General features: G+C 43.7%; 3 protein-coding genes across 6 annotated transcripts; 1 reads left to right on the top strand and 2 right to left on the bottom strand.

Moving 5' to 3' along the window:
• The first annotated feature begins 235 nt into the window (after positions 1–235).
• Positions 236–60,373, top strand: clcnk (chloride channel K). Its single transcript, XM_072586564.1, has 19 exons — positions 236–393; positions 6,745–6,873; positions 9,817–9,945; positions 15,999–16,138; positions 17,448–17,525; positions 20,425–20,503; positions 24,983–25,108; positions 28,733–28,817; positions 30,150–30,251; positions 32,742–32,826; positions 34,502–34,675; positions 34,868–34,937; positions 38,964–39,074; positions 40,463–40,676; positions 42,898–43,031; positions 45,671–45,768; positions 47,880–47,963; positions 57,430–57,516; positions 59,203–60,373. Exons 1-19 carry the CDS (start codon positions 273–275, stop codon positions 59,254–59,256), a joined length of 2,100 nt encoding a protein of 699 aa, XP_072442665.1. The 5' UTR covers positions 236–272; the 3' UTR covers positions 59,257–60,373.
• A 57-nt stretch (positions 60,374–60,430) lies between these two features.
• Positions 60,431–156,831, bottom strand: fam131c (family with sequence similarity 131 member C). Of its 4 annotated transcripts, none has more exons than XM_072586557.1 (8): positions 156,589–156,831; positions 134,469–134,613; positions 89,579–89,703; positions 87,859–87,894; positions 85,609–85,702; positions 74,010–74,192; positions 67,014–67,124; positions 60,431–62,081 (listed from the first exon to the last, which is right to left on the bottom strand). In XM_072586557.1, the coding sequence occupies exons 2-8, from the start codon at positions 134,539–134,541 to the stop codon at positions 61,741–61,743; spliced, it is 963 nt and encodes a 320-aa protein (XP_072442658.1). In that variant the 5' UTR covers positions 134,542–134,613; positions 156,589–156,831; the 3' UTR covers positions 60,431–61,740. The 4 variants fall into 4 exon arrangements, with proteins under 4 accessions (XP_072442658.1, XP_072442656.1, XP_072442657.1 ...); XM_072586555.1 differs by having other exon boundaries at positions 87,859–87,897; positions 156,589–156,830; XM_072586556.1 differs by lacking the exon at positions 156,589–156,831 and adding an exon at positions 149,485–149,848 and having other exon boundaries at positions 87,859–87,897.
• A 24,480-nt stretch (positions 156,832–181,311) lies between these two features.
• Positions 181,312–226,288, bottom strand: epha2b (eph receptor A2 b). Its single transcript, XM_072586554.1, has 17 exons — positions 226,121–226,288; positions 218,839–218,906; positions 217,209–217,869; positions 199,098–199,253; positions 198,579–198,908; positions 197,559–197,683; positions 195,093–195,255; positions 193,863–193,950; positions 193,333–193,391; positions 192,109–192,234; positions 191,748–191,930; positions 191,546–191,607; positions 190,652–190,861; positions 189,930–190,079; positions 188,705–188,898; positions 186,780–186,935; positions 181,312–183,146 (listed from the first exon to the last, which is right to left on the bottom strand). Exons 1-17 carry the CDS (start codon positions 226,206–226,208, stop codon positions 183,038–183,040), a joined length of 2,928 nt encoding a protein of 975 aa, XP_072442655.1. The 5' UTR covers positions 226,209–226,288; the 3' UTR covers positions 181,312–183,037.
• Between the last annotated feature and the right edge of the window lie 17,505 nt (positions 226,289–243,793).

Genomic DNA, 243,793 nt, shown 5'->3' with positions numbered 1-243,793 from the left:
AACATTTCCTTTCTCTCATTTCCTTCTGTAAAAGCTATTGACTCTCACAAAGAGATTTCCAAGGGCAGGCAGGTTGTGACTGTAAATGTTATGCATGCTAAGTGTGTGTGTGTCTGTGTTAGGGTGGGAGGGAGGGGTGGTGCAGGTGCCTTGATCCTGTTTTGACAAGGTTTGCAGCAAACTGCTGGTTCAGGTACACCTGGCGGCTGGGGACACTTAGCAAGGGACGGTGAGCTTGGGTGGTGAATGGCACAGGTTTCTGGTAGTGCCTTATGTCTGCAATGAGTGAAATATGGAAACAAGAGAATGCTCCCACACTGGGAGCAGAAGAAAGGATCTTTCTGCAGCCAAAGCCACGGAGACCTTGGTCCAAAACCAGGAAGAACATGACAGGTTAGTAAAACTAGCCTACAGAATAACTTCTTAGCTTTAGAATTATTTCTGGCTTTGTCAGTAAGTATTAAAATTGATGAATGTGGTATTGTAGAATTTTAAATTTTTACAGAACGAATAAAGCTTCCTTACCACGTGGACTTATAATAATTTGTTACATGTGGTATGTCTTTAAACTTGAGGAATAAGCTCAGTTAGCAAGCACGGAGCATCACTGGCTCTTACTGCTGGTAAAATGATCTGGTCTACTGAAGAAAGCAACACATGCAATTCCCAACAGTGTCTCATTGTGTTTATAATTCCTAAACCAGTTCTAAGTTTATGTTCTATTGTCATCCAGATATATACCGAGGCACTAATGTCACAAATATTACTGTGTGACTGCTGGAACAGTGATTGTTCAACTCACTGGAAGAACCTAGTGTAGTAAAACAGGTGTACTTAAATTCATTGTATCAATATTTGCAGAAAGAGAAATAATCTTCTTTCTTGTTCTGGATTTGGAGGGAGTGCAAGAAAGGTTTACCAGACCGATTGTGGGATGGCAGGACTGACGTATGAAGAGTAACTGAATTGATTTGGAGATTAAAAAAATGAAGGGGAGTCTTGTAGGAACCGATATAATTCTAACAGGGCTAGACAGGGAGTAAAGATGTTCCCAATGACCAGAGAGTCCAGAACCAGGGGTTACAATCTAAGGATATGAGGTAGGTTATCTAGGACTGAGATGAGGAGAGATTTCTTCACTCAGAAGGTGGTGAGCCTATGGAATTTTTTGCCAAAGAATGTAGTTAAGAGCAAAACATTGAATGTTTTCAAGAAGGAAATAGATATAACTTTTAGGACTAAAGGAAGTCAAAGGGTATGGGATGAAAGTGGGAACAGGGTACTGAGGTGGATGATCAGCAATAATCATAACAAATGGTGGAGCAGGCCCGCTCCTGTTTCTATGTTTCACATAGTCTTTTTTCACTTCATGGTATTATAAGAAGTGCACCTTGGGTTATTTAAATTGAGTAAGTATTTCATTAGTACCTTAATTTTCCCTAGAGGAACAGGAAATCTTATTGAAATATCCTTAATTGTTAAAGGATACTAACTACCTGTGGGTCATTATACCACAATAAGCATATTATATTTATGCTTGTTGTCTTTGTGTTGATTGGACAATTCTTGTTGTCTTTGTGTGATTGGACAATTTAATACTGAAAAGTTTTATTTTTGTATTAATGTATGATCACATCTCAAAATATTTCACATGCTCCGAATTACTCAAGATGCAGTTACAGTGCAACTGATTAGATTAGATTAGATTAGATTCCCTACAGAATGGAAACAGGCCCTTCAGCCCAACAAGTCCACACCGACCCTCCGAAGAGTAACCCATTCCCCTACCCTATACTTATCCCTGACTAATGCACCTAACACTACGGGCCATGTGTTTAGCTTCAGCCTCACAGTCAATCTGTGTTTTGGGTGATAGCCTTTTGTGTGTAGAAATGTGTCAGTTATTTTGCTACTAACTTATGCTTGCTGTTTTTTTCTAATTTAAATATTGTGGCATCTTGGAAATGAATGGTTTCTCTGTGTGTGCTGTGGTTTGCAACTTAATGGAATGATGAGGATTATTCAGGATATTGATGAATTCTTCTAATTCTGCTTCTGTGTGAGTCCAACTATGTCATACGTCAACATTAATACAGAAAGTAATATATCTATGTGACATCAACATTTAGTAAAATAGTAAGGATGGAAAAGGAGCACCTGAAAAACAAAAATTAACACCCAAAACATTGCAAATTAGCCTAGAGAGCATTTTAAGAGGAACTCTTAAAAAAAAGAAATTATTTTGACCTTGTTGTATCACCCAGGGAAATGAAGCATGAATTAACCCGATTTGAGTATAATTAATGTGGAATATGTAAAGAAATGTTCTGCAAAATAACTTGCTCCAGGGACCTCTTACAGTTTTGAAGTATCTAACATATTAACAAAGGAAACAAGGTGTTAAGTGCTCAGATACTCCCATTGCCAGAGTCAGAATATGCAACAGTAATCTGGCTGAGAAGGCCATTTGTTCAGCACGGTGGCTCAGTGGTTAGCACTGCTGCCTCACAGCACTGGGGCCTTGGGTTTGATTCCACCCTTGGGTGACTGCCTGCATGGAGTTTGCACATTCTCCCCGTATCTGTGAAGGTTACCTCTTGGTGCTTTGATTTCTTCCCACAGTTCAAAGATGTGCAGGTTAGGTGGATTGGCCATGCTAAATTGCCTGTAGTGTTCAGGGATGTGCAGGTGGGTCAGCTATGGGAAATGCAGGGTTACAGAGATAGGCTAGGGGGGGGATGGGTCTGTGTGCGGTGCTGTTTGGAAGGTGGGTGTGAACTGGTTGGACCAAATGGCCTGTTTCCACAGTGTAGAGATTCCATGAAATCTTCTAACAGGCTCTGTGCATTTTGCATGAAAGTGTATTCTGCGCAAAGTACATAACTTCCCAGGGGAGGTTAATGTCCAGATTGAAATTTCCAAACAAATAAAGTGAAACGGCCCTTGAGCTCAAACGTAATTGAACCAGCTCTGTAGGATATAGATCTAACATTAGAACCTACGTTACTGAGCCATGACCAGTTACATTCCTCAGATAACATTTCCATGATTGCAATGCTATGAGATACACTCGTGTGTGCAATGTGTAATATTGCCTATGCCTAGAACTGTTAAGGAGCAGTAGATCCAGCTTTTATTGTGCCACTATACTACTGATCAACTCTTTAATTTGATGCAAATTTTGTATTCGTGTACTATGTATGGAACTTCATACGATGGAAAAATACAAAATTACTTTACCTCAAACAAGATGTGAGATTGGAAGCAATTCCCATGTATCTTTAAAAAAAATTCCAGTAATTCCAAGTTAATGAAGAAATTTTCATAGGACATTTCTTTATAGGATGCAAACTGGGAAATGAAAGTTAGGAATAACTCATACAATTTGCAGAGAAGGTACATTTGTGTGAAGTTTGGTTGTATGAATAGCATCACCTTTCTGGCCAAGTTTGTCTCCAGTTTTTCTCTTAATGGAATTGATTAACTTCAATGTATGATTCTGCGACCATTGATTGACCTGCTGTGACTCACACAAATAGAGATGCCCAAATATTTAATGTTGGTAGAAGCTTTGATCACATGAAATGATGGTTCTAGCTCTGGGATTCTTCTCACCCAAAGTTGACATGTTTAGTATTTTTCTTGAAGACCACTCCTCATACCTTGTGGTCATTGCTGGAGGTGGTACTGGGTAAGTCTTTAAGGCAGTCTGCTGCCACCAATCCTTCTCTGCTTTTGCTTTGTTTTGGGTCTATCTTGTGATTAGTGGTGGAGAATTCACCATCATTGAATATCTATGGAAGTGACATTGTTCTTTAGTAACAAGAATATTTATTGCAAAACAGCAGTAATTAGAAATACATATAGGGTCATAGAGATGTACAGCATGGAAATATACCCTTCGGTCCAACCCGTCCATGCCGCCCAACCCAATCTAGTCCCACCTGCCAGCACCCGGCCCATATCCCTCCAAACCTTTCCTATTCATATACCCATCCAAATGCCTCTTAAATGTTGCAATTGTACCAGCCTCCACCACTTCCTCTGGCAGCGGGTCATGTACAATTACTAGAATCGTTGGGAGCTGGTAATCTGATACATCTGCTCACTATGGAACCTAGAATAGAACTCCTCATTTCCATCCACAGATATGTGGAATACCACTGGTCATGGATCTCCAGTAAGAAAGGTACCCCTCCACATTTTGTCTTCTATGACCAAGCCAATTTTGTATCCAACTTCTCAATTCACCATGGATCCCATGTGTCTTAATCTTCTGGACCAGCCTAACATGAGGGATCTTGTCAAATTGCCTAGCAATGTCCAGGTAGACAACATCCACCATCTTACCCTCATCAATCATCTTTGGTACTTACTCAGAAAATTCAATCACATTTGTGAGACAAGACCTCCCCCTAATAAATCCACTCTTCTCTAAATGTGATTAAATCCTGTTCCTAAGAATCCATCTCCAATAATTTCCCTACCACTGATGTAAGTCTCACCAGCCTATCACTGGAATATCACTGTTGCCCTTCTTAAAGAAAGAAACAACATTGGATATTTTCCAGTCTTCTGGGACTTCATCTGTGGCTAAAGAGGATACAAAGGTCTCTGTCAAGGCTTCTGCTTGCCTCCCTCAGTTTCCTGGGATAGATCCCATCAAGCCCTGGGGACTTATCCATATTAATGTTTCTCAAGACACCCAATACCTTCTTGTTTTTAATACTGACATGCCCTAGAATATCAAAATGCACCTTCCCCCCTTATCTTACCATCATCCATGTTTATTCCTTGGAGAATATTGATGTGAAGTACTCATTAAGGATCTCCCCCACTTCCTCCGGCTCCATGCATGAATGGCACTTCACCTGACAAAGGGGCAATGCTCCAAAAGCTTGTAATTTCAAATAAAACTCTTGGACTATGACCTGGTGTCATCTGACTTCTGACCTAGTCCACCCCAGTCCAACACTGGCACCACCCATCATGTGTCTTCTTACAGTTGTAACATTCTTGAAGTAGTAAGTTAACTTGCTTGAAAAGTTTTTTTTACTTCTGAGCTTTTGGGATTTCTCTTCCTCCTGATGGGGGACAAATCTGCATTACTGTTATACTGTTTGTATTTTCTCAGATGAGTGCTTCTGGTACCTTGTGGCATCTGTCACCTTGGTCAGTGTGTGGGACTGGCTAAGAGTTATTGCAGTGGATAACTATCACCACTTATTCTCTGTCTCAGGCCTAATTAGTGATTTTTGGCATAGGCCACATCATGGCAAAATATCTACAGAAGAGGCAGTATTCCTGGATAATATGACTGTTTGTTGCATAATGGCAATAGGTAAAAACGTAAGTTAACTGAGTCTAACTATATTTGATCAGTCCTAATTTTTCAGACCTTCAGGAGCTGGCAGAGATATATCTGCTCCCTCCATTAGCTACAATAGGACTCCTTGTCTCTACCTCAGACTATGGTAATACTAATAGAGTGGTTAGAGCCAATACAACAAGAACATTAACCCCTTCAGAACTATTACCTATACAGCAGCATGCATTTAGATTTTCCATCAGGGATCACTGAAAAGATAAATATACGATAATGGGAAAATTGGTGGATTCTTCCATTCCCCAGCTCGGGGCATCATGGATAAAGATCTTCAGACCTTTTAAGGCTCAGTTTTTTAATGCTTTTACTAGCTGAGCTGTCAGGCAGCTCTTAATCTGCTTAGCAATGAACAAATGACATCCATTATTCATTAAACTTTCATTAAAATCACCAACAATGTTTTAAAATTAAGAGTGACATTCCAGACTGGTTAGTGAAAAGTTTTGGTGCCAGAGAGGCTGTTCAGAGTTATCGAGTCACACTGTTAATTTCAATGGATATGCCTTCTAGAGTCATAGAGTCATAGAGATATGCAGCATAGAAGCAGACCCTGCGGTCCAACTCATCCATGCTGACCAGATATCCTAAATTGATCTAGTCCCATTTGCCAGCATTTGGCACATATTCCTCTAAACCCTTCCTATCCATGTGCCAATCCAGATGCCTTATTGTATTGGCTCCATCACTTCCTCTGGCAGCTCATTCCATATACACACTAACCTCTACATGAAAACATTGCCCCTTATGTCCCTTTTAAATCTTTCTCCCTCACCTTAAACCTATGCCTTCTAGTTTTGGACTTCCCTACCCTGGGGAAAAGACCTCGGCTATTCACCTTATCCATGCCCCTCATGATTTTATAAACGTTTATAAGGTCACCCCACAGCCTCCGACATTCCAGGGAAAACAGCTCCAGCCTATTCAGCCTCTCCCTATATCTCAAACACTCCAATGCTGGCAACATCCTTGTTAATGTTTTCTGAACCCTTTTAACTTTCACAGCATCTTTCATATAGGAGGGAGATCAGAATTTTATTGAATAGAATATATATCTAGCAGTTAACTCTAGTGATTTCATTTGTTTTCATGCTGTATATGACAGCAACTTACCAGTGCAATTAAACATGCTAAGAAGCAAGGCAAACTTGACAGCTACTTCTTATTTCCTTGTTAAGCTGCACACATATGGATTCCAGACATGGCTGTCTGATTTTTGTTTTAATAAGAGTGAGAATTGATACTGCCACTATTACTATTACCACAAAATCCAGGCTAATGATAAACCTACCAGTCTGTACATTGGCAGTCTCTTGTACAAAGTTACTAACAATCCTCATCATGTTTCATTTTTTGTGCAGGATGTTTGGGTTTCGTCAAACGCCAGCTCTTCCGGATAGGAGACGACTGGTATTTTCTCTTCATTCTTGGTGTGTTGATGGCTCTCATTAGTTTTGCACTGGACTTCACAGTGGTCAAACTTCTCAAAGGTAAGCAGAGGCAAGTATTTGCGTTCTTGGTTTTGCTGTGCCCTTGTTTGCAATGCTATGTTGTTCCATCCACCATGTGGTGGCAAAGCTGTAAATTATCCTGTATGTTGGTCAACAACATGCTGTTATACAAGAGTGAGACATACAGCCATCCTTTTTTAAAAAGTAATTCTTAGCTGGCTGCGAGTTCACTGAGTATTAGATTAGATTACTTACAGTGTGGAAACAGGCCCTTCGGCCCAACAAGTCCACACCGCCCCGCCAAAGCGCAACCCAACCATACCCCTACATCTACCCCTTACCTAACACTACAGGCAATTTAGCATGGCCAATCCACCTGACCTGCACATCTTTGGACTGTGGGAGGAAACCCACACAGACACGGGGAGAATGTGCAAACTCCACACAGAGAGTCACCTGAGGCGGGAATTGAACCCGGGTCTCTGGCGCTGTGAGGCAGCAGTGCTAACCACTGTGCCACCGTGCCGCTCACATCTAACATCTAGTATGTTAGATGTTCCTGGAGCATGTTCTGACCACTGAAAACTATGGATCTCAGATAAGTGACCCATTACAAGATGGACAATTTACTTTCTTAGACTATACATAGATAAATATGACAACTACTAGTGGTTTACATTCAAGTTCTGGAGGAAGGTACTGGTCCCAGTTATCTTTTCATTATTAATAGCTACTTTTTTGTGTTGAATTTTTAGTTTGTCCGGTTTTCCCAGGACTGTCGTGAAGATAGTGTGCAGATATTCTGCAGAATTCGCATCCCTCTCTAGTGATCTTGCCCCACAGAAATTTCTGATTAACCACATGGTTAGCCGTGGCGATTCACAGCACAGTTAGGAATGTAATTCCAGGATTTTGACCCAACCACTGTGAAGGAACAGCAGTATAATTCCAAGTCAGGATCAAGTATGACACGCATACAACCATGCGCATTTGTGGTGATGTTCCTGTGCATCTGCAACAAATGCCTGAGTCACTTAAAGGCGGGAAACCTGCTAGAGGCTCATCAAAAATATGCAAAACAGAAAAAGACCAGGAGATTTGAAAAAAATACATTCATCAGATACATAGCTGCAGTGACAACACAGACAATGTTATATCAGGTTACAGTCATAGAGTCATAGAGATGCACAGTACGGATACAGACCGTTCAGTCCAACTTGTCCACGCTGACCAGATATCCTAAACTAATTAGTCCCACCTGCTAGCACCTGACCCATATCCCTTCAAACCCTTCCTATTCATATACCCATCCAGATGCCTTTTAAATGTTGCAATTGTACTAGCCTCCACCACCACAAGCTTTTAGAACACTGCTCCTTCATCAAGTTTCACCAAATAAATCTGTTGGACTATAATATGTTGTCATGTGACTTCTGACTTTGTCCATACCGGTCCAACACTGGCACCTCCACATCACAATGTAAAAATACCAGAGATCCACACTTTTTGCAGCACTGGCACCCACTTCCAGTCAGAAATTTTCATGTTAGCCAAGGTATTTGGCATAGAAGGCATCACAGTTAAGTTCAATATTCTTTACCCATCATTAAATCATGTATGCTGGCCAGCAGCAGTCCCCAGTGATCAGGGCTGAATGGACGTATTTCTTTTTCTCTACACCAGGGAGAACATGTTCAACTGGGACGTCTCCTCCTTGAGATGAATTGGCAGCACAGATTGTGGTTTGAACCTTCAGCTTTTCCCATGTGCATAGTTATGCCTTTAACCACCAAAGTGGATGTTTCATAGAGTCAAGCAGCACAGAAACAGACTGTTCAATCCAACCAATCCATGCTGACCATTATCCTAAACTAAACTAGTCCCACCTGCCTACGCTTGGCCCACGTCCCTCCAAACCTTTTGTAACTAAACAAGCAAGGAATGCTTGTAATAATTCCTTATTTAAAGAGTACTATTGACTGAGATTGCCTGCTCACTAAGTGAAGAGTCCAAGAACCCGTGAGTTGACAATTTCTATTTGTCCATTAAAGTTGAAAATTATTAAGAGGTAATGCCCTCGTGGCATTATTGCTCGACTATTAATTCAGACACTTAGGTAATGGTGTGAGGACCAGGGTTTGAATCCTGACAATTATCCAGAGGGATGGGTTGATTGGTTTGTGATTTTAGCTCCCAGAGTGGTGCAACAGGAGTGTATACTGAGCCAAAGCTCAATGGATTGAAACCATCCTCTGCTACTTACAGTTTCACTAACACCACATCTTAGGTGGTAGTGTTCCCAGCTCTGATCCATCTGCTCCAGAGATGTATCATAACATCTCTGAACAGAAAAGAATAATTGACAATAATTGTGTATCCCTTGTCGTGTAGCGGTAGTGTCCCTGTCTATGATCCAGGAGACCTGGGTTCAAATCCCACCTGCTCCAGATGGGTATGATAACATCTCTGAACAGATGTTTGAAGGTGGTATTGACAAGAGGAATATTATATTTTAAAATCCTCATATCAAGTTGTTTCTGATCGAGTAAAATCAAACAACATTGTTGCATTGGTTATAATGGGTGTCAGTGTTAGTAAATAATTAAAACTATGTATTTCTTTCCTGCTCCTTCATTTTCTGCCCTTGTCTTGTCTTTGCAACTCTTCACATCAGTTACTGCTTGGTATTTCCTGAAGTAACTGAGTGCTGCAGCAGTTTATCAGTTTCAGACCAGATGAATTTCAACAGACTGAGTTTTAACAGACTCAGTTAGAATATAAGACTGATTGTGTAATGGCAAATAGTAATTTCTCCAAATTGTTTGCTGAAACCAGATATTGCTATGTCTATGGAAACGATTTTAGCATGTAAATTAAAATAGTTTGAGCATGTGTCCGAATTGAATGTGACCATGGTGCAGAACCAGCCTGATTTGTTCATTGTGAATTTGCTTGTTTGTCATGCTCTGTGTATCTCCACAGCTCATCGGTGGCTCTTTGAGCAGTTGGAAGGCAGCAGTCTTCTCCAGTACATCTCTTGGACTGTGTATCCTATTGTAATGACCACATTCTCCACCGGCTTCTCTCAATGTGTGTCACCACAGTCAGGAGGTACGTCTGTCACTGCCAGTGTATTTATAGAGCAAACAGTATTTGTATGATTCCATTTCCCATCAGCACTGAGGACATATCTCAAAATACAACTGGTTAATCTCAGCTTCCCACGACAAGGTGAACTGAAATTCAGAGTTGGACACTCAAAGTCCATCCATAAATTCCAGTCGTAGAGTTGGAATTTTAAACTAGAGGAAATGGTAGTTAAGTGAAGAAGTCAATAGCAAAGGTCTTCTGAGAGATTAGGTCAATTCACTGCTCTTCTGTTTCCAGCTGGCATCAGTGTTCAATGGGATTTGAGTTGATCGAGCTAAATAGTGTGGTGCTGATTCTCTGACTTTTGAGCACAGCACCCATTGGTAGCACTGATAGATGAGTTTGACTCTCTATAGAGTCATAAAGATGTACAGCACAGAAACAGACCCTTCGGTCCAACTCGTCCATGCTGACCAGATATCCTAAATTAGTCTAGTCCCATTTGTCAGCATTTGGCCCATATCCCTCTAAACCCCTCCTATTCATATACCCATCCAAATGCATTTTAAATGTGGTAATTGTACCAGCCTCCATCATCTCTTAGACTGAACTCCAATGTCCAGAGATGCTTGTCAGCTGGAGAATGTTGAAGATATAAATGTCAGTCAGCTGTGAACTTCCAGCCTTTTCAATTCCCTATGTGGACTTCTGCTCTCTCTCTCTCATTTCAAAGTATCGATGTTTTGATCTTTTTTTCAAAGTTCCAAAACAAAGCAACAGCATATAAAACAGTAACTACTGCTCCAGGAAATCAAGAAAATCATTTCCAGCACTGAAAAAAAACCTCAACAAAAAAGGAGCAGCTCTTACTGGCATAATTTTCTCTCCTCCACCATTTTGGAATCTCCTTTTGTGGCCAATTTACTAAATCAGTAAGTATGGACCAGTAAGTTCCCTGGTCCAATTCTCAGTCTGATAATTGCGTGTCTTAGCTGGGCCAATGGTTGACTAATGACCATTGACAGCACAATGGTGTCAGGGGATACAGTGATGATCCATATGTATACTAATCAGACATCATATCCAAGCTCTGCCACATACATCACTCCCTTGCCACTGACTCCATCCTCCTCTCTGACCACTCGCTCAGACTGAACTGAAATATTTACTGTTGTATAAGATTATGGTTCTGAAAGAATTAATGTTGAAATTGCATTGAGCTCCACCCAATCTGAAGATACCGCAGAAGGTTTGGATGAAGAATTGGGCGGGATGGCACAAGGTCCAACTGGGGACAGGTACGCCACCTTTAGTTGCTGATAGTCTTCAGTAGTTATGCCAAACTAGTCACTGTAACTTGTACCTCTTACTCTTCTGCAATAAACTGCTTTTTGTAGTGTAAGACCAATGCCTCTTCTTGATAAGTCTCACCGATGGTCTATCTGCCATCACTGATAATCAGACAGGCCCTGAAACTCAGTGTAGAAAGGAGGATTGTTGACAACAAAGCCCCGCCTAACCACAAGCTGCCAATGGTTGGTAACTAACACCTGAAATGATATTTATAACCTCAATATTTTGCTCATTCCAGAGCCCAGCTCTGAAACGTATATCCAATCCATTTCTCAGACTCCATATGTTGACCTCAGCAATACTATCTGTGCTGTACAATTTTATCACCTCCATGACCACTCACTTTAAAATTTACTTTGATGTCCGCTGATCCTTCATGAGTTCCAACTGGTTCAAAATTCATGAAGCCCCAATTATCTAAATCTTTGCTAACCTAATTTGCATCCAAGGCCATCAATTTATCAAATTTAAATTCTTTGGCTTCATCTTCAAGTCCTTTTGTGAATTTGCCCCACCTTTATATCTTAAATAGTCTCCAGCTCTAGTTTAATTCTCAATTTTTCAACTTGGGCTTTTCGCCACACCAATGTGAACCTAACCTCCCTCCCTAAACCCACTGCCTCTTCTCTTCTGTCTCTACTTTCCAAAAAGCTTTGAAGAACCATCTTCTTGACTAAACTTTCAGTCACTTGCACTTGACTTGCCTTGTTTTAATGTTATTTGTTTTCCTCTCACCCTCCATAAAGTAACTTGGGACATTTTCTACATTAAAAGCACTGCATAAATGCAAGTTGTTCTTGCAGTGTAGGATTCCAATTTGAAAATTGGGTGAAGTGATGATAGAACTTAGCCGTGACAATACGTGATGTAGGTGAGGGAATTAAATGTAAAAATCTCCAAGCTTGCACAAAGCAGGGTGAGCCATGAGGAGGATGCAGAGATTTTGCAATGTAATTTGGACAAGTTGAGTGAGTGGGTAAATGCGTGGCAGTTGAAATGTGAGTGGATAAATATAAGGTTATTCATGTTGATATCAGAAACAGGAAGGCAGAATATTATTAGAACTGGTGATAGATTGGGAAAGGTGAGGTGCAGTGAGACTTGGGCGTCCTTATTCACCAGTCACTGGAAGTAAGCCAGCAGGAACAGCGGGCAGTGAAGAAGGCGAATGGTATGTAGTGAGATGATTTGAATACAAGGGCAGGGATGTCTTGATGCAATTGAACAGGGACTTGGTGAGGTTACACCTGGAGTATTGTATGCAGTTTTGGTCTCCTTATCTGAAGAGGGATGTCAGGTTATGGAGGGAGTGCAACAAGGTTTACCAGACTGATTCCTTGAATGGCCGATAACGATAAATCAGAAATTGCTGGAGAAACTAAGCATCTGTGGAGAGAAAGCAGAGTTAATGTTTCAGGTCCAGTGACCCTTCTTCAGAACTGACAGTTTTCAAGAAAAGGTAGTTTTAATGTGATGATGGAGGGTGGGGGTGAAGGAGTGAGCGGATAGGCAGAACAAGAAGAAGGATTGGAACAGAAACCCTGTCAAAGAGAGGAGCAGTACTTCTTCAAGGTGGGCAGACCTGAAAGAGATGTTGCAGGACTGACATATGAAGAGAGACTGGATTAATTCAGGCAATATTCATAGGAATGAATGAGGAGGGATCTAACAGAAACCTCTAAAAATTTTCCAGACCAGACAGGGTAAATGCAGGAAAGATATTCCCGATGACTAGGCAAATTAGAACCAAGGGGATCTCAATCTAAGGATATAGGCTAGGTCATTTAAGACTGTGGTCAGGAGAAATTTCTACATCCGGAATGTCATGAGCCTTGGGAATTCTCTGCCACAGAAAGCAGTTGAGGCCAAAATGTTGAATATTTTCAAGGAGATTCTAATTCTTAGGCCTAAAGGGATCAAAAGGCCCGGGGGCGAAAGCAGGGACAAGAGACTGAGTTGGATGATCAGCCATGATCATATTGAATGGTGGAGCAGGGTTGATGGGCTGAAAGTTCCTGTTTTCTATACCTACATTTCTATTCTCTCAACCAACTTCCTGACAATGATTAATACTGAATGTTTGAAAACCTATTTTCTTGGCAGGCTGGCAGTCAATGGGTTATATCACCAATGTGCTGTAGGAGTTACAATACTGACTTACATAGTTCAATGCATTGCTTGCCCTGACTGATTTAATGTTTGGAATACTGCTAACCTCGTCACGGTTACTTGGTTTATAAAGTGCTGTGGTATGTGAATAGAGTTCCCCCCACTGATTTTATACAGTACTGCAACAAGTTTGTTGTGCAGTCAGGAATTACAAAACAAATTAACAGGCAGCATTGAATTTTTAAAACTAATATTTAAACAATATGTTTTACAATAAAAGAAAATAATAAACTAAATTGCAATAAGTTTATATTGTGTCTTTCATGACTTCAGGTTATCTCAAAGCCAATGGGCATTGGTAAAGTGTTACTGCTGTTTTATCACATGGAAATATTTCTAAGACAAAATATGTTTTTCATCAACCTTGCCTTCTGCATTTCTCATACATAGAATCATAGATGTGTACAGCATGGAAACAGATTCTTTGGTCCAACTTGTCCATGCTAACCAGATATCCTAAATAAATCTTGTTCTATTTGCCACCTCTTGGCCTATATTCCTCTAAACCCTTCCTATTCATGTACCCATCCAGATGCCTATTAAATGTTGTTGTTGTACCAGTCTCCACCGCTTCCAATGGCAGCTCATTTCATACACACACCACCCTCTGCATGAAAAAATTGCCCCCCTTTTAAATCTTTCCCCTCTCACCTCAAACCTATGCCCTCTAGTTTTGGAATTCCCTACCTAAGGGAGAAAGACCTTGTCTATTTATCCTGATCCATGACCCCTCATGATTTTGTAAACCTCTATAAGTTTACCCCTCAGCCTCCGCCGCTCCAGGGAAAACAGCCCCAGCCTATTCAGCCTCTCCCTATAGCACAAACCCTCCAAACCTGGCAATGACCAATGTTAAGCTGGTGCAGGGATACTGGATTAAAAGAAATTCTAGCAACATTCATAAAATTCTATGATAAATGAGACCATCAATATCATTTCACTAGTAATCTCAGCACTGAGTCTGTAGCTCCCTTACTTTGTTCATTGCTAGCTGATAAATTGGATGATCTCTGCTGGGATAGCAAGAGAAACAGAACAAAGGGACTCAGTAATTGACACAGAAATTACTGGAGAAACTCAGCAGGTCTGGCAGCATCTGTGGAGAGAAGCACAGAGTTAACGTTTTGAATCCAGTTCTGATGAAGGGTCACTGGGCTCGAACCGTTGACTCTGTTTTCCTCTCCACAGATGCTGCCAGTTCTGCTGAGCTTCTCCAGCAATTTCTGCATTTGTTTCAGATTTCCAGAATCCGGAGTCCTTTGCTTTATTTTAGTGGGCCTCAGTGACTCTTTTGGAGGGGAAAAAATGAAGGAGAATGTCAGAAGAAGGCGGTTTGGTCAAAACTATAAATGTTTTGGAACGGATGATGAAGTTTGGTTTATTATGTGTTAGTCCACATGCCATATAACACAGAGTCAGGTTCTTTTTGAGTTAAATACCTGAAGGTTATTTGCAACACTAACTATTTATAAGACTATGCTATCCAAGATTTCTACATGTACTCTAGGTTCTCTGCTTGTTGATATCACTGTCCATGAACTTAATGATTAACCACATTGACTCCATTATGCAGACAGAGTGGCTGAAGGTGAGGAGGCTATATTTATATGAGATCTTTATATCTCAATGTCATGTAATTTTCACAAAGGTCTGGGCCTGTCCTGTCAGGAATGTATGCCGTAAACAACAGAAGTGTTGATGTATCACAGCCACAGTAGCAGAGGACAGACAATGTTCGTAAATTTGGTTGGGAACTGTAAGCGTTTCATTGCTGGGCAGAGAGATTCGGAATGAAACAAAAAGATTCAAAGAGACAGAACACAGCAACAACTTAAATTTGTGGTACCCTTTTGTCAAAGTAAAACATCCCAAGACAAGAGCATCATCAAACAAAAGATACCGCAGAGCCACACAAGGAGATATTAATCTCAGGCAAAGGAGTTTTTAAATGGAGTGAGAGAGGATGTAGGGAGGAGGGGAAGGAGTGAACAGATAGGTGGAACAAGAAGAAAGATTGGAACAACAATCCTATCAGAGGGAGGAACAGATCTTCTTCAAGGTGGGCAAACCTGGAAGAAATAAGGCAGGACTGATACATGAAGAGAAACTGGATTGGTTCAGAATCTACTCCCTGGAGCTTAGAAGAATGAGGAGGGTTATAACAATAACCTATGAAATTCTTCCAGGACTAGGGAGGGTAAATTCAGGAAGGATGTTCCCAAACTAGGGGGCTACAGGATATAGGCTAGGCCATTTAGGACTGAAATGAGGAGAAATTTCTTCACCAGAGACTGGTGGAAAGTCAGGGAGACAGGCAGTGAGGTATGAGGGGGTGCAATTCCAGGGTTTGGGCTTAGGAGCTGAAGGTAAAGTCATCAATGACGGAGCAATTAATTGATATTAGAGTAAACAATGAAAGATTATTTAGGTTTCCAAATAACTGATATTTCACAACCTCCGTTTGCCTTATCTAGGCCAGGACTTTCAGATCAAGTGTTTCTCTTTGTGCTGCTTCAAAAATGCATCCAAATGGACTTGTCCTTTGCATCTAGGTTCAGGCATTCCAGAACTGAAGACCATTCTGACTGGAGTACTTTTGGAGGAGTATCTGACGATGAAAAACTTTAGTGCAAAGGTGGTCGGTTTGACATGTTCCCTGGCTGCAGGAAGTACAATATTCTTGGGGAAAGTGGTAAGTTAAGGCTCAGCTGTACAAGGTAAGAGAGATGGGAAGAGTGTAGCAGTGCTAGGAACTAAAGAGATGGGAGGAGAAAGGAGAGCCAGTGGGATACAGAATGAAGAATGGAGGGAAATCATGAAAGGATGGATGGACCCAGGCAGGGTGATAAAGACATCTTGGAGGTGGCACTCATTAACACTTGGGGTTTGAGCGTATGGATATCTAAGAGCAAGTGAGCACTGCAGATGCTGGAGATCACAGTCAAAACATGTGGTACTGGAAAAGCGCAGCTGGTCAGGCAGCATCTGAGAAGCAGGAAAGTCAACGTCTCACCCATAAGCTCTTCAGGAATGAGGGGGTAGCCCAAGAGGACTGAGGGAAAAATGGGAGTGGGGTGGGGCTTGGGGGAAGGAAGCTAGGAATGTGATAGGTAGATGGTGGTGGGATTGGGGGGTGGGGGGGGGCGATGGTGATAGGTCGGAGAGGAGGGTGGAGCGGATAAGTGGGAAGGAAGATGGACAGGTAGGACAGGTCAAGAGGGCGGTGCCGAGTTGAAAGGTTGGATCTGGGATAAGATGAGGGAAGGGGAGATGAGGAATCTGGTGAAATAAACATTGATCCTGTGTGGTTGAAGCCAACTTGCGGAATATTTAGAGAACATATCTGGGACACACGCACTAAACAATCCAACAGTCTTGAGGCAAAACACTTTAATTCCCTCTCCCATTCCACCAAGGACATGCAGGTCCTGGGCCTCTTCCACCGCCAGATTCTAGCCACCTGACATCTGGAGGAAGAATGTGTCATCTTCCACCTTGGGACCCTCCAACCATATAGGATCAATGTTAATTTCACCAGTTTCCTCATTTCCCCGCCGCCGCCCCCCCCCCCCCCCCCCCCCCCCCTTATCCCAGATCCAATCTTTGGCACCACCCTCTTGAACTGTCTGACCTTTCCATTTTCCTCCCCACCTATCCGCTCTGCCCTCCTCTCCTATCAGCATAACCACCCCCCCCACCTCCATCTACCTATCACATTCCCAGCTATCTACCCCCCTCCCCCCAGCCCCACCCCCGCACCCCATTTATGTCTCAGCCTCCTTGGGCCACCCCCTCATTCCTGATGAAGAGCTTATGCTCGAAATGTTGACTCTCCTGCTCCTTGGATGCTGCCTGACCAGCTGTCCTTTTCCAGCACCACATTTTTTGATGGATGGATATGTGCATGATCTTGAGCAAAAAAGAATTAATGCCAAACATAGAAGATTGAATGAGGAAAATGAAAATTATTAAACCATTTTATTTTCTTTCCTGAACCTCAGGGTCCCTTTGTTCACATCTCCAGCATGATTGCCACTTATTTGGGAAGAATTCGAACCACAGTTACTGGAGATTATGAGGTAAGCAGGGACATTGATGTGAAATTCACAACTCATTAATCCCTAAATAACGTCATTGCTGCTGTGGACACAGTGGAAGCCTGGCTTATTTTGTTCAGTAAATTGTAGTGCACAATCTCTCTCTCCGAGTATCAATGGGGATCCCTGTGAGCCATGCAAATCAAGAAGGATTGATCTTCTGTCTGTTAGCTGATCTCTCTGAAGTGCTGATGGAGTCAATATAATCAGTCTCAGCAACTCCTGGCTAAAGTCAGCCAGGGTTCTTACTGCTGTTTTCAGACCAGTAATACTTATGGAAAGCATATTCATATGTGTGCTAGATGAGAATAGAGTGGGACTTGGCTGTGATGATTCATTGCAGGAATGTACTTAATTTCATACAACTCTAATAAGCAAATTACATTACTATTCAAATTGGACAAAATGAACATCAAATCAGTTTCTTCCAATGCTGTATTGGATGTTGTACATTCAGGTTCCTCACTACACTTACAGTTAATACAGGTACACAATTCTTTATCGAAAATGTTCAGGACTAGCTAGTTTTCAAAATGCAGAATTTTTCAAATTTTAGAAGAAGTGATAGTTTTGATGGTGAAATTTTTAAATGTCTTACCGAAGGAGCAGACTCACTGAGTAAAACAGGCCTTGAGATAGAATTGAGGCTTGCCAGTGCTGGGTCACACCGCGGCTCCCCCCCCCCCTCACCCCCTCCCCACAACATCGCATCTGAATGACACGCATCGAGTGGGTCTCAACTTGGGTTAACTGTTCGCACGTCAAACAACCTTGTTGATGAGAAAAAAACTTCACAAAAAAAACCTTCAGACTTTGGAGCTTTTCAGATTTCAGGATTTCGGATAAAGGGTTGTCTACCTGTACTTAAAGTATTCATTTCATGTCAAACATACGCCTCAAGGGCTAGTTTCCAGCCACTTGCTGTATTAGGTTGTAAGTTTGCTCACTGAGCTGGTGGGTTTGTTCTCAGACGTTTCATCACCATGCTGGGTAATATCATCAGTGAGCATCCAGTGAAGCATTGGTGCTCTGTCCCACTTGCTATTCATGTGTCTTGGTTTATTGTGGAGGGTGATATAATTACTGGTTCTAGTTCTGTGAGGTTAGTAAATGGAGTCCAAATCTATCTGTTTGTTAATGGAGTTCCAGTTTGAATGCCAATTCTCTAGCAATTCCCATGCATGCCTTTGTTGAGCCTGTCCCAGGGTGGATACATTGTCCCAGTCGAACTGATGTCCCTCTTTGTCTGTGTGTGCATATACCAGTGATAGTTGGTCATGTCCTTTGGTGGTTAGTTGGTGCTCATGTATCCTGATGCCTAGATTCCTGCCTGCCTGTCTAATGTAATGTTTGTGCATTCCTTGCAGGATATTTTGTATACGACACTCATTCTGCTGGCTATGGGTATGGGGTCCTTTAAATTCAACAGGAGCTGTTTCAGTGTGGTGCTAGGCTTGTGGGCTACCGTGATGCCTCGGGACCAGAGTAGTCTGGTCACCAACTCTAAGGCGTCATTGATGTATGGCTGGGTGGCTAGAGTCTCTGGGCATGTTGTGTCTTCCTGTTTGGGTTTTTTGTGCAGGAATCGGCGGACTGGCTTATCAGGTACCCGTCGTTCCTGAATACATTGTATACGTGTTTTTCCTCAGCTTCTCGTGGTTCCTGGGTGCTGCAGTGTGTTGTAACCTGTTGTACAATGTGTGGTACACTGAACAGATACTCAACTACATCAGCAACCACTCCTACACCCACAAATGGAGCCGCATCAAGACATTATCTAAATGCACCACAACATACTGCAGCACCCAACAACTACGAGAAGCCGAGGAAAAACACCTATACAATGTATTCAGGAACAATGGGTACCCGATAAGCGCAGTCTGCCGATTCCTGCACAACAGACCTAAACATGAAGACACAACATGCCTAGAGACTCTAGCTAACCTGCCATACATTAAAGACATCTCAGATATGATGACCAGACTACTCCAGCCCATAGGCATCACGGTAACCCACAAACCAACCACCACACTAAACAGCTCCCGATTAATTAAAAGGACCCCGGACCTGTAGCCAGCAGAACAAGTGTCATATACAAAATATCCTGCAAGGAATGCAACAAACACTACATTGGACAGGCAGGCAGGAAACTAGGCATCAGGATACATGAGTACCAACTAACCACCAAAGGACATGACCAACTATCACTAGTATCCAATGATAGAGGGACATCAGTTCGATTGGAACAATGCATCCATCCTGGGACAGGCTAAACAAAGCCACGTGCAGGAATTCTAGAGGCCTGGCATTCAAACCAGAACTCCATTAACAAACAGATAGATTTGGACTCCATTTACCAAACCCTCAGAAACAGAACCGGAAATGATGTCACCCACCACAACAAACCAAGACACACAAATAGCAAGCAGGACAGAACACCAATGCTTCACCGGAGGCTCATTGATGATGTTACTCAGCATGGTGACGAAACGTCTGAGAACAAACCCACCAGCCCAGTGAGCAAACTTACAACCTGATCCACAACCTGAGCGACAAATCTTTTCCAAAATCTTAAATTTGCTGTACTATTGTAGCAGGGCATTAGAAAATGATCTTTTCCAAATGACACTTTTGCAGCGACAACTTGTCATGTTATGTCTCACGGTCAGTAACATAATACTTTAAGTATTACCTTTAACAGACATGCTCATGGTATTGTCAGTCTATCCAAGCATGTGACCCGATGGTATAATGGTATAAGACTCCATCTTACCTCAGATCATGTGATGTCTCTGTGTGATTTCAAATCAACTTGTGTCATCTCATAAATAACTGCATTTCCACAGAGTCATCCAGCCTGTGATATGTTCCTTTTCTACAGAATAAGAACAAACGGTATGAGATGCTGGTGGCGGCAGCAGCAGTAGGGGTTGCAAGTTGCTTTGGTGCGCCCATCAGTGGTAAGAATCTGGTCAGAAACTGGTCTCTGCATTGAAGCAGATTGAAAAAGGAACCCTCCTGGTGGAGGACATGCTTGGTGTCATTCACGGTGTCATAATATCCACAAACTAGAAAGCAATTGGTATATTTGTCAAAAGGCAGGCAAAAGTGAGGACTGCAGATGCTGGAGATTAGAGTTGAGAGTGTGATGCTGGAAAAGCACAGCAGGTCAGGCAGCATCCGAGGAGCAGGACAATCAACGTTTTGGGCAAAAGCCTTTCATCAGGAATGAGGCTGGGAGCCTCAGGGGTGGAGAGATAGGTGGGAGGGGAGTGGGGCTGGGGGAAAGGTAGCTGAGAGTGCAATAGGTGGATGAAGGTGGGGGTAATGGTGATAGGTCAGAAGGGAGGATGGAGTGGATAGGTGTGAAGGAAGATTGACAGTTGGGACAGGTCATGAGGATGGTGCCAAGTTGGAAGGTTGGAACTGGGGTAAGATGGGGGGAGGGGAAATGAGGAAACTTCTAAAATCTACACTGATGCCATGGGTTAGAAGGTCCTGAGGTGGAAGAAGAGGCATTCTTTCTCCAGGCGTCAGATGGTTAGGGAGTGGCGATGAAGAAGGTCCAGAACCTGCATGTCCTTGGTCGAATGGGAGGGGGAGTTGAAGTGTTTGGCCACAGGGCAGTGGGGTTGATTGGTACGGGTGTACAGGAGTGTTCTCTAAAGCGTTCTGCGAGTAGGTGTCCTGTCTCCCCAATGTGGAGGAGGCCGCATCAGGAGCGATGGATACAGTAAACAACATGTGGAAGTGCAGGTGAAACTTTGATGGATGTGGAAGGCTCCTTTGGGGTGAGTGGGAAGGTATGGGCGCAGGTTTTGCAATTCCTGCAGTGACAGGGGAAGGTGCCAGGAGGGAGGGTGGGTTGGTGGGCCGTGGACATGACGAGGGAGTCAAAGAGGGAAAGGTATTTACGGAAGGTGGATAGCAGTGGGGAGGGAAATATATCTCTGGTGGTGGGTCCGTTTGTAGGTGGCAGAAATGGTGGATGATGATGCGAAATTATGGAGGTTGGTAGGGTGGAAGCTGAGTGCTGGGGGGTTCTGTCCTTGTTGTGGTTGAAAGGGTGAGGTTTGAGGGCAGAAGTGCGGCAAATGGATGAGATGTGCTGGAGGGCACCATCAACCACGTGGGAGAGGAACTTGCAGTCTCCCCTCTGACCTATCACCATCTCCCCCACCTCCATCCACCTATCGCACTCTCAGCTACATTCCCTCCAGCCCACCCCCTCCTATTTATCTCTCCACCCACTCAGCTCACAGCCTCATTCCTGATGAAAGGCTTTTGCCCAAAACGTCGATTCTCCTGCTCCTCGGATGCTGCCTGACCTGCTGTGCTTTTCCAGCACCACACTCTTTGTCAAAAGGCAGTGTGTTCTTTTGTTATCTCTATGTTAATTATGTGCAGCTAACTCTGATTAGATTAGATTACTTACAGTATGGAAACAGGCCCTTCGGCCCAACAAGTCCACACCGACCTGCCGAAGCGCAACCCACCCAGACCTATTCCCCTACATTTACCCCATCACCTAACACTACGGGCAATTAAGCATGGCCAATTCACCTAACCTGCACATTTTTGGACTGTGGGAGGAAACCGGAGCACCTGGAGGAAACCCACGGAGACACGGGGAGAAGGTACAAACTCCACACAGTCAGTTGCCTGAGGCGGGAATTGAACCCGGGTCTCTGGTGCTGTGAGGTAGCAGTGCTAACCACTGTGCCGCCCATAATGAGTTGGCTTGAGTTGATGCTACCTTTTATCATGAAAGTTGCTGCCTTCCTCTTCTGTGGAGGAGCTCCTGGGTACGAATTCCATTCCTGGAGGAAGAATGTGTCTCTCATTGGCTCACAATAAAGCTGTGCAAACTGGAAAGCCAGCGCACTGATTTTGGGTGTTTCTGCAAATTAATCTGCTGACATTACAGTAAAAGTTTGGGGGAACTCCCGTGCACCCCTATCCCCGCCCCCCCCACACCCCGCCCCCTCCCCTCCAACCCCCACCTGGCTTGTCCCTGGCTTGTTCTTTAAAACCATTACACATCTCTGCTGACTCTTTCTGATCTCTCCTTGCCATCGGACCCTGTCATTCTTTACTGATCTGGACATGATCGGACTGAACAGTGACCTCCAGCACAGGGAATGGAGTTGGGATAGAATTGCATCCCACTTTTAAAAACCTCCAGAATAAACTAAATTTGACCAGAACCTTATCCGTGGAGTATTTATGGCACAGGAGGAGGCCATTTAGCCCATCAACTCCATACAATCCAGTCAGTATCATTACCTCACTGTATCCCTGTAACTCTGCAAGTTTATTTCCCTCCTGTTCCCAACCACTTTTTCTTTTTAAATCATTGATTTCTCCTCCACCCACCCCCCAACATAGACTGAGATTTCAAGATCACTAACATTTGTTGACATGAGAAAAGAACTTCCTCATTTCCTCACTCCCTCTCTTGACCAAAGCCTTACCTGTGTACCCCCAAGTTCTCATTCCATCATCTTATATTTCCCTACCGTATCTAATTTTCAATTATCTCGAACATATTTATCAAATCCCACCCACCACCCGCTCCCTTTAATGCTTTTTGTTCCAAGGAAGGAAAAAACAGTTTCTCCACCTGAACTGCAGTTTCTCATCCTCATAACCGTTCTGGTTCAAAACACAGAGTATATCACCTGGTTTTTATCTTAGATTTTATCTTAGGCCTGAGAGGAGCTACTATGACAGAGGAACAAGTGCTTCTATTAAATTTACAAGAAAATTACGGCATCCCTTGCTCCATCCAGCTGCCATTTCTACCAATTTTGACCATGTCACAGACTGCCAGTATGCAGATAAAACATTGGGCTTAAAATACCTTGGTCTTCACCTTAGGACTGCAAGCACATTTCTGTTGTCCTCATGCTATCTCTGCCCACCTGAGACCTTGTACTGTAACTTTTTCATGCAGAGGGTGGTGCGTGTATGGAATGAGCTGCCAGAGAAAGTGTTGGAGGCTGATACAATTACAACATTTAAAAGGCATCTGGATGGATATATGAATAGGAAGAGTTTAGAGGGATACGGGCCAAATGCTGGCAAATGGAGCTAGATTAATTTAGGTTATCTGGTTGGCATGGATGGGTCAGACCAAAGTAGGAGTTGTGGCACACCCACTATTTGGTGTTAGAATGAAAAGACATATGTACTGATGGAAATTATGACTCCGGTTTTAACTTGCTCTGTATAGTCACTCATTGTAAAATAAAGCAGTTTAACAATTTTGAATCTGCAGTCTTTGTTTTTCTCAGTTTCCCTTTGTGAATTTTGGAAAATCTCATATGTAGAGGTATGAAAACCCAGTTCAGTTCACAAGGGGAACCCTGTTGTTACATCTTGAGTTCCAACATTGTGTGGTTAAGTATTGGTTAGTGTGGTACTCCCCTGAGCACAAAATGTTGTATCTAAAAGTCACCACTCATTAGAGAGACACAAATAGTGGTGGTTTAACCTGAGGGTCACCACAACTCAAGCAAGGGGAGAGGTTGAGAAGGAGGTTCCTTTATTGTAACCTCAGCCGGTGCTGGAATCCATAGAATCCCTAGAAGATCACTCGGCCCATCAAGCCCACACTAACATTCCAAAGAGCATCCCATCCAGACCCAGTCTCTCAACCCTGTAACCTGGTATTTCTTATGGCTAATCCACTTAGCCTGCAAATCCCTGGACAATTTAGTCTGGCCAATCCATCTCACTCACAACCAGAGCACCTGGAGGAAACCTGCAGGACATGGGGAGAATGTGCAAACTCTATACAGACAGTCACCCAAGAGTGGAATCGAACTTGGGTCCCTGATGCTGTGCTAATCGTTCAGCTACCATGCCACCCCAATTGAAACCTTTGGCTGGATAGCACACTTGCAAAGCAGTGTAATGCCAATTAAGCTAATGCACTCGCATTCAGATTATCAGGAATAATCCACTCGATTGAGAGAGTATTGAAGGTAACATCTGTTGTAGCTGATAGCTGCTCAGTTACTGTCTTGGGCTCATACACCAACTTCCACATGTGGAAGTTCGAGCCAATGGAAAGACAAACTCTTATTAACTGTTGGACTATACCATTTCTGTTAGCTGGTAACTGTAGCTGTACTAATCTAATTCTCGAGAAGAAAGAATCAGAAAAATGTCAGCGTTTTAAACAATAAATGTGACACTCATTTAAACTGTTCTTGGAGTGCATTTTGGAGGGCATTGCTGGGGGGGGGGGGGTTAACTTATTCACTGGATTGAAAATCAGTCCCCAGAATGCTCAAGGTATAAATGTCAATGAGCAGCCTAGGCACTTGACAATGACCATGTTACTGTCACTGATCCTTACTGAGTGGCAGTGTGGTTAAAAAAAACCACTTCTGTCTTGAGGTTGAAATGTGATCTGTGCTTGTTTTCCTTAGGTGTGCTGTTCAGTGTGGAGGTGATGTCCTCTCATTTTGCGGTGCGTAACTATTGGCGAGGCTTCTTTGCTGCTACCTGTGGGGCATTCATGTTTCGACTCCTTGCTGTGTTCAACAGTGAACAAGGTAAAAACAAACGCCACACACTGGCACCTCTGGGACAGCTGAAACTCTTCACCATGCATCCACTTGGTTTCTTTAGTTTGCTATATTGGCGGTAGATTCTGAAAACATGATGGTTCCAGAATTGGAAACACTCTTCAGTCTGCAAGTGAGACAATATTTATCCAAATGTAAAACAGTACAGGAGTAGCAATGTATTAGACTCTTGCATCCATATCCCATGAACAAGTTAGGAAAAACATTCTACATGGAGCAGGGCTAATTTTGATTTTTACTGATGACAGTGGATCAATCATTCCTGCGCTATTTCTCCCAAAGTACAATATTAAATGCAATGAGTTCTTACTAACAGAGAGTCTCCTAAAGGTATACTGACAGACTGACCAAGAGGCAGAACACAGCATGGCTGAGTGATGGCACGATTAGTTTGACTATGGTGTCATAGAGTCATAGACTTGTACAACATGGAAACAGACCCTTCGGTCCAACCCATCCATGCCGACCAGATATCCCAACCCAATCTAGTCCCACCTGCCAGCACCCGGCCTATATCCCTCCAAACCCTTCCTATTCATATACCCATCCAAATGCCTCTTAAATGTTGAAATTGTACCAGCCTCCACCACATCCTCTGTCAGCTCATTCCATACACATACCACCCTCTGCATGAAAACGTTTCCTCTTAGGTCTCTTTTATATCTTTCCCCTCTCACCCTAAACCAATGCCCTCTGGACTCCCTGACGCTAGGGAAAAGACTTTGTCTATTTATCCTATCCATGCCCCTCATAATTTTGTAAACCTCTCCCTGCCAGCACCCACTGCCAATGTTTACATTGTGAATAGCCTTGCAGATAATGTTAAAGATAATCCATGAATGTTCCAAAAACACATTAAGGGCAAGACAGTAACTAGAGAGAGAGTAGGGCCCCTTAAAGCATAACAAGGTCATCTTTGTGTTGAACCTCAGGAGGTGGGAGAGATATTAAGTGAATATTTCATATCAGTTTTTACTTGGAGAAAGAAATAGAGGCTAAAGAACTCAGGGAAATAAATATTGATGTTTTGAAAACAGTTCACATTACAGAAGAGGAAGTGCTGTAGGTCTTTGGAAACATCAAGGTAGATAAATCTCCAGGATCTAATTGGGTGTATTCCAGGATGTTGTGGGAAGCTAGGGAGGAAATTGCAGAATCCATACCAGAAATATTTGTATAATCTATAAACACAGGTGAAATACCGGAGGACTGGAGAGTGGCTAATGTTGTGCCATTGTTTAAGAACGGCTGTTAGGAGAAGCCTGGGAACTATAGACCTGTGAGTCTGAAATCAGCAGTGGGTAAGTTGTTGGAGGTGATCTTGAAAGATAGGATTTACATGCATTTGGAAAGGCAAGGAATGATTAGGGATAGTCAGCATGGTTTTGTGTGAGGAAAATCATGTCTCACAAACTTGATTGAGTTTTTTTTAATGAAGTAAACAAAACAATTGATGAGGGCAGAGTGGTGGTCATTGATTACTTGAACTTTAGTGAAGCCTTTGACATGGTTCTGCATGGTAGACTAATTAGGAAAGTTAGATCATAAGGGATTCAGGGTAAGCTTGCCGATTGGATACAGAATTGGCTTAACAGTAGGAGACAGAGAGTAGTGATGGAGGCAAAAAAAGAAATTGTTGGAAAAGCTCAGCGGGTCTGGCAGCATCCATGAAGAGAAATCAGAGCTAATGTTTCCAGTCTGATGAACTCTGCTCAGAATCATTCTGAGGAAGACTCACCGGACCCAAAATGTTAACTCTGAATTCACAGATGCTGCCAGACTTGCTGAGCTTTTCCAGCAATTTCTGTTTTTGTTTCTGATTTACAGCATCTACAGTTTTTTTGGTTTTTATTTAGTAATGGTGGAGCAATTGGATAATTCTGTATCCAATTGGCAAGCTTACCCTGAATCCCTTATGATCTAACTTTCCTGATTAGTCTACCATGCAGAACCATGTCAAAGGCTTTACTAAAGTCCAAGTAATCAATGACTACCGCTCTGCCCTCATCAATTGTTTTGGTTACTTCATTAAAAAAGCTCAATCAAGTTTGTTTATTAGACTGGAGGCCTGTGACCAGCACTGTTCCACAGAGAATGATATTGGTCCACTTTTGTTTGCCATTTATATAAATGATTTGGAGAATATAGGAGGCATGGTTAATACATTTACACATGACACCAAAATTAGTGATATAGTGGACAGTGAAGATGGTTTCTAAATGATATGGTGATTTTGATCTATTAGGTCAATGGGCTGAGGGATGGCAGATGGAGTTTAATTTGGATATGTGTGAGGTATTGCATTTTAATAATACAAGCAAGAACAGGACTTATACAATTAATGGTAGGGCCCTGGGAAGTGTTATAGAACAGAGAGACCTAGAAGTTCAGGTACATAATTCCTAGAAATTTGCATCACAGGCAGACAGGATGGTTAAGAAGGCTTTTAACACGCTTGCCTCCATTGCTCTGACCTTTGAGTATAGGAATTGGGCCGTCACATTGAGGTTGTGCAAGAAGTTGAGGGCCTCTTCTGGAGTACCGTTTGCAGTTCTGGTCACCCTGTATAAGAAGGATATTATTAAAGTGGAGATGGATCAGAAAAGATTTACCAGGATGTTTCCAGGAATGGAAGGTTTGAGATATAAAAATAGACTGGAAAGACTGGGATTTTTTCACTGGAGCCCCCAAAGGAGGCTGAGGGGTGACCTTATTGAGATTTATAATGAGGGACATAGATACGGTGAGTGACAAGGATCTTTTCCCTAGGATGGGGGAGTTCAAAATTAGGGGCATATTTTTAAGGTGAGAGGAGAAAGATATAAAAAGAACATGAGGGGCAACTTCTTTTTACACAGAGAGTGATCTGGAATGAAGTGTCAGAGGAAGTGGTGGATGTGGATACAGTTACGTCTAAAAGCATTTGGGCGGCACGGTGGCACAGTGGTTAGCACTGCTGCCTCACAGTGCCAGAGACCCGGGTTCAGTTCCTGCCTCAGGCGACTGACTGTGTGGAGTTTGCACGTTCTCCCCGTGTCTGCGTGGGTTTCCTCCGGTTTCCTCCCACAGTCCAAAGATGTGCAGGTCAGGTGAATTGGCCACGCTAAATTGCCCGTAGTTAGGTAAGGGGTAAATGTAGGGGTATGGGTGGGTTGCGCTTTGGCGGGACGGTGTGGACTTGTTGGGCCGAAGGGCCTGTTTCCACATTGTAAGTAATCTAATCTAATCATTTGGATAAGTACATGAATAGGAAAGGTTTGGAGAGTTATGGGCCAAGCTCAGGCAGGTGCGACTAGTTTAGTTTGGGATCATGATTGACATGGACTGGTTGGACCAAAGGGTTTGTTTCATTGCTGTATGACTCTATGAATAATATCCACTTCAATGATGTACCAATGCCTGTGGATTGTCTCTATGAAAGAATCAGCCTCTGCAGGAAGGGAAGGAAATCAGGAAAATTGGAAATAAGGAAAATTATAAATCCAAGAAAGTCTCCCAGTTACATGGAAAGCAGATCGTTTAATTGCCTACTCCAGTTTTTTGCTTTAAGATGCATTCCTAATATTTTTTCTTATTTTCTTTTTCTTTCAGAAACTATCATTGCTCTTTTCAAGACAAAATTCAGCATTGACTTCCCATTTGATTTACCTGAAACATTAATCTTTATCATCTTGGGGTGAGGTGTATTTGCAGCTTTATCTGTTATCTAGCTATTTATAAAAATAGGATGACGATGGCACCAACGGCAGCTACAGCATCTGTTGCAACAGTGTTTGAGTGGGACGCAAGCTATCGCACGCGTTACTCAGGATAGTGTTATATGGGGAACTAGGAAATCTACTTGTTTTTACAGAGTGGCACAGGAAAACATATTGTTAATGTTGTGCAATATTGAGCATTGGGAAGACGATAAATTAAAACTTAACGCTTTTAAAAGGCTGCACTAGACCCAGAGAAATTAAATCATTCACTATTTTCATACTTTTGTGAAGAGATCTGTGACAACTTTGTAAACACTGGATCATGCTGTTAAAATGTGTTGATAACATTATTTTATCACATGTGCATAACATTACTGAGCATTATTCTTCCAGTGAAAGCAAACAAAATGACAAGTATATCCACAGTAATGCCAGCACAAACGTGGAACAACACTTCTGAGTCACTGATTTTGACGTACCATATAAGAGGCCCCGACATCTCACAACTACTCCTTTTTTTTTTGTTGCTTCTTATTCCTATTTGTTGGGTCATTATCAGCTTTTCAAGGTGAAGTACAATGGTGCTGGAAATAAAAACTTTGCTGTTTCTAACTCAGGTAATGACTGACAAAATTATACTTGGGCCAAGAGTGTTAATATCAGTTTCAGACAGGATCCCATCCAGTTCAGGAATGAACAAAGTCAGGTACTGTCAAAATTGTTGTCTGAATAGGAATGGCACATTCAAATAGCAACAGTTTCACACCGAGGATGGGTGTGACCTATTCAGATAACTGCTACCCCCATTCACAGCAGCGGGAGACACATATACTGACAATATCAAGTCCCTGAGTTATTGATCACACTGAGATTGACAGTGTTACTGATCGAGTATTAGGTCCCATTAAGAATGTAACCACTTTGGAAATATTGGTTCCTGCAACTGGCATGTTATCTGAATGAAAATATCTGACGATGTTTCTGGATCTGAAATGTTAATTTCATTTTAAATAGAAAGCAAAACACCGCAGATGTTAGACATCTGAATTAAGAGCAGAAAATGCTGGAGAAACTCAACAGGTCTTGCAGCATCCATGGAGAGAGAAATAGAGTAATGTTTTGAGTCCGTCAGTGCACACTGATCCAAAGCAACAGTCCAGAAGAAGTGTCTTTGGACTCAAAACAGAAACTCTATTTCTCTCTCCACAGATGCTGCAAGACCTGTTGAGTTTATCCAGTGTTTTCTGTTCTTATTTTGTACTGCTTGATTGATCTGCTCTTTGTTATTATCTTTACTCCCTCATCAGGATTATCTGTGGGATACTGAGCTGTGTCTATCTGTGCTGTCAGCGCTGGGTGGTAGGATACATCAGGAGAAATGCTTTCATCCTGAAGCTTGTGGCAGCAGAGTAAGATTGCAATTTTTTTTTACAAATTGCTGCTTGGTGCATCGGAAATTGAATATGGTTGAAATTGGAGATATATTGCCAAATCATTTTGTCTTTCATCTACATACATGACCATCAAACTTCAAATTGTACAACAGACAAGCGACCGTTTGGTTGGCTAGTGAATTCTGGCCAAGGCATTAACTCTTTAAAAAAACCATGAATGCTACTTGAGCACTGTATGTAACAGGGACTTATACCTACAAACCAGCTTCTGTATAAAAAAGGGCTAACCTATCTCTATTGATTTCTGTGAATACCTTAGGCTTTTTCTTGTCAGATCATCAATCAGGGGAAAGAACCTATCGCTATTTATCTTCCCATAACCTTTAAAGAGTCTAATACTCATTTCTTGATGTTCTGAGCTCCAATAGAAATACACAAATTTCTCGAGTCTCGTGCTTTAACTGTAAACCTTTATCCCTTGGTTACATCCTGTTGAATTAAAGCAGCATAGTTTTCATTCTTTTCTATAGTGGGCTTTTCAAAACCATACCCCACAGTATTCCAGTTACAACTTAAGCAAGGTCGTGCATAAGTTCAATGTTGCTGTTTTTGATCAGCAACTTTCAAACTGTGGTCCATGGATTAACAGTCCATGGTCCAAGATGCACGCCATTGATCCACTAGGCCACAGCCAAAGTCATGTGACAGGACAGGCTAGACCCTTCATGGCCACTACCCATTGAGTCACAGTTATACAGCGTAGAAGAGGCCTCTACTCGTGTGACATCACACAGTTCGGCCCATTCCCTCCTGCACAGCACAGTGGTCATTAGTACAAACAACAACAACAACACTTTTAGAAGTCATCTTCCTGTTGATTTTGTTTGACTAGGATGTTTCAAACAAGCATGTTCCCTTGTAATATTACTGCTTGTGATATGAAAGAATTTGTAGAAATATTTCTGGCATGAATAATTTACTTATAATATTTAAGTAAAACACATTTAGTACATTAATTAATGAAAAAAGCAGCAAAATGTTTATAGTTTCCATGAGATTCTGTTAGTGTCCTAGGCTCAACCATCTTCAGCTGCTTCATCAATAACCTTCCCTCGATCATTAGGTCACAAGTGGGGATGTTCGCTGATAATTGCACAATGTTCAACATCATTCATGACTTCTCAAATACTGAAGCAGTCCATGTTCAAATGCAACAAGATCCGGACAATGTCAAGGTTTGGGCTGACAGGTGGCAAGTAACATTCGTGCCACACAAATGCCAGGTTATGACCATCATCAATAAGAGACAATCTAACCAACGCCCCTTGACATTCAATTGTGTTACCACCACTGAATCCCCCCACTATCAAAATTCTGGGTGTTATCATTGACCAGAATCTCAACTGAACTCACCACATAAACACAGTGGCTACAAGAGCAAGTCAGAGGCTAGGAATATTGCAGCAAGTAACTCACTTCCTGACTCCCCAGAGCCTGTCCACTATTCACAACGCACAAATCAGGAATGTGTTGGAATACTTCCCACTTGCCTGGATGAGTGCAGCACCAACAACACTCAAGAAGCTTGACATCATTCAGGACGACACAGCCTGATTGATTGGCATCACGTTCACTCCCTCCACCACTGACGCTCAGTAACGGCAGTGTTTACTATCTAAAAGAAGCACTGCAGAAATTCACCAAAGATCCTCAGCTAGCTCCTTCCAAAACCATAACCACATTCACTTAGAAAGACAAGGGCAGCAGATATATGATAACACAACCATCTTCAAGTTTCCCTCCAATCCAGTCAACATCCTTACTTGGAAATCATCGCTGTTTCTACACTGTCACTGAGTCAAAATTCTGGAATTCCCTCCCTTATAACATTGTGAGTCAATACACAGCAGGTGGACTGCAGCGGTTCAAGAAGGCAGCTCACCATCACCTTCTCAAGGGCAACTAGGGATGGGCAATAAATACAGGCCAGCCTGCGACACCCACACCCCACAAATGAATAAATTTTAAAAATATAGTTTCAATTATTTTGGAATGAAATTAACACATTTCAGCACAGAGAATGGGGAACGTGACAAACTCCCTATCTGTAAGAAGGAAGAAAATCCATTGGATTTCTGTGTTAGCTCAGCTGGTACACTATATTGACTTACTTGTATTACACTGAAACTTGAAATGTTTCCAAACAAATCGATGGTGTGAATCAGACTGTTGTCTTTCAGTGTTCATTAATTTGCAGCTGCAGTGAGAGTAAAAGGTTCATTACTAAACAATGCAGTGATGTCAAAATGTTCATTAACATGCAACAATATACTGTGAAAAATAATTCACTGACAGATCATTAATTTCTTTCTGTTTACTTGCACCATTCTCAGGAAAGTGACTGAATTGGTGTATGGTTGAGCTAAGTTATCATATAATTGTTCAAATCGTTTTGGATTAACGAATAAAGCATTAGCTAATATCTGAAAACTGTTCTATCAATAGAAAGGCAGTGTACTCTGGACTTGTCACCTTACTGTTGGCATCTATCACCTTCCCTGGCAGTCTGGGCCAGTTCATGGCATGCAGAGTAAGTATTTCTGAACACAAAGCATTTTCCAGCATTTTCCTTTTTATTTATTTCAAAGTATACTGCATTCATAAAAATTATCTTCCCATATATATACACATGCACATAGTCACACAGTAGGATATCAAGGAAACAAACACTGGAGTTTGACCCTGTCCAAACAAACCAAGGGCCTCTCTCATTTGAACCAGAATATATTTATATGCATTTGAGGCACAGGAAGGGTCTGATAACTGAACAGACCCCCATTTAACTTCAGTGGGTAGGCCTCAGACAGTGGTCTTTCCCCACTGCCTCAAGCTTTACTGCATCCCTCAGCATGTAGTCCTGGACCTTGGAATGTGCCAATCTGCAGCACTCAGTTGAGGTCAACCTCCTTGGTCTGAAAGACCAACAGGTTTCAGGCAGATCAAAGAGTGTCTTTCAACCTTGTAATCAGGCTCCATGTCACGTCCAGGTGACGTAGCAGCACAGATACTGACCTTTTTGTTTCTTCAGCCAAAGGTGACACCACCACATGACTCTGAGTGTGACTTTCACACTAACTAGATTAGGTAAAGACTCAGGGAAACACACATTGCTGGTCAGTTAGAGAATACTGAAACTTACTTTCTACCTGACTCATTGTAGGTTCTGCCCTTCTACCATATATAGACATTTGTCTGCCCATTGGACCAGATGCTATGTTATTGAAACCAAACTGCCTTTAATCTGTAACTCCAAACACACAAGATGCCTGCTTCCCAGCTCCCACCACCTTGTTAATGTATCAATACTGGAATAACAATGGTGTTGAGCCTATGGAAATAGAAAGGGGTCTGGTATTAATAGAAGCAGTTTAGTCATAAAGTTTGAATCATTGATCCACCAAAGCAGTAATGTTCTGCCTTGTTGGAGATTGTCCACTCTTCAGCCACAGGTTTCCCTTCTTCTCAGTGTTACAGGTGCTGTCTTGTTGAGGGTGTGAATGTGGTTGTTAACAGAGTATATATGGATTACCTGCAGAGTAGGGAGATTGCGATGCAAATCAGCCCACACCAAGGATTTTGTTAAAGATATTCAGGGATATGGACCAAAAGCAGGTATATGGAGTTAGGCCACACCATTGAATGGTGGAACAGGTTTGAGGGGCTGAATGGCCTACTCCTATTCCTGTGTTCCCATTTAGCTGTAGTGGCTCTACTTGTGACCTCAAGCTTCTGACCTTCTTTAAACTTGTGGAGCTGAACGTGCACACAAGGCAGGAGAGGCACACAGCTTTATTCACAAAGGGATCATCAAATACTTTCAGATGAGCCTCTTTGTGAGGTTGTAGGTGCTATGTAACATCAGCACATCACGATTCTCTTGCACTCTGTGATCGATAGTGGAAGTGCATGCATGTGAACTGCAGGGATACAAAGGGGCACAGTTGTTATATTCTCCATATAATTGGAGGTAGTTAATTAAGATCCTCATATGATTGATGTTTTGGAAGTGGTACTTGAGAGGCAGTAGCACCTGGAACCAAACTTCAGTGAAGGTGTCAATGGGACAAAGTTCTCAGGGAAGGAAACTGAAGCAACAAGTAAACAACATATCTAACTTCCACAACAATTCTATCAAAGGGAAATGAATGAATGACTCTGGTATAGAAGGGATGATCTCTGACTGTGTGTTGTTTCCCTTGATGTAGCTCACTATGAAGGAGCTTCTCTCTTCACTCTTCGATCACCGGTCCTGGGGTGTGCTGTCCCAGAATGCAACACTCGACATCCAGGCAAGAGTAGACCCAGACAATCTCTGGATTGAATGGTGCCACCCAAACTTCACTTTTTTTGGCACGCTTCTCTTCTTCCTTTTTATGAAGGTAAGGCCCGGCCTTAAAATAAGCCATTAATCGCTGACCACAATGAGTTGCAGTAATTTAATGTCCAGGGGGCCACCACAATGTGTGCAGTTATGAATGGTCTCACATAGCCATGTGTATATTACAGGAAACAGCGCTATGTTCAAGGTTTCATGCTAGACTGATTTTGCATTGTTTCCCCTTTACCTCTAGTTTTGGATGCTGATCCTTGCGACCACCATGCCAATGCCTGCTGGATACTTCATGCCTGTTCTTATATATGGTAAGCTCAGGACATAAATTTTCATGTTCAGTACAAACAACTGAGCAGGGCTCTAAAATCAAATCTTTAAAATTTAAAAGCAGTTGAAAATTTAAAACCATTGAATCAGAACCTGAACTTTTCTTAAACAAACAGCTAATGAATTTACAATTCAAACACGCAGAAAATTCACGGCATGGGGGAGGGGATGGCCTAGGATGGACTATTAATCCAGAGACCTGATGATGTCCTGGGGACCCGGGTTCGAAAACCACCACGGCAGATGGTGGAATTTCAATTAAGTTTTAAAAAAAATTTGGAGTTAAGGGTCTAATGATGACCATGAATCCACAGTTGAAAAACTCATCTGGTTCACTAATGTCCTTTAGAGAAGGAACCTGCCATTCTTACCTGTATGTGACTCTAGGCCCACAGTAATGCCCTTTAAGTCATTAGGGATGGGCAGAATATGCCAGCCTAGCCAGTGAAGGCCACATTCCATGAACGAATAAAGGAAAAAAAAATACAAGGAGGCAGTGGAGACCTTTGGTCCATTGTCTCCACGCTTGGCTGAGAGACAGCATTCCAGCCAAGCTCACCTCTCTACCTCTCCTCTTGCAAGGGGCTGATGGAATATGCCCCACTTGCCTGGATTCGTACAGCTCCAAGAACATTCAAGAAGCTCAAGCTCCATGACAAAGTAGCCTGCTTGATGACTCCCCTATCCACACGCATTCACTCCCTCCAGCACTGGCCCTGAGTAGCAGAAATGTGTACCATCTGCAAGATGCACTGTAGCAACTCACCAAGACTCCTTTGACAATACCTTCCTAACCCATGAGCACTACCATCGAGAAGGACAAGGGCACCTCCATCTACAACTTTACCTGCAGGCCTCTCACCATCCTGACTCAGAAATATGTTGCCATTCCATCAGCGTTGTTATGGCAAATCCCAGGAACTCCTGCCTAATAGCATACTTACACCGAATGGACTGCAGCAGTTCAACAAGGCAATCCCACAATCCCTTCGGAAGGGCAATGAGGGATAGGCAATAAATGCTGAACCATTCAGCATTGCCCACATCCCATGAATAAAACATAACTTTTTTTTAAAGCCTTGCATAAGCAAATAGTTTTTAAAAAAAATATGTTTTGTGTGTTTTTGCCTCTGCTACCCTCTCAGGCAGTGAGACCCAGTGAGAGAGAGTCCCAGGCCACACTGAGTGAACAATTCTCCCTGATTTCCCTTTAATCCTTTTGTCAATTGTTTTAAAACTAGGCTTTCTGGTTATTAACTTCATTTCTGAGGGAACTAGGTCTTTCCTAACCATCCTGTCTAGGTCCCTCATCATTTTGTTCAATTTGATTAAATCTCCCCTCAGCCTCCTCTGTTCCAAAGAATACAATTTATCCAATCTTTTACTTACAGCCAAAATTCTCCAGGTCTGGTAGTATTCTTTAAATCTTCTCTGTTTGCTCATCAGTTTGATCACATCCTTCCTATAATGCAGTGACCAACACTATAAGCAATACCCTAGCTATGGCCGAATCAGTGTTTTATACAATTCTAGCATCGCCTCCCGCAAGTGGAATGAATCAGTTTAGTTTATTTATGTGTAATTAAGACATTATCCTGCATTGTGATGGACATTGTTTTAACCCAGGGCTTCATGATCCCAAATGGGCTCTCAAACACTGAGGCTGTTATGGAACTCTGATTAAGTTATTGCAGCTGTGTCATGAGGGGCAACGTTTTCACACAGAGTGTGGTGCATGTATGGAATGAGTTGCCAGAGGAAGGAGTAGAGGCCGGATACAATTACAACTTTTAAAAGGCATTCTGACGGGTACATGAGGTTTAGAGGGATATGGGCCAAACGCAGGCAGTTGGGACTAGTTCAGTTTAGGGTACCTGATCGGCATGGATGAGTTAGGCTGAAGGGTCTGTTTCTGTGCTGTATGACTCTATGATAGTCCCCACTTTCACAGGCTCTCCCTTCCTCACCCACCTGCAGCCCCACACTTTCCCAGCACCTGATTTCACAGACTCTCCCCATTATTGCCATAGCCTCAATGTCTCACCCCACATCTTCACGGTTCTCACTGAGGGTCAGGATAATTTTGAAGCCTCAAAATGGTGTCACAGTAGGAAAATAGATTTGGAAAGCACTCCTTTAACCCTTTCAAGTTTCTTCAACCCTTCAGGATTTGTAGAGGATTTAAAATTTGGAAACATTGTGAGGTGGACAGTGTAAAACTCAAAAAGGACATAGGCAAGTTGGTGGAAAAAGCAGATAAGTGACAGTTAAGTTCAATGCAGAGAAGTATAAGGTGTTACATTTTAGTAGGAAGAACATGAACAAACAAGGTAAAAGAGGGAATATAATACTCAGAGGGTAGAGGAGCAGAGGGACCTGGTGCTTACATGTGCACATCATTGAAGGTGGCAGGACATATAGAGAGAATTTCATAAAGTAATCAGTATCCTGAGTTTTATGAATAGGGGCATAGAGTTCAAAAGCCAATGGGATGGTGATGAACTTAAACAAGCTACTTGCTGGATCTCAGCTGGAACACGGTGTACGGTTCTGCATATCACATTATAGGAAAGATATGAACACATTGGAGAGATTGCAGAAGGAATTTACAAGAATGGTTCAGGGATGAGAAACTTCAGTGATGAGGATAGACTGGAGAAGTTGGGACTGTTCACCTTGGAGAGAAGAACACTAAGAAGGGATCTGATAGACCCTTTCAGAATCAAGAGGAGTCTGGGGTAGATGGGGACAAATAGCTCGCTCTCATAAATAGATTAAGAATGAGGGAGCACGGATTTATTTGCAAATGGAGCACAGGATCAACTGAATCATTCGAGAGGCCATTGGATGATCATTTGAACAGAAACACTGTGCATGGGGAAGAGGCAGGACAGTGGCAATATGTCATAACCTTCATTGAATAGTCAGTGTAGGATGTGTCATAGAATCCCTACAGTGTGGAAGCAGGTCATTCAGCCCATCAAGTCCACACCGACCCTCCAAAGAGCACCCCACTCCCCTACCCATGCCTGTCTCCCTGCATTTCTAATGGTTAATCCACTTAGCCTGCACATCCATGGACAATTTGGCAAGGCAGTCCACCTAACACACACATCTTTGGACTGTGGGGGTGAAACCGGAATGCCCGGAGGAAACCTACACAGACATTGGGAGAGTACACAAACTCTACACATCCAGTCACCTGAGACTGGAATCAAACCCGGGTCCCTGGAGCTGTGAGGCAGCAGTGCTAACACTGAGGCACTCTGCCACCCACATGTGATATGAGACTTGTGAGACCTCAGCTGGAGTTCTGCACGCCACATTATAGAGTAACGCAGTAACAGACCATAGGCTGCTCTCTCATGAGAGCGAGAGAGAGAGAGACATGCACACAGTTGGTGTGTGGTTTAACCTGAGGGTCACCATGCCTCACTATGAGGGCAAGGTTGAGAAGGAGAGTCTATCCTTGTGGCCTCAGCTGATGCAGGAATTGAACTGTGATGTTGGTATCATTCGCCATTGTAAGCCAGCTGTCCAGTTTACTGAGCTAACCAAACCCAATAGATCAGGTGGTCTCCATCTGCACTGTAATACTTCTGTAATTCTGTAATGTGGCATCAGCCTGGATTGAGTGTCTCCACCTTGCACATAGTCTGGAGTGAAATCATTATGTCATTTCAGGAATTACTTCCACTGTGAAAAACATCAGTGATGAACAGATGGCAGTTTAGTTTATAGAAAGGGAGGGTTTGTAATCTGTCCCTAGTTGACTATAATCAAATGGATGGAGGGTCTGATCTTGAGGTTAATTGTAGATGGGGCGATGCGCAGCTTCCCTCCTGAGAGATTACAGATGGAGCACATGGGCCCTACTCCAGGATGGTTGCACATGGGGACCACATAAAAACTGACTCGGGAGAACTTTAAATCTGTGATTTATTTTCTTCTATAAACAATGTGTTATAAAGCCCTGACATTTATCTTCTGCATTTTGTACTCTTTAGGGGCTGTTATTGGTCGCTTAGCTGGAGAAGTTATGGCTCTTATATTTCCTAATGGCATCAAATCTGAAGGAGTCCTGAACCCAATAATTCCTGGGGGGTATGCCCTTGCAGGCAAGTATGTGCTGGTCACGCATTTCCTAAATATGCTTCTATATTGTCAGCTTGTCTAACATGTCTCACCAGGTATAGTAGTACTGCGCCTATCTCTGGGCTAGAAGGTCCTGGTTCAAGACCTAACAACTCCTGGACTAGAGTAGGCTAACTAAAAATACAAGTCTCATGTTGTATTCTGCAGGGCTCATGCTGTTATTTGTGTACAGCTACCTCCAGCCATGATTGAATGGTGGAGCAGACTCGATGGGCTGAATGGCCTAACTCCTATGTCTAGTGGTCTTATTGCAGTAAACCTTCCCAATGCATTGCTGTGTTGCCCTGTTTGCAGCTGCTCAGTCAGAGGACTCTGCTGCCCTACCAAACTGCTGAATAATAATTCCCTTGGATGAATTAGAATTAGGTTTTATTGTCATGTGCACTCAAGTACAAAAGTACAGGAATCAGTGAAAAGTGTAAAAGTCACCGCACACTGTGCCAACTTAGGTACAAAGGTCAAGAGTGTGGTGCTGGAAAAGCACGTCAGGTCAGGCAGCATCCAAGGAGCAGGAAAATCGATGTCCGGGCAAAAGCCCTTCATCAGGAATTTTACCCGAAACGTCGATTTTCTTGCTCCTCGGATGCTGCCCGTCCTGCTTGCTTTTCCAGCACCACACTCCCTCGACTCTAATCTCCAGCATCTGCAGTCCTCACTTTCACCTGAGGTACAAAGATACCTAGTTATAAATCTAAAATAGGTTAGGTACAAAAATAGCGAAATAAAGAAAACAGCTAAAAGGCTTACATTACAGTTCTTCATCGTATAAATTAGGAAAATAGAAAGATAAACATTGCAGTACTTCTACTCTAGACTGTAGCATCTCTCCCTCATTATGCTTCCTAACACATTACATCTTCCTGTTGCAATATCTTATAACAAGGAATATCATTATGGCACCCAAGTGATACTTTGCTCACAGCTTAGGTATATCTTTTTTTAGATTAGATTACTTACAGTGTGGAAACAGGCCCTTCGGCCCAACAAGTCCACACCGACCCGCCGAAGCGCAACCCACCCATACCCCTACATTTACCCCTTACCTAACACTACGGGCAATTTAGCATGGCCAATTCACCTGACCTGCACATCTTTGGAGTGTGGGAGGAAACCGGAGCACCTGGAGGAAACCCACGCAGACACGGGGAGAATGTGCAAACTCCACAGAGAGAGTCGCCTGAGGTGGGAATTGAACCCGGGTCTCTGGCGCTGTGAGGCAGCAGTGCTAACCACTGTGCCACTGTGCTGCCCACAGCAATGAATCAGGCAATGAATGTTCTGTTTCAGGCTATTGTAACCTTCCTCCACTGTAAGCTCAAGGAATGTGAGGTCTTCCTTTTTGTCTTGGCAGGAGCAGCAGCGTTTTCTGGAGCTGTGACTCATACACTGTCCACAGCGCTGTTGGTCTTTGAGCTGACTGGGCAGATGGAACATTTCTTACCCGTTCTATTGGCTGTACTAGTAGCGAATGCCATAGCACAGAAATTCCAACCTTCCTTCTATGACGGGACCATCATTGTGAAGAAGCTGCCATATTTACCCAGAATCCGGAGCAGTGTGACTGGGTTGGTATCACCCCTAATGCCAGCAGGTTGGTGAAGGGGGCCATCTGATTGGGGTGGTGGTTTGTGGTAGCAACATGATTGAAGGGTCTCGATATTTCATTGCATCCCATTGTATCCCATTGCAACCCCAGTTTGGTATCTAAAAATCACTGGCTACACACCCAGACCTGTAAGGGTGGCAGGGGAGAAGGGGGAGCCTGTGGGAGGGACAGATACAGTGGCAAGAAATATGGGACTGTGTGGTGGAAGGATGAAGGGGGTAGGGGAGGAGATGAGGGACTGGGGGAGCCGTTTAACCCACTTTGTTTATGACCTATCCTTTCTCATAATTTTTCTTGGCCTTTAGGATCAGGCAGTCAGGTGATGAAATGATAAAAAGAACCGTGAACTTTAAATGTATTAAATGTCTTAAACTGAAAGGGGCCATGTAACTGTTAGCGCTCAGAGAGTGGGATGTCTACAGTAGCCATTGCTGCTTCTGAGTTTGTGAACCCACTCTCCAGTTAGGGAGGCCCTGCTGTATTTTCTGGGGTGGCTTTTGTGAACCCAGTGGCCGGAGAGGGGTTTAGCTGGAAGTTTCAGAACCTGACGCACCATTCAGCTGTTTTTTCAAGCTCTGCATCTTTTCTTGAGCACGTTTCCTGATCAATCGGACTGACGTGTTTGACTCCCAGACAAGTAGGGAATACTCTGGAACGGGCCATGGCTAGAATCAGGTCATGGGCCTGCAGCTTGGTTAGTGATAGCGGGATACTGGTGTATGGGATCTGGATCTTGACAGGATTGGAGATGGTTGCTGATTCCAGGCTGTGGTTTGAGGGAGGGTTGGAATGGAGTCATTCGATCTCCAATTCCAAAGTGTGTTCAAGGAAGAAGGTGGACTGAGAGGAATCTATACTGCTCCTCTTGGCCCATAAGCTGTGCTGTAAAGACACTTACATTTTCCTCAAAGCCATTATTATATCCATGTACTCAATAGGTTTCCTGAGGTGAAACTGGATTAATTATCAGAATACAGACACATTATAGTACTTATGTAGCCAATTGTCACAAAACTTTTTTTTTCCTAAAAGCTGTTCCTTTTCTCAAGGACACTATGTCCTTGGTTTTTTTCAAAGGGATTGTAAGTGCTCCCATTTCCGATTAGACTGATTTGGTACAGAGATTAAAGGGTATTGAGAGGCCTGTTTGTTTATATGTAAATAGGTGAGACTTCAGGCCAAAGTTGTCATGTTTTAGCAGTGACCTGTATAATGAAAGGAGAGTGGTCAGCTCTCTAGCTGAGCAGTTCAGTCCAGAACTAGTTAGAACTTCAGCAGTGGACTCTGTGAACAAGCTCTTTCTCTTTCTGCCCTTCTAACTTCAACCTGTAAGCATCTGTTCCATCTTATTTTACTGTGTTTTAAGGAGGTTTGCTTATTGAAACTGTTGTGTATATTCGGAACACCATAATTAAGTCTAGTTTGGATAGACTGAGTTCTGTAGAGGTTCTTTAATCTGTTCTTTATGTTTCCTTGTGTAATTTTGTGAATAAATTTGTGCCTGTTTTAAAACCTGGTAGTCAACCTAGTTACCTCACTCCGGGTAATTTTCACTGTACACTTACTGAAACAAATTGCAAAGCTATGGTCAGGATTGCCTGCTCAAGAATGTTTTGAGTGGTCTGGCCTAGTCCATAACACAATCCATTTCCTGGGCGCAGGTTGGTAGGTGTTCCTCCCTCCCACATTGGTTAAATATAGATGTGGGTGGTTTTGAGAGGTGATGGGTTCCAGTTTGAGATGGTTTAAATTTTAACATCCCACCCGACACAAACCCACTTTTCTGAGGAGAGCTAAATTACCCTCAAATTTCAAACCCAACGCATTATTTTTCTGCCATAGTCTTGTGGCTCGATAGGTAGTGCCCCTGCTTCCTTCAGCAGTTCAAGTCCCACTGTTGGCCACCCAAGGAACATTCATGATTTGCTTCAACAGTTTGAGAATGAGCCAATTTTTCCTGCCAACACTTGTCCACTATCCCCGAATGTGAAAGAAAAATATGTGATGATATAAAGCAAAAGAATTGTGTCTAAATCAAACATTTCTGAGATACTTGCCTTAACAGTTTCTATAGACCTCTGAGCATACATTAGTTTACAGCTTTACCTTGTTTCCTTTAGTGGAGCACCCTCCGACTGAATCTTGCTGTTCTGCTTATTTGGTATTGATCTATTTTTCAGTGCTTATGATGTGACAGTGGAAGAGTTCATGAACACCAATATCACATGTTTGAACAAAAGTTTCAGCTACACTGATATCCTGCGACTGGTGACCTCACGTTCTGATGATGTGTATCCTGTTGTAGAGAATGCAGGTACTTACCTCAAGAATTATGCAAAATGTCCCTTGTCATAAACATTCACTAAACTGCCTTTGGCTAATTTTCATGATGGATTTCATGGTGGTTTGAACTTGGGGCCAGTATCATTTGTATTAGACAACTCTGGTGCTGATTTCTGATAACTTCCATTTAAGATTGAACAAAGTAGCTAACTGTATCAATTGGCATGCCCTAGACCATATCCAACTGAGAAGTGACAAATGACATGTGTGCCACTCATGTGCCAGGCAATGATCATTAATGGCATCACTGAATCCCCCACTATCAACATTCTTGGGTTACCATTGACCATAAACTGAATAGGATGAGCCATATACAGAGGAAGCTCAATTATCTGGCATTCAATTAACTGAATTTCAGATTATCCGAACAAGATCGCAAGGTCCTGATGCTTGGCTGACTATGTTATCCATCATCGATTATCTGGCATTCGATCAACTGAATGAAATATTCCCTGCCTATATCCTTCGGATAAATGAGGCTCCTTTGTACGTACTTTAACTACAACAGCAGTGACTATGAGTTGTGAGACAAGTGACTCACTTCCTGTTTCCCCAAAACCTGTCCACCCATCCACAGGGCTCAAGTGAAGAATGTGTTGGAATACTCTCTACTTGCCTGCATGAGTGAAATTCCAGCAACACCCAATAGATTCAAGACCATCCAAGGAAAAGCAGCCTACTTAATTGATACACCATCTAGCACCTTCAACAACCACACCCTTCCACAACTACAAAGTGGCACACTGTGTACCTTTTACAAGATGCACTGCTGGAATTCACCAAAGCTGACCGCACCATCCAAACCTGTGACCTAGAAGGACAAGGTCAACAGATGCATGGGGTCACCACCACTGCAAGTTTAATTGATAATGAAATATGTCCCCCTTCCTTCGCTGCCAGAGAGTCAAAATGCTTTAACTCCCTTCCCACAGAGCACTGTGGGTATGCCCACACTCCAAGGACTGCAATAATACAAGAAAGCAGCTCACCACCATCTTTGGGAGGGCATTTAGGAATGAGCAATAAATGGTGGCATAGCAAGCAGTGTCTACATCCCATGAATGCTTTTTTAAAAATCACCCTGCAATCTTGCTGCAGTTGAAAGCTTCTAGCTGTACAAACTAAGAAGATGTATTGATGCTATATAAGGTGTTAGATGCCTAATACAACACTGTGTTCAGAGCTGTTGATCTAATCATAGAAATAACATTACTAAGTTTTAAGGACAACAGGAGTGATACGAAAAAAGGTGGCTTCCAGGTTTCAGGAATTTAACTTGCGAGCAGTGTTTGATTTCTTTGGAAAAGAAGAGATTGTAGGAGATCGACTTGATTTTTATTCTGGTGAATAATTCAAATATCAGTGTTATTTACAGATGAGAAAATCCAAATGTAAGGCATCCATCCAGCACAAGCTTTCCCTTGTTTGGCATTGACTGTTAAATAATTCCTCTCATTATATGATGATTCAATATCATTCTGCCAAGGTGTTCGTTTCATTCATTGATCCCTCTGATTGAAGAAACATGATGGACAGATTTTTTTGGCTCTTGAGGAATCAAAGAAGATGGAAAATGGGCAGGAAAGTGGAAGAAGATGATCTTATTGAATAAAGAGAGACTTGAGGGGCAAAATGGTCCATTTGTCCTCAAATTTCTTATTGTTTATGTCAGTCCATATCCCCTTGTCCTTCTCTTGCAACTTAAATTCGAGCGAAATTTGTTTTTCCATTTCAAATAGTTATTTGATAGTACAGAGCTTGAATAATGCAGTAAAAAAGACATTTTTTTTTCAAAACTTCTTATTTTGCACTCATCAGGACAATTTAAGGGAAATATCAATATAAAAGGAAAATAACATTTATACAATACGAACGGAGAGTGCTGATTGGTTTGCAGATTAGGAGAGCATTTAGGTGATGACTGATAATTAATTACCAAGCTTTGTTTATATTTTAACCTGTCAAATTGATTCTTACTATTCAAGGCATATGATTCCTGATCAGTTTTATTACTCTCATGCCATCAACTCTGACACTGCTGATTACCTGTCCCCCATATATATGTAAGCTCTGACACAATTACCCTCAATTCATATTTATCCATTACCTGTTCCTATTCTGTTTGGGCTCAGGAATTCCAGCTAAATTAATTGTGAAAACTGGGCAGCATGGACAAGTTGGGCTGAAGAGCCTGTTGCCATGCTGTCACCTTCTATGAATCTATAAACCCTGCTATATAATAACATATTAGGTTTTTGAGAAGATATTCCTCTAGTTTATTCCAGATTCCTTTATTCCACATGAAATCAAAGAAGACTGACTTTTAGAACATAATTGAGAGAGCAAAGATTGAGTATTGTACAGGATCGGTTTCATGGGTGTATTGAACTTTTTCTTGTCTGAACCTTTTGGTGCTGTTGAAATAAGAATCTAGAACTGACAGTCTCCCATCTTATTTAGAAAACAGAAGTTTTTACATTTTTAATAATTACTTTAACATTACTTTAAAATTCCCATGTGGAAGCTTACAGAGAACGTTTTTTTAACTGCCATGGTACATGAATATATTTTGTCCTCACATACCATCAGAGGTTCTCTCTCTGTTAACAGAATCCATGGTGCTAGTGGGGTCAGTTCAAAGGAATGAGGTTATCAAACTACTTCAGGCTCACAGGGAAGAGGAGGTCCAAAAGGAAAAAACACATCAGGTGAGCAAACTGCTGATCGCAGGCACAATAGGCCAGAAGACCTCAAAGAACCATTCAAACAAAAGAGTTTGGAGCAGGAGAAAAATATTTGTCCCCTCTTGTTTGCTCTGCCATTCAATCTGGTCTTGGCTGACTTGATGCTGCGCCCAGCTCCACATTCCTACTTATCCCTCAAAATCTTTGACTCTCAATTTTTAGTGAAGAATTTGTCCAACTCTGCCTTAAGAACAATCAATGACTCCCCCCCTGCCCCCTGCTCTCTGGGGAAGAGAGTTCCAAAGACCCATGGCCCTCTTTGGTGATGCATTATTTATCGTTATGTAACAATGCACTCGATCGTAAAATGGAATATTTTGTCCCTAATCATGGTTCAGCAAGGGTCAGCAATATCTTTGAAAGACCTCAGCGCTTGGGTAGATTAAAAGGAAGGTTTGAATGTGTTAGTATTTCAGACTTAAATTCTAAAAATAAACTTTTGCAAGCATACCGATTGCCCAGCAGGTCAATGATTTATTTGTTTGAAATGGAAAGCACATGGGTCTAAAATGTAGTTTTTAAAATGTTCACTATTCTTTATTCCAAAGATCTAAACTCTGTGCTGCAACTGATTCTGGCTGTGTTTTCACTCTGTTTGTATACTACACACTTTGAAATAAACCTGAATAGATAATATTATTGAGACCTGTTTGTACATTAACTGAAGGTTCTCTTACATATTTTTATGATGCTCATTTATATTTAATTTAATCCTTAAATCTAGAAATGCAAAGCCAATTGGCATGTGCTAAAATAACCTAGAAAGAAAAATAAAGGCTCATATTTATGATGCACTCTATCATGTCACCCAGAAACATCTTGAAATACTTTACACGCAATAAATTACTTCTGAATTGCAGTGAATGTGTCCGTGAACAGGCTAAGAAGCTAACCTGATTCCTATAGGAGCAGAATGAGGCCTGGATCTGTGCACTGCTGATACTGAAGCTTTAATGAAGCTAAGGAGAAGATAGCAATATTTGATTATTATTCCTTCTGTCATGATCACAACACCAAAGATATACTTTGCTGGAAGCTCTTTTTGTAAAATCGCAATTTTAAAACATTGAATGAACTGAACTAAGTTTTTAAAAACTCACGCTTAACATAAGCATAATGTATCAACAATTTGTTCAATTTTCCCTGTTTCAAAGTTCAAAGGATCAAAACCAAACCCACTTCAACCAATCATCGTCAAGAATTTAATTGGATTTTAGAGTGGGGTTTATGGAAGAAGGATTTGAACAGAATGTTCTGAATAATTTATTGATTGATGTAGAATTAGTGAAATAGGAAAACCTCTGAGCGAAGAAAGGACCATTTAGCTAACATAGTCTGTTCAATCCATCTGCCATGTAAAATGATTTGATCAGAGACTTCTCTCCCAAGCCACAATTAGTCATCCCTTTTTTCATTCTTCAGATATGGCCGTCATGGCAGCAGCATCATTTATGACACACCCTAATTGTCATTGAGTGGCTGGCAATGGCCTGCTGGGCAGTTTCAGAATGCAGTTAGGGATTAACCACTGCTGAAGGTCAGGAGTCACATGTAGGCCAGTCTAGGTAAAGACAGCAAATTTCCTCCCCTGAAGGATTTTATTCACAGCTTTATTAATTAATTGAATGTAAATTCCTCCAGTTCCCAGGGTGAGATTTGAACTCTTGTCTCCACAGCATTTGCCTGGACCTCATCCAACAACATTGTCAATATGATCCCATTCCCTTAAGAGATACATGAGGGCAGTTTTGTTTTTACATCTGGGTTTATTGAATTTCCTTTGTGCAGTTCATACTGTACACTGAAAATTCATACCGTACATTGAAAATTTATACTGCACACTGAAAATTAAGCAGTGTGATTGACCCTCTTTGATTTTCCATCCAGTTAAATTAACTCAGTCAGGCTCCTTCATGGGGATGTGCTCCTGTTCATATGATTTTTCTCCATGAACCACAGTCAGACAAGATTAGATACAGGGAAATAGAAATCTGGCCTATTCACATTCTTCACCCAAATTCCCAGCTCTCTATAGGATATCCTTGGTCTAAAATATACATTTTTTTCCTTTATAGAAAGAAGTGGATATAAATATTTGGGAAAAGTGCCACATTGATCCAGTAACTTTCCAGCTGTCTCCCAGTACATCGTTACACCAGGTAAATGCACATTGGAATATGGAATGCTCAGCTGGTAATACTTACAATGCTCTGAATAGTTACAATCTGAACATGTTCACATTTTAATTATATTCACTTTGGTCGGGTGTGTTTAATATTAGTTAGAAAAATGAAAGACAGATTCACTTAGTGCCTGATCAAATATCTCACCAATAGATCTTAAAGTCCTTTCTATGTAAACATGCCTGGCCATGGTGAGACACAATAAGTAGCAATTCAACACACTAACATCTATTTTGGGTAGCATGAGACAATGGAGGAATATTGGCTGGGAGAGTTTTGTCCCTTCTCCATACAATACAATGGGGGTTTTATTATCCCACTTGAACAGTTGGACAGGAATAGCCCACTTCGGAAGTTTACAGGAGTCATGTGTGGTGAGGAATATTTCAAAATACAATTATAGAGGGTCAAATCCAGCCATATACCTGTGCTCTATGTGGTTCTTCACAATGCGAAGAGCAAGTCATAGTCACAGAGTCATAGTTATAGAGATGTACAGCATGGATCGGTCCAACCCATCCATGCCGACCAGATATCCCAACCCAATCTAGTCCCATCTGCCAGCACCTGGCCCATATCCCTCCAAAACCTTCCTATTCATATACCCATCCAAATGCCTCTTAAATGTTGCAATTGTACCAGCCTCCACCACTTCCTCTGGCAGCTCATTCCATACACATATCACCCTCTGCGTGAAAAAGTTGCCCCTTAGGTCTCTTTTATATCTTTTCCCTCTCACTCTAAACCTATGCCCTCTAGTTCTGGACTCCCCCATCCTAGGGAAAAGACTTTGTCTATTTACCCTCATAATTTTGTAAACCTCTATAAGGTCACCCCTCAGCCTCCGACGGTCCAGGGAAAACAGCCCCAGCCTGTTCAGCCTCTCCCGATAGCTCAAATCCTCCAACCCTGGCAACATCCTTGTAAATCTTTTCTGAACCCTTTCAAGTTTCACAACATCCTTCCGATGTTGTGAACTCAGTACTCTGACCAATAAACGAAAGCATACCAAACGCCTTCTTCACTATCCTATCTACCTGCAACTCCACTTTCAAGGAGCTATGAATCTGCACTCCAAGGTCTCTTTGTTCAGCAACACTCCCTAGGACCTTACATTAAGTGTATTAGTCCTGCTAAGATTTGCTTTCCCAGAATGCAGCACCTCGCATATATCTGAATTAAACCCCATCTGCCACTTCTCAGCCCATTGGCCCATCTGGTCCGGATCCTGTTGTAATCTGAGGTAACCCTCTTCGCTGTCCACTACACCTACAATTTTGATATCCAAAGAGCAAAGTTTCAGTCTAAGAGCTGTGCATTAGTATGAGGTCATGGAAGCCACCGAACATTTTCTGAATGTTTCCTGGATTAACATGATGAAGATTACCAATGCTGGGGGATTAATCACTTTCTTCCACTTTCTGGAACCCAATACTAGCGTTAATGAGAGTTGAAAAATATGATGCTGGAAAAACACAGCAGACCAGGCAGCATCCGAGGAGCAGGAGAATCGGCGTTTCGGGCATAAGCCCTTCTTCAGGGGGTGGGAGCGGAGAGGGAAGAAGATTGCAGGTCAAGAGGGCGGTGCTGAATCTGGGGGTTGGGACTGAAATAAGGTGGGGGGAGGGGAAATGAGGAAGCTGGAGAAATCTACATTCATTCTGTGTGGTTGGAGGGTTCCTAGGCGGAAGATGAGGCGCTCTTCCTCCAGGCATCATATGGTCAGGGTCTGGCGATGGAGGAGGCCAAGGACCTGCATGTCCTTGGCGGAGTGGGAGGGGGAGTTAAAGTGTTCAGCCATGGGATGGTTGGGTTGGTTGGTTCCGCAAGTAGGTGGCGGCCTGTCTCCCCAATGTAGAGGAGACTACATCGGGTGCAACGGATACAGTAAATGATGTGTGTGGAGATGCAGGTGAATTTGCAACAGATATGGAAGGATCCATTGGGGCCTTGGAGGGAGGCGAGGGGGGAGGTGTGGGCGCAAGTTTTGCACTTCTTGTGGTTGCAGGGGAAGGTGCCGAGAGTGGAGGTTGGGTTGGGGGTGTGGACCAGACGAGGGAGTCGCGGAGGGAGTCGTCTCTCCGGAACGCTGATAGGAGTGGGGAGGGAAATATATCCCTTGTGGTGGGGTCTGTTTGGAGGTGGCAGAAATGGCGGAGAATGATATGATGTTGGAGGGGAAATTGCGGTCTACTACAAACTGACCGACTCTCACAGCTACCTAGATTACACCTCCTCCCATCCTGCCCCCTGTAAAAACGCCATCACATATTCCCAATCCCTTTGCCTCCGCCGCATCTGCTCCCAGGAGGACCAATTCCAATATTGAACAACCCAAATGGCTTCCTTCTTCAAAGACCGCAATTTCCCCTCCGACGTGGTTGACGATGCTCTCCACCGCATCTCCTCCACTTCCCGCTCCTCCGCCCTTGAACCCCACCCCTCCAATCGCCACCAGGACAGAACACCACTGGTCCTCGCCTTCCACCCCACCAACCTCCGGATACATCGTATCATCCTCCGTCATTTCCGCCACCTCCAAACAGACCCTACCACCAGGGATATATTTCCCTCCCCACCCCTATCAGCGTTCCAGTGAGACCACTCGCTCCGCGATTCCCTCATCAGGTCCACACCCTCCACCAACCCAACCTCCACTCCCGGCACCTTCCCCTGCAACCGCAAGAAGTGCAAAACTTGCGCTCACACCTCACCCCTCACCTCCCTCCAAGGCCCCAATGGATCCTTCCATATCCGTTGCAAATTCACCTGCACCTCCACACACATCATTTACTGCATCCGCTGCACCCAATGTGGCCTCCTCTATATTGGGGAGACAGGCCGCCTACTTGCGGAATGTTTCAGGGAACACCTCTGGGACACCCACACCAACCAACCCAACCGTCCCGTGTCTAACTCCCCCTCCCACTCTGCCAAGGACATGCAGGTCCTTGGCCTCCTCCATCGCCAGACCCTGACCACACGACACCTGGAGGAAGAGCACCTCATCTTCCGCCTAGGAACCCTCCAACCACACGGGATGAATGTAGATTTCTCCAGCTTCCTCATTTCCCCTCCCCCCACCTTATCTCAGTCCCAACCCCCGGATTCAGCACCGCCCTCTTGACCTGCAATCTTCTTGCTGACCTCTCCTCCCCAATCCCCTCTCTGGCCTATCACCCTCACCCTCACCTCCTTCCACCAATTGTATTCCCAGCACCCCTCCCCCAAATCCCGTCCCCCCTACCTTTTATCTCAGCCCGCCTGGCACACCAGCCTCATTCCTGAAGAAGGGCTTATGCCCGAAACGTCGATTCTCCTGCTCCTCGGATGCTGCCTGGCCTGCTGTGTTTTTCCAGCATCACATTTTTCAACTCTGGTTTCCAGCATCTGCAGTCCTCACTTTCTCCATCAGCGTTAATCAGGCATGTTCAGGATCAGATGCAATGTAATGTTCCTCTACGTGACCTAACAATGTGTATAAGTGCACTCTGAGGGAAGCATTGCTTACTGTACCCGTGTATAATTTTCATGCCAGTCTCTGTAGCTGCTTTGAGTAAGTTTGCTAATGTAATGCTGATTTACGATGGAATGTCAGAGATTTCATGTTGTGGTCCTGTGTAACCATTCATTTGATTACAGCTGCTGAGATTCATTCAAAAGTAGACCCTTGCTGCTCGCAGGGAGAAAAAAGAATTGCCTCACATTAGAAGTACGATATAAAACAAAGTTGAAAAGACAGGAGCCTGGATTTTCCAGTACATTCGCAACATTTTACTCTGAATTCATTTTGATTGGATTGATGGCATCATTAAAGTAACATCAAGTTACTTTAAGATCCCTGAAAGTTGCCACCCAGATTGACAGGGTTGTTAAGAAGGCATACAGCGTTTTGGCCTTTATTAATAGAGGGATTGAGTTCCGGAACCAGGAGCTTGTGCTGCAGATGTACAAAGCTCTGGTATGGCCACACTTGGAGTATTGTGTACAGTTCTGGTCACCGCATTATAAGAAGGATGTGGAAGCTTTGGAAAGGGTGCAGAGGAGATTTACTAGGATGTTGCCTGGTATGGAGAAAAGGTCTTACAAGGAAAGGCTGAGGGCCCTGCGGTTGTTCTCGTTAGAGAGAAGAAGGTTGAGAGGTGACTTAGTAGAGACATACAAGATAATCAGAGGGTTAGATAGGGTGGACAGGGAGAGCCTTTTATCAAGTATGGGAATGGCAAACACGAGGGGACACAACTTTAAAGTGAGGGGAGATAGGTATAAGACAGATGTCAGAGGTAGTTTCTTTACTCAGACAGTAGTAAGGGTATGGAATGCTTTGCCTGCAACAGTAGTAGATTCACCAAGTTTAAGTGCATTTAAGTTGTCATTGGACAGGCATATGGACGTACATGGAATAGTGTAGGTGGGATGGGCTTCAGATTAGTATCAAGGGCCGAAGGGCCTGTACTGCGCTGTAATGTTCTATGTCCTATGTTCTAATGTTAGTTGAGTATATAATTAATCGATTCTTAGTGCCTGAATTTTCAGTTCTCACCAGGGGTCATCGGCAATGTGATCAGGTCAGCTATACAGAAAAAGTCAACTTCCAATCTGGATCAGTGTTACTCACTGCTTAAAAATAAGTTCTGGCTGATGGATGGATCCTCAAAGGATTGGAATTTGAGTGCCAGCAGCTGATACTAATCCAGGGAAGTACAGACTGCTGCATGGAGGTGGAAGCACAAATTGCAATTGCTGTGACCTGGTCCACTGTTTAAACACAGCAGCTCTGAGCAAAGGGATTGCATACCAGGGCACTCTCACACTATGGGTGTGTAGTGTCTTGAGAGATCAAACTGTCACGCAATACCAAAAGGCAAGAACTGAAAGCCCGGAACTCCTAATATGGGATGGTATGGTGACTCAGTGGTTAGCACTGCTACCTCACAGCACCAGGGTCCCAGGTTCAATTGCAGCCTTGGGGGACTCTCTGTGTGGAGTTTGTTCATTCTCGCAGTATCTACATGGGTTTCCTCCCACAGTCCAAAAATGTGTTGGCCAGATGAATTGGCCATGCTAAGTTGCCCATAGTGTTAGCTGCATTAGTCAGAGGGAAATGGGTCTGGGTGGGTTACTCTTCAGTGGGTTGGTGTGGACTTGCTGGGATGAAGGGCCTGTTTCCACACTGGAGGGCGTCCAATCTAAGTTTCAATTCAGCAGACAATGAGTAATCTGGTCATTTTAAAACACTGCTGATACATATGCAAATCGTATTTATAAATGGGACTATGGTAACTGGTAGGAAAGATTGGAGATTTAAAAAGCAGATTTTGTAAAAATCTATTTATTTTGACAATTGAAGTCACGAACCTTCAGAGTACAGAGCGGTTATTTAGCGAGTAACCTGGTGGTGGAAAAGAATCAATGCTTGATCTGCACTGATTTAAGTCATTTCATCCAGGGAAATGACAACGGTGTTAAAGGTGTTTAGCATGGACACATTGAGCCAAAAGGCCACTTCCTGTGCCCTAATTACTGTATAACTCCAAGCAGTCTCTGGACTCCCTAGAGTGAAAGATTCAGGCAGAGTTCATCATTGGGAGTTCAGTGGTTACTCTTCAGTGCACCTATAGGTGGGGACAGATCGCAAGCTGAGATATAGCTCGAAAAGTCCACCCACATTCATTGAGTAAGCTCCCATGAAGATGGCCTCACCTGGAGAAAGAACTGGATGGTTGCCACCAATCTTGGAACTGTACTCCCGACGAACTGAAAGCTTACAGTGTTGATAGAGTCAATCCCATGCCCGGACTTACAGCCAGATGTTGTCTGTGACCATATGACCGGTTTGGGAAATTGTGCGATGAATGTTTGCGGGCAATTCCTTTGCCATTTTTTTAGTTTATTAACGGAGCCTGGATTGTGGAATCACTCCTGATCAGTTGTAAATCTTGTCAGCTCTGTACTAGACTGGACAGTTCCCTGTTCTTTGCGGGATATAAATGAGAGCTGTTTGTGGCTTCTAATTTAGACTGTATGGAATGGGCTTTCAGACTCCACTGAGACCAGGATAAGACACAATTCAGGATGAAAATTAACCTGACCACCTGGTGCCCTTGTTCCCTGGCTGTGGGCCACTTTATTAGAGACAAGTGTAGCAATGGAGGCAATGGTCTAGTGGTACTATCAGAAAGCCAGGCAATGTTCTGAATCCTGGGTTCAAATCCTGCCAGGGAAGATGATGGAAATTTGAATTCAATAAAAAAATCGGGGATGACCATTGTTGGGTAAAGCCCATCAGGTTCACTAATGTCCTTTAGGGAAGGAAATCTGCCATCCTAACCTGGTCTGGCCTACATGTGATGGACTTATGCCTGAAACATTGACTCTCCTGCACCTTGGATGCTGCCTGACCTGCCGTGCTTTTTCAGCGCCACACTTTTCAACTCTGATCTGCAGTCCTCACTTTCTCCTGGGACTATGTGACTGCATACCCAGAGCGATGTGTTTGACTGACAATTGCCCTCTGTACAATTAGGGATGGGTAATAAATACCCAGAGATGTTCATGTCTACTGAGTGAATGAGGAAAAGTTCCAAGCGGGCCTAGAATCTACCACTACATGGTTGCAAGAGCAGCCAGAACCTGCCGGAAAACAGGAATTCAAACCCCATCCCCCCCACCAATACTACCACATCACTCTGATCCTTGAAGTGGCCTAGCTATCAAACTTAATTTTGAAAGGTTGGAGTGAAGGTGCTGCAATCTATAAAGATCCTCTCAATTGTTTACTGACAATGGCAGCTTGCTGCTATTCTCAAACTGAAACTCGCTCTTGCTCATTAATTGACTGCCTCAGGGAAAAGTGAAGGAAGAGTTTGCTCCCTCCCCGAGTAATTTCAGGAACCAGAATAGTCCTGACCTCTGTTTCAGGAATCTCCAGCTGAGTGTCTCAGAGCCAGTCGGTCTCACACAGTTTGTTTGGCCCAACACCGAGAGTCAGGCGGTGGATTTCTATACAATTGGTCTGAGATTCTGAACTAAATAGTGCAGTGATTTGTCATTTCTTTCTGCAGCATGGCTGACTGGGAAACTCGTCTGCACTTAAGTTCTGTCATCAGATCCTTTGGAAGGATCCACAGGTTAATGATCAAACATTTGGCCACGCTACTAATGCACCTTCCACAGTCAACAATTTCTTGAGTATCAAGGAGTGGTCTGATAAAAGTCTTCAATATATTTACAGGAAAAGACATGGTAGCTAAAGATAAACTACATCTACTAGTTGGGGATTCTAGAACTGGGGACATAATCTGTGAATTAGAGCCAGGCCGCTCCTACAACCATACAATCCCTACAGTGTGGAAGCATACCATTTGGCCCATCGAGTCCACAGCAACCCTCCAAAGGGCATCCCATCCAGACCCATCCTCAAACCCTATCCCACTAACCCTGCATTTCCCACAGCTAACCCACCTAGCCTGCACAGCTTTGGACACTCTGGACAATTTAGCATGGCTAGTCCACCTAACCTTCACATCTTTAGACTGTGGGTGGAAACTGGAGCACTCAGAGGAAACCCACGCAGATACGGGGAGAATGTGCAAACTCCACACAGTTAGTCGCCCAAGGGTGGAATCAAACTGGGATCCCTGGCACTGTGAAAGGACTGTAGATGTTTGGAGCTCTCTTAGAGTCATAGAGATGTACAGCATGGAAACAGACCCTTCGGTCCAACCTGTCCATGCCGACCAGATATCCCAACCCAATCTAGTCCCACCTGCCAGCACCTGGCCCATATCCCTCCAAACCCTTCCTATTCATATACCCATCCAAATGCCTCTTAAATGTTGCAATTGTACCAGCCTCCACTACTTCCTCTGGCAGCTCATTCCATACACGTACCTCCCTCTGCGTGAAAAAGTTGCCCCTTAGGTCTCTTGTATAGCTTTCCCCTCTCACCCTAAACCTATGCCTCCAGTTCTGAACTCCCCCACCCCAGGGAAAAGACTTTGTCTATTTACCCTATCCATGCCCCTCATAATTCTGTAAACCTCTATAAGGTCACCCTTCAGTCTTCGACACTCCAGGGAAAACAGCCCCAGCCTGTTCAACCTCTCCCTGTAGCTCAAATCCTCCAACCCTGGCAACATCCTTGTAAATCTTTTCTGAACCCTTTCAAGTTTCACGACATCTTTCCGATAGCAAGGAGACCAGAATTGCACACAATATTCCAACAGTGGCCTAACCAATGCCCTGTATGTTGGATCAGTTGTTCATTTTAAATCTGAGCTAGATAATTCTTTGTTAAGTAGAGCTATTAAGGAATATGGGCCAGTATTTAGATCAGCCATTGAATGGTGGAACAGGCTCAATGGGCTGAATGGCCTACTCCTGTTCCTGTGTTCTGATAATTTCTTGTATGGGACTTAATCCTGGAGCTTCAGTCCCAGCGGTAGGGACCAAGGTTCCCTCTAAGCTGCGTGGCTACTGGGAAACTCTGCGTTGGCCAATCAGCTATTTATTGCAAGCAGGTTGTTTTTAACCAATGAAAGATGGCTTTTTCTTAATAATCAACAATGGTTTGGTCAATAGACTCTTCATATCTGATTTTTATTAAATTCAAATTCCACCAACTGCTGTGGCAAGATTGGAACCTTAACCCCAGAACATTACCTGGCTCTCTTGATTTATAATAATACCATTACCTCCCCTACATGCAATGTATTCTTTAGCAATTTAGGTAAAAAAGTTCCCTTCTCAGTAGATCATTAACACAAACAGAAATTGCTGGAAAAGCTCGGCAAGTCTGGCAGCATCTGTGGAGAGAAATCAGAGTTCGTATTTTGGGTCCTGAGGAAGGGTCACTGGACCTGAAATGTTAACTCTGATTTCTCTCCGCAGATGCTGCCAGACCTGCTGAGCTTTTCCAGCAATTGCTGTTTTTGTTTCTGATTTACAGCATCCGCAGTTCTTTCGGTTTTTATTGAGCAGATAATTAAGCTGTTTGAGGATGGAGTTGGGATTGAACCTGCAGGGTAGTGCTGAAGAGGTCTGCATTATTTGAGCTGCTCACCTTTTGATGCAATATCTGTCTCTTCAAATGGAAAAAGAGCAGTTCGTTTTCCTTCTGTAATGGCTAGTGAAAAATGACTCTCTGCTTATTCACTTCTGGTGCAGGATGGTATGATTATTTGTCTGCAAATGACTATCACTTCACTTCATCATTAATACATTGCACTTTGAGACACACTGGTGTGCTAATTACAATTATAGCTGTTAGCAACGGCACCGAATTGTGTATAACTTATGAAAAATATGTTAAATGGTTTGCAATCCTGTCAACATTTTCTGTCTCTGAACCTGGTCAAGGTCGTACCTGCAGGAGTGATAACTTGGAATTACAATGAAATTGCTTTGAGAAATAGCTATCAAAAATGTCATCTATTTGCAGGCACACAAGCTTTTTGATCTTCTTGTCCTCCAGCACATGTTTGTTAGCTCTGCGGGGAAGGTGGTTGGCTTTGTAACCAGGAATGAGGTAAGACAACAAGAAAACGTAACCCAGAGGGAAAATAATATTTGCATATAAATTCAATCTTTTCAGCAGCCGATTTGTTCTGGCACAGACACTGTTCTGAGAGCAACACTCCTAGTCAGCACACAAAACAATTAATCGACTCTTCTGGAGCTCATGGGGAAGTTTTAACCCTGTCACAATGTGTGTGTTGGTTTAGGAGAGTGGTATTAAAAATCAAAATCTCACACCGTGATCACTGCCAACATGCTTCATTCAGGCCCCGTGATGTTACAATGATGAAGGAATCAGTTCAAAAGAAAGATTCACCTACTGCTCCATCTTCAAATTATGTTCCCCTTTGGAGCAAATTCTCCCTCAGAGTACCATCAGATCATTAGAATATTTACAGCACAGAGAGAAGTCGTTTGGCCTGTCACGTCCGTGCTAACTCTTTGCAACTGCACTTCAACGATTTGCCCATCCTCTCCCCGTGGCTCAGAACCATTTTATTCTCCATGTTTTTTTTAATTATTATCCAATTTATTTTCAAAAGTCACACTTCAGTGTACTTTCTCCAACCTCTCAGGTGGTGCGTTCCTAATCCTGAGCAGTCCCTGCAGAAAGAGATTGTTCCTCAATTTGTTATTGCTTCTTTTGGCAATTGGCCTTAAATCTGAGTTCGCTGTCACAGTACAGACACCTTCTGGAGGTTTTGAATACCTTCATCATATCTCCTCTCAGATAAATCACCCCAGCTTCTCCAGTCTATCCCCATAACAGCAAATAAAAGCTAAAAGGATTGTGGATACTGTAAATCAACACAAGAACAGAAATTGCTGAAAAAGCTCAGCAGGTCTGGCAGCATCAGTGGAGAGAAATCAGAATTAACATTTAGGGTCAAGTGACCCTTCCTCAGAAGTGTTCTGAAGGGTCACTTGACCCGAAACGTTAGCTCTGATTTCTCTCCACAGGTGTTGCCAGACCTGCTGAGCTTTTCCAACAATTCCTGTTTTGCTGCCCAGAACAGCAAACCTTTTCTGCACCCTCTCTAAAGCCTTCACATGTTTCCGACAGTGTGGTGCTCAGAGGTGCGGTGCTGCACGTGAATTCCCTACTCGGTTATACCTCCACGATCTGGAGCAGTCTGATTACTTTCTTCAGCAGCTAAAAGTTGATTTGCACCCAGTGCCAGATTTTGCGATACCTCCAACAATATTCCTATTCAATCATGATTTGGAGATGCCGGTGTTGGACTGGGGTGTACAAAGTTAAAAATCACACAACACCAGGTTATAGTCCAACAGGTTTAATTGGAAGCACACTAGCTTTCGGAGCGATGCTCCTTCATCAGGTGATTGTCACTTGACAGGAAGGAGAGGAGTGTCGCTCCGAAAGCTAGTGTGCTTCCAATTAAACCTGTTGGACTATAACCTGGTGTTGTGTGATTTTTAACGCTATTCAATCAGTCCAGCTTCCAAAAGTTCTGTTAGCCAAACTTGCCAGGATCTAATATGTAATAAAATAAATGGCACCAAATGCCACCATTGTCAAACTATAAGAGTCCTTTTCTGTGCATAATCAATGTTTTGTTTTATGGTGTTTTCTTGAGAAGGTTGTATTGCTTATAAATTGAAATCAATGACTTTGTTCTTGTGATGACACCGGTCATTCAGCCTCAATAACTAATAGCTCTCTACTCTCTATCAGCTGAAAAAAGTGATTGAAGATCTGGCCAATGACCGTATTCCAATCAAGCAGTAAATATTATAGAAGAGGAGACTTGTTTGCCATTTTACATATCACCATGGAGTCTTAATCAGAGTTCCCTTTAGCCTGATATGTCCCATCACAGAAACACGACGGTAACACATTCAGTAACACCAACAAACACATTAAAGTTTGCTTATCCTCACAATGCAGTCAGATTGCACTTCCTACATTCCAAAATGTTTCACAACAGCTGAAGTCCACACATCATATTGTTTTGATTTCCTGTGTATCGTGAGATTATATAACTACAGTATCATAAAAACCTTAAATAAATAAACAGATGGGTTAATCAGATCTCTGCTTGTAGAGGATATTATAATTGAATTATTAAGACTAGACTTCAGAAATATCTGCTGAGTACTGGAAGAAGCACTCTGAAGTGACCCTTCTGAAATGTTCATTGAGGTATTCAAGAACGTATGTCTAACATGGGCCCATTCCAATATGGCTGTTCCTGACTGTTTTGCTCAGTGTTACCTATGTTACATCATCCTCCAACATAGCAGCAAGAATGCCAAAGATATTTATTAGTGTGTAGAAAGATTATCAGTTGGGCTCTTAGTGTGTCTGAAGCTGCTTAACACACAGGGCTCTGTGTCCTATAGGCAATAGGAAATCACGCATACATTACACCACCCTTTCGTGGTGGTATTTGTAGGAAAGTGGTTGTGGAGATGACCAATCTTTGCTGCATTCCCCACATCAACACCCTGACCAATCAGAGTCAACCTGCCTGGTCAGAGAACTAAGATTAACAGTTAACTGTTCCTGCTGTCCTGCCATGTCAATGATGCTCTCACCAATCAGCACCCTCATCTCATGCTGTATAAGTTGGTGCTCCCTTTCTAACTCTGCTGTCTGCATGCAGACCTTCCAAATGTCAGAAAAAAAGTTTGTACTCTGACAAGTAGCATTTGTTGCTGTAGTACACAGTGCTAGCCTCTGACCTTACTCCACTACAAGAGTTTACATCATGTGTTTGGCTGTGAATATTTCAATTTTGCAGTCTCACCTTTTGAAACATTTTCAACTGCTTTTTCAAAATAGATATTTTGTAACCCAAACTCTCTTCTTTCTACGGTATTCACTTTTGAGATTGTTCATTGAATTTTAGCAGACATTCTACAATAAACTTAGAATTAAATAACAGATTTAAATGGTGTTTAATTGTTTTTTTCTCAAGTGCAGTTGAGTTCTAAGTACAATTCACAACAAAGACATAAGAGTAAATCACAGCCACTCATCAGATATTTACCACATGTCCCTGTGAACATCCGTGTGATGTTGTGCTCATTGGAGTAAGGGGTGACTGATAACTGAAGCATCAAACTGATTCTCAGGAAAAGATCTTCTCAAGTGCCCTGTCCAAAAGCAGGTCTAATCCACTGTGCCCTCCACCACACATAAGGCAAAGTTGCAGGTCCCAAATCCACCCCAGCTAGAACAGGGATCAAACCATGTGCTTTTGGTACCAATTGGATCCACTGCCCACTCCCCAAGAGTCAAAGTAGCTGCAGCTATGGGTAACAGTGTTCGAGGCTCCCATTACAGGGCGAACTAGAAATCTCTCCTGCTCTCACCCCTTCCTATTCATGTATACATTGGGAGGATTTACAAATTGATACTCCACCTGTTTGGCAGTATCATGAATGCAACATCTTTGACCATCGTAATCTGGAGTGGGACTTGAACCCAGAGCTTTGACTTTACAGGCAGGGATGCTATTGCTGTGCCACAGCACCACCTTAAAATCATCTAAATAAATTAAAGAATCAGTAACGATGTAACATTTATCTTTCATGCTCAATGACAGGATTGTGCCAAAGTTAGACACAGTTACAGTATTCAGAATATAGCAGAAGACCATTTTAATGTTGATCCTTGTCATTCTAAATGGAATAGCTCTGTACAGCGTATTCTGGTATGACTTAGTTAGATTAAGTCAATGTATATATGAACTGTACTAGCCAAGACGTATCTGACCCTGTTTCCTTCTAATCTTCTTTTCCATTTTCCCAGAGTTGTTGGCTCTTGCTACGACTACCTTGCCAAACTGATCGTTCCCTATGGTCAAGCCTAGACATGAACAATACAGCCCTGCCAGCTTGACCAATTGTCATTGTGGGAGCTATGGTGAGAGACCAGTTGAACTCTCCCCATTGACTTTCAAGGCTGGTGTGTCACTGGCCTGTTTAACAGTGAAGCTCAATACCCCAACGTCCACTGACAGTCATTGGATTGTGAGGGAAAGGGAGGAACACAGCTAATTTCAGCCCCAGCCCTGTCCTGCTGATATCTGGGACAACTAGGGGTTCCCATTTTTTCAGGCATCCCAAACCTCAATGAGCGTGCACCCACAAAGACACACCGAATGGAACAAATCAATAACAATTCAGTTTTTGTTTCAGCTTTTAACAAAGGAAGCGGTAAATTCCCTTGTCCAAGTGTATACAGTTTCCCATCCTAATTTTCTGTCTAATTATAAAACACATCATCTTCCATGAGCGAGCTGCTGTTGCTGGAGTGTGATTGATGTAAGGGACTTTGCTGTGTTCTTTGTAATTCTGCTCCACAGGAAGTGGTTGCTGGGAGAGACGAGCAGTTCGGAAGGTTGTGAGTCGGTAAGGTTTCCGTCAACGTTCCGCTGTGGGAAGAAGGGGTGGGAGCCATGTCTGTTTGCAATGGTTCACCAGCCAAGCTGGCTACATATGAAGATACAGGAGTTATGACAGTGCAGGACCCTTCAACATTCAAAGAGTAATAAAAGCCTTGAGATCCACTTGAAAGCTGATCTTCAAGATACACTTCGTCTGTATCTGAGAAGAGAAGAAAAGTAATATTAAACAAGTGTTGCTTTTCCACACAAATGAGAACCTTATGGACCACCGGCCTGTCTCTGAAATATTCATATATGTTTCATTTTCAGAAAAGCATTTTTCCTTTTAATTCTTTCATGGGATACGATAAGGCCAGTATTTGTTGTCCATCTTTAATTGCCACTGAACTAAATGACTTGTTACTGTATTTCAGTGTCAACCACACTGCTGTGGGTCTGGACTCACATGAAGCTGGGTAAGGACAGCAAATTTCCTTCCTTAAATTATGAAAGTGAAACTTTTTTTTAACTACAATCAATGAGTTATAGACACAATTTCTGAGACAAGCTTTATATTCTAGATTTATTAATCGATAGAATTGAAATTCTGCTAGCGAGAACAAAAGGGGTGAAAGGTTATTGGGGGAATGTGAAATAATCTCGAGCCCATGCCTCAGACTGTCACTCTCAGTCTCTGGAGCACTTTAATCCAGTGACATTATCACTACATCATCATAATGCTTTCTTATAGTTCCGATTTGGAGATGCTGGTGTTGGACTGGGCTGTACAAATTTAAAAATCACATGACACCAGGTTATAGTCCAACAGTCCAATTAAACCTATTGGACTATAACCTGGTGTCGTGTGATTTTTAACTTTTTATAGTTCCCAGTACTTAACAGCTGGTGTTCAGAGATTTGTCCACATTAGTTAAGCAACCAACATTATTTTTGAAAAGAGCAGAAAATTAGCAGGTGCTAATTGTTGGCAGTTGTCATTAAGAGAATCACGCTTTAACCTGGGTGAACTTCTTAAACACCCACCTTTGCCTGAAATCAGCAAAACATTGTAAGTCACTAAGTCACTAAGAATAGAGAGTGTACTTCATGAATAACAAGATGTGCCAGTGTAATTGATTTCTATGCTAACAAAAAATGACTAGCCAAAACAAGTGGCTGCCTGCATTAAAAGTGACGGGAACCGTGTTTGTAAAGAGGATTATTATGTGTAATATGTCCAGACCTTTCAACACAATTTAATGCAAATTGCCTTGTGCTGACAGCACTCAGGGAGACACAGGCTCAAGAAAAAAATCCTCAGTAAAGCATTAGGTCCATCATACAACATCTGTTCAGTGCCTGTACTGAAACATTTAAAAATATGCCACATGCGATCATCATGTTCCGTGCTGTTTTAACAATTGTCATTCGGTTGTACAGTCCTTGAGTGTTGCTGAGAAAAGACACATTTTTGTTGAAACTTTTCATCGTGCACTCATCAGGAGCAATTTGCAAGAATACCAACTTAAGGAGGGAAAAACCAACATTAGTGCTTCATAAGAGGAGAGTGCTGATAAGTCCTTAGTTGGTAGGATTAGGGAAAACCCTAAGGCTTTCTATAGGTATGTTAGGAATAAAAGAATGACTAGGGAAGGAATAGGTCCAATCAAGGATAGTAATGGGAAGTTGCGTGTGGAGGCTGAAGAGATTGGGGAGGCACTGAATGAATACTTTTCGTCAGTATTCACTCAGGAACAGGACATTGTTGTCGATATGAATACTGAGGCACGAATAAGTAGAATGGATGGCTTTGAGATATGTAGAGAAGAGGTGTTGGAAATTCTGGCAAGGGTGAAAATAGATAAGTCCCCTGGGCCTGATGGCATTTATCCTAGGATTCTCTGGGAAGCAAGGGAGGAGATTGCAGAGCCATTGGCCTTGATTTTTGTGTCCTCTTTGTCGACAGGAGTAGTGCCAGAGGACTGGAGGCTAGCAAACGTGGTTCCCTTGTTCAAGAAGGGGAGTAGGGATAATCCTAGTAACTATAGGCCAGTGAGTCTCACTTCTGTTGTGGGCAAAGTCTTAGAGAGAATTGTAAGGGATAGGATTTATGCACATCTGGATAAGAATGATGTGATCAAGGATAGTCAGCATGGTTTTGTGAAGGGCAGGTCGTGCCTCACAAACCTTATTGAATTCTTTGAGAAGGTGACTAAGGAGGTAGATGAGGGGAAAGCGGTAGATGTGGTATATATGGATTTTAGTAAGGCGTTTGATAAGGTCCCCCATGGTAGGCTACTGCAGAAAATACAGAGATATGGCATAGAGGGTCAGTTGGAGGTTTGGATTAGGAATTGGCTCTCTGGAAGAAGACAGAGGGTAGTAGTTGATGGCAAAGGTTCATCTTGGAGTGCCGTCACTAGCGGTGTTCCGCAAGGATCTGTTTTGGGACCATTGCTGTTTGTCATTTTTATAAATGACCTGGAGGAAGGGTTAGAAGGTTGGGTGAGCAAGTTTGCGGATGATACGAAAGTCGGAGGAGTTGTAGACAGTGAGGAAGGATATGGCAGGTTACAGCGGGATATAGAGAAGCTGCAGAGCTGGGCAGAAAGGTGGCAAATGGAGTTCAATGTAGCTAAGTGTGAAGTGATTCACTTTGGTAAGAGTAATAAAAAGATGGATTACTGGGCTAATGGTAGACTACTTGGTAGTGTGGAAGAGCAGAGGGATCTTGGTGTCCATGTACACAGATCTCTGAAAGTTGCCACCCAGGTAAATAGTGCAGTGAAGAAGGCATATGGCGTACTGGCTTTTATTGGTAGAGGAATTGAGTTCCGGAGTCCTGAGGTCATGCTGCAGTTGTATAAGACTCTGGTGCGGCCGCATCTGGAATATTGTGTGCAGTTTTGGTCGCCATACTATAGGAAGGATGTGGAGGCACTGGAACGGGTGCAGAGGAAGTTTACCAGGATGTTGCCTGGTATGGTAGGAAAATCCTATGAGGAAAGGCTGAGGCACTTGGGGTTGTTTTCATTGGAGAAAAGAAGGTTTAGGGGTGATTTGATAGAGGTGTACAAGATGATTAGGGGGTTAGATAGGGTTGACAGTGAGAACCTTTTTCCACGTATGGAGTCAGCTATTACAAGGGGGCATAGCTTTAAATTAAGGGGGGGTAGATATAGGACTGATGTTAGGGGTAGGTTCTTCACTCAGCGAGTCGTAAGTTCATGGAATGCCCTGCCAGTAGCAGTAGTGGACTTTCCCTCTTTATGGGTATTTAAGCGGGCATTGGATAGGTATATGGAGGATAGTGGGTTAGTGTAGGTTAGGTGGGCTTTGATCGGCGCAACATCGAGGGCTGAAGGGCCTGTACTGCACTGTATTCTTCTATGTTCTATGTTCTAAGTTTGTAAGTGAATTCTGATTGGTCGAGGCATTGCCCTGGTGAATGCACCTATTCATGCTGATTAACATTTAACTGCAATGATTTGTTTAAATTTTAAACCAGGCAGGTTGTCTCTGACTGGGCAGGGCACTGCCCTGAGAAATGAATTGGCAAATGACTGTTGCCTATTTGACAAGCTGGAGTATTTGGAAAGGATTAAAATACAGAAATAGAGTCATACAGAAGTACAGCACAGAAACACATTCTCTGGTTCAACTCGTCCATGCTGACCAGATATCCTAAATTAATCTAGTTCCATTTGTCAGACTTGGGCCATATCCCCTATTCATACACCCATCCAGATGCCTTTTAAATGCTGTAATTGTACCAGCTTCCACCACTTTCTCTGGCAGCTCATTCCATACATGCACCACCCTCTGCATGAAAAAGTTGGCCTTAGGTCCCTTTTGTATCTTTTCCTTCTCATCCTAAAGCTATGCCCTCCAGTTCTGGACTCCCCCATTCAAGGTCCAGGGCAAAGACCTTGGCTATTTCCCCTATCCATCTCTCTCATGATTTTATAAACCTATATAAGGTCACCCCTCAGCCTCCAATGCTCCAGGGAAAACAGCCCCAGCCTGTTCAGCCTCTCCCTGTAACTCAAACCCTCCAATCCTGGCAACATCCTTGTAAATCTTTTCTGAACCCTTTCAAGTTTCACAACATCCTTCCTATAGGAGGAAGACCCAGAACTGCACACAATATTCCAAAAGTGGCCTAACCAATGCCCTGTACAGCCGCAACATGACCTCCCAACTCCTATACTTGATGCTCTGGCCAATAAAGGAAAGCATACCAAACGCCTTCTTCACTATCCTATCTACCTGCAACTCCACTTTCAAGGAACTATGAACCTGCACTCCAAGGTCTCTTTGTTCAGCAACATTCCTAGGACCTTACCATTAAGAAGAGAAAACAATTTGAAGAGTTTAAGAATTTTAAGAATTAGCGACAGCATAAGCGTGGCTGGCTTCTTTCTGTGAGCCTATCACATGATGACAGTCAGCACCAGAGTAAATGACCCAGAAGATTATTTGTTGCATTATCATTCCCTGTGTTAGAAGGTAAGACTGAGCAACAAGAAGGTAGAGTGGTTCAATTTTGAAAAGAACGATCATAGAGGAGATCTTGAAGATGTGAATAAGGCCTAGTGGAGCATCCATCGCCCACAGATTTCCCTTCAAGATACAAACCATCCTGACTTTGAAATATATCTCTGTTCCTTCAGTGTTGCTGGATCAAAATCCTGGAACTCCCTCCCTAAGGGCATTGTGGGTCCACCCACAGCCCAAGGACAGCAGTGGTTCAAAAAGGCATCTCATTACCACCTTCTCGAGGGCAACTAGGGATGTGCAATAATGCAGACTCAGCCATGAAAGAATAAAAAGACAATTAATGGGATAGAGAAAGTTAACCCAGAGGTATATTACGAGATACATGGAGATAATAGGATAAAATGATTTAGTTCAAATTTGGGAAAAGGATGTTTAGGATTAGGATTGATGTTCAGAATTAATTCTTAAGAAAATGATAAACAATTACAACAAAAGATCTTTGAAAGTATCGTTGAAGGAACTGAAGAAGCAGCAAGATTTCATCCTGGTGGGATTAAATCTAGGTAAAGAAGAGCCTTTCTGTGCAAAGTGACCCCATATTTATATTACAGGTGGATAATAAATAGACAACAATAGAATGTCTTTAACCTACTGAGGTAGTCAACCGTGTTGCTTGGACTACTGCCACAAATCACCTCTTCCGCATCCAGTGAGGACCAGGCACTCAGTGTTGCCTCAGTAATGGCAAACTGCTCAGCAACACCTATTTTTAAAGAAATAGACTGTATGAGCCAATGTACGGTGAAGGAAAAGAATATCAACATCAAGACTAACAATAACCAAACCAATTATAACTGGCCCAGCACCCACAGAAAATTAATACCAATCAATTGGATCCCATTTATACAATAGTCTGAATCTAATCTAAAGGGGAAATAGTCAAAATGAAAGAAACAAACCTCTAATTGGAAACTGGTGCAGGATCTCACTGTAGTTGAATATATAATTAATTTCCTGGGGTTTCCACAGGTTGCGAAAGGCAGGAACCTGGTATGGACTTTGTAGAGTTTTAATACTGACACTTGTTGTGATTACTATTTGCAAGATGCAAATCTGCCCCTGATAAAACTATTCCATTGGTAAATGCATTAGATTTGCTCTGTCTGCCTCTAGTCTAAAAGATCCCTCAAAACCTCTTCTTGTTGTCTTCTGTGACTCTTCCAATCTCTGTTTGCTGTCCAAATCTTCTCCTCATTCCAAGGTCACAGAATTAGTTTAGATTAGATTACTTACAGCGTGGAAACAGGCCCTTCGGCCCAACAAGTCCACACCGACCCGCCGAAGCGCACCCATTCCCCTACATTTACCCTGCACCTAACACTACGGGCAATTTAGCATGGCCAATTCACCTAACCTGCACATTTTTGGACTGTGGGAGGAAACCGGAGCACCCGGAGGAAACCCACGCAGACACGGGGAGAATTTGCAAACTCCACACAGTCAGTCGACTGGGATGGGAATTGAACCCGGGTCTCTGGCGCTGTGAGGCAGCAGTGCTAACCACTGTGCCACCGTGCCGCCCTGAATTGTTATAGTACTGAAGGTGGCCATTTGGCCCAATGTTCCTGCACCTCCAAATGAGCATCATTACTAAGTGGAGTCTTCCCAGTCTTTCCCTGTAACCCTGCACATTGTTTCTGTTTAAATAATCATCAAATTATAAGGGACATAGATAGGATGAACAGCCAAGGTCTTTTCCCTGGGGTAGTGGAGTCCAAAGCTAGAAGTCAAAGGTTTAAGGTGAGAGGGGAAAGACTTAAAAGGGACCTATGGGGCAACTTTTTCATGCAGAGGGTAGTGCGTGTATGGAGAGAGCTGCCAGAGAAAATGGTGGAGGCTGGTACAGTCACAACATTTAAAAGGCATCTGGATGGGTTTATGATTAGGAAGGGTTTACAGGGATATGGGTCAAATGCTGGCAAATGGAACTAGATTAATTGAGGATATCTGATCAGCATGGATGAGTTGGACCAAAGGGTCTTTTTCCATGCTATACAGCTCTGCGACTCTATAACACACTCCTGAACAGTTCAGTTGAACACATTTCCAGGCAGAGATCCAAGTCTGAGCTAACGGCTTTGAGACAAGTTCTTTCTCTGACATCAAATTTACCTCTTTGACAAGCCACTTTAAGTCTGTAACCTCTTGTCCTTGTTCCTTTTATGAGCAGGAAGTGCCTTGGAACATTTTGGAATATTACAGCAGGAATTTTCAATGACCTTTAGCAGCTTTAATGTAGTAAGTGATCCTAGGTGCCTCACAGGTCAATGATGAAGCAACATGTGACACTCAGCCACATGAGGAGATATAAGATCAGATTACTAGAAGATTTGTCAAAGGAATAAGTTTTAAGGAGCAGCTTAAAGGAAGGAAAATGCGGTAGAGAATATTCTAGAGATTCAGTATCAAGAGGCTGAAGACATGGCCACCAAAGGTGGGAGTGATTAAAATTGGGGCTATGCAGCAAAAGGCTGGAACGTGAGTATTGGAAATACCTCAAAAGATTGTAAGATTGGAGATTACAGATATAGGGAGGACAAGGTCATGGAGGGATTTAAAATAAAGTACAAATTTTAACTTAAGTGCCTGGCCAGAAACCAGAAATAAGCACAAGGAGGGTGAAGAGGGCTGAGTTAAGAACAGGTCGCAGAGCTCCTAAGTTCTAGAAGGTGGACAGTAAGAGAGCAGGCTTTGGAATGATTGATTCCAGTGGTTCCATACGCTGAATAAGGGTTCCAGTAGCAGATGGAGATAGGCCCAGAGCTAGCTAATGTTCTGGAATCGAAGTTGGGTCCCTTGTGAGATATAAAAACATCCTCACTTTTCCTCCATACTTGTGAAGTATGTACTATTGTACAGGTCTCAGTAATAGTGATGAGAATGATTTTAAAATCATTGGAAAGCAATTAAAGCTCTAACAATCTAAAAAGCATCTGAAATCAAACTCATAATCTGGGTCAAAAAACCCAAATGGAAAGACTGCATTCTTTAAAGGATCTGTGAGATTTGTAAACAAACAAGAAACTGTTTGTTACTCGCATCAATAGCTTTTGGAAACAGGCAGCCTTAGTGATGGCACTAATATGAGTTCAACTTGGAATCAAATGCGCATCATAGTTGCAAAGACACTGGTTAGTTTTAACCTGTCGCTACACAGACAGATGGAGACAGTGGTCAGGGAATGGAGTTTGTGGCAGAGACTTGGTCTGGGCTTGTGTCTCCCCAGTATTCATTTTCTGGTTTAACTCATCGAGTGTATTTATGGAATAAGTGAATTTCCAACCATGGGCTGGTGAGGCACAATTTCTTAGTGTCTGTGCCCCCTGAGCAGCAAGAGAACAGGTGTCTCCCCTTTTGGAAGTGCAAATTGTTATTGTCGCTGCTTATTCATAAGGAGTCACTAGGGGGAACCAATGAACCATCAACTGCCCTCGACATTCCTAAATCCAATTTATATACAGCCTTCAGCAATGCCACAAAGACACAGCAACTTTTGTGGTAAATCACAATGTAAATTGTCCTCAAGTATTTTCTGACCTTTTTTTGCTTTTCAGTGCTGGGAGACCATTCTTCATTCCTTGTTCTGCTGGGGCTTTGTTCATTGACCAGCATTTCTACTGGAACTGCTGGGCCTCTCTGACTGTGGTGGGATTTCCAGAATCCACCCGATCCAGGAGATCTTCTGTCGTCTCAATTATCTAAACATTATTGGTGAGCTCTCTGAAATCCTTCAGGAAGTTAAGCCAATTGTTGTCATATGACAACAGCTTCAGAGCTTCTGCCATTTTGGAGATAATTTATCTTCTCAGTGGTTGGCACTGTTGTCTTATAGCACCAGGGATCGGGTTCGATTCTAGTCTTGGGCGACTGTTTGTGTGGATTTTGCGTGTTCTCCTGTGTCTGTGTAGGTTTCCTATGGGTGGTCCTGTTTCCTCCCTCAATCCAAAGAAGTGCAAGTTAGGTGGATTGGCCATGCTAAATTGCCCATGATGTCCAGGGATGTGCAGGCAAGGTGGGTTAGCCATGCAGGATGGGGAGTTGATTCTGGGTGGGATGCTCATGAGAGGGTTGGTGTGGACTTGCTGGGTCGAATGACCTGCTTTCACACTGTAGGGACTCTATGATTCAAAATGCAGTTGATCTATCGTTGCACGTTTTTTGGCTTTCAGGATTTTAATTCATTGGATGTCAATCTTTAATTATTTCAATGTCCCTGCCAACACAAGAGCTGCACTATTGAATATCAGGAACAGAATTTTCGCTCCATTTTTCTGCACAAAAAGCCACAGTCCAATTTATTTTTGGAGGATATTCAATTTTGCTCCATGCCCTTTTGCCCTTGTCAGTTTGTGGGCTGAGTCTGCGAAATACTCAGACTTCCCCATTGAGACTGAGATTCCCAGTTTAAATGGAGGACAGAAATCAGATTTCTTTTCCTGTACTATTTTCATTTATTGATCCAAGAGCTATTGAAGTGAGTAACTGAACATATCTTTGTTGCAGTTGCTTGTTTGTTTACAAACCTCATAGGTGCTTTAAAGAACGCAGTCTTTCTATTGGGTTTTTTGACCCAGATTATGAGTTTGATTTCAGATGTTTTGTAGATTGTTAGAGCTTTAATTGTTTTCCAATGATTTTAAAATCATTCTCATCACTATTACTGAGACCTGTACAATAGTACATACTTCACAAGTATGGAGGAAAAGTGAGGATGTATATATATCACACAAGGGACCCAACTTCGATTCCAATCTCAGGCGACGGTCTATGTGGAGTTTGTACATTCTCCCCATGTCTGTGTGGGTTTCCTCTGGTTGATCCAGTTTCCCACCACAGTGCAAAGATGTGCAGGTTAAATGGATTGGCCATGATAAATTGCCCCATCGTGTCCAGGGATGTGCAAGATTGGGGGATTGGCCATGGGGAAGGCATGGTTACAGGGATAGGGTAGGGATGTGAGTACAGATGAGATACTTTATGGAGGGTCAGTGTGGACTTGATGGGCCAAGTGACCTGGTTCCATACTGTAGGGTTTCTATGAATCTATGACTCTGTGATATAGTCACTGTATAGAGAATGTGAAGATGACCTACAGAATGTACATGGGTACAGGTGGGAGTGTGTGGACATCTAAACCATCTTTCCTCAATGTTGGGAGCTGGACTGCAGAGCTGGAGGACAGAGGCAGGCCTTTTGACCAGTTTACCTCACGCACTCCTTCAGAACTCGCAAAATACACAGGCGACCCACACAGACTAAAATCCCACGTAAGCTCACAATGGATTGGCTATGCATTCTGCCAACTATGAACGTGCACCTTGCGGCCTTTCCAGAGTCCAGGTGAAAACGTAGCCTCACCTGTAAATTCCTGCCGGAAATCGAGTAGATGTGGAAATTGGTGGAGATGTGACGGAAACCTTCAGCTCAAATTTGACCCTGAAATATCTGGAGTGTGGCTGAAAAGCAGCATTATCTTTTATATAGAACATGGAACTGTACAGCATAGTACAGGCCCTTTGGCCCATAATGTTGTGCCAAGCATTTATCTTAATCTAAGATGAACCCAACCTACACACGTCTCAATTTACTGCTTGTCCAGCAGTTGTTTAAATGTCCCTAATGTCTCTGACTTTACTACCACCGCTGGCAGTACATTCCACGCACCCACCACTCTCTGCTTAAAGAACCTACCACTGACATCTCAGGACAGCCATTTCTGCCCTGGGGAAAAGTCTGTGGCTATCTCCTCTATCTATGCCTTTCATTACCTTGTACACCTCTATCAAGTCACCTCTTTCTTCTTTCTTCTCTCCTGTGTGAAAAGTCATAGCTCACTCAACCTCTCTTCATAAGACGAGCCCTCCATTCCAGGCAGCGTCCAGGTAAATCTGCCCTGCACTCTCTCTAAAGCATCTGCACCTTTCTGATTATGAGGTGACCAGAACCAGACACAATATTCCAAGTATGGCTTCACAGATCTGCAGCAAAACCTCATGGTTCTTAAACTCAATCCCCCTGTTAATAAAAGCCAAAATACCATACACCTTCTTAACAATCCAATTAACTTGGATGGCAACCTTGAGGGATCTATGTACATGGACCCCAAGATCCCACTGTTCCTCCACACTGCCAAGAATCCTGTCTTTAACCCTGTATTCAGCATTCAAAATCAACCCTCCAAAATGTATCGCTTCACATTTATCCAGGTTGAACTCCTGATGGGTTTCCAAAAATGGAGCTTCTGCGTGGTTGTGTTTAGGAGCACTTTATTTTTCCATTTTGAAGTAATAATTGTGAGCTGGAAAGCACAGAAGTAAACGCCTCGAACTTTCTCACTTCTATCTGGTATAGACAGAGTTTGAATATCAACATTTTAACACAGAACATCACTGGCTTACCATATGATTAGATTACTTACAGTGTGGAAATAGGCCCTTCAGCCCAACAAGTCCACACCGACCCACCGAAGCGCAACCCACCCAGACCCATTCCCCTACACCTAACACTATGGGCAATTTAGCATGGCCAATTCACCTAACCTGCACACTTTTTTGGACTGTGGGAGGAAATCTACACAGCCACAGGGAGAACGTGCAAACTCCACACAGTCAGTCGCCTGAGGCGGGAATTGAACCCGGATCTCTGGCGCTGTGAGGCAGCAGTGCTAACCACTGCCCCACCGTGCTGCCCACATGCTAAAATTCAGATCACTGGATTAAGAGTGAATCAAAATTGAAACTGTATAGCAACATGATAATTTGATTTGATTTGATTTATTATTGTCACATGTACTGAGATAAAGTGAAAAGTATTGTTTTGTATGCTATCCAGATAACGGATATATACACACTGGGGAACCTCAATTATCCGAACGAGATGGGCAGGTACTATTTTGTTTGGATAATCAATTATTTGGTTAATTGATTAAGTGCCTTTCCTCTGGGACTTGGAGTCTTTAACGTTTGCTCCCCGTTTAGGAGACTGCAGCAGCACTCAGCACGCGAGCCGCGTCCCCAACACTGCCCACTGCCCCCGACCCCAGGTTCCACCTCTGCCCTATACAGGACAATGTTGGAGAGATTATCTGGGGAAGCGGGGTGGGTGGGGTGGGGTGGGGGGGGGGGGGGGGGGTTAGCGTACACCCTGTAGAACTCCAGGGAAAGTGTGGAGAGAGAGAGAGAGAGGGCGGGAGGTCAGTCATTTGGAGACAGTGCCTGTTTAATCACTGCAAACAAAACACACGATCGCTGTTGGAAACACGTCTTTGATGTACTGTTTCTATCGGGACCTCCAGATCTCCTTCGGATAATCCGATTTTCGGATAATTAGTATTCTGGTAATCGAGGTTCCTCTGTATTATATATATTCACATATATACATAAATATATGTGTGTGTGTGTACATCAGATTTACGTCAGTTTTAAATTCTTTGACCATCTCATGGATTGCTACTTGAAAACACAGTGAAACAATGGACGATCCCATCCCCATTGAGTAGATATTTGGCTTGGAACCCCAGTGTTTCTGATTGCTTTGCGCCTTGTGTAGGACATCGTATTGAACGCAGTTTCATTCCTGCCCATCTTACCTGCTGCAAAACGAGCTTCCTTCAGCTCATCGGTGAGATTGGAATAGTGGACGTCATCCATCGAACATGTGTTAGAGCCTCTGCCATGGGCACCCCAACCCTTCCATTCTATTAGGTGAGCCACCCGGCCACGTGCCATTGCTGTTGGCTTTGTAATGTGATCTTTGACTGTCTGAACCAGACCTGCAATGGAAAATCAGTATCACATTTTGCTGCTATGGTGAATTTAATCTATTGGTTTCACTACATGCGCAAGAAGGTAAATATCTTAATTGTTAAAAGGTGAAGATTACAAATGAGATTTAAAGGATGAATTCCTCACTCACAATCCATCAATTACAACCCCTTTATTACATTTCCATTTAACTTCCTTCTTTTGTCATTCCCACACTTTTTAATAAAAATATCTGAAATTTGGAACAATCAACCTTTTTGTGACCAATATTCATGTTGCAGTAATGTTGGCTACCAACAGATTAATTTTCTTTGTGGAGAACTTAGAAGAGAATAGGAATCAGTACAGCACATTCCAAAGGAATAGCAATGGGGTCAAAATTACGACAGTAAAATAAAATGGCTTATAATTATAGAGCAATAAATCGCGCTATCATTCTCCCAACAGCCAAACTATGTTCAGACAATGACCTACTTTCTCAGTGTGGTACTGCAATGTCTGTGTGGAATATGTCCTTAAGTCAGGAGTGAGGTTTGAGACAGAGCCATTAGAAATAATAACTTGTCTGATATTTACTGCTATTGGGTACAGTTTGTTGCCACTCTGCAGAGTCAGAGACTTACCCTTGAAGTGTAATTTCTTTTTTACTCATTCATGGGATGAGGGTGACGCTGGCTGTGCTAATGTTTATTGCCTATCCTGAATTGCCCAGAGGGCAGTTAAGAGTCAACTACACTGCTAAAAGTCTGGAGTCACATGTAGACCTGGTAAGGATAGTAGTTTCTTTCCTTAAGGGACATTAGTGAAACACAGATGGGCTTTCCCAACAATTGACAGTGGACTTGCAGTCATCATTAGACTCTTAATTCCAGACTTTTTAAAATTTAATTCAAATTCCACCTTCTGCCATGGCAAAATTTGAACCCAGGTCCCCAGAACATTACCTGGGTCTCTGGATTAACAGTCCAGTAATTATACCACTAGGCCATCATCGCCCCTAAACAATCAAGTGTTAATGGAGCTATTTTGCTCAACCCAGAGATGACACTAAATGCAAATTGTTTAGATGATATGTATCACTTTAAAAATTAATCCTAGAAAGGATCCATTTCTTACAGTTGGGTGAATGTAAGTAACTTAGTAACAGGCAGGCTGGTGACTTGTTTCCCGTGGGCTGTTTCGAGTGAGCGCTGCATGGATGTGGGGTCCATTGTCATGGAGATGTCAGATGAGCAGAATGAATGTGGTTGAGATTTATACACAGGGCTGAAGCTCTGAGATCAGCCAGTGATTCAAAATTTAGGGAAGGGGGTAGCATTTTTGTTATAAATCTACATTTTGAATTCATGTTGGATTTTGGAAAAGTTTGGGCTGTGAAGGACATCTTTCTCCCTTTTGATCTATGATAGAACTAGACACACCATTCCTCTGCAGAATGGTTACATATAATACAAAACTAAAAAGACGTGGGTAAAATGTGTGGAATTTGTGCTAGGGTTCAAGGCTTTCCTACTGCAGCTGGTATTGACACTGTTTCCTGAATGTCACAGCACTTACAACTGCAGCTGCTCAATATGGAGATGGCACTTGGCTGCTAATTGTCGGTTAACTTCCTTCTCTGTATATTTGCAATGGAGATTTAAATGGTTTCCGTCAATTGATTGCCAATTCATTTTACATGAGTCCCAGTTAATTCTTCTTCAGCCATGAAAAACCAATGCTACTCCTTCTGAACTACTTTGCTGTTTTGAGAACTGAAAATGTGTTGCTGGAAAAGCGCAGCCTGTCAGGCAGCATCCAAGGAACAGGAGAATCGACATTTCGGGCATCAGCCCTTCTTCAGGCTCATGCCCGAAACGTCGATTCTCCTGCTCCTTGGATGCTGCCTGACCTGCTGCGCTTTTCCAGCCACACATTTTCAGCTCTGATCTCTAGCATCTGCAGTCCTCACTTTCTCCTGCTGTTTTGAGAATGTAACTTTTAAACGTCCTGCGATTTACATAGGAAAGAACTGAAACCAACATTTTAATTCTAAAAGATTTGGAGATGCCAGTGTTGGACTGGGGTGTACAAAGTTAAAATGACTCAGCGCCGGGTTATAGTCCAACAGGTTTAATTGGAAGCACTAGCTTTCAAAGCGCTGCTCCTTTATCAGGTAGTTGTGGAATACACAATTTTAAGTCTTACAATTGTGTACTCCACAATCACCTGATGAAGGAGCAGCGCTCCGAAAGCTAGTGCTTCCAAAGAAACCTGTTGGACTATAACCTGGTGTTGTGTGATTTTTAACTTTGTCCACCCCAGTCCAACACCAGCACCTCCAAAGCAGTGCTGTATTGAATATTCAGCAGAAGTGTATTAAATTGAAAGCCAGAGCTGGGATGGCATGTACAAACTGTGCAAATTAATTAAGGTAGAGAGATCATAAAGATTTATCAAGCTGATGGTGTCAAAACAGGATAGTTAGGAAGATATTACAGATACAGAACACTGTGGCATGTAGCACATGTACCTTAATTTGTTGGTACAGTTCTGGATTACTTGTTACTTTGGTTAGACTCTCAGCATGCGAGTCTTCTACTTGTCATGTTATTCCGGTCATTTAGTTCATCTCCAACACCACCTTATTTTTAATTTTTTGTAATGATCTCTCTGCTTCATTTAATCGGATTATAAGGCATCCCATCAGCTGTTGACACTTTACTCACCGAGTCTAACATCCTCAGTCACCTGCAGAGATTTATTATTCCACACTCCACTCACACCAATTGTCTGATCTTTTGATCTCGCTGCCCTTGATCTCTCTGCCTATAAGTACTGTGTCTGTGTGCTCTTCTCTCTCACTTCACCTGTTGAAGGGGCTATACTCCGAAAGCTTATGATTTCAAATGAACCTGTTGGACAATAGCCTAGTGTCATGTGTATTCTGACTTTGTCCAACTATTCAGGGAGAGCTTAAGTTATCATAGACAGTATACAAAGACATCTAATCCATTAATTAATAGACAGAAAACAGAGCAGGGATAAATGGATCATTTTTGAATTTGTAGACAATAGCTAGTGGAGTAGAGTTGTAGAGATCTATTGTGCATCAAAGGCCCTTCAGCCCATCAAGTCTTCTCCAGTCAAAAACAAGCACCTAGCTATTCTAATCCAATTTTACAACTCAAGCCTGTGTGCCTTGGTATCATAAGTGCACACATCTAAATTCTTCTTAAATGTTATGAGAGTTTTTGCCTTGTCTACCCTGACAAGCAGTGAGTTCCAGATTTCCACCACCCTCTGAGTATTAAAGAAAACCCCTCTAACTCTTCTGTCCCTTCCCTTAATGTATGCACCTGGATCACTGAACCCTCCAACAAGGGAAAATATCTCTTCCCTCTCTACCCTGTCACTTGTGTCCCCCTCAGTCTCCTCTGATTCAAGGAAAACAACTCAGTTTATTCAATCTCTCTTTATAACTAAAACTCCCCAGCCCAAGCAGCATCCTGGGAAATCATCTTGGAATTCTCTCCGGTGCAATCACATCCCCTCCTATAATGTGGATTCCAGGACTGCACACAATACACCCACTGTGGCCTAACCAGATTTTTAGACAGTTCCAGAATCATTTCCCCACTCATAAAGGGAGATGTAAAGATTAGTTCTCAGCCGCAGCTATTTATAATTAATCACATCGATCAGGAGGCAACGAGTAATGTATCCAAGTTTGTTAATGGTGGAAAGGTAGCTCTAAGGAGGACACAAAGGGCTGAAATTTCGCTTTGTGACAGGAAACAGGAACTGAGGATCGTTTTCCAGTTCCAGAACTTGATCCCCAAGGGAAACATTTTTTGTAATGTTATCAGAGGCTGCTTATCCGTTGGCATAGAAACAGGTTCCTTGGCCAATGATGAGTGGCTGGGGGAGGGGGTAGTGTGCTGTCTCGAAGATGGAGGTCCAATCAGCGACCTTCCAGCTTGATAACAGCAGCTGGTTGAAGGAAAGAATAAATATGAGCCGGGGTCTTGGGTTCAAGTCCCACCTGCTCCAGATGTGTGTCATAATGTGTCTGAGTAGGTTGCTTTAAAAATAAGTTTGGATTTAGTCAGTTATGCCTCAACAAGGACTTTGCTTCTCCTGTTAAAATTGTAAATTAAACAGAGAAAAAAAATGAGGAAGAAGGGGTATCCCTGAATCTTTGTCTACACCCCAGCCAGGTAGGCCAAGAAGTCCTGCAGGCTTGTCCAGATCATTCGGCCGTTCCCTCCCTGCCCCCAACCGATTGCTAAGTGCCTCCTGCCTCCACACATTTAAACAGCCCTCCAAACTCATTGGGAACTGTTTGGAAAGCTGGCAAGTAACGGTAGGCTGTCCTCTCAGTGCCTTCAACAAGGTTCAACAAGATCTAATGCCAAGGTGGGAGTTCTGGAGACCCACCTACTCTAAAATGTTGGTGTGAAGAATGGTGATGAGGCCAGGCAATGCTGGTCCCTGTTGAAATAACTCCAAGAGGCTGGTATCCCGTCACCAAGTCACCCTTTATTGACACGTGGAGAGTCTTTGACACTGGTCCAGCTTCCTGAGAGCCAGGTCTTAGAGTGTCCTCTCCTGGATACCGGCCTATGAGCTCTCTTACGCACTTCAGGCCTAGTGGGACTCTTTTGCTGTATCAAGTCCACATACCAGCAGCAACTACAATGGCTTGCCGGCGCCGATCCTGAAGAAACTTTTAACAGTTTGGCTGAGGCTTGGCTTTATTTTGGTGTTTTGCTGTGGGCTGACCTAGAGTCCCACTGTTCAGGATATGTCCTGAGTGAAGTCATGCAATTGCCTTCACTTAAGTGGTGTTCTGTGAGCTCAGTCAGACTGGTCAGGGTGTCCCCTTCCATTGGAAAAGTCTGCAGCTCATATGCTTCACTTGTTGTATTTTCCATTGATAAAGCCAGTTGTAGTGCCTGTTTGAGGTCCAGTTGGGCTTCTGCTAGTCGGTGCTTTTGCATGGTTACATCGTTAATCCCACAAACCAAATGGTCTCTCAGCATCTCACTAAGGGTTAAACCAAATTCACATGGTTCTGCCAGTCATCTTAAACTCAATAAAAATCCCAACATGGATTCCCTTGGTTCTCAAATTGCCAAGTAAAACCAATAGCATCTCAGAATTAGAGAATGCTTGGGGTTGTAACATTCCTTAACTAAATCCATCAACTCTTGAAAGGTTTTAGTATCTGGTGCCACAGGCCAATTTAGGCTCCTAATAACTGAAAAAGCTGCAGGTCCACAAGATGTCAGGAGAATTACTCATTGCTCTTCATCTGCCCCAATGTCATTTGCCCGGAAAACAAAAACATATTCTTTCCACTTACTGGGCCCAGTCGTTGACAGCAGGATTGAATGAGTCAAGCTTCCCAAAGAACGGCTTGATGCCAGAAATGCTTACCCCAACTCAAAGACGACTGTTGCGGGTGAATTTCTTCACCTGTCCTTCTCCATTGCCTACCTTTGCAGCATCCAAATATTCTGCCCAAGGGAAATGGGCGAGTTGTTACAGGTGGAAGAGAATGGGGTGGCGAGGGTGGGAAGTATGAACTTGACAAGGTAGAAAGGCCAATATTGTTCTTTTCAATGGTGCAATACAGAAAGACGTTGTCATTCAGAGAGACCTGGGTATCTGTTACATGAATCACAGGAAGTTAACATGCAGGGATTACAAGTAATTAAGAAAAGCAAGTGCTAGGTTAGCCTTCAATACAAGGGGTTTGAGTCTAACAGTAAACTGTAATTATAGGTCCTTAGTGAGACCACACCTGGAGTACTATGAGGAAGGCTAGAGTAGGCTAAGCCTGAACATCCTCCTGATTCCCCTATTATCTTGCAGTTTTCAACAGCAGTGCTAGGCAACACTGTCAATCCCCAATGAGTCACAACTTCAGCAAATTAAGTCATTGAAACTGCCACTCCAAGGGAACAGAATTGATTAGCCCATAATCCTTTCAACTCAATGCTTTGCATTATATGAAAACACCTCAAAGCAACTGAATGACTGATGCTCCCTGGCACTCCTGTGAATGTTCAATAATGCAAGTCATTAGAAGTAGCACCATGGTTAAATGGAAATGTCAGTGTTGCGTGTATGCTCCCATTCCATCTCCTTTCTCCTGAGACACTGACTCAGTCGTAGGCCAGGTATGCCTGTATGTGTAACTCCATCAGAAGAAAGTATACTTATAAATGTACTTGCAGCCAATTGTGTGACTATCTGAATATATTTGTGATTACACACTGCACAGACTCCTCCTGTAAGTTGCATTAAAGATTACCTTGCTCACCTCATTCCTATGCCTGCAGACAGAATAATCCAGCACAGAAACAAGCCATTTGGCCCATCGTGCTGCTGCTGGTTTCTTTGAAAGAGCTATTCAATTACCTGCACTCCCTTTTCCAAAGCCCTGGAACATTTTCCCTTTCAAGAATTTATCCAATTCCCTTTGATAGTTACTACTGAATCTACTTAAGTCTCCCTTTCAGGCAATGCATTCCAGATCACAACCACTCAATGAGCAACTCTGGATTTGCATTTGACATTCAATCCACTCATCATGGATAATTAACACCTCTTCATCATCCCATTTCTCAAATGATGTTCTGTGCTGTTTACATGCTTTCATGCCTGTATTTTCACATTCTGTTCTTTGTTGTTTTAAGTTAGAAACACAAATGACAGACTCAGTGTTACTTCATATTGCGCTTCTGACTTTCAGTGAGCCACTCAGATTTGCAACAGGACCAGAAGGCCCAGGTTTGCTTCCTGACCTGCCCATAGTTGGGCAAGTTTGGCCAAAGCAACTGGGTTTATTACTCTGCCCCTGGGCTAGGCAGGGTATATAAAGGCAGACACGAATCTTGCCTCTGGTAGTTTTTCCACTGAGGTAAAAACAATGACTGCAGATGCTGGAAACCAGAGTCTAGATTACAGTGGTGCTGGAAAAACACAGCAATTCAGGCAGCATCCGAGGAGCAGTAAAATCGACGTTTCAGGCAAAAGCCCTTCATCAGGAATACAGCTGGGCTTTTTCCAGCACCATTCTAATCTAGATTTTCCACTGAGGCCTGTTAGAAAGGGCCTGAGTATAAGCATTGGCGGAGAGCAAGATCATGCTCAGCTGCAGTAATACCTGTGGTTAACCTCTAAATTGGTTCTCATGTGAACAATGCGCACTTTCAGGAGATATTCAAAGACAATTGAACCCAATGCAGTTATACCTCAGTGAGAATCACCATCTTCACATACTGAAAGGGGAGAGGTATTTACACAAGGTGGAAACAATGGGGTAAATGTCAGCTCCTAAACACTGTGAGAGTTGTAGTTGGGTTAGATGGTCAAAATTAAGAGAATCTCATACTCGCCCGTCGTGGTAGGTCAGGAGTTGAATTATTTTAATAGGGTTGCATCCTGTCTTCAACAATGACTGACTGGGTTTCCCAGACCTCGGATAACAGGAGGACAGACTCGGGGAGAGATTGGGTTCCTTTCAGCGCTGCCTATGGGCTGGGGAGGGGTAGGGGTTTTGCCTGTGAACCCGAACTCACTTACAAACATGGAAACTAGGAGAGGGAGGAGGCCATTCAGCCCTTTGAACCTGCTCCATCATTCAACATGATCCTCTATCTCAATGCTATATTCCTGTTTTCTTCCCTTATCCCTTAATGCATCTAAAACTTTATGTATCTCTTCCTTGCATATTCTCAATGGCCCAGCCTCCAGAGCCTTCTGTGGTAGTGAAATCCACAGGGTGACCACCCTCTGAGTGAGCAAATTCAGTACTAAATGGCCTACTCCATATCCTGAGACTGTGAGCCCTCGTTGGAACATAGAAAAATACAGCGCAGTACAGGCCCTTCGGCCCTCGATGTTGCGCTGACTGAAGCCTACCTAACCTACACTAGCCCAATAACCTCCATATGCTTATCCAATGCCCGCTTGAATGACCATAAAGAGGGAGAGTCCACCACTGATACTGGCAGGGCATTCCATGAACTCACAACCCGCTGAGTAAAGAATCTACCCCTAACATCTGTCCTATACCAACCACCCCTTAATTTAAAGCTGTGTCCCCTAGTAACAGCTGACTCCATACGTGGAAAAAGGTTCTCACTGTCAACCCTATCTAAACCCCTAATCATCTTGTACACCTCTATCAAATCTCCCCTAAACCTTCTTTTCTCCAATGAGAACAGCCCCACGTGCCTCAGCCTTTCCTCATACGATCTTCCTACCATGCCAGGCAACATCCTGGTAAACCTCCTCTGCACTCGTTCCAATGCCTCCACATCCTTCCTATAGTATGGCGACCAGAACTGTACACAATACTCCAGATAAGGCTGCACCAGAGTCTTATACAACTGCAACATGACCTCAGGACTCCAGAACTCAATTCCTCTACCAATAAAGCCCAGTATGCCATATGCCTTCTTCACAGCATTATTTACCTGGGTGGCAACTTTCAGAGATCTGTGTACATGGACACCAAGATCCCTCTGCTCATCCACACTACCAAGTAGCCTACCATTAGCCCAGTAATCCATCTTCTTGTTACTCTTACCAAAGTGAATGACTTCACACTTAGCTACATTGAATTCCATTTGCCACCTTACTGCCCAGCTCTGCAACTTATCTATATCCCGCTGTAACCTGCCACATCCTTCTTCGCTGTCCACCACTCCACCGACTTTCGTATCATCCGCAAACTTGCTCACCCAGCCGTCAAGCCCCTCCTCCAGGTCATTTATAAAAATGACAAACAGCAATGGTCCCAAAACAGAGCCTTGTGGAACACCGCTAGTAACTGCACTCCAAGATGAACCCTTACCATCAACTACTACCCTCTGTCTCCTTCCAGCCAGCCAATTCCTAATCCAAACCTCTAATGCACCCTCAATGCCATACCTCCGTAATTTTTGCAGTAGCCTACCATGGGGTACCTTCTCGAACGCCTTGCTAAAATCCATATACACCACATCTACTGCTTTACCCTCGTCCACTTCCTTGGTCACCTTCTCGAAGAACTCAATAAGGTTTGTGAGGCATGACCTGCCCTTCACAAAACCATGCTGACTATCCTTGATCACATTATTCCTATCCAGATGTTCATAAATCTTATCCCTTACAATTCTCTCTAAGACTTTGCCCACAACAGAAGTGAGACTCACTGGCCTATAGTTACTAGGGCTGTCCCTACTCCCCTTCTTGAACAAGGGGACCACATTCGCTATCCTCCAGTCTTCTGGCACTATTCCTGTAGACAACGACGACCTAAAAATCAAGGCCAATGGCTCCGCTATCTCCTCCCTAGCTTCCCAGAGGATCCTAGGATAAATGCCATCAGGCCCAGGGGACTTATCTATTTTCACCCTTTCCAGTATTCCCCGGACCTCTTCCCTACATACCTCAAAGCTATCCATTCTAATCACTTGTGACTCAATATTCACCTCAGCAACAATGTCCTGCTCCTGAGCGAATACTGACGAAAAGTATTGATTTAGTGTCTCTCCAGTCTCCTCTGCCTCCACGCACAACTTCCCACTACTATCCTTGACTGGACCGATACCTACCCTAGTCATCCTTTTATTCCTGACATACCTATAGAAAGCCTTAGGGTTTTCCCTAATCCTACCAACCAAGGACTTTTCATGTCCCCTTCTCGCTGCTCTTCGCTCTCTCTTTAGATCCTTCCTGGCTACCTTATAACTCTCAATTGCCCCAACTGAACCTTCACGCCTCATCTTTACATAGGCCGCCCTCTTCCCTTTTACAAGGGATTCCAATTCCTTATTAAACCATGGCTCCCTCACAAGACCCTTTCCTCCCTGCCTGACTGGTACATACTTATCGAGGACACCCAATAACTGCTCCTTGAACAATCTCCACATATCATTTGTGTCCTTCCCTTGAAGCCTATTTTTCCAATCCATACATCCTAAGTCATGCCTCACCGCATCATAATTTCCCTGCCCCCAGCTATAACTCCTGCCCTGCAGTGCACACTTATCCCTCTCCATCATTAGAGTAAAAGTCACCGAGTTGTGGTCACTGTCCCCGAAGTGCTCACCTATCTCCACGTCTAACACCTGCACGCTTTTATAGAGAAAAAAAAACCTTCCCAGGTAATCTAGCGCGACACCAGCTTCTGGGTCCGCTAGGCGCTTAAAAAAAACTTTAAATTTTAACCGTGAAAAAATAAACACCATCAGACAGCCGTTACCTGCTCCGCAGAGAGAGTGAGCTTTCTAGACTCCCCCACCTTCCTGCCTCTCATCTATCTATCCCTGTTCGAACTTTATGGGTTTTAAGTAGCTCTTAGGCCGAATCACTGAGTTAGATGGATTTTTGATAGACAAGAGAGTCAAAGGTCATGGAAGTAGAATTCACAGAATCCCTACAGTGTGGAAGTAGGCCATTTGGCCCATCGAGTCCACAATGATCCTCCAAAGAGCATCCCACCCAGACCTAACCCCCTTACCATATCCCTGTAACCCTGCATTCCCCTTGGCTAACCCACCTAGCCTGCACATCCCTGGACACTGTGGACAATTGAGCATGGCCAATCCACCTAACCTGTACATCTTAGGACTGTGGGAAGAAACCGGAGCACCCGGAGGAAATCCATGCAGACCCAGGGAGAATGTATAAACTCCACATGAAGGGTCACCCTAGGCTGGGATTGAACCTGGGCCCTTGGCACTGTGAGGCAGCAGATCAGTCATGATCTTATTGAATGGATGAGTAGGATCGAATGGCCTACTCCTCCTTTTTTTTGGATTACTTATTTACAGTGTGGAAATAGGCCCTTTGGCCCAACAAGTCCCCACTGGCCCACTGAAGCGCAACCCACCCAGACCCATTCCCCTACATTTACCCCTTCACTTAACACTACGGGCAATTTAACTTCTGAGCTCTGTGTTCCTATTCATATGTGAACTTTACCCCATTCGAAAGCCCCCAGCATTGCTGGGCAGGTGGGATGTTGGTTAGATCCTGGTGTCAGAGGTAGTGAAGGAAAAAAAGATCATTAGTGTCCTGACTGAAATAGATCACAACTTTTCAAACAAAGTGGCCTGTTGCTGGCACATTCTCGTAGATCATCTCTTTCATTCTTGGTGGGGGCGGAGTAGGGGCAGCCTATTCCCTGCAGTGGCCAATCCCTATCTAGCTCCCCGAGGTGGGTAACCAATGGCACTAATTCAGACACAGACATCTCCACCAGGCACAGTGCTCAATCCATGAGGGCTTCGTTCTCGAGACATCTGGGGCCTCTCGATCGTCAGAAAGATCATGCGAAGAATAAACCTTTTGCAGGCAAAAGGATGTTCGACATGCTAACGGCTAGGTTGAAGGGGTTCAGCTCAATTTTGCCCAGTTTATAAACATTTCAAATCAACCTACCAACTAAGGATGACCTTGCAAGTGCAGTGATGTCATAGCCATTCAGAGTCTGCTTCGAGCCAGTAAAGATTACATTGGTGCTTCCAAAACAATTCTAAATTCCAAAAAAAAACAATGTTACAAAAAATGAAGCACATTGGATTAGATTTCAGTCAAAATGTGAGATTAAACAGTGTACAATCATGCCACCAGGACCAGATTACCATTGGTCATTTATTCTCTGAACACACACACTTCAATATATACCACCTGGTCACAGTATCATTTATTTACCTTAAGACGTACTGATGATGAACAAACTTAATATAACCTCCTTTAGAATGCAGGCAAATAGTCTTTATATTAATGTGGCGGTGTTAGAGTCAGGAACCAAAAGAGCTCAGATCAGTTTATTTCTCTCTGAGTTCTCCCCTTTACCTCCTTTTGCTCATTGGGCTAATCTTCCAAGGGAGCTGGCATCTTTCATGGACTCTGCAAGTCTGAGCTTAAATGGTTTCTTTGACCACACAGAAGAGGCGATCACTACATTTGTTCCCATTACATTCCCACATGAACATTTGAGGAGGTCACTGGTTAGCACTGAAAATAAAAAATGCTGGAAACCACAACGGGTCAGGCAGCATCCATGGAGAGAGAGAGCAAGCTAACATTTCAAGTCTAGACTCGAAGATGATTTCCAGCATTTTTTTGTTTTCAGTACAGGTTCCAGCATCTGCAGATACTTAATTCCCAGTCCTGATCCTGCTGCTGTCTCTGTCATACCCACAAAATCATACCCACTAATTTCAATGTATGCTACAGGCTCATTTACATTGTTTCATATAATACATGCATTCAAGTCCAATACTCTCAGTCCTGCCTTGACTGTCACTCCCTTCTCATAGTTGTCCCCTTATCTGCTGTGCCTGAAGTTAGACTCCCGACTCTTTCCATACTCTCTATCCTGTTATTTGTTCTGGAAACTTTAATAACCTCTAATGAGCCCTCCTCTCCCTTTAACTTATTCATAATTTTCAATGCAACTGACCCCACCCCCCACTATTTAGCTTAAAGCCCTTATTACATGATTTTCCAGGACTCTGGTCCCAGTGTGACTCAGGTGGAGCCCATCCTGTGGGAACAGCTCACTCTTTCTCCAGTTCTGGTGCCAATGTTTCATGAATTCTAATTCGTTTCTTTCACCTCCATCTTTGAATTACACTTTCACCTCTTTAATCTTGTTGACGCTGTGCCAATTTGCTTGTGGCTCAGGTAGCAATCCAAAGATAATAACCTGTTTGGTTCTGCTTTTTAATTTAGTCCCTAGCTGCTCCTATTCCCTTAGCAGAGCCTCTTTCCTCTTCCTACCGCTGGTAACTATGTGGACCACGACAACTGGATCTTTCCCTCCCACTCTAAGTTCCTCTGCAGCCCAGATGAGATATCCTAAACATGGCCACCAGACAGGCAACACAGTCTTTAGGACTCTTGATCCTGGCCACAGAGAATAGGGTCTATTCCCCTGACTATAGTATCCCAGGTCTCAGCTACATTTCCCTTTTCTCCCCACTCTTGAATGGCTCCCTGTACAAAGGTGCTATGATCAGTTTGCTCATTCTCACTACACGGCAGAAGTGGGTACTGCAGATGCTGGAGATTAGAGTGGTACTGGAAAAGCACAGCAGTTTGGGCAGCATCCAAAGAGCAGGAAAATCAACGTTTCGGGCAAAAGCTCTTCATCAGGAATTTCCTGTAGGGCTTTTGCCCGAAATGTCGATTTTCCTGCTCCTCAGATGCTGCCCGATCTGCTGTGCTTTTCCAGCACCACTCTAATCTTGACTCATTCTCACTACAGCCCCCTGCTCTCACCCCCATAGGGAACAAGCATCTCAAACCCTGTTAGACAAGCTCAAGGCTGAAGCTCCTTCAGCACTACCTCTTGGATTCCTCTACTTGCCTCACTCATAGTCACACCCCACTGTCCCTGACCACTGACCGAATTTGAGGCAGTTAATATAAGGGGTATGACTGCCTCCTGAAACATAGCGTCCAGGTCACTCTCCATGTTCGAAGCTCAGACTCCAGCTCACTATCTCTGAACCAGACTCCTGGAATAATTCAAAGCATAGGCTGGATTGAACCCAGGAATTTGCAGTCGTATCTAGCTTTGCTCCCTACCACATTTCAGATGAGGGAGGTCCTAATTATTCCTTTTATATTGCAATCCTGAATTTAGCCCCATGTCGTCCAATGAGAGAAGTATGTACTGACCTGTACAATGGGGTCCCAGCAGAAATCTGTCCTGTCTTGCTGAAATGTAATCAAAAGCAAACATTAATTCACTAGTGTGGAAACAGGCCATTTGGCCCAACAAATCCACACTGACCCTCCAAAGAGTAACCCACCCGGACCCATTCCCCCTAACTAATGCACCTAACACTATGGGCAATTCACCTGACCTGCACATCTTTGGATTGTGGGAGGAAACCGGATTAGCCGGAGGAACCCATGCAGACACAGGGAGAATGTACTGACTCCACACAGTTGCCCAAAGCTGGAATTGAACCCAGGTCCCTGGTGCTATGAGGCAGCAGTGCTAACCACTGAGCCACCGTGCCACCCACGCATTCCCTTTCTGCAATCTTTTCTCCTCTTCACCGAGCTCAGGTGCAATTCCTCTATGATCAGACTCTCTCTACATCCGCCATGCAGCCCTTGTTAATGTGAATCCAGAGACTGTGGCTGGGGGGATGGGACAATGTTTCTCACCCAAAGCCCCACACTCTCTCAATGTCCACCAGGGGTCACTGGAGAGTAATTCAGATCAAGAACCCTAGGTGCCAATAGTCTAAGGTAGTGCAGAGGCCTTTAGATCCCCCAATACTGGGGCCAAATGAGAGCTAAGAGCCTAATTTGTGTGGGTAACAGTCACCTGGCTGTGATTTCCACTGAACTGGATAATTAATAGCCACCTCAAAAAATGAACTGTCTATTCACATAAATAGTGTTCCCATTATATTTCAGGGAATTGTAAAGTGGAGGGATGGGGTGAATGGAATTTTGTATGGGATAGTTGCTGGCAGAGTTCTTGGGTTCAGTGAGGTTTATGGAAGGTGTACCTTGGGTTGTCAGTGTGAAGGTTAGAGTCACATACAGAACAGAAAAAGGCCCTTTGGCCCATTGAGCCTGTATCAATCAAAAACAACAACCTAACAATTCTAATCCCATTTTCCAGCACTTGGCCCATAATCTTGTATGCCTTGGCCTTTGTAAAATCCAGTCTGGTAATGACAGTGACATTAGTAAAGGATTCTGAAGCATCAGTAGGTGTTTTGGTGCCAATAGGATGAGGTAAAGATGCTATTGTGTGTATTTTGGGTGTGGAAATTGGTAGTTTTGGTGGTAGATTGAATGCAGGGTTTGAAGGTCAATTTAGAGTTTAACAGGACAACCAGGTTGAGAATGAACAGACATCCAGGAAAGTGGTTAGGATTGGGGCCAAACAATACTGCTTTGGTGGACTGCAATAGTTCTGGTTCAGCTTCAACTTGATGTTGTACAGGTAAAATAATAAAATCTATAAAATCAGGAGAGGCGACAGAGGGATGAAGCTGAGTCTAGTCAGCATACCCACAAAAGCCAAGCACTAATCATGTTGGGCTGTTTTACTGTCGGAAATGTATGATGATTTTAGTGTTGGAACCAGAAGAGAGGGCGATGCAATGAAGTGGGGGGGTCTCAGAAGAAGTGGTACTGGCGAACAATTGATTGTGTTGAAAGCTATGGAGACAAGAGGAGGAAGACAAGAATAAGCTGTAGCTGCAAACATTGTTGGTAATTTTGTTCGGGAAGGTTTTAGTTTTTTGATTAGGACAGAAGTACTGACTTGGGATTTCAAGCAGAAACCTTAAAGGATAGCCATTTTGTAAAGAGTAAAACAAATAGAATCCATTGTTTTTAATTGATTATCATGTGTACAGGGGATCTTTACCTTACAGACTCCTTGGTCTTCAACAGGTGGTGCAAACTCTCTCTTCTCCTGAGCAACTCCATTGTTCGGAACCTGGGATACACCATTGGCTTTTGAAGGATATTCGCAAGTATTTGTAAGAATTTCTGAAGAGATGAAGCATTTGTCTTTTTTTAAAAAATGATAGAAATGAAAGCAATGTATTCACCAATGATTAATAATGAATTGTACAACAGAAGGATTAATGCCTGACACACACTCTAGTCTCCAATTGTTCCCTGATTCAATCCCATTCCAATTATAATCCACTGAATTATCTCTCTTGTTCAAATACACCACCATACTTACTTTCCAACCTTACCATGTGGAAATTAAGACTCATTATATTGTCTCCAACTCTAATGTATTCCTTCCCGAGATATTGAAACCATGGAAGTTCTCATTGTGTTCCAGTTTCCCAAGCTTTCAAAATCACCAGGCTCATTAAAAGCACTGTGTAGAGTCACCTAATTGCTGCTTGCTGCTTTATTAAATCTCTCCCACTCCATCCAACATTAAGAGCCATCCATCACAGAAAACTGTGAGATCTTATTATTATATCTTTGACACTGGTGTCTCAAACTATGAAACAATCACTGGAATTTGTCAGGGATGTGAACATGAACATGTTGCAGCAGACACACTGCCTATCCAGCATTATCTCACACTGTTACAGTGAGTCAATCACAGCCTGTGTTTGGATTAATCTCCAACCACAGCTTTTTTTTGTTTCATCAAAAAAAAGTTGATCTCAAAGACAGGGAGGGAAAAGATGGATGAAGAATGCAAACTTTCTGTTTGTTTTGTAACATTAATGAATAATCTTTAATGATTCCCTCACTTTCCCAAATAAAATGTGGTTAGACAAATGTTTTATCGACAAGGGGGGTGTGGTGGGGAGAGACAGAAGGAAGTGAGCAAGTGGAGTTGCTCACAATAGGAACAGCCATGATCTTAACAAATGAGAGAGCAGGTTTGATAGGCTGAATGGCCTGCTTCTGCTCTTTTCTTTTAATGATCTTATGATCCACATGTGACAACCATTTTATATTCCCACCAACTGGCAAATTAACATGTGTTGGCACCAAGCATTATTTCCCTAAAGTTTTAACACTTTCCCTGTCACATAGACCAGTTCGCAAGCATTTAGACACCGCTGTTCAAATTTTTTTTAAAGTTTATTCATTCGTGTTATAAGGGTGTGACTGACTAGGCCATCATTGCTCTGGGTCTGAAATCACATGGGTGGCATGGTGGCTCAGTTGTGAGCACTGCTGCCTCACAGTGCCAGGGACCCAGGTTCAATTCTAGCCTTGGATGGCTGTCTGTGTGGAGCTCGCACATTCTCCCTGTGTCTGTGTGGGTCCCCTCCGGGTGCTCAGGTTTCCTCCCACAATCCACAGATGTGCAGGTCAGGTGAATTGGCCATGCTAAGTTGCCAATAGTGCTAGGTGCCTTAGTCAGGGGTAAATACAGGGTAGGGGAATGAGTCTGGGTGGGTTACTCTTCAGATGGTAGGTGTGGATGTGTTGGGCTGAAGCATCTGTTTCCACACTCTAGGGAATCTAATATATTCAGTCCAGACCAGATAAGAATGGCAGTTTCCTTCCCTAAAGGGCATTAGTGAACCAGATGAGTTTTTCCAACAATTGTTTCATGGTTGAATTCAAATTCTACCATGGCAGGATTTGCAACCCAAGTCTCCGCATTAACAAGCCAGTGATAATGCCATTAGGCCATCGATCCAATTCTAGAAGTAGAAGACCATTCTTTGGGTTTTTTCTTTCTTTCCTCCATGAATCCATTCTCAGTTTATTTTTCCAAAATCCGTTTCAGCTGCTGAACTTTGAGGGAAGGCGATGGAGGGGCGGGCTAATGTGGCTGCAGGTAGTATTCCAGAACCCCAGGACGGGACATTGGTGCAAGGCAAATGGTGAAAGTTGAGTTAAAAAATAACCTGGAATAAATGCCAGCTCAATGGCTACCGTGTAACCACTGTCAATTTTGTAAATACCCATCTGGTTCACTGATGTCCTTTAGGGAAGGAAATCTGCCATCCTTACCCAGTCTGGCTGACATGTGACTCCAGAAACGCTGCCTTAATTCTTAACTGCCATCTGGGCAATAAATACTGGCCTTGCCAGCAACATCATCCGAAGAATGAATTAAGAAATATAATTATTATGCTGGCAACACACTCCAAGAAGAAAACAAAGCCCAGACACAGCATCGTACAATTTCCCTGATCCCACGCACAGATTACTCCCTGATTTATGTTTCTTCTGTCACGTGCCTGAAAATCTCCAAGGAACAAAGAGATTTGGCACTACAAATACCTGTCAGACACAGGCTGGGTTGCCTTCCAACTTTTCTGTGTGGTTTAAGACTTGGGGCATGACACTCCCTGTGATAATAATAGATTAAGTACACTGTTCTCAGATTTAGACCATAAAATAAAGGGGCAGATTTAGACCATTCAGCCCATGGAGGTCTGCTCCACCATATTATCACAGCTAATATAATTCTCAACTCTGTTCTCCTGCCATCTTCCTGTAACCCGTGATTCCTTAACTAATCAAGGACTTATCTATCTCTGTCTTAAAGCCACTCAGTGACTTGGCTCCCACAGCCCTCTGCAGCAATGAGTTCCACAGATTCACCACCCTGTGGCTGAAGAAATTCCCCCTCATCTCAATTCTAAAGGGTTGTCCCTTCAATCTGAGGCTATGTGCGCTCAAGTCTTAGTCTCTCCCATCAGTGGAAATGTCTCCAAAGCTCCTTGGATGCTGCCTGAACTGCTGTGCTCTTCCAGCACCACTAATCCAGAATCCATGTCTCCACATCTACTCTATCCAGGTCTCTCAATATTCTAGGAGAAAGTGAGGACTGCAGATGCTGGAGGTCAGAGTCAAAAAGCACAGCAGGTCAGGCAGCATCCGAGGAGCAGGACAGTTGACGTTTCAGTCAAAAGCCCTTCATCAACAATGTGGGGGAGGGGGAAAGGGGACTGAAAGATAAGTTGGAGGGTGGGGGAAGATAGCTGGGAAGGCAGTAAGATGCAGGTAGGGGGTGAAACTGATAGGTCGGTGGGGAGGGTGGAGTGGATAGGTGGGAAGGAAGGTGAACAGATGGGACAGATCAAGAGGGCAGTGTTGAGTTGGGGGGGTTGGATCTGGGATGAGGTGGGGGAGGGGAGATTAGAAACTAGTGAACTTGATGTTGATGCCATGTGGTTGAAGGGTCCCAAGACAGAAGGTGAGGAGTTCTTCCTCCAGGCATCAAGTGGCTTGGATTTGGCAGGAGAGGAGGCCAAGGACTTGCATATCCTTGGTTGAGTGGGAGGAGGAGTTGAAGTGGTCAGCCACACGGCAGTGGGGTTGTTTGGTGTATTGTGTCTCCTTTCAATATTTTGTTTCAATGAGATCCCCCCTTATCCTTCTAAACTCCATTGAGTCCAGACCCAGAGTCCTCAAGCACTCCTCATATAACAAGCCCTTCATCCCTGGGATGATTCTTGTAAACCTCCTCTGGACCCTCTACACCACCAGCACATCCTTCCTTAGATATGGTGCACAAAACTGCTCACAATGGTCCAAATGGGATCTGACCAGAGCCTCATACAGCCTCAGCAGTATACCTCTGCTCTGGTATTCTAGTTCCCATGCAGTGAATGCTAACATTGCATTTGCCTCCCTAACTGCCAATAAAACTTGCATGTTCAGTTAAGAGAATCTTGAACTAAGACTCTTTAGTCCCTTTGAGCTTCAGATTTCCGAAGCCTTTCCCCTCTGTTCTTCTTCCTCAAGTGCAAACCTCACATTCTCCTACATGGTATTCCATTTATCACTCTTTGTCACTCTCCTAGCCTGTCCAATTCCTTCTGCAGCCTCCCTGCTTTCTCAAAGCTACATGTCCCTTCCACCTATCTTTGTGTCATCTGTAAACCTAGCAACAATGCCCTCAGTTCCTTCATCCAGATCGTTAATATGTAACGTGAATAGTTGGGGTCCCAACGCGGAATACTGTGGAATTCTATTAGTCACTGGCTGCCATCCCCACTCTCTGCCTTCTGCCAGTCAGCCAATCCTCTATCTATGCCAGTATCTTGCCCCTAACACCATGGGCTCTTATCTTATTTAGCAGCCTCTTGTGCTGCACTTGGTCAAAGGCCTTCTGGAAATCCAAGTAGTTCACATCCATTGGCTCTGCTTTGTTTAACTTGCTCATTACCTCCTTGAAGAATGCTACCACATTTCTCAGGTAAGACCTCCTCTTGATGAAGCCATCAAGATCTTGATCAGTCCTATTTTACTAGGCAATCCCAAGTACTCCACAATCTTATCCTTAATAATGGACTCTAAAATCTTACCAATGGTGGAAGTCAAGCCAACTGGTCCAGTTTCCCATCTTCTGCCTCCCTCCCTTCTTAAACAAGGGTATCACATAAGCCAATTACCAGTCCTCAGTACTCTCTCTGATTCCAGTGATTTCTGAAAAATCACCAACAATGCGATCTCCTCAGCTCACCTTGAGATCTCTGAGGCGTAATCCATCTGGTCTGGGTGATTTATCCCCCCTCAGACCTTTCAGATTCCTCAGCACCTTCTCCTTAGTAATGACCATTACACTCACCTCTGCCCCCAACTCTCTTGCAGTTCTGGTATGCTACTGGTGTCTTCCACTGTGAAAATTGATGCAAATACCTATTCAGTTCTTTGTTCCCCATTACTATTTTCCAGCTTTATTATTGAGCAGTCCAATGTTCACTCTTGTCTCTCTCTTATCTTTTACTTAGCTTGAAAAACACTTGCAATCTTCGTTTATATTACTAGCTAGCTTACCCTCATATTTCATCTTCACCCCCCCTCTGTTTTTTTAAAATTATCCTCTGCTGGTTTTTAAAGACTTTCCAATCCTCTGGCTCCCTAGTAATCTTCACCACATTGTATGCTTTTTATTTTGCTTTTATGATGATACTTGACTTCCCTTCTCAGTCGTGGTTGCCTCATCTTCCCCTTAGTTCTTTGGAATGAATTTCTGTTGTTCCTTCCAAATTACTCCCTGAAACTCCTGCCCATTGCTGCTCCACTGTCTCCCCTTCTATTTTCCCCTTCCAAACAACTCTGGCCAGTTCCTCCCTCATGTCAATTGTAATACCACTACATTTGATTCCAGATTCTCCCTCTCAGATTGCACGGTGGATTCTATCATATTATGGTCACTGTCCCCTAGGGCTTCCTTCACCTTAAGCTCCCGATTCAAGTCTGCCTCATTACACATCACCAAATTCAAAATCGCCTGTTTCCTAGTGCGCTGTACCACACGCTGTTCCAAAAAAACAATTCTAGACATTGCATAAAGTCCTTCCCATGGGATTTTCTACCAACCAGTCCAACTGCATATTGAAGATCCCCATGATAGTACCAAAAAGTACTAATAGTACCTTTACTCAAACACGAGTGAGAGATAACTGTTTTTGTCCTGCTCATAACTGGGGATTTCCTGATGAGACTTCAGTATCAGTTGTTTTCAATTGTCGAGTTGGATATTCATTAGTCAGCTTTCCCCTTGTGTTCCCAATCTTTATAATTGGTGCCTGTGATTGTGGGTAAGCCATTGGATCAAAGAAGATCATTATATTAGACTACTTACAGTGTGGAAACAGGCCCTTCGGCCCAACAAGTCCACACCGCCCCGCTGAAGCGCAACCCACCCATACCCCTACATTTACCCCTTACCTAACACTACTGGCAATTTAGCATGGCCAATTCACCTGACCTGCACATCTTTGGACTGTGGGAGGAAACCCACGCAGACACGGGGAGAACATGCAAACTCCACGCAGTCAGTCGCCTGAGGCGGGAATTGAACCCGGGTCTCTGACGCTGTGAGGCAGCAGTGCTAACCACTGTGCCACCATCCCGCCCACATTGTTAAATCTTTTCCTGGAATCACCAGAAACCCTTTCCAACAGGCCAACTCTAGGTAAATATGAACCCCATTCAATTAGGAATATAGAAACAGGAGAAGGCCATTCAGCCCCTCAAGTCTGTTCCACCATTCAATGAGATTATGGCTAACCCGTGGCTTTGCCTGTCTTTGCCTAATTATCTATCTCAGATTTAAAATCAACAACTTATCAGGCTATTTGTGGAATGAGATGATACTATGGCTTTAAGAGATCATTTTGTCCTGGATTGTTTTAGGATTTAAGACACAGGTGCTGAGAAGGGGTAACTTTTTCACACAGAGAGTGGTGAGTGTATGAAATGAGCTGCCAGAGGAAGTGGGGGAGGTGAGTATAATTACATCGTTTAAAAGACATCTGGATGGGTATATGAAAAGGAAGGGTTGAGAGGGATATGGGCCAAATGCTAGCAAATGGGATTAGATTAGGTTAGGATGTCTAGTCAGCATGGACGAGTTGGACTGAAGGGTCTGTTTCTATGTTGTACATCACTATGACTCCATGTCTATTAAAAACTCATAAAGAAAACAGCTTATGAGGCCCTGGGTTTTTTTTTAAATTGGAACAATAAAAACAGCATGAATGGGTGTGGTCAAGTTCTCACAGAACCAGGACTATTTGTTTCTTAGTTTGTTGGTAGCAGCTGAGGCTGGGTCTGTTGCTGACATACATCTCTCCCTGCTACCCTCTCTCAGAGTTCTCCTGATGTTATTTTCTTCCTGGGTTGCTGGAGTTGTGCATGAGACAACCTGATTTTCTGAAGTTGCCTTTTGCCAAGGGTGTGTTTATAGGATGCTTCTGTCTTCGAACAGTTACTGTTTAGTACTAACTAAACTTTGGGCGGCACGGTGGCACAGTGGTTAGCACTGCTGCCTCACAGCGCCAGAGACCCGGGTTCAATTCCCGCCTCGGGTGACTGACTGTGTGGAGTTTGCACATTCTCCCCGTGTCTGCGTGGGTTTGCTCCGGTTTCCTCCCACAGTCCAAAGATGTGCAGATTAGGTGAATTGGCCATGCTAAATTGCCTGTAGTTTTAGGTGAGGGGTACATGTATGGGTGGGTTGCGCTTCAGTGGGGCAGTGTGGATTTGTTGGGCCGAAAGGCCTGTTTCCACACTGTAAGTAATCTAAAAAAAACTATTATTCTGTTAAGTTTTCCAATTGTGTTACAGCTAAACCAATTTTTCTTTATTCTTTCTTCTGTTGTGTTTTAATTAGAGTGTATGAATATTCAGTGATTTGCTTTAAATCTGGTAGTTTGACCAATTGAATTGCATCTGGCACACAGCGCCTTACACTTACCTTTAAAATAAGAAAATTAACATTAGTGTCAAGGCTACCTTTTTAATATATTTTGAGGGGGTTTGGTCTGGTCGAGAACAGGAAGATGCATTTACTTACAAGGTAATCATCAACATGTGCAGAATTCTGAGACTGTCAATCACAAAATAGAGGGTATTAATGGCAGAACAAGATATGTTTAGGTCAAATGAAAATGCCAGATTGGCAAAAGGACGAAGAATTATTTGCAGAAAAGCCAAAAGAAAGATCAAAGCCAGAGGATGCACACAGATTTTAAGGATGTGGTGAGCATCCAGTGGAGTTACTGTTAGAGTGTGAAATGGCCCATTGATGTACAGAAGTGTATTGTAAATGGATCAGAGATTGTTCCCCTTTGTCTATACCCTAATAACATCCTTAAAAAATCCAAGTTTGTCACATAGGATTTTGCCATCATTAGTTCATATTGATTTAGCCCAATTTTGTCATTAATTTATAAATGTTTAATTATTACATCCTTTATAATCAATTCTGATATTTTCCCTACTTACTGGTACCAAGTTAATAGGTCTGTCGTTCTCCTCTCTCCCACTTCCTCTCTTAAAGAGTTGTGTCATGAGGGTGCCTACAGGGTGGCATATATCAGATGTGGCCAGTGCCCATGGAGTCTGTCCTGAGATGCAGATACTCAGTGCCCAACATGGAGGTCCTTTGGAGCACACAGTGAACTATAGTCGCCAGGTACTTGCACTGACCTCCATGTCAAGAATTCTCAATATCTAGCTTGCTTTATGATTTTGGTTAGATGGGAAGCTGACAATTAATGGGGTGGATTGTAGCATTAAAAGGCATTTAACAAGTTATAATCCCCCTTCATAGGCAACTTGCCACTGCCTAGCGAGAAACATGTCTTGACACCAATCAGATGAAAAGAGGATGCAGTGAGGTATGTTTGACATCCAGGCAGACTTCACTGGGACTTCTCATACAATTCTGTCACAAACCTCACCACAGCTCACATTGCTCAGGCCTCTATAAGATTCTGTCCAATTTTCCACCAATGATATTGTCATCTTACATTCCCTCAAGATAATCTATGGTCTACCAGTTTGTGTTAAGCCTTGGCTGTCTCCTGTCTCTCACTGGACTCACCTCTTACAATGCCCTCTGAAACCTCTGCTCACTCCATCTCTTATCTACATCCTCTCCATTCCTTTACTCTTACCTCCTCTCTTTCCATACTTCCTGCCCTCCCCATCTCTCACTCTCCACGTATTTCTCTTTCTCTATTCTCAGTCACTCACTCTTCCTGCCCTTCCCTATCTCTACCTCCTCCCTCTTCAATTCATTACAACCACTGGATTAATTGCCTTTCATTTTACTGACGCCTGCAGTGTCAGAATTTCTCCCTGCCTGTTCCCAGGCCTTGCTGAAAAGAAGGCACATTTTGTCAAAGATTTTCATCTTGTATTCATCAGGATATTTTGCAAGAATATCAATTCAAGAGTAAAACCAACATTTATGTTGCATGAGAGGAGAGTCCTGGTTGAGACATTGTCTTGGAAATTCACCCATGAATGCAGATTGACAGTTAACAGCCACACTTCGTTTAAAATGTAAATGAGACCACCTCATGCAGGCAGAAAGAACATGTACACATACTACACGTGTTTCAACTCAACAAAATAAGTCACAGTCATTCTCAGAGCAATGCCCTAACCAGTCAGAGTCAGCCAACCCAGGTTCATAGAATCACTATGGTGTGGAAGCAGACCATTCAGCCCATTGAGTCCACACCAACCCTCCCAAGAACATCCCACCCAGACCCACCTCCCTATCCTATCCCCATAAACCACGTATTTCCCATGGCTAATCCACCTAGCCTGTACTTTCCTGGACACTGTGGGCAATTTAGTAGGGCCATTCCACCTACCTTGCACATCTTTGGACTGTAGGAGGAAACCCACACAGACATGAGGAAAACATGCAAACCTTACACAGTCGCTTGAGGGTGGAATCAAACTCAAGTCCTTGGCATTGTGAGGCAGCAGTGTTAACCACTGAGCTAAAATGTAATCAAAGCCTGGCTGTTAACTGTCAATCATCATTAATGGTTGTATTCTCCACGACAAGTCTTTACCAATCAAAGTCCACTTATCAACCAATTAGCACTCTCCTGTTATACTATGTAAATGTTGGCTTTCCCCTTGAATTGGTATTCTTGTGAAATGTCCTGATGACAAAATATGTCTTTTCTTCAACAATACACAAGCTCTGTATTGTCAAACAAATATCAACAAAGCCAGGGAGGAGATTGCCGATTCTTTGACTCTGATCTTTATGTCATCATTATTTGAGACTCACGGTTGGTGTCTTGCCTCCCAGGTCCTAGAGTTCATGTTGTCTTTGGTTGTGTTTACAGGACTCTTGAGGGGGAGGGGCAGTAGCCCCAAGTCCTGATCCACATAGACACCAACAACATAGGTAGGAAGGGATTTAAAGCAGAAATTCAGAGAGCTAGAGTGGAAGCTTAGAGCTAGAACAAACAGAGTTGTTATCTCTGGTTTGTTGCCCATGCCATGTGCCAGTGAAGTGAGGAATAGGGAGAGAGAGAGAGGAGTTGAACACGTGACTACAGGGATGGTGCAGGAGGGAGGGTTTTCGATTCCTGGATAATTGGGATTCTTTCTGGGGTTGGTTTCCTCTACACAGGAGATGGTCTTCACCTGAAGCAGAGGGGTACCAATATCCTGAGGGGGAAATTTGCTAATGCTCTTCGGGTGGGTTTAAACTAATTCAGCAGGAGGGTGGGAACCAAAATTGTAGTTCAAGTATACAGGAGATTGAGAGTAGTGAAGTCAGAACTATGGTTTCAAGATCGCAAGAAGGCACCGGCAGGCAAGAAATTGGTTTGAAGTGTATCTACTTCAATGCCAGGAGCATCTGGAATAATTTGCAGCATGGGTTGGTATGTGAGATTTCGATGTTGTGGCCATTTCAGGGTAGAGCAGGGACAGGAATGGTTGTTGCAGGTTTTGGATTTAGATGTTTCAGCAAGAACAGAGTAAATGATAAAAGAGGGGGTGGTGTGGCATTGTTAGTCCAGGACAGTATTACAGTTGCAAAAAGGACGTTTGAGGATCCTTCTACTGAGGTAGCATGGGCTGAGATTAGAAACAGGGAAAGGAGCGGTTATCCTGTTGGGAATTTTCTATAGGCCTCCAAATAGTTCCAGAGATGTAGGGTATAGGATAGCAAAGACGATCCTTGATAGGAGCGAGAGTGACAGGGTAATTGTTATGGGGGACTTTAACTTTCCAAATATTGGCTGGGAATACTATAGTTCAAGTACTTTAGATAGGTCAGTTTTTGTCCAGTGTGTGCCGGAGGGTTTCCTAACACAGTGTGTAGACAGGTCAACAAGAGGTGAGGCCACATTAGATTTGGTACTGGGTAGTAAAACAGGCCAGGTGTTAGCTTTGGAGGAAGATGAGCACTTTGGTGATAGTGACCACAATTCAGTTATGTTTACTTTCGTGATGGAAAGGAATAGGTATATATCGCAGGGCAAGAATTATGGCTGAGGGAAAGGCAATTACAATGCGATTAGGCAAGATTTAGGATGCATAGAATGGGGAAGGAAACTGTAGGAATGGGCACAATTAAAATGTGGAGCTTATTCAAGGGCCAGCTAGTGCAGGTCCTTGATAAGTATATACTGGTCGGGCACAGGACTTATGGTTTACTAAGGAGGTTGACTCTCTTGTCAAGAGGAAAAAGAAGGCTTATGTTACAATGAGATGTGATGGCTCAGTTAGGGTGCTTGAGAGTTACAAGTAATGCCGGGAAAGACCTAAAGACAGAGCTAAGGAAAGCCAGGAGGGGACATGAGAAGTCATTAGCTGATAGGATCAAGGAAAACCCTAAGGATTTCTATCGGTATATCAGGAATAAAAAAAACGTTCAGAAAAAGATTAGCGCAAATCAGACATATGAGTGGGAAATTGTGCGGGGAGTCAGAGGAGATAGGGGAAACGTTAAATGAATATTTTTCGTCTGTTTTCACAAGGAGAAGACAGTATGGTTGAGGAGAATACTGAGACACAGGCTACTAGACTAGATGGGATTGAGGTACATAAGGACCTGTAAGCAATTCTGGAAAATGTAAAAATAGTTAAGTCCCCTGGGCTGCTTGGGATTTATCCTCGGATTCTCTGGGAAGCCAAGGAAGAGATTGCCAAGTCTTCGACTTTGATCTTTATGTCGTCATTATCTACAGGAATAGTGCCAAAAGACTGGAGGATAGCGAATGTTCAAGAAGGGGAGTAGAAATAGCCCCGGAAATTATAGACCTGGGAGCCTTACTTCAATTGTGGGTAAAGTGTTGGAAATAGTTATAAGAGATAGGATTTATAATCATCAGAGAGGAATAATATTAGATTAGATTACTTACAGTGTGGAAACAGGCCCTTCGGCCCAACGGGTTCACACTGACCCGCAACCCACCCAGACCCATTCCCCTACATTTACCCCTTCACCTAACACTATGGACAATTTAGCATGGCCAATTCACCTAACCTGGAGAAAGTGAGGACTGCAGATGCTGGAGTACCAGAGTTGAAAAATATGGTGCTGAAGAAGGGCTTATGCCCGAAACATTGATTCTCCTGCTCGTCAGCCTGCTGTGTTTTTCCAGCACCGCATTTCTCAATTCACCTAACCTGCACATTTTGGGTCTGTGGGAGGAAACTGGAGCAAACCCAGCAGAGAATGTCACCTGAGGTAGGAATTGAACCCGGGTCTCTGGCGCCATGAGGCAACAGTGCTAACCACTGTGCCACCGTGCTGCCCAAGTTGTGATAGACAACACAGTTTTGTGAAGGGTAGGTTGTGCTTCACGAACCTTATTGAGTTCTTTGAGAAGGTAACCAAATAGGTGGATGAGGGTAAAGCGGTTGATGTGGTGTATATGGATTTCAGTAAAGCATTTGATAAGGTTCCCCATGGTAGGCTACCGCACAAAATATGGAGTCATGGGATTGAGAGCTAGCTGAAAGAAGACAGAGGGTTGTGGTTGATGGGAAATATTCATCCTGGTGTTCAGTTACTAGTGGGGTACTGCAAGGATGTGTTTTGGGTCCACTGTTGTTTGTCATTTATATAAATGACCTGAATGAGGGCATAGAAGGATGGGTTAATAAATTAACAGATGATACTAAATTCAGTGGAGTTGTGGATAGTGATGAAGAATGTTGTAGGTTACACTGAGACACAAATAAGCTGCAGAGCTAGGCTGAGAGGTGGCAAATGGAGTGTAATGTGGAAAAGTGTGAGGTGATTCACTTTGTAAGGAGTAACAGGAATGCAGTGTACTGGGATAATGGTAAGATTCTTGGTCGTGTAGATGAACAGAGAGATCTCGGTGTCCAGGTATATAGATTCTTGAAAGTTGCCAACCAAGTTGATAGGGTTGTTAAGAGGACATACGGTATGTTAGCTTTTATTGGTAGAGGGATTGAGTTTCAGGACCATGAGATCATGCTGCAGCTGTACAAAACTCTGGTGTTGCCACATTTGGAGTATTGCGTACAGTTCTGGACACCGCATTATAGGAAGGATGTGAAGCTTTGGAAAGGTTTCAGAGGAGATTTACTAGGATGTTGCCTGGTATGGAGGGAAGATCTTACGAGGAAAGGCTGAGGGACTTGAGGCTGTTTTCGTTAGAGAGAAGGTTGAGAGGTGACTTAATTGAGGCATATAAGATAATTAGAGGGTTAAATAAGTTGGACAGTGGGAGCCTTTTTCCTCGGATGGCGATGGCTAGCATGAGGAGACATAGCTTTAAATTGAGGGGTGATAGATATAGGTCAGATGTCAGAGGTAGTTTCTTTACTCAGAGAGTAGTAGGGGTGTGGAAAGCACTGCCTGCAACAGTAGTGGACTCACCAACTTTGAGGACATTTAAATGGTCATTGGATAGGCATATGGATGAGAATGGAATAGTGTGGGTTAGATGGGCTTCAGATTGGTTCCACAGGTCGGCGCAACATTAAGGGCTGAAGGGCCTATACTGCACTGTAATATTCTATGTTCCAATTTCCAATAGTTGCCATATGAACGATTAATAATGCAGAAGGCATGAGTTCAGCTCTTAGGAACTTTGAACAGGATTAGGCCATTCAGCCCATCGAACTAAGTCCACTGATCAATGAGATAATGGTTGATCTGTGAGCTAATTCCATATTCCTGCTTTTGAGCCATATCCCTTTGCCTAACAAATACTTATCTAAGATTTAACACTAACAACTGATCCAGCATCCAATTTCATTTTTGGAAGAGGCTGCCAAACATTTCCGATCCTTTGTGTGTCAAAGTGCTTCGTAACATCTCTTCTGGATGGTCGGTCCTAATTCTTAGTCTATGCTGCCTAGTTCTAGAATCCCCAACCAGTGGGAATAGTTATCTTTATCTATAGTGTCTTTTCCTGCTAATATCTTGAAGACTTCAATCAGAACACCATAACTTTCTGAATAATAGAGAAAATAGGCCTAATTTCTATAATTTCTCCTCACAACTTAAACCCCTGAAATCCTGGCATCATAAACCTACATTATATTCCTTCCAAGGCCAATATACCTTTTCAAAGTGTAGTGCCCAGATCTGCTCAGAATAGTCCAAGGGGGGAAAAACACAGTAGGTCAGGTAGCATCTGAGGAGCAGGAGAATCGACGTTTCGGGCATAAGCCCTTGATCAGGATTTTTCTGCAGCCCTCACTTTTTCCTACTCCAAGAGGGGTCTAAGAAGGGTTTTGTATAACTGCAGTGTAATTTCTGCTTCCTTGTACCCCAGTCCTCTACATATAAAGGCCAGTATGCCATTAGCTCTCTTGATTATCTTTTCTACCTGCACGTGACACTTTTAAAGATCGATGCGCCTGAACACTGCACTTTGCAGTTTGAGTTTAGTTTTTAAAATCTGGCCTTAAATATATTGTATCTGTAAAAGCGACAACAAATCTGTCAGGCGGTTGTAAAAATCAAACTTGTTCACTCATGTCCCACAGGGGAACAGGCCTGTTGTCTATGTGACTCCAGTCCTGCACATGTTGGCTCTTGCTATGAGCTTGCAAGTGACTGAATCACATCAAATTGCTTTCCCTTCAGAAATCGGGGATGGGTCAGGAATACCAGGCATGCCAGCTGCTGTTGGTGATTGCTGGTCAACTCCCATGGCATCCAATTTGATTCCGTTATCAAGGACGGCCATAGGATTCATAGCTTTGACCACAATTACAGAAGATTAAAATGCCATGCGTTTAAAAAGCCCAGCACAGAAAACGTGACTGTGCTTTTTTCTAGAATATTCTGATAAACCTGTACTGTGGGTAACATTAGGTATCCTTGCCTTATTTCTCTCTCTTTCTAAAACAAAGCCCTGACACTGACAGTGAAGTCCTGGTCCATTGATACATGTAACCATAGCAACAACAGATTGATTTAATCTGCCAATATAGCACAGTGTTGCCTTGCAATTTCAAGACATCTATTTAACCCCCCAGCTAGAGGGGCGATGGCAAGCAGACAATGAGAGGGGCAGGCTGATTCGAGAGTGAGTGGTTATTTTTCACAATGTGGACTCACCTCTGGAAATGCAGCAACCCATGATGAGCAGCGAAGGCAGGAGCACGAGTTATCCTCTGCTACCTTTTAAAAAATGCAACATATCGGGGTTTTTTTTTTGTTGTTGTTGGGTTGTATGGTCTTCCCTAGAGTACCTTGAACACAATGCTTGCTGAGGCAGCTGGCTTTGACGTCGGTGGAATCAATCTCGGAGGCCCACTTCTGCACTTCTGAGCTGAACTGAAACACAGCCACAAACACACAGGAACAGGACACCAGGCTGTCACTCTCGCTGCATCTCGGCATTAACTCCTTCACCACCAGGCTCTTGATTGGATCCGGCTCTTGCTTCTGTTGACTATCCTCCTCGTTGATCCATTAACCAACCTGTTGCAACCAACCTTCTTCAATGGGTCGGATTGGTTGGGTCAGCAATGGCGCAACCTGCGGTGAAGGAGCCATTGCCACCAACTCAATAATCGCTTCTGTAAAGTGGCCCCGTGTTCCTCAAAAAAAGATTTGAGGTAAAACTACTGAGGTAGAAGCTGAAGGAAAATCCCTCATCACTTCCAGGGATGGAATGCCTCAGAAAAGAAAAGACTGCCCATTTAATCTTACTATTCAACAGCATTACCACCACGAATCCTAAACCATCAATACCAGGGGGTTACCACTGATCAACCGTGCAAAAGCAGATCAGGAACTGGAATTCTGAGCTGAATAGCTCACCTTGTAAATCCTCAGGATCTCTCTGCCATTGACAAACTAGGGCCAGCAGGGATGGGCTAACAAATTGTTATTGATTCCCACAACTTGGGAATTTTTTAAGAAAAAGGTTTGCATTTTGATAGCACCTGTCACGAGTTCAGGATGTCCCATTATATTTTTCAGCCAATGAAACACTGTGGAAATGTAGGTTGTAGATATAATGCAGGCAATGTGGCAGCCGATTTGAGCATAGCAGGCCCCCTAAGGCAGCAATGTGATCATGACTTAATGATTTGATTTTGTTAAAGGGTTTGCGCTCTGATCACAGCAGCACTGGTGGATTGGAGCAGGCACCCACCTTGGCCATGAAAATGAGCCAAGACACTGAACTTCAGGGAAGGATAGACATTCCATTTTTATGGTGCCTGTCATAACCTCAAACCTTAGTTATAATTGCAGCCAATCGAATATTTGAATTCAGTTGATTGTGTGACTGTGGGGAAGCGTGACATTTTACCTTCAACATTATCCCGCAAATAAAGATTTGATCATTCATCGTACAATCTGCTGATTTCTGTTTAGCAATGTTAGTTGAGGGATCGGTTTGGACCAGGACACTGGGGGAACTCTGTTGGCATTCATGGAATAATGGCATGGGACCTTTGATTGAACCGCCAAAGAATTAAAAACTTTTTGTTTGTCTGGGAGCACTGAAACCTATATAGGCACAAGAGTTCAGAAAATAATTAGAAGGGTGTTGCCAGGGTTGGAGGATTTGAGCTACAGGGAGAGGTTCAATAGGCTAGGGCGTTTTCCCTGGAGCATCGGAGGCTGAGGGGTGACCTTATAGAGGTTGATAAAATCATGAGGGGCATGGATAGGATAAATAGTCTTTTCCCTGAGGTGGGGGAGTCCAGAACTAGAGAGCATAGGTTTAGTTTGAGAGGAGAAGAGACCTAAGGGGCAACATTTTCACGCAGAGGGTGGTACGTGCATGGAATGAGCTGCCAGATGAAGTGGTGGAGACTGGTACAATTGCAGCATTTAAAAGACATCTGGATGGGTATATGAATAGGAAGGGTTTGGAGGGATATGGGCCGGGTGCTGGCAGGTGGGAATAGATTGGGTTGGGATATATGGTCGGCATGGATGGGTTGGACCGAAGGGTCTGTTTCTGTGCTGTACATTTCTTCGACCCTATGACCTGCAGACCTGTGGCTGATGTTACATTCCTGTATTGCTAACCTGACCCACATTCACATTGGCGTCTGGTAAATAAGATCAAGGAATGAATGCTTGGTTCAATTTCTGATGTGGTAGAAGTAGGTTCCAGTTTGTGTGGCATTGGCACCAGCAATGGGGGAAGGTGGATTGTACTGTTGATATGTTCCACACTCAAACTCTCAAACTCAAAACTAGAGAACCTCATAATATGGGAAGTAAGAGAGTGAGTGCAAGACGAGTAATAGTATCTTAAATAAGAGCAGTTATAAGGAGGCAAAAGCAGAGCTAGCTAAAGTGAAATTAGGTTAAAGGATAAGTTAATAAAGATGCAGTGGCCGACATTTAAAGGGATGTTACCGAATAGGTGCATTCCAGATTGTAAGAACAATCTCAAAGGGAGGAGAAAATATCTGTGGTTAACTTGAAAATTTAAAGAAAGTATTAAATTGAAAAGAAAGCATGTAATTTCACAAAGTTGGCTGGCAGTTCTGAAGATTAGACAGAAGTTTAAAAAGAGCAAATAATGACAAAAAAGAACAAGGCTTGGAAAATTAGAACAAAGAATAAGACAGCTTAGAAATATTAAAAACGGTAAGACTTGCGATAAATGTTCAAGAATGAGAAGAGTTAACAAAGTGGGCATTGGGAGCATGGAAAGTGAGTCTGCGAATTAATATTGGAAAATAAGGAGATGGCAGGTGAATCGAGTGGGTATTTTTCATCAGTCTTCACTATTAAGGATTTAAGTATCATCCCAGATACAACAGTAAACCGGAAACTGGAAGGAAGGGAGTAACTTGAGGAAGTTACAATCAAATTTTAAAATATGGAAGTGATACAGAGCAAATTATTGGAGCTGTGAACTGGCAAGTCCCCAGATCGTAGTGGACTCCATCCGCAGAGGTTAAAAGAAGTTGGTAGTGAGATAGTTTTTATTTTGCAAAATTCTTTCGATTTGCAGAATTCTCCATTAGATTAGAAAATACCAAATGTAGCTTCTTTATTCAAAAAGGTGAGACAAGAGGTTGGAGACTACATGCCAGTTAGTCTTTCAGAGGGAAAATGTTAGAATCTGTGATTAAAGACATTTTTAACAGGGTACTTTAAAGAGTCAACAAAATCAGGCAGAGTCGACATGATTTTATGCACGAGAAATCAGACAGGATTTTCCGCTGACTAGACAGCCAGTGAGATCAAAGGTTTATGTGAAGGAATTGTCTGGGAAACTGCATTTTCCTCTGGGCAAATCCCCTTAACCCCTAAGATTCCCTGAAAATCTTCTTTTAATTGGAGATTTTGATGGTTCTGATGAAATTAAGTAAAATAGTGACTCAGGAAATGTTAGACTATTTAATACCTAGCCTAACTTCTGAGCAGCTGTTCAACTGACCCCATCCTTACCTCATCCCGGCCCCAACCACACCTCCCCCAGATCTCATATACCTTCCAGACCCTGACCTGAGACCTCCTTTGAGAACTGACACCCCACCCAGGGGCCTCCTGCTCCAGCAAATCACTGGGATCTGATGCACCCTTCACCCTCACCCTGGGGACGAAATACACTCACCACAACCTGTATTCAACACCACCCCCCACCCACCACCCACATACCACCAAACACTCTTCCTGCCAACCCGAGACCAAGCTGCGATCAGGCTAGACCTGATCTGAGAAATCCCTCTCCCTCCACTGGACCCAGCCTGACTCCACAACACCGCACCCTCCCACCTTTCCCCACTCCCCAATCCAACCCACTCCCTTTCTGCCACAGAAATGCAAACCTGACCCAAGCCCCAGACCACATTCAACCGCTCCTGCTCCCTGCTTTTTGGTCCAAGCGGACCATCCATTTCTGTCCCATTATCCAATCAGACATAATCCGGCACCCTCAACCATCTCCACTCACCATCAGAGGTGCCCTGATTCCCTCATTGCCAGATCCGAACCCCAATCCCCCAAACACCCAACACCCACTCACCCCACCATCTGCTGGACCCAATTTCTCACCCTCTTCCCCTAACCCCCACCTCCACAACTGCCTGACCTTCCCTGGACACAATATCTCTTACCTGGTTCCTTGCCACCTGACACCCCCTATCCACTTCCCATGGCGTCCATCCATGTGAGAGCTTGTCCAGCTGGTACCTGACACTCTACCTCCTACCCTGATGACACCCTCCCTTCCTAACACCCTAGCATCACACTTAATGAACCCATGTGTCTTCTGAGAGCAACTGTCAGGATCTTTAAAGTTTCTGAATATGAGCAGCTGACTGCTGTGGAAAGACAATGTGGTTTGGAAGAGCTCTGTGCTCTCCGAATGTTCAGAGTGGAAGTTTAGCTCCACATTTCTGAGGGAAACCTGAGCAGAATGTACTCTCAGAAATGTGGAGCACCCTTCCCTCATAAAAAAGACAGGCTGTAGGTAACCCTGGGTGAGATTGCCACTCCCCAGAAAATCTGGCTCATTGCGTTTACCCAACCAGTTGGAGCTCTTTGAGGAAGTAACTTGTGTTATGGATAAAAGAAGAATAACTGATCTCACAGAATCATAAAGTCATACAACATGGAAACAGACCCTTTGGTCTAACCAGTCAATGCTGACCATAATCCCAAACTCAACTAGTCCCCCTGCCTGCTCCTGGCCCATATCCATCCAAATTTTCCTATTCATGTCCTTATCCAAATGTCCTTTAAACATTGTAACTTCAATTTGCAGAAGACACGTTATAAGGTGCCACTTCAAAGTTTTTGTGATAAATAAAAGCTTATGGTGCAAGGTGTAGGAGATTGATCTGGATAAAAGATTGACTAGCTAACAGGGAAAAGAAGAGCATTGCTTGTCAATGTTCAACACTAAGCCTCATCTGGGTGGCACGGTGGCTCAGTGGTTAGCACTGCTGCCTCAAAGTGCCAGGGACCTGGGTTCAGTTCCAGTCTTTGGTGACCGTCTGTGTGGAGTTTGCACGTTCTCCCTGTGTCAGCATTGGTTTCCTCCCACAATCCAAAGATGTGCAGGTCAGGTGAATTGGTCATGCTAAATTGTCCATAGTGTTAGGTGCATTAGGCAGAAGGAAAGGGGTCTGAGTGGGTTACTCTTCAGAAGGTTGGTGTGGACTTGTTGGGCCGAAGGGCCTGTTTCAGTACTGTAGGAATCTTACAAATCAGCTTTGTCCTGCAAGTAAAACAAAATTAAGTCTCTTAAAAGCTTTGCTTGTCTACTTTCCAAAATTGCTTGATATTTCATTAATTAGCCAGTGAGTCATCACCCACATTCCTGCTGAACAATTCCAAGAAATTACTTGTCCTTGCAAAATCTTGGTAAATCCTTTTCAGTCCAGAATGTCCAAACAATTAAGTACAACTATGTATTACCAACAATAAGCAAGGAGTGAAAGGTTATTAGGGCTAATCAGATCAGCCATGATTTTATTGAATATCAGAGTGGACACAAAAACCTGAATGGCCTTCTTCTGCTTCAAATCTTATATATAAAAACAATCATGTCACCAACTGCAACAACTAATATATGTTAGTACGGAAGTTTGGTCTGTAAAAAGAATTGTCATACACTTCTATATTCAAAATGCCATCACCCTAATAGGTTTTCACAGACCCATGAGGTCACAGCTAAATGGTTGCATGTTTGACTCAAACACATTGTCACCCCTCAAGTAACTCACAGCATGTGAAATTTGTTTAGCTCTGATAACATATAAATGCAAATCTTTTACGAGATGCAACTGTTTAGTATCAAACTGACACGGTGCTCATTAAAGTAGCATCTACTTTGCGGAAAGGTTTAGAACTGTTCTCTTTCCCCTTGTAGCTCGTCATATCCTTGACAGACTCTCACTCTCCCTCGCTTTCCTTCTCTCCAATTTGCAGCCTCTCTCAATCCTTGCCAGTTTCCCTCTCCTTTCATTCATGGTACTTTTTTTAACTGTTTGTCTCACATGGACCTGCCATAATATTGAGGATATCCCCAACACTTTTGCCCCTGTCCTATATCACAGTCAGTACTATTCTCTTATGGTGATGTTGCTATGGACCCAAATGAGACCAGACCCTCTCAAAATGTTTTAAGAAGGTTACCTAGACCCTAACTTTTTCTTATTTTAAAGGCAAATGCAATGTGCTGTGTTCCAGATGCAATGTGACTGGTCAAACTACTCAACATTAAGCAAAACAAAATTTATTCAAACACTGTAGTTAAAATACAACCAAAGAAAGAAGAACTTAGAAAAATACAGTGACTATTACTAATTAACTGTTCCAATATAGTAACATCCCATAAACACACCCTTTGGCAAAAATGGCAAATACAGAAAACAGATTTTGTCTCACATGCAATCCAACCGCCTAGGAGGAGAACCCCCAGCTTTTGACTATAATAGAGAAAGGGAAAAACAGCTTCCACTTCTTCAAGCCCACAACAGCAACTTCTGAAAGCTAAAAAACTAAAAGCTAGAAATCCTGGTCTGTGACAGATGGCCACACCCATCCAGGCTGCTTCTATTGTTCCAACTTTTAAAAAATCCCACAGCCTCACAAGTTGTTTATCTTGTCAGAGACCACTCAGTGCTTGTCCCAAATCACTCTCTAAAAGAAACCATAACAAAACATATATCTTAAAGCCACAGCATCACAATCCGCACTGGCTCTCAGTCTAGCAACACCTCAATTTTAATACTCTCAGATTCTGTTTCAAATGCTTCCAAAGCCACACCCCTCCTTTTGCTTGTAATATTCGCCATAATCCTCCAAAATCTCTGCAGTCCTATTCCTGCCCCTTGAGTGACCTCTATTTTAATTGCTCAGTTGATGGTGGCATTCTGGTACCATCACTGGATGAGTAGCTCAGAAGCTCTAGATACATGGATTAAATTCAATTCATTTAAAAAGTCTGGAATTGAAAGCTAATCTCAATGCTGATGAACACAAAGCGATGATCAAATGTTATAAAACCTCATCTGGTTCCCTAATGCACCCTCTGGAAGGCAATCTGCTATTCTTACTTAGTCTGGCCTAATTGGATCTCATGGCAATGTGGCTAACTCTTATCTGAGCTGTGAAATAGCCAAGCAAACCACTCAGTTCAAGGGCAATTAGGAATAGTAAATAAATAGTCATAGAGTTATATACAGCATGGAAACAGACCCTTCGGTCCAACTCATCCATGCCAACCAGATATCCTAAATTCATCTAGTCCCATTTGCCAGCATTTGGTCTATATCCCTTTGAACCCTTCCTATTCATATACCCATCCAGACCCCGAATAAATGTTGCAATTGCAATTGTACCAGCTTCCACCCATTATTGGAAAATAGGCTTCTTTTTATAATTTTGACATGGGCAGAGGAGGAGCAAGAAGGCAGATGGTACAGAGGCTCAGTGCAAAAGACAGAAAGAGATTGTGAATAATGGAGAAAGAGAAAATGAGATGTAAAAAGGGTGTGAAAGGAAGAGACAAAAACAGAAATTGCTGGGAAAACTCAGCAGGTCTGGCAACATCTGTGGAAAGAAAGCAGAGAGGAAACAAATGCTGCCCAGCCCTATTGAGTTTTCCCAGCAATTTCTACTTTTGTTTCTGATTTCTAGCATCCTCAATCAACAAAGTAGGCACCACGAAAACACAATATGGAGCCGCAGGAGATGGGGAGATACTAAACTAGTATTTTACATTAGCGTTTACGTGGAGAAGGACATGAAAGATATGGAATGTGGGCAGATAGATGGTGACATCTTGAAAAATGTCCACATTACAGAGGAGGAGGTGCTGGATGACTTGAAACAAATAAAGGTGGATAAATCCCCAGGACCTCATCACGTTTACCCTGGATCTCTGTGGAAAGCTCGAGAAGTGATTGCTGGCCCCCTTGCTGAGACATTTGTATTATTGATAGTCACAGGTGAGGTGTGGGAAGACTGGAGGTTGGTGAACGTGGTGCCACTATTTAAGAAAAGTGGTAAGGAAATGTCAGGGAACTATAGACCGGTGAGCCTGACGTCAGTGGTGGGAAAGTTGTTTGAGGGAATCCTGAGGGACAGGATTTACATGTATTAGAAAAGGCAAGGACTGGTTAGGGATAATCAGCATGGCTTTGTGTGTGGCAAATCATGTCTCACAAACTTGATTGAGTTTTTGAAGAAATAACAAAGAAGATTGATGAGGACAGAGCGGTAGATGTGATCTATATGGACTTCAGTAAGGCATTCGACAAGGTTCCCCATGGGAGACTGATTAGCAAGGTTAGATCTCATGGAATACAGGGAGAACTAGCCATTTTGATACAGAACTGGCTCAAAGGGTGGTGGAGGGTTACTTTTCAGAATGGAGGCCTGTGACCAGTGGAGTGCCACAAGAATCAGTGGTGGGTCCTCTACTTTTCATCATTTATATAAACAATTTGGATGTGAATATAGGAGGTATAGTTAGTACGTTTGCAGATGACACCAAAATTGGAGGTGTAGTGGACAGCGAAGAATGTTACCTCAGGGTACAATGGGATCTTGATCAGATGGGCCAATGGGCTGAGAAGTGGCAGATGGAGTTTAATTTAGATAAATGCGAGGTGCTGCATTTTGGAAAAGCGAATTTTAGCAGGACTTATACACTTAATGGCAAGGTCCTAGGGAGTGTTGCTGAACAAAGAGACCTTAGAGTGCAGATTCATAGTTTCTTGAAAGTAGAATCACAGGTAGATAGGATAGTGAAGAATGCATTTGGTATGCTTGTCTTTATTGGTCAGAGTATTGAATATAAGAGTTGGGAGGTCATGTTACAGTTGTACAGGACATTGTTTAAGCCATTTTTGAAATATTGTCTGCAATTCTGGTCTCCTTCCTATTGGAAGGATGTTGTGAAACTTGAAAGGGTTCAGAAAAGATTTACAAGGATGTTGCTAGGGTTGGAGGATTTGAACTATCGGGAGAGGCTAAATAGGCTGGGGCTGTTTTCCCTGGAGAGTTGGAGGCTAAGGGGTGATCTTCTTGAAGTCTAGGTAGATAACATCCAATGGCTCTCCTTGGTCTAACCTGCTCATTACTTCCTCAAACAGTTCTAGCAGATTTGTCAGGCATGATCTTCCCTTTGATGAAACCATGCTGATTTGGCTCTATTTTACCATACACTTCCAAGTATTCCAAAATCTCACCCTTCACAATGGATTCCAGGATCTTACCCACAACTGAGGTTAGGCTGTTCAGTCTGTAATTTTCCATCTTTTGTCTTACTCCCTTTTTAAATAGGTGTGTCACGTTAGGGACTTTCCAGTCCTCTGGGACCCTCCCTAATTCTAACGACTCCTGAAAGATCTCTATTATCTCTTCAGCTATCTCCTTTAGAACTCTGGGGTGTAGTCCATCAGGTCCAGTGACTTATCCACTTTTAGTTTTTCTAGCACTTTCTCCTTGGTGATGGCCACCATACTCAGCTCCGCCCCCTCGCTTTCTTGAATTTTTGGGATATTATTCCTGTCTTCCACCTGGAAGGCGACGCAAAGTAATTATTCATTTCCTCAGTCATTTCTTTGTACCCTACTACTATCTCTCTAGCATCATTTTTCAGCAGCCCAATGTCCACTTTTGCCTCTCTTTTGCTCTAAAGAAACTCTTACAGCCTTCCTTTGTATTATTGGCTAACTTACCCTCATATCTAATCTTCTCCCTCCTTATTTCTTTTTTTGTTGCCCCCTGTTGGTCTTTGTAAGCTTCCAAATTCTCTGCTTTCCCAATGCCCTTTGCCACACTAAATGCTTTCTTTTTTGCTTTTATGTTATCTCTGACTTCTTTAGTCAGCCATGATTGCCTCATCCTCCCTGTGTCATGCACCTTTTTCCTCAGGATGAGTCTCTGCTGAGCCTCCTGAATTATTCCCAGAAACTCCTGCCATTACTATTCCACTGTCTTTCCTGCTGGGCTCTTCTCTCAGACAATTCTACCCAGCTCCTCCCTCATGCCTCTGTAGTTGTCTTTATTCAGTTGTAATACTGTTACCTCTAATTCTATCTTCTCCCACTCAAATTGCAAAGTAAGTTCAATCATATTATGATCACTGCCTCCAAAGGGTTCCTTAAGCTCCATTATCAAGCCTGCCTCATTGCACACCCTAAATCCAGTATTGCCTGTTCCCTCGTGGACTCCACCACAAGCTGCTCAAAAAACTACCTTGTAGACATTCCACAAATTCCTTTTCTTGCAATTAACTCTCAACCTGATTTTCCCAGTCCACCTGCATATTGTAATCCCCTCATGATTGCTGTAACTTTGCCTTTCCTGCACATCTTTTCTATCTCCTGGTGTATCTTGCGCCCCAGCTCCTGACTACTGTTTGGAGGCCTGTACGTAACTCCAACTAGGGTTTTTTCACCTTTGCGGTTCCTCAATTCTGCCCACACAGATTCTATACCATCTGACCCTACTTGTTTCTTACTACTGATTTAATTTAATTCCTTACTAATAATACAACCCAATAAGGATTGTAAAGTTGAAAACTTCTTCTTTATTTCTTTATTCTTCTGCCTTTATATTCTATGGTATAATTTTCTGTCTTTTGAAATTATGCCGGAGAGTGGCGATACTATACAACACTTTTCACTGTATTTTGTAACAAAATACATGTGGCAATTAATAAATAAATCAGTAAGTGATATCCCTGGGCATTTACTGCAGGAGGACTTGCAGCTGCATCGACATGCTCTTATATGTGAGCTGCATCTCTTTTTTGCAAAATTTTCTATCAGTCCTCAAAACTAAACAATGCTGATTCCAGTGAAAGCTCACAGACCTGAAATGTTAACCCTGTATCTTTTTTTCACAGATGCTGAGTTTCTCCAGCATTTTCTGAATTTATTTCATTTTCTGGTCATATTTTGCTTTTGCATTGTAAAGCTGTTTAAGTATCTTATATTTTATCCTGGTAATGGAGCAAGAATCCCAAATTATTCACAGTTGTATTGAACCTTTGGACAAAACATACATGTTTCTTATTTAAAACAAGGACTGCAAACAAAACTTGGCTTATCATGTAACCTCTGAGAATGGAATTTACTGATTGTTGAAAGATTCCTTTGTTAAGCTCTGGAACATCTCACACTGTCGAGTGCCAACAAAGCATCAGAGAGAGACTTCAAAAGGCAGCGGTGCAAGTCTCCTCTCATCAGCAAGACATCTCCTGTGGATTATATTTCAGACTATGGACACAAGATACATTTGTGCTTTTCATTTCCAGGAATAGACAATAAAAAAGGTTAAGAGCCACATGCATGTGTCAGTGGACTCATGTGCTAGTGTGGATGAGGGAGGTCACAGTGATTAGACACCCCGGTGCTACAGGTAAGAAGAAACAATCTTCTCCCACTCTGAGTACTGCAAGCCAGTCAGCAAGTCCCAAACCATTGAAAAGGAAACAGGACAAAAGAATTTCAGCTAACTTACAAAGCTAAGAATCTTAATATTGCCTGCTCATTTTCAACATTAACACTATGAGTATCATCCAAAGTAAGTGGACGGCATGGTGGCTCAGTGGTTAGCACTGCTGCCTCACAGCACTGGGGACCTGGGTTTGATTCCACCCCGGGTGACTGTGTAGAGTTTGCACATTTTCTCTGTGTCTATGAGGGTTTACTCTAGGTGCTCTAGTTTCTTCCCACAGTCTGAGGATTCTGCACATTACGTAGATTAGCCATGCTAAATTGCCCATAGTATCTAAGGATGTGCAGACTAGGTGGACAATCAATGGAAATCAGGTTGAGAGTTAATTGCAGTGTTACAAGGGTAGGGTAGGGGATGTGGATCCTTCTGAGATAGTTTTCGGAGAGTCAGTGTGAACTTGATGGACTGAATGGTCTGCTTCCACACTGTAGAGATTCTAGGGTTCAGAAAAGATTTACAAGGAAATTGCCAGGGTTGGAGGATTTGAGCTATAGGGAGAGGTTGAATAGACTGGGGCTGTTTTCCCTGGAGCATCGGAGACTGAGGGGTGATCTTAGAGTCATAGAGTCATAGAGATGTACGGAAACAGAACCTTCGGTCCAACCCGTCCACGCTGACCAGGTATCCCAACCCAATCTAGTCCCACCTGCCAGCACCTGGCCCATATCCCTCCAAACCCTTCCTATTCATATACCCATCCAAATGCCTCTTAAATGTTGCAATTGTACCATCCTCCACCACATCCTCTGGCAGCTCAGTCCATACACGTACCACCCTCTGCGTGAAAAAGTTGCCCCTTAGGTCTCTTTCATATCTTTCCCTTCTCATCCTAAACTTATGCCCTCTAGTTCTGGACCCCCTGATCCCAGGGAAAAGACTTTGTCTATTTATCCTATCCATGCATTGGTTTGCCAATTGTGCTGCAAAGTAGCAAGAGTGGTAGACATTGACCACCTCCAACACAAGGAAGCCTAAATGCTTCCCCTTGACTTTCAATGGCAATCCTCCTGCAGTAATGTCCTACTGGGATATTGCAACTGACCAGAAATTCAAGCAGACCAGCCACATAGATCCATAAGTGTATGACAGAGGCTAGGCATTCTGTAGTGAGTGGTTCACCTTCTTATTCCCCAGCGCTTCTCCACTGACTACAAGACACACGTCAAGAGTCTGGTGGAAGCTTGACGTCATCCAGAACATCTAAGTCTGCTGGACTTGTACCCCTATTCGTAAAAAGGCACACCCTCCCCCATTGGTACACCACATTGGCTGTGTGTACCATTCAAAGGAAGCAATGCAGCAAGATGCCAAGACTCTTTTTATAGCAACTCCTGAATCCAGCATTTCTACACTGCAAAGGTCAAAGATAGCAGATGCAAGGGAACACCACCACTCCCAAATTCGCTTCCAAGCTGCAAACCATCCTGAAACTTTCCCAGTGCTCCTTCACTGTCACTGGGTCAGAACCCTGGAACTCTCTCCCTGACTGTACTGGTGCAGTACCTGCACCATATGGATGGCTGTGGTTAAAGAAAGTAGCTCAGCTTCACATGGGTAACTAGGGATGGACAATAAATGTTGCCCTTGACAATGGCTATGACCTTCACTAACTATATGTGCACTAGAAAAAAAGTGTGATTTTTTTTAATGCTATAATTACACATTTAAATCCAAACCACCGTGGATCACAAAATATCGAGAACTGCCGAGAGTATGAATTGGTCTTGGTAGTGAGTTGATTGTGAAGGTGAGCTGTGCTCTGATTGACCCTGCTGTTCTGAAAGTAACTTTATTATGTGCCTGTTGGGATATGTGTGACACCAGCTGTGCTGTAAAGTCGGTGCAGACAAGAGTGAACTGTACCAGCATCGCGCATCCTCACCATTGAACTAAGTTTCCGAAACTCTGGTGCCAGCCATGTTCAGACTTTTTTTTATCAGTTATTCATGGTTGGGGATTGTTTCTGTCACTCATTTAAGAGTAACTCCCTACCTGGAAAATTGCGATAACCATTTATACATCATCGAGGCCAAGAACTCGGAATATGATGATAATGAATAGGTTAGCTTCAGTTGCTACACCCTCACTTCAGGCAATGATCAGAGAAGATTTTCCCATTGGTATTGAGTTACCTCACACTGTGTTGTGTAACACTATTATCTCATTATGCACTGAAGTGTGACCTTGCTTTGTGTTGGTACATGTTTGTGTGTCCCACAGGCTGATGGGATAGTCCTAGTGGTTGGACCAGAGGGTTAGCATGCTTCTCAACTTTTGAGTGCTAGTGTCCTTCTCATTATTGGTCTCTATCACTGAGTTGCAACAATATAAAAAAGCCTTACCCAGCCAGTACACAGCCTCTTCAGCAGATATACCTCCTCATGGTGAGACACAGAAACTAGGTCCATTACAGCCCCAAGCTGAAACCTCAGAGGGACCCAGAACAGATTTGCCTTGGAGGAGTGCAGACCCTCTGGCACCTTGAACCAGGCTCCCAGCTACAGGTGAACAGGTCTGTTGCCTTGAGGGTAGATAAAGAAGGGCAGGTGAAAGCAGAGGCAGTAAATCCTGACAAACTGGAGTGTAGTTCAAAGGTGAATGATACCTAACTCTGCCAACTGGCCAGAAACTCTTACAACCAAGCTGGTACCAAATGTAGCCTGGCGCATTTGTTTTGATCCAGACTGCTGGGTGAAGAGGGGTCCCTGATGCTCAGGCAGCCCAGGGTCTCAATAGAATTTGACAAGGTTTACCCAGTGGAGAAGATAGTCAAGTGTCACTGAGCACCAAGGAGCATATTGTTGTCTCAAAAGATGGACAGCTGCCAGAGAGTCTGTTGAAGGACATTGTTTAATTGATGTTAATGTGTGACGTTGTTTTAATTGTTACTGTGTGATATTATGCTAATTCTGTTATAGAGTCTGAGAGTCAGACAGCACGGAAACAAACCCTTTGGTCCAACCAGTCTGTGCCAACCAAAATCCCAAACTAAACTGGTCGCACCTGCCTGTTCCTGTCCCATATCCCTCCAAACCTTTCCTTTTCATGTATCTATCCAAAAGTCTTGTACCCTCTTCCTCAGGAAGTTCACTCCACTCAAACCACCCCCTGTGTAAAAATTTGCCTCTTGTATCACTTTTAAATCTCTTTCCTCTCACCTTAAAAATGTGCCCTCTCATCTTGAAAAGCTCCATTTTAGCGAAAAGACAACTACCGTTTACTCTATCTGCATCTCTCATTACTTTATAAATTTCTATCGGGTCACCTCTCAACCTCTTACACTCCAGTGACAAAATCCCAGCTTATCTGGCCTTTCTTTAGGTCTCAAACCTTCCATACCCGGCAACATCCTGGTAAATCCCTTCTGAACCCTCTCCAGCTTGATAATATCCTTCCCATAACTGGGACAACAGAACTGGACACAGTATTCCAGAAGAGGCCTCACCAATGTCCTGTACAATACAGCATTTCAACCCCTATACTCAAAGGACTGTGTGTGATTGTGCTAACTGTTACTGCACTGGCTGTAGAACGTGGTACATTCTTTCAGCTCCCCATAGGTATTTGTAGGAGCAGGAAAAGGCCTAACTAGGTTTGACAAGACTATCCACTTGTCAAAGATTAATCCGACATCATTATACTTCCCAATCTCCTCTCTCCAAAAACACATTGAAATGAGTCCATTGATACCATCTGTTTCAAAGGCTTTTCTTGACACACTGTCAGACTACCTGACATGCAACATTTGTGATTCCTGCACATTATAAAAACAAGCTGGATTACGGAAAATATTTTTAAAAAGAAGCTTCATTTGTCACAGCAATGCCAATCAAGCAAGCTGCAACGGATTGAGATGAGATCAGCCTCTGGCACTTCGACAGCTTTGGAAGAAGAAAGATATCAGTAAGACGTTGGAATGAACAAATGGGATTAACCATTCGTGCACTACAGGAGCACGGAGCTGCCAGCGGAATTGGGATATCTGAGTCACTTAAGAGTTAAGCAGGCTGCTTATTCCTGTGGCTCTGCTGGTGTGATTCATGACATTGTAACATTCCATCCCTCATAGGTAAGTGAAATAGATTGATTTACATTGTCATCACTCATCAAGGCAGGTACACAGTCAGCAAATACTTCTGTCAAGCAGATAATAAGGGGGAACTCCAAGCCATCATTTATTTTCATATCCTTTCCACTCCTTCCCTGTACTCCTCAAGATTATTGACTCTAGGGTGAGGTCTCAATCCCAACAGCCCTCAGGCACCGCACCTGAGAGGCAACACCTCCTTTTTCTCAGTCTGTTTGGGGAGGGTCAGCGTGATATTTGAGTGTCGGAGCTCATCCTGTCCCTACCTAACATCGACTTTTGTCTGAGACTCAGAGAGTAATGAGGGTTCTGCCTGATTTTCTTCCAGATTAGATCAGCGACATTTACAGCAAACTGTATTGCTCCTGCCAGTGATCTAGATGGGATCAGCTGCCAAACAAGCATCCATTCAGCTGCCATGAGGAGGGGGCAAAATAAGCAAGAACATCTACATTTACACAGGAGCAAAACCAGGAATTGCTGGTGAATCAGCAGGCCTGGCAGCATCTGTGGAGAGAAAACAGGGTTAACATCTCTGGTCCAGTGACCCTTCTTCAGAACTGGTTGAAGCTAGGAAAAGATTGGTATGACTGCTGAAGGTGGGTTGGGATGGGGGAAAGGGGGAGGAGTAAGCATTAGGTGGAGATGGAGCTCAGGGAGAGAGAGAAAACACAGTTGGACAGGCAAAGGACTGAGTAAAGGTCAACCTGGGAGAGTGAAATCTGCTAATGGAGACCATTGGTGGTTCACAATGGGATAGTTGTGGTAGCAGCCCATGTGATGACGAGGCCTGGTGTGTGGGCAGTGGGGTAAGCGAGAACTTGCTCAGGCCCTAAGATGATTGAACTTGATGTTGAGTCCTGTAAGCTGCAGCGACCCCAAACGGAAAATGAAACATTGTTCTCCCAGCTCTACTGCAGCACTGCAGCAAGCCTGAGTCAGAGGTGTTGGAGCAGGGAACATGATGGTGTGTTGACGATTATGCTCCTGCTTTCTCTCCACAGATGCCGCCAGGCCTGCCGAGTTTCTGATTTCCAGCAGCCACGGTTCTTTGATTTATTTTGTGGTTCACACTCAAATAGCACCTTTGTTGTCCCAAGGCATTTCGTTGGAGCATTGCCGAATAAAATATGTCACCGTGATGCATAAAGTGATATTAGGTGAGAAAACCAAAAGCTTGTACAAAGGGGGAAGGTTACAAGGACTGCCTTAAAAGAGGAGATCGAGGGGAAGGGGTTTAGGGAGGAATTCCACAGCTTAGGGCTTAGTGAAGGCACAGTAATCAGGAGCAGAACAATTTAAACTGAGGGGCCACAAGAGGCCAGAATGAGAAGAGATGGTTGTGGGACTACAGGAGGTTACAGAGAGAATCAGTGTGGAATCAGAGAAAGAGAGAGAGAGAGAGAGAGAGAGAGAGGGCCAAGGGCTGATTTGAAAACAAGGAAAGAAATTCTAAAATCAAGAGGTCATTTGACTGGGAGCCAATGAAATTCAACACGCACGGGGTGACAGATGAAAACAGCCTGTTGTGAGTTAAGACACAAGAAGGTAGAATCTAGGAGACTAACCAGGAGTGTGTCAGTCAGGTCCACACACACACCCACTTTCTCTTTCAAAAATCCAGTTTCACTCTTTTGAGTAAAAATAAATTAATTTTAAGGAGATTTACTTCTGGCTGGGATCTTTGTTTTGCACTTGGTGTCAAAGCAGTGAGCTGCTGAAAGCAAATTTAACAAAGGCATCAAGCAGAGGTGGCACAGTGAATCTGTAGTTAGCACTGCTTCCTCACAGCGTCGGGGACCCGGGTTCGATTCCATCCTCAAGGTGACTGTCGGTGTGGAGTTTGCCTATTCTCCCCGTGTCTGTGTGGGTTTCCTCCGGGTGTTCCAGATTCTTCCTGTGGTCCAAAGGTGTGCAGGTCAGGTGGATTGGCCAGGAGGAATGCTGGATTACAGGGATAAAGTAGGGGTGTAGATCTGGGTGGGATGTTGTTTGGAGGGTTGGTGTGGACTCAATGGGTTGAATGGCCTGCTTCCACACTGTAGGGTCTCTATGAGCGATTGGGCTGTGCTTGCAGCAGTCAGTAAACTGAAGGTATTGCACGTGTAAGGTCAGCAATCCCATCAAGGAGTCCGAAGGTTGTTCTCCTGAAATAGACCTGGAAACCTTGGATCTGCAATAACTCCTGTACTGCTGCAGTCATATTTTCATATCCCTAGATGCTACTGTGGATAAGAGTGGCCGACACCAAACACGTCCACCTTAAGTTAGAACATAAGGAACAGATAGGCCATTCAGCCCCTTTAATTTGTTTCATCATTTGGTAGGATCATGGCTGATCTTCTACCTCAACTACACCTCTCTAGCTCTGCATCCTTTGTTCCTTAGGATTGAAAACCCCTCAAGCTCTAGATTTGAATATACTCAATGACTCAGCACCACTTAGTGCAGAGAATTCCACAGCCTTCTGAATTGGTCTCGGTTCTACATGTCTGCACCCTTACTCTGAGACAATGGCCCCTAGTTCTAGACTCCTCAGCCATAGAATCAACCTCACAGTCTCTACACAAGACTTTTAAGGATTTGATATGTTTCAAAGAGATCCACAGTCATTCTTCCAAATGCTAGTGAGCATATAGCTTTGTCTACATTACCTCTCCTCATACATCAATCCTCTCATCCCAGGAATTTGTCCAGTAATCCTTCACAGCATTCCTCATTGAAGGTTCCTTTGTCTGTGATTTTGATGCATTCATGGGGCTGGTGATATATCTGCTAGACTGTTAATCCAGTGTTAAGAGAGTGGTACTGGAAAAGCACAACGGGTCAGGCAGCATCTGAGGAGCAGGAGAATCAATGTTTCGAGCAAAAGCCCTTCATCAGGAATGAGGCTTGTGGGCCAAGGGGGCTGAGAGATAAATAGGTGGGTCAGATGGAGGTGGGGGTAATCGTGATAGGTCAGAGGGGAGGGTGGAGTAGATAGGTGGGAAGGAAGATGGATAGGTAGGACAGTTCGTGAAGGTGGTGCCAAATTGGAAGGTTGGATCTGAGATAAGTGGGGGGCAGGAAAAATGAGGAAACTGGTGAAATCCACATTGATGGGCAGAAGATGAGGCATTCTTCCTCCAGATGTCAAGTGATTAGGGTGTGGTGATGGAGGAGGCCCAGGACCTGCATGTCCTGGAGGGTTCACCCCTTACACCCTCAGCCTTAGCACAACTTGGTTCTATAGGAGCTAAGCTAGTAAAGAAGTTTGCTTGGAGGAAGAAGATGTCTACCCCACTTGGTATATGCCAAATAATCAGACTTGTGAACGCACATGTTTCCCATATTTTGCTAAATAGGATTGCATCCATGAACAGAGCTCCAGCAGGCTGGGGTGTTAGTGAGTATCTACTCTGATGAATACGGAACAGGTTTCAGGACACCAAGCGAGGGGAAACCAAGCTGTCTGAAGAGTTCGGAAAACAACACCTTAACCCGGCAGCAGGAAACAGATTTTTTTCTCTATGTACATCAGAGAACTAAGGGATGTTCTGTGGAACCAGGTTCAAATCCCAACAAGGCAGCTGATGGAATCTGACTAAAATAAATGTTTACAATGAGGACTCTAATGATGACGGTGAAACTAATTGTCAGGAAACTTGCCAATTGTTGGAAGGAAAACCATTTGGTTTACTAACATCCTTCCTTTAGGGAAGAAAACTGCCGTCCTTACCTCGACTGACCTACACGTGACTCCAGACCCACAGCAATGTGGTTGACACTCAATTGCCCTCTTAGCAATTAGGGACGGGGATTAAATGGTGGCCTGGTCAATGATGCCCACACCCCATGAATGAATATAAAATATTAATCCAGTTACTGCCAAGGACTTCTTGCCAGACGTCCTGGAAGTGTGTTGAACCCCCGTTTCCCGATGGAGCACCAAGTCTTCGCTGCACTTCTGGTGGATCTCCGTCATCAAAAAGAGAATCTGACAAGTTTAGGGTCAAGATTTGCAATTAATAACAGCATTGAGCCCTCATGTCAGTAGCAGCAACATGGATTTCTAGGCTACTCAGAACCAGTTTACCTCAGCACAGTGGCTTAGTGGTTAGCACTGCTGCCTCACAGTGCCAAGGACCCAGGTTCAATTCCAACCTCGGGTGACTGTCTGTGTGGAGTTTGCACATTCTCTCCGTGTCTCTGCGAGTTTCCTCTGAGTGCTCCAGTTCCGTCCTGCAGTCCGACGATGTGCAGGTCAGATGAATTGGCCATTCTAAGTTGCCCATAGTGTTAGGTGCATTAGTCAGAGGGAAATGGGTCTGGGTGGGTTACTCTTCGGAGGGTTGGTGTGGACTTGTTGGGCCAAAGGGCCTGTTACCACACTGTAGGGAATCTAATCTAATCTCCACATGTGACTAGGCCTTACTTTGTTCCAAAATCTTGAAGGAATGACCTGAAGGTGCTTTTAACGGGTTGAGATACAGCAAATGGTGATAGACGTTTCTGTAGCTCAAAGAGACAGTATTAAGAGACAAAGATTTAAGAGAACCACAGAAGAAAAGAATTGAAGGGGAGATTATAAAAATATCTTTATGCAGAGAATGACTGGAATGTGGAATTCTCCTCCAAAAACTCCCATTGAAATACGATCCATAAATTCTTTTAATGAGATGGCAGCTCGATAAAGAGAATGGAATTGCAGAAAATAACCAAGACTTGTGGGTGGAATTTTCTGGGTTTGCCCCAAGCGTTAAGAAGGGTGGGTGGGGGAGTGTCATTGGTCAAGAGGCAAAGAAAAATCTGTTTCCTGCTGGCGGGTTAAGGTGTTGAGTTTTCAGAACTCTTCAGACAGCTCGGTTTTCCCCAGCTTGATGTCCTGGAACTTGTTCCGTATTCATCAGAGTGAATGCTCATTAACACTCCAGTCTGCTGGAGCTCTGTTCATGGATGCAATCCTACTTGAGAAACATGTGTGTTCACAAATCTGATTATTTGGCAGAGACCAGGTGGGATAGACATCTTACTCTAAGCACGAGTGAGCGCAGACTTCTTCGCTAGCTTAGCTCCTTTAGAACCAAGCTGTGCTAAGGCTGAGGGTGTAAGGGGTGAGCCCTAACCAGATCAACCAGCTCCTGAGAAGTCACACTCATATACAGTCTTGTTCTCTAATGCTTACGAGAGTAAAGGATGAAGTCTCACTGGGTGGACAGACGTGTGGGATAGCCACACCTTCTGCTGCCCAAAACCCTGACTGGGAAAGGTGAGTAGATGGATCCCAAGTTCAATGTTTAGTAGATTTCAGCTGAGTGTTGACAGTGTAGTATGAACTTGGAGTCATCCAGTCCCTTATCACATTCCAATGCTCTTCATGGTCAATGAGTTCCATTCAAAATGCAGTCACTGTTTGATGGACAGCTGCCAGATGAGGTGAATGAGGTTTGATGGTATTTGTTGACAGAGGACTGATGGTGAGGACTGGGAGAAATCCCTGGGTTGAAATCGGGTTCTGACACAGGAGACTCAGCTGCGAAGCCCTGATGGACAGTGCCCATTGACACTCAATCCTCAATGTGAACCCACCCTGATCGGCAAGCCCACTCAGAAGGTCTGACCAACTGAATGCCACAATTCCAATGTGGTCTAATAGTTCAAGACAAAAGATGGAAAATTATAGGCCAATTAGCCTAACCTCGGTTGTTGGTAAAATTCTAGAATCCATCATTAAGGATGAGGTTTCTAAATTCTTAGAAGAGCAGAGTCTGATTAGAACAAGTCAACATGGATTTACTAAGGGGAGGTCATGCCTGACAAACCTGTTGGTATTCTTTGAAGAGGTGACAAGCAGGTTAGACCAGGGAAACCCAGTGGATGTGGTCTATCTAGACTTCCAAAAGGCCTTTGATAAGGTGCCACACGGGAGGCTGCTGAGCAAGGTGAGGGCCCATGGTGTTCGAGGTGAGCTACTGAGATGGATTGAGGATTGGCTGTCTGACAGAAGGCAGAGAGTTGGGATAAAAGGTTCTTTTTCAGAATGGCAGCCGGTGACGAGTGGTGTCCCGCAGGGTTCAGTGTTGGGGCCGCAGCTGTTCACATTATATATTAATGATCTGGATGAAGGGACTGGGGGCATTCTAGTGAAGTTTGCCGATGATACGAAGATAGGTGGACAGGCAGGTAGTACTGAGGAAGTGGGGAGGCTGCAGAAGGATCTAGATAGTTTGGGAGAGTGGTCCAGGAAATGGTGATGGAATTCAACATGAAAAAATGCGAGGTCTTGCACTTTGGCAAAAAGAATAAAAGCATGGACTACTTTCTAAACAGTGAGAAAATTCGTAAAGCCAAAGTACAAAGGGATCTGGGAGTGCTAGTCGAGGATTCTCTAAAGGTCAACATGCAGGTTGAGTCTGTGATTAAGAAAGCGAATGCGATGTTGTCACTTCTCTCAAGAGGGTTGGAATATGAAAACATCATTGTACTACTAAGACTTTATAAAGCTCTGGTTAGGCCCCATTTGGAGTACTGTATCCAGTTTTGGTCCCCACACCTCAGGAAGGACATACTGGCACTGGAACGTGTCCAGCGGAGATTCACACGGATGATCCCTGGAATGGTAGGTCTAACATATGAGGAACGGCTGAGGATCTTGGGATTGTATTCATTGGAGTTTAGAAGATTAAGGGGAGACTTAATAGAGACGTACAAGATAATACATGGCTTGGAAAGGGTGGCTGTTAGGAAATTGTTTCCGTTAGGCGAGGAGACTAGGACCCGTGGATACAGCCTTAGAATTAGAAAGGGTAAATTCAGAACAGAAATGCGGAGACATTTCTTCAGCCAGAGAATGGTGGGCCTGTGGAATTCATTGCCGCAGAGTGCAGTGGAGGCCGGGACGCTAAATGTCTTCAAGGCAGAGATTGATAGATTCTTGTTGTCTCGGGGAATTAAGGGCTACGGAGAGAATGCGGGTAAGTGGAGTTGAAGTACCCAGCAGCCATGATTGAATGGCGGAGTGGACTCGATGGGCCGAATGGCCTTACTTCCACTCCTATGTCTTATGGTCTTATTGGCTGCCAGCCTTCTGACCTGCACATCAGCGAGGAATTGTCATCCACTCCTACAAATTCCCATGGTGCAGGGATTTAAAAATTGGCTTTTTCCTGGTACTATACAGAATAGCCACTGAAACTTGATATTAAAGAATTGATACATACAAAGATATGGAGGGTTGATACACATGTGGATACTGGAGGGGTGATATGTATACTCAAGGGTTATATGGTCTCCTACCCCAGCAGCAGTCAATGTCTACAGTAGAGGACAGCTTACTGACTTGGTGAAATAATGCTGGTATCTACCTGAGATTTTATCCTCATTAAGCTGTACTCATAAAGAGCTCTCAACAGTAAAGCCTCTCATGATCTGCCTGTTGCCATGTTTCGCTATTTCGAGCAGCTGGTCCTCTTGGGCTGGATTAACTTCTCAAAAGGACTTCACTTCGATTGGCTCTGAACCAGTTTCCTAAAGTACTAACAGTGCCTGAAGGCTCATTCAGACGGGCAACTCCCTGATTGAAGTTTACGGCTTGAATAATCTTGTTATTTTTTATTAACCGAGCATTTTCATACCCAATAGAAACAGTAAACACTGTACAACATGTGTGGTCTCTTCAAAAAAAAATCCTCTTTCTTTTTCTGCTCTTCTGCCTCATGATAGTGTTGATACCTGTTGGGGCACAGTGCCAGGGTGATGTGCCATTGTCAGAGTCTCAATCAATTAGACATTCTCCCTCTTTGTAACTGCGACAACCTGCATTGGTGCAGTATTAACCCATCCCTCAACATAGCCACACCCAACCCTGAACTAATGTCCAGATATTTGACTATTCTCAAGGCAATTGTGGAGAGTGGGTTTTGGGGAGTGGTGTGGCTGTGATCAGGAGCTGACTACGTCTCCCAACCCTCTTAGCATGAAGGCCAACAACAACATGTCAACTCTAATCCCCTCCATTCAGTCGTTTTCCCTGCTAAAAGACTGGGTTAGTAATCTAGAAATAAATTAATTTTATAGAGCACCGTTTTGACTTGGCTTTTGTGAATTTGGCAGCAAAGAAGCAGTGAGCAGCCAACAGTGATTATAACTAAAGATAGATACTGTTTAGATTCGATGCTGCTGTTTGCTGGAAAACTGACAGTAATGGATAGGTTCAACTTCATAGAAACTTCTATCAGAGAACGAGGTCATTCCATTCAGCCTGTCATTGCTGTGCTATCTCATTGGTGGCAAAAGCAAATTTGTGGTGAATAAACAGGGAGAGGAACTCGAGAGCATTTAGGGGTGGCATGGTGGCTCAGTGGTTAGCTCTGCTGCCTCATAGTGCCAGAGACCTGGGTTTGATTCTACCTTTGGGTGGCCGTCTGCGTAGAGTTTGCATGTTCTCCCTATGCCTGTGTGTGTTTGCTCTGGTTTCCTCCCACAGTCCAAAGGTGTGCAGCTTAGGTGGATTGGCCTTGCCCCATAGTGTTTAGGCTAGGTGGGTTACCCTGCGCTAGCCTATTTCCTGCCCTCGACCTCTTCATTTCCAACTGCCGCCGAGATATTAACCGCCTCAACCTGATGCTCCTGATGCGGTCTCCTCTACATTGGGAAGACTGGACGCCTCCTAGCAGAGCGCTTTAGGGAACATCTCCGGGACACCCACACCAATCAACCCCACCGCCCTATGGCCCAACATTTCAACTTCCCCTCCCACTGTGCCGAGGACATGGAGGTCCTGGGCCTCCTTCACCGCCGCTCCCTCACCACCAGACGCCTGGAGGAAGAACGCCTCATTTTACGCCTTGGAACACTTCAACCCCAGGGCATCAATGTGGACTTCAACAGTTTCCTCATTTCCCCTTCCCCCACCTCACCCTAGTTCCAAACTTCCAGCTCAGCACTGTCCCCATGACTTGTCCTACCTGCCTATCTTCTTTTCCACCTATCCACTCCACCCTCCTCTCTGACCTATCACCTTCATCCCCTCCCCCACTCACCTATTGTACTCTATGTTACTCTCTCCCCACTCCCACCCTCCTCTAGCTTACCTCTCCACGCTTCAGGCTCACTGCCTTTATTCCTGATGAAGGGCTTTTGCCTGAAACGTCGATTTTACTGCTCCTCAGATGCTGCCTGAACTGCTGTGCTCTTCCAGCACCACTAATTCAGAAATAGCCATAAGAAGTGCAAGGTTACAGGGATAAGGTAGGAGGGTGGGTCTGCGTGGAATGCTCGTCAGAGGGTCGGTATGGACCGAATGGCCTGCTTTCACACTGATGCGTTTAATGAATCTGACAGAAAGGCGAAGTGATTTGTCAAGCTTTGCTACACCTTATATCACGCAGTTACCTTGATCTCCACATGCACAGTGATTCTAAATTAAACAGGGTTATTGTGGTCAAGCCTGTGAAGTGGGGCTCAAAGCTGATGGTGAAAACTCGAACAATTAAAGAACATTGATAGCAGGGGTAGGCCATTCCATGCAGGAATAGGGGAATCCAGGCAACAATGCTCGGTTGTATCACTTTGAAGCATAGACTGGCTGTTCCACCCAGGCACATCTGGTTTTGCTGGTTATTCCACACAAAGCAATGCTTGCAGCAACCCAGACCTCTGTATAAAAGCCGTTTTGTTATCTTCTCCGTTCCTCCCTGCAATCTGTACGAGTGAGGAATCTGTGCAAATAAATCATTCCTGTGACAGCTGTACCAGGTTAACCATGAGCCCTTCACCTTTTGAAGCTACACAGAATTTTGGGTGGGGATTAAGTAATCAAAGCATTTACAGAATACGCTCGAATTAACTCAGAAAGTAAGAATTTCTAGATTTGTAGATTTAGGTTTTATTGTCATATGTACTCAAGTACAGAGTACAGGAGTATATTGAAAAGTATACAGTGTGGCCACACACTGTACCATCTGAGGTACAAAATGCCTAGATACAAAATCTTAGTTACAGCAGTAGAGAAATAAAGAAATAAGTTAAAAGGTTCAGCACTGTGGTCTTCCTAGGATAAAATGTCGAATAGTAAATACAGAGGAGCCTCGATTATCCGAACAAGATGGGCGGGCACTATTTCGTTCGGATAATTGATTATTCGGTTAATTGATTCAATGCCTCTCCTCTGGAGCTCGGAGTTTTCTGAAGTTTCCTTTCTTCCTCGCTCTGCCTGCCTAGCTCCCTCTCTCTGTCTCAGGGTTTGTTTCTGAGCAGAAACACTCACTTGTGTGTAAGGGACCTGCAGTATTGCTGAAACATCCTGCACCCCCCACCCCACCCCACCACCAAATCAGTTCAATGGGATTGACACAGGGAGCACTTGCTCAGTCTGTTCCCTGTTCGGGAAACTAGGCAGCAGCAGCACACCATACACGAGCCCCCACCGCCGCCGCTTCCCCCCCCCGCCCCATTTCCACCCCCACAACTCCATCCAACCCCGCCCCTGTCCACCCTCTCACCCACTGTCCACTCCTGCCTCAACCCCCCCCCCCCCCATCCGCTCCCTCAATCCTATCAAAACCTGCTCCCGTCTGCCCCCTCCCACCTTTCGCACCACCGTCTGCTCCCCCTCCCATCCCCCCCTCCCCACACTGGGGCAGTCAGACTGGACATCAACAGTAAGATTGCTGCTGCCTTTGGGCGGGGGGGGGTTAGTCTCAAAATAGTGCATATACACACACACAGACACAGAGACACAGGCACACACACGCACACACAGACACACACACAGAAACACACACATTGACATACACAGACACAGGCACACAGGCACAGACACACAAAGGCACAGACACAGACACATACACACACAGACACAGGCACTCTGACACAGACACACACAGGCACAGACACACAGACACAAAAAGATACACACAAACACAGACACACACAGACACACATAGATACACACGGACACACACAGACACACATAGACACATAGACACACAGACACACACAGACACATACGCACACAGACACAGAGACACACACAGACACATGCACACAGACAGACACACACACACAGACGCGCACACACAGACACAGATGCGCACACACATGCACACACAGACAGGCACACACACACAGACACAGATGCACAGACACACAGACACACACACACACACACATACAGACGCGCGCGCAAGCACACACACACACATACACAGACAGGCACATATACACAGACACAGACACAGACAGACACAGATGCACACTCACACACACAGACAGACACACACAGATACAGGCACGCACCTACACAGACACATACACAGATGCACACACATGCACGCACACAAAGACACACACAGACACACACACAAATACACAGACATACACACACACAGACACACACAAACACTCACACATACACAGACACACACACATGCACACACAGACACACGCACAAACACAGACGCACACACAGACAGACACACACATGCACAGACACACACTCAGACATACACAGACGCACACACATAGACAGACACACACAGACGCACACACACAGACACATGCACAGACAGACAGACACACACACGCGCACACAGACAGGCACACACACACAGAGATGCACACAAAGACACACAGACAGACAGACACACAGACACACAGAAGCGCACACACACAAACACACACTCACAGACACAGACACACACACAGACGGACGCACACACAGACGCACACACACAGACGCACACACAGACACACACACAGCCGCACACCCACAGGCACACACAGACACACACACACGGGCGCACACACAGACACACACACACAGCCGCACACACACAGCCACACACACACAGACAGACACACATACACAGGCCCACACACACTCAAACACACACTCACAGACACAGATACACACACAGACAGATGCACACACACAGATGCACACAGACACACACACAGCCACACACAGATGCACACACACAGACGCACACAAACACATACACACACACACACACACAGACGCGCACACACTGACACACGCACAGACAGACAGACACACACACGCGTGCACAGACAGGCACACACACACACAGACGCACACACAGACACGCAGATAGACAGACACACACACACAGATGCGCACACACACAAACACACACTCACAGACACAGACACAGACGGACGCACACACAGACGCACACACACAGACGCACACACACACACAGCCGCACACCCACAGGCACACACAGACACACACACACGGGCGCACACACAGACACACACACACAGCCGCACACACACAGACACACACACAGATGCACACCCACAGACGCACACAAACACACACACACAGACACACACACACACAGACACACACACATAGACACACACACAGACACACACACAGATGCACACACACACACAGACACACACACAGGCACCCACACAGATGCATACACACAGATAGACACACACACACACAGACACACATACAGTCACAGGCGCACACACACACAGACACACACACAGGCAGGCACATAGACACAGACGCGCACACACATGCACACACCAACAGGCACAGACACACAGACACAGATGCACACACACAAACACAGACACACACAAACACACACTCACAGACACAGACACACACACAGACAGACGCACACACACACAGATGCACACACAGACACACACACACACAGATGCACACACACCGACAGGCACACATACAGACAGACAGACAGACACACACACAGATGCACACTCACACAAACACACACTCACAGATGCACACACACAGACGCACACACACGCACACACACACAGACAGACACACATACAGACAGACAGACACACACACACAGTAAGACAGACGTACACACACAGACACACATAAAGACACACACACAGACGCATACACTGACACACACACACAGACAGACACACACACAGATGCACACACACACACAGACACACAGGCACCCACACAGATGCATACACACAGATAGACACACACAAATACATAGAGACACACACATACAGACGCGCACACACACAGATAGACACACAGACACAGGCGCGCACACACACACGCACACAGACACACACACACCAACACACACACAGACGCACACACAGAAACACAGACACAAATGCGTGCCCACACATACACAGACAGGCACACATACACAGACACACACACAGATGCACACACACACACACAAACACAGACAGACACACACAGATACACATACAGACACAGGCACACACACACAGGCGCGCACACACATGCAACACAGACAGGCACAGACACACAGACAGACACAGATGCACACACACGCACACAGACACATACACACCAACACACACAGACGCACACACAGAAACACAGACACAAATGCATGCACACACATACACAGACAGGCACACACACACAGACAGACACAGATGCACACACACACATGCACATACATAGACACGCAGACACAGATACACACACAGGCACGCACACACAGACACACACACAGACACACACACACACAGATGCACGCACATGCACACAAAGACACACACACAGACACACACACACACGCGCACACACACAGGCACACACACACCCACACACACAGACGTACACACACAGACGCACACACAAACACACTCACACAAACAAACACACATACACAGGCACACACACACTTACACAGACACGCGCACAAAAACAGACACAGACGCGCACACACACACATACACACACACGAGACAGGCACAGACACACAGACAAAGATGCACGCGCACACACGCACACATACAGACACACACACAGACACACGCACAGACACACACACAGACACACCCACACACACAGACGTACACACACAGATGCACACGCAGACACACACACACAAACACACACACAGACATGCGCACACACATACACAGACACACACACATTCACACACACATACACAGACACACACAAACACAAACACGCACACACACATACCACACACACAATCACACACACAATCACACACACAGACACACACACGCACACCCACATACACAGACACACACACACCCACACGCACATTCACACACAGACACACGCACACATACACACACATAAACACAAGTTTTTACTGCAACTTTTTGACAAGTTCCACCTTTCCCCTGTACAGGACAATGTTGGAGAGATTATCTGGGGAAGGAGGGGTTTAGGTTATACCCCTGTGTAGAACTCCAGGGAAAGTGTGGGGAGAGAGAGGGAGGGCGGGCATCAGTCATTTGGTGATGGTGCCTGTGCGCCCCTGAAAGACCAGGAATGTTCTCGACAGCATTTCAGTAAGCCGAGTTCATTTTTAATCATTGTAAACAACAGATGCGATTAGTGTCGGAAACACCTCATTGATGTAACGTTTTTAATCGGGAACTTGAGATCTTCTTCGGATAATCCGAAATTCGGATAATTGATATTCGGATAATTGAGGTTCCTCTGTACAGGTATCCCCCGCTTTTCGAACGTTCGCTTTACGCCACTTCACTTTTACGAAAGACCTACATTGGTACCTGTTTTTGCGAATCTGAAGACGATTTTCACTTTTCGAGAAGCGGCGATATTTTTCCCATATAAATCATGCATCTTCGCTTTACGCCATTTTCGACTTATGAAAGGTTTCCTGGGAACGCTCTACTTTCGGATAGCGGGGTTTACCTGCAAATACAGTTAAAATGTCAAACATTACAGTCCTTTCTTGAGCCGTGGGTCTGCAGATGCTCCACACTGGGCTTCCCCCAGGAGGGTTTGCTTTCTCCGGTGCTGGACATGGACGGTGCTGAATAGCCAATTCACATGTACACTTCCTATAAGACCAAAAGAAATAGGAACAGGAGCAGGCCATTCGGTCCCTTAATAGGATCATGGCTGATCTTACATTCCTCATATTCACTTTCCTGCCTTTTTCTTGTTACCCTTGATTTTGCTATTGATTTCTCCTGAATGATGGATTTTCTTTTAAATAATATCCCTTTTCGTCATGAGCTATAGTTAAACTCCATTGATACTCTGCAGCTTTTGCAGGCGTCACCTCTTCATCCATATTTTCTGGAGTGTAATCACACTGTGCAATCCCAAGAGTGAGGATGATCAATTCCTCGGAATATTGCAGCAAGCAACGGGATTTTCCAATGCACAAGTTGGTGAATTGGAAAGAATATGTTGAACAGTTAAACGTTTCGCACTTGCTTTGACTATCGACATGCATGGAAGCGTAAATAATGGTTGCTAATGTTGATCAGAGTCGAAAGGTGTGATGCTGGAAAAACACAGCAGGTCAGGCAGCATCCGAGGAGCAGGGGGAAATCGACGTTTCAGGCATAAGCTCTTCATCAGGAATGAAGGGGTGGGGTGTGGGGGAAGGGGACTGAGAAATAAATAGGAAGATGGAGTGGGGGGGGGGGGAGAGGTAGCTGGGAAGACAATAGGCATTTGCAGTTGGGGGATGATGGTGATAGGTCAGAGGAGAGGGTGGAGTGGTTGGGTGGGAAGGAAGACGGACAGGTAGGACAGTTCAAGAGGGCGGTGCCAAGTTGGAGGGTTGGGTCGGGGATAAGGGGAGGGATGGGGAAATGAGGAAACAGGTGAAATCGACATTGATGCAGTGTGGTTGGAGGGTCCCAAGTTTCCTCATCACCAGTTTCCTCATCTCCCCTCCCCCCACCTCATCCCAGATCCAATCCTCCAACTCAACACCACCCTCTTGAATTGTCCTACTTGTCCATCTCCCTTCCCATCCAACCACTCCAACCTCCCCTCTGACCTATCATCATCACCTCCACCTGCAACTGCCTATGGTCTCCCCAGCTACCTTCCCCCCAGCCCCACCTCCACCCTCCTATTTATTTCTCAGCCCCCTTCCCCCATACCACCCCCCCACATTCCTGATGAAGGGCTAATGCCCGAAATGTTGACTCCTCTGCTCCTGAAGGCTGCTGCCTGACCTGCTGTGCTCTTCCAGCACCACCCTTTTCGCCTCTGACTCTCCAGCATCTGCAGTCCTCCCTTTCTCCTCGCCAATATTGATCAGCCTACTAACACTTCAATCAGTGTGTCTGCTCATGGTCAATTAGATCTCAAGAAGAACCTGACTGAACTGAAGGGGGAACAAGTGCAGGAACTAATCAGCAGATCAGGCATTATCTGTGAACCCTTCATCAAAAGTGCTGCTGTTAGTCACTGGCCACAGAGACACATGAAAGGAAAGTGCTGTGGACGCTGGAGATCTGAAACAAAAAAACAATCAGAAAGTGCTGGAGAAACTTGGCATCTGCATCAAGAGATTAGAGATCAAGTTTCAAATTCAGAAATTAATTATTTGGGAGGGTGTTGATTTTGGCATCCACCTACCTTACAGAATCACAGAACTATGAAGATACAGGAGATAGCTATTTGGCTCATCATGCCTGCACTGGTTCTTTTACCAACTGCCAATTTCCTGCCTATTACCCACATCCCTGCTCACAATTACTATCCAAAAAAAATCATTAAATGCCACCCTGAAAGCTTCAATTGATCCTGCCATTGCCATATTTCCAGGCAATGCATTCCAGACCCTAAGTACTCGCTGTTTGAAAACCTAATTTATCTCACATAACCCTTTGCACATCACTTTATATTTACACCCGCTTGTTCTTGTTTCTTCGACAAGTGGAAAAAGCCCCGCCCTAGCTGGTAGTACTCGGTGTGAGCTTGTGGGGGAATGGGTGGGCTGTGCCTCCTGGATAGTTTATGTGGCACCCTCTCTCACCCACCCATTGAAAAGACATCCAGTGGGAGCAAGTAATATCCAGCCCTATGGCTCTCTCCCACACGGATGCTGCCTGATTCCCAGCACAGATTGTTCTGATTCCAGAAGGCTTGCACATGCTAACAATAAAAGACAACTTTAAGGAGAATCCCATCCTGACAATTGCACTCATAAAACAATGATTTACCTCAGCTTCCTGGCTTCCAATAGCAATTACTTCAGTCGGTTTATACCTCAGTGTCTGGTGCTGACTGACAGGTCGGAGTTACCATGCTCAGTAGTGATCCAGTTGATTTAGCATTTACTTAGATTTATTCAGTTTTGTTACTCAACTCGGTAAAAACAACGACTGCAGATGCTGGAAACCAGATTCTGGATTAGTGGTGCTGGAAGAGCACAGCAGTTCAGGCAGCATCCAAGGAGGTTCGAAATCAACTCAACTTGTTACTCAACTAGTCGGGGCATTGTTCTTTTGAATTTGGATTTGAAACCAGGCCAGAAGATTAACATTTATCAACTAATGGGAATTTAATTACTGATTTGAGAACTAAGTTGCTCCATTTGAATCAGAAGGTGATGATAAATGGAAAAGATTGCCTGAAGGAGTAGTGAATACTAATGGCCTGTTTGGGTCTCCTGCTGTTAGTACTATTTATACACCTGGAAGAAGCCATTTGCAATTGTATTGCGCCATTGAATAATGATGCTGCTATCTCCAGGATGCTTGAGGCCTTCTCTTGTTATGCTATCTGATTGAATTACAGAGTTAATTGTTATTCAAAAGTATCTGGGTGAGTCACATTGATAGCCAAATAGGTAAAGGGTTTTTAACGTACAAAATGTAAATCCAATAGACCTTAGAAGATTACTCAATGAAGTAACATTCATCAGCAACATGCAAAATGTTAAACAGCATGGGTTGCATATTAATATCAGTGAGATCAAAGTCACTCTGTTTAGCTACCCACACCTGGCACTAAAGCTCTTGAATTTATTACTTTCTCTGTTATAAGGAGAGGTTGAATAGGCTGGGGCTGTTTTCACTGGAGCGTCGGAGGCTGAGGGGTGACATTGTAGACGTTTACAAAATTATGAGGGGCATGGATACGATAAATAGACATGGTCTTTTCCCTGCGGTGGGGAAATCCAAAACTAGAGGGCATAGGTTTAGGGTGAGAGGGGAAAGATATAAAAGGGGCCAAAGAGGCAACTTTTTCACACAGAGGATAGTGCTTGTATGGAATGATTTGCCAGAGGAGGTGGTGGAGACTGGTACAATTACAATATTTAAAAGGTATTTGTATGGTTATATGAATAGGAAGGGTTTAGAAGGATGTGGACCAAGTGTTGGAAGATGGGACTAGATTTGTTTAGGATATCTGGTCAGCATGGATGAGTCAGATCAAAAGGTCTGTTTCCATGCTGGATATCTCTATGACTCCATGTCCCACTTTCACTGCAGCTAGAACCTCATCCTTTGTCAATATGTCCATGTTGTGATAAGTCATAGAGTCATAAAGATGTATAGCATAGAAGCAGATCCTTCGATCCAACTCATCCATGCCAACCAGATATCCTAAACTAATCTAGTCCCAAATGCCAGTTCTTGGCCCATATCCCACTAAACTCCTATTCAAATACCCATCCAACTGCCTTTTAAGTGTTGTAATCGTACCAGCCTCCACCACTTCCTCTGGCAACTCATTCCATAAAAGCACCACCCTCTGTGTGAAAAGGTTGTCCCTTGTGTCCCTTTTATATCTTTACCCTCTCACCCTAAACCTATGCCCTCTTGTTCTGGAATCCCCTACCCTGAGGAAAAGACCTTGTCTACTTATCCTATCCATGCTCCTCATGATTTTATAACCTCTATAACCTCGGCCTCTGATGCTCCAGGGAAAACCAACCCAGCTTATTCAGCCTTTCCCTGTAGTTCAAATCCTCCAACCCGATCAACATCCTTGTACATCTTTTCTGAACCCTTTCCAGTTTCACTGGATCCTTCCAATAGAAGGGAAACCAGAATTGCTCACAATGTTCCAAAAGTGACCTAACTAATGTCCTGTACAGCCGCAACACGACCTCCAACTCCTATACTCGATGCTCTGACCAATAAAGGAAAGCATACCAAATGCTTTCTTCATGATAGGATGCTATGTGACTTGAAGGTGATTGAATTTGCTGCACTTATCTTTCAATTCAACAAGTTGCAGGTTTGGAATGAATGTTGCAAATAAATGAATCAGTATTTTCTTTACCTATTTTTTCCTAAACAACCTAGTCAGAGAGGTTATTACACAGGAGAAAGTGAGGACTGCAGATGCTGGAGATCAGAGCTGAAAAATGTGTTGCTGGAAAAGCACGGCAGGTCAGACAGCATCCAAGGAGCAGGAGAATCGACGTTTATGGATATGGAAGGATCCCTTGGGGCCTTGAAGGGAAGTGAGGGGGGAGGTGTGGGCGCAAGTTTTGCATTTCTTGCGATTGCAGGGGAAGGTGCCGGGAGTGGAAGTTGTGTTGGTGGAGGGTGTGGACCTGACGGGGGAGTCACGGAGGGAGTGGTCTTTCCGGAACGCTGATAGGGAAGGGGAGGGAAAGATATCCTTGGTGGTGGGGTCTGTCTGGAGGTGGCGGAAATGACGAAGGATGATATGATATATCTGGAGATTGGTGGGGTGGTAGGTGAGGGGAAATTACGGTCTTTGAAGAAGGAGGCCATCTGGGTAGTTCGGTATTGGAATTGGTCCTCCTGGGACCGCAACTTCCCCTCAGACGTGGTTGACGATGCTCTCCACCACATCTCTTCCACTTCCCGCTCCTCTGCCCTTGAGCCCCGCCCCTCCAATCGCCACCAGGACAGAACCCCACAGGTCCTCACCTACCACCCCAGCAACCTCCATATACATCATATCATCCTTCGTCATTTCGACCACCTCCAGATAGACCCCACCACCAGGGATATCTTTCCCTCCCCTATCAGCGTTCTGGAAAGACCACTTCCTCCGTGACTCCCCCGTCAGGCCCACACCCCCCACCAACCCAACCTCCACTCCCGGCACCTTCCCCTGTAATCGCAAGAAATGCAAAACTTGCGCCCACACCTCCCCCCTCACTTCCCTCCAAGGCCCCAAGGGATCCTTCAATATCCGTCACAACTTCACCTGCACCTCCACGCACATCATTTACTGCATCCACTGCACCCGATGTGGCCTCGTCTACATTGGGGAGACAGGCCGCCTACTTGCGGAACGTTTCAGAGAACATCTCTGGGACACCTGCACCAACCAACCCAACCACCCCGTGGCTGAACACTTTAACACCCCCTCGCACTCCGCCAAGGACATGCAGGTCCTTGGCCTCCTCCATCGCCAGACCATGGCAACACGATGCCTGGAGGAAGAGTGCCTCATCTTCCGCATAGGAACCCTCCAACCACAAGGGATGAATGCAGATTTCTCCAGCTTCCTCATTTCCCCTCCCCCCACCTTATCTCAGTCCCAACCCCCAGATTCAGCACCGCCTTCTTGACCTGCAATCTTCTTCCCGACCTCTCCGCCCCCATCCCCTCTCCGGCCTATCACCCTCACCTTAACCTCCTTCCACCTATCACATTCCCAACGCCCCTCCCCCAAGTCCCTCCTCCTAACCTTTTATCTTAGCCTGCTTGGCACACCTTCCTCATTCCTGAAGAAGGGCTTATGCATGAAATGTCGATTCTCCTGCTCCTTGGATGCAGCCTGACCTGCTGCACTTTTCCAGCAACACATCTTTCAGAGGTTATTACACACTCTGGAAGAGAAGGGACCTGAACCCAGACACCCTAACCCAGGTGTAGGGACTCTACCACTGCATCACAAGAGGGATTAGAGTCATAGAGTCCATAGAGATGCACAGCATGGAAACAGACCCTTTGGTCCAACCCGTCCATGCTGACCAGATATCCCAACCCAATCTAGTCCCACCTGCCAGCACTTGGCCCATATCCCTCCAAACCCTTCCTATTCATATACCCATCCAAATGCCTTTTAAATGTTGCAATTGTTCCAGCCTCCACCACATCCTCTGGCTGCTCATTCCATACACATACCACCCTCTGTGTGAAAAAGTTGCCCCTTAGGTCTCTTTTATATCTTTCCCCTCTCACCCTAAACCTATGCCCTCTAGTTCTGGACTCCCCGATCCCAGGGAAAAGACTTAATCTATTTATCCTATCCATGACCCTCATAATTTGTAAACCTCTATAAGGTCACCCCTCAGCCTCCGACGCTCCAGGGAAAACAGCCCCAGCCTGTTCAGCCTCTCCCTGTAGCTCAAATCCTCCAACCCTGGCAACATCCTTGTAAATCTTTTCTGAACCCTTTCAAGTTTCACGACATCTTTCCGATAGGAAGGAGACCAGAATTGCATGCAATATTCCAACAGTGGTCTAACCAATGTCCTGTACAGCTGCAACATGACCTCCCGACTCCTGTACTCAATACTCTGACCAATAAAGAAAAGCATACCAAACACTGCCTTCACTATCTTATCTACCTGTGACTCCACTTTCAAGGAGCTATGAACCTGCACTCCAAGTTCTCTTTGTTCAGCAACACTCCCTAGTACCTTACCATTAAGTGTATAAGTCCTGCTAAGATTTGCTTTCCCAAAATGCAGCACCTCGCATTTATCTGAATTAAACTTCATCTGCCACTTCTCAGCCCATTGGCCCATCTGGTCCAGATCCTGTTGTAATCTGAGGTAACCCTCTTCACTGTCCACCACACCTCCAATTTTGGTGTCATCTGCAAACTTACTAACTGTACCTTTTATGCTCGCATCCTAATCATTTATGTAAATAACAAAAAGTAGAGGACCCGGTACCGATCCTTGTGGCACTCCACTGGTCACAGGCCTCCAGTCTGAAAAACAACCCTCCACCACCACCCTCTGTCTTGTACCTTTGAGCCAGTTCTATATCCAAATGGCTAGTTCTCCCTTTATTTCATGAGATCTAACCTTGCTAATCAGTCTCCCATGGGGAACCTTGTCGAATGCCTGACTGAAATCCATATGGATCACATTTACTGCTCTACCCTCATTAATCTTCTCTGTTACCTCTTCAAAAATCTCAATCAAGTTTGTGAGACATGATTTCCCACGCACAAAGCCATGTTGACTATCCCAAATCAGTCCTTGCTTTTCCAAATACATGTACATCCTGTGCCTCAGGATTCCCTCCAACAACTTGCCCACCACCGAGGTCAGGCTCACCGGTCTATAGTTCCCTGGCTTGTCTTTACCGCCCTTCTTAAACAGTGGCACCACATTTGCCAACCTCCAGTCGTCCGGCACCTCACTTGTGACTATCAATTATACAAATATCTCAGAAAGAGGCCCAGTAATCACTTCTCTAGCTTCCCACAGAGTTCTCGGGTACACCTGATCAGGTCCGGGGGATTTATCCACCTTTAACCGTTTCAAGACATCCAGCACTTCCTCCTCTGTAATCTGGACATTTTGCAAGATGTCACAGTCTATTTCCCTACAGTCTATATCTTCCATATCCTTTCCACAGTAAATACTGATGCAAAATACTCATTTAGTATCTCCCCCATTTTCTGTGGCTCCACACAAAGGCAGCCTTGCTGATCTTTGAGGGGCCCTATTCTCTCCCTAGTTACCCTTTTGTCCTTAATATATTTGTAAAAACCCTTTGGATTCTCCTTAATTCTATTTGCCAAAGCTATCTCATGTCCCCATTTTGCCCTCCTGATTTCCCTCTTAAGTCTACTCCTATTTCCTTTATACTCTTCTAAGGATTCACTCGATCTATCCTGTCTATACCTGACATATGCTTCCTTCTTTTTCTTAACCAAACCCTCAATTTCTTTAGTCATCCAGCATTCCCTATACCTACCAGCCTTTCCTTTCACCCTGACAGGAATATACTTTCTCTGGATTCTTGTTATCTCATTTCTGAAGGCTTCCCATTTTCCAGCCGTCCCTTTACCTGCGAACATCTGCCTCCAATCAGCTTTCGAAAGTTAAGAACATAGAACATAGAACAGTACAGCACAGAACAGGCCCTTCAGCCCACGATGTTGTGCCGACCATTGATCCTCATGTATGCACCCTCAAATTTCTGTGACCATATGCATGTCCAGCAGTCTCTTAAATGTCCCCAGTGACCTTGCTTCCACCAATGCTGCTGGCAACGCATTCCATGCTCTCACAACTCTCTGTGTAAAGAACCTGCCTCTGACATCCCCTCTATACTTTCCTCCAACCAGCTTAAAACTATGACCCCTCGTGTTAGTCATTTCTGCCCTGGGAAATAGAGTCGATAGCCAGAGACTATCTATGCCTCTCATTATCTTGTATACCCCCCTCCTCCTCCTTTTCTCCAATGAAAAAAGTCCAGGCTCAGTCAACCTCTCTTCATAAGATAAGCCCTCCAGTCCAGGCAGCATCCTGGTAAACCTCCTCTGAACCCTCTCAAAAGCATCCACATCTTTCCTATAATAAGGCAACCAGAACTGGACGGAGTATTCCAAGTGCAGTCTAACCCAAGTTTTATAGAGCTGCAACAAGATCCCATGACTCTTAAACTCAATCCCCTTGTTAATGAAAGCCAAAACACCATATGCTTTCTTAACAACCCTGTCCACTTGGGTGGCCATTTTAAGGGATCTATGTACCTGCACACCAAAATCCCTCTGTTCCTCCACACTGCCAAGAATCCTATCCTTAATCCTGTACTCAGCTTTCAAATTCGACCTTCCAAAATGCATCACCTCGCATTTATCCAGGTTGAACTCCATCTGCCACCTCTCAGTCCATCTCTGCATCCTGTCAATGTCCCGCTGCAGCCTATAACAGCCCTCTATACTGTCAACGACACCTCCAACCTTTGTGTCGTTTACAAACTTGCTGACCCATCCTTCAATCCCTTCACCCAAGTCATTAATAAAAATTACAAACAGTAGAGGCCCAAGGACAGAGCCCTGTGGAACACCACTCACCACTGACTTCCAGGCAGAATATTTTCCTTCTACTGCCACTCGCTGTCTTCTGTTGGCCAGCCAATTCTGTATCCAGACAGCTAAGTTCCCCTGTATTCCATTCCTCCTGACCTTCTGAATGAGAGAACCTTATCAAATGCCTTGCTGAAGTCCACATACACCACATCCACAGCTCGACCCTCATTAACTTTTCTAGTCACATTCTCAAAGAACTCGATAAGGTTTGTGAGGCATGACCTGCCCCTCACAAAGCCGTGTTGACTGCATTTAATCAAGCCATGCTCTTCCAGATGGTCATAAATCCTATCCCTCAGAATCCTTTCTAACACCTTGCAGACGACAGACGTGAGACTTACTGGTCTGTAATTGCCGGGGATTTCCCTATTTCCTTTCTTGAAGAGAGGAATTACATTTGTCTCTCTCCAGTCCTCAGGTACGACTCCAGTGGAGAGCGAGGATGCAAAGATCTTCGCAAGTGGTGAAGCAATTGCATTTCTCGTTTCCCAAAGCAGCTGAGGACAAATCTGGTCCGGGCCTGGTGATTTGTCAATTTTAATGTTTGACAACATTTTCAGCACATCAGCTTCCTCTATCTCTATCCATTCCAGCATGCACACCTGCTCTTCAAAGGTTTCATTCACTACAAAGTTCATTTCTTTCGTAAAGACAGAAGCAAAAAACCCATTTAGGGCTTCCCCTACCTCCTCAGACTCCACACACAAGTTCCCTATGCTATCCCTGATCGGCCCTACTCTTTCTTTGACCATTCTCTTATTCCGCACAAAAGTGTAAAATGCCTTTGTGTTCTCCCTAATCCGTTCTGCCAAGCCTTTCTCGTGCCCCCTCCTGGCTCTCCAAGTTCTTGCCTAATACTGTCAAAAGTGGCCTTTCTCCAGTTTAGAACTTCAACTTTTAGATCTGGTCTATCCTTTTCCATCACGATTTTAAAACGAATAGAATTTTGGTCGCTGGCCCCAAAGTGCTCCCCCACTGACACCTCAGTCACCTGCCCTGTCTTATTTCCCAGGAGTAGATCAAGTTTTGCACCTTCTCTGGTAGATACATCCACATACTGAAATCAGAAAATTGTCTTGTACACTAAACCTTTAACACTATGGCAGCCCCTGTCGATGTTTGCAAAGTTAAAATCCCCTACCATAACTACCCTCTTATTCTTACAGATAGTTGAGATCTCCTTACAAGTTTGTTTCTCAATTTCCCTCCGACTATTAGGGGGTCTATAATACAATCCCAATAATGTGATCATCCCTTTCTCATTTCTCAGTTACATCCAAATAACTTCCCTGGATATATTTCCGGGAATATCCTCCCTCAGCACAGCTGTAATGCTACCCCTTATCAAAAATGCCACTCCCCCTCCTCTCTTGCCTCCATTTCAATCCTTCCTATAGCATTTGTATCCTGGAACATTAAGTTGCCAGTCCTGCCCATCCCTGAGCCATGTTTCTGTAATTGCAATGATATCCCAGTCCTATGTTCCTAACCATGCTCTGAGTTCATCTGCCTTCCCTGAAATAAATGCAGTTTAACTTATTAGTCCTACCTTGTCCCTGCCTGCCCTGCCTGTTTGATTCACTTCTGTTCTTAACTGTACCAGTCTCAGATTGATCTCTTTCCTCACTAATTCCCTGGGTCCTAAGCCCCCCCGCCCCCCCCCCCCCACCTTACTAGTTTAAATCCTCCCAAGCAGTTCTAGCAAATTTCCCTGTCAGTATATTAGTCCCCTTCCAATTTAGGTGCAATTCGTCCTTCTTGTACAGGTCACTTCTACCCCAAAAGAGATTCCAATCATCCAAAAATCCTTCTCCCATACACCAGCTCCTCAGCCATGCATTCATCTGCTCTATCCTCTTATTCCTGACCTCACTAGCCCGTAGCACTGGGAGTAATCCAGATATTACTACCCTTGAGGACCTCCTTTTTAAATTTCTGCCTAACTCTCTGTAATCTCCCTTCAGAATCTCAACCTTTTCCCTTCCTATATCGTTGGTTCCAATGTGGACAATGACCTCCTGCTGGCCCCTCTCCCCCGTGAGAACATTCTGCACCCCCTCTGAGACATCCTTGATCCTGGCACCAGGGAAACAACACACCAGTCTGCTTTTCCTCTGCTGGCCACAGAAATGTCTGTCTGTACCTCGGACTACAAAATCCCCTAACACAATTGATCTCTTGGAAGCCGACGTATCCCTCGTTGCATTAGAGCCAGTCTCAATACCAGAAACTTGGCAGTTCGTGCTATGTTGCCCTGAGAATTTATTTTCCAAAACAGTATACCTGTTTGAAAGGGGTATATCCACAAAAGACTCCTGCCCTAGGTGACGACCTCTCTCACCCTTCCTGGAGTTAACCCATCTATGTGACTGTATCTAAGACTTTCCCCCCTTTCTATAACTGCCATCCATCACATACTGTTGCTGTTGCAAAGTCCTCATCGCTTCTGTCTGTCTCTCCAACCGATCCACTCGATCTGATGAGATTTGCATCCAACAGCATTTATGGCAGATATAATCTACAGTAACCCTTAAACTCTCTTTAAACTCCCACATCTGACAAGAATTACATATCACTGCAAAGTCCATTTTTGCTCCTTCACAATCTACAGACCAGAAAATAACACCGTCTTATTCCTCTACAAATACTGCCCCAGGTTAAATTAATAGCTATTTTAAGTTTAATCAAAAGACTTATCTCCAAAAACATATAATCAAGTAAGAACCCTCTGTACTCACTAATACAGCCTTTCTCTTGAACAGACTTAAAACAACAATTAACTTATCTGATTCTGTGTTGTGAACTTTGCCCAAATCGGTTCCTCCAAGATCAGTTGTGAAATTCACTGTTTGTTAATTGTCCCAGATGTACTCTGATGTCCAGGGGCACATGAATTCAAAAACCTCAAAGGCAGTAACTGTGCAGGTTCTCTCTCTCTCTCTCTCTCTCTCTCTCTCTCCTGCACTGACCTCACCATGTGCTTCCTTTGTCTATTCCTCTCCCTTTTAAAACTGCTGTTGTTTTGACTTTTTTTCTCCAAAGTTCCAAAGCAATGCAACAGCGTATAAAACAGTAATTGCTGCTCCTGAAATTCAAGGAAATCACCTCCAACACCTAAAACACCTCAAAAAGGGCTTCTATTATGAATCAAGACTTTTTTTTTGCTTTTTATCTAAACACTCATTCAAAAATATTACTACACGCCTCTGGAGCAGGTGGGACTTGAACTCGGGCCTCCAGCAGTAGAGACATTACGACTGCACCACAAGAAGGCCAGATGAATCCAGATGTGCTTCAGGAATAATAGAGAGCAGCTGCTCTTTGGATGATGTAGAGTCATGGAGTTATACAGCAATGGAAGGAAACCTCTTGGTCCACTTTATCCATGCTGACCAGATATGCTAAAGAAATCTAGTCCCATTTGCCAGCATTTGGTCCATATCCCTCTCAACCTTTCCTTTTAATGTACCCATGCAGATGCCTTTTAAATGTTGTTATTGTACCAGCCTCCACCACTTCCTCTGGCAGCTCTTTCATGCATGCACTACCCTCTGCGTGATTTGGGGCACCAGTGGAACTGTGGTAGTGCCCCTACCTCAGAGCCAGGAGGCCTGGTTCAATTCCCATCTGCTCCAGAGAAAGGTAACAATATCTCTGAACAAGGTGATTTCAACAGAAAGAGGAGGAATTCGTTAGGAAGGCGACGGGTGGGGGGGAGACAGGAGATTATTGCTTTTATTGAACAAGACAATGCAAACAAACACGTGAAACGTCGGCTGCTTTGGTTAATGGATCACTAGCAATCTAACATCAAATGATACACTGATATTAAAGGCTCGGTGTTGATTTAGTGAATCGCTTTGATCAAATTGAAAAGTAAGTGTGTACTGTTAAACCTGCAGTGAATCTTGGTTAGACCACACGTTATGCTGTAAGCTGGTCTGGTCACTATAGTATAAAGTGGACATTAGAGAGAATGCAGACAGAGCAGGGAAAAATCACAGGGATAATACCAGAAAAGCCCGGATACAGCTCTCAGAAAAAGGTTGAAGGGTTGACCCTCTTCTCTTTAGGGAGGTGAGGGAGTAGAAGGGAAGGCAAAGCAGTGACGGGAAGCCTTTACATTTCCATACAGTTTTGATAGAGTCTGAATATCTATATTTGTGGGGAAGAGAGTAACCACAGACTGTCTGTAAAAGATAGTCACCAAGACATTAGTGAGGAATTCAGAAGAAATATGTTTTTAACTAAAGGTTGATGGGAATGCGGAATTCATGACCATAGGGAGTAGTAGTGGAGGTATTGGGACCCCCACATTGCTGAGAAGATTCTGACCCAGTGACAATGGAGGAACAATAATATAGTTCAAATCAAGGTCATGGGTGTGATGCTGGAAAAGCACAGCAGGTCAGGCGGCATCCAATGAGCAGGAGAATCGACATTTCAGGCATAAGTCCTTCATCGGGAAGGGCATATGCCTAAAACGTCGATTCTCCTGCTCCTTGGATGCCTCTTGACCTGCTGCACTTTTCCAAAACCACATTTTCGACTCTGATCTCCAGCATCTGCTGTCCTCACATTCTCCAAATCAGGGTCATGTATGGTTTGGAATGAGATTTACAGGTGCTGGTGTTCCCATGCATTTATTACCCTTATTCTTCTCGGTAGTAGAGATCACTGTGCCACCACTGTGTTTGTGTTAAAGGATTCATTGTTGAAGGTGATGCCAATCAAGTGGGCTGCTCTTTCTTGAGATGATGTCAAGTTTGTTGGAGCTGCAACCAACCAGGCAAGTGCAGAGTTACCCATCACACTCCTGTAGATGGTGGACAGCTTTTTGAGAGTCAGGAGTTGAATTTCTCTTTGCAGATTTCTGAGCTGCTGACCTGCTCTTGTTGCCCTGTGTTTAAATGGGCTGATCCAATTCAGCTTCTTCTCAATGGTAACTACCAGGATGTTGCTACTGGGGGGATTCAGCAACAGTAATGCCATTGAATGTCAAGGGGTTACGGTTAGATTCCCTCACAGGAGATAGTCACCACCTAAAACCTATGGTGAGAATGTTACTTGCCAACCGTTAGCCCAAGCTTGTATCGTTATGGACTTGGGCTGCTTTAGTATCTGAGAAATTGAAAGTGGTGTTGAGTGTCATGCAATCATCAGTAAGAACATTGATAAAACCATTGAAGATGGTTGGGCCTAGGAACTACCGGCAGAATTCCTGCAGTGTTGTCCTAAGACTTACACGATTGACCTCAAAACTACAACCATCTTCCTTTCTCCCAGGGTGAACCCAGACTGGGTATTAATGAACAGATTATTGCTGAATTGATGTATTTAAGGGAAGCCAGACCTGTATCTGAGGAAGAAGAGGAAAGATGGATGGAGCACTTGAATGGAACATAAAAGTTAGCATAGATTGAATGGGCCAAATGGTCTATAATGAAGGTTGTGTGGTGTCTTGGATAGTGCCTCTAACTCTGGGCCAGAGCTCCATGCTGACTGTGGAAGGACCACTCCAATGTGATTCAAGAAGCCAATCAACTGTCAGATCTTCCCATTGTTCTCAAAGGGAACAAAGTGTATGAAGATGCTTTAGGCAGATGAGCATCCAATTCCTGTTTCATTATCCTAGACAATCCTATATAAGCCTGGTTTCTGGAAAGTATTCTACATCATAAAGTAAATGCCAATGTGGTAGTTCAGTCAGTCTCAAATGTTTGACCCACAGACCTCTCAAGAGACCCGCAGACTACCTACCAGATGTTTCCATTTGCCACTCCCAGAAATCCTTATTGGAATCAATAGATGAAAGGCATGCCAAAGAGTTGATGTCTGGTTTCCAGCTGGTGAGTTTCAGTCTTGCATCAGATTCTATGTTCAAGCAATTTCTTTGTTTCCAGTCGCACAGATGTTGAGAATTGAAGCTTGCTTGTAGAACTTCACTGTTAGGTGTGTTTACGATTGCTGCTGCCAAGAATGCATTAGCTGGTCTGATTCAGAGCAGTGGCGATGAGGCTTCTCGCCTGTTCTCTCATGTGGTCTCTGCTATAGGGTAACCCCCATCAGAGAGTTGCATTCCAGACCAGTCCTTGGACTACCTGGATGATCAGTAACAATTCAAACACAGAAAATGCTGGAGAGACTCAGCAGGTCTGGCAGCATCTGTGGAGAGAGAAACAGTTCACGTTGCAATCTGACCTGGCTGTTCTTCAGAACTACAGAGGAACCTCGATTATCTGGCATTGGATTGTCCGAATATTGGATTATCCGGCAAGATTGCAAGATCCCAAAGCTCAGTTTAACTATGTTATCCGGCATTCAGATATCCGGAATTCGATTAACCAAACAAAATGCTCCTCATCCAAGTCTTTCAGATAATCGAGGTTCCTCTGTAGTATGTTCCAGAACCTACACACCAAAGGCCTCCCCACTAATGCTGCCTTCCCTCCATTTCTGAAATCTTCTGTTTTTCTTCCAATTTCCAAGAGACTGTAGTGTTTCGTTAATTGCTCCTATTTTGTTTAAAGGTAAGGTTTTTGAAAAGAAAGCTGTTTCTTTCTGCTGCTGGCTCCTTGTTAGTATCTCTGGTTGCACGTAGCTCTGAGAGTAGAGCTGCTTTCGCTAATAGGAGTGAGTGTTACAGGTCGAAGAGTGTGTTGCTAGAAAAACACAGCAGGAGAGGCAGCATCCGAGGAGCACGTGAGTCGACGCTTCGAGCATACACCCTTCATCAGGAAGCTAACAAGGTCAGCCAAGTAGACCTTTCAAAGAAAATGAATTCCCTGATTGGGGCTGTTAATCTGGTCCAATCAGGGAGCTATAGTCATAGAGTCATAGAGATGTACAGCACGGAAACAGACCCTTCGGTCCAACCTGTCCATGCTGACCAGATATCCCAACCCAATCTAGTCCCACCTGCCAGCACTTGGCCCATATCCCTCCAAACCCTTCCTATTCATATACCCATCCAAATGCCTCGTAAATGTTGCAATGGTACTTCCTCTGGCCCTGTCTGACAGATATAAACAGGAGTGTCAGAGGTTCTGTTCACTCTGACAGTTGGCTCTGAGGGAGCTGGATCAGTGTCAAGGACTAAATAAAGGATGACTTGGTGATGGGATATCAACCTGTCTGGAGTTATTTCACAAATGATAATGGGACAGGAGTGTTGAGCAGTCTGATCAAAGGCAGCTTCTGTAGCTGTGATTTATACCTCTTCCAAAAAAAAGAGAATATGCATCTTTATATGGATTCCATAACCTCAGGAAACAAAGTGCCTTTGAAGTGCAGTCATGTAAGAAGAAAGGCAGTGGATAATTTGCACTTGGTTAGGTCCCACCAAATCCAGTGAGATGAGTTTTTAAGTGTTGGTTGAAAGAGTAAATGCTGTTCAGGTCATCAGAATATCACCCTTGCTTGTCTTTGAATAGTGCCAGGGGACTGTTGTGCTCTGACACTGACTTGCAGCCACCTGAGAGAGCTAGAGGCCTTTTTTATGCGAAAGGTGGATTTTTTTTTTCACAACGCAACACTCCCTCAGTAATACATTAAAGTATCAGCCGAGATTATGTGCTTAAATCTCTTAGGTGGGGCTTGTATGCACAATTCAGAGACAGATCACTGCCTCTGAGTCAAGGCTGAGGGCTACTTTTGCGATTTCAACAGCTATTGAGTTTGCTTTGTGGTGAATTCTCGACTGTTTGAGCTATGCAAGGGCGCACTCCTTATGCATTCCCTTCTTAACTTATGCCAGTATCAAGAAGTACAGGGTAGAGCAGAGAATAGCACACTCTACACTGTCCCACCAAACAGTCTCAGGTCAGACAGTTTGAGTGCAGAGTATGTTCTCTCTCTGCTACCAAATACACTCGGATTTGAAACAGCTCAGGAAAGATGCTGATTAAGACTCATTTGGTGCTGCTCTAGCTTCAGAGGTTTTCCTATAAGTATGAATTTTATCATTTTCCACAATAGCCATCTGGGACCTCCCACAGGATAAACAGCAATTGGCTATCTGGCTAACTAGCCATGATCTCATTGAATGGTGGTGCAAACTCGATGGGCTGAATGGCCTACTTCTACTCCAAGGTCTCATGGTCTTAACGCAAGCTCATTGAGCCAGACAACTCTGTGTGAAACTGCTGCCTGAGTGCCGGTTTTGTTCCGTGCATTCACATCAGCAAGGAACTCAGCTCGGATACATTTCATCTTGGGTCCCCGCAGTCAGGAAAGGAAAGTTTCTATTGAAGGTGTGTTAGCTTGAATGTGTACAGGGTTCCTGATCGTCATGATGATTTGGCAGCTTTTGGTGCGACCAAGTTAGGGTTGCAAGTTCTGACAAAGAGCAAGCATCTCAAAGTCCAATTCCTCAAATCCATTGTTGAGCTACAATGCAATTGCATGTTTTCAGAGCAACACGAGTAAGCAGCTTCCTCCCCACCCTCACTGCGTGCTGTAACACAACTCAATGACTCAGTCTCAAACCCAGATCTTTGAAATATGAATGACAATTAAATTGAAATAAATCAAGATCTTTACTGACATTGCATTGGTCAAATAAAAATTCCTCAGTTAATAATATAGGAACAGGAGGAGACCATCCAGCACTCAAACTTGTTCCATCGTTCAACTGAGCTGCACCTTTGCTCAACATCCTTCGCAAACCCAAACCTCTCCCAGGTTTTAAATTTCTCTTTAAAATTAGAGCCTCAACAGCTTTCAAGAGAAGAATTCCAGATTCCCACCAGTTTTTTTTAATGGATAAGTGCTCCCTGCCATCATTGCTAAACAACCTGTCTCTCCCTATTCATATACTCATTTTGAATGTTGTATTTGTACCAGCCTCCACCATTTCCTCTGGCAGCTCATTCCATACATGTCCCACCCTCTGCATGAAAAAGTTGCCCCTTAGGGTCTTTTAAAACTTCACCTTAAACCTGTGGCCTCTGGTTTTGGATTCCCCAACCTTGGGGAAAAGATCTTGGTTATTCACCTTATCCGTGCCCCTCATGGTTTTATAAACCTCTATAGGGTCATCTCCCAGCCTCCGACACTCCAAGGAAAACAGCCTCAGCCTATTCAGCCTCTCTCTGAAGTTCAAACCTTCCAACCTTGTAAATCTTTCCTGTACCCTCCCAAGTTTAACAGCATCCTTCCTATCAAAGGGTGACCAGAATTGTATGCAGTGTTCCAAAAGTGGCCTCACCAATGTCCTGAACAGCTGCTTGCCAACAGTTTCTGGCCTACACAAACCTGGACACCATTTAGACAACATTCTGATAAACCGAGTGGGTGACCTCACCCTTTCCCACATTGAACTCTATCTGCCATAGTTTGGTCCACCCACTTAAATTGTCAGTGACCTATTCTGCCCACATCTACACTGCTTCAGTGCCACCTAACTTAATGCTGTCAACAAGCTGCGATAAATAGCTCTATCTTTCTTCATTGAAGTTGTTATGGAGAAACGATTAGATTAGATTTCTTACAGTGTGGAAACAGGCCCTTCGGTCCAACAAGTCCACACCAACCCCACGAAGCGCAACCCATTCCTCTACATTTACCCCTTACCTAACACTACGGGCAATTTAGCATGGCCAGTTCACCTAACCTGCACATTTTTGGACTGTGGGAGGAAACCGGAGCATCAAGAGGAAACCCACGTAGACACAGGGAGAATGTGCAAACTCCACACAGTCAGTCACCTAAGGTGGGAATTGAACCTGGGTCTCTGGTGCTGTGAGGCAGCAGTGCTAACCACTGTGCCACTGTGCTGCCCAAATGACGTGGTAGAGCTAGTGGTGGGCTGGGGTAGACAAAATTAAAAATCACACAACACCAGGCTGAAGGAGCAGCGCTCCAAAAGCCAGTGCTTCCGTAAAAACCTGTTGGACTATAACCGGATGTTGTGTGATTTTTTTTGACGTTATGAGGAAAAACAGGCCTCAGTACAGACTCCTGGAGGAGCACCACAAATTCCATCAGGAATTCAACATACGATTAAGCCAAAGAAAATCTTACCCTCCGTCTCCAGTACTGATTAAATTGTAGACAGTAAGGACTGTAGATGCTGGAAGTCAGAGACAATAGATGTGAAACTGGAAAAGTACAGCAGGTCAGACAGCAACTGAGGAGCAGGAAAGTCCCAATGGGATTCGGCCCAAAACATTGACTTTCCTGCTCCTCGGATGTTGTCTAACCTGCTGTGCTTTTCCTGATTAAATTGTTTTCAGTTCAAGTGGTATTAACAGCGCCATAGCTGCTACAGCAAGGGGGTGGCTGGTAATGGGGAAGGTATGGAAATATCAAGTCGTTTTTTTCACAATCCTAAATCTTTATCAGTTGGCTTCTTCTGCGATTCAAAATTGAAAATATGTGGATGTCAGGTGAGGAAAGCTGTGATCTCAACTGTGACGCCTTTCCAGTTGAATAGTCACTGATAAGGAATGGTGCAGGAAGGCTGCAAACACTGAAGGTGTTAACCCACCCGCAACGAGTCAGTGACTCTAGGGGAGGAGCTTCAGCTTCAAGGCCTTAATTGGCAGGTTCTTAACGTTAGTGTTGATGCGTTTGGCCTCCAAGATAGAAACACTGGTCACCCTCTGTTCCATAACTCTGTAACTGAGATAAGGAAAAATTCATCAGAGGGTGAATCAGGATTCTGTCTTCAATTTGGAGGCACTTTGACCATATCTGTCACTCCATTGGACAGGATGTGGACAAATCTGAAAACTCCTTTCATCTCCCATTTACCAGAATGGACCTTCCTTCGTCTTTTGACCCACAACAGCATTTGAAACAGAGACATCACTTCCTGGATAAATGAGAATTGTCACAGCATGAAGTTGTCACTGCTTTCACCAAAATGGCCCCATGCCTCATCATGCAGTTAATGATGTCATAGAATCCTGACAGTGTGAAAAGAGGCCATTCAGCCCATTTGCACTGATCCTCTGAAGAAGATCCTGGCCTGTCCCGTAGCCCGGCATTTCCCATAGCTAACTCACCTAGCCTACACAAACCTGGACAACATGGCCAATTTAGCATGGCCAATCCACCTAATGTGCACACTTTTGGACTGTGGGAGGTAACAGAAACAAATCCACAGAGACACGGGGAGGATGTGCAAACTCCATACTGACAGTCACCCGAGGGTGGAATCGAACCCAGCTCCCTGATGCTGTGTGGCAGCAGTGCTAATCATTGAGCCAGCATGCTGCTCTATGTCCGTGATGCCCATATATCTGGAGGCTTTATTAAGACAGGGGTCCGCAGCTGTACTTGTCCTGTGGAAGGTAGGTATTTATATGGATGATAGGGATCTCTCATGTGCATTATTATCACGCACATAGGCTCCAGCCTCCTTGGCCGTTACAAAGAGGAATTATTTGGCCAACGAGCACTCAGGAAGCAAGAACCCTTAGTGCCAAGGGTCTGATGGGTCAAGAAATCCAGGGTGGACAGTTTCTGGGGAACAATGAAAGATTTTATACAGTGGGGAAAACCCTGTGCCATGTCTGAAGGACATATCCTCCTCACTGCAGCCAGGCACAAGGGTTACTGCTACATCCCTCAGTTACAATCTCTGGCCCATCGAGACAGAGGCCCAAATTCTTGTCGCCTATTGAAACGGAGAAGCCAGTCAATTCCAAACAGTTGAGCCCTGACCACACAATATATTATAGACACAGGGCTCCTCATACAAATCCCACCATAACAGCACTGCAAGTGTACCAACAATTCAAGAAGACAGCTCACCCCAACCTTGGGACAGCACGATGACTCAGTGGTTAGCACTGCTGCGTTACATCACCAGAGACCTGGGTTCAATTCCAGCCTCAGACAACTGTGTGTCCCTGTGTCTTGTATGGCCTTCCCCCAGGTGCTCCAGTTTCCTCTCACAGACCAAAGGAGGTGTTTGGTATGCTTTCCTTTATTGGTCAGAGTATTGAGTACAGGATTTGGGAGGTCATGTTGCAGCTGTACAGGACATTGGTTAGGCCACTGTTGGAATATTGCGTGCAATTCTGGTCTCCTTCCTAATGGAAAGATGTTGTGAAACTTGAAAGGATTCAGAAAAGATTTATAAGGATGTTGCCAGGGTTGGAGTATTTGAGCTACAGGGAGAGGCTGAACAGGCTGGGGCTGTTTTCCCTGGAGCGTCGGAGGCTGAGGGGTGACCTTATAGAAGTTTACAAAATTATGAGGGGCGTGGATAGGATAAATAGACAAAGTCTTTTCCCTGGGATCGGGGAGTCCAGAACTAGAGGGCATAGGTTTAGGGTGAGAGGGGAAGATATAAAATAGACCAACGGGGCAACTTTTTCACGCAGAGGGTGGTACATGTATGGAATGAGCTGCCAGAGGATGTGGTGGAGGCTGGTACAATTGCAACATTTAAGAGGCATTTGGATGGGTATATGAATAGGAAGGGTTTGGAGGGATATGGGCTGGGTGCTGGCAGGTGGGACGAGATTGGGTTGGGATATCTGGTCGGCATGGACGGGTTGGACCGAAGGGTCTGTTTCCATGCTGTACATCTCTATGACTCTATGACTCTAATTGGGCCCAGTCAGTATCACCCATTGGCTTATTGTGTGTTAAACACTGTGCTGTAACATTTATTCTGCAATTCACCTACACTTAATAACTGGATCTATCAGCTCAAGTTAGTGTCTGCAGTTAACTTCTATAATTGAAGCTGGTAATTGATGTGGTGCAGGTTTGATCATTGGCCTCTTAATTAATATAGTCAGTCATTAGGAAGAAAGATAGGTCGAGGAACATTTATTGCACATATGGGTACAGGCAGAATCAAGCGCTGTGCAAGCGTGTTGGACTGAAACCGGTATTAACACTTACCCACAGCAATTATATTCACCTCCTGAAGGAAGCTGGAGCTCTAGGACCTAGAGAGAATCCCTCGAATAGTGGGGGCCTAGGAATCAGTGACTGCAAATTAAACTTGTGGAATGCACAGCTCAGAAGCATCTTTGTTCAGCAGCCCCTGCCCTTCCCACTCACAATGCTCTGAGTTAAATCATTGCATTTTTTCCCTAACTTTGGAATGGAGAAAGCAAGCAAAAGACTACAATCACAGGCATTGTTGTATAATTTCCACAAAGCGCTCAGCCTCCCTGAGTTAAAGCAAATTCCTGGCATTCACTTGCATGAATAGAACTTGACTATAACCTTTAAATATCTTCCAGTCCTGTCGTTACTTGTTTTCTTTCTCTAAGTCAAGCAGCCGATAATTATCTGCACAAACGCTGTTTATAATCCTTTCCGCCTGTTGCCTAGTTTTGCTGCAAGACTCAAAATCACCGAAACTCAGTGCCTGAGGCAGGGTCTGTGTGACATGTCCATGTGAAACATCGGTAAGGCTTAACTTGTGACACAATAAAGAGCAGACTCAATGAAATAGGCTGCTACTTCCCCACAGTGAGTGAGAAATCAAAGGGGAGGATTGGTGTACATCAATACATAAAACAGTACAGCACAGGAAAAGGCCCTTCAGCCCATAATGTCGGTGCTGAGCACAATGCCATTCTGAGTTAATCCCATCTACCTGTACATTGGCCCTCTACAGTCAGTTCCTCTGTAACGCAATGGTTGCGTTCTTGTGCAGCCCCATGTTACAGAAGAATTGTGCTTTAGAAACAGCGCTTAAAGTTTTGGCGATGAAATTGTTTTACAGTCAACACACGTTTTGAAATGCTTTGACAAAGGGTCAGTTAGACTCGAAACGTCAGCTCTTTTCTCTCCTTACAGATGCTGTCAGACCTGCTGAGATTTTCCAGCATTTCCTCTTTTGGTTACATGTCTTAAAAGTTCACTCTTTAAAGCAAACAGTGTCCCCAGTTTGTCAATTGCGTTACGGCGAACACGCGTTATAGCAGAACAACTTGTATTCCCTGCCTTTGCATGTGTCTGTCTAAATGCTGGTGACTGGACATGAAACCTTAACTCTGATTTTTCTTCACAGATGCTGCCAGACCTACTGAGCTTTTCCAGCCACTTTTGATTTTGTTTGCGGTGAACAGCATCCGCAGTTTTTATTGAACATCCTGGTGAACCCCTTTGCACCCTTACCAGAGCTTCCACATCCTTACTAAGAACGTGGTGACCAAAACTGCCCCAGTGTGGCCTAACTAAAGCCTTACACAGCTGCAACGTGCCTCGCCAAAATGCCCCTATTGAGTGCACATGCTCTCTGCACATGCTGACAGACCTGCTGAGTTTCTCCAGCAATTTCAGTTTTTTGTTGCAGAGTTTTATGTGAGGTCACTTAAAATCCATTGCATGTCCCTGGGTGTAAGTCCAGTGAGCTGGGAGTGCTAGTGCTATAGAATGCAGCTTCAGCACAGACTGTCAGAAGCAGCAGATTCAGTCAGACAATCGCTGAGCTCAGTACCAGCTAGCTGCACTAGGTGGCGCATGTGTGACTTTATCATTTCAAGAATGACCTTCCCAGTAAATTTGTGACAGAGGGAAATGGAAATCTGAGCAGGCTGGTACAGAAGAGATGACACGTTCTGTGAGATGAACCTCCAAATTCATTTAAGCAGCTAGACCACAACCATCCAACCCTCTAGCCTGCTCCATCCACAGACCACGTACATTTCAAGCTCTCACGAGCTCCCCATAGCTGTTTTGTGTCCTAGGTGAAAGTGAGGACTGCAGATGCTGGAGATCAGAGTCAAGATTAGAGTGGTGCTGGAAAAGCACAGCAGGTCAGGCAGCATCCGAGAAGCAGGAAGATCGACATTTCGGGCAAAAGCCCTTCATAAGGTTTCCTGTGTCAGTCTATCCTGAATCCCAAGGAAAATCAAAGCAGAGTCCCTGACCATCTAATCATGGCCAACTCTCCAATGTTCAACCCTGGCTGGCCAACAGTCCAAAGAACAACAACAGCTTGCATTTACCTGACTTCTTTGAGGTAAAGAAACATCGCAAGGCACTTCACAATAGTGTTATAAAGTGAAATTTGACATTGAGCATCATGTCAGGAGAGAAAGTGGAGAGACTGGTCAAACAGGTACATTTAAAAAGGTTTTTAACAGAGGAGAGAAAAATTGAGAGCCCAAGAGTTCAGAATTCCAGATTTAAAGAACTTGGAACCCAAGCATACAGCCACCAATGGTGTCGCGATTGTAATCACATACTCAAGAGGCCAGAATTTTAAGAATGACAGAATGTCAGAGAATTGTTGGGCTGGAAAAGATTACAGAGAAAGGGGAGGGGGAATAAGGCATGGAGGGTTTGAACTAAAGGATGAGAACTTTACATCAATGCGATCTGCAGAGAATATCCTCCCCTAATCCCACAGCACATGAACTATGATGTCCTTTGGGCTATCTGATGATCATAATCAAATATTCTTTGCCTCAAGAAACCCCAGTTCTTTTCACAATAAAGTAAATTAGTAAGTTAGTAATTTGGCAGATGGCACAAAAATTGGAGGTGTAGTGGACAGCGAAGAAGGTTACTCCAGAGTACAATGGGATCTTTTGATCTCCCTGCCTCTAAATTCTGTGCCTGTGGGCTTTTCTTCACTTCACCTGATGAAGGGGCAGCGCTCTGAAAGCTTGTGCTTTCAAATAAACCTGTTGGACTATAATATGATGTCATGTGACCTCTGACCTTGTCCACCCCAGTCCAACACCAGCACCTCCTCATCATTCAAATGGTGGCATTGGTTACAGCAGAGAAGAAGTCCATTTGTTCAATCATTGTCTGTGTTGACTCACCGTGGGCGGCATGGTGGCACTGCTGCCTCACAGCACCAGGGTCCCAGGTTCGACTCCAGCCTCAGGCAACTGTCTGTGTGGAATCTGCACGTTCTCCCCGTGTCTGCGTGGCTTTCCTCCGGGTGCTCCAGTTTCCTCCCACAGTCCATACATGTGCAGGTCAGGTGAATTGGCCATGCTAAATTGCCCGTAGTGCTCGGTGCACTTATCAGAGGGAAATGTGTCTGGATGGGCTACTCATCAGAGGGTCAGTGTGGATTTGTTGGGCCAAAGGGCCTGTTTCCACACTGTAGGGAATCTAAGCTAATAGAAGCTGGTCAGTGAATCTCACGTACTCTGCCCTTTACCTGTGGACTGCCATTTGTGGGAAAATGGAATATTGAGAGAAAAATGAATCTCAATTAATGAAGGATGTGCATGCATTGGATGAAGTTCAAAAAAGGTTCACTAGACTAATACAATAACAAAAGCAGTAATTTCTGTAAAAGCTCAGCAGGTCTGGCAGGGTCTGTGGAGAGAAATCAGTTAACATTTCGAGACTGGTGACCCTTCCTCAGAAAAGTTTGGGTCACTCAACCCCATACACTAATTCTGATTTCTCTCCGCAGGTACTGCCAGACCTGCTGAGCTTTTCCTGCAATTTCTGTTTCTGTGTCTGATTTGCAGCATTCTCATTTCTTTTGGTTGTTACTAGGTGGGTGGGTGGGTTGTTGTATGAAGAAAGCATTGGGGGATGGCTAGGGTGGATCTCCTGGAGTTTAGAGGAGCAGAAGGCAGCTTGACTGAAGTATATTAGATCCCGAGTAATCTTGGCAGGGAGAATGCAGAGAGGATTATGGGAGAATCTAGAACTGGAGTCATTATTTAAAAATCGGGGTTCACTTATTTAAGAGTGAGATAAGGAGAATTTACTTCTCTCAGAGTATTATAAGCCTTTGGCACTCTCTTCCTCAAAAGTAGTAGAAGCAGTGTCTTTGAATATTTTTAAGGCCAAGATAGTTAGGGTTGGAAGGTTATCAGGAGCAGATGAGAATGTGGAGTATTCAGATTAGCCATGATCTTCATAGAATTCCTACAACATGAAACACGGTCTTTGGCCCAACAAGTCCATATCAACCCTCCGAAGAGTAACCCGCCCAGACCCATACCCCTACTCCATATTTACCCCTGACCTAACCTACACATCCCTGAATGCTATGGGCAATTTCCCATGGCCAATTCACCCATCTTGCGCAACTTTGGATTATGGGAGGAAACCAGAGCACCCAGAGGAAACCCTCGCAGTCACGGGGAGAATGTGCAAACTCCACACAGACAGTCACCCGAGGCTGGAGTTGAACCTGGGTCCCCCGAGCTGTGAGGTAGCAAGTGCTAACCACTGAGCCACCGGGCTATTGAACAGCAGAACAGCATGGGTCTGAGCAAGCTGGTACAACTCCTAGTTCATGCATTTGTAAACAGATGAGATCATAGCAAGGAAGGTGTAGACAGAAATGTGGAGATTACAGCAAAGTGACAAAAATAAACTTAGGGAAATCCGAAGGAAGTAAAGAGGAAGACATCAGAATAGACATGAGCCCATAGCACACTGCTCATCCTCAAGGTGGTATCATTGATTTTATGTTAAAATTCAGCAAACTATCTCGGAGGGTTGTTGTGAATGGTGGAAGACACAAGGTTAATTGCAGAGAGTAAGTCCGTTTGCCAGAAACAGCAGTTTGTGTGTCTTTATCCTGCAATTATAAATGGTGCGGCATTGAGGATTTTGGGTGGTCTCATTGGGTTAAAAGAACTGTAAACACGTTTAATATATTGACACCGGAGGTTGCTGTGCTTTGGATAATCCACGGGCACTGGGCAAACCTCTGGATCAACAATCAGGAAGGAAATTCCATAAGGCAGCTGGACAGGTTTGAGAAAACAGACTGAAAACAGAAGCAGCAGAGGTCTGAGCTACTTTGTAACATTCTGCTACTTTTTGTCAAGGCCTCCTTCGCAAAAGTGTCATGATTTATAATTTGGGTGCATTGTTTGAGCAGTACCTAACAATCAGCAGCTCCACAGGCTGCTGTCAGTTTGTGGCTGTCTCTGTTTCTACCCATGTTGCCTCTGTTTCCTCGAGCAGTTTGATTATTTGAGGTTTCTATTTTCTCTCTCTTCCCCTACATCTCCCACCACTGCATCTCCACCCCCACCCCCCACCCCCCCCCCCCCAGTTCTCTCAGTGACTGTACTCTCCTTTTGTTCTTTGTTTCCTATCCAATGTTTCCCATACCTCCTTTACTATGACTCTCCAACATTACACAGAGGAAGTTACATAAGCTGTGATTTCCGGCTGTTGGCTCTCCTTACTCATAGCTCTGAACTTCCGAATGCTTGGGAGCAAATATCTTTTTCCACATTTGGAAATAGTGCCACATCCAACAGCTGGTCTCCAAAGCAATGCTATTTCATCACAATAAGTGGAATAAATGTTTACTATCCATTCATGAGAGTTGGGTCTCATTTATTGCTCATCCCTAATTGCCATTGAGAAGGCAGTGGTGCGCTGCCCGCTGAGATGGATGCAGTCTGTGTGGCGTTAGGACTCTCACAGTGCCCTTAGGAAGGGAGTTCCAGGATTTTGATCCAGCGACAGTGAGGGAATGGCGAGATGTTCCCAAGTGAGGGTGGTGAGTACTTAGGAGAGCCATTTGCGAGAGTTGGTGTTCCTATGTGCCTGCTGCCCTTGTCTTTCAAGGTGGTAAAGGTTGTGAATTTGAAACGTGCTGTTGAAGGACACTTGGTGAGTTGTTGCAGTTCGTCTTGTAGATGGCACACTGTTACTGAACATTGGTGTCGGAGGGAGTGAACTTTATGGATGTGGTGCCAATTAAGCGGGCTGCCTGTCCTGGTTGGTCTCAGGAATCCCATTCGGCCAACTCGCAAACTGCATCCTACCCAGACCCATTCCCCTACCTTCTCCCTGTGACCCTGTCTCTCCCATTGCTAATTCACCCAGCCTACACATTCTTGTACACCATGAGCAGTTTAGCATGGCCAATCCACCCAACCTGTGCATCTTTGGACCGTGGAAGGAAACCAGAGCACACAGACATGGGAAAATGTACAAACTCCAAACAGACAGTCGCCTGAGGGTGGAATCGAACCCAGGTCCCTAGCACCGTGAGGCAGCAGTGCTAACCACTGAGCCATCGTGCCGCCCATTTCTTGATTATTGTTAGAGCTGCACCCGTCCAGGCAAGAGGGAAGTAGGCCTTCACACTCCTGAATTGTGCCTTGTAGATGGTGGACAGGTATTGGGGAGTCAGGAGGTGAGTTACTTGTCAGAGGATGTCCAGCATCAGAATTAATTCTCGTCACTCTTTTTCAAAGTAGTGTCTAATGTGCAGAGCCGTGGTGACTCTGTATGGCACTACTAAAGACTGTGCTGCTTAATGCAGGGCTTCATACTGTTTTAAATTTCACAAAGTGAGTGGTGTGCATTGTAGCAACAAGTTACCTTTATATTGTGCCTTCATTTAACATGGTAGAACACATAAGAAGCTCCATGGGAGTGATTATCAAACAAAATTTCACATCGATCCATCTTTGGATGGATTAGGACAGCTGGCCACAGGTTTAGCCAAAAAGGAAGGTTTTCTGGGAAGCTGGAGGTGAAAAGAATTTGAGAGGAATTCCAGATCTTTGGAACATTTGGCAGCTGGAATGATAACCAGCGCAGTGATTGGTTTGGATTGTCATTGCTGGGCTTCTCCAGTCCAGCTTTGGTGTCTGTGCTTGACAACAGCATTCTTGCTGCGACCAGGTCTCCATCCACAACTGCAGACACCACACCATCACAGCAACTCGTCTTCCAGTCCAACTCTGGGCCATACCGACCCAGATATCCTAAATAAATCTAGTCCCATTTGCCAGCACTTGGCCCATATCCCACCAAACCCTTCCTAGTCATATATCCAATCCAGATGCTTTTTAAATGCTGTAATCGTACCACTTCCACTGGCAGCTCATTCCATACACCCTCTGTGTGAAAAAAGTTGCCCCATAGGTCCCTTTTAAATCTTTCCCCTCTCACCTTAAATGTAGGCCCTCTAGTTTTGGACTCACCCACCCCGGGGAAAAGACATTATCTATTCACTTTATCCATGTCCGCCATTATTTTATAAACCTCTTTCAAGGCACCCCTCAGCAACCGACACTCCAGGGAAAATAGCCCCAGCCTAATAAACCTTCCCCTATAGCTCAAACACTCCAACCCTAGCAACATCCTTTTAAATCTTTTCTGAACCTTTTCAAGTTTCACAGCATTCTTCCTTTAGCAGGGAGACCAGAATTGCACACAGTATTCCAAAAGTAGCATAAACAATGTCCTGTACAGTTGCAACATGACCTCCCAACTCCTGTACTCAATACTCTGACCAACAAAGGAAAGCATACCAAATGCCTTCTTCACTATCCTATCTACCTGTGACTCCACTTTCAAGGAGACATGAACCTGCACTGCAAGATCATCTTGTTCAGGAAAACTCTACAAGACCTTACCATTAAGTGTATAAGTTCTGCTCTGATCTGATTAGCCTTTCCAAAATGCAGCATCTCATATTTATCTAACTTAAACTCCATCTGCCACTCCTCAGCCCATTGGCCCATCTGATCAAGATCCTGTTGTAATCTGAGATAACCTTCTTCGTTGTCCACTCACCTCCAATTATGGTGTAATCTGCAATCTTACTAACTATACCTCCTATGTTCACATCCAAATAATTTATATAAATGACGAAAAGCAGTGGACTCAGCACCATGCCTTGTGGAGCACCACTGGTCACAGGCCTCCAGTCTGAAATGCAACCCTCCTCCACCACCCTCTGTCTTCTACCGTTGAGCCAGTTCTGTATCCAAATGGCTACTTCTCCCTGTATTCTATGAGATCTGACCTTGCTAATCAGTCTACCATGAGGAACCTTGTCGAACTCCTTACTGAAATCCATATAGATCATGTCCACCGCTCTGCCCTTGTCAATCATTACTTCTTCAAAAAACTCAATCAGGCTAGTGAGTCATGATTTCTCATGCACAAAGCCATATGCCATCCTTAATCAGTCCTTGCCTTTCCAAATACATATACATCCTGTCCTTCAGGATCCCCCCCCCCCCCACCAACCCACCAACCAACGATGTCAGGTTCACCAGTCTATAGCTCCTTGGCTTTTCCTTACCACCTTTCTTAAAAAGTGGCACCACGTTAGCCAACTTCCAGTCTTCCAGCGCCCCACCTGTCACTATCGATGATCCAAATATCTCAGCAAGGGGCCCAGCAATCACTTCCCTAGCTTCCCACAGAACTCTAGGGTACACCTGATCAATTCCTGGGGATTTATCCACCTTGATGCATTTTAAGATATCCAGCACCTCCTTCTCTGTAATGTGTCCTATTCAAGTGAAGATGCTTGGATGCTTAGTGACCACTGGTCATCTCCATACTCTTTGATTGCTTAAGGAATAGGAACTCGGTTGTTACAGCCTCAATTGGCCCAACATCCAGCCAGCCCTGGAAAGTTATCTACTTGTTAGACTGCCGGACCACTCAGAATCTCCCCTTTGTTAATGCTAATTTCTTTAAGTGTATCACAGACCTTCTCCCTGATTTCTATATCCACATTGTATCTCCATGAGAGAGTACAGAAGCAAAGGATTCATTTAAAGCCTGACTTATATCCACTTTCTCCAAATAAAAATTACTACCTTGGTCCTTCAATCTCTTTCCTTCAGAAGTCGGGGGAGTGATCTGGATGTTTCCCTTTCTTTTGCCTGTTTCTTTTATTTTTGCTTCTGGTTTTAACTCTGGCTTTTGAATGCCAAGATGGTGCTGGAAAATGGTGCCTTTGTACACCTTTCACTGTATTCAAGTAACGGTGACAATAAAATCTAAATCTAAGTCGAAGTCTAAACCTGAATCTAAATCTAAGTCTAAACATTCTGGGGAGAAGTCCCAGATTCGTACCAGCATTCTTGAGAAAAGGAGAGCCCTGACAAGCAGGAATGTTAACCGTGTTTCTCTCTCTTCACAGCTGCTAGCACACCTGCTGAGTTTCTCCAGGGTAAACTGCTCCTCTGAATCCATCATATCAAATACTTTTTAAGCACTTATCAAGCAGCTCCTACATCAAGTTTCTCCACTCAAGGGAATTCAAGTCATGTTGAGGCGACTTGTCCAGAACGCCCCTGGTGCTCACCTTCCATCCTACAAACCTTCGCATCAACCAAATCATCCGCCGACATTTCCGCCACCTCCAAAAAGACCCCACCACCAGGAATAAATTTCCCTCCCCACCCCTTTCCGCCTTCCGCAAAGACCGTTCCCTCCGTGACTACCTGATCAGGTCCACACCCCCCTACGACCCACCCTCCCATTCTGGCACTTACCCCTGCCACCGCAGGAACTGTAAAACCTGTGCCCACACCTCCTCCCTCACCTCTATCCAAGGCCCTAAAGGAGCCTTCCACATCCATCAAAGTTTCACCTGCACATCCACCAATATCATTTATTGTATCCGTTGCTCCCGATGTGGTCTCCTCTACATTGGGGAGACTGGGCGCCTCCTAGCAGAGCGCTTTAGGGAACATCTCCGAGACACCCAATCAACCAAACCGCACCGTGGCCCAACATTTCAACTCCCCCTCCCACTCTGCCGAGGACATGGAGGTCCTGGGCCTCCTTCACCGCCGCTCCCTCACCACCAGACGCCTGGAGGAAGAACGCCTCATCTTCCGCCTTGGAACACTTCAACCCCAGGGCATCAATGTGGACTTCAACAGCTTCCTCATTTCCCCTTCCCCCACCTCACCCTAGTTTCAAACTTCCAGCTCAGTTACTGTCTCCTGGACTTGTCCGACCTGCCTATCTTCTTTTCCACCTATCCACTCCACCCTCTCCTCCTTGACCTATCACCTTCATCTCCTCCCCCACTCACCCATTGTACTCTATGCTACTCTCTCCCCACCCCCACCCTCCTCTAGCTTATCTCTCCATGCTTCAGGCTCACTGCCTTTATTCCTGATGAAGGGCTTTTGCCCGAAACGTTGATTTCGCTGCTCGTTGGATGCTGCCTGAACTGCTGTGCTCTTCCAGCACCACTAATCCCTTATAATTCAATGCCCACAACCCAGCCCCCAACTCCCATCATTCAAGAGGTTCTATAAAATAACCCAGCTAGTATTTCAAATATCTAACAGACAGAGCAGAGCACATAACTTAGTCAGCATTGACGGGGGGCATGATACAGGGAAGTAACATTGTCATACAGAATTAGCATGTTTCATTGATAACACTCCACCATCTCTGTTAAAGTAACAGGTCAAGCTGTGGTGTCTTAATCATGTAATCCTGGCTGACAGTTCACTGTAGTGGGAGCCCAGTTCTATGTGACGGCACTGACTATGTTCTGAAAGTAGTCTGATGGCCCTAACATGCTTCCAGTCTGGGAATTGCACTCCGCTAAAAGTAAGCTATTTTCTTTCTTTGTAGAAGATGCCAAATGAGCTTCAATCTGTGAATAAGGTCGTGATTGCTCTGTCGGCCAGCTGTAAATGGCATCAGTGCTGCCGCAGGTTCACATGAGCAGGGGTGAAGTGCTGTGGAAAGTGGAAGGCACATGTAGGTTAATGTTACACCACTTCACTCTGAAGTCGGGGCTTCCACCAGGAATATGTTGCCCCAAGACACTGAAAATGTTTGAAGTTGTTTGCCCTGGCCCCACCTTTATAATGAGAGGAATGTCAAATCCCCCAACAGACTTGAACATTCTGAAAGCTGACAGCAGTAAAGGGATGTGAAACGTTTCTAGTGCGTTGCCAGGTATTGAGTCAAACAAACAGCAGCTACTATCACTTTCAGTGAAATACCTGAAGGCTGAGGGCATCGCTTACTCAGTACGTCCTGATTACAAGTTCAAAGCTGAAGGGAGTGGTAGTTAATGAATGATTTCATCCAGATATAATGAACTGGCACTGGGAACATTTCAAGCTACTTATCCTCTGTGAGATCATCTTTCCAGTGAAGGTTTCGCGGGAGGGGCAATGTCACCTTTATGGTCAGCCTCTTCCAGGAATGTGTTCTACTGCGGTAACATAAGACCAGAGGAAATCGGAGCAGGGTTTGGCCACTGAACCCATCAAGCCTTCTCCACCATTCACTCATGATCTTCCACCTCAGCCTCGTTTTCCTGCACTCGCCCCATATCCCTTGACATCTTTACTATGTAACAAAACATACAGTATAACAGACTAGTGGAGGAATGAGGGTGACGCATGGGAAGGATCTGCTGGTCGCAGCCCAAAGGCCAGCTGAATTCCACAACCGGTTTCAATTTTGCAATGATACAGGCCATGGTTCAGGTGTGGAGTTACCAAGTGACTTTCTGACAGCTCAGATAGAGCAGGCATCCAGGAGGCAATGTAACATCACGTTTCCTGTACACCACTTAGAACGCCTCAAAGGAGATCTTTAAAATTATAAAGGAGTTTGATAGTTTAAGCACGGGAAAGGAATCCAAAACTAGGGCTCATAAATATAAAATAGTCGCTAAAATGTCCAATGAAGAATTCAAAAGAAAATATTTTTTACCCAGAGAGTAAGGATGTGGAAATTATGGCAGTGGGCAGTAGTTAAGAAGAAGTGAGATACCTGAGGGAGAAAGGGATAGAAGGATATTCTGAAAAGCCAAGATGAGGTACAATGAGAGGACGTCCTGTGCAATACATAGACCAGCACTGACCAGCTGGACTGAATAGCCTATTTGTGTGTTGTGAATTTGATGACATTCTATCCAATGAAAAGTTCCATACTAGAGGATCCTCATCGCTCCATGCTAGATTAGATTACTTACAGTGTGGAAACAGGACCTTTGGCCCAACAAGTCCACAAGCTATTTAAAATGCAAGCAGCAATTCATCTTTTAGATTCATTCATGGGATGTTAGCATTGCTGGTTGGGCCAGCATTTAATGTCCATTCCTAATTGCCCAGATAACAACTCAGAGTCAGGTTCATTGCTGTGAGTCTGGAGTCACATGTTGGCCAGACCAGGTAAGGATGGCAGATTTCCTTCCCCGAAGGGCATCAATGATCCCGATGGGTTTTTACAACAAGTGATTGCAGTTGCTTGGTTGCCATTCCAGATTTTATTTTTAAACTGAATTCATCTGCCATGTTGGGATTTGAACCTGTGTCCCCAGAACATCAACCGTTCTTAATTACTAGCTCCACTGGCATTGACACTATGCCTCCGCCTCTTCCATTCATGATGAAGGGCTTTTGCCTAAAACATCGATTTTCCTGCTCCTCGGATGCTGTGCTTTTCCAGCACCACTCTGATCTCAACTCTGGTTTCCAGCATCTGCAGTCCTCACTTTGGCCTAGTTGATTTTAACCTTACTGCGAATCCTCTTGCAAGGATGCCTACCTTGAAGATGTTCTCCTCCTCTCTCCACATTCCTGTTGAGGGGCTTTTGCCCGAAAGTTTGATTTTCCTGCTCCTCGGATGCTGCCTGACCTTTTGTGCTTCTCCAGCACCACTCTAATCTAAACTCTCCCATTCAAAGCCCAGGCATTGGTCAAACAGTATGGCAGAGACCTTGCTATAAGTATCCCTCCACTATGTTTCCTGTATCAACAGAATAATGATACTCTGAATATCATTCCAAGAAGGATGTTTGAGTGCTGCAATCAGAAGAGTAATTTTATCTTTCAATTCAGATTGTTTTCTGTGGTCTGAAGTTGAAAATTAAACATGATCCCGAATCAATGCCAGCTACATCTGGTGGAGCTGGAATCTGTGGGGCCCTGGATGCTGCCTGAACTGCTGTGCTCTTCCAGCACCACTAATTCAGAATCTGTGGGGCCCTGCAATGCTGTGTATTGCTATCACTCGAACTGCAATATCAGCTCTTTAAAGGCAGCCCTCCAACCACTGCAGCATTCCTTGCACACTCAGGGTCTAGGGAGACAGGTCAAGGTGGTTGCCCATTCGTAAGAAACAGCTTAGGAAATCAAGTGGCAGGATACCCTCTATGGTAGGGGTTTTACTTGTCTAAGTCATTTAGAAAAATGTCCCATCACCAGAGGTTACAAGCAAATCAATACATAACGTGGCTAGCAGTGAGAAAGATCCTTCCTACATTCCTGGAGTCTCAGCCACACTACATGTTATCCTTGATGTGGCTGCAATGGGGCAAAAACGTATCCATTTCCTTATCGAATGTGTCGCAAAGAAGTTCTGGAGAGAGATGCGATGTTTTTTGTCAAGGTTCGTCCCAAGTAGCTCCATGTTGCAAGAGTTGGTGCTCTGTGAGCTAGTCCCAGGAGTACACATTGTAATTAGCATCAGTTGTGGCTGGAGGACCAACTATTGGGTGAAAGATGCTCTTTGGTCTGCCTGAAAGACAATGGTCTTCCATTGGAAATAGTCAACCTCAGCTGTGTGTTGTACGTTGCCACATTCCAAGGCCCTGGATAACAGGCTGAGGGATACGCCACATGCTAAGAGGAGCACTCCACTTTGGAACAGCTGTCACAGAGGCACAATGGGAAAAGATTGCTGCCTAAAGCCTTTCAGCCACAGTAAACCAAGAGAAACCCACAGGATATGTGCCTGGTAAAGAATGCGCATTGTAAAGATCAAGAGAGTTAGAAGTCTATTGAGACATATTCGAATAGAACATGGTGTATAGAGCAAGGCTTATTGCTATTGTGTTTTTGGTCATTTTCAATTTGAAATGTTTTATCCTCATGTATGGAATATATATTCTAAATTTTAAATTTATTGCAACCACATTAAATGAAACATGCTGTATGGAGAAAAAATGAACTTTATTGCAAATTCTGTAAAATTCAAACTGAAATGTGTAATTTAGTTTCCAGATTTTGCAAATAAAACGTATTTTGGAAAAGAAAGGGCCATTCTCCAGCTGAACCAGCCTCAAGAGAATCAGCTAAATAAGTTAGATTCAGATTGAGGTTTTAATGTCATGTGTACTCAAGTACAGAGTACAAGAGTATAATGAAAAGTGTACAATGTCACCACACACAGTGCCATCTTAGGTATAAAGCACAATTGAGTGCTATCTCATCAGCTAGGCTCTTAATTTAGGAACATTTATATGTACCTTGCTTTTTATATGCATATTATATGCTCTTTTTTTAATCAATCTCTTGGTCCTTTATGCTGAATTATAAAATCCTCCCAATCTTCATGCTTACTACATTTTTTGTCAATTTTATAAACTTCCTTCTTTGATCTAATGTGATTTTTAACTTCCCTTGATCACCACAGCTCTCCTGCTTTTCCTGTTGAGCATTTTTGCCTTAAGGGAAGGTATGTTTTTGAAAATGAAGTATTAATTCTATAAATATTAGCCATTGTCTATCTCCTGTCAGACCTTTCAGTAAGAACATAAGAACTAAGAGCTGGAATAGACAATTCAGGTCCTCAAGTTTGCTGCGCTACTTAACTTGGTCACGGCTGATCTCATCTCAGCCTCCATTTCACTTTACGTCTGTATTGTTAGGGTAAAAGTACTTAGCAGATTCTTTAAGGTCTGATCAAAGTGAATGCAAGAAGACACGTGCACTTTAATATGAAGTAAATTTATTAGTGTAATCAATTTAATATGTACTAGAGATATATGCAAACTAATGAGTGAATCTATTAGCTTTGTTATAGACCAGACCAGACCCCCTCAAAATATTAAAAGAAGATTGCTTAGATCCTAACTTTATTTTAAAGGCAAATGTAACACGTTGTGTTCCAGATGCAATGTGACTGGTCAAACTACTCAATGTTAAGCAAAACACAATTTATTCAAACACTATAGTTAAAATACATCAAAGTAAGAAGATCTTAGAATAACTCAGCTACACTGGAAAACTTACCAGAATAATGACCACAGTAACAATTATTAATTAACTAATTCCAATATAGTAACATTCCATAAGCATACCCCTTGGCAAAAAGGCAAATTCAGGCAAAGGATTTATCTCACAAGTAACCCAGCAGCAAAGAGAAATCCCAGCCACTAGCTCTAACTGAGAGAGGGAAAATACCTCCCACTTCTTCAAGCTGACAACAGCAACTGCTTAAAGCTAAACCTAAAAACTAAAAAAGACTAATAATCCTTGTCTGCGAGAACACCCGTCCAGGCTGCTTCTATTGTTTCAACGTCTAAAAAAAACCACAAGGACTCACAAGCTGTTTGCCCTAGTGGCACTGGTAGACTGCTCTCTACCTCTGCCTTACAACCTCTCTTCAAAAAAAAGGACAAAGTAACCTCTTAGAGCTACGACATTGTCACAGCCTAAACTATATAATGTACATACCTATAGAAACAAATGAGACTCACACTGCCATCTGTCTGTCGGGAACTCTAGCGACTCATAGCTCGAGCTCAGATTCTAAGGCACAGGTCTTGCAAACCCCAGCCCAATGGTGAAAAGGGGCAAAGTCCCTGTTATTAATGCTATTCTGAATCTATGACAACGTGCTGAACTCTCTCTCAACTACACTGTTGCTGCCAAGGTGGACTGCAGCCTCTGGTTTCTCGCCCTCCCCCAGAACAATGTCCTGAAGCCACTCTGTGACATCCTTGACCTAGCACCAGGGAGGCAGCATACCATCCCAGAGTCACATCTGTGGCCACAGTCGAGAAAGAGATTGTTAGTCGTATGTAGGAAGGCTGCAAGGTAACGTAAGCTCAATGTTTATGGTGCATTTCACTTCAGCCAGCTTGATGGACCATCAGGAAGGACAGCATTCTTACAATTGTGTGGGCACACCCATATTTCATTCAACTCAAGGTGTGCCTGGCAAATGACAAACATCAAGCACATTGCCGACATCAGTTGTATGTTTGCAAGACGGATTATTGAATGATAATTGGCTGGCATATGTATTCGATTCTCTGACATTGTTTATTCCAACATCTGTCTCTTTCTGATCTGTTTAAAGCAGAAGCCTCACATTACAATGGCAGCCAGTGCAGAGTTATAAGTGTCTCATCTCTTCCTAGCCCTTTGACATCTGACAAGAAGGATTTTGGTACAATAAAATAAAACAAAGAGTTGTGGATGCTGATGCTCTGAAACAAGAAAGGAATTGCTGGAGAAACTCAGCAAGTCTAAAGCAACATTAGCTTTTCAGGTCCAGGGACCTTTCATCAGGAACTGGGCTTGGGCTGAAAAGCAACATGGGGTGTGGTGTGCGATTGTCCCCAACTTGTGGATTTTCTCTCTAATGGTCACCTTTGCCATTCGTTCATATAAGCTCACATTAGCTCAGAAATTAGAATCCCTACAGTGACCCCCTGAAGAGTATCTTACCCAAAACCTGTACCCCTAACTACATATCCCTGAACATTATGGGCAACTTAGCACGGCCAATTCACCTAAACTGCACATCTTTGGATCGTGGGAGGAAACTGGAGCACCCGGAGGAAACCCTCACAAACACATGGAGAGCATGCAAACTCCACACAGACAGTCACCCGAGGCTGGAATTGAACCCAGGACCCTGGAGCTATGAGGCAGCAGTGCCAGCTACTGAACCACCATGCCATCCCATGGCATTACTAGCAATATTTGCCAATAGAATATTTTGACTGATTAAGCTGTTTCAAGAGTTGCCTGACTGTCAGTATTTCAAAACATTCTCTGCTGCAGTATCTAAGATGAGCTCAAAGTTCCAAGTGTATTGACCCCAAGCATTCCTTTACGTTCACTATTTCTATTCTCAATTCAGCTCCTGTGGTGACACGATTGATTCTACAGTCATGGAGTGAAAGCAATTAGTGCTTGGGAAAGGGATAACATTGGCCTTATGGATCTGTAAAACCATATCAGTGCCATTCAATAGTGTCTGGCATCCTGGACAAGCATTGGAAGTACAGTGTTCCATCATGTATCGTCAGCTTTGTAATGTGAAATCACTGGTCCAGACAAGTAGGATATCTGTTAGCAATATAATAGAACTGCAGATTGAGTAATGTGTCACATATTCCCTGATACCACTCAGAAGGATGTAATTCCTTTAAAATGTTAAGGAAGCCATCATTAGCAGATATTAAATTAAAAGCCCTCCTCCGGAAAGTGGTTTCCAAGTATGCTACCACTATGTCTTTGACTCCCACCAACGCAGATGCCCCTGGAAAAAACTGGGTTGAACTAACTTAGCCTTTAGACAAGGAACTGTCATGAGGACAGCTCCTTTTTGAATTATTAAAGGACTATTACATCTGTCTTGCATGATCCTCCTCCTTCTGCTTTGTGTCTGGACAGGACATGAATGGCTTTAATTGGATGTAATTGGGTTTAATGGATATAATTTGACTTGAGTCCACAACTAGTGCTTTGTTGACTAACAATCCCTGAAACAGAAGGGATGCTACTTCAGGAAAGTCTGAAATTAATCCACACCTCTGTTTTAAACAGACAACTCTTGATTTTTAAACAGTGGCCCCATTTCGAGACTCTCCCACAAGGGGAAACATTCCTTACACATATCCCCTGTCAAGACTTCTCATAATCTTACATGTGCCAATCTAGTCATTTCTTATTCTTCCCAACTTCTCCTGATAAAGGGAACACATCCCACCTTCCCCCCAATCTGCTACAATTCCAGGTATTATTCTGGTAAACCTTCTGTGAATTACTTCCAGGACATAGGAATATAAAGAACTAGGAGCAGGAGTAGGCCATTTGGCCCATCGAACCCGCTCCACCATTCAATAAGATCACGGCTGATCTTTTCATAGATTCAGCTCCACTCACCCACCTGCTCACCATAATCCTCAATCCCTTTACTGTTCAAAAATCTACCTTTGCCTTAAAAACATTCAACGACAGGATATTTACATCCTTCCTTAAATAAGATGACCAATATTATACACAGTACCCAAATGTGAATTCACCAGTGCCCTGTATAACTAAAGCATAAATCCCTATTTTTGTAGTCATTTCTCTTATGATAAGTAGCAGCATTATATTAGTTTTCCTAATTAATGTTGTACCTGCATTCTAACCTTTGAGTTTCATGCAGTCAATGTGCCCCTTTGGTTTCTGTATTATACTGGGCCACTGGTACCTTGGTGAATCTTTAGGAGTCAAACTGTGGTTTTCACGTGTATTGCCTGGAGGGATCAGCCAATTTACATTGCTGGAGAATCAAAATCGAAAAGGGTGGCACTGGAAAAGCACAGCAGGTCAGGCAGCATCTGTGGAGCAGGAGAGTCAACGTTTTAGGCATCAGTCCTTCATTACTGATGGAGGCTGATAGAGTTTCAACATTTAAAAGGCATCCAAATGGGTATATGAATAGGAAGGGTTTAAAGGGATATGGGCTGGCAAAGGGGACTAGATTAATTTAGGATACGTGGTCAGCATGGATGAGTTGGACTGAAGGATCTGTTTCCATTCCTGATAAAGAGCTGATGACTGAAATGTTGACTCTCCTGCTCCTCAGATGCTGCCTGACCAGCTGTGCTTTTCCAGCACCACTGTTTTCAACAATTTACACCTTGATCAACGAATTGCTTTTCGTTATTTATATAAATGATTTGGATGTGAATATAGGAGGTATGGATAGTAAGTTTGCAGATGACACCAAAATTGGAGGTTTTGTGGACAGCGAAGAAGGTTACCTCACACTACAGCAGAATCTTGATCAGATGGGCCAATGGGCTGAGGTGTGGCAGTTGCAGTTTAATTTAGATAAATGTGAGGCACTGCATTTTGGAAAGGCAAATCAGGACAGGAATTATACACTTAATGGTAAGGTCCTGGGGAATGTTGCTGAATAAAGACACCTTGGAGTACAGGTTCACAGTTCCTTGAAAGTGGATTCTTAGGTAGACAAGACAGTGAAGAAGGTGTTTGGTATGCTTGTCTTTATTAGACAGTGCCTTGAGTATAGGAGCTAGAGGTCATGTTGCAGCTGTACAGGACATTGTTTAGGCCACTTTTAGAATACTGCATTTAGTTCTGATTTCTCTGCTATTGGAAGGATATTGTAAAAATTGAAAAGGTTCAGAAAAGATCTACAAGGATATTGCCAGGATTGGAGGGTTTGACCTGTAGGGAGAGGTTGATTAGCCTTGGATTACTTTCCCTGGAGTGTCGGAGCCTGAACGGTAACCTTATAGAAGTTTATAAATTAATGGGGGACATGAATACACAAGGTATTTTCCCCAGGATGGGGGAGTCCAGAAGTAGAGGGCATATGTTTCAGGTGAGAGAGGAAAGATATAAAAGGGACCTAAAGGGCAACATTTTCACACAGAGGGTGGTGCATGTATGGAATGAGCTGCCACAGGAAGTGGTGGAGGCTGGTACAATTACAGCATTTAAAAGGCATCTGGATGGGTAAATGAATAGGAAGGGTTTAGAGGGATATGGGCCAAGTGCTGGCAAATTGGACTAGATTTGGTTAGAATATCTAGTCAGCATGGATGAGTTGGACCGAAAGGTCTGTTTCCGTGCTGTATATCTCTGTGACTCTTTCACTCTATGGTCAGCATGGACGAGTTGGGTGTTTCCATGCTGTACAGCTCTATGACTCTGACTCTATAACTAAGAAACAGGAAACAAACAAAACTCAAAGTTGAGATTGGAGACATATTGTGTGCTGGAGGAATGGTGGATGATAAGCAAAGATCCAATGTAAAAAAAAATGAATTGGTGTGACACTTAACCAGCGCTATGGAGATTCTGTAGTGGAGAAAAACCTTAGAAATGATGAAATCTCTATATACAGAGCACAGCCGGATGTGGTAAAACTGTTATAATCCTAAAGCTGTAGATTTAGTTGTTTGCGTGATTACCTGTTTATATTGATGATGAAGGAGTGATAATGAAAGGCTGACAAAATGCAATTAACAAACTACTACTTCGGTCAGTGGGAATTTGTTTTATTGGTTTGACACTCACTTGTTTATTGATACTTTGACAGCTCTGCAATGCACTCCTGACAAGGTGCTGATAAAAGGAACCTTCTGCTGCAAGTAACTGTTGTCACATTGCCTGCCTTTGTTCCCAGTTACTTTGAATCATGTGGCTGCATTGTGTTTACTGGTTATAATATTAAAAATCTCTCAAAAAGCAGTTTACCTAGAAGCTTGTTGGCAATAGTATGTTATTTACTTGTCATTACCCTCTGGTAGAACTGATATAATGAGGTTGTTAATGTGGGCTGTCATCAGCAGATCAAGAAGTCAAAGAGATGATGTTTGGAGACACCTGGAATCCGCATTTTCATTGTACAAAATTAATCCCTTTTGAACTGGAATTAAAAATTTTCATTTCAAATTGTCAATATGAACATCTGCACCGCACTTATTAATGTCATAGAGATGTATAGCAAGGAAACAGATCATTCAGTCCAACTTGTTCATGCCAACCAGATATCCTAAACTTGCCAGCAATTAGTCCATATCCCTCTAAACCCTTCCTATTCATGTACCCACCCAGATGCCTTATTAGACAAACTGGGATCTCAGAAATTTCAGGTCTATTATAGATATTCTCTCAAGTTAAGCAGCACTGATCACATCTATAAATGATCCCCACATTTTATAGTAAAGAGGATTCCTGTATTGCCCATTATTTAACTTGGGATATCACTCTGTACCTCTTCGTAATCTGTGCTAGAGATTGCATCCTTTGCAGATGTGCCCTCGTAGGCACTTCTGTATTTGCTGCTCAGTTGGTTGGATCGTTGGTTTACAGAACAGTGTGATGCCAACAGCCTGGGTTCAATTCCCATTACCGGTTTGAGGTTACCATGAAGGACTCTCCTTCTCAACCTCTTCCCTTGGCTGAGGTCTGATGGCCCTCAGCTTAAATCACCACCAGTTGCTTTTCTCTAATAAGAGAGCAGCGCCCACGGTCTGGGAAGACTATGGCAACACAACACAACGTTGATAGCATATTTAGTACAAATTGTAACTGAGTTTACGCAAAAGGCTGGTCAAATCTCTCTGCAGGTAACTTGCCTGGACATTTCAAGCCTCTATTTCAGTATACAACACTCAAATGACTTGACCAAATGTGACCTTTATGGCCTTGTTTCCTGTCACACAGGAATTTGTGGCTTGATTCACAATCCTTGTGTAGACCAAGAATGGTCAGAAAGTTGGCAAGTGATTCCTCTTCCACATCATAAATCACAAGAAATTATCCACTTATATTACCAAAATCAATGTGGCTATTGTGGCTCATCTAAGATTAGCCAATTATTTTACTGACTCAGGTTGAGGACGAGGTCTTCAGACCATCACCACAATTTGTCCCTGCTCCCAAACTTCTGGGAGAGGTAGGGAGAGGAAGGAGGTCAGATTGAGTAGGTGCAGAGGAAGAAGGGGAGCAGGCGGGTACGATAACAACACTTAAAAGGCATCTGGATGGGTATATGAATGGGAAGGATTTAGAGGGATATGAACAAAATGCTGGAAAATGGGACTAGATTAATTTAGGATGTCTGATCTGCCTGGATGAGTTATACCAAAGGATCTGTTTCAATGCTATACATCTCTTTGAGAGAGGATGACAATGATGGGGTAGTAATGGGAGTTGAGGCCAGGGCCAGTCTCCATTTCAGTGGAAGATTTGGCTAGATCTCAATGAAATCTCCATTGGAGGACTGTCTGTGTGTGTGTGTGTGTACACACATGCAGTGGGCAGGTTCATTGAGGAAATTAGTTTTAGCTCCCATTTTACAATGCTGCTGGCTGGGAGATTGGATCGAGGGATGGCAGATTTAGTATGGAGACAGAAACAGAAAAATCATAATTTGCATGGGAACCTTCACTGGAGATTACAGAAAACATGGTGTGCAGTGTGACTGAACTAAGTGGGATGTAAAATCTCTATTTCTTAATGGTGGCTTGAAATGCAATTAAAGTCAGTCACATGGCTATGGCATGTTAAGCTTCACACAGCGATTGCATGTTTACAATCCTGTTGCACATTAAATTTTATATTAATGACTATACGTAAAAAGAAGTCCAATCTCCAAATCAAAATCAGCGGAACAGAGGATCTTGAACCCGGTTTACATTTGGTTAAAGGGACAGTCGACAGTTTTCTCTGAGCAGCTGTGATTGAGGTCAGGGGGTTTTTCTTATTAAAGTCCATATGACAAGTGAGAGCAGCAGCCTGTGTGGGAGCTAGGGATCAGTAAGGGGGAAAGGCAGGAGGGTTTGGAGTGGGGTAAGGGGTACAGAGGAGTAGGCAAGGGAGCCAAGGAAGGCAGAAGTTGGGGTCAGCAGTATAGGTCACTGAAATGGGAAGGTCTAGGTCCTTGGCTGCAGCTGGGGACTGTCAGTCAAATGTAGAGAAGGCAGCCCAGAGAGCAGGGTCACTTCTGCCCACATGTGGGTCTGTTGACTGGATATTGGCCGATAGAGAGGACATGTACAAGATTTGACTTGATGGGAGGCAGATCCACTTTGAGGTTGGGATAATTGAATAGCGTGGTCCAAAGTATCCAACAGCAATCTTAAGGATGATGCAAGGCAGGGATAGGATCGAAGGGGGAATGGCAATGGGTGCACACTCAATGGAGGGATATGGAATTTTCATTTATACAACAACAGGGTCCTGAGATTAATGGTCTACAGCAGAAAGGCATAAAGCACAATGGGGGATGATGTGAAGCTGATAAAAGGGGCGAAGAGGGGATTAAATTGGAACACAGATGCTACAAACCATTTCTGCAATGTCCCTAGCTGCACATGCAATGCCAGAATTGGAGGTCAAACTGGAAGGAGCCCAGTGGGCAGTAGTTGATGTTTTGATTGGGGTCAATGGAAGGGATTATAAAGGCTCCCTTCTCACCACTGCTTGGAGGTAAGGGGGGGGGGGGGGGGGGGGGGGGGTGGGGAGAAGGGGGTGGGGAGAAGGGGGTGGGGAGAAGGGGGTGGGGAGAAGGGGGTGGGGAGAAGGGGGTGGGGAGAAGGGGGTGGAATTCATGGGCTCATTCGCATCACACAGCTTTGTTTGTTGCCATAAGAACCTACAGGGTCACACTGTTAGCAAAAGAGTAAGAGACTAGTCCACAGAACCCATTAGAGAAGATAATCAGAGAGCAAGCAAAGCTGGTTTATCCAGGTTCACCTATATATACCCAGTTGCCAACTGCTGGTAGGTTTTGCCAACAGCTTGCCGATGAAAGGCTTTTGCCCGAAACATCGATTTCCCTGCTCCTCGGATCCTGCCTGACCTGCTGTGCTTTTCCGGCACCACTCTAAATCTTTGCCAATAGAAGTATCTCCCACCACAGAAACATTCTCTGTGCTTGCACCAGCAATTTAAATTTTAATTGTAATCATGGGAGAAATGGTATAAAGGAAGCATGTTACAAAATGGCACAGAATTCTGGTTCTGCTGTTGGGAATAACACACCGCTGTTCATCCCCACGTGTGTAAGCAAGGCTCTTGAGAATATTTCAGCTGGAATTTTCTAAAGCACAAATGAAGAGAGCATTAATGTGGACTTATGTTACAACCTCCATCTCACTACAGCCAGCTGATTGGATCTTCAAGCTTCCCAAGCCATGACTGGCCTGAAGATGGAGGCTCAAACCAGAGACATTTAGACCAAATTGTAGGCTCCTTGCACTGTGTAATATTCTACATAGGGTTGACTCAGATCTCAAGTCGTTTTTCTGGATAACCATAAAAGGCAGCCACTTGGACAAAGGCTTTTTAGCCAGAGTTCGCACTTACTGGATGCACACAATTGCGTGCTCTTTTAGAATTAGTTAACTGAAATTTTAGCCTAGCAGAAAGAAATTGGCAATTAAATATATTCAACTATACTGGCTAGAATCCAGCTACATGAATCACAAACCAGAATGGACAGGCTGTGAAAGGGACCAAGTCATGAGATAGACTTAGTCATAGGGTGAAGCTGCTCACGTCCTTTCATTATTGAACAGTTTCGTTGATAAATGGGAAACTTAATATTCGTGTGCAATTACTGGAGGTTCCGAACCTAGTTACTAATACATCCGTGCTCTCTACTAAACACAGAGTGTGGTAGTTGTGTTGTTTTCCTCCAAATACAAAGCTCCATGACTCCAGTCCACTTGGCTCGGAGTATCTGCATCTCATTAAAATGGAAGATCTACCTTAACGCAATTAACTCTTCTCTAGAACTCTTGCCCCAACAGTATCTCAGATTATTTATTTCACATGACTTCTCCCATTAACCCCACAGACAACTAATTGGGCTGAATGTCCTCCACTTGTGCTCAAGGCCTAGAGACTCAGACAAACACTGAAGGATGCCAATAAAGGCTTACCAGTATAGATGGGTTTTTGACTGTAGACTATATTAGACTATTGGCTTACTAATTGGGAAGTCCTAGCAACTAGCCACAAGGCTAGCTCTCCAGGTACAGCAACAGCACGAACACGCAAACGTCGCACCCCAGTTAAAAAAGGTGCAGTCTGACCAGTGAGTCATTTGAAGTTTCATTCAAAGAACTGAACCCCTAGATGTCCAGAACACTTGTTCACAGAGTTTTCCAACTGGCTATTCACTTTCAGCAGAATGGGAGGATCAAAGTAGGAACATCATCATGTGGCAGCTACATAGACCCACAAAATAAGATTGACAGTGGGACATCTGGAGCTTTGCAAGACTTAGTGCAAACGCATCTATAATAGGCTCTGCAAGATTTATTTACGATTTTGTTGCAGTGTAATCTCAAAACAGCAGTAGCAACTTGCACTGTACCAAACACACGTTAAAAGCTAGAGAGAAAGGAAATCAAGAGACGCTCTAGACCAGTACACCAGCTTTTATTACAAAAAAAACTGTTGTTGGGCAAGGAGCCTTCTCCACCAGGTCTACTCACCTTAGTCTGAATAAATAAATCATTTTCTAAATACAAAGCAAATTACAGACAATAAAAAAAGGAGAAAGTTTTGCTGCCAGGACAGCAAATTAAATTGAGTTAAATAAATTAACAAAGTGTTGGAGGAAAGCACAGAATAAATACAGTTTAAATAAAACATTTTCCTTTTCTTAAAAAAAGAGCAAAAGTGTCTAATTTCGGAAGAGACTCACTATATATATATTTTTTTCAAATGTCCTGATTTTATAGGAATCTAAGCTGTGCAAATTCACTCTTTAAAACTTTAAGAAAAACATGGATTTGAAAAATAAAGGATTTCCCCTCAATGCTATGTGCAAATCTACCACTTAGATGTGCATTCCCCCAAACCCAAAAAGGTAACAACCTTTATTGCTATTTTGTTTATAGATCATTACTGAAGTGCATTACAATTACACAGAAAAAGGGCAGGGGAATCTTTGAAATGGGAATGTTTGTAGGATGTGGAGATCAGACACATGGGAATTTGTTTATCTTTGGGATTTAGCAATGTGGCACATTGTTGGCAGCTTGTATCAGAAAACAGTCAAAAGTACGCTTTACTGCAGCTGCGGGTAGCTGAGAGGTAGTCTTTGAACTGGTGGATTGGCACATGACAGCCATTGTTTGGATGACCTGCCCCTCATTAAACAGATGGCAATTTGCCCAATGGTCACCAGTACTAATGGGTTTGAAACAACCAGCCCATCATCCAGGGACCATGTCCACTGCCACACACACACACACACACACACACACACACACACACACACACACACACACTACAGCCCAAAGCAAGGGAGTTTGGGTCTGCACCATTCCACGGGGAAATCATTCAATAGGACCAAAATTATCTACAGGTTCAAGCAACTGCAAATGCTGCTTGGGATTTAGCTGGTTCGCTTTCACACTGGTTTCTCTAAACTGGCATTGTTTAAACTACATTTATACAAAATCATTTGGAACAATGATCTATATGCCACCTGTTCACTTCAGCCTGCTTTAATGCCACCCAATTGGTTCTTCAAACCCCTATAAATAGGAAACAGTTCAAAAAGCAAGTGCTTTTCCTGACAAGTGTCTTAACTTTTATAGAGGCGACTCTGAAGAGGATGTTAGGTAAGGAGTCCCTTCCTCAAATGATCCTGTTACTGAGTACTCGAGTCTCTGTAACTATCAGAGAGAAGAAGCCAACAAACCAACCAATCAGGTACTAATTAAACTGCACAGTCAAAATGGATGCTGCTTAGATCCAAATAAAGCTGTTCATTCCCTCCACGGGTACACACTGCACCAGCTCAGCAATTCAATTAAAGCCACTTTGGCTGTAGGGCGTCTGGAATGTTCCCCCTCTTCCTAATACAATCGTGTTGGTCACTTGCCAGTTGGAATCCCAAGCATCAATGAGGGGAGTGGTGAGGTCCATGTGCTGATGCCTTTGTCTCTTAAATCTCTTGCAGATTTTTCCCCCCTTTTTAAGTAAAAAGGGAAAATAAGAGTTTTTCTTCAGCACTGGATCCTTCCAGCACTCACGTGCAGGGTTGCTGTTCGATTCAAGTATTAAGAGATGTTTGGAAAAGGTCTTGTGGAGGGGGGGTGGATTTTAGCCCCCTAGGTGCAGTGTACAGGAACAGTTCATACAGTGTATACACCCATGCTGCTAGCCTGTTCCTGCAGTCCCAGAATGCTGTAAGCAATCCGCTTCTGGTGCCCTGGTAACCGGACTCCAATCTTCTTCACATCTCTGAATTAATTTTAAAAAAGAACAAAGTTAGCATCTAGATCTTTATTTAAAAGGACAGTATTCATATAGTACTTTGCACAATGAAGTCCCAATGTAGTTACTGTCACATCACAAGAAAAATGCAGCAGCCAATTTACACACAGAAGGCTCATACAAACACCATTGTGATAATGGCCAGATGATCTACTTCAGTGATATTGATTACGGAGACAAAACATTGGACAGGACAGTAATAGCCCCTCTGCTCTTTCACTGATAATGGCATGGATTTTTTTTCAAACAACCATCTGAGCAGCCAATAAAGCTCGAGTTCCTCCAAAAGGCAGTACCATCAACAGTACAGCACTCCCTCATTACTGCACTGGAATGTCAGCCTTGAGCTTTGCATTCAAGTCCTGATGTGGGTCTTGAACTAAACCTTGCGACTCAGCAGTAAAAGGATACCAACTGAACCGTTTCTAACAGTCGGATACACCTAGTCTCCATCAGTATGTTGGCACTGAGTCATGTGGAATCACTTGGCAAATAGATTTTAGCTGCACAATTTGGGTCTAATGTATAGATGCAAGAAATAACAAGCAGTGGAAATCTTCCCGAATCCAGTTATTATAGAACTATGTCCAAGAAATGAAGCTAGCTCAGTGTTAGCATTGAAACACACCTGCAGTGATGCTTTCAAAAAGGAATTGGACAGCCCATTTTATAAATGACTTAATGTCAAATAGCAGATGAAGAGGATATCAAACACAAGAGTAGCAAGCCATTCGGTCGTTTGAGTTTGCTCCACCATTCAACAGGATCATACCTGAACTGATGGCTCTGTACTCCCATCTATAAAACTCAAGAGACGCACAGCTGAAAACCTAACTGCTTTTGCCTTAAAAAAAACTCACCTTTTTCAGAGATAGAGTTCGAAAGACACTCAACCCTGTAAGATTTCTCCTCACCCTGATTTTTATTTCTGAAGAACAGAGACCCTCTAGTTCTATATTCTCACACAAACCATCCAGGCCACGCCCACACTGTCAGGACCCCCTCAGGATCCTATGTCTCAATCAAGTTGCAACTTATCCTTCCAAACCCCAGTGATACCAGGCTAGCTTGTCTGACCTTTCCTCAAAGCAACCCAGCCATTAACCTAGTAAACCTATTCTGAACTGTTTCTTATAAACTGACAGTCTTCTGCCAATAAAGGAGAACAATATTGTGCACAGATCTCCAGGTGTGGTCTCACTGATGCCAATGATAAAAGTATTCACAAGCCAACATCTGCAGTCATTTCAAAACTGCAGACACCACTGAAGATTGCCCACATAAACCATCTTTACTCAAGGATGGCCCAGTACAACTTGGGAAAGAACAGAATTTTCCATTCACTGGTTGCATTCTCCCAAATGAGGGAGGGGACAAACTAAATTGGCTCCCTTTGTTCTCCACCTCCACTTGTCCTCATCTCCATGGAGACAGAACCTGACATTTCCTGTTTGGCGAGCAAACACTCCGATTGCAGGCCAAATGCATTTTGTAAGATGATCACAGCATGTTTCACTTGCTCGGTTTACAGTAATAATGCAAATTCCTCCATTGTTTGTTTCAAGTCTCTACAGAAAGATTCGGTTTTTTTTCTGCTACACCCTGATATTTAGGTCCCAGAAACATGCCACTCATCTCCTGATGTATCTTGACTCATTTAGCCAGCACCGAAGAACACAATCTGCCTAACTCAAGTGTAGTTCTCCACCTAGAGTAAAATGCCTTTCAAAAGATGCCAGTTGAGAGACTGGCAGTTCTGTGGACTAGTGTAAACAGCAAAACCTGTTCAGGCTTCCAGAACGAGGAGTTGACCTTGACTGAGGTGTTGCAGCCTGGCACGTTCTAAGGCCCACCACTACCTGGCTGAGGGGTGCACTAAAGCTTGGGGCAGTGGGGAAAGGCCACTTTGATGGGGGTCCATTCAGCTGTCAGAACCTTCTGGTGCCTCAAATGCTTGCAAGCATAGTCTTGCAGAAGAGAGGGATGCCTTTAGTTTGTCTGCTGGATAGGGTCAAACTCCAATGTTGGTTCCTCCATACATTGCTGTACAGAACTGAATTGCTTTAGGGACTATATATAAAATTTTTATAAAACTAAAAGTATATTTTTGAAATAAAAGATAAACAAAACCTGGTTTGTAAAACCATTTTGACCTCACATCCTATTTTTCTTGCTTTATCTTCTTTCCCCTCCCCCCCACTTTTTAAATATTAAAGAAAAGCACCAATTGTGTGTGTGTTTTATTTCAGTCTGCTCCAACCACTTCCATGGGCCCATCACAGGTTTGTCTCACTATTAGTGTGAAATAAAAAGGCCAAGCTTTCTCACAATGCTCAGACTCGACAGTAGATTCCGTCACGTTTAGGGACCGGGATATGCTTTCACTTATATGAAAAGCCTCTTGCTGCTGGCCTGTCATTCTAACAATGGGGTACAGCACCAGTTTTACAGCACCACAAGCTGCACGCAATGTTTATTATAGTCTGCAGGGCCAGATGGGTTTATTTATTTAGTCAAGTGATAACTCCATCTTAGACGGAGAGAAGTTAGATTAATCGTACATCCTGAAGTGCCTACATATCCATGAGAAAGAATCCAGGGAAGTAAACATTTTCTATGGTCTATCAGGGATGTGGGCATTCCTGATAAGGCCACCAAATGTTGCCTACTCCTGAACTGAGGGGATAATTTCACAGCCACAATATTATCCCCATTGCTGCAGGTATGGAATCACATGTAAGCCAAGTCAGGTCAGTAGATTTTGGTCCTGGAAAGAACATTAGTGGACCAGATGTTTTTTTTTAAAAAAAACAACAAATTGATGATAGTCGTTATCATGAGAACTGAGACTAGCTTGAGAATTCTATATTTTATTACCGGAATTTAAATTCCACCAGCAGCCAAGGTAGGATCTGAACCTATTCCCTGCTCCCCCCCCCCACCCCCCCAACCCCCCCTACCCCCCAAGCACTAATATAACAGCAAGGTACTGCAGAAGTTGGAAACCTGCAATAAATACAAAAGCAACGGAGAAACTCAGTGGGTCCAATAGCAGTGGAGAGAGAAACACAGAGTCCAACAGACCTCTGTCAAAATGCTGCACAGATGCTACCAGACCTTGAATTCCTCCAGTACTTTGATTTCAACCTCTCCATGGGATTAAGCCAAGCCTCTGGAGTATTAACCCAGTGATTTTACCACTGTGCCAACATCACCCCCATTAAACAACCTTTTCACATTAATGGTTTCAAGTTGCAAACTGATGAGGGTAGAGGAGAGAATTCCATGTGCATTTCTCCAGAGACGGAGCGCTACAGGCACTGCAGTGATGGGTCCTCAACTCACTGGAGTATCACCTCCCAGAAAGTGAGCGCCACTTTTGAGAAGTTGTAGAAAACCATAGGCAAAGCTGTTCAGTAATGTATGACAGACAGAGATTCAGAGTTTCTGGGGACAGTCAGAACTGGTTTGGACGCACACAGAAAAACCATGGTGATAAATCAGCAACATCACAATGAATTAGAGCAGGAGCTATTAGCACCATCTATTGGGAGCAACACAGAGCAGTGCCTGAACTGCTGGCCCCACCAATGTACTTACTCTGTAGTTAGCTGAACAATATGCTCCATAGTGTTGTACCCAGCTGACATAAAATTCTCCAAGTACTGTCCCATCTTGATAGAGTCCAACCACTCATTGACAGTACGGAAGATCATACCATCAGTACCACTTGTGCTAGGCAGCCGGATGGATACTCTGCAGAGAGCCAGGAGATCAGCGATTAGAATTTATTCACAAGTTTGGGATGCACAATTTCTCTATGTGTGGGCTAACTTCAGCTACACTGAAGCAACACTGTAAATAATGTCTCAGAAGCGGCTGTCATGATTCCCGTTGTTAAACCGGCTCAGAGTTGTACACAGAGCTATCCTCTTGGTCAGGTTGACACTTGGCATCACCAGGTGGCCTGTTTTCCTGTGGCTCCCCTTCACTGGTGATGAATTCCACCTCTTAAACCTCCCAAAAATAAAGTTATTTTGCAATACTTCCCTGATATTCAAATCAAAGGCAATTAACAATTAATTTTTGTATCTTCACTCAATTCAGTTCACAGATTTATTTTCGTCCAGGACTGAAGAACAGGTATCATTGCATCACACACAGCGTTTGATCAACTATGTCCCTTTAAACTGCTGAAGCAGAAAGCTACATGATTTCCTTTGGAATGTTTTAATTGACTCAGCAGGATTGACAGGTTTTACTTGAGTCTGGTTCATATCCAGTACCCAGTGGGGGACAGAGGATCCTTAAATCTTACTTAGGGCCTGTTAATCTCCGCAAAAAAAAGTTAGCCTGACTCAGGATGGCCTCAAGCTTGGGAGTAACTGCAACCCACAGCAGTGAGGGGTTAAATATCAGAAAACAAAGACAACCAGTTCACTGCAGAGGCTAATAACGAGGCCGTTCAAGTTCATATGCACACTTTCAGCAAATGCTTAAATTCTGTTCCAAGCTAGACAGACAGGCCTGGGTTGCTGGGCCCTGATTAAATTGCCCACAGCCATTACTCAGACAGGAGTTTCTGTGGGCTTTCCATTGTTCATGCACCTGGATCACTGGAATGTGCGCTTCTGGGACTACAGAGCTATCAAGTGCACTGTTGGACCCTCGCCAGCACAGATTTCATTACCAAGAGCATATATGCAGGGCAACAAATCGAAACTAGCACCTAACAGAATCAGATTGGTCCCACAATGGCAAGTGTACCAGTCAGGGGCACAGCTATATTAGTAATTGCCTGGCACCAGTACGGCCAGCCGCAAGTAATTGTTCAAAACAACTCATCTATTCACCTGCTTGTCTGTTTCACACATGTGGAGAGGTCACTCAATTCTTACACATTCATATTCCTTTGGCAGTGCTAGAGAGTTAAACTTTTGGATATTTTGTGGGAAATGGTTAGAGAATGATGCTTTCTTGTAAGCGGAGTAAGATTTGGTCTCTTGTTCTTTATGGAACATGGCAGTAACTCAAGACATCACGCACACAGACAACAAAAACTCCCTACCCCCCCTCCCCCCACCACCACCACCAACAAACACTGCTCAATTAACAAGTGCAGACATTTGATGAGGGATAACCCCTCTGTGCGCTCTCATAATCACAGCCCAATATTATACGACATTTGGGTAAACCAATCAGACATCACAGCAACACAAACCCAACAGGATCAATCTGCAAGATATGTTAGGCAACTCCCGCATGATAATGAAGGAAGTCTTCAATTAATCAATTGTGGTGGTTTATCAAAAGTTGCTCCAAAACTTAATTGTGTTATCAAAGTTGGCAGTGATGGAACTGGTGTTGGTCTTTAACTGCCAATGAAGTCATGTCCATGGACCACTCATGCCCCTTCTAAAGCTAATTAACAGGATTGGGGATCAAAGCAAAAATGTATTAAGATTCAGCAGCTGTCAGCTCTTCTGAACAGAGTCTGGGTCAAAGTCCCATCCCACAAGACCTACCGTGGATCAAAATCTGCAATGTTTTTCAGGGAGTCAGGATTACGGATCAATTTGTCGAGAATGTTGACAATGTCACAGAATTTGGGTCGCTTGGCCCTCTCCTGTTGCCAGCACTGCATCATCAGCTGGTAGATGGCAGAGGGGCAGTCCATCGGAGCAGGCAAGCGGAATCCTTCATTTATCGATTTCATCACCTACAGCAGAGACAAACGAGAGGAAGCCCAAATTAACAACCCAGGACATGGGCAAGTGCTGTCTGCCTACAATCTCAGACCACAGGGACACAACCAAGAGATCATCTATAAAGGAAGGCAACAAATTCAAACATTTCTCAGCCTGACTGTTGAGTGCAAGGCTCCTAATTTAATGAGTGTAGTCTAGTGTCTCGGGAGTATCCACCTTTGGTGAGCGATAGGTTTCCTGGCATATGGAAACTGCCACACCTGATGCAGTAAGAGTACTTTCAGAGCTTGGAGGTCAAGACCTCTAACCAGTGCTACAACAGAGGTGTAAATAAACATAGGAAATGGGAAAGCACAGGCAAGCCATTCAGCCCACTGAGCCACTCCACCATTCAATGAGATTATAGCTGATCTTCTACCTCAAAAATGTAATTTTCCTACACCAATCTCCCATCCCTTAATATCTTTAACTAGAAATAAATCAATCAGTCTTTGACTGAGCCTCTACAGTCTGTAGGGAATGATTTCAAAAAGATGACCACCTATAATATTCATTCCCTGGCACTGAAATCCTCACTTTAATTAACATCAAGGGACAATTCATTCAGAACTGCCAAACTTCTTTAATGTAAACAACAAAGTGCCGAGAAAGTGGAGCCAAACTTCCTCTCAGGATTACAGACTTGTTCCTATTATAATTTCAAAGCTTAATTTTGTAGTGGTTTCTTCCTTCATAGATTACAAAACAGTTGTATGAAATTGGGCAAGTTTTGGAGCACCTCTTCTGCAAACATTACTATATTTGTGGACATTCATTCCCCTTGAATTGCCTGTTCTCCCAAGCTATGTGCCTGCCTCTCAGTGCTCTTCAAACCACCTCTTCTCTTCTGTTACTCCTATGTTGTCCTTTTTATGTATTTGCTATATAATTCCGGGCTGCATGATCTCATTTCCTGCCACATTTGAACTTTCCAGTGCCCTGTATCTTTGATTTGTTGAATGTAAGACTAGAGTTTGACTGCTTAGGTAATTCTGCCACTTACCTCATGATTGGACATATCCCAGTAAGGCCGCTCGCCGTAGGACAAGACTTCCCACATCACAATGCCAAAGCTCCATACGTCACTCGCGGAGGTAAACTTCCGATAAGCAATGGCCTCTGGAGCGGTCCAGCGGATGGGAATCTTCCCTCCCTGAAAGCAGCACATCAACAACTCAGGATCACAGAGTTTCCCCATTTGTAGTTAAGTCAATAGCACCAAGAAGTCAGATATCTCAACAATCCCCATCTTAATATCGCTCACTTCAGCTTGCCACATGAGTTTCCAGGTAAAGATCGCGACATTTCAGGTACGTTGCCCTCAGCACTGGATTATTTTGAATCATGCAACTGGATTCTAGCTGCTCTATGGCCGGGCCATTGCAGGCAGCAGCTCGTCATGTTGACGGCCAATAAAAGCTTTTGGGTTAAAGTTCAAATTATTGATACAAGATACCCCATAGAAAAAGTGGCACAAGCAGATCCATTCTTGCAGTCAACAATTCCTGGTATTCTTACATACGACAAGCTACTGAATTCTTCAAGTTACCAAACTCCTCAACATGATTGGCCAATGATATCTTGGATATTAACTGTCCACAAAATATAACATGCTTCTATTTCCCACATCTGGTACCATATTGATGCAACCATCATCTGCTTCTCGCCTCCCACCCCCAACCCTTCCACCAATGAAATTCATTCAGATTACGAACAATTACTCACACTAGTGGTGTAGGTCCCCTCTGTGTCATCTTCCAAAACTCGAGAGAGCCCAAAGTCTGACACTTTGCAAACCAGCTGACTGTTCACCAGGATGTTACGGGCCGCAAGATCCCGGTGTACGTAATTCATGTCGGAAAGATACTTCATGCCAGATGAAATTCCCCGCAGCATTCCGACCAGTTGGAGAGAAGAGAAGTCACCATCATTTCTCTGCAACCAAAGAAACGAATACTCATGAATCTCCACAATACTCAAAAACTCATCCACAGTTAAAACCATTGCAAAATTAAAACAAGCTAATTAAACAGCTACAAGCCCCAATCATCAGTCCCCAAACCCCAAAAATGATTTCAGAAAGAACTGAAGGGATTCCAACACAAACATCAGAGACTGCACAGGAGAGTCAGCTCCTGCACTTTCCAATGTTTAGACACAAGGAAGGTTTGTAGTAATGAACTACTTGTGTCTCAACACCTAGAGCATTGGGTTCTGGGAGTGGTGACATCACTAATCAATCTGCAAGAGTTAAAGCTCCAATACTCCGCCAACCTTTCACTCTTAGGTAGACAATTCAATATATTTGGTGAAACTGAGGAAATGGATTCAATTGCACATATGCATTATGGAGGAGTATGGGGTTGGAATGTATCAAAGTACCGAGACATGTAAAATGGAGGAGATACACACACACACACACAGGTTGGCAAGGCTCCCTTCTTACACTATAATCTCTTGCTGTGTTACAAGGGATGTGATTAAAGACATTGTTCTACATACAAAATCAGGCCAAACACTGCAATGTATAAAAACTTCCATTCTGCAATTTAAAAATGCTTCAGTTTCTCATCCTAATGAGGATCCAACCAGGAATCCAAAATGTAGATAGATTCTTACCCGGAGATAGGCATCCAGTGCTCCATTTTCCATATATTCTGTAACGATCATCAGAGGTTTGTCTGTAAGGAGAAACAAAGTGTTAAAGACAAGAATATTGTCATAAGACTGATTCATTTGGTCACTCCCAAAGACATCGGTAAGGAGTTTATTGATTGACATGTTCAAGAGGATGCATGGCTTCATTAACCAAGTTACTCACATTTGGTCACAACACCCTCCAGGTGAATGATGTTGTGGTGACTGAATTGTCCCATGATGCTTGCTTCACTCAGGAAATCAATCCTTTGGCTCTCTGTGTAGCCAGCTTTCAGGGTTTTAATAGCAACACTAATTTCCTTCCGTCCCTTCTTCAAAATCCCTTTGTAGACCTCTCCAAATTCACCTGTTCCGGGACAAAGCAGAGAATTTGTCAAGGTGTACATTTGTGCTATAATAGGCAGAAACACCATGGTTCAATATTGCACAGTCCTGATTACTGCTCCCAGCACTCGAAAACATGTTTAGATTTTCAGTTCTTGTATTTAATAATAGTTCATTGCCATTATAAAAGCGTTACCTACCAGCTCCAATCACTTTCTGCTTGGTTATCGCAGATGGATGAATCTCATCGGCAAATTTTAAGACAGCCTGGTTTGGGTCCTCATATGTATGTGGATCAACATAGGTCTTCAGAGGCTTCAGCTGGTCTGGAGGCACACCAAAAAAAAAAGGTTATTTCAATGTGCAATCCATATTTGTGGAAACAACAGGACTTATACACATAATGGTAAGGTCCTAGGGAGTGTTGCTGAACAAAGACCTTGGAGTGCAGGTTCATAGCTCCTTGAAAGTGGAATCACAGGTAGATAGGATAGTGAAGGTGGCATTTGGTATGCTTTCTTTTATTGGTCAGAATATGGAGTACAGGAGTTGGGAGGTCATGTTGCAGCTGTACAAGACATTGGTTAGGCCACTGTTGGAATACTGTGTGCAATTCTGGTCTCCTTCCTATCAGAAGGATGTTGTGAAACTTGAAAGGGTTCAGAAAAGATTTACAAGGATGTTGCCAGGGTTGGAGGACTTGAGCTATAGGAGAGATTGAACAGGCTGGGGCTGTTTTCCCTGGAGCAGAGTCTGAGGGCTGACCTTATAGAAGTTTACAAAATTATGAGGGGCATGGATAGGGTAAATAGACAAAGTATTTTCCTTGGGATAGGAGAGTCCAGAATGAGCTGCCAGAAGTTGTGGTGGAGGCTGGTACAATTGCAACATTTAAGAGGCATTTGGATGGGTATATGAATAGGAAGGGTTTGGAGGGATATGGGTCGGGTGCTGACAGGTGGGTTTAGATTGGGTTGGAATATCTGGTCGGCATGGACTGGTTGGACCGAAGGGTCTGTTTTCATGCTGTACATCTGACTCTATAACAGGCAAAACTAACAAACATTGGCAACTTCTAATGCGATTAGCCACGTGGACCAAGACAGTGCAGAGGCCCGCTGATACCCAAATAAAACCTCTGGGCCTAACAGGATGGGGCACAGTTACCAAAACAGTGCCAAGTGGCCTATTGAAGGGTGGGCCCTGTAAGTAGTTGCCATGAAAGCTCATGGCAGAGGCTGAGTGGGAGCCATAACTAGTAAGGCCTTGAAGTGGCTTTTTTCAATATTTAAGTCAGTATTACAGACAGTTTGCAAATAGGACCCCAGGGAACTGTGAAATTGGGGTAATTAAAAATAGCATCTCCTGGTTTCCATTCTGATTGTGTGTTCTGGAGGCAGGCTCCTTATCCAAGTGAGACTTACCAGGGAGTTTGGTGAAATAAATATCCTCAGGTCCCTGACGTGCCCGGGAACTTGGTTTCCTAGGAAACAAATTCCAAAAAATAAATTATATCCTAGTTCAGGAGTGTACATGCTAATTTTGACCGTTTAATACCAATTAAGTAGCCTCATTTTATATTTTGCAAGAAATGAATAGAAGTGTCTCAATTTTACCCACGTTCAGCTTCTAAAAGGTTTATACATGAACGATATCATATTTTTCTGAAATAATTTCACCACCTTCCCTTTTTTTGTTAAGATGGAGGAAAAGTGACCCCATCCAAACTAATTAAGTGACCGTGCTTTGACCAATCCATTTGTTCTGTCCTACCTCAGACAGACCCTCACTGATTTTCATAATAGGAGTACTACTCACACTAATGAAAGTGGACCACACTATGGACTGGTTGCATGTCTGAACAAGTATCCGATCATTACCCACAAAGTTACAGCTTGTATGCAAACACAAGTATTGAAGTAGTTATTTTGATTGCGACAAGTTGAAAACTCACCTCCGCTTGATATAGATAAAAATGCACAGCATCAGGAGCAACACCACTCCTCCAACCACCAAGCCCACTACAAGTGTCAAATTCGAACCTGCAGAGAGAAAGGGAATAATTGTCTCAACCTGGATTCCATCCAATCTGTTACCCTCCACAAGTTCCCATTTCATTGCACATTTACACCACAAAAATTCCCTCCTTGCCCAACATCATTTATTTTTATTTCAGATGACATTCCAACATACTTTGAAACCCACTGAACCAGAAAGTGAATGTTGGGCTGTAGTGCCAGCCCAAAATCAGCAGGAGTGCAAAGTTATGAGTGCAACTTGCCCTCCGTACGTGGACAGCTAGACCGTTGCTTACTCATGTACTCTTAAACCCCTTGTAAGGTAGCTTTGCTACAAACACACAAGCCTTTGGTAAAGGCCATGCTTGCAGTATGGTCTTCATTTTATCCTCTATCTTGCCTTGGAGCATGGGTTCACTAGATTGCTTCCTGGGATATAATAGCTGTGCTGTGAGGAGATAAATAGGACTCTATATTCTGTGAAGTTCAGAAAGAATGAGGTGCGTTCTAATTGAAACATGAAGTGGCTTGATAAGGTAAGCACTGAGAAATGGTTTAAGCATCCCTGGGACATCTAGAACAGTAGCAGAGTCTCAGGCTAAGGGGACAATCACTTGGGACTGAGCAGAGAAGCTTCTTCCAAAAGGGTTGTGAATCTCTCAAATTCTCTACCCAAATATCTGAGGAATTCTCTACGTGGAGTGGTGATTCATCATTCACATATTGCAGACCGAGAGAGAGAGATTTGGGGTTTCTTGTGGATATGGGGAGTGGTATTGAGATAGAAAGTCAACCATGGAGCTGACTAGATGGACTGAACAGTCTATTTCCAAGCTCATTTCTTATATGTTCAAGCACAAGCAACTTACAAAGCACTAAATGCAGAATGGATTCAAAGACATCACAGAGCAAGCCAGGGCTGCCCAGGAGCCTTTGATTTGCTGGTGCAATCCTTGGACCAGATTGGAAGGGGCCAAGTGGTTTTAAAAGCAAGTCAGCCACAAAAATGGGGGAAAAAACCAAATCAAAACGATTGATCAAACTTGAATCTCAAGCAGCACAGGAATATCGACAATACACTAATTCTTTCCGGATGGTAGTGGGAAAGAATGAATTAGCTTCTAACAGTGCAAACAGAATCTGGGAATCCAATAACAATACATCACCTTTATCTGGAAGAGTCTGGAACTCATGGGTTTCACTGTAAAACCCAGTGCCACTGGGCATCAGCGCCTGCACACGAAAAACATACACCGTTCCGGGCTGCAAGTTTGCAACCTTCACAAAGTTATTGTCAGACCGCAGCACTGTGTAGCTTTGTTGATCCACCTACAGGGAGACATTGGAAGAAAAGGCAGATAAAGCAGCCGCTCCCATTATGTAGACAAGTAAATTGACCTCAGCCTCTTAGGGGTCAGGCTGGGGTGAGGGCGTTGCTCGCAACAGAATATAAAGCGAGAAGAATTAAATCTCTCCTTTGTGATTTCTCTTGTTCTGTAAAACAGTGCTGATTAAGAGGCAGTAATGATCTCTTTAGAACAGTGAATGGGCCATAAACACAAGGAGAACACAGTAATGAGATGCCCTGAGAACTATGAAAACCTTTCTCTGCACCAAGTGTTCAGCACAAAGAATACATGCATGCTAAACAAGAGAATTACATCGCTTTTGTAATTCACAAAAAAGGGACTGCGCCCTAAGCCACAAAGCAAAGCAATTTCAATTCACTGTAACATCACATTCACAAGCTTAGGATGTGCAGTGGACAGAAATTTATTTCCCTGATCAATATTTTTCATCCTATTCAAGAGGATGCACTCGCAAGTGGAATCCACGTGGGCTTGTGTTCACTGAAATCAGCCTCCTTCCTGTGTGAACCTAAATTGTGAAGTGCTGGGCTATTTGACTGTCGCTGTACATCACATCGATATCCAAACAGGTCCACGCTCCAGTAAAAAGAACAAAAAAAGGGTTGGAATATTGTTGCCTCTATCCACTCCCTTTAGCCCAGGAATACTCAAACCAAATTAACATCCTCTACGACAGTTCTTTCGGATGTCAATTTATTCAGCAGAGATTGAGCGTGAAACTCTAAGATGATTTCAGAAAGGAGCTAGGGGTGCTGGTACAATTCACGCAATGTTGGAGTGTCTCTGGTGCAAGATAAAAGAACTGCAACAGGATGCTTATTACCAAAGTACAAGTTTTAGGGTGAGAATTTTGCCTAACAAATTCACTTCGCCAAAGACATGGAACTTGTGCTGCAGTTTCGCTAATTCCTATTGACAACCTGTCAGCTTCCACTTAACACCTCAAGGGAATTAACTGGGTGTTTCTTGCTCATCTCAACGAGGGATTAGTCTGACTATATGTAACAGTATCAGTGTTTCAGGATGTTACACTTATTACACTCTACACAGCCTTACAGCTGCTTTGAGTCCAACCCCTCTCTCGCTTGTACATTCTCCTAATTAAATCGCAGACCGATCACCTCCGGTTTCAGCAGATCTACTGGGTGTGAAATTCCTCTGGTCAGCTGAATGTTTGATATGAATAAAAACTGTCACCACGTTAAAACCTGAACCAAGCTAGCAAGGGATCCACACCTAATCTGCAAGGTTTAGATTTCTCCAACATAATCCTTCCCCACAGGGATTTGAACCCAGAGTTTAGCTGCAGGTTCCGCATCTGTTTTAAATTTACTGGAAGGAGCTACACAGTTCCATTCATGCCATTGTCCTGGATGCTCCAGACCAATACTATCCATCAGCTGCATGCATCTTTGATCAGGAGGGGGAAGTAGCTAACTGTCCCTTCAACTCCTTCACTCTTAAGATAAATTCACCTCACAGCTTGCTTCTGAATTTCACATGTGCTCTTCTGCTGATTACTTAGCAGTTGCGAGTCAAACAAAAAAAAGAGAGAGAGTGTTTGATCATTTCCACACCGCAAACTTGCGCTGGGAATTTGTTGCCATCAAAAAAGTCTTTAAAACAAAAAAAACACAACAGTGCTTCCTTGGCGACTCTGTGGAGAACCTTCACATGGCGAAAAACTTGGATCAGACACCACTTGATTCCCCAAAGCTGAAGCACCATGATGCTGAGTCTGTAGAACACAGCCCATGAATCTGTCAATCAAGGTGTTGTGGAGGACAGTGAGTGGGGAACACTGGCTGGATCAAGTCAGCACCGGAGTATCATGTGAAACAGAGTACCCAAACATTTTCCAAAACACCTAGACCACACACACCGAAGCCATACGGAGGATGGCACATTCTCAATGCAACACCACAGCAACAAACAGCAGTGGCTCCTTGAATGGCACGTTGCACTAGGGCCATACTGAAGACAGTGTGGTTTTGAAGGAAAACTAGTATCAGGATCAATAACAGGTTCAATTGCCCATTTGAAAGGTGCTATCAATGACAACCACCTCTCAAACATCAGATCAACACCATACACAGCTAAAAGGAAGTCATTGCAACTCTGACATACACGAGAACCAGGGAGGCAGCTGTGAATCAAACCCCAGCCAATGGGCTATTGGAGCTTCAACAAGGAGGGAACAGGTTTACGTAGGGAGTCACTGCACCAACTGGAGTGGGCCAAGTTCTACAATAAGACTCTCACCTTTTTGCTGTACATGAGCTCATAGCCAGAAATGCTTCTCATTTGCCGTCTGGGAACGCTCCAGGACAGGGTAAGGCTGGTCTTCTCTTGATCCTCCATAGCGATCGAGGTGATTTTAGGAGGCTCTGTAGGAGTGAGAACAGGCCATGAATACTGTGCAAGCGTCTCAGTTACCTGTCCTTGAACATACCGTCACTTGAAGAGTGATCCCCTGGTTCAGTTTAAGCAATGGCAACCCAGTAGCTGAGAGAAATTTAGGAAAGGTCTTTTGCAATGCTGGACATGTCCTTTTTTGAAAAATATTCTAGTGTGGGATGTCGGTATTGACAAGGCAAGCATTTGTTGCCTTGAACAAAGCAGCTTGCTAGGCTATTGCAGAGGGCCACATTGTTGTGTGTTTGATGCAATGTGTAGGCCAGATGAGAAGAGGATAGATTTCTTCCACTAAAAAAGGACCTTTATGAATCAGAGGGACATTTACACAATTATAGTGATGGCGACCACAAAAAAAAGAGACCAGCATTCAGTGCCAAAAACGTTATTAATTGCACTCCACCAGCTATTGGTTGAAAGCCATGTCCCCGGAGCATTACTCTGGGCCTTCAGATTACTAATCCAGTGGCATTGCCACTCCTCTCTCTTACTGAGAAAGACCCGACTGAATGTGCAGAGGATTTCTAACAAATAAATAGCTTGCTCCCACTTTGGACAGGCCAGGACAGAAGTTGTTTCCAGAGCTAGCCAGTCCAAACCAGTTAGAAGCTTGGCACTAACCATGCAAACCCCAGCATATACAAGTAGCCATAGTCTTCGTGGACCATTGTGGGGCTCTCACATAACAGAGACAACTGGTGGTGGATTAACTAGAGGGTTACCACACCTCAGAAGAGATTGAGAAGGACAGTCTTTCAAGGGAATCTGAGCTGGTGCAGAAATTGAACCCACAGCATTGGCATCATCTGCATTGCAAACCAGCCAACTGAGCGAAACCATCCCCCAGCCAACGCATCAATCAATTACCTGTCTCGTTGATGAGGGCCACAGTGCTGGCAATACTGCGTGAGGCGCTCTGGTCAGACACCCCGTTCCTTGCTTCGACCCTGAAGGTGTAGTTGGTATGCGGCTCCAGCTCCATCACACTCACTGTGGTCTGCACAAATGGAGACCGACGGGTAAAGTGAACAGCAGACTCGCAGGGTTTGCAGCTTCCCGTGTCCCAGGCACAACGTTCACACACCACGGTGTAAGTGACATCACTGCGGCCCCCGGTGTCACTGGGCGGCATCCATTTCAACACAACCATGGAACCCATGGCGGTAGCTGTCAGAGCCTCTGGTGCAGACGGTGGTTCTGAGGATTTAACAGAGACAAAAACAATTTTAAAAATCAGCTTGCTGCTGAGGTGTGTTAATGGCCATCATCGCTCACACTAATAATCCCTAGAGTGGGCTTTGGGCCCAGGTAGCACCAAAGACTAATGATACAGGATTCATACTTCAGTGTAATGCCTTCTGATTTTGAATAGGAGATTGTACTTACGAGAACATGCAGAGGTGGCTGGGTCACTGCGTGCTCGATAGAAACCATCCTTGCAGGGGCACAACGTGGAACCAGTTTCAGAGGGCTGGGTGTTGGCAGGACATTCCAAACAGGGATCGTTGGTGGCCTCCGATTTGAAGAAGCCCTCCTTACACTCTGAAAGGCAAATCCCAGATTGAGTACTGAAAATCAGTGGGATCAGGAACAGTGCATCAAGTTTCCCACATGATCATGGTTCAAGTCACAGATTGGCAGCCATATCAGTACTACACAGCTTTTCACTCAAACCCTTCCCTGGAAGCTCCCAAGACAGCCTTTTCTTTACACTTCAATATAGGCAGCCAAGAATTGGTGGGACCATTGTAATGAAGTCTGGTGTTGTTTTAATTTCAGCAAATCCAAGGAAGGTGCTTTTTATATTCTGGGGTCCTCACTACATCATGCAGCACAACTACTCCTACTGAAATGGTATTGAAGGGTTATCTGAAGAGGAGACTTCTTTATTGAAGAGAAGGTGGGGGTGAGGAGCAGAGTCAGTCATTTTTGCACATGGTCAGCATGGACATAAATGGACGAATGACCTCCACAGTGCACTAACCTTTCTACAAGGCAATAAGTTCAGGTTTTCACAGTGGATTTACACATTGGCAGGGAAATCCAACAAGTGAACTGTGCAGAAATTCAGAAATCTGCCATTCTAACATCCATCTCTCAGCCACACTAACCAGACAGTCACAGGCAGTGCACAAAATAGACGGTTACTTCTCAATGGAAAGTTCAAGACATCTCTTCACTTAAGTGCTCATGAGCAGCTAGGGAGGATTTTCATTTACTTGTGTAAACAGCATGTCAGAACTGCCAAGCCTGTCACTCTAATGAAGGGTGTCAGCAGGTATCTATTATACTGCCCTGAAGCCCAGTCCAGAGGTGGTTCCCCTCACTTTGGGGGAATTCCTGGTATTTTCCTGCATTCCAACTCGACAAGCAGTCGACAGCTGAGGGGACAACTGTTCAGAGAAAACAGCTACCTCCTGTTGGTCGCACAGAATGGGTTCAGACCTCGAGCCTAAGTTTAATGAGAGGCAGAATAACAGTTCCTCTGTGTACACAGCCCAGCACAGCTGACCTCGTGGGCAAATGTGTGCGCGCACTCCAAGCATTTCCATTCACTCTGAGAACATTTCCAAAACAGACAAAAGGCTGAAGAATTCGAGGGGGCAGGGAAGGAAACTGGTTCTTCACACGATCCCAGGTGCACTCACTCCAAATGGTTTGCTCCCTCCATCTCTCCAGCAACCAAGTGACTTATCAATTAGTGCTCAGAGCACAGAGCAGAGCACAATTAACAGAAAACATAGCCCACTTTCAGAGTCATGCATTTGTCTGCTTTAGGGATGCGTGATATAACTCCCAGATGTCCCATTGAGTGATCATCGTGAAATTACCATTTGCAATTTGAGGGCTCATGTAACTACCTCTGTCTGAAAACTTAGTGTTAATACAAAACAGAAGCTTATCATTGCAAATGAACAGTGTGTTCATACCCTAACAGCGTACATCACAAAACACCCTCCACCCCACTCAATTTGGTGGTCGACCGGAATCAAAGTAACAAAATGAATGGGTGAAAATAAGAACTTCATTTATAAACTTTTCCCTAACTTTGGGCATATTAAAGCATTTCTCATCTCCCCAAACCATCCACCAATTAAGTGCATTTGAAGTGGCATCAGGCAAGCAGCAGAACAGCTGATGTTTGCACAGCAAGATCCCGCAAACACCAGTAAGATATGGCCAGAACGTTGGCCCTTGTCATGATGGAGAGAGGGATGCAAATCAAGGAGATCTCCCTTGCCCTTTCAAAGTGGTTTTGTGCAATCTTTGATCTCCACTCATGCTGAAGATGATCTCATTCAAAAGACAGAACCTCCAGAATTGCAATGCTTGGCTCAGTCACTCATTGAAGAATCCGTCCAGATTCTGCATTCCAGTTCCTGGGTCAGGGCCTTAACCTATAACCTTCCAACTCAGAGGTTACCACTGAACCAAGGCTCCCACTTTGATAACAGAATGAAGCACAGCTCTTTGTAAAGCCAGTTACTTGAAAACGACCGCCCTCCAAACCATAAGCACATCCCATTGTCCATACACGCCTGTATTTCCCAAACAAGTAGCTTTCAGTAACTGTGGTAACAAATGCAGCAAGAAAAGCCCCTCTCTCAAACTGTGCCCACTGTCTTAGGGTTGGCCAGTTCATTAATCAGAGTCAAAAGGAAATCCAAGTCGTTTTGACAGCAACTCGCTCATTATTTACATTCCAACAGACAGTCACTGACAAGAGTCATGTCGACATGGACATTCTGCTTAATAATGATGTCAAACAGCTGCCAAAAAAGCAGGCGACCTCAGATGACACAGCTGGCTTACCATGGAGACCCAGAGACAGGAATAGTAAGGCTGCTTTGTTGGACCCAGCAGCTCATTGAGAGCTGGGGTTGAAGTTAATAGGAGTCTCTATCTGGGCAAGCCAGATGGTAATGCACACTCAGGTGTGGTGCTGACATGCTGAGCTTAGTCAGCATGCCATTCCCTCTGTTTGCTGTTAACACAAAACAAAGTCAGGTCCCTGAAGTCTCTGTCTTAATAATGGTTGCTGTCATGGGATTATGCTGATCCTGTATCAGTGCAATTCCCATTGCCTGGTACAGCCCAAGCACATGTTCTTTCGTGAACAGAAAGATTTCAATCACATTAGGTTCATGATAGCACCAACGGCCCACAAAATAAGCTTTAACATTTATCACATAACACAAGCATGATCTCAAGAGCTGGATCAGTCTCCCAAACTGATGAGATCCTGAGCATGTGATGTGGGATATCGTCTGTGCTCCAGCACTAGCAGAGCTCATATGTGGAGAATGACCACTGATATATTCCAGTTGCTATGGAGCTGTAACCCATTAGTGTCCCAAGCAAAATTAAAGAAACAAAATGGAGGAGTGTGAAGAGGGGATGACAGGGTTGCAAGGGTAGAGTCCCTGTCACAGGAGTGTTTGATGGGGACAGTGTCGAGCGAGCTTTATTTCAGTTTAGGAGTGCAGGGCTGTATCTACTAGGTCAGTGCCCTCCCTATTGTCACCCAAATCTGTTGGTGTTCAGATATTGTGGTGGTCTCCTTTGTCAATTAGGATTCATAGAAAGGATGGGGTGGGTGCAGGAGATTTGCAAATTTTATTTTATTTTTTTTTCTCCACCACCAGGAGGAGATTTGCAAATTTTAAACAGATGTCAGGTATGAGTCAATAGGTTGCCTCTTTCATTTGAAAAGAATGAGCAAATCAAGGCCTGTAAAATTAGGAAAGGCTTTGATAGGAAGGTGGGGGGGTACACAGAGGATATCTCCTCTCACAGGGAAGACTACAACCAGAGGCCATCAAGACAAGACAATCAGCAAGAAGCCCAATGGGATATGCTGAAGAAAGCACTTCACCCAGGAGAGTGGTGAGAACATGGAACTTGCTCCCATTGGAATGAGTTGTAAAGATACATTTAAGTAGTGAGAAAATCATTTGAGGGAGAAGGGACTAGATGGCTACAATAATGATTTAGAGGAGGAAACATAGAAGGATACTCCAGTGGATCATAAAAAACCCAACATGAACTGGTTGGGCTGAATGACCTGCTTCTATAGCACATATCTGATGGATCTTGCTGAACATGGAGACTGTAGTAACTGTGCTTTCTGGTATTGGCAGGGTAGACTGCTGCCTAACTAGCAGGATATATACATGTCAACAGTTCAAAAGGACTCAGATTTCCCAAGGAGGGCAGAGATTGTCCTTCTAATCTCTTGCGGAGAGGAAGAATCTAAAAATATCTCCGCTTGTTTATTTTAGCTGAGATTCCAGCTTGAAGCAGATATTTGACTGAACTTGGTACAATAGCAGCTTCACATTGCTGCTGAACTTGCCTGCTTAAAGGGATCTTCTCAACAAGAAGATCTCCGAAGTGGAATTAAACTGAAAATAATTGTGTTTACCACATAGGAGGCACACTGGGTCAAACATCCCTTGGAGCTTCCGATCAGGACCTGGACACGAACATGGCGTTTTGTCGGAGATCCTCTTAAACCTTCGAAAGATGATAGCCGCAGGCCATCCCTTATAACACCATGAAGGGCACAGAGGATGATGGTCTTTACACCTGGACCATCACCTTGCAGTTCAGGATGGATACCCTCACTGAGGAGAGGACTTTATTGTCAGATGTGAAGGGCAATTTGGAGACCCCAAAGGGGGTTGCCAAAGCTGTGTAAAGCTGAGCAACAGGGGGAGGCAATCTCTTAATGCTATCAGCAAAATGAGACAAAAAGGATAGTGAGGGTGGGGTGTAAGCATAACCCAGTCTGGCCTACATGTGACTCCAGATCCAGAGAGAGCTGCTTGACCTTTAACTGCCCTCACAAATAGTCTTAAGGGCCAATTACATCAAGGGCAATGAGGAATGGACAACAAATACCAGAGGTGCCCACAGCCCACGTAAGATTTGAAAATAAGAGAATACAGCCCATTTACAGAATGGAAATATTTATAGAAGCCTTCAACATTCCACTGGCCTGGGCTGCATTTCTCACACGCAGTAACCATCTGAAACCAGAGCTCAACCTCAAAGTAGTTGATACATCCAACAGTAATATACAAAGTGGGATAAACTCCTTGAATGGCCCTCTTCTGGCAGGGTGCCAGTTACTAGCAGGCATGATGCTAACATCACAAAAGCAAGCTGTCTTTGGGATTAATGGCATGTGGGGTGGGAAAAAAAGAGGTTTCAGTTCAAACAGGAAGCAGAGGCTGGCAGCAGTCCACTGAAATCAGAGACTCTGGTTGGAGGGCAAATCGACCGATGGGAAAGGGAATGATGCTTGTGACAATGACAATATGTCAACTTGAGGTGGAGCTGGAAGAAATTGCAACCTATCCAAGGTGAGTGCCCTCAGAATGCAGCTGGAAGCTGAACCCCTTTCTCAAAACAGAGGAAGGATTAGGGCAGGGGTGGGGTGGAGATGTTTGTTTAGGGGGAGGGGAGACAACATTGACAGTGTGGGGAAGATGAGAAGCCAACGTCAGAAACTTTTACCTCAGATCCACATGGATCCGCATGTCGGATAAAGAGATTAACTATAATCGAACATCACAGACAGACCAAACAGAACAGGTAAAAGGACAGTGATTGGAGGCAAGAGGGCCATTTATCATGGCTTTGGATAGGTTTGCTCAGTGGTGAGAAGGGCTAGTCATGGCTTTTTTTTTTGCCCAAGCTTTATAAAGGTGGTGAGCTCTTCACTCTGGTATTTCCTGGGTGGGGCAATCCTACATTATAATTTTAAACATCAAACAACAGGTCTGTAAATCAGTAACAAAGCAAACACTGGCCAGCTGGTTTCTGTTTCGCGAAAAAATGCAGTAGGAGTGTCCCTGCCAACATACCAGAGTACAACACAATGACCTTCAGCATACAAAGGGCTACCCTGAATGGAAAGATGCCTAACATCAACGTGATGGAGCAGTTCAGAACCTGCAGACCTTAACATTATCTACTTTGCTAGCACTCATAACCTGGAAAGACAAAAGTGTTTTCACAGACAATGGGTTTGAGTTGCACACAGGGTTATGTAGGGTCTCAGTGTGTATTACCCAGCCCCAATGGTCCTGCAGAAGGTGGTACCTCTGGCCTTTGGGGTGTAGGTGTAGTACTGAGGGGAACAGAATTCCAGGTTGCTGACCCAGTGATAGTGAGCAATAACAGAAATTGCTGGAAAAGCTCAGCAGGTCTGACAGTACCTGTGGAAGAGTTACTGGAACTGAAATAGTAACTGATTTCTCTCCACAGATGCTGCCAGCCCAGCTGAACTTTTCCATCGATTTTTGTTTTCGATATAAAGCATCTGCAGATCTTTCGGTTTTCAGATTTAGTGACAGTGAAGATTTGAGGGGTGGAAACCAACAGGTGGTAGAAGGTGCTACCAAAAAAGGAGCCTTGGCAAGTTACTGCAGTGCAAGCTGTGAATTATTCACATTGCTGTTTCAATGAAGGGAGTAAATGGGGCTACTGGGGACTTATCTATTGCAGAGCTCCATACTTCTAACCTGCTCTTGTAAAGCCCCTGGCTACATGGCTGGTCCTGATCAGTTTCTAGTCAATGGTATCCACCCAGGATGCTGATAGTTGGAGATGCCATGGTAATGCCAAAAGGACAACAGGAGTCAATGCAGAGAACATTGAATGGATGGATGGATTCTCAACGTTGGAGACCCTCATTTAATCTGAGCTAGATTCACATTGGATTTAAAATTAGACGAGTTTTTTTTAAAAAAAACACTTCCCAGAGGAAGGTGTAGATACCAGGTGAACAACAGTCAGACAAAGGGTTGAACTTTTGAATAGGTTGGAGTTGAGGGGGGGGGGGGGGTGGTGGTGGTGCCAGGGGGTAAATTCCAATTCTAAAGCTTCAGTTGCCAACGATGCTGTGACAGACTGGAGAAGGTGGGGAGGTAATCCCAGGGTTTAAAAAAAGAAATTGCGGAGGTAGATTAAAATGAAGGTTATAGGAAATTGCTGATAAGGATAAGCAGATCAAAAGACTTCAACTCATTTTATGTTAATTCCTCAGTAAAACACATTCACAGGAGGATGCCAGGCTAGGAAGTCATTTCCCAAACCAGTGCTGTTTGTTTGGTTAAGGAAGTACACATACACCAGCCTCCCACCCTTCGGAAATTTCTGTAATGAATGAACATGCAAGGGAATGCCGAAGTGAGACAGGGTGGATTTTTCAATGGGATCTGGCCTGACAAGGCAAAGGTGATAGTTCAAAGGCTGCTGAGGTCATGTTGTGTGCATTTAATTGTTAAATTGTGAAGGTGTCTTATACCAGACAAACAACAGTGACACCCCCAAGAGAGGAGGTCTGGGTGACAACACCTGGATCTCATTGCAAATGCATTACAATTGAATGGGGCTCATCTGGGGAGAGAAAAAGCAGCTAGACAGAGAAAGGTCACAGCTCTTAACCTTTCTGTGAGTGAGTGGAGTTGAAAGGAAATTGAAAGCCCAGGGTTTTATCACATAGGGTGCACAGGGCTTTAGTAAAGGATAACGACTCGTCATTAGGAGCAAACTGTCAGCACCAGGCTGGCTACACTTCCGTTCTGTGTGATCCTCCAATTAACTAGCAACACAAACACAACAGTCCCTCAGGGAGGATAAACTGCAGCAATCAGACCGGAGCATTTACAGAGAGGGATATGACCTGGAAAACGAGGGCAGAGATCGGTTAGATTGGACTGGTAGCTGTGATCTGAATTGAAGGTGGTGCCCAGCTCTGAAAGTAAAACAATTCAGTGAGCACTCTGGCAACATCACAAGGGACAATTCAGGTACAAATCAGCAATAGCATTGCAGAGATAGTGGCAAAGGCACTTTTTAAATGACTTTTTAAAAAAATTCTGTGATTGATTTTAGCGGTGACCTAGAACTATTCATTTCCACGAAGCCAATCCTTTCCACAGACACATTTTCCAACACGTTGGGCTCAGATGTCTGATCAGAGCAGACACTTCCTTTGCCTAAACTGGATAATGGCTAATTTGAAATGGCCCAGCTCTGAGCTGAGACCAACAGCAATACAGCAAGGGGATAGACTGGCTCAGGAAAACCTGATCCGTATGTACTGACGCACTGGCTAAGGGAAAGGGAAAGGGAAAGAGAATGGGCCTTGAAAGTAACCTGGTCATGACTCTCCTCCCTTCCCCCCCCCCCCACCCCCCACCCACTCTCAGCACCATTGGCTTGCAGTCAGCAATAGCCCATCCATGGCAACAACCTAGATGCAGCGAAGAGGTAAAATGCCCCTGGATGAAAACAGAGGAGGCAGCTGAAAAGGAGACAACAGAAACAAATACAAATACAAATACAAATACAAATACAAATACAAATACAATCAGGATGGAAATCAGTGAGAAGTTAAAGAAAACCAAGAGGAACAATATCACCAAAGTGATGGGCTAAGGGGAACCTCAGATGGCTATGAACCTGAATGGATCTGTTTAAAAAAATCCCCATTCTCAGGAACTACTTGATTAGGGTTTTGAGAACAGAATAAAAAAAAGGAGCCAAGGGACAAAATCCTCAACAGAAATTACACAAAGTGGCACCATCTGCTCTACGGATGGAATGGCATCTAGCCAACTGTATGACTGTCCTCATGTCAAAAAAGAGGAAACGGACAAGTCAAGATCTGACTTTTATTTTAAGTGGTGCGCTGGCTTGTCAGGAAGTTTATCAGTATCTGCAAGACTGTCCAGAAAACGAGAGAGGAAAACCAAGGGAAAAACCAATGCTGGCATCAACCCAAGGAGACTCATCCATCTGCTGGATGACAAGTCAGTGCCTTCCTGATGCTGCCCAGATCTGCAGTAGTAAGGGGAAGTTTGGAGTTATTGCTGGTCACGGAGCATCTCCTGCGGAACCAGTGATTCAAATCTATGAATAGAATGAGGTCACCCAGTATGAATCGCCTTGAAATCCAATAGGTCTTTTCCCTTCCCCCCCCCCCCCCCCAAACTTTCTGTTTATGTATTCATGCTGTTAATACAATAACTATCCTTCGCCCATCTCATAACCCGGTTCTGCCATTCTCCGTACTGGTCACAACCTAGAACATAGATCTGCGGATCAGGTGATGTTGCAAAACGGAGATTCGATTGGCTCATGTCCGTCGGAAACTATGACTCAGACCTCAACTGGACAAGGTCAGACCCTGCTACAGCTGACAAAGCAATTGACTGAACAGCCTGGGGAAAATGGCACACATTGTATTGGAGTCCACACATTGGGGAAGGTGGTGCAGGGGAAAACAAGCCGAGGCATATCCAGCTCCAAATTCTAGCCAAGGAAATGAGCAAATGCTTCAAGAATGTCAGCAAGAATTCAGACTCTAATGTTACACTAACTTCAAACTATGTTCGAGTGAAACACGCTGGGACTGTACAAGGCAGGACTGGACCTGTTCAAATACCTGCCATTATAGAAAGCCTTTATTTTCTACTTACTAACCAGGGTGCATCTACAATGTCTACAGATTAACCCATTAATTACCTTTCCCACTCTCCTCTCCCAAATTTCTAAGCAAATTATTTCCCCTTTCTCTTCCCAACATATCCAACCTCCTCTTAAGCACTACCTGCTGCACACCAGCCTCACTGCACTCGTCTCCCTTCCCTCCCAACCATCTTGCCCAAATGCCAATCTTGCATGATGGAAGCAATAGAAGTCAGCAGGATATTTGCTGGGATGAACATTGAAGCCAACTCCCATTCAATTGTACGGTCATCCGGTGTACCAATGCTGATAGCAAGTGGGATCAATAATAATGGGCATTTGGGTTAGCTTTAAACCCAGTTGGATTGTACCAGCCCCCTTCACAACCAACGCCAATTTAGAATTGACCAGATAGCCCTGGGACTTTCCTGTATAAACAACTTCCATTGCCTTAACTAGTCAAACCACTGACTATTGCTATGCAATTAGTCACCGTATAATCAGTTGTATTCCGTCACCTTGCTCTGTAATCCACATCAGCACATCAACCCAAACCCACAATGACAATTTTCGCCACATGTCTGTCAATTAGAGTAATTAAATGTCCACTCAAGGCTGGGAAGGCATGACAGTTTGGGAGAACGCAATCTATTAAAACAGTTTTTTTTTGCTTGTGCATGATCTCAAACTTCAGGGCAGAACTAAACTGCACTGAACTAAAGTAAGGGTTTAAAATAGGATTTGATGAGGATGAACATACTTTGGACAAGGTAACGTATTTCCACCAAGAAGGAGGCCCCAGGTAAATAGTGTATGAAACTGGCTCAGCAGCATCTTAAAAGACTGTGGGATTTGCCTCAGCTATACATTTTAAGCAACTTTCATGAGTGCTAGCAAGTAAGGGAAAGGGGGGAGGGGGCAAACACTTCTAGGAAAGGACTGTCATTGCCAAACAAAACACTGGCTGACTTTCCCTTTCAATTGTTCATAGTGGTGTTGTATTTGTCCCACAGGTTTTGCATTTAAAGTCAAGCAGTAAAGGTGTACTAGAATTCGACACTGAGAACAAGGTTGGGAAACCAGTGCGTTCTAATTCAGCCCAGATAGGGATGAAGTAGTCTTCCTGTCTCCTACAGTCTGACAGAGCCACTGCATTAAACACAGTCTTTTGCCTTTAGGACAAAGCGCAGTTGGATAAAGGACTTCTCCTGCTGTGATGGACACAGGACTGAGGTGAATCAGCAGCTTAAGTACATATTTATGGCTTAATATTGCCCTGGAGTCACTCCACAATAAAACTGAATACTGGTAACAGGGATAGAAGGTGGGGGGGGGGGGGGGGGGAGGAAATTAAAAACACAATAATTACAACTGAGCTCATAATGGCACCCATAAATTAGCACGTTTGAAAACTAAATGCATTCCCATTTACAACAGGATATGGTGACGACGGTGACAAGACTTAAATGAATTCAGATTAAATGTTAAAATACGTCACAGTGCCCTTGTAACCAAGTTCTGCTCAACAGATATGGCTTGACACAAATGCAGTTTTATTGAAATCCTCGTACAGTGTTCCTGCTCAAATTTCAGTCAGTATTATGACGCATACACATGCACACTATTTTCTTCCTTCCCTAAAGTTATTGACAGTGACTGGAGCACAGGTTCATCAGTCACAGGTATCCTCCTACCATCCTTTATAAGGATCAGCCTTGGGATAGTGTGACAACTCAAATGATTCTTTTCTTCCCAACACCCCTGGCCCATTGGCGACAGAAGTTAATTAGAAATCTCCCCTCTGAGTTAACAGTGGACAGTAAATGGGTGAGGTGGCAGACTTTCTAACAGCTGAATACAACTGAGAACAGTCAACCAGATTGGGGTCACAACGTGGATCAAGCCAGGCAGGAATGGCTGGTGTCCTGTCTGGAAAAGGCATTCACTTTCCCCTTAGCTAGAGTTTTGGGAGGACAGATGGAAGGGTTAAAGCATAGAGGGTGACCCCTTCAGGTAATCAGACCTGCAGCAGACAGTGACTTGGTTAGCCGGAACCAAGCTTTTGAAGAAAAGCAATGTAAAAAGGGTAGGTTAGACAGTTAACAAGAAACATATCAGTAAAGGAAGAGCTCTAAACCAGTGTGTCCCAAACATTTCCCCCACAGTGAGCCCCTTTTGAAGGCTTCGAAAACATAGTGACTCCTTGGGGAGCATGGGAGGGCTGACCCATTATTCCAAAAGGAAAGGGAAACGAGGGACTGGCTATTGCTGTTTTGGAGTTCATGACCCCAAATGTCAGCACGCAATCCCACTTGGGGAAAGCCTTCTCTAACCGTCAAGTCAGAACGAAAAATTCTTCAGATACTTAAACAGGCCCTTTGCACTGGGAAAGGAGGGGCTGGTGCATTTATCATCATTACCCCGAGGACATTGAGTCCCTAAGTCAGGAAAGATTCTAACATACAATTCATTGAGATGCTGGCTGGTTCAGACTCAGGTCCCCCAACAAAAACAGCACAGGCATTTATCAGTGAAGCATCTTTCAATAAAAGATGGTGAAAGAAGCTCTTCCAGTAAGTTGAAAGCCTGTGCGCCTTCAGATTATTGCAGGATAGAACAGGGTCATGCTCGAGTACAGAAACATGTTGTCGCAAGAGTCAAGCAGCCACCCACCACACTCAAAATGAAATGTCCATACTTGTGCCAGAGTTAAGGAAGGAACTGACTGACCATTCAGCTTCAAAAGATAACAGTGACTCACACAAAGAAAATGTAGGTGGGTCAGAGAAAAAGGTTAGAGGCTTGTCCGGTTACAGGCCAGCTGCAAATGGGGAAGTATAAAGGCAGTGAGTGAGCTACATTCTGACGTGTTGAGATAAGATCCGATCTTGTCTAAGTGCAACATGGCTACAAAACCAACAACCGAGAGAACGAAAGAGTGCTCACGAGGGAAGTAGAGCAGCAAGACCACTTTGGCGGTGACCCAGAGCGGCGGTTTGTTTGTACGAATGCTTCCGTCAAAAAGGAAAACACCACCAAAATGACTACATCCCTTCTGGGAACAAAATTGAATCTGAAAGCATGTCCAAAGCTAGTGCTGGGCTTGGAATCACATGTCAGGGAGAAATCCCTACGTTGAGCCAATAATGATGCATTTTTAAATTAAAAACGCAAACTGTCCCATAGCCAGTCCAGAGAGAGAGAGATGAAATCAGCAGCAATTTCAGGTTTTCAGTTGCCTGGGGCTAGCTGTGATGGATAGAATCCAGCCAAAGTCAATGTGTTTTGCCATCATGGGTGATTCAACTAAAACCAGTGCATCCACCCAAACCACAAACAGCAGACAGGTCACATGACTATTCTGGCTAACTGTAACTACCCTGGTTAACTGTAACCATTCATCCTTGGTCAATCTGATGGTTCCCCACTGCTTCAGACTCATTCCCTTCCACATCATTCTTGAGGTTGGCCATCCAGTCACAATCCAACTGAAAAATGTGTAAATCTACCCACAAAAACAAAATGAGTGAGTGGAGTGAGAGAAGCCAAAGGATTTTTGGTTTAAAATTGCTGAACAAAGTGGTGTTGTTACATCTGGCAGTAGATGACACCAGCATCTTTCATCCACACACTTCAGAATTGTGAAATGTGATGGGGACAAAATTAAAATTAAACAAAACAAAATGCAAACTTCATACCAGCCACAACATAACTGCCACAAAACATCAAGACACAGCAAGACTCAATGTCTCAGCTGCCTTTAAAGAGAAAAAAAAGCATATAATTAAGGGAATCAGATGACAGGAGGAGATGAATGGTACAGCATAGCACCAAGGTTGTAGGAGAGTGCAAAATGATTAAACAAACAACATTGGCGTCAGCTAATCTCCACTCCTAGGCACCCATGTGGGTTTAGAAAGGTGCAGTATTCTCTCCCTAATTCAATACTGGCAAAACTAAAGTCAGAGGCTTCAAACACCTCACTGGGACTGATATTACATTAAAAGAAAAAACACAATTTGGGGGAAGTGATAGGGATAGCAAAAACATACCTGACAGGGGAAAAAAAATTCACGGACAAAACCTAAATGAGCAGGAAGGTTGAATGCCAACATCACCAGCAGCCTGGCTTTTGAGTTGGACACCTATAGATTTCTAAGCTATTGACTACATATGGTCCATTAGCAGAGAACTCAATTCTTTTTGTCTTTTGTGATGTGCAGATATGAACGATGGAGGTTACCAAAGATTTTTGGTTACTGACCATCTTGTAAAATAAGGCGCAAAACACATTCATAAGATTTTATTTGGTGTACCTTAAAATATCAGGATATTCATTTAAAGAAACAATTACATGATTCAATTAAATGGTGTTTTGGGGTAGAGGATATTGATGAATCCAAATCTCCAGGAGACACCAAACCAGGAAGACTGGTGCAACTGGTTTGGTCTTAATCTGTACTGTTTAATTCACCGAGTGAGGACACCCTGTTGACACCAAGTCAGTTAAGATGACCAGAGGCAAATTCAGTCAGTCCAGATCTCAGAACATCTTCCATCTCATCTCTATCCCTGAAGTTCTCTGCAAAGCAAATGACCAACGAATGGAAAGAGAATAGGAGATTCAGACCGTTCAGATCAGAGCTAATTGCCCTTCACACCTCCAAACTACTACCACTTTGTTCCATATTCCTTCTCATAAATGCCTTTTCTCAAGAGCTACCAGTGTCCCAGTCATTTGGAGACAAATGGAGTCAGCATCAACTGCATTGTAGATGAAGAAATGCTTTCCAATTTCACCCTGTCCCACTAATGTCCTTATTCTAATTTGAAGGTCACATCTCCTTGTTCTGCCTCCTTCCACCAGCTGAAATGGTTTCTCAGGATCTATTCTACCAAATGATCAGATTTTAGACAGTTTGCTCAGATTACCCTACAACCCCCTACACAGAGGCCAAATCATTTTCACCCCCAGGCTGTGCTGAACTCGCACATTTCACTGGATTAAAAAAAAGATCAATCCCAGAGGCAGGATTCCTGCTCATGAAGACTATGCAGCAAATGAAAAGCCCCAGTGGCCACCAGCTGGATGTCTAACGGTGCTGAAGTCAAGCTCTCAGACTTCCACCGGAAGGAGGGACCATTTGGCTGGGCTGCTGGAAGGGTGGCTGGTGCACCTATCCCCCGGCAAGTGCACCCAACAGCATCTGGAAACAACCAGGACTTGGTGGGAAAGAAAAGAGAAAGGAACGGACAGCAATTCTCACCAAAACCATTTAAAGATGAATATCCAAAAACAATATCAATCAAAGACGAGCTCAGTGCCATTGCTGCAGTCAGCTTAATCCATGTTTTCTCATTCCTTCAATGCTTTAATGACTAGGTTATACCATAGCTTGAGTCGTGTGCTTCTTTTTAGTAAAGGCAAGGTGCTGTTTCTCAGGCAGTCCCTGTGGCTTTACTCTGCTGCCTTTCAAACAGTCTGTGGTTCCGCATGACTTCATTCCAGGGTAGGACCGCTGAAAAGCACTGATCCTGTGGTACACAATCTCCCTCTTTCTCCCGCCCCCACCAGAGCACAGGAAACTGGAGCTGGGATGTTAGGCATGGCTTCCAGGCCAATAGAAAAGTGCTGAGATGTGACTGACCAGCACATTGCCACCAAGCAGCATTGTCAGCTAGTTTCAAATCAATACTCTCACCCCCAACGCTCAATGTTAAGAGAGTGTTGTGTGGGTCTTGATACATACTGTCATTTTGGAAGCTGTGCCTACTGCAAAACAATCCCAACAATACTAACACAATATAAGCGAGTTGAAAGTATTTAGTAACACAGGAAAGGTTTAAGGGATGTGTGCCAGGAGCAGGTAGGTGGGACTGGTTTAAATTTGGGATTAGGGTTGGCATGGACTGGTTGGACCAAAGGATGTGTTTCTGCATGAGTGACTAAGCTATTTGAATCTCCTGTCCTCCTAAACTGCTCCTCTCCTATTCCCCAATATTTCTCTGAAACAACCCTTCACTCAAGCAGGGAGCAAGTAATTTGGCTTTAGCAGCCAAACCCAATTCGGTCTTCACCGGCCTCATGCGCACCTTTCAGGTTTGAAATCTCAAGTAACGATCAGGAGTCAGGAACCCCCTTCAATAAATGTTCGCTCAGGAGCGATGAAGCAAATTGGCTTGAACTATAAATCAGTCAACGCAACAGAAAATGAGAATTAATGTAGATTTTCCATAACTGTTACTACAGCAATCCAAGTGTATTGAGTGAAGACCACCAGACTAGGCAGCAGTCACAAGAATGGAGGGTTCCAGTACATCTTTGGGGCAAAATCGTCCCCCCCTCCCACTTGGCAAAATCTTATATAAACACATCCTGGTCTAATTACAGATTAACTTCATAACCAGATCATTAGACCTTCTTTAAAAGAGGAGTTGGCTGGTGCCAACCAGTCTGACACCTCTGTCTGACTTCAAAATGCAGGATTTGTTTAACTCCGAAACAAAAATTATTGAAAATATCCAGAGTAACATTGGACATCTGCCAACTTCAAACAATAATTGGATCTCGTACTAGATGCAGATTATCCAGTTCCTCCCTGAATATCAACTAATCCCCTCTGCAAAAAGAACACAGGTTGAAAGAAAGACTCCCTTTGTCACCCTGAGTCAATTGTGGTGAGGTACGAAACCCAAACTCTCAGCAGTATGGCTGCTTATTGAATGGTTTAATGCGTGTATGGACAGGGGAGTTCTAATGAACATGCAGCTCACTAAATCCACTGGCCTTGTCAAATAATGCTACCTCCACCTCAAAGTGCAACTAACTTCCTGTTTTGCAAGTGAAGGGCATTCCACACTAATTAACCAAAAAGGTGCACAAAGCCCAGCTCAGGCGTAGGGAGCGGAAATGGGTTGATACAACCTGGCTCCCCACGGTTACAGCAGTTTCATCTCCTCTTCCTCAAGCAACCAACCCGGTTTCTCATTCTTTGCACAGAAACAACCGCTCCCTCAGAACTGACAGAGCTGCAGCCCCGGAAGACAGAAAAACGACACATCAACCTCCTGATACATCTCACTTGCCCAACTGAAGCACCTTGAAATTCTAATGAGCTGCATTCAAACTTCTCAGTTTGAAAGAGGTCAAATACCAAAGGAATAAAGACGACCTTTGATGTGAGGAATTGGTATTAGGCATCAAACAATATCAACGCTGCCAAGAGGGCCATTCTTACAACTAGTTTATATTTTACCAGAGTTCGAGATGGGTTCAGAATAAATATGTTCCCATTTGCGGCATGGTGACTCAGTGGTTAGCACTGCTGCCTCAGTGCCAGGGACCCGAGCTCAATTCCAGCTTTGGGTGACTGTGTGAAGTTTGCATATTCTCCCAGTGTCTGCGTGGGTTTCCTCCGGGTGCTCCAGTTTCCACAATCCAAAGATGTGCAGGTCAAGTGAATTGGCCATGCCTAATTACCCATATATAGTGTTGGGTGTAAATGTAGGGAAACAAGTCTTGGTGGGTTACTCTTTGGAGGGTCGGTGTAGACTTGTTGGGCTGAAGGGCCTGTTTATACACTGTCAGGAACCTAATCTAATTAACTCCTATTTATTGTCAGGAGAAAACAATCGGTTTTGGAAAGTGAAGCACAAATACCTAATCCCAAATGAAAAGTTTCAGGATTCTGAAGGAAAAATCGGAGTTATTCACTTACAAACGAGGCAATCACCATCAAGAAAAAAAAAGTCAGGGACTTTTATTTACCCAGAGAAGTTATTGCAGGAAAGGTTGTTGGTGTAGATATAACACGGACATGTTTATGGAGCAAGTATGTGGTGACTAAATGGGTCAATCCATCAAATTTTTTTTTTTTTTAAAAAAGGACAAGGTCCTTTGCCTGTTGCAAAGAATTCTGTGCTGGCAGCAAAGGTGGAAATTAATCTCACCGTTGCAGTTACACCAAGCAATCAGAACTAACCTAGTTAACATTCCAGCCTCACTAATACATTGCATAAGTATCACAGAAAATAAATTAAATTCTCCAGGTTTTTTTTGACTATATTTCATCCAGAGCCCAGTCAATAGTGAGGACAACATGGGGCTTGTTATTACATTAACATTGCCTTAAGATCTGAAGAATTGGGGTAAAAAAAAAAACAGAACTTTACCAGTAACAGAGGCAGAGACTGTGGAATGTCTATTATATAGCGTAATGGAATTTCACATATGCCCAGAAGTAGGGAGGGTCTCCAGTAAATCACTGATGAGTGACTGAGGCCACATCTCATTAAACAAACTCGCTACACAACAGCGTTCATTGTCCGATGAATTCTTTTGACAACTATGTTTCCCCGATCGTCCACTCCACCACAAACCCCACCCACCTGACCTCAAGCCCAGTGTTCAACATACCCCTCAGAATTTACAACGGGGCTTTGTTCAGTGTTCAGCATGTCTCACCCTGGCACCTTCTGTGGTGCTGCATCAAAGTGAACTCAGCTCCTGAGACTGAACCCCAACATAACTCTCCGTCTGTGCAATTTAAATAAAGCAAGAAAATTGCACACATGAACACACACAGATGTGTGTCTCTCTCTCACATAAAGAGAGACACCGATTTCTCTCAGAACTGAGTCCAGGATGAGCAGATGCTCTGCTGAGGTCAAGCTGCAAATTTAACATGGGGTTAAAGTGCAATTGCACCATCGGACCATAGTCTATATCAGAGCTGTGCAGAATTAGGCAAACCACCAAACAATGAGAGAGTTGGGAGACAGGAGTTAATTGTCACTAGAATTCCTTTTGTTTATGGGACATAATTGCAAACAAAAGGTTGGAATTAACAAAGATTAATCCTGCGCCATGTAGTCATGTAGGGACTGACATACAGCCCTGGTAATATAGAATTCTGTGTTCTCCCTTTCCCTCCATCGTACTGCTTTACAAATGATCACTTGATCAGTCCTCATGTTATACAACCTCAGGAGTTCAAACTGGACAGCACTTACCTTTGCAGGTACCATTCACCATCTCGTATGCAGCTCTGCACATACACTGCCCAACTGGGACCAACCACTCGCCATCAGCATTGCAGTACATCTTCGGAGGCTCATGGGCCACTGCGTTCTCGACACAAGACCCGACAACCTCAGAGAGCGCTTGAGAATCCTCGCCAGCTATGGTTTCTGGAAAGGTGGCCATGTTGCGAACCATGGCTGGGCACTTCTTGTAATACACACGCACAGACAGGAGCGCAACGCAGGCACCGACATCTTGAAAAGCTAAATAAAAGCCTTTCTGCTTCAGTGGGCCTACTGCGCGCACCTCGACATTAACCTTCACGTTTCGGGAGCTAAAGTCCTCTTTCTTTGTGACTTCGTCGGGCGCTATGGTGTCAATTTTTTTGAACTGGTTCTTCCTAAAGATTGTCCCATAATCGAAATCTGACTCAACATAGTAGAGGTTGAAGGTCTCCTTGCAGGAGGTCTCTATCTCGGGGAAGCTGTTGCAGTCGCGCACAGTGAACTTGAGCTCGACGAATATTCGCTGAGCTTCTCCGCGGTAGATCCAGTTAGTCCGTAACCAATTGTCCTGATCACCTTCCACCACATTGCACACAGAGTACATGTATATGGGGGTGTCGTTCCACACATTCTGAAGAAGATCCCACTGCAAACAAGAAGAGGAGAGAAAAAAAATTGCTAGGGAACAGCCAGAGCTGCAGGTGAAATGCTCCATTGGAAGAAAGGAAAGTTATTTACCCGCACATCCACATCTCCTCCCTACATCTCGGAAGGCAGGGACTTTCAACACTTCCATGTATCACTAGTTTAATACCATTGACAATGTTACTCTTACCAGAAAAAAAGCCTTCCCTAGTTTTTTCACCCAGCCACCACACACTGTTCCCTACATGGGTGGCTATAATTGAGTGGCCATTCTCTAGCCCAGGAATCATACAGGAACTTAGATCATGCCAATTGAGGGGGAAGACTTCAGACTGCCCCAGCAATCCCCAATCCTTGAACAGCAAGTGCAGTCAGAGGTCAGGTGACTGGATTCACCTGCAGTAAAATGGCAATGCGTCCACAGCTGAAGAGCCAGTAAATGCATGGGAGATGAAAAATGGCTATTGGGAAAAAAAAATGGAGAGAGTGTGGAATCCTCTCCTAGAAATCATGCTGGCTGCTTAGGAAGACAAAGCTGTTGAGAAGTGACAGGGAGGGGAAAAAAAAATAAAATCACACAAAGTAAATGAGCGGCTTCAATTGTATATTCAATCAATCCCAAAGAGAAAACTGGGTTATAGTTCAGACCACTAATGTCACATCTCCTCTCCATGGAGTTCCAAAATTGCCAATACCCTCCCACCCCTACTTTAAGAAATGAATCCATCATTAGAAGTACAGTGCAGCTCGGAGGTGGATTGGGGTGGCTTGATGACCTTAAGATATCACTACAGAAGTAGGCTATTTGGCCCATCGAGTCTGCTCTGCCATTCAATCATGGCTGAATGGTTTTTCAACCCCATTCTCCTGCCTTTTCCCCGTAACCTTTGAACCCCTTGCTAATGAAGAACCTCTCACTGTCCTAATTATACTCAATGGCAGGTTACCCCAAAACAGCCCAGGTACTTACAGCTGCATTGTAGGGGTCAGTCAGCCAACCAAGCTCTCCATGTGCTGAGGCAAAATCCAACAGGACAACTAAAAAGACAAAAAGGACAAGTCATGTTACAATGAGTAAATGGTAATCCAGTCAACAGCGTAATAAAATACATTCAAATACAGAAACTCAAATCTGAGAACATAGTCAAAGAGGTGTGTAGCATGGAAACAGAACCTTCAGTCCAACTTGTCCATGCCATTCGGATATCCTAATCTATCCTATTTACCAGCACTCGGCCCATTCCCCTCTAAACCCTTCCTATTCACATACTCATCCACTTGCCTTTTAAATGCTGTAATTGTACCTGCCTCCACCCCAGAACACTTGCCAATTTTTCTATTCAATGATGCACTGGAAGAAATCACTATGTAGGTGAAATACAGACAGCAATTAAGAGACAAATTCACAGTACAGAACATCTGAAAGCATATCCAAAGTTTGACTGCTCCCATTCAATTTTTGTTTTGCAGAAGGCTTTCCTGGAGATCTGCTTATTCTGAATCAATTAAGCCCAGCAAAGATCCTGGAGTTCCTGCCACACCAATGTTCCTCCGGACGTTTTGTTAACGCAAGCGCCCCACCAAAATACCACAGCTTCCACTTTCCATCCTTATTCTGTAGATAATGACTTAGTGCACTTCCGCCCCAGGTTTCAAAAACTCTGAAATTCTTTACATTTCTCCTTTTTCCAAAACCTTCACCGTGTTTGGCATCACTTAATCAATACTCATGGGTTAACTGTGCTTCTGCCTCTTAATTCTTTCAACTTTAGGACTGGCTGGAGTTGTGGCGGATTGTGGCTCCGCAATCCCGGCTTCTCACTTTAAAAACACCTGCAAAGGTCTCATCAAATTTGGGAAATCTGGCACCAAGATCAAATTACACGGCACTTAGAGCCTTCAGCGCCCCATCCCCTCATTCACATACTCTGAACATGGATACACTGACATCTGCAGCTTATTAGGAAGCACACAAAGCAAAATGCACAGTGACCTCTGAACCCCACAAACTTGATGCATGTCATAAAGTGGTGTGGGCTTTTTTTTTTAAAATGGAGAGACAAACAATTCATCTTTTTACTGTTGCACACAGACAACCTGTCGGGGCCAATCAATGTCTGATGCAAACTTAGCCTTTCAACATTCTTGTGGGCTGTCAGCAAAATTCCATCGAGTCCATCATTTAATCAGGAAGAGAGGACTCTTGGGTCAGGCTTTTCATAAACCCACAGAATAAAGACAACAATCAAGGGGAAAAAAGTGCACAGTAACTTCTCTCCCCACCCCTAAATCACATGCCCCTTATCACAGAAGGGATCATCTTACTGGGTGCACATCCCATTCACGAGTCTCCCCCAGACACTGTGCCCAATCTGAGGTACTGAGGGATAAGAGGATGTAATGATATCAATCCAAGGTGGGTCATCTCTGATGAAGAGCCAACTAGATTTGAAACATTAGCTTGTTCTCTCTCTCTCCACAGATGCTGCCTGATCTGTTGTAATATCCAGCACTTTGTTTTCAGTGGATCAACCCTGCCCTTGGTCAACTTCAGCAGCAGGACAAGCTGACTTCATACCTTCAGAGCAAGAACTGAAGCCAGTGTAACACCAACCCTTCTCCCAGCCCTCTATTCCCAATAAATCTTCTTTCAGAGTGGACCTTTGATTAACACAAGATGACAGAGCTGAGACTTTCCTTATCTACTTGACTCAATATCAGAACTACAAAGCTTCTTTACCTGCTGGCACCACTGATGTCACATCTGTTGAGTTCATTCATTGGACAAAGTGATCACCTCATCTCATTGCAGTTCCTGGTTTGATTTACAATCTTAAAATTCCCCTCCCGCACACACTATCAGATCCAGAGGGCCATTGATAAGCTACATACTGGGAGGATATTTCTCAGAAAGTTAAAATTAGAAGGAAGACAGTTTAAAAATAAAGGAGGTGTTCCTTTTAGGAATTTTTAAAAAATCCTCTGCAAGTCATTAGTCTGTGGAATTCTCTCCTACCAGGAGGCTATGGAGGCGACATCTTCAAACTTATTCAAGGCTGGGTTGAAGATTTTTTAACAAACAAGGGAGGCAAAGATTTTTGTTGGATGGAGGGCGAAAAAGAAAATGGATTTGAGACTGCAACCAGAGAAGCCATGTTCTTATTGAATGGCAAAGCAAGCTCAAAGGGCTGAATGGCCTCCTCACATATTCTCTCTCTTCCTATAACTCGGCAGCAGAGGGAAACATGAAGAAACATTACACGTCTGTGACTTTTCATCAGCAAGTGGAAATGTCAAGTTTGAAACATTAGCCGTTTCCCTCTTCACAGATGCTACCTGTAATACTGAGTATTTCCAGCATTACCTGTTCTTACTTCAGATTTCCAACTTCTGCAATATTTTGTGTCACTGCCCTTAAGCAAACAGTTGATTGAGCCAGTCGTCACTTACAGGGCAGTGTCCCACGGTCACAGGCAATAACCACTAATGACTTGTGACTAGAGCAGAGTCAGTACAGGATCCTGATAAGGGAAATCAGCAAAGTTGAAGATGACGAATCAAGGATTGGAACAGGGGTGGAGGAATCAACAACAGCCCTTTTTTGTTGAGGAAGTGGAACATGATAGGGAGGGAGAAACTACAGAACTGCAAGCAGATAGTGTGCATGAAACTAAATGGAGAGAGTAATGAAATCCTTCAACGGAATGGGGTGCCAGAAAAGGAGCAATCACCTAGCATCTGAGCTTAAAGGAGAAACATGTTCACTTTTTAAAAAATACTCCTTTTCCACCTTGCAATAAACACGCCTGCTCCAGCCAGACAAACAAGCATTCGCACAAGGAGAAGATGATCAAAACGGATTTTCAAAGATCGAGCAGGCAGACTAACTTGGCCTCGAAGTCCCACCTCCAGTCACCTCACCCATACTTCTTCCAGAAATATTTCCAATTCTCCAAGGCTCTTTGATGCTGTCCTTCATCAAGACCCTAACCCCTTGCCCACACCACTTTGATCTATTTTTCTTAAAAAAAAATAAAAAAAGGTGTTTATCATCTGATAATAAACATCAGATTCAGTACTTACAGCAAGTACTTAATTTACATAGCACCACAGATTTTCAGAGTTGAATCAGGCTATACACCTGTTTATGCTGCACACAAGGCTCCACCTGCCCTTCTTTAATCAATCCTATCTATGGAACCTGAAATTCCATCTCCCTTGTGTTTGTATAAATTTGCCTCTTCAAACATTATTCAGCTCATCAACATCGTCTGGTAACGAATTCCGTTGTCCACTCACTCTAGAAAAGTGTACATCTGCCAAATTACCCTTTGGATTTCTTAGCGATCTTTCTAATTTATTGCCCTGGTCTCCAGCTCAGTCAGATTCACAATCGCAAAGAGCTGCATCTGGTCACCCACAAGCCTATCTTTTTCTAGGCAGATTAAAAAAAAAGGTCCCAACTTGTTTCAATATTTTCCAAATGATCCTCTGTTCTAGTAGCTGTCTGGCAAGTTACTGCTGCACCTATAGGATGTCTCTACTCTACACCCTTTTCATAATAGAATACTGCATATAATTCTGGTTTTCATAAAAGTGTGAGTTAAACAGAGTTCCATACATGCCTAACTTGTAACAAGTGTAATTTTTCAATTCTACCCTCTTAAAAATGAGCCCCAGTGCTTTGATTGCATTTTAAAAAACCTCATTAAAAACTGTTCATAGCAGCTTTACCGTTTAAGATTGTCCGAGACAACTTATCAATTATATGGGGAACAGACGCCTCGTCATGGGGAGAAGGTCACCGAAGGTCAGAAAAAAAAGAAAATGGGTTTTCAAATAAGCTTCTATGAGAGATGGAGACTTTGTGGACAGTGTTATACCTCTATTCAACCAGAACAATGTGAGTAATAACCCATGATACACGCTACAATTTTCCCCATTTTGTCAACTGAATGCAGCTACAAAAGTAGGATCTTTCCAGAAGAGTTTCAAGAAACACCAATTGCAAAATTCTACACTGAGTTGGGTTTAGGAAGTTCGCGAAATCAGGAGAACAATTCAGTAGAATTCTTGTAACAATCCAGGATCTATTGAACCAAAAGCCCAGAAAAAAAAAGACAACTTTAAAAGCTCAAAGTTTATGAGCAAACATCAAAAGCTGCTGGATATAGATAGCAGGCTGGTGTCTGGTGAGGAGCTCCTATGTGAAATGTCAGCCTCTTTTCACCATTAAAACCAGGCATTAAAATAAAATCCAAGCACTCAGCTTTTAGTTCAAGTAACCAGGTACATGGAATTTTATTTCTACGCTGATTTCTTAACGAAGGATGACCACGCTTGTCAGTCTGTGAAGGTGTACCCCATGAGATGCACAAACTTTAAACACACACACACACACACTTCTATTCATTTGCAGCAGTGTCCAGTTACTGCTGAATGATGTTCAGATCCAGAGCACTTGGAGAGAAATAAAAACAGGCTTCCCAAGTCTCTTGACCCATAAAATTCAGACAAGCTAAGCTAAATGGGAAAATGTAGTAAAAACACGAGTTAAAAGTGTAATCAGATCTTTGTTGAGGCTAGCACTGATGTAATGGGCTGAACTGCCTCCTTTGGTGCTGTGAACACTTATGAGTCTATAAATGTTTGGAGAAAATGAGCAAGAGTTCAGCTGGGAGTCACATACCACACTGGCAGAGCTCAAGAAACAGGTTGATCACTCTCACCCCGAGACAGACAGCATTTAAAAAGATACACTTTCAGCCTCAAGGCCCCCACCCCCAGTTCTAATAACCAATCTGGCTAGTAACAGGATACCAGCAACCTTGCCTTTGAGAGTTATTGTTGGTTACACAGGAAAAGCAGCTCTAGAGGAACATTTCTACATCATTCACATCCTCTCAGTAACACAGTCAAGAGCCAAATGGGAAGAAGCTATCACAAAACAGGGGGATTTTAAAGGAACTCCGCAGCTGCATTTTAACTTCACATTTCCTGAAAACAGGAATCATTTTGTTTGTAGTCATCAAGAATGTTGCCTGGTGTAGTAACAGGATGTGGAAGGCTGCATGAAATGCAGAGAGATGATGGCAAAAGGGCAATGAAGTTTTGGTCTTCTGACTTGAGTTGTTCAAAGTGCATGACCCCACAACAGATTTTTAAAGAAAAGTTACCCTTCATTCAACATACAACACAATTCCAGTTCTCAGCAGAAGCTTTTATAATACAAAAAACCAACATAAAAGAAAACCAGGGGCACTTGTTAGATTAAAGAAACTGGAAAGGTTTGTTTCTTCATAACTTGTGTCTGCTTACAGAAAATGAGAGACTGCCTCATTGAAGCTTCAAAAAGATTAAATATCTTCTTTGAAATCGAAACCAACACCTTCATTTCACATCACACTTCAAACATGCAGGATTTTAAACTGCTAGACTGCGCAGTCCCCTCTCTTTATCAGCCACCATTTTTTTTTAAAAAAGTGACTCCCTCCTTGCCCAAACATGTTGTTACTGCAGGTTTTCCAGAGTAATTGCCCCAAATGGCAACTCATAATTGGGCAACAACTGGCTGCTCTACCAGAAATGTCATCACTAATGATCATAACTGTGCCCTCCCGACATTGAAACATTGCAAGCAGTCACTCCAAAGGGAGCAGATACAGGAACATTGGCTCCAAATTCTAGTCACTAGATACCAGTGACAAAAGACTTCTTTTATTCTAATAGGGACAGAGCTGGAGAAAATCAAGATACCTGAAAAAATACCAACCCACCCATTCCTCCTCTTGACCATATTACACCCAGAACAAAAAGTGGACAATCAAAGGACAATCAAAATACAACCAAAGGGACTGCCTCAGGACTTCTCAGGTGGAAATCTGGATCTGAATTTCAAATTCTGATGAAACGCTCACCCTTGTAGAGATAAAACGCTCAGGAGACTAACCCACCACCTGATCATTCCTGGCATTTTCTGGCTTTTGCTCCAACATTTGAAGCTTTTCCTTCTTCCAGGGAAAATCCCCCTCCTAGTACACACTGATGGAATTCATTCAGTGGTTAGCACTGTTGCCTCACAGCGCTAGGGACCCAGATTTGATTCCCACATTCCCCCAGTGTCTGCATTTCCTCCCACAGTCCAAGGATTCAGGTGAATTGGCTGTGCTAAATTGCCCATAGTGTTAGGTGCATTAGTCAGGGGTAAATATAAAATAGGGGAATGGGTTTGGCTGGGCTACTCTTTGGAGGGTCAGTGAGGGCGTGTTGGGTCAAAGGGCCTGTTTCCATACTGTAGGGATTCTGATGTAATCTAGTAAACACCAAATGGAGGGGGTTCCTCTCACTTAGAAAAGAAAGGGATAGAATACTTGAATGGGGGGGGGGGGGAACTAGGGCTTTGGGGAAAGGAGGGTGAAAGCATGACCAATTTGGAGCAGTATGGTGGCTCATAAGTAAGCACCACTGCTCCTCAGCACCAGCGACCTGGGTTCGATTCCAGCCTTAGTTTGCACATTCCCCATGTCCGCGTGGGTTTCCTCCCACGGTCCATAGATGCATAGATTAGGTGGATTGGCTAGGCTAAATTGTCCGATGGTGTGTGGGTTAGCTATGGGAAATGCAGGTTATAGGAATGGGGTGGATGCTCATTGGAGGGTCAGCGTGGACTCGATGGGCCGAATGGGCTACTTCCAGAACAAAGCAGCTAGCATAAGACTAAATGGCCTATATCCCCACAGCAAAACTTTACGAATCACAGCTTTCAAGTCTTTCGCAGTGCGCTTTTAAACCGGGGGAAGGGGCGGCAGGGGTAGAGAACCGGCAGTCTTTTTCTCTCTCTGTAGGTTGGTAGAATAAGTTAAATCCCAGGCAGATCTCCAACTGAAGCAAGTCTGAGAGCTATCGATGTTTGGATAAAACTCAATCCGAAGCTGTTCGAACTCAAATAGTTTTTATTTCAATTGTCAAAAGTCAGAAAGCGAAAAGGGGAGTCGGGGGGGAAATCAGACACCTGCCTAGGCAGAAAACCCAGAGCCACGATTTGTAACAAAAATAAAACAAAAACACAGCAATAGAAAGCGAAAAACAGAGAGAAAAAAATGATCGAGAGACAGACACAAGGTACAGGGACACTAACAGAGATGTACACTGTACACACACAGATATAGACAATAGCACGGACTCCAATTCCTACTAATTCCACACCAAAAATGACCCATTAAAAGGTAAGAGATAGTACTTTTTCTCCTTACCCTCCTCAGCCTGGTGGGTAAAGCTGACTGCTGTAAGGAACAGCAGGGAGAGCAGAGAGGTGTGGGCCAGGTGCTGCGGCTTCTCCATAGCAGGCTGGCGGACTGGTCAGAGTGACTGACGGAGTGAGAGAGTGCAGCCCGGGCTCCGACTGAAAACTTTCAGTAAAACTTCCCCTCCCCCTCGGCCCAAACTTTCATTCATGTCCCAGTGACGCCAGCGTCCCCACCCCCTTCTCACTCATTGAACATTCCCAATTCTACCTGGAGACATCCAATCAGCGTGCGCTCCAAATTCCAGGCCGGGGTGTGGTGTGGTAGAGCTGTCGAGGGGGGGTGGTGGGGAGAGTTGGCTCAGTGCCCTGGGCTGGGAGGAGGCGGAATGGAGCCTGAGAACTCGGCAGTTCCCACACACACACACTGCACCAGGATTCAGCCTGTTATTAGACAGGTCCGGGCAGGTCCCTGGAAAAGAGGAGAATTAAACACTCACGTTGTACAGACTGTAGCGAAACCCAAACACCTGAGGCGAGTCATCCAGCTTTTACATCGTCTCTAGCCCGTCTCCCTCTTTCTTCATTTTGGGAAGTTCGCTCTTGCTGAACCGAAAGCAAAAATTGCTGGGGTAAAATACTCAGTAGGTCTGGCAGCATCCGTGCAGCGAAATCAGGTCAAAAATCACACTTACACAAGGTTACTCCAACGGGTTTATTTGAAATCACCAGCTTTCCCATTGCTGCTCCTTCCTCAGCTACTAGTGAGAGAGGAAGACTTTAGACACAGAATTTGTAAGGAAAAGATCAATCAAGAGAAATCAGAGTTAACATTTCAAGTGACCCTTCCTCAGAGTTTTATCCCTCTGCATCCCCACCTTAACGAATTTCGGTCACAGCATGACATTGAGCTCTTCTTCTGTCACCTTTGCCTCCATGCCCATTTCTTTGGACCACTTCTCTTCACTCTTGCTGACCTCAGAATATGCCCTCCCCAGAGGGTCCAAACGATCACTGTGCTGGAATTGTTTATCACATCTCATCTTCCAAAACCTCTGTGATGTCCTCACTCTGTATCTCCCATGGTTAGGGAGAGTTTGCATGTTAATGAGGATTATGTCTGCAGGAAATGTCTTTGGGTACAAATCCTATCAGATCGAATAGATCAGTTGGAGCGACAGTTAGAGGTAACGAGGATTTTACAAGAGCCAGGGGGTAAGATGGATGGCAATTATAGGAAGCTGCAGATACAGTCAGATAGATGGGTTAACGCCAGGAAAGGTAGGAAGGGTATGCAGGTAGTGCAAGAGAAAATGAGGACTGCAGATGCTAGAGATCAGAGTTGAGAATGTGGTGCTGGAAAAGCACAGCAGGTCAGGCAGCATTTGAGGAGCAGGAAGAATCAATGTTTCAGGCAAAGGCTCTTCATCAGGAATGAGGTAGTGCAGGACTGCGGCTATCCCCCCAGTCAAACAAGTATGCTGTCTCAGTGGAATGTAGCATGTACAGTCAAGTTTCTGGTATCGAGACAGACTCTAATGTAATGAGGGGTGCATCGGGTTCCAAGCGATCGATTGTGATAGAGGACTCTCTAGTCAGAGGTACAGGCAGATGATTCTGCAGCCAGCAGCCAAAAATCAGAATGGTGTGTTGCCTCCCTGGTGCCAGGATCAAGGATATCTCAGAGGGGGTGCAGAATGTTCTCAAAGGGAAGAGGGGCCAGCAGGAGGTCATTGTACACATTGGAACCAACGACATCAGAAGGGAAAAGGATGAGATTCTGAAGGGAGATTACAGAGAGTTAGGCAGGAATTTAAAAAGGAGGTCCTTGAGGGTAGTAATGTTTGGATTACTCCCGGTGCTACCACCTAGTGAGGGTAGGATTGAGCATGGCTGAGGAGCTTGTACATGGGAGAAGGGTTCACGTTTTTGGATCATTGGAATCTTTTCTGGGGTAGAAGTGACCTATACAAGAAGGATAGATTGCACCTGAATTGGAAGGGGACTAATATACTGGCAGGGAGATTTGCTATAGCTGCACGGGAGGATGTAAACTAGTAAGGTTGGGGGGAGATGGGAGATAGCGAGGAAAGAGATCATTCTGAGACTGGAACAGTTGGGAAAAGGAGCGAGTCAAACAGTCAGAGCAGGCAGTGACGAAGTAGAGAACAAGGAAAGACTGATAAATTAAACTGCATTTACTTCAATGGAAGAGGTCTAACGGGGAAGGCAGATGAACTCAGGGCATGGTTAGGAACATTGGACTGCGATATCATAGCAATTACGAAAACATGGTTCAGGGATGGACAGGACTGGCAACTTAATGTTCCAGGATACAAATGCTACAGGAAGGATAGAAAGGGGGGGCAAGAGCGGAGGGGGAGTGGCATTTTTGATTAGGGATAGCATTACAGCTGTACGTAGGGACGATATTCCTGGGCGTACATCCAGGAGGTTACTTGGGTAGAACTGAGAAATAAGAAAGGGATGATCACCTTACTGGGATTGTTTTACAAACCCCCTAATAGTCAGAGGGAAATTGAGAAACAAACTTGTAAGGAGATCTCAGTTACCTGTAAGAGTAATAGGGTGGTTATGGTAAGAGGTTTTAACTTTTAGACTGGGACTGCCATAGTGTTAAGGGTTTAGATGGAGAGGAATTTGTAAAATTTTCTGATTAAGTATGTGGATGTACCTACTAGAGAAGGTGCAAAACTTGACCTACTCTTGGGAAATAAAACAGGGCAGGTGACTGAGGTGTCAGTGGGGGAGCACATTGGGCCTGTGACCATAGTTCTATTAGTTTTAACATAGTGGTGGAAAAGGATAGACCAGATCTAAAAGTTGAAGTTCTAAATTGGAGGAAGGCTAATTTTGACGGTATTAGGCCAGAACTTTCAAAAGCTGACTGAGGGCAGATGTTCACAGGTAAAGGGACGGCTGGAAAATGGGAAGCCTTCAAAAATGAGATAACAAGAATCCAGAGACGGTATATTCCTGTCAGGGTGAAAGGAAAGGCTGGTAGCTATAGGGAATGCTGGATGACTAGAGAAATTGAGGTTTTGGTTAAGGAAAAGAAGGAAGCATATGTCAGGTATAGACAGGAGAGATCGAGAGGATCCTTAGAAGAGTATAAAGGCAGTAGGAGTATACTTAGGGAAATCAGGAGGGCAAAAAGGGGACATGACTTAGCTTTGGCAAATAGGGTTATGGATAATTCAAAGGGTTTTTATAAATATATTAAGGACAAAAGGGTAGCTAGGGAGCGAATAGGGCCCCTCAAAGATCAGCAAGGAAGCCTACGTATGGAGCCGCAGGAGATTGGGGAGATACTAACTGAGTATTTTGCATCAGTGTTTACTGTGGAGAAGGAGGTGGAAGGTATGGAATGTGGGGAAATAGATGGTGACATTTTGAAAAATGTCCATATTACAGAGGAGGAAGTGCTGAATGTCTTGAAATAGATAAAAATGGATAAATCCCCAGGGCCTGATCAGGTGTACACTAGAACTCTGTGAGAAGCTAGAGAAGTGATTGCTGGGCCCCTTGCTGAGATATTTGGATCATTGATAGTCACAGGTGAGGTGCCGGAAGACTGGAGGTTGGCTAACATGGTACACTATTTAAGAAAGATGGTAAGGACAAGTCAGGGAACTATAGACCAGTGAGCCTGATGTCGGTGGTGGGCAATTTGTCGGAGGGAATCCTGAGGGACAGGATGTACATGTATTTGGAAAGGCAAGGACTGAATAGGGAGAATCAGCATAGCATTGTGCGTGGGAAATCATGTCTCACAAACTTGATTGAGTTTTTTGAAGAAGTAACAAAGAGAATTGATGAGGGCAGAGCGGTAGATATGATCTATGTGGACTTCAGTAAGGCGTTCAACAAGGTTCCCCATGGGAGACTGATTAGCAAGGTTAGATCTCAGGGAATACAGGGAGAACTTGCCATTTGGATACAAAACTGGCTCAAAGGTAGAAGACAGAGGGTGGTGGTGGAGGGTTGCTTTTCAGACTGGAGCCCTGTGACCAGTGGAGTGCCACAAGGATCAGTATTCGGTCCACTACTTTTCATTTATATAAATTATTTGGATGTGAACATAGGATGTAGAGTTGGTAAATTTCAGATGACACCAAAATTGGAAGTGTAGTGGACATCGAAGAAGGTTACCTCAGATTACAATGGGATTTTGATCAGATGGGCCAATTGGCTGAGAAGTGGTAGATGGAGTTTAATTTAGATAATGTGAGGTGCTGCATTTTGGAAAAGCAAATCTTAGCAGGACTTATACACTAAATGGTAAGGTCCTAGGTACTGTTACTGAACAAAAAGACCTTGGAGTGCAGGTTCATAGTTCCTTGAAAGTAGAGTCACTGGTAGATAGGATAGTGAAGGAGGCATTTCCTTTATTGGTCAGAATATTGAGTATAGGAGTTGGGAGGTCATGTTGCGGCTGTACAGGACGTTCCACTTTTGGAATATTGCATGCAATTCTGGTCTCCTTTCTATCGAAACAATGTTGTGAAACTTGAAAGGGTTCAGAAAAGATTGATAAGGATGTTACCAGGGTTGGAGGATTTGAGCTATAGGGAGAGGCTGAATAGGCGGAGGTGGTTTTCCCTGCAGATTGGTGACCTGATAAAAGTTTATAAAATCATGAGGGGCATGGATAGGATAAATAGACAAAGTCTTTTCCCTGGGGTCGGGGTGTCCAGAACTAGAGGGCATAGGTTGAGGGTGAGAGGGGAAAGATATAAAAGGGATCTAAGGGGTAACGTTTTCACACAGAGGGTGGTACGTGTATGGAAGGAGCTGCCAGAGGAAGTGGTGGAGGCTGGTACAATTGCAGCATTTAAAAGGCATCTGGCTGTGTATATGAATAGGAAGGGTTTAGAGGGATATGGGTCAAGTGCTGGCAAACGAAACTAGATTAATTTAGGATATCTAGTCAACATGGACAAGTTGGACCAAAGGGTCTGTTTCCATGCTATACATCTCTATGACTCTATCTGAAGCTCTTGGTTAAAAGCTCAGCTCGACAGTATTCAAGTTCCCACTTTGGGCTGAGATTACTATGAAGGGATCTCCTTCTCAACCTCTCCTAAGGCGTGGTGACCCTCAGGTTAAACCACCACCATTTGTCTCTATCTATCTGTAATGAGAGAGCAGCTCTATGGAACTGTGGCGACTTTACCTTTAATTCCCACTCCTAGTGAGAGAATTGTCAAGTGAAACATTTCTAAAAGAATGAAGCGGGGCAGGCAATATAGAACTTTTGCAAAGATGGTGCAGGGAGTCAGGTACATGCACACACATACTTGAGAGTGACAGGGCAGGTTGAGAAAGTGCTCATAGAATCTCTAAAGTATGGAAGCAGGCCATTTGGCCCATCAAGTCCACACTGCCCCTCTGAAGAGCATCCTACCCATCCCCTTCCCTCATCCCCGTCACCCTGTATTTTCCAAGGCTAATCCACCCCGCCTGCACAACCCTGGACACGAGGGTACAGTTTAGCATGGCCAATCCACCTAACCCGCACAAAAGCACACAACACCAGGTTAGAATCCAAAAGGTTTTGGAATAGGGAAGGAAAAGCAAGAAAGTTATAGTAAACAAAGTTAACTAAAAAGTGTTATAGTAAACTTTTCTAAGATACTAGTTCGGCTTCAGTATTATGTCTAATGCTACACCCTACATTCCCTAAAGTTTCTGAAGTAATTCATTTGGTCACCTTTGAGAGGTTTGCCTTCAAAGATATTTTCCCTACATCAACTTGCTCAGAGATGTTATGACACAGTTCTGGAGCAGGTAGGGATTTTAACCTGGGCCTCACTGGCCTGGAGGTAGAGACACTACCACGACCCCACAAAGCTTTCTCGAACCAGGGGCTAGTCAGTTGAGATCATCTGCTATACTTCTTTAGATGGCTAAATGATTTGATTCTGGAATCACCTGGGTGATCTGGAAAGATTTCTCAGAATGGTTCCATGAATGGGGGACTTCAGTTGTATGAACAGATTGAAGAAGATGAGGTTTTCTTCTTTAAGAAGAGACGTGGAGAAGAATTTGATCAAGGTGTTTATAATTATAATGGGTCTGGACAGCCTAGATAAGAAGAAATTGTTCTAACTAGGGGTAAAGGTCCAGAACCAAAGAACAATGATTTAAAGTGAAATGACAAAAGGACCAAAGGCAACATGAGAAAAAAAACATATTTGATACTGTGCTTACATCTGAAATGCACCTCCTGTGAATGTGAATTTCAACTATAGCTTTCAAAAACAAAGTGAAGAATTATCTGAAGGGGTAAATGATTACAGAGCTAAGGGTTAAAGTTTAATCAGTAAGGGGAGTCAGCAGTGGTGGGAAAAAAGCAGGAAGGTGGAGTTAAGCATTATCAAATCAGCCACGATCTCATTGAATGGCAGAGCAAATTCAATAGGCTGAATGACCTACTTCTCCCGCATCATTTCATCTTATGATAGGGGGTTGCAGCATAGAAAGAATGGGCTGAATAGTCTACTGTGCTATAAACATTTTATGATTCCACAATTTAACTTGTCTTTCTCAAATCCTCAGACATATGTCTTGACCCACCTGCACCACATTTATTACACTCAAAGGACGTGGAACAGTTCAGCGTAGGAACAGACCCTGAGGGCCACCATGTCTGTGCCAGTGTGTATAACATTTTAACATGCCAACAGGAGATTGTTAAACCCTGCCTTTATCTTGTATTCATGTTGGGGCTTCCAGGGGTATACAAAGAGATCTGGAGCACAAATCCTGACTGGTTTGTTTTTCGTCACCTGAAATCAGGGTCAGTTATACTGCTCAACTTATATCCAGGTTGCAATTGATTGACCAGAGCAGCTTGTCAGGAACCAGGCCTCACATCTTCTGATCAGTGTGTTCTGCTTCCTTTGTTAACACGTTTTAACTACCTCAACACTTCTTGCTTGAATTCTTCCCACCTCCATCCCCTCCCCCACTGGGATCAAAGCTTCCTCTGTGTCTATGGAGAGACTCTATAAAAGTACAGAGTCAAATTCCCAAACAAGCTTTATTTACTGATCAAACACTGAAGCTGAATTACCTCAATAGCCATACGTGTCTGAGGCCAAGGAGGCAATCAGGACTCCTCTGCTACTGATGACAACACAAGCTACACCTAAAATAATTACAGTGCCATTTACATAAGCTTTTATTGCACTTGGACAAAGTTAAAAATCACATAACATCAGGTTGGTGTTGTGTGATTTTTAACTTTGTCCACCTCTGTCCAACACTGGCACCTCCACAGCATTGCAACTGGAGGAACTTTTTCCCTCAATGATATGATCCGATCTGCAGTGTGGTTCCATTGTTTGCCACTTTCTGCTCATTGGTTCTTCCTTTGCTGGCTTCAGGACATTACCCAATGGCTGCTGCCAGTGAAGCAAATGGGTCAAATTGGCTTCTGGTACACCAGCAAATTGTGACTGAACATAGGCCATTACAACAAGCTGAGGCCCAATTTGGGGTGGTGTGTTGAGCTTACTGGTTCAGATGGAAGCATGGCATCAGTTCTAAGCTCCGAAATGGGCTGCAACAAATTTTTATGTCAAATATCACTTCATCTGAGATCGAAGCTAAGATCAGGAACTAATTCCTCTGCGACAAAGACAGAAACTGCTGGAAAAGCTTTGCAGGTCTGGCAGCATACATGGAGAGAAATCAGAGCTAACGTGTCAGGTCGAGTGACCCTTTCTCTTGTTCTGAGATGTTAACTCTGATTTCTCTGCCAGACCTGTTGAGATTTTCCAGCAATTTCGGTTTTTGTTTCTAATTTACAGCATCGGCAGTTCTTTCATTTTAAACTAATCCCTCTGCCACTACCAAACAAACATTCTTAAACCTGTAGCAACTTATCTCTGCTTTCTCCTATTACCAATCTATCCCAATTCATCGCCCATGTTTTAGCAATTTATCTTCCCAGTTAGGTTCTTGTTAAAGGTGGAAGCAATTATCTGTGAAAGTGTAAATAGTAATTGTTGCACCACAATGGTAGTGTCCCTACCTGTGAAATCCAGGAAACCTACCTTCAAATCCCAGCTGCCCCAGGGACGTGCAATTACATCTTTGAACAGGTTGATTTTTGAAAAAAATAAATAAATGATGAATGCTACATTCAGATCCGAAACAGATACAGACTGTGATATCAAGCTCTATCTCAATTTACCATGTTACATCTGACAAAACCCAGTAAACTCAAATCAAGAGTCGCAAAGCTGAGTATTTTCTATTGTGCTTACAATAAATAATTTGCCTTCCAAATTTTAGATTCATCTGTTAGATGAGCCCTTATGTGTTATCCTTGTGCCTTTGACAATGTCTTCCCCAGCATTGATCTCCAGATAATCTTTCAGTAATAACAATAAACAGAACAAACATGATTATTTTTAACTACATCAATCATCAGTTTATCATGGACCCCGATAGAGTTTCTGCCGCTTTTGATAATTATAGAGTAGCAAAACATCTGGCCTCATTTTAATGATCAGTTCAGTGAATTGAGTCCACAAAGAAACAGATCATCAACTTATATATAATTTCTAATATATTAAATATCTTAAATCTGCATGTATTTCCTGTGAAGTAAACGCTTCATTCTTTATGTTTCTGCTACATTATTCTGCCAACTTTTCTGTTACAAATGATAATGTCTACATTTCATATATAAATGTAAACATACAGATTAGGATCATGAGTAGGCCACTTGCTCCCTCATGGTTGATCTGATTATACCATTTTCCTTCCTACATAACTTTTCACCTCCTTCCTCACTCTATGTCCATCTTCCAAGTCTTCAAAGATTCTATTTCCACTGCCTTTAGAAAAAGAGCCTTCCAAAAAAAAGGAAAAAAAATTTTCCTCAACTCTATCTTAAATGGGCAACCCATATTCCTTTTGCCCGAAACGTCAATTTTCCTGCTCCTGGGATGCTGCCTGACCTGCTGTGCTTTTCCAGCACCGCTCTGATCTAAACTCTGGTTTCCAGCATCTACAGTCCTCACTTTTGCCTAGCCCATATTTTTTAAACAGTGGTCCTAGTTATAGATTCTCTCACAAGGGATAACATCCTTCCCATGTACTCTGTCAAGACCCCTTGGGATCTGATACGTTTAAATTAAACTATCTCTTACTCTTCCAAACTGCAATGGATGCAAGTAGTTTGTCCAACTTTTCCTCATAAGACAGCCTGTCATTTTGAAGTATCGGTCTAGTATCTGTTTTGAAGTATCTGACCTGCTCTGAAAACATTTACATTCTTCCTTAAATAAGGAAGCACACAGTAGTCCAGACGTGGTCACATCAATGCCCTGTATTTCTGAAGCATAGCCTTGCTACTTTTGCCATGACTTAGAAATACCGGTGTTGGATTGGGATGGACCAGGTTATGGTCCAACAGGTTTAATTGAAAGCACTATAACCTGGTGTTGTGTGATTTTTAACTTTCTACTTTTGTATTCAACTCACCTTGCAATAAACAAAAACATTCTCCTATTGATTATTGTTGCACCTTTTGTGATTCTTGCATTTAGGGCATTCAGATTGCTCAAAGCACTGCAATCCATCACCATGTATATGATAGGCTGCTTCTTTATCATTTCTTTCAAAATAGACAATTTCCCATTTTCCCATAATGTATTCCATTTGCCAGATCTTTGCTCACCCACTTAATCTGGATATACCCCTTTCTAGCCTCCTTATCTCCTCTTCACAAACTACTTAGTTACCTACTTACCTTTGTGTCATCAGCAAATTTAGCAACTGCAACTTTCAGTTCTTTAATCCAATTCAGTTAAATAAATAATTGTAAAAATTTGAGACGTCCACACTGATCCCTGTGCCACAATGTTCATTACATCTAACCACACAGAAAATTACCCTTTTATGCTTATTCTTCATTTCCTGTTTACAAGTTAGTCTTCTATCCATGCCCAATATGCTATCCCGTACAGCATTAATGTTTTATTTTCCACAATCATCTTTGACATGGCACCTTATCAAATGTCCTCTGAAAATCTAAGTACATCCAATGGTTCCCGTTTAGCATGTTACTTCCTTAAAGAACTCCAAAAAATTGGTTACAGATGATTTTCCCTTCACAAAACCACATTGACTCTGCCTGATTACTTTTATTATTTTTAAAGTGCTTTCCTGCAACGTAGAGTCATAGAGATGTACAGCACGGAAACAGACCCTTTGGTCCAACCTGTCCACGCCGACCAGTTATTCCAACCCAATCTAGTCCCACCTGCCAGCACCCGGCCCATATCCCTCCAAACCCTTCCTATTCATATGCCCATTCAGATACCTTTTAAATGTTGCAATTGCACCAGCCTCCACCACATCCTCTGGTAGCTCATTCCATGCACATACCACCCTCTGCATGAAGAAGTTGCCTCTTAGGTCTCTTTTATATATTTCCCCTCTCATCCTAAACCTATGCCCTCTAGTTCTGGACTCCCCCACCCCAAGGAAGAAACTTTGTCTATTTATCCTACCCATGCACCTCATGATTTTATAAACCTCAATAAGGTCACCCCATATCTTTTAACAATAGCTTCTAACATCTTCCCTGTGACAAATATTAATCTAACAGCCCTGTCGTTTGCTGCCTTTCATTTTTAATAAAGCATATATACTTGCTATTGTCTAATCTAACGAAATTCTTCCCAAATGTAGGGAACTATGGAACATTAAAACCAATGTGTCAACTAACTCACTTGCACGTTCTTTTATGACCCGAGGATAAAGTCCGTCAGGACCTGGTGGTCTGCCAGCCCATAGCTCCAGCAAATTACTTAGTACCACTTCCATAGTGATTACAATCTTCTTGGATTCCTCCTTCCTTCCCATTTCTGGAATTCCAGTTTTCTGGGATATTGCTTGTGGTGAAGACTATCACAAACCACCTGTTCAATTAATCGCCCATTTCCCATTAATAATTCCTTAGACTCACTTTCTATAGGACCAATGCTCACATTAACTCTTTTCTTTTTAAAATATCTATAGAAACTCTTACTTTTTTTATATTTCTGTCTAGCATTCTCTCATACTTGAAATTTTCCCTCCTTATTAATATTTTAGTCTTTTTTTTCTATTTTTAAAATATTCTGCCCAATCCTCTGACTTGTCACTTCAAGTTTTTCTAATTATATGCTTTTTCTTTAATTTGATACTACCTTGAACTGTATTAATTAACCACAGATGGTGGAATTTTTCTGTCTTAGAACGTAGCTATTCTATCTGTTCTGAAATATCCCCTTAAATTAATTTGCAGATAAAACTTTCTTTGTAAATATGTTCTGTCATAATTATGGCATCCTGCCATACACAAAGACCTCAGTTTTGTGTCTCCATTTCTCCAGTCAGTAAACAGTGAAACCTCAAGGTTTCAACTATTCAACTCCACTTCCTACCACCACTTTTGTAAGATTTGTAAGTTAATTATAAATAATATGAATTAAAGTGTTATGCAGGAGTAAGGTCTGAATGTATAATTTTAAAACAGGGACTAAATTATATCTGCTAACCATGGTCCAATTATACCCCACCCTCTGATCCCATTTCATCAAAAGTCTGCACTTTATATTTGATTTACAAATTTTCAAAATTCCAACAGTCTATTCCTTCACACGGGGTTTGGTTAGCTCAGTTGGCTGGACGGTTGGTTTGCTCTTGCAGAGTGGCGCCAACAGCATGCAATCAATTTCTGTACTGGCTGAGATTACCATGAAGGAGTCTCCTTCTCAACCTATCTATTTACCTGAGGCATGGTGACCCTCAGGTCAAACAAACAGGTCTAATAAGACATTAGCCCTATGTCTGGTAAGGTTTTGGTGACTCCTTCACTCATGTTGATTGAATCATTGAAAAGGTACAGCACAAGAACAAGACCCTTCAGTCCATCACATCTATACTAACAGAAAGCAAGAAATGCTTATCCTAAAATCACCATCCAACTCTTGGTCAATAACCTTGCAGGTTATAGCATTTCAGTTGTAGGTCCAGGTTCTTTTTCAATGGGCTGAGGGTTTCTGTTTGCATCACCAATCTAGGCAGTGAATTCCAGAGACCCATCACCCACTGAAATAAAAGGTTTTTCCTTATGTCCTCTCTAATCCTTCTCCTAACTACCTGAAATCTGTGTCTGCACTAATTAACCTCTCTGCTTGGATGAAGTCAGAAGTCACATGACACCAGGTTACAGTCCAACTGTTTTAGTTGAAATCACAAGCTTTCAGAGCGCTGCTCCTTCGTCAGTTGAAATCGGGGATACACTCTGAAAGCTTGTGATTTCAAATAAACCTGCTGGGCTATAACCGGGTGTCATCTGAACTCTGACTTTGTCCATCCCAATCCAACATAGGCACTTTCACATCATTTCTGCTTGGGGAAACAGATCTTCCCAGTTTATTCTATCTTAGAATCCCTACAGTGTAGAAACAGACTATTTGGCCCAACAAGTCTACACCGACCCTCCAAAGAGTAACACACCCAGACCCATTCCCCCTACCCGATTACTCTGCATTTCCCCTGACTAATGCACCTAACCCACACATCCCTGGACACTATGGGCAACTTAGCATGGCCAGTTCACCCAACCTGCACATCTTTGGACTGTTGGAGGAAACCAGAGCACCCAGAGGAAACCCATGCAGACACAGGGAAAATGTGCAAACTCTACACAGACAGTTGCCCGAGGTTAGAATCGACCCCGGGTCCCTGGCACTGTGAAGCAGCAGTGCTAACCACTGAGCCACCATGTCTTAATCCCTCATAATTTTATACACCTTAATTAAGTCACTCATTTGTTCTAAGGAAACAATCCTGGGTTATCTAATCTTTCCTCATAGATGCAATTTTCAAGCCCTAACAGCTTAGGTCAATAATGTGTCAAGGATGACTGACCAAACAAACTTTGTGTTGGTTGTTTATTACTGTGGAAATGACCCTAGGCTGCATTTGGATCTAACCTGTTTTAATTAATTGTCAGAATTTATTTTCCAAAACTTGATTGAGTGAATAATTAACAGTGATATAATACGCTGTCATATTTAATAGGATTAATTGGTATAATTGAACCAATTACACTGTCTACACAACTTGAAACTGTGGCTCCATTTGTTTTAAATTTATCACCAGGGAAATAGCTAATAAACCTTGTCTTCCATCTGCCCTCAACCCACCAGCTCATTCCAAACCTTCTACACAACCCTCTGCAAAGGCCTACCCCACCATCACCAACCTATTTTAAGCACACTGCTTCTTCATTCTAAATTATCCATCTGTTCACTCTAAAACCTACAAACTCATCCTCAACCACCATCTAGAAATAAATGTGGACACCGTCTTAGAGTGACAGTTGTTTTATTAATTCATTCACAGGATGAGGGTGTCACTGGTTAGGCCAGCATTTATTGGCCATTCTTAATTGCCAGAGGGCTGTTCAGAGGGCTGTTCAGAGACACATACTGTCAATTGGAGTCACATGTAGGCCAGAGAAGGACAGCAATTTCCTTTCCTTAAAAGGCAATAGTGAACAAGGTAGCTTTTCCCCAACAATTTCATTGCCATCATTAGATTTTTAAGCAGTTTTTAAAAACATTTCATTAAAATTCCACCATCTTCCATGGCAGCGATTTGAACCCTTGCCCCCAGAACATTGCCTGGTGATCTTTGTGTCAATAGCCAGTGATCATAAAACTCGGCCATTGCCTCTCCGAATCTGCACAAATTTAGCTGTTTTGTGAGATTCTTGGAACTTTACATTCTGACAGGATCACGTTAACAGTGTGTGAAGTACGCTGACATGATTAGACCAAGTTAAAAATCACACACAACACCAGGTTATAGTCCAACAGGTTTATTTGGAAGCACTAGCTTTCGGAGCACTGCTCCTTCATCACGTGGTTGTGGAGTACACAATTTTAAGTCTTACAACTGTGTACTCCACAACCACCTGATGAAGGAGCAGCGCTCCGAAAGCTAGTGCTTCCAAATAAACCTGTTGGACTATAACCTGGTGTTGTGTGATTTTTAATTTTGTACACCCCAGTCCAACACTGACACCTCCAAATCATGATTAGACCAGTATCCCAACACAATTTTCTAACTGTCATTAGATCCCTCATGTAACAGTATCTTGGACCCAGCCACAGACTGCTCACGCTTACACAAAAAAAAAGCCACTTGGCTAAAGTACAGGAGTGTGGCTGTGTGAGTTACTGACAGCAGGATACACTGCTGGGATTGATGCGAGTGCCAATTATCAGACTATGCAAAATGTCAGCACAAAGTCAAGCGTCAGTTCTGCAGAGACAATAGCCAATAACCCTAAGGGATCATTAATGAAATAAAGGGAAAGCCTGAAGCGCATTCCTTTCACTCCATCTTCCTTTACTGAGCATCCAGGTTAGTTGTACTGGACTAACCTAATACTTTTTTTTAACAATTAAGCAACAAATCCGATTGTGTTAAAGGTGAAGATAAATCCTTGTAATTAAAAGGCAAAGATAAATGAACCGAGTTTTATTTAACAATATTATGATCCTTGAATTTATTGGTTTTAATTGATTTAAGACTTTTAGTTATTTATTTTACTATCAATCAACCACAGGGGAGGCTTTCAATTGTCATATGTCCAATGGACTTCCATTGACTGACTTTTGTCAGCGGGGCTTGAGATCATCTGTAGGAGGGGGTCACTGTCGCTGCTAATCTGAAGAGCAGTACCCAACCATTGTTATAAGTGTGGTTGATAGATTGAACGTTGGATGGGTTTTTCTATCTCATCACAGAGGTGAGTTGAGGAGGCAACAGTCTACTGATATTATCGCTGGACTGTTCATCCAGATAATTAGATGATGTTCTGGGGATTTCAGGTTCAAATCCCACCATGGCAGATGGTCAAATATGAATTGAATAATAAAAAAATCTGGAATTAAGAGTCAAATGATGAACGTGAATCCACAGTCAATGGTCAGAAAAACCTACCTGGTTCACTAACATCCTTGAGGCAATGAAAGTGCCATCCTTACCCAGTCTGGTCTACCTGTGACTCTAGACCCACAGCAATGTGATTGAGTCTGAACTGCCCTCTGGGCAATTAGGGATGGGCAATACATGGTGGCTCAAGATACTTGTATCCTGTGAATTAATTTTTTAAAATGTTGCTTCTCCTATTGAATGCTTTTTCAATATCAATGTTTGCATTTCAGAATCCCTCCCCCCCACCTCCACCCCACCCGCTCCCCCCCCCCCTCCCCTCCCCCACTCCCACCCCCCGCAGTACTTCAGCGTTTTGTGTCAGCATTTTATTCATGGAGTAGCCATGTTCAGTTGCTTTGTAGTTGGTCAGGGAGGATTGCTGTGTTCTGGAAAAAAGGTTAAAGTTGCTCCTTTGCTTCCAGTCCATGAACATTCACTTCACTGCAACGAGGGGAGGGATCAGGCAGTTTCTGAATGGGAGGCTCTCCTTTTGAGTAGTGTGAGTTAACATTCACAAGGAACCGCCTGAGGGCTCTTGATGAATTTGTCATTGTGCTATAGACAGACTCACCTTCTCAGGAAGAATGGTTTTTATCACTTCAGCGCAATCCCAAATTAATGATCCAACAACTGGTACTGGCATTGCTGTTATGTGCACAGCTGGGGCTCAAAACTGTGAACAGGAGACATGTCCAAGTAAACTGGTTAAACGATGGATACGTATTGGTCATGTCATTAGGAGAAGCTGTTCAGTCCACCTCAAGGGATCCTTTACGCCCATCTGGAATGGCAGTCTGGATTCAGTAGAAATTATTGAATGAACTGATTGCAAACCTTGCGCTTGTGATGAAATGCTAGTTTAGGAAATATTATCTACCCACACCTTCCTTAAAATGTCTTTCAGGAAGGATCAAAGAGATTAATCATTGACCACAGATCTTCAAACAGAAATGAGTCAGGGTTTAAAATTTATCTTTGCGCTCAGATTTCCTCCTCAGTTTCGTTGCTTTGACGTTCAGTTCTCTGAGCCTACAACCAGAACACCTGTTTGATGCACAATACCCAGTTCTAATGTTCTTCCCTCACTACTGAGGGCACTGACTAACACAGCAGAGGGAGGGAGGGCAGCTCAGGAGATGGGAGTATGTTCCATCTTTGGTTATTTCTCCCAAATTATTGCTTTTCCTGTGTGAATTTAGTAGGTGAATGTTGGCAGGAAAGTCTTGCTCCTGGGCACCTGGCAGCCACCCAGAACCTGTTATCACCAAACGTTGTGAGGTAGGTGCTTTCCAACAAGGCTAACTTGGTACAGGTTAGGAGCAGGAGGCCCGGCTGAATTTTACGTTTAACCTTAGGCCCGCTGAGGACAATGAGAATAGGTAACACAGCAATGCTCTGCGACTAACTCTGATACCTCATATCTGAGTGGCCCTATTTGCAGTGGATTTACACACCAAGGAATTTACAAAGATCTTCCATGGCTTTCAGATTACAGTTTTTTCTTGACCCTCCTCAGCCCTCATGGAGATAAACCATAATTCCTAGTGGGATGGTATAAGGGTGTTACAAGGTAGAACCGCATACCACTACAGATAGTGATACACAACTGTGATATAAGTGGTGGTCTGTTGGCCTTATTTTCATATTTTAGGGCACTTTGTATAAAAGAGACTGTTGCAAAATGGTAGGATTTGCAAGGTGATAACAATGCTGTAAAGAACAGTTTGGTGTACTAAAACACATTTCAAAAGCCTCTTGTTGGGACAATCCATCCTGGAGTGGCACAACGTAAAACTATAAACAAACCTGTGAACAAGAGTAATGAGTTAGAAATGGACAAATTAACAAGGTCAGACACCTTAGCTAATGGACAGGCTACCTGCCTTAGACAAGGTGCATGTCAGATAGTCATAGAGTCATAGAGATGTACAGCACGGAAACAGACATTTCTCTCCAACTCATCCATGCTGACCAGATATCCTAACCTAATCTAGTCCCATTTGCGAGCATTTAGCCCATATCCCTCTAAACTCTTCCTATTCATATAATCCCAGATAGACTTTTAAATGTTGTAATTGTACCAGCTTCCATCACTTCTTCTGGCAGCTCATTCCATACACACACTACCCTCTATGTGAAAAAGTTGCCTCTTAGCTCTCTTTTATATCTTTCCCTTCTCATCCTAAACCTATGCCCTCTAGTTCTGGACTCCCCCACCCCAGGAAAAGACCTTATCAATTTATCCTATCCATGCCCCTCATAATTTTATAAACCTCTATAAGGTCACCACTCAGCCTCTGACGCTCCAGAGAAAACAGCGCCAGCCTATTCAGCATCTCCTTATAGCTCAAATCCTCCAAACCTGGAAACATCCTTGAAAATCTTTTCTGAACCCTTTCAAGTTTTACAACATCCTTCCTTTGGAAGGGAGACCAGAATTGCATGCAATATCCTAACAGTGGCCTAACCAATATCCTGTACAGCTGCAACATAACCTCCCAACTCCTGTACTCAATACTCTGACCAATAAAGGAAAGCATACCAAATGCCTTCTTCACTATCCTACCTACCTGTGACTCTATTTTCAAGGAACTATGAACCTGCACTCCAAGGTCTCTTTGTTTAGCAACAGTCCCTTGGA

The sequence above is a fragment of the Chiloscyllium punctatum genome, chromosome 16 (genome assembly GCF_047496795.1).
Source record: "Chiloscyllium punctatum isolate Juve2018m chromosome 16, sChiPun1.3, whole genome shotgun sequence".
NCBI classification, from domain to species: domain Eukaryota; kingdom Metazoa; phylum Chordata; class Chondrichthyes; order Orectolobiformes; family Hemiscylliidae; genus Chiloscyllium; species Chiloscyllium punctatum.
The sequence above is the reverse complement of the archived record's forward strand: the minus strand, read 5'-3'. Positions and strand labels throughout refer to the sequence as shown.

Bases quoted from the DNA above. Each gene is read 5' to 3' on its own strand.
- clcnk (XM_072586564.1), top strand. From the start codon at position 273: ATGTCTGCAATGAGTGAAATATGGAAACAAGAGAATGCTCCCACACTG. The intron at 30,252-32,741 runs GTAAGATTGCAA...TTCTATCAATAG, and splicing joins CTGAAGCTTGTGGCAGCAGA to AAAGGCAGTGTACTCTGGAC. The intron at 34,938-38,963 runs GTAAGCTCAGGA...TGTACTCTTTAG, and splicing joins CATGCCTGTTCTTATATATG to GGGCTGTTATTGGTCGCTTA.
- fam131c (XM_072586555.1), bottom strand. From the start codon at position 134,541: ATGCATGATTTATATGGGAAAAATATCGCCGCTTCTCGAAAAGTGAAA. The intron at 89,704-134,468 runs GTACCAATGTAG...TCATCTCTTCAG, and splicing joins CTTCAGATTCGCAAAAACAG to AAATTCTTACAAATACTTGC. The intron at 85,703-87,858 runs GTCAGTACATAC...TTTGGAATTTAG, and splicing joins GCTGGGACCCCATTGTACAG to AATTGTTTTGGAAGCACCAA.
- epha2b (XM_072586554.1), bottom strand. From the start codon at position 226,208: ATGGAGAAGCCGCAGCACCTGGCCCACACCTCTCTGCTCTCCCTGCTG. The intron at 197,684-198,578 runs GTAATTGATTGA...TCACTCCTACAG, and splicing joins GGCCCTCATCAACGAGACAG to AGCCTCCTAAAATCACCTCG. The intron at 191,608-191,747 runs GTGAGTAACTTG...TTCTCCTTACAG, and splicing joins GGAGGGTGTTGTGACCAAAT to ACAAACCTCTGATGATCGTT.